This window comes from Podarcis erhardii, assembly GCF_964252035.2.
Source record: "Podarcis erhardii genome assembly, chromosome: 15".
NCBI lineage: Eukaryota > Metazoa > Chordata > Lepidosauria > Squamata > Lacertidae > Podarcis > Podarcis erhardii.
Genome location: NC_138505.1, coordinates 26,039,061 through 26,321,016, shown reverse-complemented (window position 1 = coordinate 26,321,016; position 281,956 = coordinate 26,039,061). Strand labels below are relative to the sequence as shown.

The 281,956-nt window shown below is 47.1% G+C and overlaps 12 protein-coding genes and 1 long non-coding RNA gene across 23 annotated transcripts in view; 6 read left to right on the top strand and 7 right to left on the bottom strand.

Annotated features, from left to right (window-relative positions):
• Window positions 1-3,884, top strand: part of LOC309330429 (uncharacterized protein) — a 10,033-nt gene extending 6,149 nt beyond the window's left edge. The window contains exons 5-7 of the mRNA XM_081842102.1: window positions 1-34; window positions 2,613-2,714; window positions 3,673-3,884. The exon at window positions 1-34 is cut by the window's left edge and continues 40 nt beyond it. Coding sequence (XP_081698228.1) covers window positions 1-34; window positions 2,613-2,714; window positions 3,673-3,829 — 293 coding nt within the window. The 3' untranslated portion in view covers window positions 3,830-3,884. The remainder of the gene's footprint in view (window positions 35-2,612; window positions 2,715-3,672) is intronic.
• Window positions 3,885-4,544: 660 nt separating this feature from the next.
• On the bottom strand, window positions 4,545-11,768 carry LOC309330425 (hydroxysteroid 11-beta-dehydrogenase 1-like protein A). The gene is made up of 6 exons (XM_081842095.1): window positions 11,584-11,768; window positions 9,940-10,070; window positions 9,000-9,111; window positions 7,355-7,543; window positions 6,457-6,600; window positions 4,545-4,981 (listed from the first exon to the last, which is right to left on the bottom strand). Exons 1-6 carry the CDS (start codon window positions 11,663-11,665, stop codon window positions 4,767-4,769), a joined length of 873 nt encoding a protein of 290 aa, XP_081698221.1. The 5' UTR covers window positions 11,666-11,768; the 3' UTR covers window positions 4,545-4,766.
• Window positions 11,769-16,456: 4,688 nt separating this feature from the next.
• LOC309330426 (hydroxysteroid 11-beta-dehydrogenase 1-like protein A) lies at window positions 16,457-30,687 on the top strand. Its single transcript, XM_081842096.1, has 6 exons — window positions 16,457-16,631; window positions 25,816-25,946; window positions 26,850-26,961; window positions 28,197-28,385; window positions 29,085-29,228; window positions 30,282-30,687. The coding sequence occupies exons 1-6, from the start codon at window positions 16,550-16,552 to the stop codon at window positions 30,494-30,496; spliced, it is 873 nt and encodes a 290-aa protein (XP_081698222.1). The 5' UTR covers window positions 16,457-16,549; the 3' UTR covers window positions 30,497-30,687.
• A 679-nt stretch (window positions 30,688-31,366) lies between these two features.
• On the bottom strand, window positions 31,367-42,089 carry SIRT4 (sirtuin 4). 3 transcript variants are annotated; one of them, XM_081842089.1, is made up of 5 exons: window positions 41,883-42,085; window positions 39,718-40,226; window positions 37,254-37,548; window positions 33,740-33,930; window positions 31,367-31,578 (listed from the first exon to the last, which is right to left on the bottom strand). In XM_081842089.1, exons 2-4 carry the CDS (start codon window positions 40,224-40,226, stop codon window positions 33,778-33,780), a joined length of 957 nt encoding a protein of 318 aa, XP_081698215.1. In that variant the 5' UTR covers window positions 41,883-42,085; the 3' UTR covers window positions 31,367-31,578; window positions 33,740-33,777. The 3 variants fall into 3 exon arrangements, with proteins under 3 accessions (XP_081698215.1, XP_081698214.1, XP_081698216.1); XM_081842088.1 differs by having other exon boundaries at window positions 33,736-33,930; window positions 41,883-42,083; XM_081842090.1 differs by lacking the exon at window positions 33,740-33,930 and having other exon boundaries at window positions 41,883-42,089.
• A 3,606-nt stretch (window positions 42,090-45,695) lies between these two features.
• On the top strand, window positions 45,696-106,341 carry AIFM3 (AIF family member 3). Of its 5 annotated transcripts, none has more exons than XM_081841864.1 (22): window positions 45,696-46,071; window positions 57,060-57,285; window positions 68,789-68,938; window positions 72,525-72,738; window positions 74,779-74,888; window positions 75,776-75,885; window positions 76,638-76,682; window positions 77,611-77,707; window positions 78,576-78,688; window positions 80,356-80,442; window positions 82,692-82,783; window positions 84,070-84,200; window positions 89,694-89,809; window positions 91,838-91,909; window positions 95,399-95,462; window positions 96,574-96,650; window positions 96,755-96,872; window positions 98,412-98,510; window positions 99,039-99,114; window positions 101,431-101,535; window positions 102,871-102,891; window positions 103,939-106,341. In XM_081841864.1, exons 2-22 carry the CDS (start codon window positions 57,255-57,257, stop codon window positions 103,976-103,978), a joined length of 1,968 nt encoding a protein of 655 aa, XP_081697990.1. In that variant the 5' UTR covers window positions 45,696-46,071; window positions 57,060-57,254; the 3' UTR covers window positions 103,979-106,341. The 5 variants fall into 5 exon arrangements, with proteins under 5 accessions (XP_081697990.1, XP_081697989.1, XP_081697992.1 ...); XM_081841863.1 differs by having other exon boundaries at window positions 68,789-68,956; XM_081841866.1 differs by lacking the exon at window positions 68,789-68,938.
• Window positions 106,342-110,345: 4,004 nt separating this feature from the next.
• On the top strand, window positions 110,346-117,963 carry LOC309330733 (transmembrane protein 17B-like). Its single transcript, XM_081842564.1, has 4 exons — window positions 110,346-110,773; window positions 113,441-113,544; window positions 114,479-114,592; window positions 116,724-117,963. The coding sequence occupies exons 1-4, from the start codon at window positions 110,656-110,658 to the stop codon at window positions 117,042-117,044; spliced, it is 657 nt and encodes a 218-aa protein (XP_081698690.1). The 5' UTR covers window positions 110,346-110,655; the 3' UTR covers window positions 117,045-117,963.
• A 562-nt stretch (window positions 117,964-118,525) lies between these two features.
• Window positions 118,526-137,204, bottom strand: P2RX6 (purinergic receptor P2X 6). 2 transcript variants are annotated; one of them, XM_081841976.1, is made up of 12 exons: window positions 136,362-137,203; window positions 134,011-134,161; window positions 133,592-133,663; window positions 131,599-131,674; window positions 129,811-129,904; window positions 128,728-128,808; window positions 126,856-126,997; window positions 123,921-124,030; window positions 122,602-122,695; window positions 121,519-121,584; window positions 121,254-121,331; window positions 118,526-118,956 (listed from the first exon to the last, which is right to left on the bottom strand). In XM_081841976.1, exons 1-12 carry the CDS (start codon window positions 136,637-136,639, stop codon window positions 118,867-118,869), a joined length of 1,332 nt encoding a protein of 443 aa, XP_081698102.1. In that variant the 5' UTR covers window positions 136,640-137,203; the 3' UTR covers window positions 118,526-118,866. The 2 variants fall into 2 exon arrangements, with proteins under 2 accessions (XP_081698102.1, XP_081698103.1); XM_081841977.1 differs by lacking the exon at window positions 128,728-128,808 and having other exon boundaries at window positions 136,362-137,204.
• Window positions 137,205-138,656: 1,452 nt separating this feature from the next.
• LRRC74B (leucine rich repeat containing 74B) lies at window positions 138,657-150,052 on the top strand. Its single transcript, XM_081841979.1, has 11 exons — window positions 138,657-138,827; window positions 140,222-140,375; window positions 140,918-141,060; window positions 141,381-141,513; window positions 142,368-142,574; window positions 145,643-145,752; window positions 146,971-147,086; window positions 147,205-147,283; window positions 148,367-148,462; window positions 148,953-149,069; window positions 149,853-150,052. The coding sequence occupies exons 1-11, from the start codon at window positions 138,717-138,719 to the stop codon at window positions 149,859-149,861; spliced, it is 1,275 nt and encodes a 424-aa protein (XP_081698105.1). The 5' UTR covers window positions 138,657-138,716; the 3' UTR covers window positions 149,862-150,052.
• A 4,560-nt stretch (window positions 150,053-154,612) lies between these two features.
• On the bottom strand, window positions 154,613-168,989 carry SLC7A4 (solute carrier family 7 member 4). 4 transcript variants are annotated; one of them, XM_081841844.1, is made up of 5 exons: window positions 168,908-168,989; window positions 162,339-163,392; window positions 158,775-159,457; window positions 157,486-157,594; window positions 154,613-155,410 (listed from the first exon to the last, which is right to left on the bottom strand). In XM_081841844.1, exons 2-5 carry the CDS (start codon window positions 163,318-163,320, stop codon window positions 155,214-155,216), a joined length of 1,971 nt encoding a protein of 656 aa, XP_081697970.1. In that variant the 5' UTR covers window positions 163,321-163,392; window positions 168,908-168,989; the 3' UTR covers window positions 154,613-155,213. The 4 variants fall into 4 exon arrangements, with proteins under 4 accessions (XP_081697970.1, XP_081697972.1, XP_081697971.1 ...); XM_081841846.1 differs by lacking the exon at window positions 168,908-168,989 and adding an exon at window positions 168,583-168,785; XM_081841845.1 differs by lacking the exon at window positions 168,908-168,989 and adding an exon at window positions 168,461-168,552.
• Window positions 168,990-171,071: 2,082 nt separating this feature from the next.
• Window positions 171,072-175,774, bottom strand: DGCR6 (DiGeorge syndrome critical region gene 6). The gene is made up of 5 exons (XM_081842125.1): window positions 175,402-175,774; window positions 172,740-172,900; window positions 172,295-172,395; window positions 171,866-172,006; window positions 171,072-171,514 (listed from the first exon to the last, which is right to left on the bottom strand). Exons 1-5 carry the CDS (start codon window positions 175,587-175,589, stop codon window positions 171,431-171,433), a joined length of 675 nt encoding a protein of 224 aa, XP_081698251.1. The 5' UTR covers window positions 175,590-175,774; the 3' UTR covers window positions 171,072-171,430.
• Window positions 175,775-181,494: 5,720 nt separating this feature from the next.
• On the top strand, window positions 181,495-183,702 carry LOC309330511. Its single transcript, XR_014151460.1, has 2 exons — window positions 181,495-182,044; window positions 182,294-183,702. It is a non-coding gene; the product is annotated as an uncharacterized lncRNA (long non-coding RNA).
• LOC309330323 (scavenger receptor class F member 2-like) lies at window positions 183,573-234,485 on the bottom strand. The gene is given in 13 exon segments (XM_081841792.1): window positions 183,573-186,337; window positions 190,119-190,271; window positions 203,190-203,308; window positions 204,697-204,814; window positions 205,821-205,924; window positions 212,836-212,964; window positions 215,324-215,542; window positions 217,672-218,191; window positions 219,406-219,507; window positions 227,176-227,234; window positions 234,130-234,377; window positions 234,379-234,464; window positions 234,467-234,485. Coding segments are annotated over 13 exon segments (3,051 nt in total). The 5' UTR covers window positions 234,483-234,485; the 3' UTR covers window positions 183,573-185,159.
• An 8,261-nt stretch (window positions 234,486-242,746) lies between these two features.
• Window positions 242,747-264,278, bottom strand: PRODH (proline dehydrogenase 1). The gene is made up of 14 exons (XM_081841906.1): window positions 263,925-264,278; window positions 261,741-261,949; window positions 257,302-257,336; window positions 255,975-256,118; window positions 254,273-254,337; window positions 254,022-254,138; window positions 251,920-251,999; window positions 249,750-249,831; window positions 247,245-247,337; window positions 245,952-246,098; window positions 245,343-245,518; window positions 244,624-244,722; window positions 244,389-244,477; window positions 242,747-243,395 (listed from the first exon to the last, which is right to left on the bottom strand). Exons 1-14 carry the CDS (start codon window positions 264,255-264,257, stop codon window positions 243,202-243,204), a joined length of 1,863 nt encoding a protein of 620 aa, XP_081698032.1. The 5' UTR covers window positions 264,258-264,278; the 3' UTR covers window positions 242,747-243,201.
• Between the last annotated feature and the right edge of the window lie 17,678 nt (window positions 264,279-281,956).

The window sequence follows — 281,956 nt, the reverse complement described above, 5'->3', positions numbered from 1 at the left end:
TCTGGGCCGGCATGTCATCCGTCAATCAAAAGAGGTGTGAGGGGCTTGAAGGCGAGGGGAGAGGGTGGATACACACTGGTTGTCCCCCCCCCCACTCTGGACTGGTTTCGTATTGGGGTGTGGCAGTGCTTTTTCTGGGGGGATTCAGGGGTACGCATACCCCTAAACATTTTGTGAATCTTTGTACAGTCATACCTCAGGTTACAGCCGCTTCAGGTTGCGTTTTTTCGGGTTGCAGACCACTAAAATCCAGAAGTACCAGAATGGGTTACTTCTGTGTTTCGGCGGTCGTGAATGCGCAGAAGCGCTAAATCGCGCTTTGTGCATGCGCAGAAACGCAGAATCACAACCCGCACGTGCGCAGACGTGGGTTGTGAACGCTGTGGGTTGCGAACGTGCATCCCACACGGATCACGTTCGCAGCTCGAGCATCCACTGTACTTTTGTCCATTTACTGTATTTATTCTTCCTGATTTGAACTATAAAATGGTGATTTTCTTGATTCCAAATGAGAGTACCCCTAAACATTTTTTTTTTGGGGGGGGGGAATACTGGGGTGTAGTCTGCAACATGTCCCAGGTACAAGAGTGGCATATTTATTCTGGTTTAGTTTTTTAGCTTGTGGTGTTGATTCATAGAATCATAGTAGAGATAGATGGTACTTGAGAGTCGTCTGACCTCCTGCAACGCAGGAATCACAGCTGACAAATCCTCAACAGGTGGCCATCCTGCTTCTGTTTTAAAACCTCCATCAAAGGAGGGTCCACCATCTTCTGAGGGAGTCCAGCCCATTGCCAAGCGGCTCTTACCACCAGAAAGTTCTTACTAATGTTTTGTTGCCATCTCCTTTCTGGCCATTTGAATCCATTGGTTCGGGTGCTAGCCCTCCAGAGTAGAAGAAAACAAGCTTGATCCATCTTCCATGGGACAGATATTTGAAGATGGCCTATTACATGGGTAGGCAAACTAAGGCCTGGGGGCCGGATCCAGCCCAATCGCCTTCTAAATCCGGCCCGCGGACAGTCCGGGAATCAGCGTGTTTTTACATGAGTAGAATGTGTCCTTTTACAGTGGTACTTCGGGTTACAAACACCTCAGGGTACAAACACTTCGGGTACCTCGGGTTAAGAACTTTACCTCAGGATACGGACAGAAATTGCGCACTGGCGGCACGGCGGCAGTGGGGGGCCCCATTAGCTAAAGTGGTACCTCAGGTTAAGAATGGTGTCAGGTTAAGAACGGACCTCTGGAACAAATTAAGTTCGTAACCAGAGGTACCACTGTATTTAAAATGCATCTCTGGGTTATTTGTGGGGCATAGGAATTTGTTCAATTCCCCCCCCCCAATATTAGTCCGGCCCCCACAAGGTCTGAGGGACAGTAGACCAGCCCCTTGCTGAAAAAGTTTGCTGACCCCTGGCCTATCATATCTCCTCTCAGACTTCTTTTGTCTAGGCTAAACTTGCTCAACCAGTGTTAGAAACTGAGATACCAAAGCTAGGAGCTAAAAGGCACCTTAAACCGAGGTTATGGGCGCAACAATGAAATGTCTAGGCATGCCTTTTTTATAGCAAGAATACAAAGCTGAAAATGAATGAACCGCAGCTAAAATATTATATTCATATTTCACACGGTCTAGTCTTTCCCCTGCCCACCCCCCTAATATTCTTAAGAGGGTCTCTTTTCCAGTTTTCAGAGAGTAGCTGGAAGTGGGGAGGTAGAAAAAGGTCCTTCTTTCCTTCCACGCTGCAGTTTTAATCTGGATTAATAGGCGCAGCACTGTGCCCAGGCCTTAGAAGCTGCTCGCACTAATGAAATTCCTAGTTGCAAAACATGCCTAGAGCAATGGGAGTTTCGAACACTGTATTCAACTCCCTCAACTGTTCCTCATGAGGCCTGTCAACATCCTTCTTAAACTGTGGTGTCCAGAACTGGAAACAGTATTCCAGGTGTGGTCTGACCAAAGCAGAATAGAGCAGTGTAGCAATCACACCGGGTCGCCGGACGTTTGATGGTCTATTGATCCCTGTGCCACCACTATGATCACTTCCCCGCTGCCACCAACCCGTTTCTTTTGGGTACACACTGAGTCCAGACAGTTGTTAACATTAAAAACAAATAATCATAATCCTGCTTTTATAAGCATGAACAAGTTTATGGTTTCAGATAATTTTTCTTGGCAGTTTCTTATCCTTAGTTTCTATACCGGCCTATACCTTTCTAATAACTTCTAACTAATTATCCCAACTGTCTATCTGACTCCTCCTAACAGTTTCTCTCTTTCTCTCACAACAAAACTCTACCAACCCACAGACTTATCCTCCCTCTTCTTTCTCCAACTCCCAACTGACTTCCACACAACTCTAACTCTAACTCCTCTCCTTGGGTTCCCACTGGCCAATCACTTCACACACATTTAACCCTTTCCTTATGACCCACCTAGGAGGGCAAACGCCACAAGCAGTACTATTACTTCCCTTGACTTACTCACATCAGGGAGGAGTCCAGAGCAAGGAGACCTCACCTCCCATGATCTCAGCATCCTTTTCACAATCTTTTCCCTTCCCAATGTCATCCTGAGTCTAATCCCCATTTTGTCTCTCCTCCGACAGCATGGTGGACTTGCGCCCTGTGATGCTGAACCCCGGCGGTTTCCGCCCTTCATTCCTGGGGAGCACCTCTGTCAGCAGGCTGAAATACACCAGTTTCCCGAGGTGCAGAAATCCTTCCGAGACCTGGCGTGACACCTTTTGTTCTCACGGGGAAAATACACACGGAGGGGGGGGGCATTTTATTTCAGGGAAGGGGCTGGAAAATGGGCCAGTGGTTTCCTGGAGGCAAACTTGCCTGGTTCCTCATGAGGCCTGAAGGTGTGGCTCTCCAGAAGTTCATAGAATCATAGAACTGTAGAGTTGGAAGGCACCCTAAGGTCATCCAGTCCAGCCCCCTGCAATTCAGGAATCACAGCTAAAAAGCCCCTCTCCCATGGCCAATCTATGCAAGAGAGAGAATTTTGTCCTCTTCAATCTCTTGCATGCTACATTTGGTTTTATCGCCTGGAAAGGCACTCCCCAGTTTAACAGCACTGTTCAAGATTTTAAAAAATAATTTTTAAAAAGATAGGAAGCCAACCAGTTCTGTCCTGTTTCCACTTGCTATTTTTATTTAATCCACTCCACTTGGTTTATTTAAACCAAGGACTTGTACACTGATCACTAATAATGAATCAATGTTGTAGATATTATTGCAAATCTATTATGCTATTTTTGCAATGTACCGATGACATTAAAAAAAATAACTGTGGCCACTTTGTGGACAATCTTCAAACATCAAGTTTTCCCTTGGGTCCTGCTGGTGGGCTCCCCTAGGGGGCACCTGGTTGGCCACTGTGAGAACAGGATTCTGTACCAGATGGGCCACTGCCCTCCAGCAGCAGCTGGGTTCTCCTTATGCTCTCCTGGAACCTCCAGGTCTAGGGGCAGTCTATCCTGAATTCCTGGGGGCATTTGGTCCCTGTGAGAGCAGGAGGCTGGACTAGACAGGCCACTGGCCTGATGCAGCGAGTTTCTCCTTATGTCCTTTATGCTGTTTAGCTTTCTTTGCAACCTACCGGGGTTAGCGGGGGGGCAGATGGACCAGCCTCACCACTTGCCGTGTTTTCTCTCCTTCCAGGGGCGCTGCCAGCAACGCCGCCACATCTTCCCAGAGCTCACCCAGCCCCACGTCCGCTTTCAACACGCCTGTGCTGGCCAAGTTCAGAGGCAGCAAAGACGAGGAGAAGGAGGACAATGAAAAGCCAGGTCCGGATTCTCAGCCGACGGGGGCCTAAACAACTTTTGTGTACGGGGAGATGCTGTGTGAATTAAAAAGGAACCTCCGGTGCACACTGCTTCCCGGGGTGCGGCCTCTGCTGCGGATCTGGCAGAGAGGAAATGGCTACCGGTGGCCGGGAGAGGGGAGAAATCTTTATGCCTTAGTGGGAGGGTATGCCTCAAAATGCTCTTTTTCAAAAGGATATGGTGGTACTACAATTCCCATCATCCCTAGCTAGCAGGACCAGTGGGTGGGGATGATGGGATTTGTAGTCTGAAAAAAAAACTGGAGACGTCTGTTTGGGAAACACTAGGATAGGGGAAGGCCTGCAGCTCAGCATAAGGCCGGTGCCTTTTGAAATCTGCTCTAAATGAGAGCCATGAGGACTAGAAACCTACTTCATTTTCAGGGGAAGGGTGCAGCTCAGTGGCAGACCACCTCCTCTGCATGCAGGAGCTCTTGGGGTTGAATCTCCAGATAGGGCTGATGGACCTGACTTGGTGTAAGGCAGATTCCTATTTAAATCTGCTATCTGTTTAGAACAATGAGGACTAGGATCTCGCTTCATTTTTAGGGGAGGGGCGCAGCTCAGTGGTAGAGCTTTGCCTGCCGAAGTTACCGTAAGTTCAGTCCCTGGCATCTCCAGGTAAGCTTGGGAAGGTCCCTTCTCTGAAACCATATGTTGTTTGGTTATGCAAAAAATAAGAACACCATAAAAATTGGTGCATATATTAAGGGAAATGTGTATGTGAGTTAGAACTGCACACAAAAATGTGTTTATTAGGAGAGATTTGTACTTAAAACACTGTTGAATATTCAAGAGAGAGAGAGAAAGATTGAGAAATGCACCAGAAAGCAGCCCCCCAATAATTTGCAGCACCGGAACTCGTAGTTTTCCCACTCATAATTCTTTTCATAATCCACTCATAATCCACTTTCCCCACAAATAATTCTCAGAGGATTTTCTCCAGAACGTAGCTGTTGCCAATGATCTGGTCCACGACTCCTGGCAACCAATCTCTGAGGAGCAGCACAGGTTTCGTGAGCCAATAAGGAAAGAAAACTTCCCTCACCCTCATGACGCCGCCCCTCACGATTGCCTGGGCGCAGAGCTCTTTCGAACTTGCCTTCAGGGACATCTTGCCTTCTACCGACCTCACAGCTGTGTCTGCAGAAAAGAGCACGGAAGGCAAGTCAGTGGGGATAGGGCACCAGGCACCCCAGGACCTTGGAAGCTGCTGCTGGTCTGTCTGCCTTGCTGTTGCTGATTCTAGTCCTCATGGTCCCCCCAAAAAAAGAGAGGACTACAACCTTGATTTAGTTTTAGGGGAAAGGTTATGATTTGGTGGCAGAGAATCTCCCTTGCATGGAGAAGGTTTAAACTCCCCAGCAGCATCTTCAGGTAGGGCTGGGAATGTTCCCTGCCTGTATATCACGATGTTTAGCTGGTGTTATAAGAAAAAACTGTTCCTTTTCTTTTATGGGGTATCCAAGGGTTAGGGTCCTTAAGTGGGTTCCCTATCGGTAGGAGAAAATAACAGAGGCTAACCAGAGAATATTAAGAAGCAAAGCGGCTAGTAAGCCTGATCTTTATTCAAGGAACTGTTGCAACAGGGTCCCCACTCACCACACGCAGGAGGGAGGAGAACCCTGAACAATGGTGCGCAAACCCTTATACAGTCAGACATCGGATTTAATGTACTTCGGGATGAGTGCGTTCGAGTTGCACTCCGCGGCAACCCGGAGCGCATTACTTCCAGGTTTTGCCACTTGTGCATGCGCAGACGCTCAAAATGAAGTCACGTGCATGCGCAGAAGCGGCAAAAAGCGATGCGTGCGTGCGCAGATGTGCCGTCGCTGGTTACGTTTGCTTCTAGATGCGAATGGGGCTCCGGAACGGATCCCGTTCACATCTAGAAGTACCACTGTATAGACTTTTGAAATTGGCCACCCTGTTGCCCAAGACCATCCCCCTAAAACAGCATCCCTCCATCACAGAAGGAGGTGGTCTCCAGCAGAAATCCTGTCTGCCAGGATACCTGAGAATGGTCACTGATTGCAATACCTGGGGCAGTCTGGCCATTCTTTCGTGATGGTTAATACTTTAGTTCCGGAATCCAGGTCACAGACTAACCCTATTCATACACAAATACACCCTTAAGACCAGTGGTGTAGCGTGGGGGGTGCAGGGGGGCCAGCCGCACCGGGCGCTACATCTGGGGGGGGGGGTCGCTCGCACTCGAGTGCTAAAATCCATGGGTTAGGGGGCGCAAATTATTTGCCTTGTCCCGGGTGCTGACAACCCACGCTATGCCACTGCTTAAGACAGGATTTGCAAGCAAAAAGGCAATGGGAAGGCTTTCCCCATTTTCCTTCCTTACTGCACAGGAATATTTCATAGAATCATAGAATCGAATCATATTTGGTCATTGGGAGTGTCAAACTGGCTTCAGGATTGCTCTCCTGTACTATTTCAGACACGTGGTTTATATACGTATGTATGTGTTTGCCTTGAACATTTATGAACGTTTATTTTACATTCGAGACCTTAGAATTCTTACAACACTGGTGATATATCACGATGTTGGACACTGGATTATCAGCCAGCCCTACTAAGCCGCTGCCCTACCTGGGACTGCTTACCTGTGTCAATGTACCCCAACACGGCAACCGTGATGGGCATGTTGATTTCCCGAAGGCGCAGCTCTGTGCGCAGGGAGCTGTAGAATCCTTCCAGCGCAGCTTTGCTGGCGGCATATGGAACGGAGAAAGGGGATGGAAGGCGGCCTGAGAGAAAACAGGAACATATTCCTACTTGGAAGGTTGCAGAATCAATTTCTCCAGAAACCAAAGGGGTTAAGGGGATGGAGCGACTGCCCCTCTGAGGGAACGCTGCAGCCTTTGGGACTTTTTAGTTTAGAGGAGAGGCGAGTAAGGGGGCGACATGATAGAAGTTTGTACAACTGACATGGAGAAAGCCGTGACAGAATGGATTTTCTCCCCCTCAGGCCAATCAGTCCAATGGCCCCTCTAGTAGTAGTAGTAGTGGTAGTAGTAGTAATAATAATAATAATAATAATAATAATAATAATAATGCATTTATATGCCGTGCATCTGGCTGGGTTTCCCCAGCCACTCAGGGCAGCTCCCAACAGAATTTTTAAAACACGATAAATACATCAAACAGTCAAAGCTTCCTTAAACAGGGCTACCTTCAGATGTCATCTAAAAGTCAGATAGTTGTTTATTTCCTTGACATCTGATGGGAGGGCGTTCCACAGGGCGGGTGCCACCACCGAGAAGGCCCTCTGCCTGGTTCCCTGTAACCTCACTTCTCGCAGTGAGGGAACTGCCAGAAGGCCCTCGGCACTGGACCTCAGAGTCTGGTCAGAACAATGGGGGTGGAAACACTCCTTCAGGTATACTGGGCCGAGGCCATTTAGGACTTAAAAGGTCAGCACCAGCACTTTGAATTGTGCTGAGAAAGTTTGGACCTCCTGAGATCACTTAGGCTGGGGGGTCTCCAGTCGCCTGCCCATACCACTTATGGACGATACCACGATGATGTTGCCACGGGACTCTTGCAACATGCTCAGGGCCGACACAGTGACCTGGACGTAGCTGAAGAAGTTGACCGTCATGGAGCTGATCACAGATTCCATGTCTCCTTGGTACGGGCCAAAACTGATTTTTCCACCGACATGATTCAGAACCAGCAGATCAAGCCCCCCTGCAAGGGAAAAGAGCACAGAGACCCTGAGTGGAAGAGGGAGAGCAACAACCATCTTAGAAGATGGACGGAGCTCAGCCTCTTCTCATGTCAACATATAGGCTACCCCTGAAAACCAGCCTGTGCCGAGCTCAGTCCTTTCATGATTTAGCTGCGGTTCCTTTGTTGTGGGGGTTGGACTAGATGACCCTTGGGGTCCCTCCCAACCTTACGATTCTCTGATACCAGCCTTCGCAAGCCTGGTGCCCTCCCAATGTTTTGGATACCAACTCCCGCCCGCTCCTAGCAGCATGCAGCCATGCCGGCTGGTAGGAACGCAGGAGAAATTTGGTTAGGCTTCCATTAAGACAGGGGTTGCCAAACTTTTTTCTCCCTACCCAATAAAGAGCATTATTCAGAACCATGATCTGCATGAACCAGTAAGGAAGGTAGTAACGGAATGACAGTTAAAATGGTAACTACAAATTGCCCATGTATTCAAAACCCACTTCAAACTATTTAGGTTAACAAAACTGATGAACGTAATCTGGTGACACCAGCTTTCACAGAATCACAGAGCTGGAAGATACACCCAATCAATGAGAAATTGGAAACAAGTCAAAATCTATTAATCTCAAATGACTGGGGCTGATGGCAGTTGCTGTCCAAATTATCTGAAAGGCCAATCAGGTTGGGAAATGCTGGTCAACCCCCTTCCTTCCTTCCTTCCTTCCTTCCTTCCTTCCTTCCTTCCTTTCTTCCTTCTCTCCCTTCCTTCCTTCCTCCCTCCCTGGCCAGGTTTAATTCAAATCCTTCAAACCTCCTTTGGGGAAGGTTCTCAGGAATGGTGGAAGGAGAAAGAATTTGCCCATGTGAAGACCATCAAGTGGAAACTCTTACACATATGGTTCGTAAATGTAAACTATATGTTGATCTCCACCAGCAGTTCCTAGATCAACTCTGCATCCCCAAATGGAAACCAGAGTTAGAGGTCATACTTTTTCTATTATTGGGGAATAATCAGGAGCTCACCAAGTTAGTGGCGAAATATCATTATCTGCTTTTTTGTCGTCAAAACACATTCCCTGGAGACCTAGAGCGGTAATTCTAGACTGCTTTGCCTCTTTCATTTGACAAACGTTTTGTGTCACTGGGAAGGTGGTAATTCTGTATTGATTTGCTATGGATGTTTGTGTGCGATGCCAATAAAAGGTTTAATGATGATGATGATGATATACCATCCTTCATCAAAAGATCTCTGGGCTGATCTTTGCCAAGATGCAGGCAGACAAGGCCAATAGCTGAGGTGTCCCAGGGCAGAAGCCGGCAAATGCCTTTGGAGCTGTTCCCCTCAAGACGAAAGGGTTAAGGAGCCCTTTGCCTGCGCCTCAGGTAGCTTGTGTGGCAGCCTTTTGGGACCTGGAAGAACACTTGCCACCCCTCCAAGACTGGCTAGGGACTGGCCTTCCATCTTTACCCAAGACGTTCTTGGTTTCTTCCACAACATTCCGGGCAGAAGCCAAGTCACTCATATCTGAAACGACGTACGAAGCAGAGGCGGCTCCCAGTTTCAGACAATTCTGGACTACCTGGAGGAAACAAATAAATGGTCGGTTACGACTGGCCCGTATGGGCAGGGGTACCTTTACCTTTACTTTTTATGGCATGCAAACTGAACCATGGAAAGAGAAGAAGGGAAGTCATTGATATTTTAAGGTTGTTTAAATGAATATTCTAAATTATAAAATTAAAAAAAAAAAACTTAATAAAAATTATGCAAAAAAGAGAAAACAAATAAAAATAAAGAGGGAACTTGAAAATGGCTTCTAACTGGTTTTCAAGTATAAAATCCATTGTAAAATACTACACCGCACAATAAAACAATCTATCTGAGCAGTAAAAAACAGCCACAAAATTTATTATACAGCAAGCCAGTTTAAAAGCACCATTATTTTAAAAAATCAAAATCGAAACAGTTGGATCAGGAAGATCAAGTTCAGGGGAATGTTCATCGGAAACAAGTGTGTCTTTAAAAACCATTAGAATAGCAGTAGTGATGGTGAGTCATAAAATCACAGAATTAGAGAGTTGCAAGAGACCCCAAGAGTCATCTAGTCCAACGCCTTAGAGCAAGGAGGGCGTTCCATTATGCCGGTGCCATCAGGGAAAAAGCCTGCATGTTCCCACAAGCCAATGGTCACCATCAGGGCATGGCTAAACTAAACCGGTTTCCATTATTGAACAACGGATTCTTGTGGGAGGGGAGCTTGGTCAAAAGGAGGGTCAGATGAGGAAGAAAGAGATGAGGGGGTATTTTTGAGAGGGGAGGGGAGGCTAAGGGTTGTAGCCAAACTAAGACTATTGGAATCAAGGAACCTGAGTTTAACTACATTGAGGTCAAGGGATTAACAGTTTACCTTCTGGAGGCGTGTCTCATTCCTCGCTGTCAGCATCAAATGGGCCCCCATCCAGGCGAACTCATAGGCCATTTGTTCCCCTATCCCTGTGCTTGACCCCGTCACCAGGACCCGTTTCCCTCGCACCATTTCTGGAGACAGAGAAGGAGATGGTCAACATCAGCCGCCCATGATGCAGATGTTCTGCACTGAAGTTCGTAAGAACAGAAACATAAGGATAGAAGGAGAGTCTGGCTAAAGGGGCCCCCATGCAGTCACAGAATCACAGAGTTGGAAAAGACCCTTAGGATCACCTAGTCCAGCCCCCCCCCCACAACTCAGCCCTCCAGATGTTTTGGGACTACAACTCCCATCATCCCTAGCTAACATGACCAGTGGTCAGGGATGACTGGATTGTAGTCCCAAAACATCTGGAGGGCTGAGTTTGGGGATGGCTGATTTAGTCCAACCCCTTACAATGCTGGGATATGCAGCTATCCTCATACAGGGATCGAACCTGCAGCCTTGGTATTATCAGCACCACGCTCTAGCCAACTGAGCTATCCAAACTATCCTGTTCTCGCAGTGGCCGACTAAATGCCCCAAAGGGATGCGCACAAGCAGGATCTGAGTGCAGCAGCACTCTCCCGTCCGGTGACTTCCAGCAATGGGGATTTAGACGTATTACTGCCTCCTCCCTAGTAATTGATTTCATTTCACAAGATCAATATACGGCTGGATTGTAACAGAATGTCGACACCATTACGACACAACAAAGTTGATGAAAGCAATTCTTTAAAACGTTCAAATATTAAATCAGAATAAATGATCATTACCCCAGAGTCTCAGGGGTGGTGGCAGCCCAAGGGAGGGTCTTTTCTGTGGTGGCCTCTAAGCTGCAGAACTCCCACTTCACAGAGATGCACTTTCGTGATACAGCTTTCAAAAGACGCACCTCTTTCCCCTGGCACCTGTGTCTTTAGTATCCACCTTTCCCCCCAGTGGTTGTAATTAAACTGTTTTTAAAGTTGTGTTTTGTTGTAACCCGCTCTGGAACCTTAGGGTGAAGGGATAGTTAAATAATAATAATAATAATAATAATAATAATAATAATAATAATAATAATAATAATAAAAACACTAATGTAAAACATGGGCCAGGTTCTACGTATCTGGATAGGGTAGTCTAAACAAAAAAAGTTTTTAGCAAGTGCCAACAACAGACCCGCCAAGCTTCCCTATTTTCCAGGGACAATCCCATATTTACAGAAGCTCTCCCGGTTTCTGATCCCTGAATGTCCCACTTTTCCTTAGGACTTCCCTATTTTCTTTGGAGAAATGTTGGAGGGTAGTGATCCGACCCCTGAGCCATCTGAAGGTAGCCCTGTGTAGGGAAGTTTTTCAATGTTTTATTATATTTTCATATATGTTGGAAGCTAGGTGGGCGAGGTATAAATAGTAACTTCTTTATTGTTGTTGTTATCATTATGATGATAATTTTGGAACAGGTGGTCCCTATTTTCATCGGATAAATGTTAGAGGGTATGCAACAAGAGCAGAGCTGGTGTCGCTAGCTATGTGCAAACATCCCTGAGAACGGCAGAGGCATTTATGTGCAAGAGACGATCAACGTTTCAGAGGAGGCAACCCCTCTCCCTTGGCTTACCTTCGGAGAAACTTTCCCAGGTATAGGCATAGTAAACGAGGACAGCGATGAGGACAGGCACGACGATCTTGAGCACCGCCATGGTTGTCTATGCAGCCAATCATTAACCTCAACTAGCTGGACTTGTTTGTCGAGGTTCAGAAATCCACTCTTTGCCCTGTGGCCACCCGAAGCCTTTCCCTGCTTCAAATTGTGCAATTTCTCCTAGCCTTGGGCACACAGCTCCACCTCTCGGCTCCAGCGCCTTTTGCAACCAGCTGCAAAGTCTGAACTTGTGAAAGAAACATCCTTTGCCTCCTCAAGCAATCAGCGCCTTAAAAAACCTGTGTGGTTGGAATCCGTCATATCATGGCATGCGTCACACTCCCCTCTCTGCAGGCTCAGGTGTGGGTTCACAGTGGCACAAAGTGTGTGTGGTGGCCTGGGATTCAGACTCGGATGCTGAACCAGAGGGATCCCAGCCTGCACAGGATTCCCCGCCTCCAGAACCAGCTGAGCCGGGGCTGTGGCCTGAGCCTGAAGGGTCCTCACCTGTGTTGGATCCTCAGGTGCAGGCACCAGCTGAGTCTGCTCTGGCTCCTGAGGTGATGGAGGACCCATTGCCTGCAGGTGCTCCACTCTCAGCCCCGTCAGAGGAAGCTGAGGTTGCCTCTGGGTCTGATAACCCTTCAGCCTCTCCTGAGCTGCAGAGGCTCAGGGCAGAGAGGCGGAGGGAACTAAGTTCCCGCAGGAGGAGTGCTCGCCTCCAGACCAGCAGGGAAAGGCTTTTGGATGTGGGTGGGTGTTACTGTCAGCAGCAAACCTCACAAATGCTGTGGAGCAGTGGCATAGTGTGGGGGGTGCAGGGGGGGCCGGCCGCACCGGGCGCAACATCTGGGGGGCGCGCGCTCGCCGCCTCCGGAGTCGCCGAAGAGCCTCGGGCGCAGGCTGTAGCAGAGCCCCATGTCTCGCGGAACCGACGAGCTGTGCGCGCGTCCGGGCTGAAGGCGTCTGGCAGGCAGCGGCTCTCAGTGCTTGCCGCGGTCCCCGCGTGTCAGGGCCGCGGAGGGCACGCTAGGCAGCCCCTCCTCACAGCCCCCCCGCCGCCGCTGCTGCAGCTGCTGGGCCATGTTGCATTTTCCTCGCCTCTCTGCCCTCCTCCTCCTCCGGGCAAGTGGCATCGTTTGGGCGGCAGCACCAGCGGCAACTCGCCTCAGATCACCTGACACGGACCCGCCGCCGCCGTGGCTACCTTACCGTAAATACCCCAGCCCAGGCAGCAGCAAGAAGAAGCTGGCAGCGGCGGCAGGTTAGGGGTTAGGGGCGCAAATTACTTGCCTTGCCCCGGGTTAGGGGGTGCAAATTACTTGCCTTGCCCCGGGTTAGGGGGCGCAAATTACTTGCCTTGCCCCGGGTGCTGACAACCCACGCTACACCGCTGCTGTGGAGGGGAGTCTGTTGGTGCTAATGAGCTATTGGCCCACTACTCTCAACTCATTGGGGACTTTTTATTATTGTGTTAAGTTGTGGGTGAACATATCAGACGACACAGCGATTCTTCAAACAGCTCTTGTTTATTCACAGGCCAGAACAGAACTGAACTGAAGGGTTCAGCCAGCCTGCTTATATAGTGCTCCACTACAACACAATTGTAACAACTTTCTGTAACTATCCAATCACTGCATGTCACTTTCAATCCCTTATTTGCATATGTGGACCTGAGTGAAAACTATCTACAGTATCCCCCTGCTGGCCCAGGGTGAGAACTTCAGTACATAACAGATTGCATTTGTACCCCACCTTCTCCTGTGAGGAGCTCAAGGTGGCCTACATGGTTCTTCTCCTCCTCCTCCTCCTCCTGGAAAGTGTGTAGGGGAAGGCGACCAAGATGATCAAGGGTCTGGAAACCATGCCGTATGAAGAGCGGTCGAAGCAGCTGGGTATACTTAGCCTAGAAAAAGGGAGATGGAGAGGAGATAGGATAGCCACCTTCAAATATCTGAAGGGCTGTCCCATGGAAGATGCAGTGAGATTGTTTTCTCCTGCTCCTGAGCGTAGGACTCAAACCAAAGGGTGCAAGTTACAATAAAGGAGATTCCGGCTAAACATCAGGAATAACTTTCTGATGATAACTGTTTGACATTGGAACGGATTCCTTTGTGATGTGGTGGACTCTCCATCCTTGGAGGTTTTTAAGCAGAGGTTGGATGGCCATCTGTCATGGGTGCTTTGGCTGAGATCACTGCATTGCAGGGGGTTGGTCTAGATCTAGATGACCCAGTGAACTTCAAGGATGAGTGGGAATTTGAACCCAGGTCTCTTCCAGGTCCTGCACTCTAACCACTAGGCTACACTCACTTTCCTTTTTGTTGTTGTTGAGAAGTCTCCTCCATCACCTGTTTCAAAAGGTAAAGGGACCCCTGACCATTAAGTCCAGCCGTGGACGACTCTGGGGTTGCATGCTCATCTCTCTTTACTGGCCAAGGGAGCTGGTGTTTGTCCACAGACAGCTTCCGGGTCATGTGGCCACCAGGACTAAGCCGCTTCTGGCGAACCAGAGCAGCGCACAGAAACGCTGTTTACCTTCCTGCCGGAGCGGTACCTATTTATCCACTTGCACTTTGATGTGCTTTCGAACTGCTAGGTGGGCAGGAGCTGGGACTGAACAATGGGAGCTCACCCCATCGCGGGGATTCAAACTGCCGACCTTTTGATCGGCAAGTCCTAGGCTCTGTGGTTTAACCCACAGCGCCACCTGCATCCCACAGCCGATTTAGACACCTCTTAAAGGCAACCTCTTTTGCTTGGGCTTTCCACAGTTTTTAAAGCTGGACTGTGTTCCTTTAGGAACATAGGAAGCTACCATTGATCTGTCTAGCTCTGTACTGTCTACACTGACTGGCAGCAGCTCTCCAGGGTTTCAGACAGAGTTTTTCCAAGTCCAGCCTGAAACCCCAGACATTCTTCATGCAACGTAGATGCTGTACCCCCTGAGCTACATTGTGGCTTAGAATGTATTTTATAATGATGAGTTTAGTGGTTTGCTATTGATGGTTTTATTGCAGTTTTCAATTTCTGTACACCACTTCAATATCTTAAAAATAAAAATCTTTAGCAGTCTACAAATGTCATTTAATATATAAATGTTGCACCCTCTGACCTATACAGGACAGTGAAATAAACCTTCCTCTCCACTCCCTCTTTAAGAACTCAGGAAGGTTCACACAGATAGGAGACCATTTAAATAGCAAGACGTGACTTGAAAGTATCTACTGTTAACTAGCTCAGGGCCACAATACCTCAAGGACTGCCTCTTCCCATATGAACCTACCTGGACCCTGAGATCATCTTCTGAGGCCCTTCTTCATGTGCCTCCTCCTTGAGAGGTGCGGAGGGCGGCAACACGAGAACGGGGCCTTCTCTGCAGTGGCTCCCTGTCTGTGGAATTCTCTCCCCAGGGAAGTTCGTCTGGCGCCTTCATTAGCCACCCTTAGGTGTCAGGCAAAAACATTCCTTTTTAACCAGGCCTTTGGTTGATCTGATTTACATTCTATGCCTTTTTAAAATATGTTTTTGTGAGGGGGGGCTATTGGGATTATTATTATTATTATTATTATTATTATTATTATTATTATTATGTATTTTGTGGTTTTATATCTTGATTTTATTCTGTGAACTGCCCTGAGATCCCCGGGTATAGGGTAGTATATAAATTCTAACAACAACAACAACAACAACAACAACAATAATAATACCACCTTCCTGCAGCAGCGGTACCTATTTATCTACTTGCACTGGCGTGCTTTCGAACTGTTAGGTTGGCAGGAACTGGGACAGAGCAACGGGAACTCACCCCGTCGCGGGATTCAAACCTCCGACCTTCTGATTGGCAAGCCCAAGAGGCTCAGTGGTTTAGACCACAGCGCCATCCACTGTGTAGGGGGACAGCACCCAACCTGTAACTCAGCCTTCATCCATCCTGTGTCATCTTGATTTCCTGGACTTCAGTGTCTGCTCGGGGCTGATGGGGGTTGTATTACAAAACCTCAGGAAGGTTGTCAGAAGACAGATGCAATGTCCCCCTTGCACTTGTCCCAAATCTCTCGCTCTCGCTCTGCATCGCTGCAGAACTGAAGCCCTATTTCAGTTCAACTGAAGCCCTATTTCAGATCGGGAGAGCATAAGAAACTGCCTTATGGTGAGTGAGACTTAGCTCAGCATTGTCTACACTGACTGGCAGTGACTGTCTGGGATTCCAGACTGGGTGTGTTCCCAGCTGTACTGCAATGTGCTCTATGTGGGGCTACTTTTGAAGGTGACCCGGAAACTACAATTAATACAGAATGCCGCAGCTAGAATGCCGACTGGGAGTGGCCGCCGAGACCACATAACACCAGTCTTTAAAGACCTACATTGACTCCCAGTACATTTCCAAGCACAATTCAAAGTGTTGGTGCTGACCTTTAAAGCCCTAAATGGCCTCAGCCCAGTATACCTGAAGGAGCATCTCCACCCCCATCGTTCAGCCCAGATGCTGAGGTCCACCTCAGAGGGTCTTCTGGCAGTTCCCTCCCTGCAAGAAGTGAGGTTACAGGGAACCAGGCAGAGGGGCTTCTCAGTAGTGGCACCCGCCCTGTGGAACGCCCTCCCATCAGATGTCAAGGAAATAAACAACTATCTGACTTTTAGAAGACATCTGAAGTCAGCTCTGTTTAGGGAAGTTCAAACGTCTGATGTTTTATTGTTTTTAATATTCTGTTGGGAGCTGCCCAGAGTGGCTGGGGAAACCCAGCCAGATGGGCAGGCTATAAATAATACATTATTATTATTATTATTATTATTATTATTATTATTATTATTATTATTACTCCGATAGTTGTTTATTTCTGGGAAAGGCTTTGGGTGGCCACAGGGCAAAGGGTGGATTTCTGAACCTCGCCAAACAAGTCCAGCTGGCCGAGGTTAATGATTGGCTGCCTAGACAAGCATGGCGGTGCTCAAGATCGTCGCGCCTGTCCTCATCGCTGTCCTCGTTTACTATGCCTATACCTGGGAAAGCTTCTCCGAAGGTAAGCCAAGGGAGAAGGGTTGCCTCTTCTGAATGTGCCTTGATCCTCTCTTGCACATAAATCCCTCTGCCGTTCTCGGGAATGTTTGCACATAGCATGCCAGTGACACCAGACAAGCACCTTCGCTCTGCTCTTGTTGCATACCCTCCAACATTTATCCGATGAAAATAGGGACCACCTTTTCCATAATAATAATAATGATGATGATGATAACAACAACAACAACAACAACAACAACAAAGAAGTTACTATTTATACCTCACGCACCCGGCTTCCAACATATATGAAAATATAATAAAACATTGAAAAACTTCCCTACACAGGGCTACCTTCGGATGGCTTGGGGTTCGAATCACTACCCTCCAACATTTCTCCAAAGAAAATAGGGAAGTCCTAAGGAAAAGCGGGACATTCAGGGATCAGATCAGAAACTGGGAGAGCTTCTGTAAATATGGGATTGTCCCTGGAAAATAGGGAAGCTTGGAGGGTCCGTTGTTGGCACTTGCTAAAAACTTTTTTTGTTTTGATTACCCTATCCAGATGCGGAGAACCTGGCCCATGCTTTACATTAGTGTTTTAAATTATTATTATTATTATTATTATTATTATTATTATTATTATTATTATTATTATTATTAAATTAATTCTCCCTTCACCCTAAGGTTCCAGAGTGGGTTACAACAAAACACAACTTTTGTTGTTGTTTAGTCATTTAGTCGTGTCCGACTCTTCGTGACCCCCTGGACCAGAGCACGCCAGGCACTCCTGTCTTCCACTGCCTCCCGCAGTTTGGTCAAACTCATGCTGGTAGCTTCGAGAACACTGTCCAGCCATCTCGTCCTCTGTCGTCCCCTTCTCCTTGTACCTTCCATCTTTCCCAACATCAGGGTTTTTTCCAGGGAGTCTTCTCTTCTCATGAGGTGGCCAAAGTAACGGAGCCTCAGCTTCAGGATCTGTCCTTCCAGTGTGCACTCAGGGCTGATTTCCTTAAGAATGGATAGGTTTGATCTTCTTGCAGTCCATGGGACTCTCAAGAGTTGTTGTTGTTGTTGTTGTTGTTGTTGTTGTTGTTGTTGTTATTAACTCTCCCTTCACCCTAAGGTTCCAGAGCGGGTTACAACAAAACACAACTTTAAAAACAGTTTAATTACAACCACTGGGGGGAAAGGTGGATCCTAAAGACACAGGTGCCAGGGGAAAGAGGTGTGTCTTTAGGATTTGCTGAAAGCTGTATAACCAAAGTGCATCTCTGTGAAGTGGGAGTTCTGCAGCTTAGAGGCCACCACAGAAAAGACCCTCCCTTGGGCTGCCACCACCCCTGAGACTCTGGGGTAATGATCATTTATTCTGATTTAATATTTGAACGTTTTAAAGAATTGCTTTCATCAACTTTGTTTTTTTTTTTTTTATAAATATTTATTAAGGTTTTTTTTAAAATATAAATGCACACATAAAACAATCTTACTTTTATAACAACAAATTCTTCACTTCTTTGGACTCCCTCACGTCCCCCTCTCCCATTTACATCATTAAAAAAAAATTTTTCCAAACAAATTATCAACTTGTTTACAATCTCATGTCCACACATTCCAATATGATTTAACACTTTTTCCAATAAAATTTTTATATTTTCTTTAGTCTCACTTATCATCAAATTTAAATCTAGTTTAGTGGTGGCCAGTTTTTTATAATCTAGCATCCTTCTTAACATTCAAACAAATTACAATGTTTTTGTAGATACATCTTGAATTTCTCCCAGTCTTCCTCCATCTTTTCTTCTCCCAGATCTCGGATTCTGCCAGTCATCTCGGCCAGTTGCATATAGTCCATCAGCTGCATCTGCCACTCTTCCAGTGTGGGTAAATCTTGAGTTTTCCAATTTTTTGCGATGAGAATCCTTGCTGCCGTTGTTGCATACATGAAAAATGTTCGATCCTTCTTTAACACCTTCTGGCCGACAATACCCAGAAGGAAGGCCTCTGGTTTCTTAGTGAAGGTATACTTAAATACCTTTTTCAGCTCATTGTATATCATTTCCCAGAAGGCCTTCACCTTAGGGCATGTCCACCAGAGGTGGAAGAATGTTCCTTCATTTTCTTTACATTTCCAACATTTATTGTCAGACGAATGGTATATTTTGGCAAGTTTAACTGGGGTCATGTACCATCTATATATCATTTTCATAACATTTTCCTTCAGAGCATTACATGCAGTGAAGTTCAACCCAGTGGTCCACAACCTTTCCCAGTCCTCAAACATAATGTTATGCCCAATATCCTGTGCCCATTTTATCATAGCCGATTTAACCATTTCGTCTTGTGTGTTCCATTTTAGCAGCAAGTTATACATTCTAGATAGTACCTTGGTTTTGGGTTCTAACAATTCTGTTTCTAACTTCGATTTCTCCACCTGGAACCCTAACTTTTTGTCATTTTTAAAAACTTCTTTAATCTGAGCATAATGTAACCAGTCTCGCACCTTATCCTTCATTTTCTCCAAACTCTGCAATTTCCAATTGTCTCCATCTTTTTCTAATAATTCCCAATATTTTGGCCATTTGGCCTCCATATTGGGTCTTTTTCGGGCCTTAGCCTCCAGAGGTGAGAGCCACCTTGGAGTTTTGTTTTCCAATAAGTCTTTATATTTCGTCCAGACATTGAACAGTGCTTTCCTGACAATATGGTTCTTAAAGGCCTTATTGATCTTAACTTTGTCATACCATAAGTATGCATGCCAACCAAAAGCATTGTTAAAACCTTCCAAATCCAGCACGTCAGTGTCTTCGAGAAGTAGCCAATCTTTTAGCCAGCAGAAAGCTGCGGCTTCATAGTACAACTTTAAGTCTGGCAGGGCAAAGCCACCTCTTTCTTTCGCATCTGTTAATATCTTAAACTTAATTCTGGGCTTTTTGCCCTGCCAGACAAATTTAGATATATCTTTCTGCCACTTCCGGAAGCACTCCGTTTTGTCCACAATCTGTAATGTTTGAAACAAAAACAACATTTTTGGCAATACATTCATCTTAATAGCAGCAATTCGGCCTAACAAAGAAAGCTTCAATTTTGTCCAACTATCCAAGTCTCTCTTAATTTCAGACCAACATTTTTCATAATTATCCTTAAATAGGCTCAGGTTTTTTACTGTTATGTTTACCCCTAGGTATTTTACTTTTTTAACCATAGTTAGTTCTGTTTCTCTCTGAAACCGTTCCGACTCTATATCTGTCAAATTTTTCCCCAACACTTTAGTTTTCTGTTTGTTTAATTTAAATCCCGCCACCCGACCAAAATCCTGTATCAATTGTAATACTCTTTTCGTACTAGACTCTGGCTCCTGCAGGGTCAAAACTAGGTCATCTGCAAAAGCTTTCAATTTATATTGTTTCGCTCCGACCTGAATCCCTTCCACCAACCGGTCCCCTCTGATCAAGTTCAAGAGCACCTCCAGAACCGAAATAAATAACAAAGGGGAAATCGGGCAGCCTTGTCGTGTTCCTTTTTCAATTTTGAACTCTTCTGTAACCACATTGTTAACTATCAGTTTGGCCTTTTGTTCTGAATATATTGCGTCAATCCCATTCTCAAACCCCCGTCCCACTCCCATTTCATTCAAATTTCCCTTCATAAATTTCCAAGAAATATTGTCAAAGGCCTTCTCCGCATCTATGAAAATTAACACTGCTTTTGTATTTATGTCTGTTTGCAAAAGTTCCAAAACGTCAATAATGTTCCTAGTATTTGCAAACATATGTCTACCTGGGAGAAAGCCTGCCTGGTCTTTATGAATTACTTCATTAAGCACTCTTTTGAATCTACTTGCCAAAATGTCTGCAAATATTTTGTAATCCACATTCAAAAGGGAGATGGGACGATAGTTTTTGAGTTGTGTCTTTTCAGCTTCAGATTTTGGTATCAATGTGATAAAGGCTTCCTTCCACGATTCCGGCGCCTTCTTCCCTTCCATAATTTCATTACAGACCTCCATCATTGGTTGGGTCAGATAGTCTTTTAATGTCTTGTAATACTTGGAGGTCAAACCGTCTGGCCCTGGAGATTTGCCCAGTTGCATGTTCTGAATAGCTTGTTCAATCTCTTGTTGTGTTATTTTGTTGTTCAGGATTAATCTGTTTTTTTGTGACAACTTTGTTAATCCATTTCTTTCCAGAAATTGTTTAATCTCAACCTCATCTTGCGGCCCTTGAGTGTATAATTTTTTAAAGTATCTCTGGAAGCACTTTCTAATTTCCATGGGGTTCTGGATATTTCTTCCTTCAATTTCTAGGTTTGTAACTGTATTTAATTTCTGTCTCTTCTTCAACTGCCAAGCTAGCAGTTTTCCACATTTATTTGCCGATTCAAAAGTTTTTTGTTTCATTAATTTAATCTTCCATTCTATTTCTTGGTTTATCAATTTAGAATATTGGGCTTGATATAGTTTAATTTCTCTCAGAATCGGCTGTGACTTCGGGTTTGATCTTAATTTCTTCTCCAATTCTTTAATTTTCTGCAAAATCTTATCTTTCCTTTCATTTTGTGTTCTTTTCTTTACAGTGTTCTGTTGTATCAAGAACCCCCTCATCACAGCTTTGCTTGCGTCCCAGATAGTTCTTTTTTCCACCGTAGTGTTCATATTTATTTCAAAATAATCCTTCAAAGTTTTTTGGGCCTTCTTGACAATCTCCTGATCTCTAAACAAGCTATCATTCATCTTCCATCTAAAGGAGCCGGTTGGCAATAGTGTCATATCCATCTTCAGCGCATTATGGTCGGAGCAGGTCTTTGGGCAGATTTCCACTTTTCTGACCTTGGGTGCCAGACCTCTAGATATCCATATTTGGTCGATTCTTGTCCAAGTCAGTTGGGCTTCAGAGAAGAATGTTCCCTCTCTTCCCAGGGGGTTCTTAGTTCTCCAAATATCAATCCAGTCCATATTGTCAGCCATTTCAAAAAAGGTCTTTGGTAGTCTGCCGTCTTTTGTAACGTTTTGATTTTGTGACTTATCCATGTTTGTCGATACGACCCCATTCATATCTCCCATCATAATGATGTTGTTGTAGTCCAGATAGTCCAGCATAGTCTCATGCAACTTCTTGTAAAATTCCGATTTCCCGTCATTTGGTGCGTAGATTCCTAATATCAGAATCTTTTCTCCTTGATGTTGTATCTCAATTCCTAATATTCTTCCATGTTCATCTTTGAATAAGAATTTAGGTGACAGGCTCTCTTTTGCATATATCACCACTCCTCGCTTCTTTACTCTGTCCGAAGATATAAATTCTTGGCCAAGTCTTTTGTTTATTAACACCTTTCTATGGAGCCTAGTCACGTGTGTTTCTTGTAAGCAGATAATATCCAATTGTTCTTTTTTTAGTATATGAAAAATTTTTCTCCTTTTTTCCGGGATATTGCAGCCATTAATGTTCCAACTCAAAAGTTGCAGAGACATCCTGAATAAATCTGGTTATTTTTCAAGGGGTGGTATCTTGTTCAGAGAATCTTCAGAGTCCAAGGGTGCAGATACCTCTGGTGTTTCAGGCCCTGGAAGTTGGTCAATTCCTTTGTGAAGGTCCTCTCCGTATACGTTCAGAAATTTATCTCTGTCTTCCGATGTTCTGATTTTGATCTTCTTCCCTCTAAAGGTAAAAGATAGTCCTTGAGGAAATTCCCACCTAAAGATGATTGAATTCTTCCTTAGTAGTCTTGTCAACTCCAAATAGTCAAATCTAAGATCTAGCAGTTGTTTAGGAATATCCTTGTAGATCTCAATTCTTTTGTCCAAAATGTCCAGTGACTTTCCGTAGTGTAGGCCCAAAATCTTATCCCTTTCCTCCTTTGACCTCAATATTATCAAACAGTCTCTGGGCTTCTCTTTCTTTAGAAGTCTTCCGAGCCTAAAAGCTGAAACAATTTTAAAGTCCTTTTCCTCTAAACTCCAAAATTTGGAGAATTCTTTAGTCAGAAACTCAGCTAGGTTGCCTTCTTCCACTTCTGGTATTGCTCTTATCCTTAAATTGCTCTCCCTGTTCCGCAGTTCAAGCATGGACAAATAGGTCTGATGTTCGCCTACTTGCTTGCAGAGTGGTCTTACCTCTTGTTCTAAATTTTCAAGTTTTTGGCTGGTATCTTCAGCCAATTTCCGATTTTCCCCTGCAGCCTCCTTCAATTCTCCGATTGCTTGAGTATTCTGTGCGACTTGTCCAGATAATTTATTTAAACATTCTATGTTCTGCTCAATTTTATATGTTTGCTCATCAGCTTTCTTGTCCAAAGATTCTACTTTCTTATCCAAAGATTCTAATTTTTCAAAAATTTTCTCTAAAATAGTAGTGCTTGCCCCTGAGGCCATATCTTCCAGTTGTAATTCCTCAGTTTCTCCCTCCCCTGCCCGTGGCAGAGAAACAGTTTCGACCTCAGAGGGCAAAGTAGGCACAGATGATCTACGTGCCTGTGAGGCTGCGGTTAAAGTTGTCAAAGTTGTTTGTTTAGTTCTTCCTCTCCTTCTTGTACCACTCATTCCAAAGTTATCTAAAATTCAAGGTCAAGCTGAGTTGTTCCCATGAGAAAGCCCCGGCACAGATGGTCACAGTCAATAAGGGGCCGGGAAAAAGAAAGTAAAATAAAAGTCACTGTTATAAGTCCCAAATCCTCTAGGGGGAGTTTAAAATATTTCAGGGAAGAAATCAATTTCAATTAAAATAAAGTCAAATTTCTAAGTCCAAGAACCTTCAATAAAAAGATTTTTCAGCAGAGTTAAGGTTTAGTACAACAACAGTATTTCTGATGGTGTAAGCTGGTAATCCAAATGCTTCAAAGTAACAAGTTCAGACTCTCTCAGATTGTTTCAAAGTTCAGATTCAAAGTATCCAAGCTGCAAACTGCAAGCTGACAGCTCAGTTTCTCAGGCAGTTCCAGCGCCTGGGGTTTTTAGTTAAAATGTAGCTCCAAAGGGAGAAAGATTAAAATATAACTAAAATTCATAAGAGTCCAGCACATGAGGTTATTTATTCCACTTAAAATAAAGTTCAATGGGTGCTCAGATCAAATAGTTTAAAAGGTCTCTCTTTGCCTCCACTCCTCCACGCTCTTTGCGTTCAAGTTCAATGGGAGCGGAAGACGGACTTCCTGTTTTTCGTCAATCCGCTTTCAGCCAAATTTAATGTTTTAAAGTCCCGAATTACATACAGTCAGTTGTTTACTCACGGGTTGTTGTTTTTAAAGCATAAATTTCAGGAAGAAAGGTCAGCGCTCACTGGCAACAGCTACGCGGCTTCACTCCGCCGATTGCGGAACGACCCACAGCGCCGCAGCCTCCTCCGCGATCCGGAGCCCCTTACGAGGCTCCCTCAACGTTTCGGTGGCCGCTTCTGGCGCCCGCCGGGTCCCGGGACCGCAGGCTTCTGCTGCCTGCGGTTTTCCGTTTTTGGGTCTCCGCTGCGCCGTAGCGGACGACCCTTTCTCGTGCGGAGCTTCCCTTCCCGTTAGGAAAGGGCAGCCATTACCCTTCGCGCCGCCTCCGAAAAACTTCCCTACACAGGGCTACCTTCGGATGGCTTGGGGTTCGAATCACTACCCTCCAACATTTCTCCAAAGAAAATAGGGAAGTCCTAAGGAAAAGCGGGACATTCAGGGATCAGATCAGAAACTGGGAGAGCTTCTGTAAATATGGGATTGTCCCTGGAAAATAGGGAAGCTTGGAGGGTCCGTTGTTGGCACTTGCTAAAAACTTTTTTTGTTTTGATTACCCTATCCAGATGCGGAGAACCTGGCCCATGCTTTACATTAGTGTTTTAAATTATTATTATTATTATTATTATTATTATTATTATTATTATTATTATTAAATTAATTCTCCCTTCACCCTAAGGTTCCAGAGTGGGTTACAACAAAACACAACTTTTGTTGTTGTTTAGTCATTTAGTCGTGTCCGACTCTTCGTGACCCCCTGGACCAGAGCACGCCAGGCACTCCTGTCTTCCACTGCCTCCCGCAGTTTGGTCAAACTCATGCTGGTAGCTTCGAGAACACTGTCCAGCCATCTCGTCCTCTGTCGTCCCCTTCTCCTTGTACCTTCCATCTTTCCCAACATCAGGGTTTTTTCCAGGGAGTCTTCTCTTCTCATGAGGTGGCCAAAGTAACGGAGCCTCAGCTTCAGGATCTGTCCTTCCAGTGTGCACTCAGGGCTGATTTCCTTAAGAATGGATAGGTTTGATCTTCTTGCAGTCCATGGGACTCTCAAGAGTTGTTGTTGTTGTTGTTGTTGTTGTTGTTGTTATTAACTCTCCCTTCACCCTAAGGTTCCAGAGCGGGTTACAACAAAACACAACTTTAAAAACAGTTTAATTACAACCACTGGGGGGAAAGGTGGATCCTAAAGACACAGGTGCCAGGGGAAAGAGGTGTGTCTTTAGGATTTGCTGAAAGCTGTATAACCAAAGTGCATCTCTGTGAAGTGGGAGTTCTGCAGCTTAGAGGCCACCACAGAAAAGACCCTCCCTTGGGCTGCCACCACCCCTGAGACTCTGGGGTAATGATCATTTATTCTGATTTAATATTTGAACGTTTTAAAGAATTGCTTTCATCAACTTTGTTGTTCTGTAACGGTGTCGACATTCTGTTACAATCCAGCCGTATATCGATCTTGTGAAATGAAATCAATTACTAGGGAGGAGGCAGTAATACTTCTAAATCTCCATTGCTGGAAGTCACCGGACGGGAGAGTGCTGCTGCACTCAGATCCTGCTTGTGGGCTTCCCTTTGGGGCATTTAGTCGGCCACTGCGAGAACAGGATAGTTTGGATAGCTCAGTTGGCTGATAATACCAAGGCTGCAGGTTCGATCCCCGTATGAGGATAGCTGCATATCCCAGCATTGTAGGGGGTTGGACTAGATCAGGCACCCCCAAACTCGGCCCTCCAGATGTTTTCGGACTACAATCCCATCATCCCTGACCACTGGTCCTGTTAGCTAGGGATGATTGGAGTTGTAGTCCCAAAACATCTGGAGGGCTGAGTTGGGGGGGTTGGACTAGATGATCCTAAGGGTCTTTTCCAACTCTGTGATTCTGTGACTGCACAGTCTTTGGCCAGACTCTCCTCCTATCCTTACGTTTCTGTTCTTACGAACTTCAGTGCAGAACATCTGCATCATGGGTGGCTGATGTTGACCATCTCCTTCTCTGTCTCCAGAAATGGTGCGAGGGAAACGGGTCCTGGTGACGGGGTCAAGCACAGGGATAGGGGAACAAATGGCTTATGAGTTTGCGTGGATGGGGGCCCATTTGATGCTGACAGCAAGGAATGAGACACGCCTCCAGAAGGTAAACTGTAAATCCCTTGACCCCAATGTAGTTAATCTCAGGTACCTTGATTCCAATAGTCTTAGTCTGGCTACAACCCTTAGCCTCCCCTCCCCTCTCAAAAATACCCCCTCATCTCTTCCTTCCTCATCTGACCCTCCTTTTGACCAAGCTCCCCTCCCACGGGAATCCGTTGTTCAATAATGGAAACCAGTTTAGTTTAGCCATGCCCTGATGGTGACCATTGGCTTGTGGGAACATGCAGGCTTTTTCCCTGATGGCACCGGCATAATGGAACGCCCTCCTTGCTCTAAGGCGTTGGACTAGATGACTCTTGGGGTCTCTTGCAACTCTATAATTCTGTGATTTTATGACTCACCATCACTACTGCTATTCTACTGGTTTTTAAAGACACACTTGTTTCCTATGAACATTCCCCCAAACTTGATCTTCCTGATCCAACTGTTTTGATTTTGATTTTTTAAAATTATGGTGTTTTTCAACTGGCTCGCTGTATAATAAATTTTGTGGCTGTTTTTTCTATTTTACAATTTAGAATATTCATTTAGACAACCTTAAAATATCAATGACTTCCCTTCTTCTCTTTCCATGGTTCAGTTTGCATGCCATAGATCCCTGCATATTTCACATAAACTAAGCCATCCAATATTCCATTTTTACATCCATCAAAATTTATTTATCTTAAAGCTGCCAACCTTTTCAAGTGTATTGAATAATTCACTTAATAATTCAATAAACATTTCCCAATCTTCTTTAAACGTATACTCTTCTTGTTCTCTTATTCTATAAGTTAAGTCTGCAAGCTGCACATATTCCATCAGTTTAAGTTGCCAGTCATCTTTAGTTGGGACCTCACTCGTTTTCCATTTTGGGGCTCATTTTCCATTTATTTGTTTCCTCCAGGTAGTCCAGAATTGTCTGAAACTGGGAGCCGCCTCTGCTTCGTACGTCGTTTCAGATATGAGTGACTTGGCTTCTGCCCGGAATGTTGTGGAAGAAACCAAGAACGTCTTGGGTAAAGATGGAAGGCCAGTCCCTAGCCAGTCTTGGAGGGGTGGCAACTGTTCTTCCAGGTCCCAAAAGGCTGCCACACAAGCTACCTGAGGCGCAGGCAAAGGGCTCCTTAACCCTTTCGTCTTGAGGGGAACACAGCTTCTGCCCTGGGACACCACAGCTATTGGCCTTGTCTGCCTGCATCTTGGCAAAGATCAGCCCAGAGATCTTTTGATGAAGGATGGTATATCATCATCATCATTAAACCTTTTATTGGCATCGCATACAAACATCCATAGCAAATCAATACAGAATTACCGCCTTCCCAGTGACACAAAACATTTGTCAAATGAAAGAGGCAAAGCAGTCTAGTATTACATCTGCAATGTGTTTCGACAACAAAAAACCAGATAAAGATACTTAGCCACTAACTTGGTGAGCTCCTGATTATTCCCCAATAATAGAAAATGTATGACCTCTAATTCTGGTTTCCATTTGGGGATGCAGAGTTGATCTAGAAACTGCTGGTGGAGATCAACATATAGTTTACATTTAAGAACCATATGCGCAAGAGTTTCCATCTGATGGTCTTCACATGGGCAAATTCTTTCTCCTTCCACCATTCCTGAGAACCTTCCCCAAAGGAGGTTTGAAGGATTTGAATTAAACCTGGCCAGGGAGGGAGGAAGGAAGGAAGGAAGGGAGAGAAGGAAGGAAGGAAGGAAGGAAGGAAGGAAGGAAGGAAGGAAGGAAGGGGGTTGACCAGCATTTCCCAACCTGATTGGCCTTCCAGATAATTTGGACAGCAACTCCCATCAGCCCCAGTCATTTGATGAATACATGGGCAATTCATAGTTTCCATTTTGAATGTCATTCCGTTACTATCTTCCTTACTGGCTTGTGCAAATCACGCTTCTGAATAATGCTTTTTATTGGGTAGGGAGAAAAAAGTTTGGCAACCCCTGTCTTAATGGAAGCCTAACCAAATTTCTCCTTGCGTTCCTACATTAGGAGGGCACCAGGCTTGCGTAGGCTGGTATCAGAGAATTGTAAGGTTGGGAGAGACCCCAAGGGTCATCTAGCCCAACCCCCACAACAAAGGAACCGCAGCTAAATCATGAAAGGACTGAGCTTGGCACAGGCTGATTTTCAGGGACAGCCTGAAAACATGAGAAGAGGCTGAGCTCCGTCCATCTCCAAGCACGGCTGTTGCTCTCCCACTTCCACTCAGGGTCTCTGTGCTCTTTTCCCCTGCAGGGGGGCTTGATCTGCTGGTTCTGAATCATGTCGGTGGAAAAATCAGTTTTGGCCCGTACCAAGGAGACATGGAATCTGTGATCAGCTCCATGACGGTCAACTTCTTCAGCTACGTCCAGGTCACTGTGTCGGCCCTGAGCATGTTGCAAGAGTCCCGTGGCAACATCATCGTGGTATCGTCCATATGCGGTATGGGCAGGCGACTGGAGGATCTCGGGAGGTCCAAACTTTCTCAGCACAATTCAAAGTGCTGGTGCTGACCTTTTAAGTCCTAAATGGCCCAGTATACCTGAAGGAGTGTTTCCACCCCCATTGTTCTGACCAGACTCTGAGGTCCAGTGCCGAGGGCCTTCTGGCGGTTCCCTCACTGCGGGAAGTGAGGTTACAGGGAACCAGGCAGAGGGCCTTCTCGGTGGTGGCACCTGCCCTGTGGAACGCCCTCCCATCAGATGTCAAGGAAATAAACAACTATCTGACTTTTAGATGACATCTGAAGGCAGCCCTGTTTAGGGAAGCTTTGAATGTTTGTTGTATTTATCGTGTTTTAAAAATTCTGTTGGGAGCTGCCCTGAGTGGCTGGGGAAACCCAGCCAGATGCACGGCGTATAAATGCATTATTATTATTATTATTACTACTACTACTAGATGGGCCATTGGCCTGATTGGCCTGAGGGGGAGAAAATCCTTTCTGTCACCGCTTTCTCCATGTCAGTTGTACAAACCACTATCATGTCGCTCCCTTACTCGCCTCTCCTCTAAACTAAAAAGTCCCAAAGGCTGCAATGTTCCCTCAGAGGGGCAGTCGCTCCATCCCCTTAACCCCTTTGGTTTCTGGAGAAATTGATTCTGCAACCTTCCAAGTAGGAATATGTTCCTGTTTTCTCTCAGGCCGCCTTCCATCCCCTTTCTCCGTTCCATATGCCGCCAGCAAAGCTGCGCTGGAAGGATTCTACAGCTCCCTGCGCACAGAGCTGCGCCTTCGGGAAATCAACATGCCCATCACGGTTGCCGTGTTGGGGTACATTGACACAGGTAAGCAGTCCCAGGTAGGGCAGCGGCTTAGTAGGGCTGGCTGATAATCCAGTGTCCAACATCGTGATATATCACCAGTGTTGTAAGAATTCTAAGGTCTCAAATGTAAAATAAATGTTCATAAATGTTCAAGGCAAACACATACATACGTATATAAACCACGTGTCTGAAATAGTACAGGAGAGCAATCCTGAAGCCAGTTTGACACTCCCAATGACCAAATATTCCTCTGCAGTAAGGGAGGAGAATGAGGGAAGCCTTCCCCTTGTCCTTTTCTTGCAAATCCTGTCTTAAGGGCGTATTTGTGTATGAATAGGGTGAGCCTGTGCCCTGGATTCAGGAACTAAAGCATGAACCATCACAGAAGAATGGCCAGACTGCCCCAGGTAATGCAATCAGTGACCATTATGAGGTATCCTGGCAAACAGGATTTCTGCTGTAGACCGTTTCCTTCTGTGATGTATGTTTGCTGTTTTAGGGGGATGGTCTTGGGCAACAGGGTGGCCAATTTCAAAAGTCTTTTAAGGGCTTGCGCATCATTGTTCAGGGTTCTCTCCTCCCTCCTGCGTGTGGTGAGTGGGGACCCTGTTGCAACAGTTTAATAAAGATCAGGCTTACTAACCGCTTTGCTTCTCAATATTCTTTGGTTGGCCTCTGCTATTTTCTCCTACCAATAGGGAACCCACTTAAGGACTCTATACGAGCTCTAGGATAGCCCAGAAGGGGAAAAGAACAGTTTTTTCTTATAACACCAGCTAAACATCGTGATGGGATGCGGGTGGCGCAGTGGCCTAAGCCACTGAGCCTCTTGGGCTTGCCGATCAGAAGGCTGGCAGTTCAAATCCCCGTGACGGGATGGGCTCCCATTGCTCAGTCCCAGCTCCTGCCAACCTAGCAGAGCAGGTAATCCCTGGAAGCAACTTCAGGAGGGCTGGGCGAGACTCCTGAGCCTGTAGGCAGCAGCAAGTTAGACAGACCAGCAGCAGCTTCCAAGATCCTCGGGTGCCTGGTGCCCTTTCCACACTGACTTGCCTTCTGCGTTCTTTCCCGCAGACTCAGCTGTGAGGATGGTAGAAGGCAAGATCTCCATGAAGCCAAGTTCGAAAGAGCTCTGCGCCCAGGCAATCGTGAGGGGCGGCGTCATGAGGGTGAGGGAAGTTTTCTATCCTTACTGGCTCACGAAACCTTTGATGCTCCTCAGAGATTGGCTGCCAGGAGTCGTGGACCAGATCATGAGCAACAGCTACGTTCTGGAGAAAATCCTCTGAGAATTATTTGTGGGGAAAGTGGATTATGAAAAGAATTATGAGTGGGAAAGCTACAAGTTCCGGTGCTGCAAATTATTGGGGGCTGCTTTCTGGTGCATTTCTCAATCTTCTCTCTCTCTCTTGAATATTCAACAGTGTTTTAAGTACAAATCTCACCTAATAAACACATTTTTGTGTGCAATTCTAACTCACATACACATTTCCCTGAATATATGCATGAATTTTTATGGTGTTCTTATTTTTTGCATAACCAAACAACATATGGTTTCAGAGAAGGGATCTTCCCAAGCTTACCTGGAGATGCCAGGGACTGAACTTACGGTAACTTCGGCGCGCAAAGCTCTACCACTGAGCTGCGCCCCTCCCCTAAAAATGAAGTAAGATCCTAGTCCTCATTGTTCTAAACAAATGGCAGATTTAAATAGGAATCTGCCTTACACCAAGTCAGGTCCATCAGCCCGATCTGGAGATACAACCCCAAGAGCTCCTGCATGCAGAGGAGGTGGTCTGCCACTGAGCTGCACCCTTCCCCTGAAAATGAAGTAGGTTTCTAGTCCTCATGGCTCTCATTTAGAGCAGATTTAAAAAGGCACCGGCCTTATGCTGAGCTGCAGCCCTTCCCCTATCCCCTTGTTTCCCAAACAGAGGTCTCCAGCTTTTTTCCCAGACTACAAATCCCATCATCCCCAACCGCTGGTCCTGCTAGCTAGGGATGATGGGAATTGTAGTACCACCATATCCTTTTGAAAAAGAGCATTTTGAGGCATACCCTCCCGCTAAGGCATAAAGATTTCTCCCCTCTCCCGGCCACCGGTAGCCATTTCCTCTCTGCCAGATCCGCAGCAGAGGCCACACCCCGGGAAAGCAGCGTGCACCGGAGGTTTCTTTTTAATTCACACAGCATCTCCCCGTACACAAAAGTTGTTTAGGCCCCCGTCGGCTGAGAATCAGGACCTGGGTTTTCATTGTCCTCCTTCTCCTCATCTTTGCTGCCTCTGAACTTGGCCAGCACAGGCGTGTTGAAAGCGGACGTGGGGCTGGGTGATCTCTGGGAAGATGTGGTGGCGTTGCTGGCAGCGGCCCTGGAAGGAGAAAAAACACGGCAAGCGGTGAGGCTGGTCTGTCTGCGCCCCCCGCTCCCCTCGGTAGGTTGATGCTGTAAAGAAAGCTAAACAGCATAAAGGACATAGGGAGAAACTCGCTGCATCAGGCCAGTGGCCTGTCTAGTCCAGCCTCCTGCTCTCACAGGGACCAAATGCCCCCAGGAATTCAGGATAGACTGCCCCTAGACCTGGAGGTTCCAGGAGAGCATAAGGAGAACCCAGCTGCTGCGGGAGGGCAGTGGCCCATCTGGTCCAGAATCCTGTTCTCACAGTGGCCAACCAGGTGCCCCCTAGGGGAGCCCACCAGCAGGACCCAAGTGCAAACTTGATGTTTGAAGATTGTCCACAAAAGTGGCCACAATTATCTTTTTTAATGTCATTTGTACATTACAAAAATAGCATAATAGATTTGCAATAATATCTACAACATATGATTCATTATTAGTGGTCATTGTACAAGTCCTTGGTTTAAATAAACCAAGTGGATTAAATAAAAATAGCAAGTGGAAACACGACAGAACTGCTCGGCTCTGTTTTGTTTAAAGCTTCCTATCTTTTTTAAAATTATTTTTGGTGAAGTGGCCGCAATCTTGAACTGTGCTGTTAAACTGGGGTGTGCCTTTCCAGGTGATAAAACCAAATGTAGCGTGCAAGAGATTGAAGAGGACAAAATTCTCTCTCTTGCGTAGATTGGCCATGGGAGAGGGGCTTTTTAGCTGTGATTCCTGCACTGCAGGGGGCTGGACTGGATGACCTTTGGGTGCATTCCAACTCTACAGTTCTATGATTTGAATCCATCGGTTCAGGTCCTTCCCTCAGAACAGCAGGAAGCAAGCTCGCTCGACCTTCCATGTGACAGCCCTTCAAATATTTGAAGGTGGCTATCCTGTCACCCCTCAAAGCTGAAGGACCATGGAGAGCTCCAAGGGAGCCACTTGCTCCAGCAAAACTTGAGCTTGGACTGAGCCTGTACATGAGGGATGGAGAAGCTGTAGCCCTCCAGGTGTGGTACTCCAGTTCCCTTCAGCCCCAGCCAGCATGGCCAGTGCTCAGTGCTCAGCCCTATTTACCTGAAGGAGCATCTCCACCCCCGTCGTCCAGCACAGACACTGAGGTCCAGCACTGAGGGCCTTCTGGCAGTTCCCTCATTGTGAGAAGAGAAGTTTCAGGGAAACAGGCAGAGGGAATTCTCTGCAGTCGTGCCCACCTTGTGGAACGCCCTCCCACCAGGTGTCAAGGAGATAAACAACTACATAACTTTTAGAAGACATCTGAAGGCAGCCTTTTTGGGAAGCTTTTAATGTTTGATGTTTTGTTGTGTTTGATGTTCTAATTTGTTGCAAGCCGCCCAGAGTGGCTGGGGCAACCCAGTCAGATGGGTGGCATATAAAACAACAACAACAACCTTAGAAGACAGTGGGCTCTCCATTGTTGGAGGTTTTTAGCGAGAGGTTAGATGGTAGTGCCACCCGCCCTGTGGAACACCATCCCACCAGATGTCAAAGAGAAGAACAACTACCAGACTTTTAGAAGACATCTGAAGGCAGCCCTCTTTAGGGAAGCTTTTAATGTTTAACAGACTACTGTATTTTAATACAGTGGTACCTCAGGTTACATAAGCTTCAGCTTACATAAGCTTCAGGTTACAGACTCCACTAACCCAGAAATAGTGCTTCAGGTTAAGAACTGTGCTTCAGGATAAGAACAGAAATCGTGCTCCGGCGGCGCGGCAGCAGTGGGAGGCCCTATTAGCTAAAGTGGTGCTTCAGGTTCAGAACAGTTTCAGGGTAAGAACGGACCTCCAGAACGAATTACGTACTTAACCCGAGGTACCACTGTACTTTGTTGGAAGCTGCCCAGAGTGGCTGGGGAAACCCAGCCAGATGGGCGGGGTATAAATAAATTATTATTTATTATTATTCTTATTATTATGGTTACCTGTCATGGATTCTTTAGCTGTGCCTCCTGCATTGCAGGGGTTGGAATAGATGACCCCCAGGGGTCCCTTCCAGCTCTACTATTCTATGATTCTGAATTCTGATTCTTCCCTGGCCTCATGCCCTTTGGGTTCCAGCACCAGACATGACCAACTGAGGGCCTAACTCTGCTGGGCTGCAAGAGTGTGGGGACACTTACCTACTCCAGAGAGGGGTTGCTCCCCCGGGGTGTCGATTTGGGTCACTTTAGGACAATCAGAGGCAGCAGCTCCCCGCAACGAGAATTCAGTTTCAGAGTCACAAAGGAATCTGCCCTGGTCGGGCCAATGTTGACGACAGCCATCGGTAGCTTCCCATCGCGGGCTGCGAGTGCAAACTTGTACGCTGAGTATACCTGTTGAGACACGTGGCAGGAGATGGTCAGGCAGCCCTTTGATCCTCGGTTTTCAAATGTTTCGGAAGTCAAACGGGCTTCTGGGACAGATTACGTTCGAAAACCGAGGTTCCACTGTATTTGCTGATATTTAATTTTAATAGTTACTTTTAGATTCCAATGGATTATTGAATGTTGCTTTATTTGACATAAGTTGTTTATTTTAAAGTTATTGTGACATTTTTTGTATTGGATCAGACTGCTATTATTAATGTTCAATGTTTTATTATGTTTTTATATGTATTCGAAGCCACCCAGTGTGGCTGGAGCAACCCAGCCAGATGGTTGGGGTATTAATAATAATAATAATAATAATAATAATAATAATAATAATAATGGAGGGAGGAGAAAGAACAGGTGCATTGCAGCAAGCTGGGTCCCACCAACTTTACATTTATAAGATTCTATGAAATAATACATGGTGGCAGACAATTAAATTAACATATATACGTTCTATGGAAAGTTATCATCTGCTACTTTGTCATTCCAGAATTGCATGAGCAAAGGCATGGATAATTATTGTAATTTTTATCTCTATTATGTGCTTGCTTTATATACAAGGCTGTTTCCCTGGTTTTCTTCTGTAATCGTGGGTGATTGATTCTTTTAATTGATTTTTTTATTTACATTTCCAAGATTGGGCAATGCATAGTTTTGCTGCTGTCAGCAAAGTTTGCAGTAGTTGGAGATCAACAGCCGGGACCTTGAACAGAAAACTCTTTAAACAAATTGGCCCAGTGGGGACTGAGCATGCACAGCACCCGTGAAACACTGGCTAGCAATCAGAACAGTCCTCAAACTTTTTAGAGCTGGGCACACATTCGGAAATCTGAGCCACTGTCCTGGGCACTGCAAAAATACCCATTTCACAGAAGAGAGACTGATAATGGAGAATATTGCTCCCTGCCCAGAAAAAAGCATAGGAAATGCCAGATAAAACACAGACAAAAAAATAAAAAAGGAGGTGGGCAACAGCATTCCTTAACCAGGCAACCCTCCCCCCATCAAACAACAAAAAGTTATAATATCTAATTTTTAAAAATTGGAAGAGGCAAAGGCCTTGGGGGACATATTCTCTGTGTGTATATATGTGTGTGTGTGTGTGTGTGTGTGTGTGTGTCTGTGTGAAGGCGGTGTGGTGCCACAGCTGCTATGTTAGGGACCTCAGATGTTATGTTGGAGACCTCAGAGTTATAGAGAAAAGGGAGGTGTGGAAGAAAACCAGGGTGGGGGCAGGGAGAGATTAAAGAATAAATTGACCTACCCGGTCCTCTACAGCAGAAGGGGCTGTTTAACTGGCTGGCAAGAGCTCCTGAATGTGAGATAGGGAGTGTGGTTGTTGTTGTTGTTGTTTAAACAAACAAACAATTAAATTGGAACTGTTTAAAACAGTTTAAAACGATGACAGAAATAAGGTGGGTTCTAAAAATATACACTCAAATGTACAACGACAGGGTGAAGAGGTGTGTGTTTCACAGCTTAGGGGCCACCACAGAGAAGGCCCTCTCCTGGGCTGCTGCCATCCTGAGCCTCTGAAGGTGGAGGAACTACCAAGAGGGTCTCCTCTGCCCGACAAGTTCTGTGGGGAAGGAGGTGGCCTTTCATATATTGGGGGCCTGAGGGCTTCAAATACTAATGTGAGCACCTTGAATTGAGCCCGAAAACGAGCTGGCACGTTAACACTGCAAGGTTTCCTGGCAGATCTCACTTGCATATAATTATACTCTGCAGCCTGAGAGCCAGTGTGGTGTTAGAGTGTTGGACTAGGAGACCAGGGTTCAAATTTCCCACTCCACCACAAAGCTTACTGGGCAACCTTGAGCCAGTCTCTGCCTCTCTCAGCATAACCTACCTCACAGGGTTGTTGTGGGGACTGAAACGAGGAGGGGGAGAATGACGAAAACGTCGCCTTGTGCTCCTTGGAGGAAAAAGGCGGGATATGAAAGCGGTAAGAAAATAAACCTCACAAGGTTTTTGTACAGATAAGGTAAAGGTAAAGGGACTCCTGACCATTAGGTCCAGTCATGGCCGACTGGGGTTGCAGTGCTCATCTCGCTTTATTCGCTGAGGGAGCCAGCATACAGCTTCCGGGTCATGTGGCCAGCATGACTAAGCTGCTTCTGGCGAACCAGAGCAGCACACGGAAACGCCGTTTACCTTCCCGCCGGAGCAGTACCTATTTATCTACTTGCACTTTGATGTGCTTTCGAACTGCTAGGTTGGCAGGAGCAGGGACTGAGCAACGGGAGCTCATCCCGTCGCGGGGATTCGAACTGCCAACCTTCCGATCGGCAAGCCCTAGGCTCTGTGGTTTAGACCACAGTGCCACCTGCATCCCACAGCCTGTTTAGACACCTCTTAGAGGCAACCTCTTTTGCTTGGGCTTTCCACAGTTTTTAAAGCTGGACTGTGTTCCTTTAGGAACATAGGAAGCTACCATTGATCTGTCTAGCTCTGTACTGTCTACACTGACTGGCAGCAGCTCTCCAGGGTTTCAGACACAGAGCCTTTCCAAGTCCAGCCTGAAACCCCAGACATTCTTCATGCAACGTAGATGCTGTACCCCCTGAGCTACATTGTGGCTTAGAATGTATTTTATAATGATGAGTTTAGTGGTTTGCTATTGATGGTTTTATTGCAGTTTTCAATTTCTGTACACCACTTCAATATCTTAAAAATAAAAATCTTTAGCAGTCTACAAATGTCATTTAATATATAAATGTTGCACCCTCTGACCTATACAGGACAGTGAAATAAACCTTCCTCTCCACTCCCTCTTTAAGAACTCAGGAAGGTTCACACAGATAGGAGACCATTTAAATAGCAAGACGTAACTTGAAAGTATCTACTGTTAACTAGCTCAGGGCCACAATACCTCAAGGACTGCCTCTTCCCATATGAACCTACCCAGAGCCTGAGATCATCTTCTGAGGCCCTTCTTCATGTGCCTCCTCCTTGAGAGGTGCGGAGGGCGGCAACATGAGAACGGGCCTTCTCTGCAGTGGCTCCCTGTCTGTGGAATTCTCTCCCCAGGGAAGTTCGTCTGGCGCCTTCATTAGCTTCATTAACCCACAGCGCCACCCGCGTCCCATTTTGTACAGATAACCGAGACAAATTTTGGGAACATGGTATATAAACACCGCGGTTCTGATTCAGAGAACTGTATGCTCAATGCAGCTAAATCTGGACCTGCCTTTGCGGGGTGGGGGGTGGGGTTGGGGGGAGAAATTGACCGCTGCTCCTCTGCTCCCAGGTCCAGCTCCTCGCTAGCTGTGGGCACCCACCTGCAAAGAGGACCCCGCCACCAGGACCGAATCGGCCTCGCCCAGGCGCTGGTACACAAAGTCCACTTTCTCCTTGCACACGGAATCCCCAAAGAACGTCACGTCTGGTTTGAGGTTCCCGCCACACTTGCCGCACGGGGGGACGAGGAAAGTGCGCACCTCTTCTTCGGACAGGAAGACGTCGCCGTCCGGGGCCACCCCATGCGCCTCGCCTCTCCAGGTGGGGTTCAAGGCCTCAAAGCGCTCCTGGAGGTCAGTGCGTGGCGTCCGGTCTCCGCAACTGAGGCACAAGACCCTGCGAGGCAACATAAAAACATGAGGGCCTGCTGGATAGAGCCCGATGGGGCCTATGTAGCACTCTGTTTTCACAGTAGCCTATTGTCTCATTTAATTCAGCTCTGAGTTTTTTGTTAGAGCCATAAGGACTAGAACAGGGACCAGCAAACTTTTTCAGCAGGGGGCCGGTCCACTGTCCCTCAGACCTTGTGGGGGGCCGGACTATTTTTTTGGGGGGGGGGAGGGCTCAAGCGCTGCTGCTGGCACCAACAAAGCCCAGCCCCCTTCCTCCTCTAGGCAGGGCAGGGAGAAGCCAGGAGAAGGGAGGGAGGAGGCGCCACCGCCACCGGGTGAGGGAGAGGGGAAAAACGTGTATACTGGCGATTCACGCAGTGATTCCCAGACCGTCCGCAGACCGGATCCAGAAGGCAATTGGGCCTGATCGGGCCCATGGACCTTGGTTTGCCGACCCATGGACTAGAATCTTAATTTATTTTAGGGGAAGGGCTGTAGCAGTACAGACAACACTTCCGTTCAATGGACCGGTGGTCTGATTCAGCCTGGGATAGGTTCCTATTTAAATCAGCACTTTATTTATAAGAACGTAAGAACAGCCCTGCTGGATCAGGCCAATGGCCCAACTAGTCCAGCGTCCTGTTCTCACAGTGGACAACAACATGCCTATGGGAAACTGGCAAGCAGGATTTGAGCACAAGGATTCTCCTTCCAGCAAGCAGTATTGAGAAGTGTTGCTGCCTCCCACTGGGGGGGGGGGCAGGGCCTAGCATTCACGGCTAGTAGGCATCGACAGCCCTCCCCTCCATGAATTTGCCTTTTAAACCCATCTAGGTTGGTGACTGTTACTGCCTCCTGTGGGGGAGAGTTCCATAGTTCAGAACCATGAGGACTGGAGTCTTGCTGAATTTATAAGAAAAGGACCACTGTTCTATAGCAGACTGCCTACTCTGCATGCAGAAGGTCCCAGGTTCGATCCCCACCATCTCTAGGCTGTGGCAGACCTACATTTGGGGGGGCCCTGAAGCGCGAACTGTGAAGGGGACCCTTTCACAACCAGCAATGAGGTCTGGGTAACCATTGTTTTCTTCTTCAATGAGGTTGTTCCACCACAGATTACCCCACTTTTGCAACGTCTGTGCTAATGCCTTTCAAACTTTCAGATTGTTGAAATATATGCAACAAAAAAATAATCAATTGTAGTCCTGCGACTCCAAGCACCCAGTCAGATGGATAGCATATAAATTGTTGTTGTTGTTTTCATTCAAGATCAAATTGTAAAACAGCAACAATCACAGGATGCATTTTATTTTATTTTTAAATTTATTTATTTGGTTTCTCAAAGGATGCATTTTATTTTATTTTTAAATTTATTTATTTGGTTTCTCAACTTAAAATTTTATAGAGTTATATCAAACATAAATAATAAAAACAAGATTCCAAGGAATCTCCTGGACTTCCACCCTCCCCTTTGTGGGTCCTATTATTAGTCACTTCCTCCTGCATCTTTTATGATAATCCAAACCCTTTACCTCTTCCATTGTGTCCAGAATTCACCATTAAACGGCAAGTGATATTACAATCCTACTAATGACTTTAAGTGTTTACAATGGTCTTTAACTTCATCTGCCATTCTTCTCTGGTAGGTACTTTATCTTCTTTCCATCTCTGGGCCGGTAGCAGTGTGTATTTTAAAGGCACTTGCAGTGGTTACTTTTTATATCTCTCTATGGGACGCGGGTGGCGCTGTGGGTTAAACCACAGAGCATAGGACTTGCCGATCAGAAGGTCGGCGGTTTGAATCCCCGCAACGGGGTGAGCTCCTGTTGCTAGGTCCTTGCTCCTGTCAACCTAGCAGTTCAAAAGCATGTCAAAATGCAAGTAGATAAATAGGTACCACTCCGGCGGGACATGACCCGGAAGCTGTACGCTGGCTCCCTCGGCCAATAAAGCGACCCCAGAGTCGGCAACTCTGGGGCAACCCCAGACCTAATGGTCAGGGGTCCCAATGCAGACCAATCACTCGCCCCTTTTATTTTTCAGCAAGGGGATTTGTGGGGCCAACAATCCCCCCCCAACTGCTGTTCACATCTCCAGGAATAGCTCATCCCAGTTGCAAAGTTGCACTCCCCTTTTCCCATCAGCCAGCCTCCCCATCGCCACTCTCCCTAACCTGTGGATGCAGCCGTGCAGCTCGGTCAAACGCTGGCTGCCGGCCTTGGCGTGCAGGGCATCTACGTTTTGGGTCACCAGCCAGTGCAGTTTCCCCAGTGCCTCCCAGTTCCTCAGGGCCAAGTGGGCGACGTTGGGTTGGTGGGCCGAAAACTGGGGCCAGCCGACAAAGTTCCTGGCCCAGTACTTCTGGCGGGCCTGGGCACTCCGCAGAAATTCGGCGTGCTGGACAGGACGCCGATCCGTCCGGGAGTAGAGGCCCACGCCTTCAGAGCGATAGTCCGGGATTCCAGATTCGGTGGAGATTCCTGCTCCGGTCAACACAAACAGCCTCCGGGCCCTGCTCACAAACTCTTGCAGCTTCTGGACTTCCGCCGGGTCTAGGGGAGGACTGGCGGGAACAAAGGCCAGGGTCTGGTCAGCCTTGGCCACGGAGGAGTGGGAGCCACGGCAGTGAAGTCCACGGATGGGCCATCCTTCCAAGACCTTCAGGAGAGAGGTAACACTCATCTAGGTGAAGACAGAAGGGGACAGGTGAGGACTGCTGTTTTCCAACTCTGTTCACATGGCTTTTTGTTCGGAGCCGGCCTGACCTTTAGGCAGACTGTATACTTGGGGTGGAGGCTCCTGAGCTTTGTCTCAGGCAGCAAAACACATTGGGCTGGCCCTGTTTTTTGCCTCAAAGGCTCGGGGTGGTCCCAAGAATTTAAATTCAGAGTTGGGGAACGTCCAGTGCTATCATCCCCAAGCACTGGCCACATTGAGAGTTGCGCCGTATCTGGAGGGCCACAGATTCCTCACCCCAGCATTAGGCTGAAAAAATGACAAGCTCCAAGCTCACTAAGTGGCCGAGGGTGGGCTTGGACCATAGGTGTCAACTTTTACCTTTTCTTGCGAGGAATCCTATTCGGAATAAGGGAATTTCCCTTAAAAAAAGGGAAACGTTGACAGCTATGGCTTGGACCTGGGTTTCCCTGAACCACGACACAGCACTTGTTTAACTGTGTGGCACAAGAGGACCACTGTGATCTCCTAGCCTGGATTGGCATCTCACTGGAGGGCATCTGGTTAGGGGAAGGTCCTCAAAGCTTTAAAACGGTTTTTAAGTTCCAAAATCGGACTGCGTTCTCAATGGGAGGTGCTGAGCCCATGCGACTTTGATTTGTTTGTTTGTTTTATTGAATTCATCTCCTAGCTTTTGCTCCAAGGAGCTCAAAGTTGCGTATATACTTTTATCTTCACAACAACTCTGTATGGTAGGTCAGACTGAGAGCAAATGATTGCCCCAAGTGAGCTTCATGGCTGAGTGAGGATTTGAACTCTGGTCTCCCAGATCCTTGCCTGATGATCTAGCCACTAAGCCACAATCATTCTCTCATGCCTACTCAGATTGCAGCTTAAATTGGCTATTATTATTATTATTATTATTCATAGCTCTGTTGGTTAGAGCGTGCTGCTGATAATGCCAAGGTTGCAGGTTTGATCCCCATATGGGACAGTTTTATATTCTTGCTTTGCAGGGGGTTGGACTAGATGATCCTCAGGGTCTCTTTCAACTTTATTATTATTATTATTATTATTATTATTATTACATCATCACCCTCCTTCTATAGATCGGCTAAATCGAGGGGACAGAGAGACACGCCCTGTTTCAAAGTTTTTTTATGATGTTACCTATTCCATTTCTTCACTGCTTTGCACAAGGAAAGGTCTCCGAAACCCACTTGATAATCAATTAAAAACACTTGAGAGGGGGAGGGAATGAAATGAAAGATTCCTAAAAGTGCTCATCCAACCAACGAGAACTATAAAAGGGCTTAGGATTTTGAAAAGACATGCCCCTCGGTAGCTTACGCAAAGGTTATAGGGCAGCGACCCCATTAAATCTAATGTTGCTTCTGGGGCGCTTGGGGGAGGAACATCAGAATTTCCCTTCTCTACCCCCCCCCCAGCTGCATTTTGGACTTGGATCTATTTTTGTCTGTGCAGCAGCTTTCTGTGAGTGCAGAGGATCGCCGCCTCGTTATGTAACTCTCGACCCTATACATGTAACCAGCCAGGGGAGGGGCAAGCAGGAGAAATGGGCATCCTCTGCAAAGGGGACCTGGACCATTTTTCTCCCTCCCTCCGAATGGCGCATCCTGGGTTTCACCCCGCGACCCTCACCTCGCGCTGCACCCCAGAGGGTGCAATTGACCTCTATCGCAGCCTCGCGGAGGGCCGAGGAAGCACAGCCTGCTGGGGGATGCAGTTCCCGCAGGAAGCGGAGGGGGGGGAAACTACAACTCCCACAATGCACCTGGTGCGTGAACAGCTGCAGGCTGGTCGGGCTGGGAAAACCTGCCTTTGCCCGGGTGTGGTTTTTGATCGCATTTCAAAGCCCGGTTGCATTGTGAGATCAGAGGAGCCGCCGGGTTCTGTGGAACTTGGGGAGGTTCTGGAACGGCCTTCTCCGACCTGCCGCCCTCCGGACTTCACCTGCCATCACCTCCAGCCAGCATGGCGAGCGGGTGGTGGGAGTTGCTGTTGACAACATCTGGAGGGGAGTTTAAATTTGTTTATTTAATGCATTCGCAGCCCCCACCTTTTCTCTCTGAGGAGGTCGAGGTGGCGTGCATGGTTCTAGGTAAAGGTAAAGGGACCCCTGACCATCAGGTCCAGTTGCGGACGACTCTGGGGTTGCGGCGCTTTATTGGCCGAGGGAGCCGGAGTACAGCTTCCCCACTTTGGGGAGCCCAGGTGCACTAACTGGAGGCAACCCAGAGGGCATTTTGGGGTACGTCGAAGGCAAATCAGCAAGGGATCAGAGCGCAGCTTTGGGGACTGGCTCTGTTTTATATATACGTATGTTGTTGTTTAGTTGTTTAGTCGTGTCCGACTCTTCGTGGCCCCATGGACCAGAGCACGCCAGGCACTCCTGTCTTATATATTATAATATATATATATATATATATATATATATATATATATATATATATATATATAATTTTAAATCAAATTTTCTGTTTTACAATTTCAAATACTCATTTTACATCCTTAACATATCCATGACTTCCCTTCTTCTCTCTCCGTGTTTCATTTTACATATCTTAAATCCCTGCATATTCTACAAAAACTATACCAATCAATGTTCCATTATTTCATTCATCAAAACTTATTTACACTGTTGAATTTATCTTAATGCTGCCAGCGTTTTCAGCTGTACACAATTATTTTCTGCATATTCAATAAACATTTTCCAATCTTTAAACGTGTGTTCTTGTTCTCCTATTCTATATGTTACGTCTGCAAGTTGTGCATGTTCGGTCAACTTAAGTTGCCACTCTTCTTTGGGACCTCACTCGTTTTCCATTTTTGGGCTAAAGGGTTGGCTCTATTTTAGGGGTGCTCTAAGCCTGAGGAAGAAGCCGTAGCTAAGTGACCGAACAGCTGCTTTGCATGCAGAAGGTCTCAGGTTCAACCCCAAGCAGCATCTCGATGTAGGGATGAGAGAGGGAGGATCCCTCTCCAAAATCCTGGAGGGCTGCTGTCAGTCAGTGTAGACAGTGCTAAGCTAGATGGACCAGTAATCAGACTCAGTATAAGGCAGCTACCGATTTAATTCAGCTCTGGGTTTTTTTTGTTATAACCATAAGGACTAGAATCTTAATTTATTTTAGGGGAAGGGCTGTAGCAGCACAGACAACACTTCAGTTCAAAGAATCAGTGGTCTGATTCAGCCTGGAATAGGTTCCTATTTAAATCAGCACTTTATAAGAACATAGGAAGAGCCTGCTGGATCAGGCCAATGGCCCAACTAGTCCAGCATCCTGTTCTCACAGTGGCCAACCAGATGCTTGTGGGAAACTGGCAAGCAGGATTCGAGCACAAGAGCATTCTGCCCTCTGGTGACTGGGAGCGGCCGCCGAGACCACATAATACTGGTCTTGAAAGACCTACATTGGCTCCCAGTGTGTTTCCAAGCACAATTCAAAGTGTTGGTGCTGACCTTGAAAGCCCTAAATGGCCTCAGTCCAGTGTACCTGAAGGAGCATCTCCACCCCCATCATTCAGCCCAGACACTGAGGTCCAGCGCTGAGGGTCTCACTGTTCCCTCACTGCGAGAAGCCAAGTTACAGGGAACCAGGCAGAGGGCCTTCTCGATAGTGGCACCTGCCCTGTGAAACGCCTTCCCACTAGATGTCAAAGAGAAGAACAACTACCAGACTTTTAGAAGACATCTGAAGGCAGCCCTGTTTAGGGAAGCTTTTAATGTTTAACAGACCACTGTATTTTAATACTCTGTTGGAAGCCGCCCAGAGTGGCTGGGGAATAAATAATAAATTCTATTCTATTCTATTCTCCTGCAGTTCCCAGCAACTGATATTCAGAAGCATTGCTGCCTCTGACGGTGGAGGCAGAGCCTGGCCATCTTAGCTAGTAGGGATTAATAGCCTTCTTCTCAATGAATTTCTCCAATCCTCTTTATAAGCCATCTAGATTGGTGGCCATCACTGCCTCCTGTGGAAGAGAGTTCCGAAGTTCAGAACCATGAGGAATAGAGTCTTGGTTTATCTTTACGAAAAGGACAACTGTTCTATAACAGACTGCCTACTCTGCATGGAGAAGGTCTCAGGTTCGATCCCTGCCATTTCCAGACTGCGGGGGACCTACATTTTTGGGGCCCCTGAAGCTTAAACCGTCATGGGGGCCCCCTTAGCAACCAGCAACGACGTCTGGGTAGCTGCTGTTATCTTCTTCAGTGGGGTTCTTCCACGACAGATCACCCCACCTTTGCAACATCTGTGTTACCATAGGAAGCAACTCCTAGGGTCCATGGTCCCTTCCTCCCCCCATAAAATATTTGAGGGCCCCAGGCCCCCCCAATTTGATGGGCATTTCCATCAAATGGTGTGTCGTGTCTTGTGATTGATCATGTGGGGCGGAGCTTACCTGAGCGCCCCCCCCCCCATGTTTTATTCAAGTTGGCACCCTTGTGTGCTACTGACTCGCAGACTTTGGGATTGCTGAAATATACGGTATACAACAACAAAATTAATCAATATGAGTTGTGCGACTCCAGTTGAGTCTACTAGACCCAGTGCTTTTTTTCTATATAAAAAAGAAAATGTTTAGGTGTACTCTCATTTTTCTACTCAAATTGAAATAATGCTCCTGGATGAGGCCCAACTTAGATTCACAAAATGTTTAGGGGTATGCATCCCCTTGCGTCCCGCCCCCCCCAGAAAAAAGCACTGACTAGACCCAAAAATTTTAAGCCATGTGGACTTAAGTTGCTTCTGGGGGTCCTCTGGGATCGGGGCCCTGAAGATTAAGATTCATTAAAGGTAAAGGGACCCCTGACCATTAGGTATAGTCGTGACCGACTGGGGTTGCGGTGCTCATCTCGCTTTACTGGCTGAGGGAGCCGGCGTACAGCTTCCGGGTCATGTGGCCAGCATGACTAAGCCGCTTCTGGCGAACCAGAGCAGCGCACGGAAATGCCGTTTACCTTCCCGCCGGAGCAGTACCTATTTATCTACTTGTACTTTGACGTGCTTTCGAACTGCTAGGTTGGCAGGAGCTGGGACCGAGCAACGGGAGCTCACCCCGTCGCAGGGATTCGAACCGCCGACCTTCTGATCGGCATTCATTAGATTCATTAGTTTCCTAGTAAAACTGCCCCTGTCTCCAGGAGACTCCCGAAATCACCGGACCAGTCAGCACAGACTAGTCTATTTTGAGCCCAATGGACCAGGGTTGTGACTCAGGCAGCTTCCTGTGGCCTTATGTAACCTCTTGTCTCCCTCTCTCTCTGTGTCCTGTGTTCCTCTTACGATCTGATCTTCCTTGCCAAGCACCAAGAGATGCTCCCTCGCTCCCTGGCTGTCCCGCTGCAGCGGTGAAGCGGTTAAGTCACAGAGAGCACTCCTGGGTCCGCTTCTGACCCTGGAGCCTAGGGCTGTCTTCTCAGCCACCGCCAGGGGGGCTTTGAGCTGTCAACAGCCTCTCTCTCTCCCTTTCTCTCTCTGTCTGCAGGTGCCTTGGAAGTTTCATGCCGGACCCGGAGTCTCCCTCCGTCTTTCCCCAGCCTAAAGTTTTTTGGGGCTGCAGATGAGCAGCAGCTGCTGGCGCCGGAAGGAAGCCTTGCGGGACTCCGGCCAAGTTGGCATCTCCTTGGCCCATTTGGATCAATACTGCAGGGCTGGGGCGGGGGGGGGGGGAGACAGAGGAAACCCGGCCTCCCTCTCTGCAAAGACTCAGAAGTCCAGGCAGGAGCGAAAGCAGCCTCTTCCACAGCCTCTGCCTCCATCGGGCAGCTGATGCCAAGGCTGGTGCCCAGTTCCTTGCGCGCCTCACTGCTCTCCCTGCCCAGGTAAGGCGAAACCCTCCCAGCTGGAGGAAGCAGGAATTAAGCGGGTAGGTGGGAAGGATGCAACCCAGAGGCTTTTCCTTCGCACCCCGGATTCTTGGTGTGTGTATGGGGAGCGGGGGGAGGTGGAATCTAAGAAAATGATTCATTTCTTTTTGGAAATCTCAGCTAAAACATAGCTTCTGTGGTGCATATGATGAGAGATGCCTTGATTGAAATCTTCAGCTGCTGGGGACAGGAATAAACCAGCCTCTCTCTGTGTGCGCTCCCAAAAAGCTGCAGTGGTCCCCCCCCTCCCGTTGTTTGGGCTCAAAACCTCCCCTGTGCTGCAAACAGCTGCGCTGCAACAAGGACAACATTTTAATTGCTTCTCCCACCCCCCGCCACTTTCCCCTTTTTCTTTTACTCCTTCTGCTCTCTGCTTTCCCTGGGACTGACCGGCAGGGACTCTGACCCGTCCGCTTCCAGCCGGGTAATAAACAGGATCCCTTGAAAGGCTCTCTCTCTCTCGCCTGCGGTTCATGATGGACACCGCTCCTGCGTAAATCATCCTTGGTGTGTGTCACGAAGTAGGAACACAGGAAAGCTGTCTTGTACGGACTCAGAGCGCTGGTCTATCTAGCTCAGTATTGTCTACACTGACTGGCAGCAGCTCTACAGGGTTTCGGGGGGGGGGGGTTCATTACCTGGAGATGCTGCCGGGGCTTGAACCAGAGACATTTTGTATGCAAAGCAGATACACTTCCGTTGAGCTACAGCCCTTCCCGTAATGCACAGATGCATAGGAACCTGCTTTGTACTGAGTCAGAGAGCGGTGATCCTTCCAGCTCAATGTAGTCTGCACTAACTGGCAGCAGCTCTCCAGGGTTTCAGGCATCCCTACCTGGGGATGCTACTAGGGATAGAACCTGGTTCCTTCTGCTCGCAAGGCAGATGCTCTACCAAGGAGCTACAGCCCTTTCCTTAAAATCAAATCAAGATTCTAGTCCTTATGTTTTTGTTTTTTTAAAGAGCTGAATTAAATAGGAAGCTGCCTTATACAGAGGCAGAGCATTGGTTCATCTAGTTCAGTACTGTTTACTCTGTCTGGCAGTGGCTCTCTAGGGTTTCAGGCAAGGGAACCTGCCCTGGAGATGCCATTGGGGATGGGACCTGGGACCTTCTGCATGCCAAGCAGGTGCTCTGTAAAGCCTGTCCCCAGAAAAAAAGGTCAAGAAGGGAAAAGTGAATTAAAAAGTCTTCTTTTTCTCCTGCCTGCCTCCACCATCATAAATTATTACAGTGGTACCTCGGGTTAAGTACTTAATTCGTTCCGGAGGTCTGTACTTAACCTGAAACTGTTCTTAACCTGAAGCACCACTTTAGGTAATGGAGCCTCCTGCTGCTGCCGCGCTGCCGGAGCACGATTTCTGTTCTCAACCTGAAGCAAAGTTCTTAACCTGAAGCACTATTTCTGGGTTAGCGGAGTCTGTAACCTGAAGCATATGTAACCTCAGGTACCACTGTATTCTTATTACTGTTAATAATAATAATAATAATAATACAGTAATTTAACAGCCCACCCCACGGAATTGCAAAGTCTTGTATTCTTAAACATCTATGCATCAGCCCAAAATACATGACCTGATTTCAGAAAGATGCTGAGCATTCTTCTGCATCTTTCCTTGACTCAATGATGCCTCTGGGTGTGCCAGACTTTAAGGAAGGCAGTGTGTATTTGTGTGTGTGTGTAGATTCTGGCTGAATATTGAAAGGACTCATGGATTTGTTTGATGGGAATCCCACCACTCCACAAATAACTCCCCTTTGCTTGCTTCAACCTCAAATATGCTTCCATTACCAGAGGATAAGCCTGATGCTTTAATGTGCAAATGGTGTTCTGGCTAGTAATGGGGGGGTGTGTGAAACTAGATTTAGTTTGCTTTTTGGAGGTAAAGTTTTTAATTATTATTCCATTTTGCGACGTATATAAAACTGAGAGAAAGTTTAATTTGCACTGAAATATGAGCTTTCCTAAGTCACACTTTCTGAAACCGGCTAATTAAACAATCTATGACCTTTTAAACTGTGTGTGTAGATTATTGTTTTTGTTTATTGTGCATGCGCACGGGTGCCAACTTGAATCAAATATTTGGTGGGCAGGTAAGCCCTGCCTCACATAATCAATCACATGATGCAGTGCACACACACACACACACACACACACACACACACACACACCATTTAAATGGCAATGCCCATCAACTTTGGGGGAGCCCAGCCCCCTAAAATATTTTATTGGGAAGGGGGCAAAGGCTCCTATGTGTACGTTTGTGTTTTTATATTGTAAACTGCCCTGTGATCGTTGGATGAAGGGTGCTATAGGAATTGAAATAATAATCTTGATATTTCTTGATGATATTTGATACTTGATCAAGTAATATCAAGTAAATATCAAGTAAAAGTATCGGAGAGGAGATCTGTGTAAATGAAAACATGAGACTTATGGTTTGTTACATATGATTTTATTTTGGAGTTGTCTGCTTATTTTGGAGTTGTTTGCTATAAAGAATGTATATTATGTGAATAAAATAATAAAGGATTTGAGAGGGGGGGAAAGGAATTTAAATAATAATCATGTGCTATAATTGTGGTGGTCAGTCCCACGCAAGACTTCAGAGGGCCCACATTGCCTCTGCCACCACTCAAAATAGCAGCAACTCGTGCTGAGCTGCATCAGGCAGCCTCCCTGAGGGCAGCGAATGCTTCGGAGTCCCTGTGTGGAAAGAGATGGCTTAGAGGCCCTGAAGGACTGCCCACCTCTGGAGAATCCCCGCAGAAAGGAGGTGGTCTCCGCAGGCCAGCGACTCATGCAGGAGGACTCCTCCTTGCCAGTCACAGCCTCTGGGGTCTGCGAATGCTTTGGAGCTCACAGGGGGAGCCTTTAATTATTCAGCTTCTTTCAACACATGACATATTCTCTCCAGGTGCACCGTTAGGGTGTCACGAAGGCAAGCAGGATTTATTTTCTCTTAATTCAGAAAAGTAGCGTTAAAATGACAACGTGTAAAGCCAAAGTCAAGGTAAGAGGGATGAGGGATCTAATAAGGCTTCAAAAAAATACAGTGGTACCTTGGGTTACAGACGCTTCAGGTTACACACTCCACTAACCCAGAAATATTACCTCAGGTTAAGAACTTTGCTTCAGGATGAGAACAGAAATCGTGCAGCAGTGGCAGGAGGCCCCATGAGCTAAAGTGGTACCTCAGGTTAAGAAAAATAAATAAATTCAAAACCTCTCTGACAGAAATCCAATGTTTGGGAAAGGATGCTCCATGTGAAATGGGCACCTGAGGTAGAATCATAGAATTGTAGAGTTGGCAGGGACCCCAAGGGTCATCTGGTCCAACCCCCTGCAATGCAGGAATCTCAGCTAAAGCATCCATGACAGATGGCCATCCAACCTCTGCTTGAAAACCTCCAATGAAGGAGAGTCTACAACAGGCATAGGCAAACTCCGGCCCTCCAGATGTTTGGGACTACAATTCCCATCATCCCTAGCTAACAGGACCAGTGGTCAGGGATGATGGGAATTGTAGTCCCAAACATCTGAAGGGTCGGAGTTTGCCTATGCCTGGACAAACTCCCAAGGGAGACCGTTCCACTGCTGAACAACTCTTACTGTCAGAAAGTTTTCCTGATGTTTGGTCGGAATCTCCTTTCTTGTAACTTGAAGCCATTGGTTTGAGTCCTACCCTCCAGAGCAGGAGAAAACAAGCTTGTTCTGTCTTCCATGTCAGGGGTGCGGACATGGCCTCAGGTTATGGGTCACGACATCATGCGCCCCACAGCCTCAGAACCTGACTTCTGGTGCCACCGGAAGTCAGGTTATGAGGTTTTCGCAAGGCCTCAGGCAGCATCTCTGAGGTCTCATGAGGCCTTGGATGTGACTTCTGGCACGTGGGGGGCCCTGTGGTGTGGGTGCTGAGCACCCACAACAAAACTTTTGTGGGTGCTTGGGCCGCTAGGGCCCCCTATAGTTGGCGCCCTTGTGACAGCCCTTGAGATATTTAGAGATGTTTATCATATCTCCTCTCAGTCTCCTCTTTACCAGGCTAAACATACCCAACTCCCTCCACTGTTCCTCATAAGGCTTGGCTTCCAGACCCTTGATCAACTTGGCCGCCCTCCTCTGCACTCGTTCCAGCTTGTCAACATCCTTCCTAAATTGTGGTGCCCAGAATTGGACACAGTATTCCAGGTGTGGCCTGACTAAGGCAGCATGTGCTTCTTTAATGATGGGATTTTGTTTCCTGAATGGAAATGGAGAGTGAGGCAGCAGCAGCTGGTCAACAGAACCTAAGAAGACAGAAAGAGCCTGCTCGATCCGGCCATTGGACTGTCCAAGAACGTGTCCTCTTCTCACAGTGGCTGCCCAGATGCCCCAGAAGGAAACCTGCAAGCAGGACCCAATAATAAGAGAATTCTCTGCTCCTGTGGTTGCCGGCAATCGGTATTCAGAATCGTTGCTGCCACCAGCTGTGCGGGCCGAGCACAGCTATTGTTGCTAGTAGCATCCGACAGTTCAAGAGAATGGAAGAGAATGAGGCAATTTCTTTTCCTCCTGGTGGGGCTGCCTCAGGACAGTGTAACAGAGGTCATAGCACCACAAGCCAAAGGCACTGAGAGACTGTATACAAGTGTTTATGCACCAATGCTAAGAGCCTCTGAGGAAAGATGGCTGAACTGGAGCGCTTGGTCTTAGCAGATGGCATTGATAGGTAACAGAAAACTGGTGGGACAGAAAGTACCCAGTTATCTCTGGAGATAAACTCTATAAGAAGGGCAGAGAAGGCTGTCCTGAAGGTGGTGTCTCTCTGTACATCAAAGACAACACTGAGTCCATCAAGTTTGAAATCCCCAAAGGGGTGTACCCCTACAAAGGATCGTCGTGGGTGGTGATACTAGGCCCCAATAGTAATTTAGTGCTGAGGATGTGCTATCGTTGACTCCCCCCCCCCCCCGATCAAAACACTCAGGGAGATCTTGAGACGAAGACGGAAACCAAGGAAGCACCCAAAAGAGAAGGAGGTGTTATAGCAATGGGTGACTTCAACCAGTGGCATAGCGTGGGTTGCCAGTGCCCAGGGCTTCATGGAGGGGGGTGGGGAGCGTGAGAGGGAGGAAACGGACGGAATATGCATGTGTAACCCGCCGCCTAACAGCTTCCATGTCACCCAGGAGATCGTAGCCACAGAGATAAGAAAAAAAGAGTTGTTCTGTTGTCTGGAGAGGTTGTTTCCTGTATCTCTTTTTTGTAATAATTTTTATTGAGATTTTACAGTTTTTTGAACATCAAAATATCACAACATATAACAAAAATATCATTCCCCAATTTCCCCCTCCCCTCCACAACTTCCCTTAGCTACCTCTTCTGATTTTTTGGCATATTATCTTTCCCTGCTTATTGGTTATTTCTTATTCTTGAACTCTTTCAACATAATTCTTCTTCTTCTCTTATCATTTTAACATCCTCATTCTATTTCCTACATTTATTTTATTAATTGCAAGTGTTTAATCAAACCCTATGGGACGCGGGTGGCGCTTTGGGTAAAACCTCAGTGCCTAGGACTTGCCGATTGTATGGTCGGCGGTTCGAATCCCCGCGGCGGGGTGAGCTCCCGTTGTTCGGTCCCAGCTCCTGCCCACCTAGCAGTTCGAAAGCACTCTTAAGTGCAAGTAGATAAATAGGGACCGCTTTATAGCGGGAAGGTAAACGGCGTTTCCGTGTGCTGTGCTGGTGCTGGCTCGCCAGCTGCAGCTTCGTCACGCTGGCCAGGTGACCCGGAAGAGTCTTCGGACGGCGCCAGCTCACGGCCTCTTAAACAAGATGAGCACGCAACCCTAGAGTCGGACACGACTGGCCCGTACGGGCAGGGGTACCTTTACCTTTACCTTTTAATCAAACCCTGCAAGTGATTCCATTTCTTTACACTGATTCTGTAAAAATAACATGAATGGTTCCCAGTCTTTCCTAAAGTCTCTACTGTCCTTGTCTCGAAGTCTTTCCGTTAGTTTTGCCATTTCAGCGTATTCCATCAATTTTCCTTGCCATTCTTCTTTGGTTGGTATTTCAACACTTTCCCATCTTTGTGCTAGCAATATTCTAGCCGCGGTTGTAGCATACATGAAAAGCCTTTTCTCCTCTTTTGGTAAATCTTGAAATGCCTAGCAGAAAGTCTTCTGGACTTTTTACAAAGGTTATCTTAAACATTTTTTTCAGTTCATTATAAATCATTTCCCAATACTTTTTTTTATCAATTTAAAATTCCACCACATATGAAAGAATGTACCCTCTTTTCCCTTACATTCCCAATGCTTATTGGAGCCTGTTTTAAACATTTTTGCCATCTTGTCCTGGTTCTCATGGAGAAGCCGTTTTCAAAGGAGCCCAGTGACAGAAGCACATGGCTGTGTTGAGGCAGCACTGGGTGTTGAAATTTTGTGCCTCTGAACAATTTTATGCCCAGGGCAATCGCCCCTGTGTCCGTCCCCCGTCCCCCCACTCTATGCCACTGACTTCAACTATCTTCACATAAGGTAAAGGGACCCCTGACCATTAGGTTCAGTCATGGCCGACTCTGGGGTTGCGGCGCTCATCTCACTTTATTGGCCGAGGGAGCCAGCGTACAGCTTCCGGGTCATGTGGCCAGCATGACTGAGCCACTTCTGGCGAACCAGAGCAGCACACGGAAACGCCATTTACCTTCCCGCTGGAGCGGTACCTATTTATCTACTTGACTTTGACGTGCTTTTGAACTGCTAGGTTGGCAGGAGCAGGGACCAAGCAACGGGAGGTCACCCCGTTGCGGGGATTCGAACCACCAACCTTCTGATTGGCAAGTCCTAGGCTCTGTGGTTTAACCCACAGCAGCACCCGTGTCCCTATCTTCACATAGACTGGCTAAAAATGTGTTCCAGTCACGACAAAGAGGCAAGATTTCTTGATACCCTTAATGGTGTCGCTTAGAACAGCTGATGTTTGAACCAAACAGAGAGGCGTTGACCTTGGACCTTCTGGGCAGATGGTGCCTGTTTAGCTTTGGCTGCTAGCCTATGACTTGCACAGTCTTGGATTTCATGGCTCCTCAGATAAGTGCACCATAACACTCTGCACTTATGAAAAACCCTTTAGCTATGATTCCTGTATCACAGAGGGTTGGACTAGATCAGTGTTTCCCAACCTTGTGCCTCCAGCTGTTTTTGGACTACAATTCCCATCATCCCTTGCCACTGGTCTTGCTAGTCAGGGATGATGGGAGTTGTAGTTCAAAAACAGCTGGAGGCACAAGGTTGGGAAACACTGGACTAGATGACGCCATGGGTTCCTTCCGACCCTGCAGTTCTTTGATAGGATGCTGGGAGACTATTTTACTCTGAGCCTTCTATCAAAATATCCACCCTGCAATATTCAAAATGGTTCCCCCCCCCTTTTAAAAACATCCTTAGGATAAATATTTTATTTTATTTTTTAAAAAATATATAGCATGAAAAATCAAATATTTCGGGTCATAAGAATTGCCCTGATGGCTAGTCCTTGGACAATGCAATCCCTCTTGGAAATGCATATTTATTTATTTATTGAACATATCTGGCCCTTCCTCCCCAAGAAGCCCAGGGCAGCATACAGATACGCAGTTTAGAAAAGAAAGCAGAAACATTCCGAAGCAGATTTAAAACATTCTAAAAGTGCTTGCAGTTAAAACATCTAAAAGCAGCTTCTATTAAAAACATTCTAAAAGCCATTACAGTTAAAACTGTTCTTCCACCCACTGATCAGCACATTGCCAGGAACAGTCTTCTTCAGCCACCCAATGTCTGGGTGGACGGGAATGTTTTCAAATTCCTTCTGAAAGCTAATGGGGAGAGTTTTCTGCAACTGGAGAACCACCACTGAAAAGTCCTCGTTGTGGTTCAGTACCAACCGGGCAGCCCCTGGCGGCGGCACTAGCAGCAAGTCCTCACCTGCTTTTTGTAGTGCAAGCAAAGTTTGAGAGCCACACCCCTCCTATGGCAATGAGAGATATACTGCTGTTGAACATGGGGGTTCGACTTGGCTATCATGAACGACCCATCCTTCTCACTGAGCTTATTTAAGCATCTTAAAAAATCTGATGGCTAGCACTACATCTTGAGTGGAAGAGATTCCTATAACTTGTTCTGAATGAAGCGTTCATCAGTTTTGTCGGGTGATCCCTGAATCCCCGTGTTTAGACGGTGGGTAATAATAACAATAATATAACAACAACAACAACAACAACATATTGTTATTTATACTCCACCCATCTGGCTGGGTTTCCCCAGCCACTCTAGGCGGCTTCCAACATAATTTTAAAATACAATAACCTATTAAACATTAAAAGCTTCCCTAAACAGGGCTGCTTTCAGATGTCTTCTAAAAGTCTGGTAGTTGTTTTTCTCTTTGACATCTGGTGGAAGGGCATTCCACAGGGCGGGTGCCACAACTGAGAAGGCCCTCTGGCTGGTTCCCTGTAACTTGACTTCTCACAGCGAGGGAACTGCCAGAAGGCCCTCGGCACTGGACCTCAGTGTCCGGGCAGAACGATGGGGGTGGAGACGCTCCTTCAGGATAAAGTTATCTCCAAACCAGCCTTTGCAAATCTGTTGTGGACTACAACTCCCATCAGCCCCGGCATCACCCATCCCTGCTGTCTGATGGGAGTTGTAGTCAAAAACATTTGGAGGGGTTGGCAGGGACCTGGCTGGGGAAGGCTGCCTCACACTGTGTGTGTGTGTGTGTGTGTCTGTTTATCAAGTGTGTGTCCCCTTATCAAGTCTTCTTGCTTTCTTCTCCATGTCACCTGCATTTATCTTTGCTCACCTGTTTCTGTTCAGAGTACTGGAGAAGTGCATTTTATTGATGCACCTTGGACATCTCAATTGCATCTCTTGTTTAATGTTTAATTCGGGGAGATTGTTTCTAACTTGGGAAAGGAGATAAAGAGTTATCCTGACAGCACTTGCTGCTGTGCTGACCAGATCTAATCTGGAGGCTGCAATTTGCTGAAACAGCAGGCAATATCTGTCCTCCAGCGGCCTCCTTGCCTCCTCTGCCAGCTGTCCCATGGCACTCTGGAGCCTGCAAGGCAGACATCCCAACCGCTTGAGATGCAATTAGGGATGAAGAAGAGGAGAATCTGTCAATTCCACTTTATCTCCATCTCTTATTTTGCCCATCTAAAGGGCCACATAAAAATTCACCGGCAGGTTTCTCCTAGTAATATGCATTTTTATATGGAAATTGGTCTAACATACACATTTTTGCAAGAACTTTTCACAAATTGATGTGTCTTTCTTGCAAAATCCGGAGAAGGGCAAATTTTGACAGATGGCTCTCCAACATCTCTAATGCAGTCGTACCTTGGAAGTCGAACAGAATCCATTCTGGAAGTCCGTCTGACTTCCAAAATGTTCGGAAACCAAAGCACGGCTTCTGATTGGCTGCAGGAAGCCGTGCTTCCGAAAATCGTTTGAAAACTGGAACACTCACTTCCGGGTTTCGATCGTTCGGGAGCTGATTTGTTTGGGATCCAAGGCGTTTGAGATCCAAGGTACCATGCAGTTAACATCAATTGAGGAGCGATTCTGTCTGAATCAGCTCTGAGTGATGCTCATACATGATCAGGACTAGCTAGAAATTCTGAATCAACAAACACAAACCATTTCGCTGTCTTTCTACTCATCCATCACCAATGTATACAGAGACATCTGCTTCTGAACATGGGGGTTCCATTTACTGGTACAATTCCTGGTTTGGGGGGCCAGTGGGCTCAATGGGTCCCCTCCCTCAATGAGGTCATCTCCTTGCTGCAGCTTTTTGCTCACTGCTGCCTATGGGCTTAGGTGGTGCCACCTCCCAGAGGGAGTGAAGACAGAAGGTCCTTGTCCTTGCACCTCTGACTGCTCACACACTTGGAGTGGGCAGGTGAGGAAGAAGAAGAGGAACAGGACCACGGGCTCTAAGGGTTAAAAGGGAAAGCTGTGTTTTGGGGGAGTCTGCCCAGCCTTCTTCCTCTTCCTATCCAGGAACTCCTGATGAACTTCCAAGGGACCGCAAGGTTCCTTCATTAGGATGGTTTGAAAGTCACTGGACTAGTCTTCCTCAACCTGGTGCCCTCCAGATGTTTTCAACTGCATCGCCCATCAGCATAGTTGTGTGCACATCTGCCCCAGCGTCATATGGCTGCACTGGCTGGGGCCAGAGGGAATTGGGAGTCCAAAACATCTGAAAGGTGCCAGATTTGGGGGAAGGCTAGCCACACACTAAGGGACGCGGGTGGTACTGTGGGTTGAACCACAGAGCCTAGGACTTGCTGCTCAGAAGGTCGGTGGTTCGAATCCCCGCAACGGGGTGAGCTCCCGTTGCTCGGTCCCTGCTCCTGCCAACCTAGCAGTTCAAAAGCACATCAATGTGCAAGTAGATAAATAGGTACTGCTCCGGCGGGAAGGTAAATGGCGTTTCCGTGTGCTGCTCTGGTTCGCCAGAAGCGGCTTAGTCCTGCTGGCCACATGACCCGGAAGCTGTACGCCGGCTCCCTCGGCCAGTAAAGCGAGATGAGCGCTAATGGTCAGGGGTCCCTTTACCCCTTTACCTTTTAGCCACATACTGGAGGGCAGGCAGACCCACACACCATACACCAAAACACACATTTAAATCACACGACTTCCCCCAAGGAATCGTGGGACCTGCAGTTTCCCCCAGGCGGAGTTAACGTTCCCAGGAATCCTGAAGAACGTTTAACTTTTCTGCTGAGATTTTTCTTTATTTTTAATTGCCCCTTCTGTTTGTTCTCTGCAAAGGGAAAGGGTATAAAAAGTGTGTGCTTCGTTTGACGATTGCTCAGGCTGCACCTGGGATACGGAGGTGAACTTTTGAGAAGTGCGCTTGTTAGTTTTACCGCTCGCTAAATATAACTTTTTGTTTGATTCAGGTCATGAGGGAAGGCCGAGCCTGGCGATGACCAGCATAGACCGAAGGGACCAGTTGGAGGAGAGGTTCCTGTACCATGGTGGGGATGGATTGTGGCTCCTGATCTCTCCCTTTCTGGCTCGGGCACCCATGTCTTCCAAAGACACTGCTTTCTGACCCACTTCTTCTTCTGGGACCTCTCTCTGCGTGGCTCACGATGGGAGGATGCTTCTCCAAACCCAAACCAGGTGAACTCTCCTGAATCGTCCCTCTGCTCAAGCCCTTCCACCTTTCCTTCTCCGTGCGGAACTGGGAATTAAACTAGGTCATGCACGCAGCAGGGCCACTCCGCGGAGAGAACTCTGCGGAGAATGTTAATTCTCTGGGCTTCTACGCGGAGGGATTATTAAAGCGATTGGCTAATCCTCCAAAAAAAACTGAGTACAATGCACAGCGGTGACTTTAATGAAACATTTGAGGCTTGGAAAAGCAGCAGGAGGCATTGCTAAACAAAGAACTGGGACCTCGACTATGGGGTGGGCAGCAGGGAAGGAATCTTTTGCCAATAAGTTGCCATAGTCAAGGGCAAAATATGGGATCTGGGGTTCCTCCAGGCTCTTTCTGTTCCCAGGTGGGATCCAATCGCATCCCAGAAAATTCAGGTTGCGCAATTATAGTCGGTTGGGAGGTCTCAGCAAAAACAAGAGCCAGTGTTGTAAACAAAAATCTGCCCTTTTCCCCTTATGGGGTATCCAAGAGCCCATATAGAGTCCTTACATAGGTTCCCTGTTGGTAGGAGAGAATAACAGAGGCCAACCAGAGAATATTGAGAAGCAAAGCAGCTAGTAAGCTTGATCTTTATTGATCTGTTGCAACAGGGTGCTCCCATCACCCGCAGAGGAGGAGGAGGAACAATGGCGCGCAAGGCCTTATAAAGACTTTTGAAATTGCCACCCTGTAGATCAAGACCACCCCCAGAAACATCATACATACATCACAGAAGAGGTGTAACCTAAGACCACCCCTCAGATACATCATACCTACATCACAAAAAAGGCAGTCTAAACAGAAATTTGAATGTTGTTTTTCTCCTGTCATTGTTTATCTCCTGTTTGGCAGGATACTTGATTGGATTGACTGGGGAGCCTGGCCAGTCTTTCGTCATGATAAATACTTAGTTCCTGAGCCAGGTCACAGGCTCACACCCTATTCAAACACAGACATACCCTGAAGACAGGATTTGTGAAGGAAAAGACAATGGGGAAGCTTTTCCATTTTCTTTTGACCTTGCAGAGAAAACATTTGGTCAGTTTGGGACAGTTTGGGAATCAAAATGGTTTCCAGATCGGTCTTCCTGTGCTGATCTATGTATGTGCTTGGTTGGTACACTTAAGAACATTTAACATGTATATCTAAGACCTCAAAATTCCTATCACACCAGTGGTGGTGCAATGGTTAGAGTGCCAGGCTAGGACCCTAGAGACCAGGGTTCAAATCCCCACTCAACCATGAAACTCACTGGGTGGTTTTGAGGGCCAGCCACTGCCTCTCTGACCTACCTTGAGGGTTGTTGTGGGGATTAAATGAGGAGGGGGAGAACTGTGTATAATGCCATGAGCTCCTTGAAGGAAAAGGGGGATAGAAATGCAATAAATAAACAAACCAACTGTGGTCAACCGATCACTACAAAACCTTTTTAAAACACACATTCTCCATCACAATGGCTGGCTGTTCACCAGAAGTTTGGAGATTTGAGTGGGTTGGACTAGATGACCCTCAGGATCCCTTCCGACTCTACAGTTCTGTGATCTCTAGTAACCTTAGCTGTGCCAAAAAACAACAAAGACCTGAAATTCCTCAAGCCGTAAGGGGTATGTCCACAATCATTTATGTCGCTTGTTAATGGCCAAGAACAAACACCCAGCTGGCTTTGACTCTGGATTCCGTCAAATTAAGCTTCCTTAATTTAGCCCGCATCGCCCGCAGCAATTATATGCCCCCTATGGAGTCAGCCGGCCCATGCCCTCATGTAGTCTCTCACTGGCATGCCAGACCAGAAAAGGATTTTCGTTACAAATGTCCACAGTTTGGGGGTGGGCTGCATTTCCTAACGGGGAACTTCCCAGAGGTCGCATGGTGCCAGTAGTTGGGGAAAGATGCGAATATGGTTTGGGGCATGGGTGAAAACTGGCGGGGCAGAGGGTGGGATCCTGTCTTAGTGCAATTGTAGGCTACAGCTCTGCAAAAGGCAGGGATTTCTGTACACAGACACACACAAATCTCCATCCAGACAAGGAAGTGGCCTTATCACAGGCATAGAATCGCAGGATTGTAGAGATGGAAGGGACCTGCGAAGGTCATCTAGTCCAACCCCCTGCCATGCAGGAACCACAGGTTCTCTGCCTCCCCATTGGATCCTCACCACAACCCTGCAAGGTGGGTGAGGCTCGGATTAAAACCGCCCTGCTCAAGAAACATCAACGCTCTAAGTCCTTTGACTTCAAAGGTGCTGGTTGGACCATTTTCGGCTTTTACCTTTTTTTTTAAAAGATGTTTATTTTAATTTGCAGGCTTCCCCCAAGGATGTAGAAACTACTCCCTTCTTTGAAGTAGTCCCCTTTTGTCACTTAAACGGATCGTCACACCGCCACTGGAGTTTCCTGTCAGAAGGAATTATGTGGCAAGGAGAGAAAGGGTGTTGCTGTGTCGTGTTCTTTACTTCCCTTTCATATATATATATATATATATATATATATATATATATATATATATAGGACATAGGTGGCGCTGTGGTCTAAACTGAGCCTAGGGCTTGCCGATCGGAAGGTCGGCGGTTCAAATCCCCATGACGGGGTGAGCTCCCGTTGCTCGGTCCCTCCTCCTGCCAACCTAGCAGTTCGAAAGCACATCAAAGTGCAAGTAGATAAATAGATACCACTCTGGTGGGAAGGTAAACAGCGTGCCATTCCGTGCGCTGTTCTGGTTCGCCAGCTTAGTCATGCTGGCCACATGACCTGGAAGCTGTACGCCAGCTCCCTCGGCCAATAAAGCGAGATGAGCGCTTCAACCCCAGAGTCTCCTTTGACTGGACTTAACGGTCAGGGGTCCCTTTACATATACATATACATGTGTGTGTGTGTGCGCGCGCGCATGCACACGGGCAAAATTATATTTTATTCTTATATTTTCATCCTGCCATTCCTCCAAGGAGCTCAAAGTGGTGTCCAAGGTAGTCCACCTTCCCCATTTTCTCTCCCCAACAACCCTGCAAGGTAGGCTAGGTCGAGAGATGGCAGCTGCCCCCAACCATCCAACAGTGGAATGGACTCCCTCAGAAGGTGGGGAACTCTCTGGGGGTTTTTTAACAGGGTTTGGACAGCTATCTGTGAAGGATTCTTCAGCCATGATTCCTGCATTGAAGGGGGTTGGAAGTGATGACCTTCCAACTCTGAAATTCTTCACATGGCTGAGTCCTAGCCCAAACCTCTAACCACTGCAGCATGCTGCCTGTGCTGCCCCCCGCCTCCGTCACCAGGTTGCCGCATTTCCCCCAAACACCTAGGAGACGTGGCCTCGCGAAGGAAGGAATTGTGTGCTGTAGGGAGAGCTCTTGGTAAACGAGCCTTGCGTGTAAGGTTGCAGCCTTAGCTGCCTGGAACCGAGTTGGCAAGGCTGGGGCCGTTACTTATTCATCTTGGCTGTCGTTACTTATTTATCTCTATATTTTCTTAGCTCCAGTGGCGCTCTGCAGAAACGCAAAGGCAACCGGACGTCGCAGGTGTGACTTCAACATTGAGGTTGCCTTGCGTTTTGGGCGTTCCTGTCCTTAGTGCATTCTGAACGTGCCATTTCTCATCAAATGAAGGCAACTTAGCTTTAAAAGAGGACTAGCCAAATTCAGAGAGGAGAGGGCTTTTGATGGCTACAGGCCATGATGGCTTTCAGTAATGCGGTTGCTAGAAACTACAGGAGGGAAAAGTGCTCAGGGCCTGCTTGCGTGTCGAGACCCTGCAGCCACCCCCTCAATGGAAATAACTCACACAAGGACACAGATATTAGGTTTATGTTATTGGGCAACTTTTGGCCACAGCTTTAATGAAATTACAGAATGTGAGCGGTATTGGCTTAGGCATTGATTGGACCTGACTCCTGCCCATTGTGCAGGAAGTCCAGTAAGGGTAAGCCACTGGTAGGGGGAGCCCTGTCGATGAGAACCAACCCAAGCTCTCCCTGGTGTTCCCGTCAGGGTCGTGTCAAGGCCCTAGCCCCCAGCCGGGCTTCAGACTAGATCAACACCCCCGGATTCCTTTAACGGAATACCCTTAAGCATGGAGGGGCAGGTGATGGCCATACCTCCCCTCCCCCACACAAGGTCAAACAACGCCTAACCGCAACCCTAACAAAGTTGTGGCGATTGCTATGAGGTAGGCGAAAGCCAAGTGGCCAGTGCCAATTTGCCAAGTGGAAAAATTCCTACCAGGCCCCTCAGACAACCAAGGCGACCAACCGAAGTCCATAGCAAGGCCATTGCTACTGGCTCGCTCCTCCGTTTAAACGACCCCGGCCACGCCCCCCCCGGCCAGCGGGTTGGCTGGCCAGGCTCTGACGTGGCCGGGATCCCCCAGACAATGGGGGACAAAGTCCCCTAACCCCGGTGGGGAGTGGGTGGCCACGCGGTCCACTGCAACTCCTCCCCACTGGGAAGTGGAGCGGATTTGTGGCATATGAGTGACAACTGGGAGAACAGGATTCTGGACTAGGTGGGTCATTATTCTGACCCAGCAAGCTCTTCTTATGAGACAGACAGACAGACAGACAGACAGACAGAGACCACCACGTAGGGGTTAGGGGGGGGGGTGATATCAGCTTGATTTCAGAAACGCTGGATGAAGCCAGTCTGAATTACGGCAGTTTATGTACGTGCTGAAGTGTGAGGGACTTCTGCTTGCAACTATTTTGGGGGGAGATAGGAGGAAGCACCCCCAAAACATGGAAAAACCTCAGTCCTCCTCAGATAATTTCCTAAATGCAAGAGTACAGTCGTACCTTGGTTCTCGAATGCCTTGGGACTCATACGTTTTGGCTCCCAAACGCCGAAAACCCGAAGCAAGTGTTCCTTTTTTCGAACGTTCTTTGGAAGCTGAACATCTGACCCAGCTTCTGAGGCTTCCAATTGAGTGCAGGAAGCTCCTGCAGCCAATCGGAAGCCGCGCCTTGGTTTTCGAACATTTTCGGAAGTTGAACAGACTTCGGGAATGGATTACGTTTGAGAACCAAGGTACGACTGTATTCTATCCCTTTTGCTGGCTGGTGAAAACCCACTGCTTATTTCTAAAGTGATGAAGTTTCAAAGGTCTCATTTTTAGGATAAATTATGTCACCCATGTCAGATGGATTATTCCTTGGGTGGGCCCTATTCTCCCCCGAAGACAAATGGCTGTTTCTGGAGATTGGGAGAGGGGGTGCGCAAGACGCCATCCTGTGCTCGTCTGTGTGTGAGAGAGGAGTGCTCTGTGTGAAACGATTTTACGACTGACGATTTATCTTTGTCCTTGTCCCTTATCTGTAGAATGCACAAATCTTTTCTACCTGTTTAATCCTTTGACTGTTCAATAGCTTCAGCTGTTGTCTGTAGCTTGGCTCACACAATAGCTGTCAACCTTCCCTTTTTTTGCGGGAAATTTCTTTATTCCATCGCCGTTTCCCGCTGCTTCCCGCTGCCATCCCAGATTGTTAGATATCCCGTAGACCGTCTCCGGGACAGGTGAGGCAGCTGATCCTGGCAGCCGGCTGTCAACATTGTAGCAACAACAGCCCAGAGTTCCCGCCTAAACTAACTGACGTGGACCTGAGTGAAAACTATCTACAGACCTGAGTGAAAACTATATACAGTATCCCCCTGCTGGCCCAGGGTGAAACTTCACTACATAACAGATCCCTTATTTTCGAGGCTGCTGATCCCATATTTTCAAATCTGAAAGTTGACAGCTATGGCTCACACCCTTGAGATATCTGCTCAATATGTTTTGAGGGATGGGATGGCGGACCCTCGGCTTGACATCAGTACGTGTGAAAAAAGGATCAAGCAGTCTTAGTACACCACAAGCTTCACACGAGTCAATTGTGTGTCATGCAGTGGCAAAAAAGGCTAATGCCTTTCCAGGCTGCATCAATAAAAGTATAATGTCCAGGTCAAGGGAAGTCCATAGTCCTGCTCTCTTCTCCCAGCTGGAGTCTGCCACAATTTAAGAAGGATTTTGATAAGAAGGGATGTGTGCAGAGGAGGGCAACCAAGATGGTCAAGGGTCTGGAAACCAAACCAAACAGCTGAGGGAGTTGGGTCTGTTCAGCCTGGAGGAGAGAAGGCCGAGAGATGATATGAGAGTCATCTTCAGATATCTAAATGACTCGATAGGGAAAGCTTGTTTTCTGCTGCTCCAGAGAGGCAGACCCAAACCAACGGATTCAAGTTACGAAAAAGGAGACTCTGACTAAACATTAGGAAGAACTGTCTGACGGTAAGAGCTATTTGACAGTGCAGCAGGTTACCTCAGAAGGTGATGGACACTCCCTTGTTGTGAGTTTTCAGACAGACGTTGGATGGGCATTTCTCAGGGATTCTTCAGCTGTGCTTCCTGCTTTGCAGCGGGGTTGGACTAGATGACCCTTGGGGTCCCTTCCAATTCTACAAGTCTCTGCGGCGGCCCTTTGCTTTGCTTCATTTGCTGTTTTGCAGTTGGGCCTGCTTAGAGGGTAATAAAAAACGCTTGCATTACAACTTTAACGTCAAGAGATTACAGCTGACTTGGACTCTGTGCTCATGAGTCTAAATTCCCACCTATAAAGTTCTGAAGAATCACTGCCTTTAACTTTCCCTTGAATTGCTTTGACATTTATTTATTTTTTAAAAACCTCATATTTCTACTTCCATTTTAGATCACTTTCCTTAAGGTGAGGTAAGAGTATTACGACACTTAAGCCTGTGTGTGGGGAGGTTCCCCCATCAGGTGCTGCTACAATCCTGCTCTTGACACCGGAGAATAAATTTCTAAGAAGTAAGAGGTTTACCAAAACCATGTTCTTTAACTTTTCTTCAATCCGATTGGCAGGGCAGAGTTGTCCTTGGACTCTGTTCTGAGAGGTTAAGCCCTCTTTGGAGTTACTAGGGGAAAACGTTGGCTATGGGAACACAGCTGGCAAGTGTTTAATCCGTGGCATGTGACTGTGTTTCTTTTTTTGCTTATTGGCCCCTTGGCTGGCTTCTTTGAGGCCTCACGGGATATAACTGGAGCCAGGGCTCACTGCAATGCACAAACCAGCCTTGCAGGGGATTGGACTGGGTAACCTTTGGGGGTCCCTTCCAACTCTCCAATTCTGTGATTCCCATCTTACCCATACATGCAGATTTTGTACAAATTGGTGTCCTCTTCCACCCTTTTTTTAAAGGTGCAGGGGTGCATAAATGGCTACCCTACTGAGAACAATGTGGCCCCTCTGCTCCCAGTCCTAAGGCCTCAGCCCAGTATACCTGAAGGAGCGTCTCCATCCCCATTGTTCAGCCTGGACACTAAGGTCCAGCTCCGAGGGCCTTCTGGCCGTTCCCTCCCTGTTAGAGTTGAGGTTACAGGGAACCAAGCAGAGGGCCTTCTCGGTGGTGGCGCCCGCCCTGTGGAATGCCCTCCCATCAGATGTCAAGGAAATAAACAATCTGATTTTTAGAAGACATCTGCAGGCAGCCCTGTATAGGGAAGTTTTTAATGTTTGATGTTTTATCATGTCGTTAATATTCTGTTGGGAGCCACCCAGAGTGTGCATCACAATATATACACAAAGTCCCTTTCCAAGAGGAGGTGTGCTGAATCACCAGTTCACATTGCTAGCGAAAGAGATAAGCACTGAAGTACCCTACTCAACGCGAGGACGCGGGTGGCGCTGTGGGTTAAACCACAGAGCCTAGGACTTGCTGATCAGAAGGTCGGCAGTTCGATTCCCCGCGACGGGGTGAGCTCTCGTTGCTTGGTCCCTGCTCCTGCCCACCTAGCAGTTCGAAAGCACGTCAAAGTGCAAGTAGATAAATAGGTAAACGGCGGGAAGGTAAATGGCGTTTCTGTGCACTGCTCTGGTTTGCCAGAAGCGGCTTAGTCATGCTGGCCACATGACCCGGAAGCTGTACGCTGGCTCCCTCAGCCAGTAAAGCGAGATGAGCACCACAACCCCAGAGTCGGCCACGACTGGACCTAATGGTCAGGGGTCCCTTTACCTTTACCTTTACACAGTTGGGCAACTGAGAACTGCAGACCTTTTCTTATTGATTGTCCTCAGATAATCTTCAGGGGGGAACCTGGGTCAGCGTGTACTTTACTTACCTGGTAATCGGAAAAACAAAGATTGAAGTTAAGACACTCGCCCACATCTCCAAGGTGTCTAAAGTTTACTTTAGACTTAAGTGCAGCACCCTTTCACACCTTTTGTATTCTTAGCTGTTAATGTTTTATCTGTCTGCCAACTTGGTTACATCTGAAATGGAGAAATAGAAATGCAATGGTGGAAAGTCAAGGCAGTGATTTATTTGTTTGTTTAGAAGGGGGAACATCAGAACTTTTCAGCCCGGGGTGGGGAAATTTGGATTCAAGGGTACAGAGTCTCATCCTGCAGAGTTCTTTTGTTCCATCCCCCTATGATTCACTTGCTTCCTTCTACAGAAATCAGGGCCTTTGGAACTATACTTGTTCCGCATTTGTAAGAACTCAATCTTTTAGTGTGGAACTTTGGAACTCTCTGCTTATTGATACCAGGCAGGTGTTTTTGATGTACTCTTTTTGGTGCCTGCTAAAATCAATTTTGCTTAGACAAGTCTACCTAGGTGTTTAGAAAGTTGATGCGAGTCTGAATCTGCTTTCAGTCTACTGCTTTTTAAAAACTTTATGAAAGTTTTATTTTATTATTAAAAATTTTTTTATTGGTTTTACATATAATCACATTATGTAACATCATATCCTCTTATTTTATCTCTTTGGCTCAGCTGAGCCTAACGGCTTCCCTCCCTCCCATCTGATGGTTTACAAAATTAAACTTTGCATCTTTACATTTTGCCTTGTTTCCTATCCTTGTTATATCATTACCTGAAATACTGTATTACGTTATGAAAGTTTTAAATAACTGTTGTTAATTTTTCTTAGTGTAATGTTATTGTTTTTCAAAAATTGCTTGAGGATTATTATTATTAATAATAATTATATACTGCCCTATAACAGGAGGTCTCAGGGCGGTTCACATAATAAAATCGAGATATAAAACCACAAAATACATAATAAAAATAAAAACAACAACCCAATAGCCCCCCTTTACCATGAAGTGGGGTGTAAATCATAAGAAATAAGTACAGTAACTATTTCAGCTGTTTTTCAAATTGCAAAAAGTAATGGAACTGTGATAGGTATGCCTGAACACCTCAGATTTAATTAATTTATTTTTAAGATAGTGGGGAGAGTACAGCCAATCTGGAGCATAGAGAGCTAGAGGTCCAAGTCCTAGACCAACCTGGGGCTCTCCAGTTGAAATAGCTCAGTTGGTTAGAGCATGGTGCTGATAATGTCAGGGTTGCAGGTTCGACTGGCAGCTGCATATTCCCCCATTGCAGGGGGTTGGACTAGATGATCCTCAGTGTCCCTTCCAACTCTACAGTTCTATGAGTCTACGACTACAACTCCCAGCAACCCCAGTCGGCATAACCATGCTCGCATTAGACCTAGCATCATATGGCTTCACCGGCTGGTACTAATGGGAGTTGTAGTCCCTTCTGTGCCCTTGAGGTCCCCAGATGTTGTTGAACTACAACTCCCATCACCCCTAGCTAGCAAGGCCAGAGCTCAGGGATGATGGGAGTTGTAGTCCAACAACATCTGGGGACCCACAGGTTGAGAACCACTGGTCCAGAAGTTGCAGCTGGAGCAAAATGTGGCTGCCCAACTGGTCACTGGGGTAGGATAACTCCATCAAAGCTGAATGTTGGAAGATCTGCTTCTTCATGCAGTGCATCGTTAGACTGTGGAACTCCCTCCCACAAGAGGCAATGATGGCTTTAAAAGAGGATGGGATAAATTCCTGAAGGAGAGGGCTTTCATGGCTACTAGGCTTTGCCTCCACTCTCTGAATGCCTGATGCTGGGAATCACAAGTGAAGAGAGTGCTTTGGGGCTTCCCGTTGGATTGGGGCCCCTGCGTTTGGCCCCTGTGATAACTGGCTGTTGGACTGGGGCTCACCTTTCGTTCTCATGCAGAAGCTGGATGCTTTTGATGGTCTTATGTCTTCACCCTTGGTAGATTAAACTTGTATTAAAATTGGCAACGGAACCAAAAAATAAAAGTGCTCTGAGTTGGGGAAATGAGGCAGGCAACGTATTGTTATAGATTTGGGGAAGGGGGACCCCCCAAAAAAAACCCCTAGATATTAATAAATGGTAGGATTTTGATGAATTGGGATATGCATAAAAGTACAAACTGCAGGACTTGTGTCAGACAAGGAATCCCTGGACTGGCTTATGCAAACCAGTCTGGCTGGCCTCGTGAAGATCTCTCTTTTTAAATAATAATAATTTTTATTAGTTTTCAATTACAGTCCGATAATAGCCTCCTTATAACAATGCCAAATTATAATACAATTACTAATAACAATCATTCAAATACCAAACTATATAATTTAGGTGGCCCCGCACATACTAGAATTGATGGTTTTCTTTATTTCTGTGTTCAAAAATCTTCTTAATTTCAGTTACATTCAGGTCAAAAGAATAACCCCTTGTACAACAACTGCAATATTAATAACTTCTATTCATGTTGACACATTAAATGATTTCTAAAACTACAAGTGAGGCACTCAAACTATATCCTTGTTCTTCCTGTGTGTGGAAATTATTCTGTCTGTGATGTGGCAATAATTCCTGTCCTTGTAAAATGTTATGTCTATCTTTTTCCGGCTGCTGCTGTTCTTCATATGCCTTGGGCAGAGCAGTGAAGAGCAAATTTCTTAACTCAACAAAAGGTGTTGATGGGCCATCTGAGAGGACATAGGTACTAACTTTCTGGGGGCCTGGGTGCGGTAGCACCCACAAAAGTCCCCATGAGGGGCCAGGCACCCACAAATTTTGGTGCCAAGGCCATGCACGCTGCATGGCACCCATTCTCATCCAGCTGCCGGGTACCCACAGCTGGGAGCCCAAGCTGACATTCCTTTGGCCTGGAGAGACAGATGTTGCCAAGGCGATAGGGGGCGTTTAAGGTGATGAAAAGGGCGTAGAAGGGGTTCTGGGAAGAAGAACCAGGGAGAGAGGCTGGGGTCCATCTTTTGAGCAGGCTGGCTGCAGAGCTGACTGGGAAAGATGCCTTGGAGAGTTCCTTAGCAGGGTGTTCTGGGAAGAAGAAGGAAGAAGATAGACTGGGATCCATCTTGGGCAGGCTGGCTGAAGGCTGGCTCCTGGCTGCACTGCTATAGGGGACAAGCCCCTCTTGAAAGGACCATGCTGTAAGATCTGGACTCCCTCCATGCAGATTGCAGGTGTAAATAGGTGAATAAACCCTCTGAAGCTGCAACAGTCTCCGCCGTGTCTCAATTCTCCAAAGGAACACAGATCCTGAGGGGCAGGCATCTGACTTTTGTAACAGCATTCTCATTTCAGCAGCGCCTCTGTAACATTCCTGCCCCAGAGGATATGAAACTGCAATCTACTAAAGCTGACCATTTTTAAATCCGCAGGACCGGATAACTCGCGCCCAAATGTTTTAAAAGAATTGGCTGAGGAGCTCTCTGAACCGCTGAGGCTGATTTTAAGTAAATCATGGAATACTGAGGATATTTCAGAGGACTGGAAAAAGGCTGATGTCAGTGTTCCAGTGTTTAAAAAAAGTAAACGAAATGAACTCGGTAACTATAACTCAGCCGCTGTTAACATCAATCCTGGGTGGAAATAATTAATACATTAAAATGAGGATTCACTTAATCAAATAATTACAGGGTCTTAATACCAATAATTAGAGCTGGCAGGTGATTAAAGCCCTCTCCCATTGATTAATAATTTGCGTTTCATCCAATTAATTATTTGATTAAATCTAGATTTTTGCATATCAGCAAAACCTCAGCAGAAGTGCCCGCTTGAGTTCCTGGAGAATTTAATTTAACCACTCATAGTTCAAAGGACTTTCTAGAATTGATATGGCTTTTTATCATCCAGTACCTCAGGACCAGAAAGGCTTTGGAAAAGGTTTGTTTTTAATCAAAATTGCTCATTAAAATTGGCACCATCGTTGAATCAACCCAACGGACTGATCAGCCACTGATTAATATCTCCATCACTGATGATCATGCAAATCAATAAGGTTTTAGTGGGGTGTTTTGCCCCTCCCAAGCAAATTTGATACACGCTTTGAAATTGGAGTACAAACTTGTTTGATGTAAGTTGCTCTTTTAACATAATACACCTCTGTAAAGGGTTTGAAACATCCCATTCAGTTTGGTGAGTTGACAAGGTGGAGAAGTAATGTGAAGTCCATCTAAGGGAAAATATAATTCAGTGCTTTATAATTCTGGATTCATAGAATTGTGGAGTTGGAAGGGACCCTGTGGGTCACCTAGTCCAACCCCCCGCAATGCAGGAATCTTTTGTCCAACATGGGGCTCGAACCCACAACCCAAAGATTAAGAGTCTCATGCTCTACCAACTGAGCTATCCCAGCTATAAATGTCAAGGTTGCTACTTTTTTTTAGAGCATCCATGGAAGCCATTTAAAGCATGGCAGGACAGCCATTGGGGATCCCCAGACCCTGCTGGACTGTAACTCTGTAGCTTGTTAAGGGCACTGTGAGTTGCTAGGAGACTCCTATTCATTTCCCAGTTGCTGGAAATCACGGGAGGGAAGAGTGCTCCTGTGTTCGAATCCTGCCTGCAGGTTCCAACAGGCATCTGGTTGGCCACTATGAGAAGAGAACGCTGGGCCTTTGGCTCTTCTTCAGTTCTTATGCAAAAGCACCTGGACATGGCAGTGAATCATTTCACCTGTTGTGTCTGAATAAGCAAAGGCTTTCTCCGTTCAGTTTTGTGTGTGTGTCCTCTCACCAGTTATGTGTGTGTGTTTCTGCTTGCCAGCATGGTGGAGTGGTTAAGAGCGGTAGTCTCGTAATCTGGGGAACCGGGTTCGCGTCTCCGCTCCTCCACCTGCAGCTGCTGGGTGACCTTGGGCCAGTCACACTTCTTTGAAGTCTCTCAGCCCCACTCACCTCACAGAGTGTTTGTTGTAGGGGAGGAAGGGAAAAGGAGAATGTTAGCTGCTTTGAGACTCCTTAAAGGGAGTGAAAGGCGGGATATCAAATCCAAACTCCTCCTCTTCCTCCTCCTCCTCCTCCTCCTCTTCTTCTTCTTCTTCTTCTTCTTCTTCTTCTTCTTCTTCCTCCCTAGGAGCAAAACATCAAACATCCTCAAAATAGCTTAAACTGCAGAGGATTTTTTTATCTTACAGCAGAATCTCTCTCTCTCTCTCTGCCCTCACACACAAATTCATGTCAGAAAACTGTGCAAGTGTTATTCTGAGATGGAGCCAATATTTGAAATCAGTCCCCCCTTCTGTCTCTTTTCCTCTCCCTCCTCTTCAAGAAGCCTGTTTGTTTATAGGACCGTGATGTCAGGCTCTGGTTTAGTTTAGTTTCCTGCTTGGGGTGTCATCCCCCCCCCCATTTCTCTCTTTTCCAATCATAATTACGGTACTGGCATTTATCCAGCAATCTGCAATTTTTTCCCTGCCCCCCCAACTCCCAAACTTGACAGCATTTCAGTGCAAACTTCTCCTGATAAACACATTTTTGTATGCAGCCTTGGCTGAAAAGATGCACATTTTTGCAAGCTATTTCCCTTAATAATATGATGCATATTTTTGTAGGTTAATTTTCACTTATTTTTAATGCACATTTCCCACTGATACATGTATTAATTGGTTGGTTGCTGGAAACCTCAAGAGGAGAGAGTGCTGTTGTGCTCAGATCCTGCTTGCGGGATTTTTGTTTGGCCCCTGTGAAAACAGGAGGCTGGACTGGACGGGCCGTGGGTCTGATCCAGCAGGCCTGAAACTGGGGAATGTTAAGACACTTTGCAAATTATCAGTTGAAATGGTAATTTTATTGTTTAATTTTTTAAAAAACAAACAAACCCAATACTGCTTAATATTATTTAAAAAATCTCTAAAGTGCTTTACAGGAAAAACAAACAAGCAACAATAATAACAATTAAAACAGCAACGATTTCACTTAATATTTTGAGCTGCTAATCTCTTTCAGAAAGAATTACTGCACTGTTCTGAGTTGAAAAGCTTTTGTGCCCAGGCTAATTCTGAGGAATAATCTTCTCCAATTTATTGGCGCTAACTGATATTGATATGGATAGATACAAAATATAGACTATGATATATAATATGCAGTTGAAAACATTGACATTAGGACCCATGGAGGGGCTGGGGGGGGGAGGTATCGGAATTCAGATAAATCTCTTTATATGGAAATGTATTTGCTTTTGTTATAAATTTATATTTGGAAAATCAAATAAAAACAATTATAAAAAAGATATTGTAACCCCATTTGCACAGGCAGTTAAACTTATTTAGCTGTAGTAATTTGGTATAAAGCTTATGTGACATTAAATGACAAAAAAGGCAAACATTCAATAAGACCACCATATATATATATATATATATATATATACACACACACACACACACACACACCGTATTTTTTGCTCTATAAGACACACTTTTCCCCTCCTAAAAAGTAAGGGGAAATGTGTGTGCGTCTTATGGAGCGAATGCAGGCGGGATGCTCTGCTCAGCGCTCCCTTTAAAGAGCCACGTGGAGTGTGTGTGTGGCTCTTGGAGGGCTTTTCCCCGAGAGCCGCACATGCGCTCCGCCACACACACGCTCCGCAAGCTCTTTAAAGGGAGCGCGGCTCTTGGGGGAGCCTTCCTCCCGCTGCCCTCAAGAGGCTTTGCGCGGCTTTGCAGGACAGCAAGTGGGATGCCTTAGCCGACCGCTTCCGGGCACGGGGAGCCTTCACCCCTTGCCCGGGAGAGGCTGCGTGCGGCTATCCCATAAGCCAGGACAGCAAGAGGTTATCCCAGAAGCCAGATCCCTCTTGCTGTTCTGGCTTCTGGGATTCAGAATATTTTTTTTCTTGTTTTCCTCCTCCAAAAACTAGGTCTGTCTTATGGTCTGGTGCGTCTTATAGAGCAAAAAATACGGTATACTTGGTCCACCCAGCTCCATATTGCCTACGCGGAGTAGCAGCAAATTTCCAGGGTTTCAGGCAAGGAGTCTTTTCCCAAAGACGCCGGGGAATGTGTACCTGGGACTTTCTGCATGCAAAGCAGTTGCTCTACCACTGAGCAGAGCCCAGGGCCGGGAGGGACATTCGACCATGAAGTATAACGGAGAGGGTTTCTCTTTGCTTCTGCAGTTGAAGTGAAAATCGAAGTAGTGCTGCCCGAGAAGGAGAGAGCCAAGGAGGAGATGTCACCCAACGGGAAAGCCAGCCCCATCATCTACAAAGCCAATGGCACTTCTCGCCATTTCCAGCTCGAGGAATACCCGGTCGCCATCAACCCCTACCGGAACCTGAAGGACGTGGTTGAAGCCTCTGTTTGTTATGTGAAGGACCTCGACAATGGACAGTGAGTGTGGAGCAGGAGTCAGCAAAGTTTTTCAGCAGGGGGCCGGTCCACTGTCCCTCAGAACTTGTGGGGGCCGGACTATATATTTTATTGGGGGGATGAACAAATTCCTATGCCCCACAAATAACCCAGAAATGCATTTTGAATAAAAGGACACATTCTACTCATGTAAAAACACGCTGGTTCCCGGACTGTCCGCGGACTGGATTGAGAAGGCGATTGGGCCGGATCCGGCCTCGAGCCTTAGTTTGCCTACCCATGGTGTAGAGCGAGAACATATCTTAGGCATATTGCAACTGTTACCATACCGAGATTTCACTGATGGAAATAGGGAATTCCTATTCAACAACAGCAATAATAATAGTAGTAATACCCTTCAAAATTGCAACCTAGCCAAGATGTGTGGGGTATAAATAATAAAATGATGATGATGATGATGATTAAATCAGGACATTTCCAATATTTTTATTTCTGCGAAATCCTTCAATCCAGTTGTTGTTTGCTTAAATTTTGACCTAGAAAGTCCAGTGGGGGATATATATTTTTTAACTTAGCCAACAGATTCCTGTCCCATGTCACTATCTGCAGTTTGAAACTCCTCTCATCTTCAAAACTGGTTTGCTATGTGATGTGAGGCACTGGTGTTTGATAAGTCCAAACCCCAATGCTTCCCTAGGTATACAGAGCTACACCTGTGTGGGTTTTTGTTCCAGACTTCCTTCAAATATCAATGGTAGGGTTTTTTGTTTTGTTTTGTTTTACCATTTGTCTGTGTTGTCATAATGAAATTACACACACTTTGCCTTTTTTTGTCTTGAATTGTAGCAGAGTTTCTTGTACGCCCCCCTCTTTCCCAGTGCGGGTTAATTCTTTGTATAATTCCTGACACTATTTCTATGAGGTGCATTTATTTTTATTTTCGTGTGTCTTTGCTGGAAGCCACCCAGAGTGACTGGGGCAATCCTGTTGGATGGGTGGGGTATAAATATTATTATTATTATTATTATTATTATTATTATTATTATATCCTACCCATTTGACTGGGTTGCTCCAGCCACTCTGCGCAGCTTCATACACACACACACACACACACACATATAAATCATAATAAAACATTAAACATTAAAAAAACTTCCCTATACAGGGCTGCCTTCAGATGTCATCTAAAGATTGTATAGTTACTTATCTCCTTGGCTTGGGGGTCGCATAACTCCATACCCTCCAACATTTCTTTGATGAAAATAGGGATGTCCTAAGGAAAAGTAGGGCATTTCAGGATCAGTTCAGAAACTGGGACGGCTTTTGCAAATCTGTAAACACTTGGCGGGTCCATGTTATATACCACCTGTCCCTCCTTATTTGCAAGTTAGCACACAATATTTTTATTTAAATCAGCGTCTTCTTTTTCTTTTCCTTCTCTTTGTTTTGGTGAGATCTCCAGCTTAGGTGGTTTACATGCAATTTCTCGCTTGAAGATAGATAAGTATTTATAGTCCCATTCTGCAGATCAGGAGACTGAGGGATCATCCTGTCTTCACATTTCTAGGCACAGGTCTGGGCTTTCTGAGTCTGTGTCCAAGAGCTTTCTTTTTTTGCCCCCGCAAAAACCTGCTCTTTGCCGCTAAATCGGAACAAACAGCAATCCCTGGAAAACCTAAACTGCCATTTGCTCCGATTCAGCGGTAAAGATTGAGTTTTCCTGCAGAAAGCATCAGGCCAAAAGAAAAGAAAAAAGACATTGGACACAGACCAGGAAAGTGTAGACTTGTGCCCAGAAAGTGTGGGGCAAAAGGAAATTGTGGATAAGCTCCGAGACTGAAAGAGAGAAGCCTGAAGCCATCTCAAAAGTTCTGAGGTGAGATTTGAACTGTGGGACTTCCTGGTTCCTGGCTCCATTGCTTAGCCACAGAAGGGCTCCATGTGACTCTCATTCTCAGCATAACATCCTTGACTTTGCTAGGCTCCCTGTTAATCATGCACATGTAAAACTCAGGTTTCCTTTGAGAAAATATTGACGCTGTTTTAATTCTGCCTATCTAGGATGCGAGAGGTGGATCTGGGCTGCGGGAAAGCGCTTCTGGTCAAAGAAAACGGGGAGTTCTATGCCATGGGCCACAAATGTCCTCACTATGGTGCTCCGTTGGTGAAAGGTCAGTTTGCCCTATTATGAAAATGACACGTGTTCATAAAAACAACAACAACCTTTTTATAAAACTGCAGGCTTGGGGAGTCCTTGTGCTTTCTGCGATTCTGTCATGGGAGTGCTGGGAAAGGTTGGAATGTGACTTGGTTGCGGAATGCAGAATCTTGGCTTTCGTTTTTAAAAATAAACATGCAAGTTTCTAGCCCTCAAGATGTGCTTGAAAGTGTTTGGGCAACAGCTGTTGAAGGCTTGGATGGGTGGCTGAAAAGAGTATTGTGAAGGATTGATATCAGTAAGCAGGGAGATGCTGCCACACTAAAATATAGGGTTCTTACAAATGTGGGTGTTCTGTGGCACCACCAACAGTTCCAGTTCCATAGGGCTGGGAATGTCCCCTGCCTGAAACCCTGGAGAGCTGCTGCTGCTGCTGCTGCTGCTGCTGCTGCTGCTGCTGCTAATAATAATAATAATAATAATAATAATAATAATAATAATAAAATTATTTATACCCCGCCCATCTGGCTGGGTTTCCCCAGCCACTCTGTGCGGCTTCCAACAAAACACTAAAATACAATAACCTATTAAACATTAAAAGCTTCCCTAAACAGGGCTGCCTTCAGATGTCTTCTAAAAGTTTGGTAGTTATTTTTGTCTTTGACATCGGGTGGGAGGACGTTCCACAGGGCGGGTGCCACCACCGAGAAGGCCCTCTGCCTGGTTCCCTGTAACTTGGCTTCTCGCAGAGAGGGAACCGCCAGAAGGCCCTCGGCGCTGGACCTCAGTGTCCGGGCAGAACATCAGTGTAGACAACACTGAAGAAGATGGACCAATGACAGCTTCCTATGTTCCCATGTAGACTCATTTCGACTTGTGTTCCTCACCTCCTTCCTGCAGGGGTTTTGTCCAAAGGACGCATACGCTGTCCCTGGCACGGGGCTTGCTTTAACATCGGCACAGGTGACATTGAAGACTATCCAGGCCTGGACAGCTTGCCGAAATTTCAGGTAAGACCTCCAGGGTTAAGCCACCGTACTGCTTTGAGAAAGGCACAGCAGCATAATCACAATCTCCAGCATCTGCCCAGGGTTTGGGATGCCCAGAGGGCAAGATGCCTTCGTTGAGGTCCCTTTGACCCAGAAAGGGTAGAAGGATTCTTTACTGGTTAGTCTGGTCTGTGCAAACTTGAGTTTGGTGTTCAAGGTGCCACAGTAGAGATCATTCTGTCAGCAACTCAAGTGTTAACTCTGTTAGTGTTGAAGTCAGTTAGCCAAGAGGGAGAGAGGGATGGATATGTTGTCTGGCTTAGCAACCAGGCAGAGTGGCATGATGTTCCTTGAGGTAACACTCTGATTGGCTAGGTGGCACTGAGGGAGTTTCTCCTCTGTATGTTAAGTTGAATGTCTCTCTGTTACGTAGAAGACCTGAAGTAAGAAAGATAAAAACCGCTCTTTTCATTTCTCTTTAACTTACACACCATTTTGTTCATGTTCTTTCGGGCGCTTTTATATGACAGTTTGCAGGTGTGAATTGCTTTTGGTGGGGGAATGTGTGTGAGGCATTTTGCCAGTCTGTCTGAATATTATTATTATTATTATTATTATTATTATTATTATTATTATACCGCCCTTCATCATAGGATCTCTGGGTGGTTCACAGAAAAAAATACAGGATAAAAACCAATAAATAATCAAAACAAATAAGAAAAACTTTGATTATAAAACCATTTTTAAAAAGAGAAATAAATTTATATTCCTAGGTGAAAATCGAGAAGGAGAAAGTGTACATCAGAGCAAGCAAACAGGTGAGATGACCGTTGAGATCCCTGTAAGGTAAAACCTTACAACATGTTCCTAAGCCTCTTTTGTTGTTGTTTAGTCGTGTCTGACTCTTCGTGACCCCCTGGACCAGAGCACACCAGGCACTCCTTTCTTCCACTGCCTCCCGCAGTTTGGTCAAACTCATGCTGGTAGCTTCAAGAACACTGTCCAACCATCTTGTCCTCTGTCGTCCCCTTCTCCTTGTGCCCTCCATCTTTCCCAACATCAGGGTCTTTTCCAGGGAGTCTTCTCTTCTCATGAGGTGGCCAAAGTATTGGAACCTCAGCTTCACGATCTGTCCTTCCAGTGAGCACTCAGGGCTGGTTTCCTTCAGAATGGAGAGGTTTGATCTTCTTGCAGTCCATGGGACTCTCAAGAGTCTCCTCCAGCACCATAATTCAAAAGCATCAATTCTTTGGCGATCAGCGTACTTTATGGTCCAGCTCTCACTTCCATACATCACTACTGGGAAAACCATAGCTTTAACTATACGGATCTTTGTCGGCAAGGTGATGTGTCTGCTTTTAAAGATGCTGTCTAGTTTTGTCATTGCTTTTCTCCCAAGAAGCAGGCGTCTTTTAATTTCGTGACTGCTCTCACCATCTGCAGTGATCATGGTGGACCAAGTAAAGCCTCTTTACTCAGAAGTAAATCCCACTGAGTCCAATGGAACTTGCTGCTAAGTAAGAACAAATGGGTTGTGCCAGTACAGAGCGCTGCCCAAAGCCAAAACTTTCTCAGGTTTGCTTTTCCTGACCAAAAACAATGTGTGTGTGAGTTGGCAGAGGAGTCGCAGAACTGTAGATTTGGAAGGGACCTTGTGGGTCATCTGGTCCAACCCCCTGCAATGGGGGGAATCACAGAAGTGTGAAAGGTTTTCGCTGACACCGTCTTCTTAATGGCCCCCTCCAGGCTCTTCAGACACAGAGGAGGACCAAGGTGATGGCCAAATGCATCTCCCTCAGCAACTACAACATCAGCAGCACAAATGTACTCATCATTGGGGCAGGTACCGTGAGCCAAAGTTGGGCTCCAAAAGCAGCCTGGGGTGGGATGGGGGGCAGGTGTTGGGTAAGGGGTGGCTTCACTGAAGAGTTGGCACCCCTTCAGGTCAGTTGCTGTACTGCAGGGAGGTTGGACCTTTTCCAGCTCGAGGGCCACATTGGCTACTGGGAAACATTCCAAGGGCCAGAGGTCAGTGGTGTGCGGGGCCAGAGGCAAAACTGGGTGGAGCATTAGATGTGAATTTTGCCATTATTGTTGCTGCTGTTGTTATCATTATTTTATCTTATATACCATTCACGTTGCAAAATGGTTTGCAACTATACATTTAACCCATAATTAAAACACCAGGCGATCCTCGTTTTGTACGGGGGGAACGTTCTGGACCCCCACACATGTCAATGGGGCCTGCATATTACCCCGCTCCACCCCACATTCTGGCATTTTAGTGATATTTTAGGGGTGTTTTAGCCATGTTTTGGGGTCACTTCCGGGTTCAGAGCCATACACACATGTGTGATCGCGCATCAGTCGGACGCGCATCCATTGGCCGTTGCCTGTACACAATATTATCAAGGCATTCTAAATCAAAATATACAATTTATTATTTTATGTTGTGGTTGGAGTGTCAGGCTTGGACCTGGGAGACCAGGGTTCGAATGCCGCCACTCAACTAATGAAACTCACTGGGTGTGACCAGGAACTAGTCACTGCCTAATCAACCTCACAGGGTTGTTGTGAGGAATAAAAATGAGGAGGGGAGAACGACATACAACACCTTGCTCTCTTTGGAGAAAAATGGTGGCAATAATAATAATAATAATAATAATAATAATAATAATAATAATACACGAACAAATACACTTCTTTCACAGGCCCCGCAGGACTGGTGTGTGCAGAGACGTTACGGCAAGAAGGCTTCTCGGATAGGATTGTGATGTGCACGATGGACAGGAACTTGCCCTATGACAGACCCAAATTAAGTAAGGTTGGTATTCTCCAGTTCATTTTCCTTGTATCCTAAACTTGGTGGAGGGCAAATCCTAATCAAGGGAGAGCTAACTTGGTGCCATCTAGAAATTGCCAGACTACAAATCCCATCAGCCAGCGTGGCCGATGGTCAGGGATGATGGGAGTTGTAGTCCATCAATATCTGGAAATCCCCACATCGGCTACCACTGGCATAAGCTCTTGTAAACTACAGTCCTCTCCAGCAGATGCACTAAGTGTTATCTTGAGTTACCAGACTATAATAAGATGATATCGAATTATAAAGAGGTGAAGGAAGAAGTGGGACATTTGTCCTGTGATTTGCAGGCACGGGTCTGAGAGCTTCTTCTTTCGTCCTGCTGTTTTTCCTGGGAAAACTCTCTTGTTTACTGCTGAATCGGAACAAACACGAACCGGGTTTTCTGCAGATGGACGTTTGTTCTGATTCAGGACTAAACAGCAGAGATTCAGCTATGCAGCTGCAAATAAAACATTTTAAGTGGGTTTTAAGTACAGTGGTACCTCGGGTTAAGAACTTAATTCGTTCTGGAGGTGCGTTCTTAATCTGAAACTGTTCTTCTTCAAATTCTTCTTGAATTTGATGATAAGTGAGATTAAAGAAAACATAATTTTTTTGGAGAATTGCTAGATTATATTTAAATGAGTGGATATAAGATCGTAAACAAGTTGATAATTTGCTTGGAAAAACCTTTTAACGATGTAAATGGGAGTGGGAGACGTGAGGGAGTCCAAAGAAGTGATGAAATCACGTTATGATATAAGTAAGGTTGTTTATTATTTGTGCATTTGTATTCAAAAACTTTAATAAATATTTATATATATATATATAAAAAAATAAGAACTTAATTCGTTCTGGAGGTGCGTTCTTAATCTGAAACTGTTCTTAACCTGAGGTACCACTTTAGCTAATGGGGCCTACTGCTGCTGCTGCACTGCCGCGGCGCGATTTCTGTTCTCCTCCTGAAGCAAAGTTCTTAACCCAAGGTACTATTTCTGGGTTAGCGGAGTCTGTAACCTGAAACGTCTGTAACCTGAAGTGTCTGTAACCCGAGCTACCACTGCACATTATACAAATGGGGCACTAGATGGTGCTGGTGAGCTTATGGCAAATTCATATATATGCATCTAGATTCCACCCAGGTTTTCCTGGGGAAAGCAGTGAGACAAAATAAAAACCCGTGTCTTGAACTCAGGCACTCTTCCAACTTCCTCCCTCAGCTCTGGTAAGGAGGAAGTTGGGGCAAGGATGCTCTCAGTGGTGGAATTTGGGCTCTCAGATTTCAGCGATGCCCTGTGCGGTGCTAAAATTTGGTGCTCCCACCTCTTGCGCTCCATCTCACAGCATTGTTGTGGATCCCAGTTCAGCCAAACTAGTTGCATCTATCTGCTCTCAGTTCTTTTTGAGGCTCAGATGAATACCATTGGATCTGACTGTTGAAATTTGTATGTTCACATGTTCTTTCTTTCAGTCTCTTGAGGGGTGGGCTATGGGGGTGGGCTGATCTGGTGCGGGGGGCAGGGAGGGAGAGAAGTGATCAGAGGGGGTGGGCAGTCATTCAAATATCCAAAAGTGCCCTCTGGGTCAAAAAATAATAACCAGCACCCCCTGCTTTTGCTAAGGACAAAAATGGGTTTTCTTTTCAGTCGATGGATTCTCACCCTGATCAGATTGCCTTGCGACCGAAGGAATTCTTTCGTACATATGACATCGAGGTCCTGACAGAAATGCAGGTGTGTGTGTGTCTGTGTACAAGGGGTGGAAGTTTTTTTTTTTTATAAAGATATTTATTAAAATTTTCAAGAGAAAAAAAAATCCAGAAAAAAAGAAAAAGAAAAAACAGAATTAAAAACACTCAACGTTTACAATCCTTATTTTCAATAACCTATTTCCACGACTTCCCCTCGCCTCCCCTTCTTGTATTCCATTTCCAAATGTTTGTTCAACAAGTTCTTATCCCCAATTTTTAACCTTAATTCATTATTATATTTAATTCATTTTATATGTGAAATTTTTAACTTATATACATCAGTCTTTATACTTAAAACCTTTTTCTAAGGTCGACCCAATTTCCCTTCCATGAATTCCCCATTTTTATGCTAGTAACAAAACAAAAATAAAAAGAATCAGAATATATTTATACACCCTTTGGATTCCCAAACCCCACCCTCCCTTTCCCGGTTTCGATCCCCAAACCAATGTCCATCAGTCCATCTGCTATCAGCCTGGAGACCTCACGTCCGAGGCTCTTAAATCTCTCTCAATTCCTCTCTGCCGGTTTTTTTGATAGTCCTTTGTACTAAACACCAAGTCTCGGAGGAGCTCTATCCCAATAATGTCCATATTTCTTCCAGCCAGACCTCCATATTTAAAAGTGGAGCTCAGATCTTGTTTCTTAATCCTTTTAAGTCCAAATGTCCCAAAAGCTCCAACTTCCACCTTGATCAAATTTATAATCCATAGATCTTCAGATCTCCACAAAAGGAGATCTTTCCATTCCTCATTCTTCAATTCAAACCAAATTTTCGTCATCCAGTCCTTATTTTCCTTTGTATCCATCTTGACAGGCCTCTGGCTCTCCTTTGCCATCTGCAGCATTACAGCCCCTCCTTCCTGCTCCTCCTGATCAGCATATATCTCTTTCTCCACTTCCTCAAATTTCTCAGATTTCTTTTCTTGTTCAGCTGCCTGGACTTTTTGAGTCAAGTCCTTATCCAACTCAGTAAGTTTATTTACTGTTGACTTCAAAGTTGTGACACTTGTAGCCAAAACATCACTTTGCTCTTGCAACTTTCCCAAGAGAAAAAAAGCCTTGTCCAGTTCAGCTTGTATTTTTCCACCTGTAGCCATTCTTGTAATGTCCCTGAACCCCCTCTAGAGGGATTCTGGTTATTTAGTATTCCTTCCACTTCCAGCCCAAAAGTCAAGTTAACTTGTTTCAATTCTTCTTTGTTTTCATCAATTTATAACTATATTGTAACGCATATAACCAGCAAAGACAACAGAAACAAAGTTCTCTATTTTTTTCCAACTTTGACAGCTATTTTGACAGCTGTCAAAATCTTCTATGTCTCCTCAACAGGCTCCTCTCGCGGATCACTCCCGGGTCCCGGGGGGGTGGCACTTCAGCTCTCAAAATTAACTCATATCCTCCAGCAAGATTACTTATACTATCGAATTGTGCAATTAATAACTTTATCCCATAAAAAGGAGATGTTCTCTCGACCTTAGTTATTTAGTCCTTGCTTCAAATTGTTTACAAGGCGGGGATACGGACTTCCTCTTTGCGCCTTCCCTGATCGTGCCGAATTCAAACAAAAATTTTTCTTTTATAAGTCCGATTTCCGTATTACTCACGGGCTTTTACTTTTGGTCCAAATGTTCAAAGGAAGAAGTCAGCGCTCTCCGTCCATGGCATGCGGCTTCACTCAGTAGGAGTAGCAGTCGACTCTCAGCACCACGCCTCTCCCTGTCCCCCGTTCCAAAGCCTTTAAAAAGGCTCCTTCTCGGGTCGGAGAGGGCGCAAATGGTGCCCGCCGAGTCACCAGGTCCACAGGCTTCAGCGCCTGTGGTTTCTGAAGGTTCCCGCGTCGCCGCCGTGGCAGGACCCGTCTCCTATTGAGCCGATTCCCTCCAGAGCTCGGAGGGAATCCGCCATTAGACGATGGCGCTAACCCGGAAGTCAAGGGGTGGAAGTTTTGTATCAGTGATATTCTATACTCCCAGTTTGAATTCTCAATTTCGTCGGGAGCTGCCTCATACCGTGTAAAACCATTGCTTCCATCTAGTTCAGTGTTGTTTACACTGGCCGGCAGCAACCCTTCCTGGGTTTTTCAGGCGGAGGACTCTCCCAACCCTAACCCTAGAGATGCTGGTGGGAATTGAACCCAGGACCTCCTGCAAAAGTTCGGTCCTTAGCTTATTACGCTTTCGGATGTTCCTTAAGATGTTCCGTTGAATGACCCTTTAGAAATTGTTTCAGGTGGTGGCTGTGGACGTCAAGAACAAGACAGCTGTATTCAAGGACGGGTTTAAAATGGAGTATAACAAACTGCTACTTGCCACTGGGAGCACGTAAGTGACGAGCAGGACATTTTTGGGCACCCAAAGTTTTGACCTTAAGAGAAAGGTCATGGATGGTTATTAATTTATTATGTATTATTTGCTTCATTTATATACCACCTTTATCTCCCAAGGCCTCAAGGTGGTGTATATAGTTCTCCTCCCCACATTCCATCCTCACAGCAACCCTGTGAGGTAATAATAATCATAATAATAATTTATTATTTATACCCCACCCATCTGGCTGGGTTTCCCCAGCCACTCTGGGTGGCTACAAACAAAATATTAAAACACAATAAAACATCAAAGATTAAAAACTTCCCGATACAGGACTGCCTTCAGATGTCATCTAAAGGTCAGATAGTTGTTTATTTCCTTGACATCTGATGGGAGGGCGTTCCGCAGGGCGGGTGCCACTACCAAGAAGGCCTGGTTCCCTGTAACCTCACTTCTTGCTGTGAGGGAACCGCCAGAAGACCCTCATAGGAGGACCTCAGTGTCTGGGGCTGAATGATGGGGGTGGAGACGCTCCTTCGAGTAGGTTAGGCTAAGAGATGGTGACTGGCCCAAGGTTACCCAGTGAGCTTCATGACTTGAGAGGGGATTTGAAGCCTGCTCTCCCAGTCCAACACTCTAACCATTGACAGCACATTGGTTGTGAGCTCTCTTTCCGTGGTGCGTTGAATGCAGCGCAAGAAAATATGAGACTGCCATATACCGTATTTTTTGCTCTATAAGACTCACTTTTTCCCTCCTAAACAGTAAGGGGAAATGTGTCTTCATCTTATGGAGCGAATGCAGGCTGCGCAGCTATCACAGAAGCCAGAACAGCAAGAGGGATTGCTGCTTTCACTGCACAGCAAGTCCTCTTGCTGTTCTGGCTTCTGAGATTCAGAATATTTTTTTTCTTGTTTTCCGCCTCCAAAAACTAGGTGCGTCTTGTGGTCTGGTGTGTCTTATAGAGCGAAAAATATGGTACTTAGATCATTGGCCCATGTAGCTCAGTATGGTCCACACTGACTGGCAGCAGCGGCTGTCGAGCTTTTCAGGCTGGGAGTCTCTCTCAGCCCTACCTGGAGATGCCATTAGGGATTGGACCTGGACCTTCTGCATTCCAAGCAGGTGCTCTACCTATGTGGAACGACCAGGACTTTGGGGCACCATGGAGTGGCTGTGTATTTTGAGGACGTTTTTTCTGTGATCGGTATCCACATTACAACATTGGGATGTCTGCCAGACTTTGATCTTGTAGAATTCTGTTTCGGCTACAGTCTTGCTCTGCCATCACGTCTTTCCAGGCCCAAAACCCTTAGCTGCAAAGGCAAGGAAGTGGAGAACGTTTTTAACATCCGGACGGTGGAGGATGCCAACCGAGTGGTGAAACTGGCCACCAGCAAGAATGCCGTGGTGGTCGGAGCCTCTTTCCTGGGTGAGTCTCTCTCTGCAAGAAAGGACGGTCAGATCAAATAATTTACGTACCTGGGATAAGGCTTGGCCTGCCTACATTTTTGACTAGTTGCACAAAACAAACGAAATACTGTGAAAATCCCTGAAACGAGGAGTAATCGACTAGAAATATTATCTTGTGGAAATAAACTAAATAATAATAATAAATAGAAAAATCATAAACCTTAAATGACCAAAATTCAAAAAAATACTGAATTTACAAAAAAAAGGGGGGGTTGAAAACCTAAATGGCAAGTTTTAGACAAGTTTTAGAAATGTTCCCATGGTCTAGATGTTACTGCTGATGTTAAAGATCAGTCTTCACCCCCTTTTTGTAAATTCAGTATTAGAAACTGTACCTTTGAGTCCTCAATCATTAGTAAGTAATTTTATTTACGGCCATAGGCCCATACAGGTAAAAACGACACATAAATAACAACTTCAGTCCTCAATCATTTATTACTGCGCTTTGCTTCACCTAGGTTGAGCTAGGATTATAATACTTCAGAATTTTTGGGAGTTCTACCCCCTTTTTTGAATTTTGGTCATTTAAGGTTTATGATTTTTCTATTTCCTTCTGAGGAAACTGCATAGTTCAGTGAAACGAGGTTTGTGAAACGAGGTTCAGTGAAACGAGTTTGTTAATTCGGAGATAAACAAGAAGAAAGGTGTAGTGATTTATGTTAAAGAAAGGTGGGATCCGGTATTAATCTGTAAAGATGAAGAAGGTAGAATATTGGGAATTCAACTAAACTTCCGGGGGGAAAAAATTAATGTTGTGACGGTGTATGCCCCGAATACAAATAGAGCAGAGTTTTTTGAGAAATTAGAACGCATTTTGTTAGAACTGGAAGTTCATAAATTAATCCTGCTTGGAGATATGAATGGTGTTCCAGTACCGGATTTGGATAGAAGTGAAAAGAAGGGGAAACTAAATCGGGGGAAATTACCGAAATCTTTTAATGATCTTGAGGAGAACTTAGACTTAATTGATATTTGGAGGCAAAAAAATCCGACTGCTAAACAGTTCACCCACTATTCTGAGCCCCACCAGAGTTGGAGCAGAATTGATCAGATCTGGATGACAAGAGCATTATCGCTAAGAGTAATGAGATGTGAAATTCAACCCAGGACACTCTCTGATCACTGCCCCTTGGTTATGGAAATAAAACATGAGGTAAAGGGACAGTATAGGTGGAGGATGAACGAATATTTATTTGAAATTGAAGAAGTGACAGAAAAGGCTAAAAGTACTCTGAAAAATTATTTTGATTTGAACCTGAATAAAGAGACCCCTATAAATATAGTATGGGACGCCAGTAAGGCGGTTCTAAGGGGTTTTTTAATACAACAGAATAGTCATAGAAGGAAACTAAGGGAACAAAAGAAAGAGGAGATCCTTACCCAGTTGAGAAAATGTGAGAGGAAATTGACCATAAACCCGGCAGACGAAGAGACTAACCGAACCTCTAAAGTGTTGCAGTCACAATATTCAGCCTTATTAAACCAAGAGATAGAATGGAGAATTAAATTTATGAAGCAGAAATATTTTGAGTCGGCAAATAAAATGGGGAAGCTGCTTGCGTGGCAGCTAAGAAAAAGGAAGAAACAAAATGTGATCAATAAATTAATAATGGAGGATAACATCATAGAAGACCCAGATGAAATAGAAAAAAAGGTTTATCCAATTTTTTGAAAAGCTGTATGAAAAAGGAGAAGAAGATAGTATAGAAATAAGAAACTACTTGGAGCGATGTGGAGGGAAATACCTAACAGAAGAGGATAGTGTACAACTGAATAAGAAGATCACGGTAGACGAGATCAAGGAGGCTATTAGCAGGATGAAGACCGGAAAGGCCCCTGGGCCGGATGGTCTGTCCTCAAAATATTATAAAATGTTAGGGGAATACTTAGCGCCGGTGCTTACGGACGTTATCAATAACATTATCCAAGGTGGGAGGATCCCCGATTCTTGGAAAGAGGCTTATATAACTTTAATACCAAAAACAGAAACTGAAAAAACAGATATAAAAAATTATAGGCCAATTTCACTGCTTAATAGCGATTATAAAATCTTTGCAGATATCATGGCAAATAGACTTAAGAAGTATTTAAAGAAATATATCCATAAAGACCAAGCGGGATTCCTCCCTAACAGGCAACAGAAAGATAACGTCCGGCATATATTAAATATTATTGAATATTTGGATATGAGGACAGACATCCCGGCAGCTTTGATTTTCATTGACGCAGAGAAGGCCTTCGATAACGTCTCCTGGGAATTTTTATTACAATGTTTGGAAAGAGCAGGAATAGAAGGTCCATATATGGAAGGCATCAAGGCAATATACTCAGGACAACAGGCTAGATTGATTATTAATAATAATTTATCCAAGTCCTTCAAGATCATGAAGGGTACAAGACAGAGCTGCCCTTTGTCACCCCTGTTATTTATCATGGTCTTGGAAGTAATTGCAAACAAAATAAGGGAGACACCTAATGTAAGAGGGATAAATATCGGGGAGAAGGAATACAAATTAAAGGCTTACGCCGACGACTTGGTCTTGTCCCTAGAGAACCCTGTGGATAGTGCCAGTAGAGTAGTAGAACTTTTAGAAGATTTTGGTAAACTGTCAGGATTTAAACTAAATAGGAAGAAAACAAAAATTTTAATAAAGAATTTGGAGGACCAAGATAAAAAACGATTGGAGCAAAAGATTGGCATTAAAGCTGTGAATAAAGTTAAATATCTGGGAATTTGGCTATCCCCGAAAAACATAAATTTAATGGAAGATAATTATAATAAGGTATGGCAAGAAATTAAGAAAGACCTGGATACCTGGCATAGGCTGAAACTATCATGGACAGGGAGGATGGCAACGATTAAGATGTGTATTCTCCCAAGACTGCTATTTCTATTCCAGAATATTCCAGTAATCAAAGGTACTACATGTTTTAAGAACTGGCAAAAAATTTTGGCCAAGTTTATTTGGCAGGGGAAGAGAGCTAGAGTTAAGTTTAAATATCTCACAGACTCAAGAGAGAGAGGTGGTTTCGCAGTTCCGAATATAAGGCTTTATTATGAGGCAGCTTGCCTATGCTGGATAAAGGACTGGGCCATTCTAAGAAACACGGATTTATTAGACCTAGAAGGCTTCAATATTAGGTTTGGTTGGCACGCCTATTTGTGGCAGGATAAAGGTAGAGTTCACAGAGGCTTTTCCAACCACATAATTAGAGGCCCGCTACTTGAAGTCTGGAACAGGAATAAAAAGCTGATTGAAAAAGGTACCCCCTGGTGGCTTTCTCCAGTTGATATTATTAAAATAAAAAAATTAAATATGACAGGTGAAAGGTGGACGTATGAGGATCTTTTAGTTAAAACAGAAGAAGGGTGGAAGATGAGGTCATATGGCGAGATGAAAGGTAAGATTAAGGAGTAGCTACACTTTCACCAAATTAATGCACTGTGGGGTGAACATAAGAAACTGGGGATGAGTGAAAAAAAATCGAGATTCCAGGTGGAAATCTTAGAAGGCAATAATAAACTCCTCTCTAAAATGTACAAACAATTACTGGAATGGGACACTAAAGAGGAAGAGGTGAAGAGTGTGATGGTTAAATGGGATAGAGATCTTGGGCATAATGTAGAGTATAATAAATGGCAGACACTTTGGAAAAAAGGTATGAGGTTTACAGCATGTGCAGCCCTGCGGGAAAATTTAGAGAAAATGATGTACCGATGGTACTTGACCCCGGCAAAACTGGGGAAGATGTACAGATCTGTAGACAATATCTGCTGGAGATGTAAAGATAAGGTAGGGACCTTCTTCCACATTTGGTGGACTTGTGAAGTGGTGAAGAAATTCTGGGGAGAAATTTATGAGGAACTGAAGAAAATCTTGAAGTACAATTTCCCCCAAATACCTGAGGCGTTCCTTTTAGGTATGATCGGAGAAGAGATAAAAAGCACAGACCAAACTTTTTTCCAATATGCCACAGCAGCGGCGAGGGTTTTAATAGCGCAAAAATGGAAATCGCCCAATATACCTACGATTGGAGACTGGCAAGTGAGGTTGTTTCAATACATAGAATTAGCGAGATTAACACAAAGAATTAGGCATCATAATTTGGCAAAAATAAAAGGTGAATGGACTAAATTTTTAAGTTATATTGAGATTAATCTGGGAATTAATAATTTAACAGCAGACGATAATTAATACCTGCGACGTTTAGAGCTACTGTTAGAATAACTGCAGAAACTATACAAGATTATATAACCCTAAATCGAGTGGATGGAGGTCTACTGTTTGTGCAAGTTTGTATAAGTCTGTTTAAGTTTTTTTTCTTTTTTCCTTTTTGCTTTTTGGTGTGTGTATTTTCTTTTTGATATGTGTATTGTTTTTTAAAGAAAAACTGTTTAATAAAGATATTTCTAAAAAAAAAGAAAAGAAAAAAAAGAAAAAAAAGAAACGAGGTTTGTAGCTGGCATCCCGTTAAGGCTTTGTTCAATTTTAGGTTTTTCTAATTTTTTCCTTAAACTTTTTGATTTTTATTATTTAGTTTATTTCAATAAGATAATATTTCTAGTCGATTACTTCTCGTTTCAGGGATTTTAACAGTATTTCATTTGTTTTGTGCAATTTCTCGGTTCCGTAACTGTCTTTTTTTCTACTACATTTTTGACTAGGGCTTTTCATATTTCTTGTAGCTGTTGGAACATAACCTGTTGGTCCCTATAGCAGAAAATGTGCTGCTTTTAGATGTTTTAAACTGTGGCGGGGTAAGGTGGGATTCAAACCCTAGTCCACACACTCTAACCACTAATTGTACTGGTTCTTAAATCCAGTTTGATACGTTTATTCACCTGACTGTGGATTATAACCATCATTATTTCAAGTCCTAGTGAAAATTCATTGGCGTTTTTATTGCACTTTCTCCTGCTTATTCTCCTACACAATTTGGTGTAATATTTATGGGTGTTTTTTGTTTTGCAAAACAATATCTCCTTATGTAAAGCATGTTAGTATTATATTTTCACAAATATACGCATTTTTTTCATGCTTTCCCCTAATACAGTGGTACCTTGGGTTACATACGCTTCAGGTTACATACGCTTCAGGTTACAGACTCCACTAACCCAGAAATAGTACCTTGGGTTAAGAACTTTGCTTCAGGATGAGAACAGAAATCGTGCTCTGGCAGCACAGCAGCAGCAGGAGGCCCCATTAGCTAAAGTGGTGCTTCAGGTTAAGAACAGTTTCAGGTTAAGAACGGACCTCCGGAACGAATTAAGTACTTAACCTGAGATACCACTGTATATGTTTTGTGTATGCATAGTTGAAGAACTGCATCATAAAATTCAGGGAAGTGCGAATTTTCAATGGATAATTGCGCTTTATTTCACGTATTGTTTCGGGAAGTGGTGTGGTTTCCTCCGTGGAAGGTTTTACTTTTTCTCGTTTCTGTTTTCCAGGCATGGAAGTTGCTGCTTACCTCACGGAGAAGGCCCATTCCGTCTCTGTGGTGGAGCTGGAGGAAGTTCCCTTCAAGAAGTTCTTTGGGGAGAAGGTTGGCCGAGCCATCATGAAGGTAGCAACAGATATGGAAAGTTAACCTGTGAGAGCTCCTAGAATCATAGAATTGTAAAGGTGGAAGGGGCCCTGAGTGGTTATTAAACCACTTCTTTAAAAAAATACATCTTTGGACCCGGCCGATATGGCCAACTATCGCCCAATCTAAAATCTTCTATTCTTGGAGATTCCATTCATATGTCAAGGGAATAAGCAACTATCTGACTTTTAGATGACATCTGAAGGCAGCCCTAATGTTAAGTTGTGGGTTGACATAGCAGACGACACAGCGATTTCTCCAAGTAGCTCTTTATTTCATAAGCTGGAATAGAACTGACTGCAAACAGCTCAGCCGGCCTGCTTTTATAGGCAGCCGGCTGTCAACATTGTAGCAACAACAGCCCAGAGTTCCCGCCTAAAATAACTGACGTGGACCTGAGTGAAAACTATCGACAGACCTGAGTGAAAACTATATACAGTATCCCCCTGCTGGCCCAGGGTGAAACTTCACTACATAACACCTAATAAGGGAAGTTTTTCAGGCTTGATGTTTTTATTATGTTTTTAGATATGCTGTAAGTCACCAAACCCAGCCAGATGGGCAGGGAATAATAATAATAATAATAATAATAATAATAATAATAATAATAATAATAATAATAATAATAATAATATCCAACCACCTTCAAGACAGGAATATGTAGCTGTCCCATGCAGGGATCAAACCTGCAATCTTGGCATTATCAGAACCATTCTCTGGCCAACTGAGCTATTCCGGCTCCCTCTTTTTGAAGAATGTCTGTGAGGAAGGGAAGTTTTGACCAACTGTTCGATAATTCGAGGCTCCATTATTGAATCTAGTATAAAGGGGATTTATGATTATTTTATTATCTTTATTTAATTTTATTCTGTAATATTTATACGCTACTTTTTATTTATTACAAACTTTTCTGATTTTATTTTTTAAAAAACCAATTACTAAGCATAAAGTGTTGTCTTCCAGGACAAATGCATGTACAGGTGTTAAGTCGTGTATGCAGTCATGCATATAAACATCTTCTACTTTACAGACTGAGCTCACATCCACACAACTTGATTGTAAAAAAACAACATCTGTGTGGTTGACATAGATAATAAAACAATAACATAATCAGTAAATACAGTTAAAAGCCACTATTTATTATTTTATATACTGCTTAATACCCAAAAATAGACTTCTAAGTGGTATACAAAGTATAATAATAATAATAATAATAATAATAATAATAATAATAATAATAACTGTAGTAATAATTATTTGTACCCCACCCATCTGGCTGGGTTTCCCCAGCCACTCTGGGCAACTTCCAACAAAGATTAAAAATACATTAAAATGTCACACATTGAAAACTTCCCTAAACAGTGCATCCTTCAAATGTCTTCTAAATGTCAGGTAGTGGTTTATCTCTTTGACATGTGATGGGAGGGCGTTCCACAGGGCGGGCACCACTACCGAGAAGGCCCTCTGCCTGGTTCCCTGTAGCTTTATTTATTTATTTAAAAGCAATAAATATACTAACAAGGCATAAACCCAGTTAGCTACGCATATTATTCAAATATAGAATCATATCTGTGAAGTTGAATGGAACCCTCAAGGTCATTAATCCAACTCCATGCAGTGCAGGAATCACAGTTAGATAATCTCTGACAGATAAACACAAACATTTGTTTAAAAACCTCCAAGGAAGGAGAGCCCCTAATTAAAATATGCAGGGAAGAGGGCTTTAACCCTTTGTTTCCCACTGTAGTCCTGATCTGTTGGGGGGGGGCAGCAATTTTATGTGACTGTGTGATTTGCTGCCACTATGTGACCATAGTCGTGTGAATGGTTAAAATCCCTCCCCCTGCCATGCTAGGGTTCTGATCTGGATTGGGGCCCAACTGCTGGCCATTTATCTTTAAAAAGAAAATCCTATGCTTAAGAGAACCAGTACAGAGCTAATGCATAATCTTCTTCCTCCCTCGCCTTCTCTCTCTCTCTCTCTCTCTTTTGCTTGCTCATGGACAGATGTTTGAAAACAATCGGGTGAAATTCTACATGCAGACGGAAGTCTCGGAACTGCGGGAACAGGAGGGCAAGGTACGGTTTGTGTGCAATGACCTTTGAGCACCATCTGTTGGATTTCCAAGGTCTTTGCCTTTGTCATTCTGTGCTTCTTGGCCTGCTGGGGCTGATGGGAAGGCGATTCTATGCCTTGCATTGATCTAGAAAGAATATAGTCCCATGCAGCACCAGGGCTCAGAGGTTTAGGACACTCCCTGAGAGTCTGTGACTGGGAGGGGAGGGGAAGACATCTGTGGAGGCACTGCTGTCTAAGTTTGCTTGCAGAGGTCTTCTTTTTTCTTCCTATATACATAGAAACATAATGGTGTCGTCACGCTCTGCAGTTTGCAGAGTGGCCAGTGGGCAGCCAATCCAACTGCAGCAAGGGTTAGCTGCAGAGATTGGGGAGCGGGGCTTCTCACACAGTAGTTGAGCCAGCTGTTGCATGAAGACCCTGCTTCCTTTAAGTTAGGGATGGGGTAGAGGAGGAATGGTGGAGATTGTCACAAATTCTTCGCGGTGCTTTAGCAGAAATGCTCAGAGTTCCAGGTTCTTCAGTGCAGTATATTTATTGTGAGCTATATATACAAATAAAAGTATGGCCTCGGTCCAGTATATCTGAAGGAGCGTCTCCTCCCCCATCGTTCTGCCCGGACACTGAGGTCCAGCTCCGAGGGCCTTCTGGCGGTTCCCTCACTGCGAGAGGCCAAGTTGCAGGGAACCAGGCAGAGGGCCTTCTCGGTGGTGGCGCCCGCCCTGTGGAATGCCCTCCCATCGGATGTCAAGGCGATGGACAACTACCTGACATTCAGAAGACATCTGAAGGCAGCCCTGTTCAGGGAAGTTTTTAATATGTGACATTTTAGTGTATTTTTTATCTCTGTTGGAAGCCGCCCAGAGTGGCTGGGGAAACCCAGCCAGATGGGCGGGGTACAAATAATAAATTATTATTATTATTATTATTATAAAAGGGACGCGGGTGGTGCTGTGGTCTAAACCACAGAGCCTCTTGGGCTTGCCGATCAGAAGGTCAGTGGTTCAAATCCCCGCAACGGGGTGAGCTCCTGTTGCTCGGTCTCTGCTCCTGCCAACCTAGCAGTTCGAAAGCCTGTCAAAGTGCAAGTAGATAAATAGGTACCGCTTCGGCGGAAAGGTAAACGGTGTTTCCGTGTGCTGCTCTGGTTCACCAGAAGCGGTTTAGTCATGCTGGCCACCTGACCCGGAAGCTGTACGCTGGCTCCCTTGGCCAATAAAGCGAGATGAGCGCTGCAACCCCAGAGTTGGTCACAACTGGACCTAATGGTCAGGGGTCCCTTTACCTTTATATATACAAATATATATATAGGCTATATTACGGAAGCAGTTCATACAGTCAAACAGGGTACCTGGCTGTACCTTAAGGCAAATAGGAAGGCCTTTCTATCTCTACCTCTCTGACCACACTTTTCTACACCACCACAACTACTGCTGGACAGGTTTCCCTTTTAAACTGATGCCAGCCAATCAACTGACAGCACATTACTCCTAAGTCTTTCTGACTCAGCACTTCCACAGAAAGTATTGCTGGCTGATTGCTTCCACCAGTTGCATCAGCTAGCAAATTCAAGCCTGCAGACTTGCTACCTCACACAGCATTCTGTGAATCCCGACAGAGACCACCTTCCCATCCTGACCCTTCCAGGGAGGAGGAAGAGGAAGACAATATAGATTGACAACAGGAGTTTGAGGGAGGTCACATCTCAGAGGCAGATGAAGGGGAAAGTTGGGAAACATGGGAGAGCCAGAACAACACCCAGCTGACACGTTGTCATTAGAAAGCATTCCAGACCCACCATCTGCTGGAACCTGGCGGGCCTTAAAAGTAGGAGAGCAAAGAGCTCAAAGACAGAGGGAACGTAGCAGCACCCGTAGAGGAGATGAATGAGAAAGTGGGAGAGACGGAGGGTGGAGATTCACTTGGGACAATGCCATTATCCAAGAGGCTGGGTTCTATAGCCTCTCTCTGTAAAGTTTGAACTAAAAAAGGACTGTAAGAAACTTTCCCTTGTCTTTATAATTTCCTGGGCAGCCAGCTGGGAGCTTCTGACAGCATCACGACACTTTAAAAGGCGGTGGAGGAGAGGGTGGAGGGGCTTGGGGGGAGCTGTGGAGGGGATAAGTGAGGTGTAAAAGAAGGGGAAGTGTGGTCAGGTGAGGGGGGGAGGGGCAAGGGGTAGGCAGGCTTGCCGTGTGGCGAGAGCAGGGGTGGCAGCCCCTAGTAAATAAACAACAACCCATGCATGTACATACACAAATGGTTCCATAAGAGAGAGCCAGAGTAGTGTAGTGGTTAAACTGTTAGAACTAGGACCTGGGAGACCAGGGTTCGATTCCCGAGTCAGCCGTGAAATTCACTAGGTGAGTTTGGGCCAGTTGCTGCCTCTTTCATCCTACCTCACAGGCTTGTTGTGGGAATTAAATGAGGAGAGGGGGAATCATGTGTGCCACTTTGAGTTCCTTGGAGAAAATGGTGGGAGATAAATGCAAGTCACAATGGAAATAATAAATGCATCCTGGGAAAAGTAGATGTGCAGGGTGCCGAGAGATGAGCAAAGAGAGCAGTGGGGGCTCAGTGGGTCTGATGATGTAGGTGGCTATTTTAATGATGAGTTTGACTGCAGCTTCCTTTGTTCAAAATGGCAGTGCAGGTTAGGACTGCGCCATATATTGATATGCCATCCAGAACCAGTGGGAAGTCCATATCGTGATATTGGTTTCATACTTTTTGACCTGGGAACATATTGCAAATCATGACGTGTCTGTGTGCCATGCAAAAATCAACATTTGGGGGAAACTGTGAAGCCAGCCAATGCCTTACATAGCTCCATCCTTATTTCGGTATACACACACACACACAGTCATACCTTAGGTTGAAGTTGCTTCAGGTTGAGTGTTGTGCTCCACGGCGACCTGGAAGTAATGGAACGCATTACTTCTGGGTTTCGCTGCTCATGCATGCGCAGACGCTCAAAATGACGTCACATGCATGCACAGAAGCGGCGAATCATGACCCATGCATGTGCAGACCCAGAGATGTGGGTTGTGTTCTGCTCAGGATGCGAACGGGGCTCCGGAATGGATCCCATTCGCATCCAGAGGTACCACTGTATATCGGTAAATTGCGATGTTTTAGCTGGTGATATATCATGATGTTGAAAACCTGATATCGCCCATCCTAGTGCAGGTACAGCCACATTTCTCACTAGACCCACGAGTGGTATAGCCTACAGCAGCCTTCCCCAACCTCACGCCCTCCAAAGGTTTTGAACTACAACTCCCATCAGCACCATGCATCCAAAACACTCGGAGGGTGTTTTGGGGAATGGTTTCATAGGACAACTTTTCCATTCTTTATTTCCTGGTTTCACAGTGTGGGGTGGACTACCCTGTGAATGAAAGAAAAGGGTGTAAGATCTGGGCAAAATGGGCTGCGGCTCGTCTTTCCAATTACTACCATTTCCTACTTTTTTTCCCTCTCCCTTGAAGCTAAAGGAGGTTGTACTGAAAAGTGGCAAAGTCCTCCGAGCCGATGTCTGCGTCATAGGCATAGGTAGGTGGCCATACAAAACTTTACTTCTTTGGAATCCTTCATATGGGGGGGGGCATGGGCTGCTATGCACCCTACCTGTGGACCATCCATTGCAATGATATCTTTTGCAACAAAACACTTTCGCATTTCCCTTTCTCATTCATTGATGGAGAACAGCCGGGGCGGGGAATGCAGTGGGAAAATTTTGTGCACCGCTACTGTAAATTCCTAATCAACTAGGTTGCTTATCTATTTTGTAAAGTTCATATTCCGCCGGATTGTAAAACGTCAACAACAATGCCTCAAAGCGGTTTGCAAAAAGAAGAAAACAATAGAATGATCAGTAAAAACATTCAAAAAAATAAAATCAGCAATAAATTAAAAGCAGATGAAAATATACAGCAACATTCTACATGTCTGGGTAGGTTTGCCTAGTCGTTGTTTTTTTATAGCAGGTGCTGAAAAGAGTACAGTCAAGGCGCCTGCTTTTGGCCAAGAAGCCGAGAATTATTATTGGAGGCAGGGGGCGGTCAGATGCTGGGACTTAGGGCCAGGCCGGTGGTGCTCATGTTGGCCTGGATAGCTCAGTTGGTTAGAGCATGGTGCTGATCTTGCCAAAGCTGCAAGTTTGATTCCCGTTTGGGACAGCTGCATATTCCTGCGGGTTGGACTAGGTCATAGTTAGGCAAACTAAGGCTCGGGGGCCGAATCTGGCCCAATCGCCTTCTAAATCCGGCCCACGGATGGTCTGGGAATCAGCTTGTTTTTACATGAGTAGAATGTGTGCTTTTATTTAAAATGCATCTCTGGGATATTTGTGGGGTATAGAAATTCATTCACCCCCCCAAATATAATCTGACCCCCCCACAAGGTCTGAGGGACAGTGGACCAGCCCCCTGCTGAAAAAGTTTGCTGACCCCTGGACCATAGCTGTCAACTTTTCCCTTTTCTTGCGAGGAATCCTATTCGGAATAAGGGAATTTCCCTTTAAAAAGGGGGAACGTTGACAGCTATGCCCTGGACTAGGTGATTCAGAGGGTCCCTGCCAACTCTCGAATTCTGTGATTCTATGGTGAAGTTGCTTAGGCACAGCCCTCCCACTGACAACATTCCTGTCTCCCTTTCTGGGCAGGTGCAACCCCAGCGACGGGCTTCTTGAAGCAGAGTGGCATTAACGTGGACTCCAAAGGTTTCATCGTGGTGAACAAGGTAAAACCGGGGTACGGAAGGCAGGCTGGAGCCCAGTGCAAGTGCTCTGCCACACACAGCAGATGTGCCGTTAACCCACGAGGTTCTTTCCTCCTCCCTTCCAGATGATGCAGACCAACATCCCAGGAGTTTTTGCAGCCGGCGACGCTGTTGCATTTCCACTGGTGCTGAGGAACAACAAGAAAGTGAACATCCCTCATTGGCAGATGGCTCACATGCACGGTGGGTGACGCTCAGTTTCTTGTTTCTTCTTTTGTCATTTAAAAATTTCATTTTCTAACAAATACAAAGCAGAGAGAATGGTTATAGCAACCAGTGGAAATTAAAAGATTAGAAATAGGTAGTTATGTCATTCAATTCTACTCAGTATTGATTCAGAGCAGATTCTAACATATAGTTAGCAGAGTAAAAACTTAAAACACGTTGCAGGATTCCCCCCCAAAACAGACCACAGGCAATTGTATTTCATCCAGCAGAGCTTTACTGCCACTGAAGGCAAATGGGCATAATGGTCACAAATCCAGTACATTCAGGATTGGCACAGTCCATAAGAAATCCAGTTGCAGCAGACTTAACTTAACTTAAACTTACAATAACTTATAATAAGTCTAAACCTTAACGCTAAGCATACTATGTACAGAACACCGAATCCGAGACCAGGAGAAAGAGACAGTGGAAGAAGATTGGAAGAAATTTAAAGACTATCTTAGTAAATACTACAAAATTAATGAAGGCTAGAAGGACATGGGTTTAAAAATTATGTGGTTTTCAGGGGTGTTGATTAAGGAAAAAGAACAGAATTATCAAAAACTATGGGAAACAAGGGAATGGATTTGCTGATTAGATAATGAAATTAGAATACAGAAGGGGGAGGTATGAGGAGGTCGGGGAAATTAGGTTTAAGAAAATAAGGTTTGAAATTATACTTGTTTTTTGCTTTTTGTTTGTGTATGTTTTTATTGTTGTTTGTGCTTATATGCTTTTATTGGAAACTCTAATAATTTTTTTTTTTTTTTTTTAAAAAGAACACCACACCAGCAGGAAAAAGAGATATAAAGAGAAAGTGAAACCCAGGTTCCTTCTAACCTTATTTTTATACAATGGTACCTCGGGTTACATACGCTTCAGGTTACATACGCTTCAGATTACACACTCTGCTAACCCAGAAATAGTGCTTCAGGTTAAGAACTTTGCTTCAGGATGAGAACAGAAATCGTGCTCCAGCGGTGTGGCAGCAGCAGGAGGCCCCATTAGCTAAAGTGGTGCTTCAAGTTAAGAACAGTTTCAGGTTATGTACGGACCTCCGGAACGAATTAAGTACTTAACCCGAGGTACCACTGTAGTCAGCATAACCTTGACAGAAAGAGATAAGAGAAACAGTTTAAACCAGCTGTACGCAGCTTCTCTGAAGGAATAACCCAAACATCATGAACCTTTTGATTGTTTTTTTCTTACAGAGAAGCTTCCAGAACCCTCTTGAATTAATTAGAATAGGAAAGATCTCTGCACATCAGATCAATACTTTATGTACTAAGAAATGCAAAATGACAAGTTACACATGGGTTAAAATAGCAAAGTCCAAGACTAACAGTTGGCCTAAACCACCCCTAAAAGAGAGTGCGATTTCAGATTCTAGGAGGGTCTACACAGCTGGTTTGGGGAATCAGGGAGGGCTGCATAGCTGGGTGGCTGGTGCTGTAGACATCAATCAACTGTATGGAGCATTGGGCAATGTGCTGCTGCTCTTCCTCCACATTCCAGGACGTATTGCCGCGCTGAACATGTTGGCACATGGGACCGAAATCAGCACAGTCCCATACCTGTGGACAGCCATGTTTGGCAAGAGCATCCGCTATGCAGGTGAGTGAACGGCCCACCCAGGTCTGACGGTAAGAGCAAGGCCAAGTCTTCTTCACTGCAAGACTTTGGAGGAAGATCTATCCCTGGCCATTGGCTGTCCTTGCTAGGGCGGTTGTACAAGTTCCTCACCCCTGCAATAAAGGTAAAGGTAAAGGGACCCCTGACCATTAGGTCCAGTCGTGACCGACTCTGGGGCTCATCTCGCTTTATTGGCCAAGGGAGCTGGCGTACAGCGTACATGTGGCCAGCATGACTAAGCCGCTTCTGGCAAACCAGAGCAGTGCATGGCAACACTGTTTACCTTCCCACCGGAGCAGTACCTATTTATCTACTTGCACTTTGACGTGCTTTCAAACTGCTAGGTTGGCAGGAGCAGGGACCGAGCAACGGGAGCTCACCCCGTCGCAGGGATTTGAACCGCCGACCTTCCGATCGGCAAGTCCTAGGCTCTGTGGTTTAACCCACAGCGCCATCCACATCCCCCGACCCTTGCAATAAATTAGTGTTATTTCTCTTTTCATTTCCCAGGTCATGGAGAGGGGTTTGATGATGTCATCATTCAGGGGGACTTGGATGAACTGAAGTTTGTGGCGTTTTACACCAAGTAAGTGCTGCTTTGTCTTTCCAAAGATGCAGCTGCACCCAAGTTAAGTAAGGATGGGCATTTGCAAAAAGTGCTGGCTGTGCTCCACTTAGTGGCATTCCGTGCATCAGCAACATGAGTCAGCAGTGTGATGCAGCAAAAAAAGCTAATGCAGTTCTAGGTTGCATCAACAGAAATCTAATGTCCAGATCATGGGAAGTAATAGTACTGCTCTGTTCTGCCCAGGTGAGACCCTAGCTGGAGTCTTGTGTCCAGTTCTGGGAACCCCAGTTTCAGAAAAATATTGACAAATTGGAATGTGTCCTGATAAGAGTGACCAAGATGATCAAAGGTTTTGGAAACCAAGTCTTATGAAGAACGGCTGAGGAAGTTGGGTAGGTTTAGCCCGGAAAAGAGAAGACTGAGAGGTGATTTGAGAGCCAGCTTCAAATATCTGAAGGGCTGTCACATGGAGCAAGCTCGTTTTCTGCTTTTCCAGGGAGTAGGTCAAACGACAAGAAAGGAGACTCCAACTAAACATTAGGAACAAAGGTGCCAGCTTGCCTCCCACGTGGGAGGCGTGCATCACATGACATGTCATGTGATGTCACGTGGTGCATCCGCCCTAGTGGGTTGTGTGGCGGGGAGATGGAGGCGGAACCATCGCATGCTCCGCCTCCCCGCCCAATGTCACATGAGGAGAAGGAGGCTGTTAACCGAGAAATCTGAGGGCTCCCTTGGACAAAAAACAAGGACACCGGCCAGGAATACCAGAGCAAAACAGAAGCCAGTAAGCTTGGTCTTTATTGAAGACTGTCACAACAGGACTCCCACCTGCCACAAGGTGAAAGATGATGGAAGCCCCAACAAAAAAAGAACCCAAACTTTTATTAGCTGCTAATCCCCATGCTACACCCCCCCAAACTACATCACTAATACATCATGGTTACATCATGAAAGGAGAGGTCTGGTGGCAGTAATCTGAGCGTCCTGGACCCTGCCCCATGGTTCCCCTTACCCTCCACCAAACACCCATCAAGCGTAACAAAAGAGATATTTACATTTCCCTGTTTCCCAGCCAAGTTAATCACACCCTTTTGTCTTCATCTGGGTTTGTTATTTCTGGAACGGCTACCTGTCTGGCACTCAGGTATCAGGATGCCAGGAATTATCACTCAGGCAGAGGGGCTTCTGAGTAGCTGAGCTCACATGTCTATATGAATTTCTGAAGTTTTCCCAGTGAGCCAGTACAGCAGAGGCCCTTTGAATAGATAGGTAGAAACTGGTGAAGTGTTTTGTGGGGACAAATCACAAAAGTCACAAAAGTGATTGTGCTGATTTTGGTAGTGCATGATATCTGCTGGAGGGGCAACCCCCCCCCCCCACACCTATATATAAATTCCTGCAACAAGGCGGAGTTCAGTGCTTGGCTCTGCTGCTCGGCCTCCTTCTCCCCATGGCATATGGGGGGTGGCATCATGAGGGGTGGGACACACAGAGGGCAATCTTCGCCCTCGCTCGTCCCAGCCCCCTTCTGGCTCCCAGGTGGAGGCTGGGGTGCACAGAGGGTACCCAACTGTGACAGGGGATGTCAGCCCCCACAATATTGAGAGGGCTGGGTTCCCTGATTCAAAATATTGAGGGGGCTAGAGCCTCTAGCGCCCCATACCTCGCACCAGTGATTAGGAAGACCTTTCTGGTGGTAAGAGTTGTTCAGCAGTGGAATGGACTCCCTCAGAAGGCTCTCCTTCATTGGAGATTTTGTTTTGTTTTGTTTTGTATTTTTATTAAAGATTTTCTTGATTTGCAGAAGTATGTGTAATGTCTCTCTCTTGTATGTTTGCCACATAACATTTTTACAAATCAGTTTCGTTTGTTGAGACATTAGGAAGAAAAGGGGGAGAGGGGTGGAAGATGGGTGGGGGTCAGGTGGCGATGTTTCTATTTTGCTTAGTGTATGTAGGGTTTGGTGTCAGCGTTGCTTGTGCAGGTTCTCTGCTGTTCACTTGTGTTCCTTTGGTGGTGAGAGAGGTTGTGGTTGGCCTTGTTTGTTTGTGGTTGGCTGTGGTGGTATTTGTTTTCATGTGTGAGTGGGGTGGGTGGGTGTTTTGGATCAGGTTAGCCATATTGATTTGTATACTGTTGGTGGATTGCTGTCATTGTCTTGTTGGGCTGTGTATGTGATAAAGGGGAGCCATACCAGGGTGAAGGTGTCTTCTTCTGTTTGTCCCCCTTCATTGGAGATTTTGAGAGGCTGGGTGGCCATCTGTCAGGGATTCTGTGATCTCAACCTCTCCTTCTCTGTCAGTCTCCAAATCCTCACATCTTTCGTTGCAGGAATGAAGAGGTGCTTGCCGTGGCAAGCATGAACTACGACCCTCTGGTCTCCAAGGTTGCAGATGTCATGGGAACTGGCAGGGCCATCCGGAAACGAGATGTGGAGTAAGTTGCAACCGCCGGTTTGAGACCGGCCTTTCCCTCAAAGCACCCACTGTTTGGTTTTCTTTCCTCATTGAAAAGTTGATTGACAGCCCAAAAAGTAAAAGGGGGTTTCAAGTGCTGATCCACCACCAAGTTTTAAAGGGCATCAATCTGGTCCGGGCTGTCTGTGTCCCACAACTGCCCCACAAACAGAGCATAATGTGGGGTACAGATCTGGTGGATCTTGTCACTCATTTTAAACGCAAGGTTCTAGTCCTCAAGCTTGTGAGTATCAGACGAAATGTTTACCTGCTGCTTCTTTGTTTTTCTTTTCTGGCAGAGCTCTCGTCCATTTCCCACTTGTGAGGCAGGTGAATCCACCCCCCTCCCGGAAATGGATGTAGTTATATTGGGTGGGGGGAGCTCACTTCCTTGATCAGCATTGGGCCAGCACTGAGTGAAAAATCAGGAGCTAGGTTGGCTGATTTTCCAGTAGGAAGAGGTGTGAACAACTTCCTGTCATAGCTGTCAACTTACAGATTTGAAAATAAGGGACCAGCAGCCTCGAAAATAAGGGATCAGCACCCAAAATAAGGGATTTTAGTCAGCCAGCAGCCAAACGAAGCCTCAAGTGGTGGTTCCCACAGCGCAGCAACCCAGTAAAGGGGATGCAGCAAGGAAAACCACGTCACCTCTCCGCTGGGAAATGCTGAGCAAAGGCGAGTCCCCAGCAACGCAGCCGATTTGATCGGCACAAGGCATGCAAGCTCCACCCCCCCAGTCGTTCTTAGACTCCTTATTGGGTGAGCAACACAGCCAAGCAGCACAGTTGGAGCCTCCCTCTTCCCTGGCCAGCAGGGAGGGAGGGAGAGGAGCTGCTTCCTTTGAAACCCGGAAAATTTAAGGGACATCATCAATAAGGGACAGCAGCGGGACATGGTGCTGGGATAAGGGACTGTCCCGCCAAATAAGGGACGCTTGACAGCTATGCTTCCTGTGAGCAACGGTTATTGAATAAACTTTGGGGAAACACCCCCCACCAATATGTATCCTGCAAAACTTTTAAAGCGGAAGCCGAGATTATCAATATTATAAGCTCAGAATTTGGCCTATAATGTTGATAATTTCCACTTGAAAAACAAAGCCAAGTTTCTAGCCATTACGGTTGTAGTGGGAAGCCAGAGAAGTGGACTAGCTCTGTGCAGGGCTTTAAATTTTTTAGAACTGAGGAAGAATATGTAGTCCTGAGTATGAGCTGTGAAGTCGGTCAGTCCCACTGGTAGCAAATATTGAGTCTCTTCTTCTCTCCTTTCTTACTTTCTTTTTCTTTCTCTTTCTTTACTGCTGCAATTTAAGGCTCTTCATCCGCTATGGCAAGTAGGTATATTTTAGTCAGTGTCTCTTCAGCTTGCTAGTTTGGGGGAGTTGTTCTCTTCCCCCAACCCATCTTTCGCTTTTTAATCTGTTTAAATCAGTGGTTTTCAAACTTTTGGGGGTCGCTGCTCCCTTGCTTCCACAAGCTCACCCCCCAGTGCCCCCTACCATGCCCTATAAAAAGGATTATTCACAACAGCAGTTTGGATGACCCACTGAGGAAAATGATAGAAAAAAATTCAAAATGGTAAGGATTAAGTGCATGTTCATTCAAGATTCAATTAAAACTATTTGGTTCAATTCATAAAATAGATGAATTTGATCCAGTGATACATTAGTAGGAACTTTCTGGCACTAAGAGCCATTGGACAATGAAACGGATGACCTCAGAAGGTGGTAGACTCCCCTTTACTGGAGAGGAAGTTTAAAAACACTCTGCAGCAGCAGGATAGTGTGGATTATAGGTTGTTAAACTCTTTTGCTTATCCTGATTCATCTGCCTTAAAACTCTTGCCCCTCCCTCTACCTCTCTAGCAATGAACAGACCACACACTCTTAAGTAAGTTTAAAAGCTTTACTTACTAAAGCCAAAGGTCTGATTCATGCATTGTTCCATGCAGCACCCAATTTACTCTTGGGCACAAAATACACAATATAGTTTCAGATATGATGTCTGAACTTGGATCAAGTTCAGACATGTTCGCTCTGGTCCATGGCAGGAAAAGAAGTGAGGGAAAGGAAGAGAAAACAGCTTTACTTCCTCCCTCATGGAGGAGAGGGGTCATGACCTAGCTGAGTCTAGGAACAGAAATCTATGGTCTTAACCCCTTCATGCACTAACTAGCGCTCGTGTATAGTTATGTTTGACTGCAATTTCCCACACCTTCCAACTCGACAGGTCTATTTCTATGATTCTTTGCTCTTTGTGCTTTCAGTCTGCTTCAAAAACATTGCCTTCCTCCACTCCAAGGTTTGTGCGGCTGGTTTGGGAGTTGAGAAAGTATTGCTACAATGATCCTGCTTTGTTTGTTGGTTTTGTCTTTCCTGTAGAACTGGAGACATGTCCTGGCTAACTGGAAAGGGCTCCTAACCTCCCCAGAAATCACTGGCTTCCTACAGACCCTGCAGTCACCAGAGGGCAAGATGCCACACACCTTTACCAGTGACTTTGACAAACCTGGCACTGTTTCCATAACCATTCTCTTCCTACGCCTTCCAAGGGCCCCATTCATGCTGAGATCAACTGCTGTAGCCTCAGAGTGGCTTAAACACACCCTCTCCCTGGAGCAACCGGAAGGAAAAGGGGCCACTTAGGGGTTCATTGAGTTGCCACGGCTATCTAGGGCCAAGTCAGATAAGTGCCGTGAAGTCAGCGGAGCCGTGGGGGAGAGGAAAATGTGGGTCACACCTACACGCTTGCTTGGGAGCAGAGTGGAGGCCTGGTGGACCTCAAAGGCTTCCCTTTCTACAGGGAGAAATCTCCACGGATTGGTGTTGGCCGCATCCCACAGTGGCTGGCTGCGCTGCTCGCCGTCCACATTCCAACCGCCCTTCCAGTCTACTCCATTGCTACTGCGGTTCTTTTGAACCACGTCCTTGAGGCGCTTCCTGCAGGCCCGTTAAGCCGTCTTCCTTTATGCGAGCCACAAACCTGTGTGTGTGTGTGTGTGTGTATGTGAGAGAGAGAGAGAGAGAGAGAGAGAGAGAGAGAGAGAGAGAGAGCAGCGATCAAAGGGAAACTAATATGGAGGATTGGCTCACCTTTCTATGTTCCCTTTGGAACAGCTTTGCCCAAGCCTGCTGTGCCAAAGATCTGTTGGTCTTTTGCATAGGGATCAGGAGGGGGAGGGAGAGGTGTCTGATTCAGTTCATGTTTCAAGGCGAACGTACCCAATTTGCACATTCTGAAAACGGCAGGTGAACCGAACCGCAGCCATCTTTCAAAATTTGCCCTTCTCTGAATTTTGCAATGCAGTTCTCCAGTCAAGTGCAGAAATCCATAACTGTGCATAAACATGCATATATATTAGAGGAAATAACACACAATAATGCATTGTGTTGCAAAAACCACACACACGAATCTTTGCAAAAACCGGATGCATGAAGCAAAATTGCAGAATAGAACGTTGTGTGAAAATGCTGGCGAATTTTCACAAGGACTTAAGGAACAGCAACACAACCACTTGTGGTGTGGAGATATGGTCAACTCCACTCAAGACTGGAAAATGAGGAACTGAAATGGACAGATTCACCTATCCTTAGTGGGATCCATGTTTCCCCCCGCATTTCCTTCCCTTGCAGCAAGCCCTCTCTTGCCAAGCTTAGCTGTGCCTGCTCTCTGCCGTTCTTCTGGAATGCAGAAGAGGCACAGGAACCAGCTTCCAGATCACTATGTTTTCTTTCCTTTTGCTTTGCCTTAGCCAGGTTTCTAGCCCCTAAGGATTGCCAAGATGTGCTTGAAAGAGTGCCAGAAGTCAGAGAGGTTGGAGGAGCAAGCGAGGGGAAGGGTCAGCAGCCTTCGTCACCCTCCAAATTAGTATGCCAGAATAAATTCTGCCATGCAATAATGCACGTGTTCCTCTGCCATCGTTTCTTCAGACTGCAGAACTGTCTCTTCTGCTCGGCATGGGGTGTCGATTTTCTTTTTGCAACGGGCAAAACAAACCCCTGAGTTATCACCTTGCTCATCAAGGGACAAGGGGACCCGAGGGTGATGGAGGCAGGCTGCACCTCGCCTAATAATCCAGCCCATCGAATCCTAGAATTGTAGAAATGGAGGGGAACTTGAGGGTCATTTAGCCCAGCCCCCTGGAATGCAATTTCCTAATTCAGGGCAATCAGCTGTATTTTCTAGGAACCAGCAGCCACCATTTCCTTGCAACTCATGGGCAGTGGAGGAGAACGTCACAACAGAAAGGAGAGGGCCGTCATGGGTGTCAACACTAAAGTGGAAACACTTTGAAACCTGAAACTCCAGGTTCTCTTCGTGTGGCTGGAACATGCTAAATTTCTCTCCCCAAGCACCAGGTGAAGTTGCAGCCGAAGCTCCTCCTCTAACAGGACTAGCCCCTTGCCAGACTTTGATGTTCCTCACCACTAACTGGGTTGCCAATCATAGGCCTTCCATCTTCCACCTTCCTGACAGAGGCCTGGGGGTGCTTTAGAACTGCTTGCAGGCAGAAATTCTGCCACTGTGATGGGTTTTTTGTTTTGTTTTTGGCGCTGTGGGGCTGGAGGAACAGGGAGCACCTGTTGAGTTCATGCGGGTGTTTTCTGAAGGGTGAAAAGAAATGCTGACTGGATTTTGCCCGCCCTGCGTTTCAACTGCCCACATTCGCTTGCGTTTCACTCGCTTTGCCACAGGACGTCATGCAAAATAAATTAGCCATCTCATGTTTTGCCCTCTTCCCCCACCCTCCTAGGTTATTAATAAACTCATGTATTAAACCACAAGGCTTGTGTGATAACTGCTCTGGATTGTGTGTGGATGCTTCGGCCAAAAATAGCCCCCCTCCTAGGGTTGCTACCATATTTTTCGCTCTGTAAGATGCACCAGACCACAAGACGCACCTAGTGTTGGGAGGAGGAAAAGAAGAAAAAAAAAATTCTGAATCTCAGAAGCCAGAACAACAAGAGGGATCGCTGCCAGAACAACAAGAGGGATCGCTGCACAGTGAAAGCAGCAATCCCTCTTGCTGTTCTGGCTTCTGGGATAGCCGCGCAGCCTGCATTCGCTCCATAAGACGCACACACATTTCCCCTTACTTTTTAGGAGGGAAAAAGTGAGTCTTATAGAGCAAAAAATACGGTACCTTTCTTTTTACTTGCCCTGTTCTTCTGCCTTTAAATTCTGCCTGATTTAACCAGGGCAAATGTCTTTCCCTGTTATTTAATGCTGGGGGACAGGGAAAAGCTTTCTGAATTATTTCCTATAGGGAGAGTGTGGGGTCCCCCCCCTTCAGTTTGCTTTTTGATGTGAACATAAATCTCACTTCCCAAAGCACTTTGTGAAATGACACACAGATCTTCCAACGTTGCACCTCTCTGAATTTTTTGCAATGCAATTCTCGGGGGGGGGGGGGAGTGCCGGTTTTTGTTTTTTTTAAAGGAAAGGGCTGTGCTGTTTTTATTACCCACATTTTTAAAAATATTGCTTTAATTCTATTAGAGTTTACTTCCATTTTTAATGTTTACCTTTGATATATTTTTAGCGTTTTGTATTTTATCTGTGTTCTTTTAATTTTTGTAAGCTGCCTGGAGTCCTCAGCTGGGAAAAAGCTGGGTATAAATAAATATAATAATGATGATGGTGATGATAACCCAGAAATGTTCACAAATATGCATGTACTAGGGGGAAGCATGCCACAAGTTGCATACGTTAGTGAAACCAACAATGCAAAAATGCATTATATCAGAGAAAAAAGCTTGCAAAGAAGTATTTATTAGAAGAAAACGTGCAGTAACGTGCTGATTAATTTTCTTGAGAACTTTTTTTTCTTTAGCAAAAAAGTTGCAATCGAATGCAGAAATGTGGTGAACTGAATGCAAGACTGGGAAACTAAGAAAAAAACTGAAACTGAGAGAATCACCTATCCCTACTGGGTTGATCCAGTACAATTCAGAAAGTAAGAAGAGCCCTGCTGGATCAGGCCCATGGCCTATCTGGTCCAGCATCCTGCTCTCACTTTGGCCAGCCTGATATCTGTGAAAAACTGGCAAGCAAAATTCGAGCAACAGGAATTCAGAAGCATTGCTGCCGCAAGTGTGGAGGAAGAACATAGCCATCATGTTTAGGAACCATCGATAGCCTTATACTCGAAAGAATGTCCCATCCTCTTTAAAAGTCACCCAAGCGGGTGGCTATAGCTGTCTACTGCGGGAAGCGAGTTCCTCAGTTTAACTCTGTCCCACATTAAGGACTTCCTTCCTTTCAGATAAACAACTATCTGACTTTTAGAAGACATCTGAAGGCAGCCCTGTTTAGGGAATTTTTTTAGTGTTTGAAGTTTTATTGTGTTTTTAGTACAGTGGTACCTCGGGTTAAGTACTTAATTCGTACGGGAGGTCCGTTCTTAACCTGAAACTGTTCTTATCCTGAAGCACCACTTTAGCTAATGGGGCCTCCTGCTGCCGCTGCGCCGCTGGAGCATGATTTCTGTTCTCATCCTGAAGCAAAGTTCTTAACCTTTCTGGGTTAGCGGAGTCTGTAACCTGAAGCGTATGTAACCTGAAGCGTATGTAACCTGAGGTACCACTGTATTCTGTTGGAAGCCGCCCAGGGTGGCTGGGGAAACCCACCCAGATGGGGGGGGGTATAAATTAATTAATTTATTATTATTATTCACAGCCACCTTCAGATGTCTTTGGAAAGTCATGCAAATTGGTTATCTGCTGGAAGGTGATTCCACAGGGTGAGTGCCACTACCGAGAAGGCCAGAGGGAACCTCCAGAAGGTCCTCGGAGCTGGACCCCAGTGTCTGGGCTGAACGGTGGGTGTGGAGACACTCCTTCAGGTTTACAGGGCTGAAGCCATTTAGGGCAGCCTTTCTCAACTTGTGGGCCCCCAGATGTTGAACTACAACTCCCACCACCCCTAGCTAGCAAGGCCAGAGCTCAGGGATGATGGGAGTTGTAGTCCGACAACATCTGGGGACCCAAAGGTTGAGAATCGCTGATTTAGGGCTTTATAAGTCAGCACCAACACTTTGAATTGTGCTCAGAAACATACTGGGACCCAATGTAGATCTTTCAGGACCGGTGTTATGTGGTCTCGGCGGCCACTCCCAGTCACCAGACTGGTGCCTGCATTCTGGATTAGGTGTGGTTTCTGAGTCACCTTCAAAGTTAGCCCCATATATGGCACATTGGTGTACCCCAAATGGGAGATAACCAGAGCATATTCCTTTTCTCCTGGATCCCTGTTAAAATCTGTGCTGCAGAGCTTCACATTTGCGGGATCTGCCCTTTACCAGCAGCTGGAACATGCTGATGTGAACAGATTGGCTGTGTTTATCTCCGCGCTGTGAAAATCTTCGGGGGCTCATCGCTGCAGATCTAGCTGTTCTTAAAGACACAAGAGCAGAGCGGGCTTTCTGGGTGTTGAGATCCACAATTTCATCACAAGAGGTTTACAGCTGGGCTGGGCAGACTTCTGGGTCCCACAATCCACTTGTTTTTGGTTTTGCTAGCGTCCAGGAATCTATCAACTGGAGTCATATGCAAGGCAAGCAGTTTGGAGGGAGGATGTCAGCATACTGGCAGAACGGAGGAATGGGGTGCCTCTGAGCATGCACTGAGCACAGGAATTTGTTTTCAGTTCCAAAACTGGGTTCAGAGTCCTATCACTCAAAAAGACATTCCTGGTTTCAAGCTTTCTTCATCTCAGCAGCCTGATTTGGGAGAAGAAAAGAGTATTTTTTTGGGGGGGCGGTCAGGTTTATTGTTGAAAAGTTATTATTGCACATTCCTCCAAGAGGGACCAGTAGATTAGCAGATCCCAATCTACTTCTGTCATGGCCTTGCTTTACACATTGCAGAAGGTCCCTGCTCCGAGGATCTGGCACACTAAAATTTAAAGCAGAAGATCACCTTAAACTACATCTTAAACTACTTTAAACTACAACTACCAACAACCCCAGCCAGCCCTACCAATTACCTACCAGGCTAAGGGGTTGGATTCTGGTTTATAAAGGCCTGTACAGCTCAGGACCAAGATACCTGAAATATCACCTCAGCCCTTATATACCCAGTCGATCTGCGAGTGAGGGGCTCCTGCTGACAACATCTTATCAGGAGGTTTTCTCCTCACTGAAACAGGGCCTTTATTGTGGTGGCACCAACCCTTGAAATTCCCTTCCAATAAATATTAGGCCCACTTTGCCTTCTCAGTGCCTGCTTGAAAGCATTCCTCTTCCAACAAGGCTTTTCAGTAGAGATCTCTTCCCTGTCAACATCTGTGTTGGAATTTTTAGATGTTTTAATTGTTGTTGAAAACTTGGGCTCCTTTGGGAGGAAGGTCAAGGAAATAAACAACTACAGTTGTACCTCGGGTTACAGATGCTTCAGGTTACAGACACTTCAGGTTACAGACTCCTCAAACCCTGAAATAGTACCTCGGGTTAAGAACTTTGCTTCAGGATGAGAACAGAAATTGTGTGGTGGCGGCGCAGCCGCAGCGGGCGGCCCCATTAGCTAAAGTGGTACCTCAGGTTAAGAACAGTTTCAGGTTAAGAATGGACCTCCAGAATGAATTAAGTTCTTAACCTGTGGTACCACTGTATCTGACTTTTAGAAGACACCTGAAGGCAGCCCTGTTTAGGGAAGTTTTTAATGACTGGTGTTTTAATGTATTTTTAATGTTTTGTTGGCCCAGCCCGGTGGGCGGGGTATAAGTAATAAATTGTTGTTGTTACTGTTATTATTAAATAAATAACAGCCCGGGAGACTTCTGCATCACTTGCTAAGATCCATAGGCAGAAAGTGCTCATAAAGGCATAGGAGTGGCGAAAAGTTGGCAACATCTCTCAAAAAATGCAGTAGAAAAGGGGCAAAGAAAAATGTGACAACCTTACCCAGGAAACTTTTGGGTTTTCCCCTCCTCCCAGCACAGCCGATTAACCTCCACCAGCCATATGTCTGAGTGACAGCTGTGCTGCCCAGCCTCCTAATGCAATTAGCAGATCTTCTTTCCCAGCACTGCCTGATTCAGGTCAAGAGCAGCAGGGTGGGTGGGGGAACAGAGGGCGACCCCCCCATGCATTGGGGGTGATGGCCCTGCAGACTCCGCTGCCTCCCAACCTGCGGAGGGGGCTGACAACTTTCAGCGGGTCCCTCTTCATCAACAACAAGACTGGCGACTGCGGCCTGGCACAGAGCTACCACCCAGGTACAATGAGATTTGAGGAGTGGGCTTTAGTAAGATCTGGGAAAGCTTTTAACTATGGGTAGGCAAACTAGAGCCCGGGGGCCAGATGCGGCCCAATCGCCTTCTCAATCTGGCCCGCGGATGGTCCGGGAATCAGCGTGTTTTTACATGAGTATAATGTGTCCTTTTATTTAAAATGGCATCTCTGGGTTATTTGTGGGGCCTGCCTGGTGTTTTCATATGAGTAGAATGTGTGCTTTTATTTAAAATGCATCTCTGGGTTATTTGTGGGGCAAAGGAATTCGTTCATTTTTCTTTCTTTCCAAAATATAGTCCGGCCCATAGCTGTCAACTTTCAGATTTGAAAATAAGGGATCAGCAGCCTCACCGGTCCCGGGGACAGTCCAAGGGCTATCTAACAATCCGGGGTAGCAGCGGGAAATGGCGCTGGAATAAGGGAATTTCCCGCAAAAAAGGGGAAGGTTGACAGCTATGGTCCGGCCCTCCACAAGGTCTGAGGGGCAGTGGTCCGGCTCCCTGCTGAAAAAGTTTGCTGGCCCCTGCTTAACATTGAACTGGGGCAAACAAGGATTCCGACGCAAGCCCTTCCCAAGGGGGTGGTCTCCATGGCTGTAGCTCAGTGGCAGAGCATCTATTTACAATTTTATGATTCTACCATTCTGTGGTTCTATAGTTTATTTGATCTGATTTAATATTTGGAATAATAAAATCGTAAGAGTTGGATGGGACCACAAGGGCCATCTAATTCCAGCTCCCCCCCCCCCCCATGCAGGAATCTTTTGCCCAACATGGGGCTTGAACCCACAGCCCTGACATTAAGCATCTCATGCTCTACTGGCTGAGCTCTCTCAGGAATGTGTTCTGTTTTTCCAGCAACAAATGTTGAGCTCAAAGCGGCTCACAACAGCATTGAGAACAACAAACACTGCAATCACTATAACAGCAAAACGAGACAGCATACTACGAAAGCCAAGAGCAGAAGCAAATTAAACTGTTGGACTATGCCGAAATGGCAAAAACTGACCAGAAACTTTAACAAAGAATGGGGGAAATTTTATAATTTATCTTGGAGACCACTGTAAGCAGATGAAAACATTAGCAGGATTGCAATAACACTTGTAAGGAAACAAGTACTAGGGAGAAGATGGAGTTATATAAAGTATGGACTATTGAAAAAGATGCAATAGAAAAGGTTTAATAATAGGACCCACTGAAGGGAAGGTGGGTGTGGGAATATGGTCATTTGTCCATAAGAGCATGGGCAAAAGTTTATTATTGCAAGGATGATTTCATAGCTAAAAGCATCCTTGGAGCATGATCAACGCGTGAATAGCTCGTGCTGTCCCAAATGATTGGTTCACGTAGCATAGCATGATCAAATACGTGGTCTGGTGTGAGAACATGAGACGAATGTATTGTATTGTCTTTTATCTGCTGACTGAGGCAAAGCTCTCTCCTTGAATTTGTATCCTTCTTCGGCACACAATAAAGGTTGGGGCTACAGCAGCTTCTAGAGAGAGCTGCGGCCAGATTTCTGCAACCCATCTTGGTGTGAGACTGATTATTTACGGATGGCGAGCTGGTTCTCGTCAGGTGGGAAGTCCAGAGATTCAGGGGAATCTTTAAATGTGTATGTGTATGGTTGTATTGTTATAATTTTATATTTGTATAATAAAATAAAAATGATTTTAAGAAAAGAAAGAAAAAAAGAAAGCAAAGAGCAGAAGAAGAAGAAGAAGAAGAGGAGGAGGAGGAGTTTGGATTTGATATCCCGCCTTTCACTCCCCTTCAGGAGTCTCAAAGCGGCTAACATTCTCCTTTCCCTTCCTCCCCCACAACAAACACTCTGTGAGGTGAGTGGGGCTGAGAGACTTCAAAGAAGTGTGACTAGCCCAAGGTCACCCAGCAGCTGCATGTGGAGAAGCGGGGACACGAACCCGGTTCCCCAGATTACGAGACTACCGCTCTTAACCACTACACCACACTGGCTCAAAGCAAATTCGTCAAAACAGTTAATATGATTTAATAAATTGGTTTTGATTCAGTTCAGTTGAATACAATTCCTATATACCGCTTGATATACAACACTTCAAAGCGGTTTCCGAAAAGAATGAAATTACTGGTTAGAAGCAGCTGTTTAAAACATTCAAAAATAACAATAGTAAGTCAACAGTAAGTGAAAACCTAGAGTAAAAGACAGGTCAGCATTCTACATGTCTGGGTAGGCTTGCTTAAACCAAAACGTTTTTAGCAGGTGCCAAAAAGAGTACCGGGAATATGCCTACTTGATGTCAATCGGCAGGGAGTTCCGAAGTGCGGTTATCACTTAAAAACCTGTAAAAGTGCTAGTTCTGCAGATCAGAGCAGTTGAGTGGGGAATGCATGGGTCTCGTAGGCAAGCTGTAATCCAAACCAAGTTGACGTTTATAAGGGTGGGATATAAATTCAACAAGTTAAAAGCTATGCAAGAGCCTCTGGTTGTTTCACAGTCATTTTGAATTGTATTAACTGCCGACCTTGTATTCAACCTTGGGCAATCCCTTGGCAAGGTGCCTTATCCAAAGCTCTAATGAGAAAAAACACAGCGCCACTGGCAAACGGGTCCAGAGGAGGCTGTTTTCTCCCTGAGATGCTGCTGCTGCTGCAAACTTTTGGCGTCTTTTCCAGACCACACGGTGCTTTCCAGTCTGCCGTTACAGATGATGCTGTACTTCAATGCCTTCTTCTCCCCGTTCTGGTGCCTGTCGGAGGGGGTCATGCTGGAACTGAAGGTAGTCAGGGTTCCCCCCCCCTTTTCTTTGTACGTTTCCGAGCACAATTCAAAGTGTTGGTGCTGACCTTTAAAGCCCTAAATGGCCTCGGTCCAGTATACCTGAAGGAGCATCTCCACCCCCCATCATTCTGCCTGGACACTGAGGTCCAGCACCGAGGGTCTTCTGGTGATTCCCTCACTGTGAGAAGCCAAGTTACAGGGAACCAGGCAGAGGGCCTTCTCAGTAGTGGCGCCCACCCTGTGGAACGCCCTCCCACCAGATGTCAAAGAGAACAACAACTACCGGTACCAGACTTTTAGATGACATCTGAAGGCAGCCATGTTTAGGGAAGCTTTTAATGTTTGATGCATTACTGTATTTTAATATTGTGTTGGAAGCTGCCCAGAGTGGCTGGGGAAACCCAGCCAGATGGGCTGGGTATAAATTTATTATTATTATTATTATTATTATTATTATTATTATTATTAACCTGAGCTGTTGTTTGGCAGAAGAACATCTGCCTTACACGTAGAAGGAGGAGACCCCAAATTCAATTCCTGGCATCTTCAGGTGGGGAGGGACAGACCAGTCTGAAACCCCAAAGCTGTTGGGGTCAGGTGTTTTTTGGGGGTGTGTGTGTCATCTTTTAGAGTGTTGTTTGTGCTGTACTGTTGTACTGTTTTATTGTTGTTAGCCGCCCTGAGCCCGGCTTCGGCTGGGGAGGGCGGGATATAAATAAAATTTATTATTATTATTATTATTATTATTATTATTATTATTATTATTATTATTATCTGCTGAACATTCTTTAGCTGTGATTCCCTGCATTGCAGGGGGGTTGGGCTAGATGACCCTAGGGTCCCCTTCCAACTCTACAATCCCATCTTTCTAAGTTAGATGGAACAGGAGTGTTGTTTTCAACTAGTTCTCTCGCTTTCTACCCTCCTTTCAGTATAGCCTACTGCCCGCTTACTATCAGTTCCTGCTGGTCAGTGCATACCTGATGATCATCTCAGCCGAAGGCCTGAGGCTCTACCTGGGGTTTATCGGAAATCTGCAGGAGAAGGTAAGGCCTCAAGGCAGGGATGACGAACCTTAGGGCTGAGAGCCATGTGTGGCCCTCCAGACCACTTTGACTGGCCCCCAGGATTTTCTCCAGGCCACTCTCCTCTCTTCTTCGCATCCTCCTTTTTTTAAAGTTTTTTTTTATTAACAATTTCAACATATCAAAATATCAAATCATATTCATTATTTTCCCCCTCCCCATCAAGCCCTCCCCCCAGACGTCCCTCAGCTCCTCTCTCTCATTTTTCAACACAAATGCATACTGTGAAATTGTAGAAATCCTTATATTATCTATCTGCTATGTTAACAATCAATAAATCTGTGTATGTTTATTCAAAACCTGCCAAGGAGTCCAATTCATTTTGTTGTCTTTTTAAGTACGGTAATTTGTAAAAAGTTCCCATTCTTCTTTGAAGTCACAGTTGTCCTTATCTCGCAGTTTATATGTTAGTTTAGCCAGCTCTGCATAGTTCATCAATTTCTCTTGCCCCTGTTCTTTTCTTCGCACCCTCCTTCAATGTGTTTTGCCTTGCTGGGATGTGGCCTTGAACTCTCTCCAGGTAGGGCTACAATTTCCCCTATCTAGAACCCAGCATAGCCACTGCCAGTCAGTGTAGACCATTACACAAAACAAAAGAATTGCCGTGAAAATCCCTGAAACGAGAGGTAATCAACTAAAGAATTGAATAACAAAAATCAAAAAAATTAAGGAAAAAATAACCTAGAATTAAACAAAGACTTAACGAGATGCCGGCTACAAAACTCTTTTCACTGAACTAATCAGTTTCCTCAGAAGGAAATAAAGAATTTTACACCTTAAATGATTTTCAGCGATATCAAACAAACTCAAGAGCAGGGCTGAGACGCTTCCTTGAGTTTACAAAAAAGGTATAAAAACCTCAGTGACAAGTTTTAAACATAGCTCTATTTAAGAAAACATTATAAACCATAAATGGGTTTCAATGATTTCCAGCAAACTCAAGAGCAGGGCTGAAACGCATCCCTGAGTTTACACAAAAGGTTTTAAGAAAAACTTACAAAGGAATACGAGAAAAAAAATTCCTTCCAGTAGCACCTTAAAGACCAACTAAGTTAGTTCTAGGTATGAGCTTTCGTGTGCATGCACACGAAAGCTCATACCTAGAACTAACTTAGTTGGTCTTTAAGGTGCTACTGGAAGGAATTTTTTTTCTTTTATTTTGTTTTGACTATGGCAGACCAACACGGCTACCTACCTATAAAAGGAATACGAGATAAGCTGTTTAAGTGTCAAACAAACTCAAAAACAGGCAGAAACTCTGAGAGCTTACATAGCCACTCTCCCCTAGAATACTTAGAATTAGCCAAGTTGGCAGACATAATAAGACAAAAACCAAAAAGTGAAGTAAAAAAAAGAATGGGAGTGCCTAAATGAATACCTCAAAAGTCAAGGTTCGAGGGCAGAAATCTGGCTGAGTCTGGAATAACCTTGTGAAGTGAAAGGATATGAAAGAAGGATTTATATCTAGATGTTAGGATAGAGATGATAAAGAAAACAGGAAAACAGGAAGACACAATGAGAGATAAAGGAGGTTCTGTGGGATTGGTGGAAGTCAATGTCTTGTTCTTGTTTTAGTGTTTATAATATTAACTTGTAAGATATGGATTTGTTTTTTGTTTTTTTGTTTTTGTTGTTGTTGTTGCTTTCTTTAGTTTTCAAATGTTGATTTTTGTGTGTTGTGTATTTTTATTTTTTTATATCTTTTGTGTTGTTGTTGTTTGGAAAATACTAATAAAATTTATTTTAAAAAACAAACTCAAAAACAGGCAGAAAATCAAAAACAGGGCTGGAGCGCCCCTGACTGCTGATGTTAAAGACTGATACAGAGTGTTTCCAATCACAGGTTTTTATACTGTAAGGCGAAGGAATTTTTAAAGGGACATCTAGTTCAAACAAAGGGTGGGGTTGCTAAAGTTTGCAAAGAATAACAAGAATAATATTCAATAGAATTGTAAGAAATTATAAGAAGGAACTGAAGTCAATATAAGAATTGAGACATCTGGAGGGCCGAGGCTGAGGAAGCCTGGTGTAGGCAATACTGAGCTGGATGGATGGGTACAAGGCCGCTTCCTCTGTTCCTTGGCTCCCACAGGTCCCGGAACTAGCCGGCTTCGTCCTTCTCTCCTTCCTGATTGAGACGCCTGTCCTGCTGTTCATCCTGACCGACGAGCACATCATCCGCCTGCCGCTGGAGACGGCCGTCCACCTGGTCCTCCTCCTCTTCCTTGCCTCCGAGATTACGGCGGCTGTCTTTGCTCTCAAGGGGATGACCAGGCAGCTAGCCAGGCAGTTCTACCTGAAGCAATTCGAGGAGGGGCCCGGCGGGCTGGGCCTGGGTGCGAGGGGCAGCCAGCAGGGGGCTCGGCTGTCCGTCAGCCCTGACTCAGCTCTGCTTTCTGCACAGGGGCGCTAAATGAGTGACTGGCGGGGGGGTGTCTTCTCTTTGAGGCGGTGGTCCTCACTGAGGGCCAGTGTTTTGTTGTCGAGTAACATCTGAGAGACCAGAGTTCAAATCCTCACTCGGCCATCCGAAGCTCACTGGGCGACCCCAGGCGAGGCACTGTCTCTCAGGCCAACCTGAGAGCCTCACAGGGTTGTTGTAGGGACTGAACTGAGATGGGGGAGGGCTGTGTATGCCGCCTGGAGCTCCTTGGAGAAAAAGGTGAGATATAAATGCAATAATTATGTCATGTACTGAGTTGAATAGGATCCAAAATGCAGCAGACTGATTGGTCCTAGAACAATAGGATTCAGAATGCAGCAGTCTGATTGGTCCTAGAAAAATAAGATCCAGAATGCAGCAGTCTGATTGGTCCACAGGAGCCACCCAATCCAGCTCCAGGTGGAAGTGAATCCGCAACCTGATTGGCCTACAGGAGAATCCCGGAATCAGCCAATCACATGGGGCCCATTGTGTAAATAATGTATATAAAGCAGACATTTTGGGGGAACTGGCATTCCTCACTACTATGATCTGAATAAAGAGCATGAAATCCACACTCGACTCTTGAGTATATTTCAAATTAAATAAGAAATAAATATGCAGGCAAACCCTAAAGATGTGGAACTCCCTCCTTACAGTGCTGCGTTGGGCATCATCATTGCACATGATTGATAGTATATCAAAGATGCTCCTCTTTATCCCGGCCTTTGCAAAGCATGGCTACATTTGAAGCTGTTTGATACTTCCACCAAGGTATCCTGGGATGTGTTTGTTTGTTAAGGGTGCTGAGAGTTATGAGGCAAGCCCCTCTCCCCCCCTCCCGGAGCTGCAATTCCCAGAGTTCCTTAGGAAGAGGGATTGATTGCTAAACCACTCTGGGAGTGTGTGTGTGTGTGTGTGTGTGTGTGTGTGTGTGTGTGTGTTTGTGTGAGTTTTAAACTGTTTTTATTATTGTACATCGCCTTGAGAGGATTGTGTAGAAGGTGATTAATAAACTGATGATGGTGATAATAATAAATTAATTTTATTAATTGACCTGGGACCTGAGTACTTGATGGAGCACCTGTCGCCATGTGCCCCAATACACAGTTTACAGTCAGAGAGAGAGAGAGAGACCCTTACAGAATCATATAATTCGAAAGGGTGCCGAGGGTCATCTAGTCCAATCCCCTGCAATACCTTCTCATCATATGTACGCTGAGCACCTTTTCAGGGAGGTGTGGTGGGCTATAAATTTAAATAAATGCCAAGAAAATGCACCAGTTCCCCACGTAAGTAAAGAAAACCTGCAAGCAGGTTTCATCTAAAAATGACCTTTAGGCAGAAGCAGGAAGATAAACTGATGTGGGGAGGTTTTGATTCCCTTGACAGAAGTGTGGCTGAGAATTATTCCAAGTGGAATCTCTATATCTGAAAGAGGAAGAGAGAAAGAGAGCTTCCCCCACCCCCCACTCTGGTATCTGAGACCCTTTATAGCAGCCCTCCCCAAACTACAACTCCCAGGATTGTTGGGAATTGTAGTCCAAAACTTCTGCAAGGCATCTATTTGGGAAAGGCTGCCCTGGGGCTTTCCACCTCTGTGTTGCTGCTACCCTCTGAAGGTTTTGGACTACAACTCCCATCAACCCCAGACAGCATAGCCCTGGGGCTGATGGGAGTTGTAGTCCAAAACACCTGTTTGGAGGAGTCTGTTTTCAAGCGATACACCAGTTGGATAGTGAAGTCTCGGTTTCCTGGAGGGCCAAATGCATCCAAACCAGGGAGGAGAGATCTTGCCCGTCTGCTTGAGCATCTATCCCACAATAGGTCTCTCCTGAGATTTGTTGCCCGTGGTCTGTAGGGCTAGTGTGGCTGCGTCAACTTTGGTTTTCGGTGGCTTTGCCTGGAAAAGTAGAAAAGGGACCATATTAGAAAGGTACTGTGGGCATTGGAGAAAGGTTCAGAAAAGGACAAGCAAAATAAAGAAGGGGACTAAAGATAGGTTGCAGTGTTTGGGACTTTTTAGTTTAGAGAAAAGGCATGCAAGACATGATAGAACGGGACCAAAGCATGCTTGGCAGGGAGGGAAACAGCAGATAGAGAAAAGTTTTTCTCCCTCTCTCAGAACACCAGAACTCGTGGAGAGCCAATGAAGGTGAATTTTGGACGATGTGGGACAGAGAAGAAGAAGAAGAGTTTGGACTGTGATATGGTTTTATGAAATAATGATATTGGAAACTGCTATGTATAATTACTTAGAAACTCAGATGGAAGAGATTTGAGGAAGTCAAATAATATGTTTATGAAGATGAATTTTAATTAATTAATTAAGTTTTAGTTTATGTGGTGATTTGTTGTATTTTATGTTTTATATTCTTTGTTCTTTTTCTTTTTTCCGTTTCATTCTTTCCCCTTTATTATTGTTAACTTTTTCTTCTGTTATGTTTATGTATGGAAAATAATAAATATTATTGTGAAAAAGAAGAAGAGTTTGTACTTGATATCCCGCCTTTCACTCTCCTTAAGACAGGCATGTCCATAGTCCGTTTCGGGGGCCTAATCCGGCCCTCCGGTCGGTTTAATCCAGCCTCTGTGGCAGTTTATTTCCTGGGTTAAAATCCCCCCAAAACCTCAACAACTTCAATCCTAAAAGAAGCTCAACAACTTTGGTTGGCCCTTTGGTCAGCCCCTACGGCCCTTCACTTCATCAAATCTGGCCCTCTTTGAAAAAAGTTTGGACACCACTGCCTTAAGGAGTCTCAAAGTGGCTAACAATCTCCTTTCCCTTCCTCCCCCACAACAAACACTCTGTGAGGTGAGTGGGGCTGAGAGACTTCAGAGAAATGTGACTGGCCCAAGGTCACCCAGCAGCTGCATGTGGAGGAGCGGGGAAGCGAACCCAGTTCCCCAGATTACTGCTCTTAACCACTACACCACACAGCACAGAGTTAAATTGTGGAACTGTCTCCTGTAAGGACCTCCAACATGGATGGCTTTTAAGTATGATTAGATAGATAGATAGATAGATAGATAGATAGATTCTTTATTGTCATTACACAAGTGCAACATTGCACAAGTGCAACGAAATTGGATGCCATCCCTTAAAAACAACAAAAGCAAAACAACAACAACAACCAAACAAACCACATTCCAGCCACACCCACACCCACACCCATCAAACTCCCAGGTCACACTATCGAGTGACAAATGCATAGGAGATCAGGCTTAATGGAGGCACTGCATGGCTGGAGGCAGCAATGCTTCTGAATACCAGTTGCTAGAAACAGCAGGAGAGAGAGGGCTCTTGTGCTCGAATCCTGCTTGTGGATTTCCCATTGAGCCATCTGGTTGGCGACTGTGCAAAGAGGATGCTGGACTAAAGGGGCCATTGGCCTGATCCAGCAGGCTCTTATTGTGTTGTTTTACTTTTAATCTGCTCCCACGATCTGAGGGCTGTGTTTTAGCATGCAGAAAAGCCTGCTTTTACCAGGTAACAGGTAAAGGACCCCTGGATGGTTAAGTCCAGTCAAAGGCGACTATGGGTTGGGGCGCTCATCTCGGTTTCAGGCTAAGGGAGCTGGTGTTTGTCCACAGACAGCTTTCCAGGTCATGTGGCCAGCAGGACTAAACTGCTTCTGGCGCAATGGAATACCGTGATGGAAACCAGAGCCGAAACGCCGTTTACCTTCCCGCCGCAGCGGTATCTATTTATCTACTTGCACTAGAGTGCTTTCAAACTGCTAGGTTGGCAGGAGCTGGGACAGAGCAGTGGGAGCTCACCCTGTTTTGGGAATTCGAACCGCCGACTTTCAAATCGGCAAGCCCAAGAGGCTCAGTGGTTTAGACCACAGCGACACCCATGTCCCTCTGCTTTTAGCAGGGACACCCCCCAAAAAAAAATTACGTAAAGGCTTGGGGAGCCAGACACCTTCAGACACACAATCCCTCTCAAGATCCCTGACCAGTCTCTGCCAGTCCCCAGGGAGAACGAGGGGTTGCTGAGGTTGCGATTCCCCACAGCGGGACGATGGGGCGTGACAGCGAGTGCTAAATGGGACGGAACCGGAGCATGCAGGCAAGGCAGCAGCAAAGGGATGTTTACAGCAAAAGGCATGGTGGAGAGAGAGGGAATTCAAAGGGAGACACATCCACATAAACAAAAGCAAGAGGCCAGATCAGCCCACATCCGATCACTGTTACCTCCTCGTATTTCTCGCTCCGATAAAATTCGGCTTTTGTATCGAGGTACAGCAGGACGAGGTCACAAACCACGGCAGCCTAGGATGGCAAGATTCCAGTATGACATTATTCAGCATCCAGACCAGCCTTGGCCAACATGGCGCTCTCTGTTTGTTTGGATCTACAACTCCCATCAGCCCCAGGGGCATCGTACAGCTGCAATGCCCGGGGGCTGATGGGAGTTGTAGTTCAAAAGGGCCTTTTTTACTCTATCGGTCATACTTACAGCTCCAAGGAAGGCAGCTCCTGTTCCCAAGTTGACAGCGGTGGGAATGATGCTGAACTTCCCAGCCTGAGTAATAAAAAGAGAGTAAGGTATTAGGGGAGGGACGCGGGTGGCGCTGTGGGTTAAACCACAGAGCCTAGGGCTTGCCGATCAGAAGGTTGGCGGTTAGAATCCCGCGACGGGGTGAGCTCCCGTTGCTCGGTCCCAGCTCCTGCTAACCTAGCAGTTTGAAAGCATGTCAAAGTGCAAGTAGATAAATAGGTACCACTCTGGCGGGAAGGTAAACGGCATTTCCGTGAGCTGCTCTGGTTCGCCAGAAGCGGCTTAGTCCTGCTGGCCACATGACCTGGAAGCTGTACGCCGGCTCCCTTGGCCAATAAAGCGAGATGAGCGCCGCAACCCCAGAGTCGGCCACGACTGGACCTAATGGTCAGGGGTCGCTTTACCTTTACCTTTAAGGTATTAGGGGAGGGGTAGTAACTCTGGTGGGGGACACATGCTGCACTCCTTCTGAGTTTTGTCTGTCTTTCGTCCCCACCCTGCACTCAGCTCTCATTTGTGGCTCTTAGAAGCTTTCAACACACGACAGAAACCACACCCTGGGAACGGCTTCGACTGGCCGGCTAAACCAGGTGAGGGTAGCCGACAGGTCTCAAACACTTGGTGAGTTAGGGATTTCCCCTGCATTATATAGAAAGCTGTCACCTACCAAGTCAGGCCACTGGTGCACTGAGCTTCTGTGGTAAATAAAAGGCACAAATAATTGGGAATATAAGTCCCCCCCCCCTTTCAGCCTGTGGCGCAACAGAATATTAAGGGGGTGGGCATCGGAAGGACTAGACCGTGTGAAAAATGAACATAATATTTTAGCTGCAGTTCACTCATTTTCAGCTATGTATTCTTGCTATTAAAAAAGCATGCCTAGACATTCCGTTGTTGCGCCCATAACCTCGGTTTAAGGTGCCCTTTAGCTCCTAGCTTTCATATCTCAGTTTCTAACACTTGGGGGGCAATGAATGGGATCCCTGCAGAGCACCTCCTCCCCTAGGGATCCGCTGCACATGGGGCCTCAGAGGTCCTTACCTGGCCGTGGACCGAAATGTCAAAGCGGATACCATAGAGTTTTAACAGGCTCCGAGACTGCCGGTTCAGGGGGTCCCGATAATAGGAGGCGGTTCTGAAGAAAGAAAGCAGGGAGATGAGCAGCGTAGAGTGGTACCTCGGGTTCAGAACTTAATTCGTTCCGGAGGTCCGTTCTTAACCTGAAACTGTTCTTAACCTGAAGTACCACTTTAGCTAATGGGGCCTCCTGCTGCCGCTGCGCTGCTGCTGCACGATTTGTGTTCTCATCCTGAAGCAAAGTTCTTAACCTGAGGTACTATTTCTGGGTTAGCGGAGTCTGTAACCTGAAGCGTATGTAACCCGAGGTACCACTTGCAGAAGCTGTGGCATGGACCACGTTTGAGGTTCTTGTATCGACAGGCAGGGCCCTTGACGACTTGGGTTCAAGATACTGCGAGGATTGCCTGACCTCTCATATTATTTACAGTGGTACCTCGCAAGACAAATGCCTCGCTAGACGAAAAACACACAAAACGAAAGGGTTTTCCGTTTCTTGAGTTGCTTCGCAAGACGAATTTCCCTATGGGCTTGCTTCGCAAGACGAAAACGTCTTGCGGGTTTGCTTCCTTTTTCTTAAAGCCGTTAATACCCAGGGAATCCGCGCTCCGCAAGACGAAAAAATCGCAAGACGAAGCAACTCGCGGAATGAATTAATTTCGTCTTGCGAGGCACCACTGTATTTAGTTTTTGATTATATTCATAACCCTCCTTTCTGCCAAGTTGGGGGGCAAGTTGGCTTAAAAGCAACATAACGAAATGCAAATGCAAATATCAATGAACTAGCTAAAAACAACCATCAAAATACATCAGAACACATGCGGAACCAGCTATTAAAACACCGTTTGCCCTGACAGCATCACCTGCGCTTCAGATTCCAAAGGCTTGTATAAATAGGAAGGTATAGGAGTGCAGGTGGCGCTGTGATCTAAACCACTGAGCCTTAGTTTTTTAGCGCAGCTCTTTCCCAATACATATGCAATATCCCCCAGTATACAAATGATTGTGAAGTAGTTTCTCCTGGTGCATTTGCAAATGTTCTTTTTTTTTTTTTTTTTTGCTAACATATACATTTTTCTGCACATTTCTCGGCATTGCAAAATTCAGAGAAGTGTAGATTCCGAAAGGTTGCTGTGTTTCGTTTCACATACTGTTTCAATAAACGTGAATTGGGCACGTTCGCCTTTAAATGCAAGCAGAATTGAATCCCCCCCCCCGCCCCCATTCCTACTTAAGACTGCACGCTGCTTCCTTCACACCCTCCTGTCTGCTGCTGTGCCCACCTGAAGTTAAATTTCTTTTCCAGCAGAGTGAAGGAATAGCAGGGCCTGCATCTGGGAGGAGGCTGGTCCAAGTCACAATCCCAGTCGATTCGCAGGCCGATAGCGCCCCCCTGTGTGGGATCCACCAAATGCCACAAGATTAATGGGGGAGATGAACAGAGGGCACTGGGATCTATTAGTATTGAGCAAAATTAATAATAATAATAATAATAATAATAAAAATAATAATAATAATAATAATTTATTTATACCCCATCTTCCCCGGCCAGAGCTGGGCTCAGGGCAGCTAACACCAATAAAATCACAGTAAAAACATAATAGGGGGAAAAGAGGGGGGGGAGGTAAAGGGAAAAACCACCAATTTAAAATACAGGTTAAAATGCAATTTAAATGCAGCCTCATTTTAAAGGAGCTGATAAATCAAGACCATAAGGGGAGGGAAACAAAGGGTCAGACCGAGTCCAAACCAAAGGCCATAGCGGAACAGCTCTGTCTTGCAGGCCCTGAGGAAAGATGTCAAGACCCGCAGGGCCCTAGTCTCTTGTGACAGACTGTTCCACCAAGTCGGGGCCAGTACTGAAAAGGCCCTGGCCCTAGTTGAGACCAATCTAACCACCTTAAGGCTCGGGACCTCACAGCTACCATTGCCAGCACACTTAACAAACTACGGTTCCCAGGATTCTATGGAGGAAGCTTTAAAGAACCAAAATGCAGGTGCTGCAAGCTCTCTAATTCTCTCTTTTTTTATAGCAATCATAGAATTGTAGAGTTGGAAGGCAACTTGAGGATCATCTCACCCAACCCTCTGCAATGGAAGAATTTCAACTAAAGCATCCATCACAGATGGCCATCCAGCCTCTGCTTAAAAATCTCAAATGAAGGAGAGTCCACCACCTTCCGAGGTGGTCCGCCCCACTGTCAAACAGATCTCACCATTATTCCTGTTGTTTATAGTCGGAATCTCCTTTTTTATAACTTGAAGCTATTGGAGCAGGAAAAAAACAAGCTTGCTCCATCTTCTTTGTGACAGCCCTTTAGATAGTTGAACATGGCTATCATATCAAGTCTCAGACTCCTTTTTCCCCAGGCTAAACATACCCAATTCCCTCAACCGTTCCTTTTAAGGTTTGGTTTCCAGACCCTTAATCATCTTGGGGGCACATGTTCCAGCTTGTCAATATCTTTCGTAAATTGCGGCGCCCAGAACTGGACACAGTACTCCAGGTGTCATCTGACCAAGGCAGAATAGTGCTAAGATAGGGTTACCAGATGTCCCCGGTTCCCAGGGACAGTCCCCGGATTTGCAAATCTGTCTCCGGACAAATTCTGTCCCTGGAATGTCCCCAGATTTGCAAATCTGTCCCCAGAAAACATGGCAGCAGCAGTCTCAGCAGCCCGGAGCCAGTCTGGTAGCGCAGTTGGGCTCTGGCTGGCTTCAGGAGCTGCTCACTGCTCACTACTGTGGCGCCTGTCATTTTTCCTCGCCAGAAGTCCTCATATGATATGTCTTGTGCTCTGGGCTGCTGACTGCCACTGCCGCCACCACTGCCAAAGGGGAACTGGGGGCGTCCGGTGGTACAGATCTCCTGCCCCCTTCCCCCTTTGTTTTGACTGATTGGGAGAGGTTTGGGAGTTGCGGGCATTGCCCAATTTTTAAAGAAGTGTGTCAGGGAACTGCCATCGGCTCAGGGGCAAGAGGGGAAAAGCCGGATGGATTACACAGAGCCCCCAAAGATCGTGGGAAGCAGCACCTCCTCAGCGGAGGAAAGTAACCACGCCTCCAGCGGAGAGGAGCTTCTGGGCTCGGAGGAGGCGAGGCGGTGCCAGGACACCTTGCCTGGGCAAAGCGGGGAGGAGAGAGGTCCTCCGTTACCCACGCCCTCCTTGCACAGTAGGCTTCCACGCAGAGAGGGGAAGCGCAGATTGGGCGTCAAGAAACTACTCTGCTGGGGAAGGTTTAAGGTCCGCCCACTCACAAATTCTGCCAGTGAATGAGCCAGCCACGGGAGAGTGGCACTCTGCATGGTGAAGGGTTTTTGGCACCAATAACGAGGCTTTACAGCAGACCAGGGAGGCATTTGCCTGATTGCTCTCGAGTAGAAGAAGAAGAAGAGTTTGGATTTGATATCCCGCCTTTCACTCCCCTTCAGGAGTCTCAAAGCGGCTCACATTCTCCTTTCCCTTCCTCCCCCACAACAAACACTCTGTGAGGTGAGTGGGGCTGAGAGACGTCAGAGAAGTGTGACTGGCCCAAGGTCACCCAGCAGCTGCATGTGGAGGAGCGGGGAAGCGAACCCGGTTCCCCAGGATTACGAGACTACCGCTCTTAATCACTACACCACACTGGCTCTCAGTGATATCCTTACAGTCTGTGCATTTGTTTCACAGGGTGCGAAAGAAGGGCTTTGCACCTTTATACAATATGCATGTGTGCTTGGACCCAGGGACTTTTGCCTCACCATCCCCACTACTGACTCCCTGTTGCTACTCAGCTTCCCCCCCAAAAAATGTCCCCGGATTCATTGAAAAAGATATGCTAAGAGTAAGACTTTCCTTAACCTGGACACTATACTTCTGTTGATGCAGCCTAGAATGGCGTTAGCTTTTTTTGCTGCCTTATGCTGCATCAGACTGTTGGTCCATCTAGTTCAGTATTGTCTACACTGACTGGCAGCAGCTCTCCGGAGTTTTAGGCAGGAAGTGTTCCTACCTAGAGATGTTGCCAGGAACTAGGCATGGGATGTTCTGTATGCAAAGTAGACGCTGAATCGCTCTGCTACGGCAGTGGCAGAAACACTGCTGGATGGGACTTTCTAAGGTTAATCTGACCTGGAGTTAATGGACTTTTCCTGGGAGGGAAGCAGTTCCCAAAGAGCCCTGGCCCTCCGCGCTTGCATTTGTGGGATGGGTGGCTGAAGCAAAAGGGGAGACCTACCTGGTGAGCCATCTCCTCAAAGCTCTCCCCAGCTGCCTCCACCATGTCACGAATGCGAAAAACGGGGCAATAAGGGTCATCCACGGCATCATATCGACATCCCTTGAAGTAAGAGCCATCCATCGTCTTCAGCGTGTTTGTCCTGAATGAAAGCATGAGAAAAATTAATGTCTTTGGGAAATCTGTTGTAATAGCAGCTTGGGAGAAAGTGCCTTGGTGGCACCTTTATTTGCAATTAAATTGTTTCCTATATTTATATGCCACTTAATACCAAAATAGGGACGCAGGTGGCACTGTGGGTTAAACCACAGAGACTAGGACTCGCCGATCAGAAGGTTGGCGGTTCAAATCCCCGCGACGGGGTGAGCTCCTGTTGCTCGGTCCCTGCTCCTGCCAACCTAGCAGTTCGAAAGCATGTCAAAGTGCAAGTAGATAAATAGGTACCGCCCTGGCGGGAAGGTAAACAGCTTTTCCGTGTGCTGCTCTGGTTCGCCAGAAGTAGCTTAGTCCTGCTGGCCACATGACCCGGAAGCTGTACGCCGGCTCCCTCAGCCAATAAAGCGAGATGAGCGCCACAACCCCAGAGTCGGCCACGACTGGACCCAATGGTTAGGGGTCCCTTTACCTTTACTAATACTAAAATAGTCACCAAACAGACGACAAAAACAGCAAATACCGTGCACACGGAGACACACCCCATGAAGTTGAAATGCTGCCATATCATATAGTGCAGAAAACTGAGAATTATAGCGACAGAACTACTTAAACCGTAGAGAAATTTATTTATGTATGCTACTACAGCAGCAAGAATGCTACTTGCCCCAAAATGGAAAGAAGCAGAAGTCCCAGCAAAGGAAGAATGGATACAAAAACGTATGGAAAATGCAGAAATGGCCAAACTTACCAGAAGAATAAGAAATCAAGATAAACTTTTTACATATTGTCAGGGAACTGCCATCGGAGAGTCAGGTGGTGGAGGGGCTCAAGGAGGCTAGGAAACCCTCGGATGCGGAGGAAGGAACCAGCAGGGGGAGAGAGAGAGTTCATGGAGAAACTCAGACGGAGGGATGGCTCCAAGAGACTTCCAGTGAAAACAGCGGGGAGGTCTCAGGACCTCCTCTGGGTACACCTACTCCTCACAGGAAACTGTCACGCCGAGAATCCCGAAGGAGAGTTTCCGTTAAGGAACTCTTATGTTGGCGCAAATTCCGGAAACGCCCACTGACAGATTCTGCCAGCGATTGAGGGAGTCATGCTTTGAGGGCTCCCATAAAGGCAGAGCTTTGAAACCTTTGCCAAGCTCTGAGGGATTCAGCTTTTACGCACAAGCAGCTCATTATCCCATCACACATATATATAAAAGAACGGAAATGGTTTGTTGAATATTTAAAGATAAATTACAAACAGATAAAAACATTGGCAGGATTATTGTAATAACCTGCAGTTTCCAAAGAGTATATATTTAAAGTAGATAATTAAATGAGCAAATTAAATGAATTTGGATATGCAGAAGATATTTAAAAAATAAATTTAAGGAACCGCAGAAGGAGGGAGAAGGATATGTTAAAATGATTGTAAAATTATTTAAATGTATAAATCTGAAAAGTATAAATAAAAACCTTCTAAAAACCACCTGCAATACAATATAAAACAATAACATCCCCCAAAGGCAAGAACCTGAAGAGATATTTTGTGGCACTGTTACGAACTTTGCAGAGTTTCTAGACCATACAGAAACCTGCACAACCTATCTAACCTGTCTCAACAGCGGGCTGGGTGTTGGTGCCACGACTGCCACTCCTGTTTGCAAACAGTATCCCAAACCCTCTGTGAAAACTGTCCCCACCCTGCTTTAAAGATCTCAGCCCTTACCTGGAGAAGTTAAACCTGGTAAAGTTGACAGTGTTTTTAATAAAGAGAGTGAAATTCTCCGCTTCAGCCAAGAGTGGTTTCCTAGGTGGAAAACAGAATAGGTGGGCCTATGAATGCATTCGTGGAAGGAACGCGACCATTTGGTTTTTACAACCTGCAGGCTGTTGGGGAACAAGTTAAGCTACCTTTCCATGAGAAATTGAAGTTTCTGGTGGATGTATGATAATACGTGGTGGCTGATTCTTTATTTACTTATACATACAGCATGACATATGTTGCTTGGTTGTAAGAAGTAGAAATACCCCTCAAAGCAGTTTACAAAAGAACGAATCAATAAAACAGTTAAAAGCAACTATCTAAAAGATTCAAAAAGTAATTAAAATCAAAGATTAGCTAAAAACAGTGGCAGCCGCCTACATATTTGTTAGGCTTAGCTAAACAAGTATTTACCATATTTTTTGCTCTATAAGACTCACTTTTTCCCTCCTAAAAAGTAAGGGGAAATGTGTGTGCGTCTTATGGAGCAAATGCAGGCTGCGCAGCTACCCCAGAAGCCAGAATAGCAAGAGGGATTGCTGCTTTCACTGCACAGCGATCCCTCTTGCTGTTCTGGCTTCTGAGATTCAGAATATTTTTTTTCTTGTTTTCCTCCTCCAAAAACTAGGTGCGTCTTGTGGTCTGGTGCGTCTTATAGAGTGAAAAATACGGTAATTTGTTTTCATTTTTAAAAATAATTTGGCCAAAGTTCTCTCTTGAGACCAAAAATAGTGTTAATTCCCCCCACCCTTGAAGGTGGTTTGAAAGAGGAGTTGGTACCAAGCGTGATGTAGTTGCCTTACTTTTCCCTCTGGCTAAACAGGTTCTCAAGGCTTTTGGTATCATCTGGGGGGGGGGGACCTGCAATGCCTATTTGACCAGCAATACACCTTGTGGGAAAGGCCACCTCTCCCAACCAAATGTCTTATTTGGTTAGCAGCTACTGCCTGTTTCCCAGCTGAAGATGTCTGGCTGACTTGCGGTGGGTTTGGGGGACAGAGATACAGGTAGCCGTTGAAACAGGATCAAAGAGGACAACTTGCATACCTGGACAAGGTCTTGTTTTCCACCGGACACCACCCATAGATCTCACAGGTATTATGGGATGCATCAAAGGGGACACACTTCCCTGTTTTTACTCCTGCAAGAGAACCAAACCACATCTCAGTTATGTCTTCTTTTTACCAAAGCCCTTTATTCCTTTCAAGGTGTGTTGCAGCCCAACTCCCCCATGTAAAGTATTGCTTTAGCCTATATTTTTGGAAACCACTTAGAGGTTTTCTGACATTCAAGCTGTATGTGCATGCTGTTAAATAAATGAAATTGGGAAAAGCAGAAACTGAGAGATACTGAGATTGACGTATTTGCCCATTAGACCCCGAAAAGCTCAGATAATCCTGAGCTAGATGGGCAAATGGTTTAATTCGGTATGAGGTGGCTTCATCTGCTATATGTTTTAGAAAATATTCGCTATGCATTTCGACACCTCTTGGAATAATGTGGCCAAATTTTGCCTGTTGGTTCCTGAGATACAACTGGGTGCTGTTTAAATCAAGGTGGCTGACTGAACTTTTCCAAACTGCACTGATTTCCTTTTCCGACAAAATTGTATTAAATTTTCTGTTTTACATTTTAGAATATTTGTATAAACAACCTTAAAATATCAATGACCTTCTCTTTCCATGGTTCATTTTGCATAACATAAATCCCTGCATATTTTACATAAACTAAACCATTCAATATTCCATTATTACATCCATCAAAACTTATTTACACTGTTGAATTTATCTTAATGCTTGCCAACATTTTCAAGTGTACATAATTTCCCCCATATAATTAATAAACATTTTCCAATCTTCTTTAAACATTATGTTCTTCTTGTTCTCCTGTTCTATATGTTAGGTCCACAAGCTGTGCATATTTCATCAATTTAAGTTGCCATTCTTCTTTAGTCGGGACCTTGCTCGCTTTCTATTTCTGGGCTAACAAAACACGAGCCGCAGTAAAGGTACCCCTGCCCGTACGGGCCAGTCTTGCCAGACTCTAGGGTTGTGCGCTCATCTCACTCTATAGGCCGGGAGCCAGCGCTGTCCGCAGATACTTCCGGGTCACGTGGCCAGCGCGACAAGCTGCTTCTGGCGAGCCAGCGCAGCACACGGAACACCGTTTACCTTCCCACTGGTAAGCGGTCCCTATTTATCTACTTGCACCCGGAGGTGCTTTCGAACTGCTAGGCGCTGGGACCAAACGACGGGAGCGCACCCTGCCGCGGGGATTCGAACCGCCGACCCTGCGATCGGCAAGTCCTAGGCGCTGAGGTTTTACCCACAGTGCCACCCGCGTCCCCGGGCCGCAGTAGTGGCATACATAAATAGCCTTTTTTGACACCTGGGAATTTCTGTCTGAATTATCCCCAACATAAACTGCACTGATTTCCAATTGGCATTGGTGGTTTGGAATCCTTCAGCAACAACAGCTAACAAGGCTGCTAGTAAGAAATCCAGCAGTTTTTGTAACTTGTGGCACAGCTGGCTGCTTTTGGGGAATGGAGGGAAGGATGCAGAGGAGAAATGTAAAAACAAGAGGGAAGCTTTCCCCAACCCGGTGCCCTTCAGATATTCTCGGATTGCAACTTCCATTGGCAGGGCCGGCCCAGTACATTTTGCAGCCTGAGGCGAAACGGAAAATGGCTCCCCCTGCTGTTTGTTGGGGAAGGCTGCAAGAGGGAGCCTTGCAAGCTGTAACTGCTGAGAAACTGGTGCTAAATTCGGCATTCAGATGTGGGTGATGCGGAGAGCAGCGGGTAGGGACCAGGACTGAAACAGACCTCCTTACCATTTCCGTGGACTACCGGCTGTCCTGGTGAACAGTCCTCATCTCTCCTGCAATTCCCATCGGGGATGGAAGGGTGCTGGAGGAGGAGAAGGCAATTGTTGAGAAGGAAAAACATCCGCAGAGGACCCTGTGAGAGGGTCCGCTTGGCATGCCTTTATAAAGCTCTAGCAGGAAGGGGCACCCACAGACCTGACACAGGGTCTCAGGGCAACTTGGCCGGCCCCTTGCTGCTGCGATGATGTTGGACACGCATCCCCAAACTCGGCCCTCCAGCTATTTTGGGACTACAATTCCCATCATCCCTGACCACTGGTCCTGTTAGTTAGGGATGATGGGAGTGGTAGTCCCAAAACAGCTGGAGGGCTGAGTTTTGGGATGCCTGGTGTTGAATTATCTGAATCGACACAGAATAAGCTGCTGTGATGCCTAAAGGTAAAGGTAAAGGGACCCCTGACCATTAAGTCCAGTCGCGGATGACTCTGGGGTTGCGGCGCTCATCTCGCTTTACAGGCTGAGGGATCCGGCGTTTGTCCGCAGACAGTCATGTGACCAGCATGACTAAGCCGCTTCTGGCAAACCAGAGCAGCACACGGAAATGCCGTTTACCTTCCCGCCGGAGTGGTACCTATTTATCTACTTGCACTTTGACGGGCTTTCGAACTGCTAGGTTGGCAGGAGCAGGGACCGAGGAACGGGAGCTCACCCCATTGTGGGGATTCAAACTGCCGACCTTCTGATCGGCAAGCCCTAGGCTCTGTGATGCCTACAATGATGCAATCTGTTCTATGATTTGGGCTGAGAGCAGGCAAATGGTTGAGAGGTGCTTCTCCGGGGCTCGGGCAGAGAGGTCAAACTGCACAGCAGGGGTGAGGGAGCTCCAGACTGAATGTGGCCCCCAGAACTCTCTATCTGGCCCTCCCAAAGCCACACAACCCCAGGCCACATCTCTCCCAGGCCCTGCCTTGCACTCTCCTCAAGAGTTTTAGTCTAGCTGGGACATATCCTTTTTTAAAAACAATAAAGGTTTGTTTTCATTTCATTTAATACTGTATATAAAGCAGAGAGGACAATTATAATACCTGACGGTGATCAAAAGATGAAAAACAAAACTGTAAAGTAGGGACAGAGAATGTGTACGGTTGCACGTGGTTTAAAATAACAAAGTCCAAGTAAAATCATGTATGATCTGGCTGAGATTCCTGAATTGCCTGGGGTTGGACTAGATGACCCTCAGGGTCCCTTCCAACTACTGCAACCCCTCCAACAATTAAATGATATTTTTGACATTTGCAAAGGAATGCAATACTACCTGTGTAGTAATTTCAATGAGTTTCAATGAGTTTTCTGCAAGAAAACTGAAAGCAGATTCTGTTATGTACTGAAGTTCTCACCCTGGGCCAGCAGGGGAATACTGTAGATAGTTTTCACTCAGGTCCACATATGCAAATAAGGGATTGAAAGTGACGTTCAGTGATTGGATAGTTACAGAAAATGGTTACTGTTGCTTTCTAGTGGAGCTCTATATAAGCAGGCTGGCTGAACCCTTCAGTTCAGTTCTGTTCTGGCCTGCGAATAAACAAGAGCTGTTTGAAGAATCGCTGTGTCGCCTGATATGTTCACCCACAACTTAACAGATTTTAAGGGTTGTGATTCCCAAATTCTAGTCCAATCCTTGGGAAGAATTTGTGTGCCAATTCTAATAATGTTTCTATTTGTCTATTAATCTAGTTCCCTTATCTTTTCCAGGGGCTGGGGTGTGTCCTTGAACCCCTGCTTGCCTGGATAGAGAACGGCATCATATGTGATCTCTGCTTTGAACGTGACCTCTGCACTGGCACCAATTTGTTGTACAATGGTAAAATTTACATTTGTTGCTCCACCCACTTTTGCCTCTGGCCCCGCCCACCAGTCGTATCTGGCTCCAAAAGGTTCCTCCCTCCAGCAACTGTAGAGGAAGCAAAAAATTACCGATAAAGAAAAGCCAACGACGTACCTCTGGACATGATCCTTGCACTTGCTTCGGAGTAGCAATGAAATTGGTCACCACAAAGAACACATTTTCCCCCTATGAAATGTTTCAAAATACATACATTTAGTTGTTGGTTTTTTTTTAAACGCCCCATTATATTTGTTTTGATATGCATCTTATTGGTTTTATTTTTGGTTTAATGCTATTGTTTGTTCTTATATGGTACACTGCTGAATTTTTAAGAAACAAAGTGGTTTATAAAGCATTTAAAATAAATAAACAACACAACTTTACCACTATTAGTAACTTTACCACTACTTTACTACTGTTTGTAACTTTACTAGTAGTAGTAGTATTACCACAAACTTCTCCGTCTCAATTTTTCATATGGCCTGATCCAGATGGGTAACTCTTTTGCGGCCACAAGGCCAAAGAAAGGATACCTGAGGGGGTTTCACATAATCTGCCACATCCCAGATTCGGTCCCCAAGCTCTCGGACGCGTGTGACCGAAATCCCTTTCAGTTTGGTGATGACTGAGATGTGAGGGTCAGTATCTTTCTCCTGGTAGCCCTTTTTGGCTAGAAACACCCACCTGCAAGGCAGCAGAAAGAACAGGGGTCCAAGATGCTTAACATGCATACTTAAAAGAACCCTCCTTCCATGCTCCAGATACATTGTCCCACCCTTGGAGATCATCCGCTACAATTGCCTCAGCATTTCCAGGTGGCTGCAAGGAGCGGGGCCTTTTTCTGTGGTGGCACCCCTGAGGTGGAACACCCTGAAAAAAAAAGCTCCTCAACCTTACACATTTTCATCCCTTCAGAGATTAGACTGTTATTTAGTGTTCGACTATGTGTACAAAGGAGTCTGTCCTTTTGAAGGCCTTTTCCAACTTTACAATACCATAAATAAGCATGGATTTGAGCCTGCCTGTTCATTAAGGTCCTCTGCAGCAGGGAACCCCGGGAATGAATGCGGCCCTCCACTCCTCTCTATCTGGCCCTCGGAAGTCTCCCCAGCCACATCTCTCCCCAGCCCTGACTCATGCACTGCTTGGACTCTGCTACGTTAGTCAGAAAACAGCATCTTGAATGCATTATAAACACACAACAACAGATGGCACCAGAGAGCAAAAAAAAATTCTATGCGATTTTCTATAGCGTTTTTCCCCCCTTTTGTTATAACAATTTCTGATTTCTTTATAGCATTTCCCCCCTATGTGTAGATCCACCCCTTGAGTGTGTTTTGCCTGTCTTGAACTCTGATCACGCCCCTTGTTTGGGAGGAAGGTTGCGAGAGCTGCACAAGTGTGTGTTGAAACTAGCCTACTGGGAAAAGGGGAAATTTGCATTTGTTGCTCCACCCACTTTTGCCTCTGGCCCTGCCCACTACTTTCATGTGGCCCTCAGTCTGGAAGAGTTCCCCCATCCCTGAGCCTCAGCATGCACGATTGCAATAACTCATATCAGCCGGATGGGCGGGGTATAAATAATAAAATTATTATTATTAAGCCCTGAACTGTTTCCCTTTGCAGCCTTCCTTGAACTCGGTGCCTCACAGTTGTTTTGGACTGGAGTTGCCATCTTCACTCAGCGCTGCCTGAGCTGGCAGAGGCTCATGGGAGCTGTAGGCACCACACACCCATACCATGCATTTAAAGCCCAACCCTAAAAGATGCCGGGAACTGTAGTTTGTTGAGAGGGCTGGGAATTGTAGCGCTGGGATGGGTAAACTGCAGTTCCCAATACAGTGGTACCTCAGGTTAAGTACTTAATTCGTTCCGGAGGTCCGTTCTTAACCTGAAACTGTTCTTAACCTGAAGCACCACTTTAGCTAATGGAGCCTCCTGCTGCTGCCGCGCCACCGGAGCAAGATTTCTGTTCTCATCCTGAAGCAAATTTCTTAACCTGAAGCACTATTTCTGGGTTAGTGGAGTCTGTAACCTGAAGCGTATGTAACCTGAAGTGTATGTAACCTGAAGGGTATGTAACCTGAGGTACCACTGTATGCTTGGGGGAGGGAGAGGAAGGCTTTAAATGTATGGTCTAAAAACTGCTTTGAGGTTTTGTTTTCTTTTACAATCCAGGGTATGTGAATGTTACGAAATAAATAAAATTATTTAATCGTTTCATAACATTTATACACTGCTTGATTGTAAAAAGAAAAACCTCAAAGAGGTTTACAACAAAATGATAAAACAATAAAATTATCCCTAAGAACAATAAGATTTCCAAAAAGTTAAAATAACAAAAGACTAAAAGCAAATTGAAACTTGCACCAGCTTTCTAAGCACCTGGGTCAGCTTGTCTAAACAGGATTTTTTTTTTTTTATAGCAGGCATTGAAAAGAATACAGTACAGAGAAGGTGCCTCCCTTATGTCAATAGGCAGGGAGTTCCAAAGTTCAAGGGTGGAGAAGACTGTGTGTTGCTTCCCATTCAGCGAATTGGGGATTGCAAGCAATCTACCTGCTTTCACCTCCATGATTCATTTGGGCAAAAACTCCGACGTCGGCGTTAAAAGGCAGAGGAGCAGGGCTAGCTGGAGGAATGTGGCAACCCCAGGCATAGTTGGGATGTGGGAGGAAGCTCGATCCCTGCATGACTGCAGTTCCTTCTGCGAAAGAGGCTGCTTCTAGGGCACTTAAAAAAGACAGCCAGAAGTCAGGCTTGAGGACCGTAAATCCACCTAATGCAGCAATTCACCATCTCACCAGCAACGTCTCAGAAACGTCAGTGACTTGCGATTTCGAAGGCTTCTCAACACCCGTCTCGCTGCTTCCGCAGCTCTTACCCGAGGATGTAGCCCACGATCCCGAGCTGGATCAGCCGGTGCAAGACTCCGACCTTCCTATTCCTGGTGAGCGCAAACTTCTCTGTCTTATAATCCAGAAAGCCGAAGCAGGAATGGCTCCAGGAATCCCCCATGGCTGGCTGGCTGGCTGTGAAATCCCGGCAGCAGAAGCTGACGGAGGACGCCACATCCTCCTGGCCTGCTGCCCAGGTGGAGAAGAGCAGGCAAAGAGGCAACTTTTCAGAAAACGCCGAAGATGTCAGGATCTGTGTCAGCATCTTCCAAAGTAGCAAGGAAGGGAGGGTAGAAAAAGCTGGCCTGCTAATGGGCTGCTAAAATTGGAAAGGAGGGTCAACAAGGATGTGGCTGTTGTCTCCTGGTACGCAGGCTGAGACCCTACCTGCCCGCAGACTGTCTCGCCAGAGTGGTACATGCTCTGGTTATCTCCCACTTGGACTACTGCAATGTGCTCTACGTGGGGCTACCTTTGAAGGTGACCTGGAAACTACAACTAATCCAGAATGCGGCAGCTAGACTGGTGACTGGGAGCGGCCGCCGAGACCATATAACACCGGTCTTGAAAGACCTACATTGGCTCCCAGTACATTTCCGAGCACAATTCAAAGTGTTGGTGCTGACCTTTAAAGCCCTAAACGGCCTCGGTCCAATATATCTGAAGGAGCGTCTCCACCTCCAGTGTTCTGCCTGGACACTGAGGTCCAGCTCCAAGGGCCTTCTGGCGGTTCCCTCACTGCAAGAAGCCAAGTTACAGGGAACCAGGCAGAGGGCCTTCTCGGTAGTGGCACCCGCCCTGTGGAATGCCCTTCCACCAGATGTCAAAGAGAAAAATAACTACCAAACTTTTAGATGACATCTGAAGGAAGCCCTGTTTAGGCAAGCTTTTAATGTTTGATGCATTAGCTGGAAGGGATCCAGGGGTCATCTAGTCCAACCCCCTGCAATGCAGGAATTCAACTAAAGCATCCAACCTTTGCTTAAAAACTTCCAATGAAGGAGAGTCCACCACTTTCTGAGGCAGTCCGTCCATGGCCGGATTTAGGTTTGATGAGGCCCTTAGCTACTGAAGGTAATGGGGGCTTTTATATGTCCAGCTGTCCTTTGTCAACAACAAATTGTCGCTGTTTTTGTGTGTTGAATGTATGCTATATGGTAATTTATGGACCTAATAGGTATCTAAAACACTTTGCACATGTTGCCATGCAACCATGCAGAATGTAGGCACCCTATATATAGAAATGAGCCAACCAGTGGTATTTTAGGGAGCAGGCTAACAGGCGGGGCCCCTTACTTACATCACAGGAGCCTACACAACACAAAACACTGTTGCTGTATGTAGGTTTTATTTTATTTGTTTTTTATCTTATATTTTGGAAATGTATAATCTAGGGTTTTTTTCCTTTAATTTTTTGGGGGCCCCCAAGAGAGTAGCTTGTTTAGCTTATACGTAAATGCGGCACTGAGTCTGTCCCACTGTCAAACAGATCTTACCATCAGAAAGTTCTTCCTGAACTTCAGCAGGAATCTCCTTTCTTCTAACTTGCAGTCATTGGTACTGTCCTTACCCCCCCAAAGGCTACTTTTCTACAAAATACTCCATCTACACGTACTTATCAACCAAAGACTGGGTTTGTTCTCTCTGGTTGGAACAGACTTCCAAGCTGCCCCTGGATTTCTCAGCGGGTGCATGTTTTTTTAAATTTCATTTTAAAGACCATTATAGCAAAATAAAATAGGAAATATCATCACAAATTAAAATGCAGCACTTTTCCTGGGGGGCAGGGGCATCCTGGCACATGAAATGTAATGAGAACATTTATTTCCCTTTATTGCAAACATCTTCACAGTAATATTATACATGGGGGTGGGCTATTGGGTTGTTGTTTTTATGTTTATTAGGCATTTTGTGGTTTTATATCTTGATTTTATTCTGTGAACGCCACTGAGACCCCCAGGGTATAGGGCGGTATATAAATTCAATAAATAAAATTAATAAAAAATAAATAAAATAATAATAAAACAAAATTGCTTTGTAACCCCCCAAACCAACCTGGAACCCTGCTTCCTAACAGATTACAATTTTAATTCGAAATAAGCCTCGGGGTTTCCAAGGGGGATTCGAACTCGCGACGCCCCGAAGCAGCTCAGGACAAAGTTTCCTTCGCTTGACAGGGCGAAGCTCGGAAGCGATTCTTCGTCGCCCACAAATACTTGATAGGCTCGCCTCATCACCTCTTCCGTCCAATCGGCTTCCGCGATACCGGGCTGCGCCCGCCCCTCCCTAGCGCGACGCGTTGCCACGGCAACCGGCGGGTATACCAGGCCCGAGCCGCGCCGATGCCGAAGCTGCCGCTGTCGCCGGTTCCCGAGCAGGAGACCGACGTCGGGGATCGCCTTCCCAGTCGTAGTACTCCTGCCCCCGCTCGTCTGGGCTCCGGCGGCTCAGCGGTGAGGAAAAAAGAACCGAGGAAGAAGGCCGCGGTCTTAAGGAGAAGCGGGAGGCCTGCGGGCTGGTGGGCGGGGGACTAGCGTGTGACGTAGACCGTGGGGGTTTCTGGGAATTGTAGTTCTAGAGGGAAAGGCTGGGGTCTGGGAAGTTCATGCAGCGCCTTTCTCTCAACGGGGCCGCTAAAAATAAGCAGCTAGGAAAAAACACAGGCAAAATGACACCACTTGTAGTATTCCTATAGATGCGATTGGACTACAACTCCCATCATGCACAGCTGCAGCATGGGCAACGATCAAGGATGAGCCAGTGCGGTATAGTGATTAGAGCAGGCACCCCCAAACTCAGCTCTCCAGCTGTTTTGGGACTACAACTCCCACCATTCCCTAGCTAACAGGACCAGTGGCCAGGGATGATGGGAATTGTAGTCCCAAAAAATAGCTGGAGGGTCGAGTCTGGGGATGCCTAGGTTAGAATGTTTGACTAGGACCCAGAAGGCCAAGGCTCATACCCCCGCAGTGAAGCTTACTGGGTGACCTTGGGCTAGTCACTCACTGCCAGCTTAGCCTACCTCACAGGGTCATTATGAAGATTAATTGAGCTCCTTGGAGAAAAGGTGGGCTATGAATATTGTGGTTAGACCTAATGCAACCCATACTCTCCAATGTTTCTCTGATGAAAAAGGGGACATCCCTATTCCATAATGATAATTTTACTGTTCATACTCCACACATCTTACTGGGTTGCCCCAGCCACTCTGGGCAGCTTCCAACATATATAAAAACAGAATAAAACATTAAACATTTTTGCCTAAACACCTAAACAGTTGAGCCAAGATATTTAATAAGAGGATACAATGTTACGCATTGTGATTATACGTAAAACTAATAATTTTTTAAAAAACAACAACAAAAAACTTCTGTGTACAGAATTGCCTTCAGGTGGCTCAGGGGGTCCAATAATTCCATACCCTCCAACATTTCTCAAATGAAAATATGGACATTCTACCATATCCTCCCAACATTTCTCCAGTGAAAATAGGGATATCCCAAGGAAAAGTGGAACGTTCCACGTTCAAATCAGAAACCGGGATGGCTTCTCTAAATCAGGGCTGTCCCTGAAAATAGCAACACTTGGAGGGTCTGGCAACCATCCAGATGTTTTGGGCCAAGATGGCCATATGATGTTGGGGCTGATGGGAACTCAGTACGTCCTCAGTACGTCTGAACAGAAACAATGTACTCCTATGATTGTTCCAGTTCATCACACAGCACTCTGGCTGTTCACTATCATTGTTTTCAAATCGACTTTCTCCTTAGTTCCCAGGGTTTGAGTAGATGAATGTTGACGTGACTAGTTGCTTGGAGTAAAATCCTATGCGTATGTCTTTCCTCAGACTTTTTCAAGGCCTGCTGACAAGTCCCAGACTATACATGAGGAAAGTGGTCCCTGTTACCCAGAGAATGCTGGGAACGATTCTGAAGAGGAGATGGAGGAGGAGGAGGAGGAGGAAAGGGATGAAGACTGGGACACAGACCTTGAAATAGAAGGTATGGCTTAGAGGAAGGGGTGATGGCTGATCTGCGGCCTTCCAGATGTGCTTGGACTGCAGCTGCCTTTGGCTGGGCTTCATTGGGTACTCACTATTCCTAGAAATATGAGAGAGGGAGAAACAACTATTTCTCGCCTTGTGATATGCAGTACAGTGGTACCTCGAGTTAAGGACTTAATTCGTTCTGGAGGTCTGTTCTTAACCTGAAACTGTTCTTAACCTGAAGCACCACTTTAGCTAATGGGACCTCCCGCTGCCGATGCTGCATGATTTCTGTTCTCATCCTGAAGCAAAGTTCTTAACCCGAGGTACTATTTCTGGGTTAGCGGAGTCTGTAACCTGAAGCGTATGTAACCTGAAGCGTATGTAACCCGAGGTACCACTGTACATCTTTTGTGATTCTGAAGGTCACAATGCCCTTGGGTGGACTGTCCATTAACTGCAGATACTTTAATGGCTTGCCTTGCTTCTGAATAGCTTTCTGGCTTTGCAGCGTTATCCCTTCCTACGCTGACTCTTTTTTCTCCCTCCCGACATTAGATTCTAAGACATCCCATGATCCAACAGGAAAAGCCAAATATCTCAATACCTGCCGAATGCACGGCGTTGTTCCCATCTCGTATTTTTTACGACACGTGAAAGATTCTGAACTGACCTTGAAGCACTACGGCCTTGGACCCAAGGTATCAATTCCCATCTGCCCCAGTAGGCCGGGCCGTTTTGGACTACAAGTCCCATCAGCCCAAGTGAGTGCTATCCTTGATTGTCAAAGGCAGTAATGCTTTTGAATACCCACAGGAGGGGAGAGTGCTCTTGTGCTCAGGTCCTGGGTGGCATCTGGGTGGCAACTGTGAGGACAGAAAGCTGGACTAGATGGGCCATTGGCTCCTCCTATGTTCTTATGACCACAGCCATGTGTAAGAGCGTTGGACCCAGTGGGACTTTGCCCTGATCCAGCATAGACAATCCACGTATTTCTTCACTTTTCTCTTCTGTATCCCAGGGAGCCAAAGCTCTAGCTCCTTCCTTGGCGAACAACACATCCATTGTGAAGTTAAACCTGAGTGACAACTGGCTGGACGGAGAGGGAGCAGCAGCCGTGGCTGAGATGTTGAAAGAAAATTGTTACATTTCAGGTGTGTCCCTTAATTTTGAGGTTTCGAGAAGGTCTTTGTAGCAAGGACGTAGCAAAATAGAGGCCTTGTGACAGAAAGGCCCGGGCTGCTTTTGCTGTGAAGGTTTTTAATGGTATAGCATGGTGTTTACTGACCTAGCATCCTCCAGAAGTTTTGGACTACAATTCCCATTAGCCCCAGCCAGAACAGCCACACACCCATCATATAGGCATGCTGGCTAGGGTGGATGGGATTTGCGGTCCCAAACATCTGGAGGGCACAAATTGGTGAAGACAGGTAAGAGTGGTTATAATGTCAAGACTAGGACCTGGGAATCTAGGATTCGAATCCCCCGTTAGTCAAAGCTCTGTAGGTCTCCCTGAGCCAGTCTCTGTCTCTCAGTCTTCCGTACCCCGCAGGGTTGTTTTGAAGATAAAACCAAACAAACCCTCATGAGCTGCTTGGAGACGAGGCAGGAAATAAATGTAACAAATAAATACAAATACGAGTGCCTAGCCCTCAGTGAGACCTAATAATACAGTGGAACAGCCCTAAGAAACCCATCCTCTCAGAGTTTATGTTCTGTATCCTGTGTGGTTATTCCTTTTTTTGTTTGTTTTCCAGAGTCCATGAGATAATATAATTGATATTTTTATGGCAAAGTGGGATTAGGGGAGGTGATTTTCTCCTTTGAGGAACTGTCAACATGTTCAGTTTTTCAGAGGTGACCACTTCTTGACCTCCTCCGATCTGAGATTGTTCAAGGGGCCAACTGAAGGCCCTGGAAAGGTGGAAGGGGAATGGGTCTGAAATGAGAGACAGGTTTTATTTTGTGGGAGTCGGGGTTAAAAGCCTGTCTTGTTCTTCCCTCTCAGATGTTGATTTGTCAGAGAACAGGATTGGAGTGAAAGGGGCGAAGGCTTTGTCCTCCATGCTTGGGGAGAATAGGACACTACTGACCCTGAAGCTCTCTGGAAATGAATTAGATGAGCGTGCGGCCAAATACCTAGCAGATGCCTTTGTGATCAACAACAAACTGGAGTCCCTCGATCTGAGTCATAACATGCTTGAAGAGATGGCAGGTAAAGCAGCTTCCCTTGCAAAGAAAGGCAGAGAACGGCCTTTGCCAACTTTGTGCTCTCCAGGTGTTTTGGACTACAACACCCATCAGCCCCTGCAAACAGTAATGGCTCTGCCTGTTGAGGCTGGTGTAAGTCCTAAGTCTCTCAAAAGAGCTGGAGGGCCCGAGGTTGATGAAAACTTAGTTGTTCTTAACTTCCCCTTTAAGAAAGAAGGTATGGAGTGGGGAAACTTTTTCATTCCAAGGGACACATTCCCTTATAGGCCACGTGCCAGTGGTGGGTGGAGCTTGGGGCAAGCGTGGGCGGGGCTAGGGGTGTGACTCCATCTGCACCAAACAGTACATTGGAAGCTGTATCATAACCACTTTAAACAGCCATGGCTTCCCCCACAAAATCCTGGGAGATGTAGTTTGTTAAGGGTTCTGAGAGCAGTTAGGAAACCTCTATTCCTTTTTAAAAATAAATAAATATTGATTTGGTTTTTCAGATTAAAATTTTACAATCATATATCAAACATAAATCCTAACAAAAAGATTCCAAGGCATCTCCTGGACTTCCATCTTCCCCTTTGTGGGTCCTATTATTTAATCGTTTCCTCCTGCATCTTTTATGATGATCCAAATCTTTTACATCTCCATTATATCCAAACTTCATCATTAAATTACAAGTGATATTCAATCCCACTAATGATTTTAACTGTTTACAATGGTCTTTAACATAAGTTATAATTTTTTCCCATTCTTTATTAATATTTTGGTTTTCCTGATTTCTGATTCTTCCGGTCATTGTAGCCATTTTGGCATAGTCCATCAACTTCATCTGCCATTCATCTCTGGTAGATGAAGCTCCCATCTCTGGGCAGGAAACCTCTATTCCTTTTCCAGAGCTACAATCCCCAGAGTTCCCTGGGAAGAGGGATTGACAGTTAAACCACTCTGGGAATTGCAGATCTGGGAGGGGAATAGATGATCTCCTACCAACTGGCATCCTCCTGATGCTTTGTATCCCCTCCAAAAAAACCTCCTGTCAGGCCCAGTCAGTACAGCCATAGGATGCTGTGGCTGATGGGAATTGTAGTCCAAAGTATTTTGAGGGCCCCAGGCTGGCAAAGTCTGCTTCAGGGACAATTAATATTTGATCAAGGAGCTGTGCTCTATTTACATCTGAGAACTCACCTTCATATTTTTGCTAGCAAAGGGAATTCCAGATGGAAATATCACTTGTCTGGGTTTTTTAAGTTATTTGCAAATGTGTGCTAACAATTGTCAATATTATTTTCCAGGGTGCAACAGCCATGATTGTTCCCTCCTCTCCCTCATTCTCTGTACCAGCTCCTCTTCTGCTATTTAAATTTCTGCACCATTCTTGATTTCTTGTGCTATAGTAGTCGCTGCCTCCTACTTCTCAGTCCCCTTTTGCTGTTCTTACAGCTGCATTACCCTTGTCTTCAGCTCCTTCCCTGCTGATGCTTGGCATTCTGTCCTTCGCCTCCCTAACTGAAGAAAACCTCCTTCTGTGGCTGATCAGGTCTTTCCATTTATCTTTTGATGAGGTCACAGGGAGTTGATGGAAAACAGGAGGGGACAGAGAGAGAGAGAGCACAGGAAATAGCAACAGTCTAGGCTGAGTTGAGAGAGAGAGAGACAGAGAGAAAAAGGAAGAAAGGTAGGACTCAAAAGAGGTTTTAAAATTTATGTATTATTAATATTGTTTATTTATTTAGAGCATTTGTACCCCACTCCACAGCCAAAAAGACTTCCCGGATAAGACACCTACCCACAGGCTTGCAAATTTATAAACCACACACAACACATAAGGGAAAAAGGAAAACATACAGACAATAATAAAAATGATTTTCATCCATGAAAGGTACAAACAACATCAATGCAGTATTAAAAACTTTGAGGGCCTCGAGTTTATCGAGTATATGGAAAATAACTGTGTACAGCTGAAAACACTGGCAGCATTAAGATAAATCCAACAGTGTTAATTTTCTTTGATGGATGTAATAATGGAAAACCAATTGGTATAATTTTTGTAAAATATGCAGGGATACAAGATACACGAAATGAACACGGAAAGAGAAGAAGTTGTTGATATTTTAAGTATGTAAAATGTTTATTTGACATTGTAAAACAGGAAATTTAATAAAAATTATATAGATAACATAAAAACTTTGAGGGCCTTGAGCTTGCACCAATTTCCTCCCAAGGCCCAAGAAAACTGGTATGTTTTAACTTCGCAGCAGAATCCCCAAACAGTAGTTTCCATCCATCTGAGTGGAGAATGAGGACACACCCTGCCACCTGACTGCGGCTGGAAGAACCAGGGTGGAAGAGCAGTCCTACCTACCCCATCCAAATTAACACAGACACCAATCCACCAGGAAAGTCTCATCTGCAAGCCTTTGGGGATTTTTTGGGTTGTGCTTTTTTGGGGGGGTGGAGCACCAGCTCATTTCAACAGGACTAGTACAGGAGATCTTCCCAGTGGATTACAGCTTTTAAAACAGAGAATAATAGAATTGTAGAGTTGGAAGGTACCCCAAGGGTCCTCTAGTCCAATCTCGTCCAATCCCATGGAATGCAGGAATCACAGCTAAAGCATCCATGACAGATGGCCATCCAATCTCTTGTTGGTGTTCCTTCTGGTTGGAGAGTCATGTAAGCTGTTTTCTTTTCCCCAAGGTGCAGAAATCTGAAGTCCATGAATTCCTGCATTGCAGGGGGTTGGACTAGATGTCTCTTTGGGTTCCTTCCAACTCTGCAATTCTACGATTCTTTGAACTCCCCTGAGGTTTTTTGCTTCATACATACCTGCTTCCTGCAGAATGCTTTCTCTTTGCTTGTGATCTACTTGTCCCATCCCTCCCCTTTTTCTGCTCCATGGGGAGAGAGATCAGTAGCGTGGGGGATATTGGGTCATGCTGATCTCCGATTGTGAGATTTCCAGCTCCCTAAGTCAGGGGGCATGTTGGCAAATATTGGAGGGGGCTTCTGGATGTTGCAGTTCTTCTTATCTAAGGCTTGTGCTTTTTGGCCCATTTCTTGTGTTCTGCATTTAACCAGGCGGGGTTCTTGGAGTAGCGATTGCAGAAAACGTCGGCCTGAAGGAGCTTGATCTCAGCTGGAACCACTTCCGGGGCAAAGGAGCAGTTGCTATTGCCAAAGGCTTAGGGGTAGGAGAACTGCCTAATTACAGTTAGGCTACAGTTGTAATGTCATGTCTTAAGCATCTGTTCTGCATTTAGAAGGTCTCAGGTTAAATCCTCAGCATCTCCAGGCAAGAAGGCTACTTCTTGAAATCTTTGAGAGCTGTGGACAATGCTGACCTAGCTGGACCAGTGGTCTGAAGTTTGTAGTTCGAGTAGAAGCCCCTGCTTTGCTTGCAGAAGTTCTCTGCTTCATTCCACAGTAGCATCTCCAAGTAGAGCCAGGAATGTCCTCCTGCCTGAAACCCTGGAGAGCTGCTGTCAATCAGTGTTGACAATACTGAGCCTGATTCAGTACAGGTCAGCTTTCCATGCTACTTGCCACTGAAAATATATTCTCGCCAGTGCATGAAAACGCCTTGTGTCATGTTCAAAGGGATGCTTTGGTTCTCGCTGTTCCAAATCCTTCCAGATTACAGCATTCCTATTTCCTTATTAAAAGCTTAGGAAAGTCTGCTTATGCGTCTCTGTTGCGAACACAGCAAGGCAACCCCAACTGGCCCCTGGCGTAAAGAAATCAGGAGTGGGGAGGGCCTTAGCACATTGCCACATTCTGTTTCAAAAAGGTTGGAAGAGGCGAAAGAGGAGACTTAAGCAAAACTATTCTTCCTTTCTGGATCAAAATAGACCGATCTGAGTGATCAGGGGTGGCAACTTGCTCAGCGAGTGGCAGGATGCCCTGAGATCCACCTCCCTCCAATGTAATAATTTTTATTTTATTTTATTTGCTGGATTTCTTACCCACCCTTCACCTTAAGGTCTTAGGATGGGCTATATCATTATACACTAGTTTAAACAATTTGCAGTCAAGCAGAGTGGGCCCTAAAAACGTGCATCTCAGATGTCATATAATTAAAGCTGTACAGTGAAAATGCCAGATGCACTTCCGTGGGGAGGGAATTCCACTGCCTAGGAGCATGCCCTCTCCTGGGCTGTGAAGCTTAGTACACAAGAGGGTCTGGAAGGAAGAAGGTGGTCTTTTAGATATTTCAGATCTGTTTAATCCTAGGGTGTCTGAGCAGGTAGGACATCAGAAGAAGCCTCCTGAACTAGCCCATCCAGTCCTGTTCTCACAGTGGCCACCCAGATACCTGTGGGAAACCCTCAAAAATGTTGAACCCAGAGCCCCAGAGGGTTTCCCCACCCAGAGCTTTGCTAAGGCTGCCTCCCTCCTTCCCTCCTCAGGCCAACATCTTCCTTCGGGTGCTGGACCTTTCGTACAACGGCTTTGGCAACGGCGGAGCGACTGCCCTGGGTGAGGCCCTGAAAGTCAATAACGTTCTGGAAGAGCTGAACGTTGGGTAAGCGTGCTCAGCACCCAGCTTCTGCTTGACATCCTGGGGAGATCACAGAGAGAGATAAGAGAAGGGAAAGGGAAATGAGACGGTTGAGATGGTTTCCTCTTCTTCTTCTCCTCAGGAACAATCGCATTTCTCTGGAAGGAGCCCTCTGCCTAGCTTTGGGCCTGAAAGGAAACAAAACCCTGAAGATCTTCAGCGTAAGTGGCTTTTTAGAGAGTGTCTGATCCTCTAATGATAACAACAACAACAACAACAACAACAACAACTTTTATTTATATCCCGCCCTCCCCAGCCGAAGCCGGGCTCAGAGCGGCTAACATCAAATGTATAACACATTAACATAAAATCAGACAGTCAATTAAAATACATCCTCAGATCAGGATCAGAATAAAATCCAATCAGATGGCAACCCGCAGATTAGGGTTGGGGACCTTAAATGCTCACCAGGCCCAACTGTTTGTGCTGAACTTATATGGGCCTGTGAGAAAAATTGGGAGGTCACTTCCATGCAGATTCTTATGAAAGGGGAGGGGGAGTCAGACTGAACCCCAACCAAAGGCCTGGCAGAACAGCTCCGTCTTGCAGGCCCTGCAGAAAGATGTCAAGTCCCGCAGGGCCCTAGTCTCTTGTGACAGAGCGTTCCACCAGATTGGAGCCACAGCCGAAAAAGCCCTGGCTCTAGTTGAGGCCAGCCTAACCTCTCTGTGGCCTGGGACCTTCAGGATGTTTTTATTTGAAGACCGTAAGTTCCTCTGTGTAGTAATGGTGAAACTGTGGGCAGTGGCAGACCTTGGGGTCTCAAATTTCAGCGATGCCCAAATTCTGTGATCTCCACTTCTTGCGATCCATTCTAAATAATAGTTGTGGTGCCCCTGAGGCTCTGTGCCCAGAGCGACTAAACCGATCGCCCTCCCCGAAATCCGCCTCCAGGTGTGGGCCTCCAGGTGTGGTTAGATTCCAACTCCCATAAGCCCCAGCAGGCAATGTCAGGGATGATGGAAGTTACACAGCTTTTGGAGAGCTGCATGTTATCTGATCTAAGAAGTAGCGTTCCGTACCACATGCAAAAGATGGAGGAATACCTCTAGAGAGAAGAGAAATTGCTTCTTCTGCAATCCGGGTGGAAAGTCTGCGACCCTCACCAGCTGTCATTGGACTCCATCTCCCATCAGCCCCAGCAGGCACCATTGCCAATGGCAGTTGGGAGTCCAGTTGCCCAGCCCTGTGCTTAGTGCTTTGCCCTAAGCAAACCCGGCACGTTTCTGTTCTGTGACCTGCAGGTGGCCAGGAATCCCATTCAGAGCGATGGCTGCATTGGGATCCTCAAAGCCCTCCAAGCAAATCCTAATGCTGCCTTGGAAGTCCTGGATTTTTCAGTAGGTATCAGTCAGTCAGTGGTTGGAAGAGAGTTGTGTTGTGCTTGTGATGTAGTGGCCCAATCTTCGCCAGCCTGGTGCTCTCCAGTTTTGTTTTGTTTTTACTAGAGCTTTCAGCAGCTCCATGGTCACACAACCACACTGAGGCCGCTGGGAGTTGTAGTCCAAACCATCTGGTGCAGGCACCACCTTGGCAAAGACCATAGTAGGCAATGTGGGATTGGAGAAATATTTATGTATGCAGTGAATCTGCTCCAACAATTCCATGCAGGGACTGGTGCGCCCTAACTGAGGACAGCACTTGGAATAGAGGTTCACATTTCATGGAAACCTAGGCTATAACTGCACAAACTGGATTGGCTGGAAGGTGATGGACTCCCACCCAAATGGAACAGGGGGATAAGACCCCCTGATACACACCTCTTTGAGAACCGTCTCCATCATGCTGTTGATGTGGGAATGGAGAGGGTATCTTTTCTGCCCTTTTCAGGAGATTGTCGTCAAGCAGGACTTTGCAGGGCTTTGCGATGGCATCCAGGTAATTTTCCCGAGCCTTCAGATCAAGCACAACTGGAGCAGCCGCTCGTTCAAAACAGACCTGTCAAAGGTACAGAAAGCCCAACCCCTCTGCTGGGCTGCAGGGTCTTTTTTGATGGCTCCCGGTGGGTTCTCATCATCCCGCTGCCGCCTCTGATCAAACGGGTTTTCCAGCATTTTTAAAAAAAGCAAAATACAGTACTTCCTGAACCGCAGGAGACAGCAGAGGAGAAAGGGGGGAAGGGGCATCCTAAGAACAACGATGCCCCTAGCACACCTTCAGCTCTTGGAGTGGGGCGGGGAACCCAACTATCCTCAGTCTCTGTTCCAGCCATTGAGCAAAATCCCCGGGGGGGGGGAGATAATGCAACACTTTCCCCCAAAAGCATTTCATTTGTTCTCCAGACCCTCCCTCCCTCCTCTAACTGGAAAACATATGGTAGTGTCATAGATGCTGGAAATGGAATTTGAAGCAGTGGTCGCTCTCAAGGACCCCATATGGTTAGCCTAACTTTCTCCACCCCCATTGATACCTGGGGCATGTCTCCCAGTTCTTTAGTCCAGAGACACAGGGGTCATCTTCTCCAACCCCCTGCAATGCTGGTCATGTACTCCAACTTGTTTGCACTGGGTTTCTACAGCTGGCCCCAGGACTCTCACACGGCACATTGGTGGATATTAAGCCACCATTCTCTGGCTAGAGCCTGCCTTGGATACCTATCCAAGGGATTTCTCTCCAAGGGCCATTAAGCCAAATCTAGTGCTTCGCAACTTCTTGGCTGGGAAAAATCATGGGAACAAGAGCGATGCCAGAGAGGGTTGCAACTGACTTATGCAATCCTTCTTTTTGTAGGTTTTCTGAGAAGACACCCCAGCTGTGGACAGCCCTGGGAGGGATTGCTCATCTTTCCTTCCTTGGCTACCTGCAAAGTGAAGAAGGAGCCCATTAGGGGACCCTCTGCTCTTCCATTTGCTGACAAATAATGCCGTGTGTGTGTGTGTGTGTGTGTGTGTGAGAGAGAGAGAGAGAGAGAGAGAGAACGAATATGAGAGAGAGAGGCATACCCAGATGTTTAGAAGGTCGATGCGAGTTTTAATCTGCTTTTGGTCTATTGCTAATTTTAACTTTTTGAAAGTTGTAAATCATTGCTGTTAATATTCCTTATACATAACATTTTATCCTCTTTGTAAATCGCTTTGAGGGTTTTGGGGTTCTTGTTTTTTAGAATCAAGAGGTGTATACGTTTTATGCATAAAAATAAACTCACAGCCAAGGAACAGGAAAAGAAAATCTTTATATTAATTGGCTTCTTTGCCACAAGCTGTCGCACAGAGCAGAGTCACAGCATGACAGGCGAAGGCAGTAGCGACGCGGGCGATATCCCCACTGCTACGAATCTAGTGATGGGAGCAAGCAAGCAAAGGTCAGAGCACAGAGCAAAACAGCAGGCGCTGCCCGCCTGGGATTCACCGGCAAACCGGTGAGACATATGTGTGACAAAACCCAGCTTCCAGCGTCTCATAAGCAGCTGCACAACCCCCTTTCATCTGTGAGTGAGAGCAAGGAGAGACTTTTGCTCTCTGGGCTTCCATTGCCAGCAATCTGCAAGAAGAAAACCCTGCCTTCCTTCTCGGGACCTCTCTTGGCCTCTCAGTGTTTTTGCCCTGACCTCTGAGACAACAGAAGCTGATGCATCCATGAGTCAGCCTGAGCAACAGGTAAGTAATGCCACCCCTGATGGCGTGTCAGGCACAGCGGCAGTGGAGGTCCCTAGGCAAACTATTTTATACGGGAAAGATTGGTCCATGGGATCTGCTTCTGGGAAAGCCAAATGCACACAGGAGAACACAGCCTGACAAAGTGGGGCTGGCAGGGGGTTGTGAAGGGCAGTTGCCGTGCTCAGATTCATGCTAAGCAGTTGAGCAAATACTCAGCCGGTTCTTTGGAGAAGGAGGGCAGCTTCACGAGAGCAGGGAGGCCATTTTGAGATTCCTAAGTAGCCTGCGGCCTGTGCTGTGGCAGGAGGTTTGGCCCTGAGTTAGTGTGTGACCCGGTGGGTGGCAGTATAAACGGTCCTTTTAAAAAGGCTGTGAAAACTTTGCCAGTCTGGTGCCCTCCAGATGTTTGGGACTATAATTCCCATCAGCTCTAACCTCCATAGCCATAATGGACTATAACTCCCATCAGCCTTTGCCAACATGCAGAGGCATACATAGGCTTCCTTGTACCCTTGGCAAATGGTGCTGCCCCCCACCCCTCTCTGAAAATAAATAAACGACATAATTCAGTAATCACAAATGACTCAAAAACTGGGTGTTTTAACAGCACAATCCTATAAATGTCTACTCAAAAGTTAAATCCCACCAAGTTCAATGGGGCTTACTCCCAGGAAAATGGGTACACAGGACTGCACCCTAAATCTGGCAAGCCAGAGGCAGGAACTTTGGACAATACTTTGCTTGCCTTCCTGTTACTTCTGGCAGGGTGCCAGCAGAAAGGCAGTAACTTGGAGGTTGCACCCCCAGTGCACACTTTACTCGGAAACAAGCCCTGTTGAAGTGTCCTGGACCGCTGAGAGGCATCAGCTGGGGAACCCCCAAGGGAAGAAGGCTCAGGTCCTGGGGAATGGTGATGGGACAACAATGAATGGTCAGAGGGAGAAGACTGGGAAGAGGCAACAGGGCTTGGTGAGAGGAAGAGTCGGTGGCAGAGAGAAGCCCAGAATTGGAGGCAGAAGCTGAAGTGGGTGACGGGGAAAAAGGAGGCCAAGAGGCAGAGATGAGTAAGGCTGGTGAAGAGTCACAGGTGTTTCCTCCTCCTGCTGTGACAAGCTCCCTCCCCACCTTGTCTCCCAGAACCAGAAGAGAGCTGAAACGAGCAGAACAGTAGCAGGGCATAGTCTCTGGTTGCTTGGAAAAAGCTGTAGGGAGGCAGGGACTTTCAATCTCTGCAGCTGATTCATGGGGCCAGACCTACTGGGGATGAGCTGCTATGCTTATTAGACCCGACACTTGGCCGACTCTGTGAAAATTGTGTTTTGGTTAGTAACAAGTTAACGCCGACTTTGCCGGTGCAATTTACAGCCGGCTGGTTCTTTGACATTAAGTCAACGGCCCTTGCTTTCTGCCACAGCGGCACATGCCCCAGAAATTGGTCAAGGCGGGAAAGAAACCAGGGAAAAGCAACTTGGCTGTGCTAAATGAAGAGCCTCGCCTGACATTTCTTAGCCACCACATCAGCTGAAAGTCCCTTCTGGGGGCACGCAGTGGGAGAGGAGGGTGGGACATAGTGTAGAGAGGACAGAGGACCAGGCAGGGATGTTGTCACGGGGAGCCCCACTGCACAAACTAACCACCAGCGCTGCCAGGAAGGAGGCTCTGCAGGGCTGCTATGACGGCGTCCAGATTCCTCTGCCAAGGCGCTGAGAGAGGAGAGATGCCATTTTTGTGCCCTCTGTGCCTGTGCAGTTGGCAGGGACCAACCTGGCCAATCCCTAGGTATGTCCCAACCAGCATGGCTGTGTTGTCTGGGGGCGATGGCGGCGGTCGTCCAAACCAAGCTGGGAGGCACCACATGGGGCGGGGGGATGAGCAAGTGTTTTCCTCACTCAAAATTGAACGCAACAATTCCATTTTTCAGAAAGACTTAGCAGTGCAGCCCCCCTCCAGGTCTAATCAAAAGCAAAACCCCTCAGAGTTCAGTGAAATGTTCTCCCAGTTATCTGCAGCAACCCCTAAGTTCTGTGCTATGGAATGAATTAAAGACAAACCCGTAAGTGGCCATAGAGGAAGCTCCCTGCTGGATTTGTGCACGAGTCCCTGGCTGTGGCCTTGCCATGAGCCTCACCATTAGCTGGTGGGGCTCTCTAAAAGAGGTACAATCAGATGGTTTAGCCACTGCTGCTGCAGAAACCTGCCCCGGAAGAGTCTCTGACATGGAAACAGGGCAGATGGTCTCCCAAGGACAGGTGTCTACTTTATGAACCAGTAGATTCAAGTCACAAGGAAGGAGATTTCAACTAAACTTGAAGAAGAACTTTCTGACGGTAAGAGCTGTTTAACGGTGGTGGATTCTCCTTCCTTGGAGGTTTTTAAGCAGAAGTTGTATGACCATTTGTCATGTATCATTTAGTTGAGATTCCTGCTTTGCAGGGGGTTGGATTCGATGATCCTCAGGGTCCCTTCCAACTCTACCATTCTATGATTTTACCTTTTTGTAAAAGCCCCTTTCCACTGGAATATTTCCAGAATGAGGAATGGACACACAGACACTTAACTTTTCTGGTGTGAAAAAAAAATTAAGTGCATGTCCAAGTTCAATTCTGGGAGCTACTAGTATTGTGGGGCATACTTGAGCTGTCACCAATTAAGGTATCGTTTGCCTGGCTGGCACCTGTTCAATCCATGCCACCTTTCAGCTGCTGAGAGGGGAGAGTTGGTTATCGAACACTAAAAGGCAGAAGGGGCTGAGAAATGGTAAGCTGATTTGGTGGAGAAAGTTACAGATAGGTAGCCGTGTTGGTCTGCCATAGTCAAAACAAAAAAATTCCTGACAAAGCCATTTTTCACCTTCTCACCCCTTGCTTCCTCCTGTAAGACCTATTGCAGTCGTTAAGAGTCGTCAACAGGCTCATCACAGCTATCTGCCAATCACCCATTCCTACCACCCTTCTGAGTAATACCCCTCCCCACCTTCTCACTATATAGAAAGGTCTGGAAACTTCTGTTTCAGTGTATCTGAAGAAGTGTGCATGCACACGAAAGCTCATACCAAGAACTGACTTAGTTGGTCTTTAAGGTGCTACTGGAAGGAATTTTTTTGTTTTGGTGGAGAAAGTGATAAATCCCTTCCCTTCTTCACCAACCTGGACTTTAACACCTACCCCCAAGTTCTGTTAACTTCCAGACTGGATTACTGCAATGCTGTCTACGTGGGGCTACCCTTGAAGACGATTTGGAAACTTCACTTAGTCAAAAGGCAGCAGTCAGATGGGGCTGGGGTAATCCATTTAGATCTCCCGCATTTTAAAACAGCTGCACTGGTTGCCAGCTCGCTTCTGGACCCAAATCAAGGTGCTGATGTTGGTGTTTAAAGCCCGAAATAACTCAGGCCCAAAATACTGACAGACCACAGTCTTCCCTAGAGACCATCGGGTTCTGAGATCAGTAGGGCAGTCCCTCTTGGTAGTTCTTCTGCCCTCAGGGGCTTGGGGTGGCGGTGGTCTTGGGAGAGGGCCTTCTCTGTGGTGGCCCCTAAACTGGAGAAGTCCCTCCCCACAGAAGTGCATCTGGCACCTTCATTGTGCAGCTTTTAGAGGATCCTAAAGATGCACCTCTTTACTCTGGCTTTTGACGTGAGGTGTATATTTTTAGGACCCAACTTATAGTTATGGTTGCAAGATGTTTGAAATTGCTTTTAATGTTGTGTTTTAATGCCATAAACCACCCTGGGACCTTAGGGTGAAGGGCAGGTTGTCAATCAATCAATCATCATCACCATCAGGCTGTGCCGGCTGGGGATGATGGCAGTTGTGGTCCATGCTTTCTGGCATACACAATCCACCAGGCATCATTGAGAGACAGACGCACTCACAGTGCAAAAATGCCTACTGCCTCGTTCCACGCACAGATACCATTTACTCTAGCGTATTTTGTGGCAGGCAAGAGACAGCTTTCCGTCAAAGCAGAGCCAACACAGTCTCGTCTAACGGTCTGGGAATGAGAACCGACCCCTGAAGCTGGCACAGCGGTGCCCCTCCCATCTTGCCCTTTTGTACGAACCCATCAAACAGGAGCCACCCCAAAATAATCTAAACGGGACACCTGGAATGAAGGTTGCAGGCAGCCAGGGCAGCAGCCTGGAGGAAAGAAAAGGGGGGAAACACGTAGATAATGGAATAGTACAAAGACAGCCCGCCCCCCGTCCACTGAAGGTTGAGATTGGATGTCTGCAGATCAGCTCTCGGTTCCAAGCTGGAGGGCAGGATAGACTGGGCAGTTTTCAATGGCAAGATGGGTCCAGCTTTCCAGAGCAGAAACACAGACCAAGCAGGAAAGCAGAAGCAGTAGATCTCTGCTCAGTAGCACTCCCAGAGTCTTCCTGGCTGAGTCAGAAGAGGGCTCCTCTTCTTTCTGCCAAAACACTGGAGAGTGGTGGGTGGGCTGGGGGTGGTGGTCAAAGGGAAGGGTCTCCTCCAAGTTAGGCCTCTCCGCATCACCTCTTGGCTTCGTCCTCGCCTGCCATTTCCTCCAATCCCTGAGAGGGCTGAGTGCTGGGCTGCACAGCCTGGACTGTCTCTTCCAGGCTGCCGCTTGGGAAAACCACGTAGCGGGCACAGACCGAGTGTGCCGTGGGCTCCCGTAGGTTCTCTTTGCTGTGCCAGATGCCGTAACCAAAATAAACCAGCAAACCTGTAGATGAACGCACAAAGAGACAGATCAGCAGCCTCAACCCCCAAACCCAGCACCAGAGCCCAGAATGGTGGCATGCATCCAAGACCAACCTTCCCCAACCTCGTGCCCTCCTCGGGTGGTTTGGATTACAACTCCCCATCAGCCCCAGCCAGCTGGCACAGACTTTCATTGGTCCCCCTTGTTTCCTGGCAGATGGGAAAAGGGCAGACTCTGCTTTTTCTACATGCAGGCTTTTGGTGAAATATGATGGGCTGCTTTAGGTAAAGGTAAAGGGACCCCTGACCATTAGGTCCAGTCATGACCGACTCTGGGTTTGTGGCGCTCATCTTGCTTTATTGGCTGAGGGAGCCGGCACACAGCTTCCGGGTCATGTGGCCAGCATGACTAAGCCGCTTCTGGCGAACCAGAGCAGCGCACAGAAACGCCGTTTACCTTCCCGCCAGAGTGGTACCTATTTATCTACTTGCATTTTGACGTGCTTTCAAACTGCTAGGTTGGCAGGAGCAGGGACCGAGCAACGGGAGCTCACCCCATCATGGGGATTCGAACCGCCGACCTTCTGATCGGCAAGTCCTAGGCTCTGTGGTTTAACCCACAGCGCCACCCACATCCCTTGATCGGCTGCTTTATATGTTACTAATTTCTGATTTGTTCTCAGTTAATGATTATCTTGCTGGTGTTGATTTCCTTGTGAGTTTGTGTGATTTTCAATACCTTGCAGAGAAAATGTTATTCTACTGTTTTGTTTTTGACTTTTTGCACTTTGTATTTCTGTAGGGAGAAAGGAGTCTAACAAATTTGATAAATGCTAATTCAAATAACATCTGAAGGGCACCACTTTGGCTAACCCCCAGTTGCAATGCTTAGATCCAGCTCCACCTGCCATTATACATATGTCAAGGACCGCCTATCTCCAGATGAACCAACCCGGACTCTGTGATTATCATCTGAGGCCCTTCTTCATGTGCTCCTTCGTTACATATTTTTAGGTGCCAGGCAAAAACATTCCTCTTCACCCAGGCCTTTGGCTAATTAAACAATCTATGGCCTTTTAAACTGTGTGTGTGTGGATTATGGTTTTTTTTTAATTACTATAACTCCCATTAGCCGTAGCATGATACAACTGCTGACTGAGGGTGAGAATTGCAGTCCAAACTGTCTGGAGGGCCCCAGGTTGGGAAGACTGCTTTAGACATTAGGGGTGGGCAAATCTGTCAAATCTGATTTCTCCTTTTCCCAGCCTTAAGTTCAGTAGTTCCCCACCTTCCCATAGCGGTCTGCAATTTATTTATTTTTTAAGTCCTCATGAACATTCATCAGCATTTGGGTTTGAATTTCTTCTTATGCACAAATGTTCTCAAAGCCATTTCCCCCAATGGAATGGATTTTTGTCAGCTATCCTCTTTAATTACAGGGGTTCCAAGTAGAGGGGGGAACCCCCACAAATTTCCAATGAAAAGGTCGAGGTCCCCAAAGTTGATGGGCATTGCCATTCAAATGGTGTGTGTGCGCCATGTCATGTGATCAATTATGTGGTGTAGGGCTTACCTGCCCCCCAATATTTTATTCAAGTTGGTGTTAGGATATAGTTCCGTTCCACCTTAAAAGGGTACAGGCATGACTGTTGTGTGTCACATGCCTGTTTACTTCCAGTGCTTGCTGGGAACTTCGGTTTGTATATAGCTTTTGTATTGCTGCTGTTTTGCTGGAGACGAAGGGAAGCAGACATGTTTTTTCCTTTGTTCCTGCTGCTGAATAAAATGCTGTAATATACTGCTTACACATGGCTCTGTCAGCCTCTTCTGGTGTGAGAAGATTTACACACTCTGCTGATAGAGTGTGCACGGGTCTCTAAATATATCTGAGACTCGTGTCGCTGATTGATGCCATTCCAAGGGTGATCGTCTGGCTGCCTGATGCCCCAGGCAGTATCCCAACAGTTGGCACCCCTGATTACAGTAATTATATTCATTTTTAGGCACGTTTCACCCCAATATATGCACTTTCCTTCCACATTACTTCTCCCGATTTCTCTCCTCACTCTTGGGTGTGCACCCGATCCCCAAACTCACCCACGAGCAGCCACACAGAAAACCGGATCCAGGTCATGTAGTTGAGTTTCAGCATGAGGTAGACATTGATGAAAATGCTCAGTGCTGGAGTCAGTGGTACCAGAGGGAGCTGAAGAAAAAGAAGACCCAGGGAATTGAGAGCAGGAAAACGGGAGGATGCACTTAGCGGTCTTTTCCAGCAGGGCTGATTGAAAAAACATGGGGTGGGACAAATGCCATCCCTTACATGGGCGGGTTAACCTTCTCTTAAGACTCTTTTGCACCCCTTGTTCTCTGAATGTCCATTGATAACCGGTGGCCAGTGGTATAGCATGGTTTGTTGGTGCCCAAGGTGGGATGAAAAGGAATTTGAAAACATCCCTGTTTATCCAGCTGTTGGGGGCTGAAGAATACTGTTCCTGGCAATCCTAAGATTTTTGGAAGGGAAGAATGTATTTAACTACTATTAGATGTTTTAAATTGCCCTTGTTTTTAGAACATTTTAACTGTTTTAGAATTTTTATTCTTTGTTCTTGTTTTTAATCTGTGTAACTGATCGCTTCCCTGGGGCTCCTTTCAGAGAAAGGACAGGGTGTAAATTTAATTATTATTGTTGTTATTATTATTATTAATAATAATAATAATAATAATAATAATAATAATTCCTGTCTGGAGAACTAGCATTGCAAAATTCAAAGATGTGCAAATTTTGACAGCAAGCTGCTTTTCGGTTAGTGTACAATACCATCACATCTCCCGTTTATCTAACTTGTGCGATTTCAACCGTATGCAGCTGGAGGCCAGCTAATTAAGACGGAGCAAGTTAAACCTAAGCAAGGCAAGCAGCTTAAAAGCTCTTTTTTTTTGCACTGTACCCGCTTGGAGATACCTGTCATCTCAAGAGTTTTTAAGCTCTCTGCTTTTCTCTCTGGGCAAGGCCCGCTCAGTGTGCCAACTCTGGGAATATGGACAATACTGTTTAATTTGGAGGGTGGGATTGTTTTAAATCATTGTTGAATGTTACATGTTAATTTAGATTTTTGTACGTGTGGGCTGGAGTATTGTCTAGGGGCTTTTGTTGGGGAGGGTATCGTTCATTAGTGTGTATACAATAGCATTGTTAATCGTTTTGATTATTTTTATTATGTATTTTGTGCTCTGTATGTTGCAACTTTGTGTTGTGAACCGCCCTGAGATCTACAGGTATATGGCAGTATACAATTAATAATAATAATAATAATAATAATAATAATAATAATAATAATAATAAAAATAAATGCAAACGGTGTCAAATCTCTCCCCATCTCTACCTGGAATGTCTGGGTGCTTTGCTGTTGCTGATGAACGCTGATGAGGACCACACTGAACACAAAGGCTAGGCTGAAGAGGAGGACCAGCAAGGCAAAGCTCCAAGTGGGGAGGTGGAGTTGGTTCTGCCCAAATACCAGGATGGAGGATAAGCAGATTGCTGACACCATAAGGATGATCACGGCCACCGTGACCACTTCGCCGGGGTCGAAGTCAGCCAGGAAGCCCAGGTAGGGTTCAAAAAAGGCCTTCATCTGCCCCCCTTCTCGCCTGCTTTTTGACTTCTCCTTGTCCACCAGGTGGAGCTTATCTGAGAAAGACTCGTATTCCTTGGGTTCCGTGGCGCCGATGCTCTCGGTGGACGCCGGGGCAGAAGCCTCACTCCTGGCGGATGTGTTGGAAGCTTCCTCCGTCTTGACCCGCTGGAAGCGCAGAATGATCACGCTGGCAGCCACAAAGGTGTAGGCCAAGAGGGTGCCAATGGACAGGAACTGGACCAAAGCCTCCAGGTCCAGGCTGAGGGCCAGGAGAGACATGAGGATGCCAAAGACCACAATGGCCACCACGGGGACCTGCGTCCGAGGGTGGACACGTGAGAAGACCTTGAAGAAGAGCCCGTCCTCTGCCATGGCGTAAACGATGCGGGGGAGAGAGAAGAGGTTGCTGAGGAGGACAGTGTTCATGGCTGGAGAGAGAGAGAGAAGAAAGGGAAAGGGCAGGTGAGCCAGAGAGATGCCAGCCACAAGGCAGGTAGTCCCTGCTAAAGCTTGCTGGAGGAGCAGGACAGCCCTGGACAGGCCCAGACAGAGGGAGGGGGCCATATGGGCCACTTGGCCCAGGCCTCCAATTCCAAAGGGGGCCTCGGTCAGCATATTCACTTAAAATAATCCTTTTCCCTATGTATTTTTTAAAAGCACCATAGTGGTACCTCGGGTTACGTACGCTTCAGGTTACATACGCTTCAGACTCTGCTAACCCAGAAATAGTACCTCGGGTTAAGAACTTTACCTCAGGATGAGAACAGAAATTGCACGGCGGCAGCAGCAGCAGCAGCAGCAGGAGACCCCATTAGCTAAAGTGGTGCTTCAGGTTAAGAACAGTTTCAGGTTAAGTACAGACCTCCGGAACAAATTAAGTACTTAACCCGAGGTACTACTGTATTGTACATCTATCTTTTCCATTTTGTCTTTATATGCAGATACGGTTCATGCTTTGAAATAAAATTATTTGTCAGCATAACTTTTGTGAAAATTATTTATATACTTTATTTATAAGACTTCAGTTATCCCGAGGGTAAAAAAAGGGGGGCACATTATCTACCTGGCCCGGGCCTCTGCCTAGCTCTGCAAGGCTCTGCCCTGGAGGGATGGAGTAGGGAAGCCAAAACAGAGGACCCACCCCATCCCTTAATGTAGCTGGCTAGCACCTTAGACCCATAAAGGCAAAAGGCATCCATGGGTCACAGCAGCCATCATGTTAGGTCACCCAGTGAGCCAAGACAACAACAACAACAATTATTATTATTATTATCTGCTATCGCTTGAGTATCAGGTGGCCTCAGTGGCCCACAATGCCTTCCATCAGCTTTGGCTGGTAGCCCAGCGACAGCCCTATCTGGACAGGGATAGCCTAACTACTGTTGTCTAATCTCTGGTAACCTCAAGGTTAGATTACTGCCATGCGTTATATGTAGGGCTGCCTCTGAAGACGGTTCGGAAACTTCAGCTAGTGGAGAATTCCATGGCCAGGTTGCTCACTGGAGCAAGAAGGTTTGAGCATATTACACCTATCCTGCTCCGACTGCACTGGCTACCAAATACTTTCCGGGCCCAATTCAAAGTGCTAGTTTTGACCTATAAAGCCTTGAACGGCTCAGGACCACAATACCTCAAGGACTGCCTCTTCCCATATGAACCTACCCAGACCCTGAGATCATTTTCTGAGGCCCTTCTTCATGTGCCATTTTCTCGAGAGGTTCGGAGGGTGGCAACATGAGAACAGGGCCTTCTCAGCAGTGGCTCCCTGTCTGCGGAATGCTCTCCCCAGGGAAGTTTGCCTGGCGCCTTCATTACACACCTTTAGGCGCCAGGCAAAAAAGTTCCTTTTTAACCAGGCCTTTGGTTGATTTGATTGACATCCTATGCCCTTTTAAAATGTGTGGGGGGGTGTTGGGGGTGTTATTGGATTGTTGTTTTTATTTTGATTATATATTTTCTAGTTTTATATTTTGCTTTTGCTTTGTGAACCACCCTGAGACCACCAGGTATAGGGTGGTATATAATTAATTAATTATTATTATTATTATTATTAATAATAATAATAATAATAATAACACCTATTTGACTGGGTTGCCCCAGCCACTCTAGGCAGCTTCCAGCAAAATATAAAAACACCATAGAATATCAAACTTTAAAAACTTCCTGATACAGGACTGCCTTCAGATGTCTTCTAAAAGTTATTTATCTCCTTGATATTTGATGGGAGGGTGTGCCACAGGGCAGGCATCACTATCTAGAAGGCCCTCTGCCTGGTTCCCTGTAACCTCACTTCTCGCAGTGAGGGAACTGCCAGAAGGCCCTTGGAGTGGGACTTTGGTGTCCAGGCTGAATGATGGGGGTGGAGACGCTCCTTCTTCAGGTATACTGGGCCAGTCATTGCCTCTTACAGCTTAACTTACCTCCCGGGGTTATTGTGGGAAGAGGGAGTGGCTGTTAAACCACTCTGGGAAGTGCAGCTCTGTGAGGGGACTAAGGGGTCTCCTCAGCATTCTGAAGTTCTATGATGGAAGCTACAGTAACCTTACTCTTTGCTTTCAGCCTACTCAGATTAAAGAACTTTCCATCTGTTCAATATATGATCTCTACTCCCTATGACAAAGTATAGGATCATGGCAATGAAAATAACTAATGCCAGTGAACTGGAAGAAGCAAAGATCACCAGTGTCAAAGCAACGATTCTTCAACATCAACTTCGTTGGACTGGTCATGTTGTTCAGATGTCTAATTATCATCTTCCAAAGCAATTACTCTATTCCCAACTTAAAAATGGAAATCATAATGCTGGTGGTCAGCAAAAGAGGTTCAAAGACTCAAATCTTTAAAAAGGTAGTATAAACACCGACAATTGGGAAACACTTGCCTGCAAGCACTCCAATTGGAGAACAGCCTTTACCAAAGGTGTCTTGGAGTTTGAAGACACTTGAACTCAGAACGAAAGAGAGAAACGTGCTAAGAGGAAGGCACATTGGGCAAACCCTCACCATGATCAACTCCCGCTGTGTCCCCACTGTGGAAGGAAGTGTGGATCCAGAACTGGCTTCCACAGTCACTTACGGACTCACTGTTAAAACTGTGTTCATGGAAGACAATCTTACTCGGCTACGAGTGATCACCAAAAAAGAAGAGGGGTTCTCCTAACAATTCCTAACAATTCTCAGTTCCCTTAACCAGTGGTGTGCGGCCCCTGGAAAGTCGCACACGAGGGAATGCCGCCCTCAGGCTGAAAGACAGCTCCCTCATCCCTGGTTTAGAATGAGCCCACATCCTGGAAAGGAAGCTCTGACTCACCGCAGATGGATCCGGCAGCCACAATGAAGCCAGCCCAGGAATAGCCCCTCTGGTAAAAGGCATCGGCCAGCGCCGAGTCAGGATTCAAAGAGTGCCAGGGCACCATGAGCGTCAGCACCATGGAGACCAGGATGTAGGCTCCCGTGGCGAGGCTCAGCGAGATGGCAATGGCTCTTGGGATGGCCCTCTGTGGGTTGCGGGCCTCCTCACTGCATGTGGCGATGACATCAAAGCCCACAAAGGCGTAAAAGCAGGTGGCCGATCCGGCCATGATCCCTGAGACGCCGTACGGGGCGAACCCGCCTTCAGCGGCCCCCCAGTTTTGAGGCCGGGCCAGGACGAAGCCCATGATGAGGATGAAAAGGATGACCCCCATGCTGATGGCAGAGAAGACGTGGTTGAGCCAGGAGGAGACGCGGGCACCGAAGGAGATGAAGGCCGTGGCCACAAGGAGGATGCCAAAGGCCAAGAAGTCTGGGTAATGGGCCAAGAAGGGGATGTGCCAGCTGCCCACGTGAGTCTCTGTGAAGTTCTTGATCTGGTGGTCAAAGATAGCATCCAGGTAGCCGCTCCAGGCCCTGGCCACAGCCGCTCCACCTATCATGTACTCCAGGATGACGTTCCACCCGATCAGGAAGGCCCAGATCTCGCCTACGGAGACATAGGTGAACATGTAGGCCGAGCCTGTCTTGGGCACGTGAGCGCCAAACTCAGCATAGCAGAGGGCGGCCAGCAGCGAGGCAATGCCAGCGATGATGAAGGACACGACGATGGCCGGCCCGGCCGTCTCCTTGGCCACTGTGCCCGTGAGGACGTAGAGGCCGGAACCCACCATGGCACCGATGCCAAGGAGTGCCAAGTCGACGGTGGTGAGGCAGCGGTTGAAGGACGTCTCCATCATGTCGTCCTCCAGGGTCTTGACCCGGTTGAGCTTCTGGCAGAAGCGGGCCAGGTCCGCCGAGCGAGGGAGGCGGGTCACCATCTTGCCGCCAAGGACAGAGGGCCGTTTCCTCCGCTCGAAGGTTCGGGGGGAAGGCAGAAGCGTCTCCGACTCCTGGGCAAAAGTGAGGAAGGAAAGGGTGGTGAAATCAGAGGTGCTCATCAGGGCTTTGTGCTTGACCAGCCAAGAAGCCAGCTGGGGTGGAGGTTGGAAGTTGAATGGGAGCAAACCAAGGGCACTGTGCCTAAGTTCCTGCAGAACAGGTTTAGCTTTTTAAAATATCCTGTTTGATGGGCTAGAGTGTTCCTGTGCGGAAAGTTTTTCTTCCAAGCTGGTTGTGCGAGGCCCTGGGGGAAGGGGGAGATTGGAGAAAGAGCCCAGCACACATAGGCCTTCAGTGTAGAAACTCATTTTCACTATCATAGCTTGCCTTCAGCGTGCAGGAACAAAAGCACAACAGACCCTCTGCCATTGCACACTGATACTCTTGTGTGCTGCCTGATATTCTGTACAGTGGTGCCTCGGGTTAAGTACTTAATTTGTTCCGGAGGTCCGTTCTTAACCTGAAACTGTTCTTAACCTGAAGCACCACTTTAGCTAATGGGGCCTCCTGCTGCCGCCGCGCCGCCAAAGCACGATTTCTGTTCTCATCCTGAAGCAAAGTTCTTAACCCGAGGTACTATTTCTGGGTTAGCGGAGTCTGTAACCTGAAGCGTATGTAACCTGAAGCGTATGTAACCCGAGGTACCACTGTACTGTGGAATACTTTTTTCCCTTTTCTCTTTAGCTGCTCTGTAACAACCTGTCTTGCACTGACTGTTAAACTTTATTTTTTAAAGGAACTATTAGCAGTTTTTAGGAATGCACACTGCCTTGGAAGCCTTTCCACTCACGGCTTGGTGTTTTGATATGAGGATGCATCTCTCTCTCACACATATGCTCCAAGACACTTAACTCCTAGAGGATGGGGTTGAAGGCCCATAGCTTGGTGACAGAACCTGTGTCTTGCAAGCAGAAGGCCCCAGGTGGCAGCAATCCCTAATGGCAGCATCTGTAGGTAATGCTTGGAACATTCCCTGACTGAAACCCCGGAGAGCAGCTGCCAGTCAGAGTAAGAAACACTGCGCTAGATGGACCAATGGCCTGACTCAGCATAAGGAACAAAAAGACAGATCACAGACAGAACCCAATAAAAAGGGATAGCAATATAAGCAAGTACATGAGAAGCCAAGGCCACTGTGTAAACGGCAGAGCAATTCTCCAAACAATAAAGAACACTCATTGTTTTGTACTTCTTCAAATGTCAATTGCAGAAAGTGCATGGGCAGTGGATATTAACCCTTTACTGCCTCCATTTTTGTTCCTGGATTTTTTTTCTTCCTTTCAAGGGAACAGCATCGGCCTGAATTTCTGTCCTGCGCTTCTGTGCATAAACAGGAAGGTTATAACACTCCACACACTGTGGTCCAAAATGGAAGAATTCTCCATTCATAGATGAGGGGCAAATGTATTTAAAAGGCTATAATTCAGTGGCAGAGCTTGCAAGTTCAGTCGCCCATGGCATCTCCGGGTAGGGCTGGGAGAGAAATCCCTAAAGCTGCTGCCAGTCCGTGCAGGCATTGCCAAGCTAGGTGGGCCCACGGTTCTGACTCAGTAGAAGACTGCGACCTATATTCCTGTGAAGCTTGCAGAATAGCACGGACACAACCGTACACACTTGACACTGTTTTTGTTTTTAAAAGACTGACACAAAAGGCAAAGTTGTCACCCAAAGAAAGCTGTTGACCTGGGATAGGGGCCAGAAGATTGGAGACTGCCCCTTGGTAACTGGGGACCAGTTTGCCTGAAGAAGGAAAACCCGAGGGAAGAATCCTCAGTAATTATTGTGGGTTATTTAAAATGCAGTAAAACCATTCATGTTTTGCTAGATAGGCAGATGATAAGGAAGCTGACAGTGCTTTTATGTAAGTTTGCTGGAGAGAACTCTGCGAGAGACACTTCCACAGTGCCCTGACAGGGGGAGGGCATTTCTATATATTCGATGTGGGTGGCGCTGTGGTCTAAACCACAGAGCCTAGTGCTTGCTGATCAGAAGGTTGGCGGTTCGAATCCCCGCGATGGGGTGAGCTCCTGTTGCTCGGTCCCAGCTCCTGCCAACCTAGCAGTTCGAAAGCACGTCAAAGTACAAGTAGATAAATAGGTACCACTCCGGCGGGAAGGTAAACGGCATTCCGTGCGCTGCTCTGGTTTTGCCAGAAGTGGCTTAGTCGTGCTGGCCACATGACCCGGAAACTGTCTGCAGACAAACGCCAGCTCCCTTGGCCTATAGAGCGAGATGAACGCTGCAACCCCAGAGTCGTCCACGACTGGACCAAATGGTATGGGGTACATTTACCTTTACCTGCCGGGGTATGTCCTCTTTTCCATTTCTTTCCATCTCTTTCCATCTTTTCCCACCATGCCAGCAATGTGAGAGCAATGTGAGAGCACCACATTTTGAGCTCGACTTAAGTATGCCTTTGTAACCAAATTACCATTTTAAGCCTCCTGAATCTGTTACTCTTCTGAGTGAGTAAATGTTATATTTTACATTTTACGAGACTGTCTGTGTGATTATTGTTTGAGGGATGTGGGGAGGGGGAAATACCAGGAGAGTCCACTCTGCCTTAAAGCACTCTGGATTACTTAAACTGAAAAGCTAAATCTAGACTATCTAAGCTTCCGTTCAAGCTATAAAGGGGCGGCACTCTGCTGAAATCGCACATGTGAAGGAAGGAAGGATAATATCTGTAAATATACAGTGTAAATATCTGTAAATATACTGTAAATATACAGTGGTGCCTCACAAGACGAAATTAATCCGTTCCACGAGTCGTCTTGCGGTTTGTTCGTCTTGCGAAGCACGGCTATTAGCGGCTTAGCGGCTATTAGCGGCTTAGCGGCTATTAGCGGCTTAGCGGCTATTAACGGCTTAGCAGCTTAGCGGCTTTAAGAAAAAGGAAACAAACTCGCAAGAACTCGTAAGACGTTTCGTCTTGCGAAGCAAGCCCATAGGGAAATTCGTCTTGCGGAACAACTCAAAAAACGGAAAACTCTTTCGTCTTGCGCGTTTTTCATCTTGCGAGGTACCACTGTATCCTCTCCTAGCATCTATTCCTATCTCAACAGTAATAGCAACTTGGGTGGGTGGGGCTGCAGGGATGTCAACAAAACAGGCATGAAGAAGACCGGATGCAGCAGAAGGGGAATAACAACAACTCTGTGGAAAAGGGGATGGGAAGCTGACAAGAAAAAGAGAAAATATGAAATTGTGTTTTGACTGCATATGTTAAAAATGTTGAAACTGAATAAAGTATATATTTTTTAAAAGCAGGCATGTGGGTATTATGTGCTGGGGGGGGTGTCATTTAGGGAATCACAGAAATAGAGTTGGAAGGGACCCGCAATGGTCATCTAGTCCAACCCCCTGCAATGGATTAAGTGTTGCCACCTGCCCACCTATTAGACTACATGTGTTTATTTCTCAGGAGAAGCAAGCATATTTCTTGGATTATAAGTTCTGTGTATCTACGTGTATATTTATACACATTAAAATGCTCTAGAAATTGACTCTTTTTACAGCTGAACATTGAATCTATCTCCCCCCACCCTATATTCTTGTATTCTGCAAACTGTGAATTCCCTCCTCCCCACTGAAAAGGTTGGCCCCTGCCTCAAATCCCCACACTTAGGCATATGTTCACAAAAACAACAGCAACAAAACAACAATAACAACAAAAACCCTCTGGGAAAATATGTCCATGGCCTTGATGGCAAAAGAGTCCAGCCCTGAGCCAAAGGTGTGTGTGTGTGTGTGTGTGTGTGTTTCACATATCCCCAAGGGACCCCTCTGACATGCAGGGCACAATCTATGTCACATTAGTTTGACCCTAGATATAAAATGGCCTCTCTCCCCCTCCTCGCTCCTTGCCCCAAATTGGACAGGTGATGACTGGTGACCACTGGGATTGGTAGGGCGGAAGGCAGGGAGCCCAACATTAGGGGGCACCAGAGCCAATGACAGACAGAGCCAACTCAGGCTAGTTTCCTCCCCCCCCCCCTTCTGCCTGCTGAGTTCTACAAAGGCAACAGGAAAGACTAAGGAGCTGACAGGAGGTGCTGGCACTCCTTGGACTGAATGGCACTAAGAAGGCAGGCAGGTGAGAGGGCAGGCTGAGCTTTGTGGGTCAGTGCCCCCCTTTTGCCTTAATGAACCGGTGAGCAGCGCTCCCTTTTTAAACAGGGGCGGGGGGAGAGGTGCTGGAGCTCAGAGCTGCCTCGGGTTTTTGCCTTTCTTCCCCAGAAACCCCTGCCTTTGACCCCGGTGCGCAAAGGGATGTCAGCTCTTCAACCTGACAGGACAGGAGCAGAACTCTGCACATGCTCAGATGCACCGCTTTTGCCACACCTTCCAGAAAACGGGGGCTTGTTTTGGATCACAATTTCAGGGCGGTGGACAGAAACGTCTCCGCTGGCGGTGGAAGTCAGTGGCAGAGATGGGCGTTTTGGGTAACCAACTGTGAGTATGGGAGGAGGAAGGAAAGCAAGCGGCTAAGAAGACTGATGTTGAAATTAGACACAAGTGAAGTCACATAGGAAGCCTTAGACAGAGTCAGACCATCTGTCCATCCGGTTCAGTATTCCATACACTGGTTGGCAGCAGCCCTCCAAAGTTTTAGGTAGATTCTCCACCATCTTTACCTGGGAATTGAACCTGCAACCATCTGCAGGCAAATCTGGGGCTCTGGCCCAGTGTTATTTTCCCCATTGAAGACAACCCCCCCCCCCAATCCAATTTGAACCACAAGATTCCCCCTTTCCATTTTTTTGCCCTTGGGACAAAATACCTGTCCCCGTCCCCCAAATATTAAAGTCAGGAGGAGGCCGCCTCGGCTCAGCACTTGCCCCACCCTGGACAGCTCCCCGCTCTCCCGAAGACAGAGCAGCGCCTGGGTTAGTGGAAGCAGCTGGGCGGATGCTCAGCCGATCCCCAAAAAGGCACCCGGGACAGCTGATCGCGGTTAGACACCCCGAGGCAGGTGCTGGAGGTTAGGCTCCCGGAGGCGGACGCGGGCCGATGGCGCTGCCCTGCAGGAGCCTCCGCCCAGTCCCGGGCCCTGCTGCTGCCTCTGCTCCTCCTCACCTGCCAGGCTGGCGGATGCAGACGCACCTGGCGCCGGCCGGGCAGCAGGTGGGACCCTCCGCGATGGGGATCCCCCTGCAGAGCCGTCCCGGGTCGTCGTCCACCCCCCGGTTGCTGCTCACCTGCTCCGCTCGCTGCACCCGGCGAAGGCCTTTCCTGCTCGGCGGCAGCGGCGCCGCTGCGTCACGGCCTTATTTGTTCTCCAGGAGAGGAGGGAGGGAGTTGCTTTTAATCCGCCCCCCTCCCGCCGCCACCGGCACCAGCTGCCCAGCCGAGCCTGGATGGGGCTCAAAGGAAGGAGGTGGGTGGGGGGAGATGCTCTGAAGTAGCCTAGGTATTGGGGAAGGGGGTGCTCTGCAAAGGGAGGGGGGAGATCCTTCAGGGCGGGGCTCTCTGCAAAGGGTGCCCATCCCACTCCAGCCCCCAAACCAAGGACAAACTCCCTACCTGCGGTTGCCACTTTGCCCGGGGATTCTTGTTTGCAGATTAAATGGCAGAAATCCAACCGGTGCAGCTTTCTCTCGCCCGCTCCTCTGCGTAATGGCGTGGGAGGGGAGGTGGGGGAACCAGACGCTGTGTTTTTGAAACAGCCTTCTTGGTTATAATCCTGATCTCACTGCCTGGGGAGTAAGCCCCATTGAATTCACTAGGCCTTAACCTCCGATTAAGGTTACCAGATTTTTTTCAATAATTCCTGGGACACTTTTCAACATCAATGGATTTTGTATGGGGACTGTCCCCAGGAAACAGGGACATCTGGTAACCAAGGGTTAAGACTGTCTATGGGAAGTGTGTGAGGTGCATGGATTTCTTTAAACATGCTCTGGCAAAATGGACTCTGGCAAGGCTACTCAGGAGTAAGCCCTGCTGTGTTCAGGTAAGCCCAGAGCCTCAGCCTTCCTTTTCCCCCAGTCATCCCCACCAATGTTTGGGAGATGGGATGGTGGATTGCCTCCCCCCCCCCCCCAGGTGGCAAGATGGCTTTTAAAGCAGCTTTTAGGGTAGCCTTTGACAACCAACCTGGTCTCCTCGATGTTTGGGTGACTGCAACTGCCATCACAAGGGAGTTGTAGTCCAAAATGTCTGGAGGGCACCAGGCTGGCAAAGGTTTGCTTGGCAAACTGATGCTTTTTAGCTGATCAGTGCTACCTGGTTTGCTCTGTTGTGAATTTTGTGTTTGTACAACTTGATGAATTTGTATACTGGATTAAGACCTATTTGGAGATAGTATGAGGACTTTCTGAATAAACTTTGCATTGGTGTGGTCTCTACAATTTGATGTTTATTTTTAAAACATTTATATATGCCTATTGATTGTTGGCTAGGGAATATTTTCCTTTTGTCTGTGTAATTCCCTCCCCCCCCCTTCCCTCAAATTAGACAATTTCATGGAAGTGGATCTATCAATGTATATTAGTCATAATTAAATGGTGCCCCCACATTCAAAGGCAGTCTATCTCACAATGTAGGCTGCAAACGGGGGGAGATCTTCTTCACATCCCACCTGTGAGCTCCCCAGAGGAACCCCAAAAAACTGGATGAGACTAAGCTGTTCTGTTACCTACCCTGGCACAAAGGAAACAATTCTTCTATTTATCGATTTGCTTAGCCAAATAATTCTCTTAAGTGGTACAGAACCAAAACTGTAGATAAAGCACGGATAAGATTTACCAAACATTCCCTGGCACTAGACCGGGCAGAGGGCCTTCTTGGTGGTGGCGCCTGCCCTGTGGAACACCCTCCCATCAGAGGTCAAGGAAATAAACAACTATCTGACTTTTAGAAGATATCTGAAGGCAGCCCTGTTTAGGGAAGTTTTTAATGTTTGATGTTTGATTGTTTTTTTAATATTCTGTTGGGAGCTGCCCAGAGTGGCTGGGGAAACCCAGCCAGATGGGCAGGATATAAAAAATAAATTATTATTATTATTACCAACCTGAGCTTTGGCTAAAAAAATGTTTACTACGGAAATCTTTATAACATCTACAATTCTCAACAGAGGTCCTGAAAACTCCCAAACTAATAGCAGAATGGACTTGGCTGAGCTGATTTCTCCATTTAAGATACAACACTCCTCCAGTCAAAGTCAAAAAGCATTTCCCTCAATATCAGCCATCTCTGGTTGATGACCAGCAGGGGATGCCCAGCTGTTGGTGCTTTCTGGCTGGTACTGACAGGGCCTTCTCAGTGGTGGTTCCCAATTTGTAGAATGTCTTCCCTGGCGAGATGGTCAAAGAAACCCTGCTCCAGCAGTGCCCTATCAAACATTCAGAAATTATCCTGCAAAGCTGACTTCAACTGGCAGCACAGACAGCCCCCCTTCAGGGTGGACACACCAACCCATTGTCTTCAAGAATCTCAAAAATAAAAATCCACTGTTGCAATAAAGAGAGGTAGCCTTGCTGAGGGAGTGGACACTTGATGGCCTTCACCGAGCCAGACTATTAACCCCCTGGTAAGCACTTTGAACCACAGGTCCAGTATCCCCACCCCGTCATCACCCCCAAACCCCTAAACTAATGCTGCTTACTGCCTTCTTTCGAGCTCAGAATTCCTTGGTCACCATTGCAAAACATCAACCTTGAGATAAACGGAGAATCCACAACAGCTATATGTGTGTGTCGTGTGTGCATATATATATATTTTTAAAAAACAAGATAGATAACAAACAAACAAACAAAAAACAAACAAACAAAAACACAGAGTCAAACCGAACTTTGGGGCTTCCTTGGCTGTTAAGGCAGCAGCAACCCTGCTTCCACCCACACTGAAAAAAGGGGGCAACTCTCCTCCCCCACCCCACTGAGCCTCTTTTCTTCTGAGGTCTGGCAAGGGAACTGGCTGTGCCAGCCTTTATGTATCTATATAAAAACACTGAGTAATCTCGTTCAGCACCACTCCCACAGAGGATCGTGGCTAGAAAAGAGGGAGAGGGGAGAAGAGCAGTTATTGTGCCCTTCTGTCCTTTGCTCAGGAGAAAGACTTTCGAGATTTCGATTCCTTTTGCTGCAGTTTTCGAATCAGCTCCAGCAGATTCATCTGGAGAGTCAGCTCCTGTAAACAGAAAGCAATTGGTTGGTTTTTTTACACCACAAAGAGTCCTTTTCTTCCACCCACCCCCAAATGGTCAATATTAGGGTGCAATATGAAGTTATCTGTTGGGTTGGGAAGCAGCCAAAATGCACCAAGCCTTAATGCAGCCTCTCTCCTACGTAGCTGCTTGGCTAGTCGCTTGTGGAATCACCTCTAGACAACCAGGAAGGTGTCCCACCCCCTACTTTGAGGGCTCAAATAACTAACATAAACATGTAGGCCATGGATTTATTTGCAAGGCAGCGATATCCTTGGATTACACAGGTATGGGGCAACATCTGTGGAAAAACCCACCCCGTTCTACACACAGACCTGCGGGTTTGTCGTGATATAAAAGCCAGAGACGCCAGCTTTCTCCAGCGTGTTCTGCTGGTCAACAACTTTCTGATCCAGTTCCAGGACAATCTTCTCATCCATCATCTGCTGCTCATCATGAATCCGCTGCTCCAGGGCCTGAGTTAAAGGTGGATGGAAATGGGGGTGGGGTATAAAGCACAGAAATCCCGGCTGAGAAAAAGAGAAATCTCAGAATCAAATGAGAGGGGGAAACACCAGCCAGTTCAACACAGCTCGCAGTGAAGGACTGCCCCCCATCGTGGTCACAATGGGCTTCCCTTGCCAACGAGCCAAGCTGTGTACTACAGAGGGAGGGAAATGCCCCAAAGCGGCTGCTAGCTAATCACTGCACAAGCACGAGAGGCAAGAACATGAAGGCCTCTCTCAAGAACATGAAGGCCTTACCTCCAGCTCCCTCTGCTGAGCTGCTTTGAGAAGAGGCAGGTTGTGAGGCTTGCAGCCTTGCTGGGCTTCTTTGTGCTTATACAGCATCTCCTGCTTGAGAACTGCGGAAGGAACAAGCAGCAAAACATGTTTTTGTATTGTGGGGGATGCAGAAAGGCTCTGCTCCAAGCTCCTAAAGACCAGCCCGCTTCCCCCCGCTCCATTTTTCTCTTCTGCAATGTGTGTCGTGTGGGAGCACATATGTGCCTCTCTAGTCGTGCACAATAATTTGGAACAGCCACTTCCTGATCCTGTACTCATCAGCTGGAAGACAGCCCTTGTCTCACTCATTCAGAGGATGAGGAGAAAATCGCTTTCTGTATTTTAACCACCCCTGACTGGCGATTGAGAGAGGCTGTTTGATGAAGGCCTGGCCAATTCCTACAAGGGATTGAGCCCGTCTTACCTCGGTGTTCGTTGTGGAGCTTGAGCCGCTGGTTGTAGAGGTTTCTTTCCATCAGGTGCTGGATGTCGAGCAGGCCCTGGACGATCTCAAAGACCGTCCCATCAATAAGTGCCATGGCCAGGTCATTGAGGATGGTATATGACAGCCTCTGCTGGGAAGAACTGCCAAGAAAGCACAGCACAGAGTCAAGGGAACATCGGGCACCCCTGTGCCACTCAGAAGTTGGTGTCATGATGGGAAATTTGTGGTCCTCCAGAGGTTGCTGAGCTCCAACTCCCATCACATCTGTTGACTCTGGTTTAGGAGTAAAGATGCCTCAATATAAGGGTGGCTTGTGTCCACTGGGACTGGTAGGGCCAAAAGCAGGGAGCCCAACAGTAGGTGGCGCCAGAGCCAATGAAAGGCAAAGTCAACAGTTCATGAAGGAGGCAGGGCTGGTTGTTAAGTAAGAAGGCTGGCCGATTATGGCTGGCTGAGGGCAGACCAAGGTTGGTGGGGGCACTGGGGCAAAGCCCCCCATTTTTCAAGATGGTAAAGGTTAAAGGACCCCTGGATGGTTAAGTCCAATCAAACTTGACTATGGGGTTGTGCCGCTCATCTTGCTTTCAGGCCAAGGGAGCTGGCATTTGTCTACAGACAGCTTTCCGGGTCTGATGGCCAGCATGACTAAACCGCTTCTGACACAACAGGACACTGTGGTGGAAGCCAGAGCACACGGAAAATCCGTTTACCTTCCCGCCGCAGCGGTACCTATTTATCTACTTGCACTGGCGTGCTTTCAAACTGCTAGGTTGGCAGGAGCTGGGACAGAGCGTCAGGAGCTCACCCCGTCATGGGGATTCGAACCGCCGACCTTCTGATCTGCAAGCCCAAGAGGCTCAGTGGTTTAGACCACAGCACCACCCGTCCCTAATGTCCAGATGGAATGGCCTGCCTCAACAATAGTTCATAACTATTTTCATAGCCAGCATGCTCTTTTAGGTAGTCCTTGAGATTATGATGAAAATATGCTAAAGAGGAAGTAAAGGGTTCTTGTCTCTTTTCAATTTAGAAACTGAAAGCAACTTGCCTTTTTAGCAGCATAAGCAGCTCCAGCGGAAACATCAGAATTTTTTTTGCTCCCCTATGCAATATTTGAGGCTTTTGAGTTTTTAGGTTCTCTAGTGGCATGAGAAAAGGAGAAAAAAATTATTTCTCCACCCCATGCATAAATTTATCCACCTTTGCCTATCCTTCACCTTATTTGCTTTCCCTGCCTAAACAAAAAAGCATCAAATATCACCACCTTTCCCCATAGGGGTGTTGCTGCATCAGCCACGATCTTTTTAACAACAAATCTGCCACAATAAGTATTTTTATAATATAGAAATAAATGATAAACCTGTTAAATCCTGAATGCCTCCTCTGATGGCCTTATGATGATTTTGCTGGGCCTTTTTCTGCAGAACTGACTTCAGTTATAAGTTGCTTTGAGGCGTTTTTACGTAGCCAGCAGCTAATAACTGTAATAGCAGTACTAATAATAACAATTAACAGTTTTGTGGTTTTATGTTAGAATTGTGAGCTGCCTTGAGTATCATTTCTGCAGAAAGGTGGAGACACAAAACACTGCAACAAAATTATTGTTTGATTATTATTTAAATATGTGTAATAAATGCATATTAAGCATTTACACCACATCTTTTCCCTAAGTAGCTCAAGATGGCTTCCTCCCTAGTTAATCCCCACAACAACCCTGTGAGGTTTGTGCAGGGATTTGGTCTCCCGTGTCCTATTTTGATACTCTGACCACTACACCACACTAATAATAACAATTTGCTGGTTTTGTATTAAAGCAGTGAACTGCCTTGCACACGGTTTCTGCAGCAAGGTGGAAACACCACTACCAACAACTTGCCGCTTTGTGGTTTTAAAATGAAAACGGTGAGCTGCCTCGAGGGGGGTTTCTGCAGAAAGGCGAGACACCAACCATTGCAATTAATTATTATTACTACTGTTACTACCACTGTCTGCTGCTTTGTGGTTTTTCAGATTAAAATTGTGAGCTGCCTCGAGTGCCATTTCTGAAGGCAGAAACACAATACACTGCCATCATCATCATTATTATTATCACCTGCAGTTTTGCATTAAAATTGCAAGATGCCTCGAGCAGTTTCTGCGGAAGGGCGGAGACGCATACCAGAGCAGCGAAATAAGTAATAATAAACTAGGACCGGAATGTGATTGAAATTAGTAAGATTTTGGAACGGAGAATTAAAGAAAACCATCAAACCATCCATTCTAGCACGCAGTGGCCCACCTTATCAACATTATACAATTCGCTATTGGATCGGTTGGTATTAGTAACGGTATTATAAATATTGAAATTGTGGGCTGCCTCCAGTCCTGTTTCTGCAGAAAGGTAGACGAAGATAAAATAATAATAATAATAATAATAATAATAATAATAATAATAATAATAGGATGCAATATCCTCCAGCAGCATCCTGCCCCCCTCTCTCTTCCCCCTTTTTTATTGGGGGGCTTTTCCTTCCTCAAGCCCCTCAGGTGTGGGGATCCAAGAAAGGAAAGCCGTCCCCCTGTCCGGCCCGGGCCCTTCCCTGCGCGCTGCCCAGCCGGCGGGGGTCCGAGGCGAGGCGGCCTCCGCTGCTTCTCCCCGCACCTGGGCAGGTCCTTGACGAGGGCCTGCAGCTCGGAGAGCAGCTGGTAGTGGCGCTCCTGCTGACGGGCCAGCCGGTCGCCCCCGCCGAAGCCTCCCAGTCCCCCGGCTCCGGCTCCGGCTGCTCCAGCTCCGGCGGCCAGGCTTTCCCCGTCGTCGTCGTAGGCGAAGCCCGCGCCGAAGCGCGCCATGGCTGAGGGAGGCGGCTAGGCCCAAGCGCCAGACTCCGCCTCCCCGAGCGCCTGCCCCTCGCGCGCGCTCCCTCCGAGAGGGGCCTGCCCTTAAAAGCCAGGCGCTGCTTGCCGTGCCCTGCTTGCCGTGCCTCTGGGCGTGGGCAGAGGGCTGTGCCTCTCTCCTCCGCCGAAGCAGAACCTGCCCTGAAGTGCTTCGCTTTTGGGTGTACAGAATGAGGGCTGGGTGCCTCTGAGCATGGGCAGAGCGCCCTTCTTATCCTACCCCCCCAAAGCAGAACCTTAAGTGTTTTCTCTGGCTTTTGGGTGTGCAGAATGAGGGCTGGGTGCTTCTGAGCATAGACAAAGCGCCCTTCTACCCCCCCCTCCCCCAAGCAGACCCCTGAAGGGTTTTCTCTGGGTTTTAGAAGTGCAGAATGAGGGCTGGGTGTTTTTGAGCATGGGCAGAGTGCCTTTATAATCCCGCCCTCCAAAAGCAGAACCTTAAGTGTTTTCTCTGGCTTTTGGGTGTGCAGAATGAGGGCTGGGTGCTTCTGAGCATAGACAAAGCGCCCTTCTAACCCCCCCCTTCCCCCAAGCAAGGGTTTTCTCTGGCTTTTAGAAGTGCAGAATGAGGGCTGGGTGTTTTTGAGCATGGGCAGAGTGCCTTTATAATCCCGCCCTCCAAAAGCAGAACCTTAAGTGTTTTCTCTGGCTTTTGGGTGTGCAGAATGAGGGCTGGGTGCTTCTGAGCATAGACAAAGCGCCCTTCTAACCCCCCCCTTCCCCCAAGCAAGGGTTTTCTCTGGCTTTTAGAAGTGCAGAATGAGGGCTGGGTGTTTTTGACCATGGGCAGAGTGCCTTTATAATCCCGCCCTCCAAAAGCAGAACCTTGAGTGTTTTCTCTGGCTTTTGGGTGTGCAGAATGAGGGCTGGGTGCTTCTGAGCATAGACAAAGCGCCCTTCTAACCGCCCCTTCCCCCAAGCAAGGGTTTTCTCTGGCTTTTAGAAGTGCAGAATGAGGGCTGGGTGTTTTGGAGCCTGGGCAGAGCGCCCTTCTACACGCCCAAAGCAGAACCTTTAAGTGTTTTCTCAAGCTTTTAGGTGTGCAGAATGAGGGCTAGGTGTCTCTGAGCATGGGCAGAGAGGCCTTCTACCCCCCCCCCAGCAGAACCTTAAGTGTTTTCTCTGGCTTTTGGGTGTGCATAATGAGGGCTGGGTGCTTCTGAGCATAGACAAAGCGCCCTTCTACCCCCCCCCTCCCCCAAGCAGACCCTGAAGGGTTTTCTCTGGGTTTTAGAAGTGCAGAATGAGGGCTGGGTGTTTTTGAGCATGGGCAGAGTGCCTTTATAATCCCGCCCTCCAAAAGCAGAACCTTGAGTGTTTTCTCTGGCTTTTGGGTGTGCATAATGAGGGCTGGGTGCTTCTGAGCATAGACAAAGCGCCCTTCTAACCCCCCCCTTCCCCCAAGCAAGGGTTTTCTCTGGCTTTTAGAAGTGCAGAATGAGGGCTGGGTGTTTTTGAGCATGGGCAGAGTGCCTTTATAATCCCGCCCTCCAAAAGCAGAACCTTAAGTGTTTTCTCTGGCTTTTGGGTGTGCAGAATGAGGGCTGGGTGCTTCTGAGCATAGACAAAGCGCCCTTCTAACCCCCCCCCTTTCCCCCAAGCAAGGGTTTTCTCTGGCTTTTAGAAGTGCAGAATGAGGGCTGGGTGTTTTGGAGCCTGGGCAGAGCGCCCTTCTACTCGCCCAAAGCAGAACCTTTAAGTGTTTTCTCAAGCTTTTAGGTGTGCAGAATGAGGGCTAGGTGTCTCTGAGCATGGGCAGAGAGGCCTTCTACCCCCCCCAGCAGAACCTTAAGTGTTTTCTCTGGCTTTTGGGTGTGCATAATGAGGGCTGGGTGCTTCTGAGCATAGACAAAGCGCCCTTCTAACCCCCCCCTTCCCCCAAGCAAGGGTTTTCTCTGGCTTTTAGAAGTGCAGAATGAGGGCTGGGTGTTTTGGAGCCTGGGCAGAGCGCCCTTCTACTCGCCCAAAGCAGAACCTTTAAGTGTTTTCTCAAGCTTTTAGGTGTGCAGAATGAGGGCTAGGTGTCTCTGAGCATGGGCAGAGAGGCCTTCTACCCCCCCCAGCAGAACCTTAAGTGTTTTCTCTGGCTTTTGGGTGTGCATAATGAGGGCTGGGTGCTTCTGAGCATAGACAAAGCGCCCTTCTACCCCCCCTCCCCCAAGCAGACCCTGAAGGGTTTTCTCTGGGTTTTAGAAGTGCAGAATGAGGGCTGGGTGTTTTTGAGCATGGGCAGAGTGCCTTTATAATCCCGCCCTCCAAAAGCAGAACCTTGAGTGTTTTCTCAAGCTTTTGAGTGTGCAGAATGAGGGCTGGGTGCTTTTGAGCATGGATGCAGCACCCTTATACTTCCTACCCACCCCCCAGCACAACCCGATGTGTTTTCTCTCCCTTTTGCCTGGGCAGAATAAGGACTGGATGCTTCTGAGCATGGCCTGAATGCCTTGACACCATCCCACCCCAAAAGCAAAATAAGCACAATGTACTTTTGAGCATGGGCAGAATGCTGTCACCCCTAAAACCAAAACTGAACAATTTCTCTTCCTTTTGCGTATGCAGAATAAGTACATAATGGCTAAGTGTCTCTGGACACGAGCAGAGTGTTCTCACCCCTTAGTAGAATGGCAGGGTTTTGTGACATGAGGATACAGGAATTAATTATTTCTAAGCATGTACTCATAAGAAGTAGCATTTAAAAAAATAATCATGGCAAGCAGAGAGAGTATTTGAGCAGAGTTCTACTCAGAAGTAAGTCCCATTGAATTCAGTGGGGTCTACTCTCGGGTAAGAGGGGTTAGGACTGCATCCTATTGTGTTCAGGTTTGATTCATACCAGCCTATATTTATCACTCAGGCCACTGGGTGATGAGCAACCTTTGCCCACGTGTCTACTTTGGCATCCCCTGGGCCACTGCTGGCAAGCACAGGCTGTGCCTTTTTAATGCTCTCCTGCTTCCTTGGTGCCCACCAAAGTCTCCTGCCTCCAAAACCACCACTTGTGTTGCCTTTTGGAGTCATCCTGACTCCAGGGAAAAGCCTCCCCCACTCCTCACCCACCAAAGGATATTGTAGAGTTGGAAAACGGTTTAAAAAAGGGCAGCCCATATGATCAAGGGGGTGAAGAAAAGTTGTGGCGTTTGGAACTTTTGAAAAGGTAAGAGCTGGCATGTTAGTTTATAAAATGATGCATGCTATCATTTTGAGAGTGGATAGAGAAAAGTTTCTCTCCCTCTAGAGGTGGTGGACATCCAATGAATGTTGGAAAATTCAGATTTTAAAAAAAGTCCTTCATGCAACACATAGTTAACCAAGTAACTCTTTCCATGATGGCTTTAAAATTGGATTTGCACATTCGTGGAGAGGGCTTTCAGTGGCTACTAGCCACAATGACTGTGGTGGAATCTACACACATTTTTAAAACACTGTAAAAATGTTTTTTTAAAAACAGGTTTTTTTGGGGGGGGCGGAGGGAAAACATTGAATTTGCCATAGCTCACTGTTGCACACACTTAAAATGCCTTATTTGCGGCTGTATAGCTGAGTCCTGTCTTGGTGGTCAGAGGCAGCAATGCTTCTGAATACCAGCTGATGGAAATCACAGGAGGGGAGAGAACTCTTGCGCTTGAAACTTGCTTGGGGGTTTTCCACAGGCATGTGGTGGTCCACTGTGAAAACAGGATGCTGGACTAAATGGGCCACTGGCTTGATCCAGCAGCCTCTTCTTATGTTCTTAAAGCTCTCAGATCACCCCTCTGGCTCCCTTTGCACTTTGTAGACCACTCTTCCCTAACCCAGTGCCCCCTGAGGCTGATGCCCCCAAACAACCAAAGGGCACCAGGTTGGGGAAATCTGCTGTCGGCTGTATCGAGTCTCCCACAATTCCTTGCACTCCTTTCTCCCCCTCCTCTCCCCACAACCCCACTCAATAGCTACCAGATGTAGGTCCCAGGCGTCTTCCTAATTCGTCTGGCAAGAGCCTCTGTGCAGTTCTCGGCTGCCTGCCTGTCTCTGGGAAGGGCTGGGTTCCTTGTGGGAACCGCAGCGATGCCCAGAGATGTTTAATTTGGCAAGGAGCTTGCGGGGTACCGCTAGAGTAACACTGATGCCTCTCGCAGGCCTTGTTGAGGTGCTCTTGGCAGGCCTGGGCAGCGGGGAAAACGGGTGGTGGAGGTTGCAGCAAAGGGCCCCGTCAAAACATTTGCAGCCAGTTCAGAGATCCCCTTCCATTTCCGATTGCATTGCGACGAGCAGGCACCAGGAGGCGCACAATTGGGATATGCTGGGGTGAGAGCTGCTCAGGGGCAGGATTAGTTCTGTAAACTGGGGGCCCAATCCATTGAGAAGTTTATGCCATTGCAGTTTGCCTCAATCCTTTTCTGTTACATCACTTCTCCAGGAGCGTTCAATCCTTTGGCTGCAGGGTTCCCTGTAGGATACATGCTTGCTGAAGCAGCACCCACCATTGTCTGGGGAAATGGCCTCAAAGGGATAACTCCAGCAGTTGTCAGAGTCTTTTATTTCTAGCGCAAATCTGAACTCATGGTTTCCTCGTATGGTAGAGAAGAACGGGACAGGGAGGTGGTGGTGAGACAGTTTGGCCTAGCAAAATGGGAGAAGCGTTTTAGAAAATGTGCTCAGTGCTGCGTCTTATTTAAATCCCCGGTATGAAGATCACCAGGGACGCGGGTGGCGCTGTGGGTTAAACCACAGAGCCTAGGACTTGCCGATCAGAAGGTCGGCGGTTCGACTCCCCACGACGGGGTGAGCTCCCGTTGCTCGGTGCCTGCTCCTGCCAACCTAGCAGTTCTAAAGCACGTCAAAGTGCAAGTAGATAAATAGGTACCGCTCCGGCGGGAAGGTAAACGTTTCCATGTGCTGCTCTGGTTTGCCAGAAGTGGCTTAGTCATTCTGGCCACATGACCCGGAAGCTGTACACGAGCTCCCTTGGCCAGTAAAGCGAGATGAGTGCTGCAACCCCAGAGTCGGTCACGACTGGACCTAATGGTCAGGGGTCCCTTTACCTTTTATGAAGATCACCAAAGTAAGAGGCAGTAATGCTTTTGAATACCAGTTGCTGGCAAACCACTAGGGGACTGGGAGAGTGCTCTTGTGCTGCTTGTAGTCTTTCCCCTCTGCAGGGCCAGCGCTCCAGCAATGTGGGGCCTCTCTGCTCCTCAAAGGTTGAACTGAGGCTTGTGCTAGCATCTTCCCAGGCCCACTCACCCTGCATTTTTCAAATCTCACAATGGATAGTTCCTTCTGGCTATGCTCTGTCTCCACGACTGAAGGCAGCAATGCTCCTGAATACCTTGCTGGAAGCCACAGGAGGAGAGAGCATTCTTGAGCTTGGGTCTTGCCAGTTTCCCACAGGCATTTGGTTTGCCGCTGTGACAACAGGGTTCTGGACTCGATGGGTCATGGGCCTGATCCAGCAGAGCTCTTTTTATGCTCTCCCAGTGGCTGGCTATGTTGCGGGGGCGATGCTCCACCAGGAACCAAACAGACTTTGCTCACTCACTTTGGAGGCTCCTGCATACAACCGGTTTATACAACATTCACCTTGATTTGCTTGCACAAAGCAGAGAATGGAAAGGTGTCGCTGCGCTTTTGCGTCCTCCACAGCACATATTTTGGGTAAGGAGGCCAAGGCATCAGCTGAGGCGGCTCACGTGGGCCCTAATGAAAGCCAGACCCTGCCATAGTGATGACATTGGGCTGTGAATTGTGCTCTCCTGCACAGACTAAACAGGCAGGGGGGAAAAAAAGGAACTTTGGCACAAGCCACATCTCAGCTCCAAATATAAACCAGGAAGCAGCTGACGGCTGCCCAGACTTCAGCAAGGGGGTCTGCCCATCTTTTTCCGGTTTCAAATACTCATTGCCTCAGCTGGATTTTGATGGCTACAGAAAAGGGTGTGATCATTGCTCCGAATCTTGCTTATAAACACAGGAAGGGACATGGAGAGCCCATGAAGGAAGATGGCAATGTTTGGGATTTTTTTTTCATTTAGAGAAAAGGCAAGCAAGAGGCGACTGGATGGAAGTTTATTTAATTATGCCTGGCATAGATAAAGTGGATAGAGAAGAGTTTTTCTCTTATAATGCTGGAGCTCGTGGACCTCCAATGAAGCTGAATGTTGGAAGATTCAGGACAGGCAGAAGAAAGTAGTACTTCATGCAGCGCATAGCTGACCTATGGAACTCCCTTCCACAGGAGGCAGTGATGGCCACCGACCTGGATGGCTTTAAAGAGGCCTGGGCAAATTCATGGGGAAGAAGCCTGTCAGCAGTCACTAGCTAGCTATGATGGCTATGCTCTGTCTTCCACATCCGAAGGCAGAAACACTTCTGAATGCTAGTTGCTTGGTGCATTTGAGGACAGGTTGCTTGGAGTATTCTGTAGCATGTCAGGGGTGTACAGTATATGTACAGTGGTACCTCTGGTTACATATGCTTCAGGTTACATACGCTTCAGGTTACACACTCTGCTAACCCAGAAATAGTGCTTCAGGTTAAGAACTTTGCTTCAGGATAAGAACAGAAATCGGGCTCCAGTGGCGTGGCAGCAGCAGGAGGCCCCATTAGCTAAAGTGGTGCTTCAGGTTAAGAACAGTTTCAGGTTAAGAACAGACCTTTGGAACGCATAAAGTACTTAACCCGAGGTACCACTGTATATGGGTGTTGTGGGAAAGGCCATTTCTTAGGAGTTTGGTGATATACAGTGGTGTAGTGGTTTGGGGTCTTGGGGAGTTGAAGCCCTGTTACTATTTCTGCAGCAGGGTCCCCCGTCTCCAGCATCCTATAGCCGCCCAGTCAGCATGAAAGGGAAGCCTCTTAGCCACTGAGAGGAAACCTCCTCACCCTTTTGTGCCGGCTGGAGCCCATCCGGAGGCAAGTCAGCCCCTGAGAATGGGCTCCTAGGGCCACTCCGGGGGAAGACATGCAGGAAGAACACTGAGGAGTTGTTCTATACGCTCCAAAGCGAAGCATCTAGGAACCCTGAAAATGCACGGTGCTTCAGTTGCAAGAGAACAGCGAGTGCAAGTTCCGCTCCACACAGTAGAGCTTCACGTTAAACACTACTTGGGTCTCTCTGGGAGAAGATACTGGAGCACTAAAAATTATTTGCCTGTGCGTGTGCACAGAAAAGAGCAAATCTATCTTTAAGGCAACACATGGAGATCTGCAATGCATCCCTAATTATTGGAAGAGTAGCAGATAATCTTGCATGGCTGCGACTATCATGGAGGTACCCTGCACACCTGAGCCTGCAGCTACTGGCAATATAGCCCTGCAGGGCTTTTATAGTTCTGTGAAGCTGAGGATGTGTATATTTGGCCACATACCTGCATTTGGGTCCATTTAACTCAGGAGTCACCAATCGGGGGCCCTCCAGGTTTCTGCAGAATACAATTCCCCATCTTCCCTGGCCATTGGGGTTTGCTAACTAGGGCTGATAGGGCTTGTAGCCCAACACTCATGGTGGTTGTCACTGGCTGTGGCTCTTCAGGATTTCAAAAAGGAGCCTAGTCCCAACATACCTGGAGACACCACTTGGTTGATGACCATAGCCTTCTAATAAAGGGCAGCTCTTCTTCTCGGGAGATGGCTCCTGGGTCGAAAAAAGTGGAAAAAGTGCATTCTAGTGGACCTGGACATGCTTATGCACTCATCCTTGCAGCAGCAGTGTAAGGCGCCATTTGGAATGGCCAAACCAACATGGCAGTTGCCCCAGGGCACTGTGGGAGATTCAGCACAGCGGCTCTCGCCACCCCACCTGCCATGGTTCCTTGAGGGTGCTGATCTCAGGTGTGCTGGAGGGCCAGCCGACTCTTACCAGATTGCAGGGAAGGGCCCAAACAGTTGGCAGAAGAGTAGACAGCTGCCAGGAGAAGAGGTCAGGAAAGGCCAAAGCACAGGCACCGAAACCACACACGGAGCTAGAAATACACCGTTTCTTTTTAATGGAGGAAGCTTTCAATGGAGACGCTAGACTTGTGTACCAAACTGCCCTTGTCGTAGCCAGGACAGGAGGCCTCTTATGGTGGCCAGAACCACTGATGCAAAATAAGGGGGGGCAGGGCGTCCATCGAAGCCAGCTCGAGGCAGCACAGCTGCAAGGGAGGATGGTGCCCATATTGGCACCACAGGATGAAAAAGCTCCAGCAGAAGGGGTGCCCAGTCAGGTCTGGGATGCTATCCCAAGACTGGGTGTGCTGAAGCTCCAGGCCAGTGCGAGGCCTGCACACATGGCCAGCTTGAAAGGAAAGTTGCCTCCCGCCTCTATGCCCACAGAGCAGCCTCCTTTGCCAACCTGATGCCCTATGCGCACCTCTGGCCTGTATCTCCCATCAACTGCTAATGCAATTCTAGGCCGTGGCAAGAGAAGTCCAGGGTTGAAATCAAGGGAAGTCATAGCACCACACTATTCTGCCTAGGTCAGACCCCACCCGGAGTCCTGCGTCCACCACAGTTTAAGAGGGATAGTGGCAAGCTGGAATGTGTGCAGAGGTGGGCGGCCAAGATGATTGAGGGTCTGGAAACCAAGCCTTATGAGGAATAGTTAAGGGCATGTTTAGCCTGGAGGAGACTGGGAGGTGACATGAGAGCCATCTTCAAATATCTGAAGAGTTGTCACACGGAAGATGGGAGCAAGCTTGTATTCTTCTGCTCAAGAGAGAAGGAGCTGAACCAACGGATTCAAATGACCAGAAAGGAGATTCCGACTCAGCATTAAGAAGGACTTTCTGACGGTGAGATCTGTTTGACAGTGGAATGCACTCCCTTGGAAGGTGGTGGGCTCTCGTCAGGTTTTTAAAACACAGGTTGGATGCCCATCTGTCAGGGATTCTTTAGCTGTGATTTCCACAGGGCGTTGAATTGAATGACCCCCTTTGGTCCTTTCCAGCTCACCAATTCTATGATTCTACAACCAGCCCTGGTCAGCATGGCCCCATCATAGCCCCAGCGTCAGGCGGATGTTTAGCTTGGGGCTTTATGTGAGCGATAGCCCAGGACGTCAGGAAGCAGGGCAGCAGATTGGCAAAGGTCTCTGCCCCATGGAGCTTATGCCATGGCCTTTTGTGACCACCATGCTCAGAACCTGAAAGCCAGCGACTCCATTGATGCAGGTTATAGCAACTTGGAAATCCCTAGGGGAGAGAAGCATGGCATACGCAATTATAATACTGGTACAAATAAAAGCCCCCCAACCCACCCTGCTAAGCCCTCCCCCTCCCCGAGCCCCAGGCGCCCAGCGCTTGGTCCACAAAATCCCTTTCCCGCTCCACAAAGGGGGGAGCAAAATCAGAAGTGCTTTGGTTCTGCTGTCGGTGGGGGGTGAGGGAGAAGGCCTCTGTTGTCAATAGGGTCCACGTCTCACTGGTGGGGGGGCACCCTCAAAAGAGTCTTTGCCGGTCTCCTTGCTTCCCCCGAGACAAGTTCTGTGCTTCCCTCGCAACCCCCAATCCTCACTTCCTTTGTTTTGTGTGTGTGTGTGCAGTCCTCTCTTAGTAACGTGGCCACCTTCTACTGCACGGTCTGAGGTGACGTGGTGGCCGCTTTGGGCTGCTGCTCCATGGCGGCTTCTCTGCTCTTCTTCCTGGGGGGCTTTTTGATGGGCGTTTTCTTGACCACCTGGTCCCCGGCCACAGGCGTTGTTGGCTCTTGGCTGCCACCGGAGCTGGGCTTTTCCGCCTTTCTGGGCTCGCCGGCTGGCGCCTCCGCCACAGGGTTGATCAGTTTCTGCAAGTTCGGGGAGGTCGGCAGCACGGGCTTGCTGGACTTCTGGCTGCCGGCGGCCACGGAGCGCTTGGCCTTCTGCGGCGGGGTGGGCTTCTCCCTCTGGGCCGGCAGGGGGCTTACCCCGTTCTGCCGTGTGCCCCCATCAACCCGGTTTAGGCTCTGAGTCTTTTCCTTCAGCTGTGCCGCCAGCAGCGTGGCCGCCTCTGAAGACAGGTGGGGGTGAATGACTTCGGAGCGTAGTTTGCTGTGGCTGGGGCTTTTGGGGGCATCGCTCCCTTTCCGGTCCGGAGCGTAACTGCCCATCTTCTTGATCACGTTCTGGACAGCCCCGTTGATGTTCTCCATGTGCTCCGCGCTGGCCTTGTGCCTCTGCTTGAGCTTGGACGGGGACAGCTGCTCCCCGGACAGGGAGAGGGCCTTGCCTTCGGGGGAGCTCAGCTCCCTCGGGTGCTTCGGGGCTTTCTCTTTGCCCCTGGCGGCAGGCACCTTGCCATGGACCCCGGCTGACGTCTCGCTGGGGCTCCTCTTTCTCTTTGCCAAGCCCTGTTTGTGCTCCGTCAGGTCAGCCATCCCGATGGCGGGCAGGGAGTTGGACTGGTTGGAGCTGTACTTGCTGTGGATCCAGGAGACTTTGGGCTTCGTCGAGGGGTCTGGCGGAGGGGGCTTGGCTCTCTCCGGCGATGGGGGCTTGGCGGCACCTGCGTTGTCATCCTCGTCTCTGGACTGCTTGGAGAGGCGAGCAATCCGGGCGTAGAGGGCCCCGCTGACCGAGCCAGACCCGGAAGAGGAGCGCTCGCTGTCAGAGGATTTGAGCAAGGGCGTCTCGCTGCTGTCCGCTGGGATTGAGGGGCTCTCTTTCAAGACGGTGTACTCTCCGGCTTCCTCCTCACTGATGGGTGGTGCCACCTTCTCCACTGGGTTGCAGGGAGCGGAAACTCTGTCCTTGCTGTCGCTCACACTCTCTGCAGAGGGAAAGCAGGTGGGGGTCATTAGGAGTCAGTGTGGAGCCATGTTTTAAATATCCCACAAGGATGGAGGACTCTTGTGGCCCTCCAGGTGTTGTTGGGATGCTAGGGACCGACAAGTGTGCATTGAGGAAAGGGGGTCTGGAGTCTGTCTCAGGAGAGAGGGGGCAGTGATTTGTGGGGATCTGTATCAGCCAGCGGGCAAGAATCAGAGACAAGGAGAGATTCAGAGCTGGAGGAAGAGGAGGAAGTTGCAGGGCTGGCAAGTGAAGAGCCAGGTGCTTCCTCACCCTCTCCTGCACCCCTGTCTCCCAGAACCAGGAGGGGATTGAAGAGGGAAGAGCAGAGGCAGTTTCCACGCAGGCATAGTCTCCAGCTGCATGCATGCAGTCAATCAGGAGGTGGTAGTTAACTATCTGCTGTGTCTGGGGTACACCTGTGACATGGGACTACAGATGGGATTGCTGCAATGTGCTTTAGGTGGGGCTGCTCTCGAAGGCGATTTCAGCTGGTTGAAAACATAGTAGCCGAGTTTCTGGCTGGGTTTCTGTTTAGATCTCGTATAACCCCTGTTTCTAAACAGCTGCACTGGTTGCCAAGTTTGTTTCCAGGTCCAATTTATGGTGCTCATGCTGGTGTTTAAAACCCGGAACAAACTTAGGCCCCAAATATCTGAAAGGCAAACTCCTTCCTGACAGAGCCTCTCGGTCGTTAAGTTCAACAGAGGGGGCCCTCTTGGTAGTTCCAGTAACCTCAGAAGCTTGCAGCTATCTGCAGTTTGGGAGAGGTTTTTCTCTGGGGCAGCCCCTAAGTTGTGAAACTCTCATCCCACAGAGGTGCAGCTGCCACGTTCACTGTACAGTTTTTGTTGAGTGCTGAAGATGCACCTCTTTATCCTGACCTTTGGCACTTGAGACGTATATTTTCAGGACTCAACTTATTCTGGTGATTTAAAACTATTATTAATCTTTTATTTTAAATAGCTGTGGCTCATCTTGGGTCCTCGGGGTAAGGGCACATAATAAATGATACATCATACCCCTGACTATGCTGATTGGGGATGATGGGAACTGGAGTTCAACCCCATCTGGAGGTCATGGGTTTCCCATCCCTGGCATAAATGAAGCTATGAATGAATTAGGGAGAGTGCAAGCTCCTCCCCACCTTCTGCTTGAAGGGGGGGCACTTGATCCATCCCCCCATTTTGTAAGATATGTCAAGGCAGCCTCTCTCAAACCTGTGGCCCTTCTGCTGTTTTGGACTACAACTCCCATCAGCCATAGAGCTGAGGTTCTGCTTTTGGGCTTTCTAGAAGAGGCATCTGGTCGGGCACAGTGAGAACAGAATGCTGGACTAAATATGAGCCTTTGGCCTAATCCAGTAGTTCTTTGGCTGGGGCTGGTGGGAGTCCAATGGGGGAGTTGGTTGCCTCATTGACTTTTTCTACCTGTGGAAATAAAGGACTGGGATCCCAGGAGTTAATTTCCACTGGTGGGAAACTCTCTGCCTGGCAATTATGGTTTTCTGTTTTTTCTCCCTCTCTTTTGGAGTCAAGCATGTGTGGCCTTAGAATTCTTTAGTCATTACAGGGCTATTTCACGAAGGCCTGCTATTTGCTGCAGAAGGGTTGCGGTGGAGCTGGGCTCAGGCCAAATTCCTTTGCTCTGTAACGATTGCCAAAATTAAAGGAAGAGGGAAAAGAAAGGAGCTCAGCGGCTGGTATAGCAATTTAACCTCCTGGCTATGGTTAGGCTGCAAGATGGGAATGTGGACTTCAAGCATTGTAAGCACCGATGCACCCATCCCAGTTGCAGACAACCCCAGCTCTCTTTTTTAAGGGTTCTAGTCCTCAGTGCCGCAGATGAAAGCTTAGAGATGACATCGGGGCTGCTGACGTCATCTTCAGAAAATATTCATTGCAATGAATGGGATAACTCCTTAGGTACAGTATGAGTCTTAATCTCAGGGTTGTGGGTTTGAGACCCATTTTGGGCAAAATAATTCCTGAATTGGAAGGGGTTGGGCTGGATGGTCTTCGTGGCCCCTTGCAACTCTACTATTTTATGAGTCCCTGACTTAAGGTAGGAATGTAGGAAGCAGACAATTGGGCCCAGCAAGTTCAGTATTGTCTACACTGACTCGCAGCTTCTTTGCAAGATTTCAGGTGGGGTCTCCTCCAGCCCTACCTGGAGATGTCATTAGGGATTTAACCAGAGACCCCCTGCAAGCAAAGCAGAAGCTCTACAAGTGAACCACAGCCCTTCCCAATACTGAGTCTTATACTGAATCAGACCATTGACCCATCTAGTCCAGCATTGTTCGCACTGACTGGCAGCAGCTGCCCAGGGTTTCAGGCAGGGTTCTCTCCCAGCACTACCTCAATAAGCCACTGAGGACTGAACCTAGGCCTTTCTGCCTGCAAAGCAGATGCTGTACCACTGAGCTACATCCCTTCTCCACAATGCAGCCATATTCATTAATTTAAATGGGTCAACTCTGAATATGACATTATTAGCTACAGCTCAAAATGTTTTTTCTATATTACAGATGTTCAATGTGTCACTTGACTCATATCACCTCAACACACACAAGGAAAACCAGATATAGTTATGCTCCGGTTATCTCCCACTTAGACTACTGCAATGCACTCTATGTGGGGCTGCCTTTGAAGGCGACTTGGAAACTACAACTAATCCAGAATGCTGCAGCTAGACCAGTGATTGGGAGTGGCCGCCGAGACCATATAATACCGATCTTGAAAGACCTACATTGGCTCCCAGTAAGTTTCTGAGCACAATTCAAAGTGTTGGTGCTGACCTTTAAAGCCCTAAATGGCCTCGGTCCAGTATACCTGAAGGAGCATCTCCTCCCCCATCGTTCAGCCCAGACACCGGGTCGAGCTCCAAGGGCCTTCTGGTGGTTCCCTCACTGCGAGAAGTGAGGTTACAGGGAACCAGGCAGAGGGCCTTCTTGCTAGTAGTGCCCTCCTTGTGGAACACCCTCCCATCAAATATCAAGGAGATAAATAACTTTTAGAAGACATCTGAAGGCAGCCCTGTATCAGGAAGTTTTTAATGTCTAATGTTTTACATTTTTTTGTGTTGTAAGCTGCCCAGAGTGGCTGGGGAAACTCAGCCAGATGGGTGGGGTATAATAATAATAATAATAATAATAATAATAATAATAATAATAATAAATTTATAAGCTACCCATGTGACTCATTGCCCCAGCCACTCTGGGCAGCTTCCAGGAAATTAAAACACAGTAAGACATCAAACATTAAAAGCTTCCCTATACAGGGCTGCCTTGGGTGTCTTCTAAACAACTATAGTTTTTTTAAATTTCCTTGACATCTGATGGGAGGGCATTCCACAGGGTGGGTGCCACTACCGAGAAGGCCCTCTGCCTGGTTCCCTGTAGCTTTGCTGGCCTAAAGATCTAGGGTGATGTAGTGGTTTGAGTGTCAGACTAGGATCTGGGAGACCAGAGTTCAAATTCCCACTGGGTGTGACTTTGGACCAGTCCCCACCTCTCAGCCTAACCTACCTCACAGGGTTGTTGTAGGGCTTAAATGAGAATGGGAAGAAGTGCAGTATATGGGATATAAATGCAATAAATTAATTTCAGCTAAGGTTTTTACTTTGGAAGAAGCCATGGCAGCAGGGGATGCTGTAAGAAGGTGGCAAGTTTTTATGGCAGATGCGCCTGTTGAGGCTCAAAAGTCTGGACTGCCATTGTACTGGGGTTCCCCAGAGCCCTGCCTTTCTGCCCTGCTCACCTTCGTGTGGCACGCAGTACACGGGGCCCTCATCCGTAGTGTCGAAGGACGAGAAGGAGCCCCGGGAGGACCACGAAGGCGACGGCTGCTCCACCACTGATGGGGGCTCAATGAAGCTGCAGTTCAGGGTGTTCTCCAGGTCATGGTGAGCCACTGCAACATAGAGAAAAGGTTGAGAAAGAGGTTTTCGGTCTGCATCTGAAAACAGCAGGGCCGGATTTAGGTTTGATGAGGCCCTAAGCTACTGACGGTAATGGGGCCCTTTATATGTCCAGCTGTCCTTGTCAACAACAAATTGTCACTGTTTTTGTGTTGAACATATGCTATACTCAAAACAAAACAAATTCCTTCCAGTAGCACCTTAAAGACCAACTAAGTCAGTTCTTGGTATGAGCTTTCGTGTGTATGCACACTTCTTCAGATACACTGAAACAGAAGTTTCCAGACCCTTCTATATAGTGAGAAGGTGGGGAGGGGTATTACTCAGAAGGGTAATTACCCTTCTGAGTAATACCCCTCCCCACCTTCTCACTATATAGAAGGGTCTGGAAACTTCTGTTTCACCCTTCTGAGTAATACCCCTCCCCACCTTCTCACTATATAGAAGGGTCTGGAAACTTCTGTTTCAGTGTATCTGAAGAAGTGTGCATGCACACGAAAGCTCATACCAAGAACTGACTTAGTTGGTCTTTAAGGTGCTACTGGAAGGAATTTGTTTTGTTTTGACTATGGCAGACCAACACGGCTACCTATCTGTAACTGGAAATATGCTATACTGTATGGTAATCTATGCACCTAATAGGTATCTAAAGCCATTTGCATATAACAAATAGGAGCCTACACAACACAAAACACTGTTGCTGTACGTAGGTTTTATTTTATTTGTTTTTTAATCTTACATTTTGGAAATGTACATCCAGTTTTATTTCCTTTAATTTTTTTTGGGGGGGGGCCAAGAGAGTGGGGCCCTAAGCTATAGCTTGTTTAGCTTATATGTAAATCCATAACCCTTATTGTGTGTGTGTGTGTGTGTGTGTGTGTGTATTACAGATTTTTTTGCTCTTTAATTGCTTTGAGATTTTTTGTTTTACAATCAAGCAGTGTACACACACAATGTATACACCGCTTGATTGTGAAACAAAAACAAAAAACAAAATCTCAAAGCAGTTAACAAAGAACCCAAAAAAAAAAATCAGTAAAAAATATTTAAAGCAGCCAAAAATATATATAAATCAGCAATAAACTAGAAACAGCAAAACATACACCAACATTCCACATGTCTAGTAGGCTTGTTTAAAGAACTTTTTTTTTTTTTGCAGGTGCTGAAAAGAGTACAGTCAATAGTCAGGGAGTTCCAGAGTGCATGTGCTGCCACGCAAACACATTTATTACAGATGTGGAACGTGTTTTATCTGGCACCTGTGACAGCCACAGTTCCACAGATCGAAACAGTCGAATAGGCCTATATGGGGGAAAGCGACCTCATAAGTAAACTGGTTCCAAGTTGTTAAGGGCTGTATATACTAATAGTAACACCTTGAACTCGCCCAGGTAGCAAGTTGGAAACCAATGCATATCTGTGAGCGCAGGTGTTATATGCTGATGAGGCCTCACACCCTGACTGTTGGGCAGAGATGATGGCAGCTGTGGACCAAAACATCTGAAGGCCATCAGGTTGAGGGAAAATGGCCTATGGTGCCTTCAGGTTGATGCTGCCCGCAAACACTGTAGCCTTCAAAGGTGTTTCATTTCTCATTGCTGCTTTTTGCACCTCTTCCAACCATAAGTTTACATTCAGTATTGGCAAAGTAGCCACACTGGATATTTTCCCCTTCCATGCATTCTAAGAACATCTCTTTGAAACCCACAGAAAGGGAGGAAACCTAGAATACATCACAAATTCCTGCAACACTTCTTGGGTGGTTCCTGCTCCCTTTTGTACCAGTGCAAGGCATTTGGGATGGATGAAGAGCCCCAAAAGGAGAGAACTCATTTGCATCATGCTCACCCAGAGGCAGAGGCAAGAATTGCAGGCTAGCATCTATCTGGACCTTGCAGACACTGGCTTCCAAGAGAGTTGAAAGTGGTTTAAGGGAGTGGTGCTGTTTCTCACGGCGTGGAGACATGCACATCCGTCTCTTTTGACCCACTGCAACCTGCAGTCGATGTTTTTGGAATAATACACAAAACCTGCAGAACTTACTCAGGCAGAAGCAAAAGGGGGTGGGGTCAGCATATGCACCCATAATCAGCAACCTCTCATTCAAACTGCTGATGGGAGTTGCAGCCCCTGATTGTTAATTTTTAATATTGCACTTTTATATGCCTGTTGTCTTTGTCCATGGAGTTTTCTTGGCAGGGATACTGGAGTGGCTTGCTGGTTCTGTATAGTTAAAGCTATGGTTTTCCCAGTAGTGATGTATGGAAGTGAGAGCTGGACCATAAAGAAGGCTAATCACCAAAGAATTGATGCTTTTGAATTATGGTGCTGGAGGAGACTCTTGAGAGTCCCATGGACTGCAAGAAGATCAAACCTTTCCATTCTGAAGGAAATCAGCCCTGAGTGCTCACTGGAAGGACAGATCGTGAAGCTGAGGCTCCAAGACTTTGGCTACCTTATGAGAAGAGAAGACTCCCTGGAAAAGACCCTGATGTTGGGAAAGATGGAGGGCACAAGGAGAAGGGGACGGCAGAGGACGAGATAGTTGGACAGTGTTCTTGAAGCTACCAGCATGAGTTTGACCAGACTGCAGGAGGCAGTGGAAGACAGGAGTGCCTGGCGTGCTCTGGTCCATGGGGTCACGAAGAGTTGGACACGACTAAACAACAACAAAAATATTGCACTGCTTGGTATTTTATATTAGTACTTTGACAGGAGTTTCATTGACAGCATTTATATCTGTGTTAATTTTTAGATTGCGCTGCTTGGTATTTTCTTGTAATAATAATGATTCTGGATTTTTACCGAGAGTATTTTCATTAACCTCCCCACACACAATCAGAATGAGTGCTCAGTGAAGACCAGGAACTGGGCTAATCTCCACAAAAGCTTCGTGCAATCAAATCAGGTTGAATGCTTGAATAAGCAGGCTGGCTTCAAGGAGGAACCACCATGCTAAACTCAAGATGATTAAGAGAGACCCAGAAGTCCTCAGAAAGAAAAGAGAAACTTTTAATTTATTCTAACAGCAGAGGGTGCCCTCTCCCTTTCTGGCCAAGAACTGCCTCAAGAGGGTTTATGCCGCCTGCTGAATTTGGCTGTCCTAGGAAATGAGAAGGTGCGCACAAGGCACTGAAGCTTATTCACAAGAGATAAGAAAATTGGGCTTGGGCTGACGGGATGTGAGGTCAGGGGCAGCAATGCTTCTGAATCTCAGGTGTTGGAAACTATAGAGCAGGGTATATTGCGCTACAGAATCTCAACATCAAAAAAACTAAGACCATGGCCACTGGTCCCATCACCTCCTGGCAAATAGAAGGGGAAAAAATAGAGGCAGTGAGAGATTTTACCTTCTTGGGCTCCATGATCACTGCTGATGGTGACAGTAGTTACGAAATTAAAAGACGCCTGCTTCTTGGGAGAAAAGCAATGACAAACCTAGACAGCATCTTAAAAAGCAGAGACATCACCTTGCCGACAAAGGCAAGTATAGTTAAAGCTATGGCTTTCCCAGTAGTGATGTATGGAAGTGAGAGCTGGACCATAAAGAAGGCTGATCGCCGAATAATTGATGCTTTTGAATTATGGTGCTGGAGGAGACTCTTGAGAGTCCCATGGACTGCAAGAAGATCAAACCTATCCATTCTTAAGGAAATCAGCCCTGAGTGCTCCCTGGAAGGACAGATCCTGAAGCTGAAGCTCCAATACTTTGGCCACCTCATGAGAAGAGAAGACTCTCTGGAAAAGACCCTGATGTTGGGAAAGACCCTGATGTTGAGGGCACAAGGAGAAGGGGACGACAGAGGACGAGATGGTTGGACAGTATTCTCGAAGCTACCAGCATGATTTTGACCAAACTGCGGGAGGCAGTGGAAGACAGGAGTGCCTGGCCTGCTCTGGTCCATGGGGTCACAAAGAGTCAGACACGACTAAATGACTAAAGAACAACAACATATTGCACTCCAATCCTGATTTTGGGTTTCCCATTGAGGCATCTGGTTGGCCACTGTGAGAACAGGATGCTGGGCTAGATAGGCCATTGGCCTGATCCAGCAGGCTCTCCTTATGTTCTTAACTGATATTCAGAGGCACATTGCCTGCAACAGTGTAGACAGAGCACAGCTGTCGTGGATAGGCTTCTCCTCTGAATTTTTCTAGCCCTCTTCTAAAGCCATCCAAACTGGTGGCCATCCCTACCTCTTGTGGGAGCAGGGAATTTGCTGCCAAGGAGTGTGGTGGAGTCTCCTTCTTTGGAGGTCTTTAAGCAGAGGCTTGACAACCATATGTCAGGAGTGCTCTGATGGTGTTTCCTGCTTGGCAGGGGGTTGGACTCGATGGCCCTTGTGGTCTCTTCCAACTCTATGATTCTATGATTCTATAAATGCCATAGTTTAACTCTGTGCTGTGTGATGAAAAATAACAACACTCTTTTTTCCCATCTGTCCTGAATCTTCCAGTGTTTAGCTTCCTTGGATGGGTCCTGTATGGTTCTGGCATTATAAGAGAAGAAGGGAAACTCTCAGCAGCTGGCATAATGATGGATTCTGCTGAAATGGCTAAAATGACCAGAAGAACCAGAAATCAGGAAGATCAAAACTTTAATAAGGAATGGGGGAAAATTATAACTTATTTTAAAGACCATCGTAAACAGTTGAAATCGTTAGTAGGATTGGGATATCACTTGTAGTTTAAGGCTGGATTCTGGACACAATGGTGATGTAAAAGACTTGGATCATCATAAAAGATGCAGGAGGAAATGATTAATAATAGGACCCACAAAGGGGAGGATGGAAGTTCAAGAGATTCCTTGGAATCTTGTTTTTATGATTTAGGTTTGATTATATCTCTGTGGAATTTTAATTTGTAAAAAACCAAATAAATAAATTTAATGGAAAACTCTCAGCAGCCACTTTAGAGAATGAAGATGCTGTGAGAACGAATTGCAGCGCACTTGCACAATAACATGGCCGTAGAGCCTTCCCCTGCCGCATAACGCTTTGCAAACGAGACTGGGACCTGCCTGCCTGAACAGCCCCTGGGCCAAGGAGACCCCAAACAGGGCGGCTTCTGTGCAGAGTGAGCCCCCCGAGGGATGCAGAGTTTCCTGTAGCTGCTCGGCACTCAGACATCTGGTTCTGGGTGACTCGTTGCCAAATAAATCATGCCAAGAGCGGCTGCAAAAGCGCCGCGCTGCTTCCTGCGGGCCTCTCGCTTCCAACCAGCGCCACCCCCCCTCCCAGCCACAGCGTTTCTCCCCACAGATCCCCATTTTCACTGGCCTGCCTCCTGGGCCAATGCTAGTCAGAGGAGGTCTCAGCCCTTGTTTCCTTAAAGTTAGAGAAGAAGGGCAAGGGTGGGTGGTGGGGGCAGGGTAGCAGTACATCCGCTTTGCATGCAGAAGGTCCCGGGTTCAAACCCTGGCATCTCCAGGTAAGGCTGGGAGAGACACCTGAAACTCTGGAAAGCTGCTGCCAACCAGTGTCAACAATACTTGGCTAGATGGACCAATGGCGTGACTCAATGTAAGGGAGCTTCCTGCCTCCTTATCGACATAGATACCTCCAGACTTGCCATATGTTCACAAAAATTCTTTGGATAAGATACTTAAGTTTTCTGTAAATATATATTTTTTCATCAGGCTGATGTTTTTAGTTTTCTCCGAAATATTTATTTCTGTTGTCTATGGCTCTGGTAACCTTTTTTTGGTTAGATTACTGCAATGCATTATATGTGGGGCTGTGCTTGAAGATAGTTCGGAAACTGTTGCAGAATTCGGCAGCCAGGTTGGTCACTGGGGCAAGATGGACTGAGCACATCACGCCAATTCTGGCCCACCTGCTCTGGTTGCCAATTAGCTTCCAGGCCGAATTCAAACTGCTGATTTTGACGTATAAATCCTTACGTGGCTCAGGACCCCAATACGTCAAGGACTACCTCCCCCCCCCCATATGAACTGGCCTGGACATTGTGTTCATCATTTGAGGCCATTCTCCGTCTGCCTCCTCAATGGGAGTTCTGGTGGGCGGCAACACAAGGAAGGGCCTTTTGCGTGGTGGCTCCCCACTTGTGGGATGTTCTCCACAGGGAGGCTTGCCTGGTGCCATGTGAAAACATTCCCTTTCTGCCAGAGCTTTGGTTTTTAATTTTTCTGCAGCCTTCTTCAGTGGGTGGAATGTTTGAATCCTGTCTTTAAAAAATAAGAATGTCTTTTTAGATTTTTCTATGCTTTGTTCTATATCGGTTTTAATGTATGTGCTCGTTTCTATATGTATTGTAAGTTGCTTTTGTAAAAAAAAAGGGGGGGAGCAACTAATAAATTTAATAAATAATAAATAATGTAAATCTATTAATTTCCTTAATATTAAATTTCCATTGTTTTTTAATATTTATACAGCAGTAGCCATCCACAATCCTTTTAACTCTTTCGGTTTTGTGCCTTAACTTCCAATGAAGAACAGTTTCAGCATTTGGGACTTTTAAATTTAGAGAAAAGCCAAGTATGAGGAGACATGATAGAAGTTTAGAAAACATGGAGAAAGTGGAGAGAGAAAATTTTCCACAATGCTAGAACTGGTAAAAGGTAAAGGCCCCATGGATGGTTAAGTCCAGTCAAAGGTGACTATGGGGTTGCAGCGCTCATCTCACTTTCAGGCCGAGGGAGCTGGCGTTTGTCCACAGACAGCTTTCCAGGTCATGTAGCTAGCAGGACTAAACCACTTCTGGTGAAACGGAACACAGTGATGGAAACCAGAGCGCACAGAAATGCCCTCTACCTTCCTGCCGCAGCGGTACCTATTTATCTACTTGCACTGGCATGCTTTCGAACTGCTAGGTTGGCAGGAGCAACGGGAGCTCACCCCATCGCGGGGATTCGAACCGCCGACCTTCCGATCAGCAAGCCCAAGAGGCTCAGTGGTTTAGACCACAGCGCCACCCGCTCCTCCCCGCTAGAACTGGTAGACATCCAGTGAAGTTGAATGTCGGAAGATTCAGGACAGACAAGAAGGACCAGCTTCTTCATACCTAGCATAGTTAAAACTCTCTCCCACTGTAAGCAGTGATGGCTACCAACTTGTATGGCTTTAAAAGAGGATTGGATAAATTCATGGAGAATGAGGCTACCAACGCCTACTGGACAGGATGGCTATGGCTCTGTTCTCCACAGCTGGAGGAAGTAGTAATGTTTCTGAAGATCAGTTGCCAGGATCTGCAGGAAGGGAGAGAGCTCTTGTGCTTACAGGTTTCCCAAAAGAGGCATCTGGTTGGCCACTGTGTGATCAGGATGCGGGACTGGGTGTGACCAGATGCACTGACCTAAGCCAGCAGCCTCTTCTGATGCTCACCCTATGGCATGGTCCATAGTTGCTGCACCAATGTTGCAACCTTCTTGCTGGATTTGCTGTTCCAAAGAGAAGGCTGGCACCACCTTCCATTTCCTGCTCAGGGGAGGAGGAGCTGTAGGGCAACCCACCTCCTCCTCCTCTTCTTCACTTCCATTCCTCCTCCTGGGGAAACCGAAAGGCCTTCATAGTGAAAGGGCCACCAGATCAAAAGCAGCTTTGAAGGCCACAGGAGAGCTGACCCGCTCCGGGTAGAACAAGCAACTTCCTCAGCTACTGCATAAACAGAGACTTCCTTCGCTGTCAAACAGGAAGGTTAGGCCTGTTCAAGAGTCTGCTTCTACCTCACAGAGCCAGGGCAAGTGGGCACAAGATCTGGGAAGGGCACTCCAGGGCAGACCCTGTGCGAGCCTGGAGGTGGGTGGTGTTTATGCATCGAGGGGCATTTTTTTTAAAGCTCCCAGGTGCTTGCAGCTCGTGCTTTTTTTTTTTTTGCTTGCTATGAGCGATGAGATAATCCCCTCCCCCAAGTGAAACCTCCATGTGCCAGGGCAGTCTATCTTGGAACACCAGACGCTGGAGACAAACACTGTTGCTGCACACAGAGGAGGTCATAGTGCACTAACACACAATGTGTTGCTCTATCTAGCTTAATATTGTCTACACTGACTGGCAGCAGTTCTTCAGGGGTTTCAGGTAGGGAACACTGGAGATGCCACTGGTGGCTGAACCTGGAACCTTCTGCATGCAGAGCAGACGCTCAGCTATCAAGCTGCTATGGCCCCTTCTGCAGATCGTGGGCTGGCTTCTTAAAAACTGTGCCAGTTTTGCAGAAAGAAAGCTGGGGGGGGGGAGAATGGAAACCTAAAAGGGGTGGGTGGGAGAGATGGTCTGCTTGCCCTGGTCTCGCAGTGGCTCCAGCCTGCAAGCCGCCCCCCCCCCCCGGCCCTCAACTACAGCTGCGCGGGACCTCAGCCCTCCGCGGTCAGGGATGGATAAAAAGAACATATGGCGAAGCCTGCATGCCAAGGCAAACAAAGGAGCCTGTGACCAAAGCATTTCATTCCAGTGAAATAACAGCCCCTCTGGCAGTCGAGCGAAGCCGCGGGAAGGAAGGCCAGCCTCGGAGAGGGTGTCCGCAGACAGGAGAGAGCGAGCAGATGCAAATCGACTTCTTCATGTCACAAGGGTCTCGGCTGCCAGGGTGGGTTGTCTGGTTTCCAAAGTGGGCGCATCCCCTGTGGGGTAGTAGGATTCCCTGGGGGTGCGTGTGTGTGTGTGTGTGTGTGTGCTAGGAGGCAAGGAGGGGCAAAGGGATGCCGGAGGCGCAAATGACTATCACAGAACCATAAAGACTAGTGTTGGAAGGGACCTCCAAGGGCCATCAAGTCCAACCCCTTGACTTTTCCTCTACGCCAGACATGTCCAACCGGCCGGCCACGATCTATAGGTAGATTGCTGGAGTGCTCCTGGTCTATTGCTGTATTAAGAAAAGTTATTGCCTGTTTGCTCCTGATTAATCGTGCCATGCCGCGCCCCCGCTCTATGTCCCACTGCCGCTGCTACAGCTGTGAAAGCTTGTCTTCCCAGCGGCGGTGGCATAGGGGAGAGAATGAGGGAGGGCGTCAGACTGTTTAGTGATTGATTTAATGCAATCACCCCCCCCCCAAATATAGCTCAACAACAAAAGCTCAACCACTCTCGTCAATCCTTCCTAAAAGGCTCAGCAACTCTGGGCGATGCTCCCCCTCAAAAAGCTCAACAAATCTGGTCTGCCCCCCCCCAAAAAAAACACCTCTTGGCAATGACAATGGGTAGATCATTGCCAGTTTTATTATACAGTGGTACCTCAGGTTAACAACTTAATTCGTTCTGGAGGTCTGTTCTTAACCTGAAACTGTTCTTAACCGGAGGTACCACTTTAGCTAATGGGGCCTCCCGCTGCCACTGCCATGCAATTTCTGTTCTCATCCTGAAGCAAAGTTCTTAACCCAAGGTATTATTTCTAGGTTAGCGGAGTCTGTAACCTGAAGCGTCTGTAACCTGAGGTACCACTGTACTGGGAGTAGATCGCAGTCTCTAGAGAGTTGGACGTGTCTGCTTTATTCTAAAATCTCCCAAACTCTGCAAGCTTTCCTCGCCAGGGAATCGCTCCATCCCCATGATGGTTTTAGTTGACCTTTCCTGAACTTTTTCCAACTTGACCTCAGCCGGGTAGCCAGGAGGTGAAGTTTCCCACACCTGGTGCTGATGCTGTTTTCCTGCATGCATCTTCATCCTCATCTAGGGGGTCTCACACACGCTGGGAGAAAGTGTGGCACTATTCCTACTGCTTTTAGTTTAGGTAAAGGTAAAGGGACCCCTGACCATTAGGTCCAGTCGCGGACAACTCGGGTTACGGCGCTCATCTCACTTTACTGGCCAAGGGAGCCGGTGAACAGCTTCTGGGTTATGTGGCCAGCATGACTAAGCCACTTCTGGCGAACCAGAGCAGTGCATGGAAACGCCTCAGTTCAACCTTTGAGGAGCAGAGAGGCCCCACATTGCTGGAGCACTGGCCCTGCAGGGGGGAAAGACTACAAGCAGCACAAGAGCACTCTCCCAGTCCCCTAGTGGTATGCCAGCAACTGGTATTCAAAAGCATTACTACCTCTTACATTGGTGATCTTCATAAAAGGTAAAGGGACCCCTGACCATTAGGTCCAGTCGTGGCCGACTCTGGGGTTGCAGCGCTCATCTCGCTTTACTGGCCGAGGGAGCTGGTGTACAGCTTCCGGGTCATGTGGCCAGAATGACTAAGCCGCTTCTGGCGAACCAGAGCAGCACATGGAAACGCTGTTTACCTTCCCGCCAGAGCGGTACCTATTTATCTACTTGCACTTTGACGTGCTTTAGAACTGCTAGGTTGGCAGGAGCAGGGACCGAGCAATGGGAGCTTACCTCATCGTGGGGATTCGAACCGCCGACCTTCTGATCAGCAATGCCTGGCTCTGTGGTTTAACCCACAGCGCCACCCACGTCCCTCTTAGCAGGCAGCAAAAAGCAATGCGGGGGGCGGGGGGAGGAGCAGAGCTTCTCTGAGCTGGACTATCCACTCTTGCACAAATGGTCTTTCACCCCCTTTGGGATTACTAATACAGTGGTACCTCGGGTTAAGTACTTAATTCATTCTGGAGGTCCGTTCTTAACCTGAAACTGTTCTTAACCTGAAGCACCACTTTAGCTAATGGGGCCTCCTGCTGCCACCACGCCGCCGGAGCACGATTTCTGTTCTTATCCTGAAGCAAAGTTCTTAACCTGAAGCACTATTTCTGGGTTAGCGGAGTCTGTGACCTGAAGCGTATGTAACCTGAGGTACCACTGTAATACTACTACTACTAACTTTATAAGCCACCCATCTGACTCATTGCCCCAGCCACTCTGGGCAGCTTCCAAGAAATTAAAACACAGTAACACATTGAACATTAAAAGCTTCCCTATACAGGGCTGCCTTGGGTTTCTTCCAAACAACTGTATAGTTTTTTTATTTCCTTGACATCTGATGGGAGGGCATTCCACAGGGCGGGTGCCACTACCGAGAAGGCCCTCTGCCTGGTTCCCTGTAGCTTCGCTTCTCGCAATGAGGGAACTGCCAGAAGGCCCTTTGAGCTGGACCTCAGTGTCCAGGCTGAACGATGGGGGTGGAGACACTTCTTCAGGTATACTGGGCCAAGGCCGTTTAGGGCTTTAAAGCTCAGCACCAGCACTTTGAGTTGTGCTTGGAAACGTACTGGGAGCCAATGTAGGTCCTTTAGGACTGGTGTTATATGGTTCCAGTGGCTGCCCCCAGTCACTGGTCTAGCTGCTACATTCTGGATTAGTTGTAGTTTTCAAGCTGCTTTCAAAGGTAGCCCCATGTAGAGTGCATTGCAGTAGTCCAAGACGGAGATACAGTGGTACCTTGGGTTACAGACACTTCAGGTTACAGACTCCGCTAACCCAGAAATATTACCTCGGGTTAAGAACTTTGCTTCAGGATGAGAGCAGAAATCATGTGGCGGCAGCAGGAAGCCCCATTAGCTAAAGTGGTACCTCAGGTTAAGAACAGTTTCAGGTTAAGAATGGACCTCCAGAACGAATTAAGTTCTTACCCCGAGGGACCACTGTAACCCGAGCATGCACCACTCTGGCAAGACTGTGGAGGCACGTAGGGTCTCAGCCGGCATATCAAATGGAGCTGGTAGACAGCTGCCCTGGATACAGAATTGACCCAGAAGTGCCTCTGTCCAAACCCAGAGTCCTCTTTGCTGATTCCGGCAGAGGCAGCAGTCAGCAGCTCCAGCCTCCAAAGTCAGCAGAGGCCAAGAGGGGAGCCTCTCACTGCCCCGTTTATACAAAAGCCCCAAGCAGCAGGGAAGTGCCAGGAAATGGGGAAACACCGGCCCATTCAGCCTGGGCCACTGCTTCACAGAAGGAGCCTCTATTCAGAGAAGAGGGGGGGAAACTCAGCCCAGCGGCGCTTCTGTAAACACAGCGCTTGTTATCGTTTCAGTGGGGAAATGGTTGCTGCTGCTGCTGCTCTGAGCCGCGGGCTTTTCAGCGCCAGGGATGTACCACTGTGCTCCCGTGACCGAGATGGGTGGGTGGGTGGGGAGGCAGCTCTCAGAAAAGCTGAGTGCAAAAGAATCCTGACCAGCTTGAAATTGCTTAAAAGACGGGACAGGATCATGTTTCTACCAGAGCTGAGCCAAAGGCTTCACAAAGTTTAATATTTGGAGCAAAGACTGTGGCAGAGAGGTCCATGACCTCCCCCTCTTTTTTGCACATTTCCCATGCCTGTTTGCAAGCCATGGTTCCCCTGGTCTGCTGCTGCTTTGTAGACATTAACCCCTCCCCAATAAAATCTTGAAAGGGCTTCCTCACTGCTAAAATCCCAGCCAATCAGGGATCCCATAGTGATCATGTTGACATCACAGTGCCAAGCAGCCTGTTCTATGGTTCTATTCTCACCCATATTTAAAACACGGCTGCCTCAACTGTGGTTTGTTCAAGCCAACGAACCATGAATCGTTTCGCAGACCAGCCATAGGTTCTGTAACCAAACCCTCTTGCCTTGTGCCTCTGTAGCTTGTTTGAGTATCTTGGTGGAGCAAAAAAAAACACACCAAACCCCTCCACAGTCAGGCAAGGCTGACGGTGCGTTCTGACATAACACAAAGCCGTAGCTAGGAGCAAGCCATGGATTGTGAGCTAACCATGGCTTCACACTATGGTTTGTTGCAAGAAAACAAACCCTGATTAATTCTACCAGGCTGGGCTTAGCCATTCAAAGAAATGACACAGGGGTGCTGACTGAACTGTCAGAATGGATCCTGACACATTTGCAAACCTAGTTTAAGCTTCTGTGTCACCGTGACAAGAAATCTGAATCTCGCACGCCTATTCATCATTCGTTTGTCTACACCGGGATCGTAATGCCACACAGTCAGACATGCAAACCATGGTTAGTTATGGGGCCCTTAACAGGATGTGGGGAACACAAAATAATGGAGCTTGTGGGGGGGGGGAGAGACAACTGAGGCTGGTCCTTACCTACAACCTTTGGCAGCTTCTGGCGGCGAAGAGGGATGCGTGGAAGTTTCATGCTGATGCGGCTGAACCTCCCACAAAGACGCCTCGGGGATTTCTTATGGGGTGGGTCCTGGTTTGAGCTGCGAGGGAAGACGTGCATTTTGGGTTAGACTCCTGGCAGAAGTTAACAGCGTGGATGCAGATGGACTGGGACCAGGGTGGTCCTGGTGGGTAGCGTGACAAAGGCCCCCATCACTTTGCTTTACTGTCTGTCTACTCTGTTAGGGTTGCCCCCTCTTTCTGCATTGCAGAGGGTTGGAGAAGATGCTCCTCCAACTCTACAATTCTATGATTCTTCTGGCACTGTGTCTGGTCAATATGGGCAAGCACAATGAGGAAGTAGTAGAGTCTTGAGGTGGCAGAAGGGCCTATACTACTTTCAGCCTTCTCACATGTGAATTCTTCCTATCCTCTTTTAAACCCATCCAATTTGTCGGACATCACTGCCCCCTGTGGCAGGGAGTACCATATCTTTGTAAATTTATTTATTTGGTTTTTCAAATCAAAAATTTTCAATCACATATCAACATATAATATAAAACAAACAAGATTCCACAGAATCTCCTGGACTTCCCTCTTCCCCTTTGTGGGTCCTGTTGTGAGTCTTTTCCTCCTGCATCTTTTATAATAAACCAAATCTTTTTGCATCTCCGTTATACCCCAAATTCACCATTAAACTACAAGTTGCAGAGAGTACCATAATTTAAGAAGCTATGCGAAGGACTCAAATTTTATCTGTCCTGAATCTTCCAACATGCAGCTTTGTTGGGCGTCCGCGAATTCTAGGGGTTTTTTTTAACCTTTAAAGCCCTATACAGCCTAGGACCCTCGTACCTACGGGACCGCCTCTCCTGGTATTTCCCACAGAGGAACTTACGGTCTTCAAACAAAAACATCCTGAAGGTCCCAGGCCACAGAGAGGTTAGGCTGGCCTCAACCAGAGCCAGGGCTTTTTCGGCTGTGGCTCCAATTTGGTGGAACACTCTGTCACAAGAGACTAGGGCCCTGCGGGACTTGACATCTTTCCGCAGGGCCTGCAAGACAGAGCTGTTCCACCAGGCCTTTGGTCCCTCCTTTGGCAATCTTCACAGAACTTTGGCCCAATGGTTGCCATCAATTTGATTTGAATTACTTTTATAATGAAATGATTTTATTTTATTGTTGTTAGCTGCCCTGAGCCTGGCTTCGGCTGGGGAGGGCGGGACATAAATAAAATTTATTATTATTATTATTATTATTATTATTATTATTATTATTATTAGGGTGATGAGGGAGGGAGGAAAACATTTCTCCCCCTGCCGTGTACAATTTAATTCATTATCATGTGGCCTCTAGCTCACCTTTTCTATAAACTGAAAAGTCCCAAATGCAGACACCTTAGGCAGAAGCAGACCAGACCCCCTCAATCACCCTCCCTCCTGCCCCCCAAGGAGCCAATGGGCTCAGGGTTCCCAGCATTGATGCTTACTCCCGGGAGTGGTCTTTCTTGCGGCAAACGCAGCAGCAACACAGGAGAGAGAGGAGGAGGAGGAGGAGGAAGGCCAAGAGGGCACCAGCTCCAACGACACCCATCCGCTGGTTAGCCTCTGAAATGGAATCGGGAGAGAAACAACACCCCCCTCTTGTTTTATTTCATTTATTTAATGGAATTTGTACATTGCTCCATTGTAAAAGAAACAAACAACTCTCAGCAGTTCCCAGAAATAAAACATGCATTGAAATGATTGATCAAAGTCAGAGTTACAAATTAAATTAAGCAGAAAGAATAGCTCCCCCCCACATTAAAAAATATAGACATCATAAAATAAAATTAACCTATTAAAATGCATGTCAACTTTACACATCCAGGTAGGCTTTCTGAAATAAGTAAAATAGGTTTTTGGCAGGTGTTGAAAAACAACAACACAGTGATGGCAGCTATGTGATTGTAAAGGGGCAGGGAGTTCCAAAGTATAGGTGCTGCCACACCAAAGGATTAACTCCTTGAAAGTGCCGAACAGACACTGCAGTTCTAAGCAGTTTGGCAGGCATATAATTCCATCTGCTTTCAGTTTCTCAATCTTAAATTCAGTTCTCCACATTTCCACATCAGTTTGCATTTAAAAAAAAATAAAAAATAAGAAAGTCCTCATGCAAATTCAACAGCATTTTAGCATGTCTTTCTACTTAAACTACATTTTTGGACGCAAAATTGCCTAACCTGCATATTTTGTCAAAACAGTCCCCCCTAATATGATGCATTTTCCTATGTCACCTTCACAAACTTACGCATTTATCCGACTTGGCTGGAGAACTGCATTGCAAAATTCAGAGAAGGGCAAAAATTCGTAGTGTTTCGACTCACCTATTATTATTATTATTTAAATAAAGGGTGAATTTAGTTAAGTTTGCCTTTGGATGCAGATGGAATCAATTCTATCTCTCATCCCTAGTTAGGTAGGATGGAAACTAGTCCTGTTAGCCTGCAGAGGGAGCCTTGCCATAGAACTTTGCAGACTCCAAACTTCCCAATGGGAACAGTTCAGAACTAGTAGCCCAGGACTCGACTCAGCTGATGGATGCTGGTGATGTCTGTTCCCCCAAGTCACTTACCCATGTGGCAAGATCCGGTCAGTGGGTCGCAAGAATCTTCGTGGCACTTGCAGGATTCAGAACAGTTCACCCCGTAGTGACCAGTTTGGCATGTCACATTACACCTGTGGGATGTGATACATAAGTAGCAGTCAAGTACAACATTCCTTGTTTGCCTAGAGTGGACATGCAAAGGGGATGTCTGTTCCAGCCAATCGAAAACTTCCTGTTTCCTCCTGGGCTGGGACATACTTCCTTTTGTATTTGACTAGAGGTGGGCGTGACCTTACCTGTGCAGGTAACAAAAGCACAACGCATGCAGCACAAACTCTCTCTTTGACTTCCTCTCTTCATTGGAGCAGCTTTTTTCAGAGGACAAAGAGACTATCTCCATATGGGATAGACTCACATGTATACAGTGGTACCTCAGGTTACATACGCTTCAGGTTACAGACTCCGCTAACTCAGAAAAAGAGCTTCAGGTTAAGAACTTTGCTTCAGGATGAGAACAGAAATCGTGCTCTGGTGGCACAGCAGCAGCAGGAGGCCCCATTAGCTAAAGTGGTTCTTCAGGTTAAGAACAGTTTCAGGTTAAGAACGGACCTCCGGAATGAAGTAAGTACTTAACCTGAGGTACCACTGTATATCTGTAACTAAATCTGCCTTCAGGGATCCAACTGTGAACTGATGATGATATGAGTAAACTTCTTTTATATACCTTAAATAAGATTGTGGCGTGTTTATCCTTTTAATAGGGAAATAAGGGATCTTACCAGGAATCAGTATTGAGAAGCTTAAACAAGCTTGCAACCAGCTACCGGCTGTGTGTTTAAAGGGGAATGTTAAAACTCTGCTAAGTTATAGAAGGACTCAAGTTAGGAAGGATATTAATAAACAATACACCCTCTCTTGCCTTCCTGAACATTCCCACAACACCTGAGGAAGGAATTATCAGGGGAGTGGGGGAAAAGAGAGAGAGAAGGCTGGCAAGTCACCCTTTGCTCTCCCCTCCAGAAGCAGGGGTGGCTATTAAATCACCCAAGGGTGTCCTAATGGAAAGCATATTGGAATGTTGTCGTTTCCAGCTGGTGCCAAAAGACAAAATAAGGGTTAGGAGAGACAGAGGGAAATGGAATGATAAGACCATGCCTGGCCATGAGGACTAGAAACATGCTGAATCTCAGAAAAGAAAACTGATAAGGCCACAACCCAGCCTTCAAGTCTATGATCACCAGTCTAAAGTTGACCAGAGGTATCATTATTATCAATTTACAATAGGGTGGAAGGTTCGCAGGCTGGGAAGGACTTGCTCACAAATTTATTGACAGCTGCATGAATTATGATAGCTAGGAAGTGGAAGGGGCAAGCAGACCATAAAATGGAAGAATGGTATGAAGAGGTGCGGGATATAGCTATTGATGATAAATCAACATGTGCCCTTAAGGTAAGATGGGGGGAATAAGCAGGAGAAATGATTTTGAGGAGATCTGGAGGGTGCTTGTAGAATTTGTACTGTTAAAATGGAAAGGTGTCAAACCATCGCAAGGGGTGTTGAAATTTTGGGGGCTGGGTGGTTACAATGGAACCATGATCACCTGTCTGTGTGTAGGAATGGGTTACATCCCAATTAAATGTGTGTCAATTCAACACAAGGCTACGGGTTGCTCTCTTTCTCTACAGCAAAGCTATGCAAAGACAGCTGACCAAAAATAAAAAGGCATTCTGGAGAGCTGCTGTCCCTCAGTGCAGACAGCATTGAGCAGGTTGCATCTGAAGGCCAGCTGCTGGGAATCAGCAGTGGGAAGGGGGCTGTCCTCGTGTTCAGGTCCTGATTTTGGGCTTCCCATAATGGGTGTCTGGTTGGCCGCTGTGAGCAGAGGATACTGGGCTAGTTGGGTCGCCAGTGTGATCCTGCTGGGCTCTTCCAATGTTCTTATGGACCGAGGTTCTGACTCGGTATAAAGCAGCTTCCCATATCGCTACGATCCCTTTATTGTATCTAGTTGGCACAATATCTGGCAAAAGGTTGGATGGTCACCTGCCAGAGTGCAATCGCTGCATTGTGTGGGGTTGGGCTGCGTGACCCTTGGGTTTCCTTTCAGCTCTACAATTCTGTATTTCAGCTAAAGGAAGGTCCAAGCTGCAAAGCTGTTGGCTGAATGTCAGACGAAAGCAGCTGCTGCCGTTCCACAGCCATCAGATTCTGTCAGGGATTTTCATGCCTCTTGAACATCCAAAGCTCTCCTGCTGTCTAGGGTTCCTGCCTCCCCGGTGCCACGTGCCTCTTGGCAGAGAAAAGGGTAGGGGCCACTCACAGCCCACAGAGCAGCTGCAAGCAGGCCTGCTCTAAAGGACTTATTCGCACAAAGTGGGATTTCTTTGCAGAACCTGCTGTCACAAAAGGTGGTGACGGTCAGGAGTCCAGGTGGTTTTCAAAGCAGGATTTGCTGTGGGCCAAAAGGATGCTTTTAGTCCAGGGATGGAAAGAAGACAAAGTCCCTACCAGAGAGGAGTGGCAAACTAAATTGCTGGAATATGCAGAAATGGCAAAAACAACTGGAAGAATCAGAAATCAAGAGGGCGAAAACTTTCAAAAAGAACGGGGGAAATATACATTTTATCTGAGAGACCGCTGTAAACAAATGAAAACATCAGCAGGTTTTTAACAACACTTGCAACGTTAACAAAAACTCTGGATAATAAATTGAAAATATAGAGGAGGAGATAATATGCAGTTGAAAAGGATAACATAAAGATCCATGGAGGGAATTGGGGGGGGGGGAGTCTGAGAGTCAAGAGAATCTTGCATTTTGAGTGTAATTGTGATATTGTTGGAATTTTGTATTTGTAAAATCAAATAAAATGTTTATATATATATAAAAAAACAAAGCAATCTTTGTATGGGTGTATGGTGCTGGGTTGATGGGAACTATAGTTCAAAACATGGTGCTGAATGGAGAGCTGCTGCCAGTCAGTGTGAACAAAACTGAGCTGGGTGGACCAATGGTCAGACTCAGCAGAAGGCACGTTCTTACGTTCCCATTTAAACCAGGTTTTTATTCTGAACCATGAGGATTAGAATCTTGGGGAGGCATGCAGTTAAACAGAGCTACTAGTGCAGTATTTCCCAAACTTGGGTTTCCAGCTGTTTTTGGACTACAACTCCCATCATCCCCAGCAAGCAAGACCAGCGGTCAGGGATGATGGGAACTGTAGTTCAAAAACAGCTGGAGACCCACGTTTGGGAAACACTGTACTAGTGCAAAGATTTTTGCTTGCATGACAGAAGTTCCTCTCCCTCTCCTCCCTCTTTGCCACCCCAGATCTGCTCCAGAGGGTTGAAGGAACACCCAAAACGAATTTGGATGGTCAATGCAAGCAGGTCTCTTTAGATGGATATTGCCCTTGCTTTATTTTAAGAGGAAAGAGAGTAAGCCCCAGGGTCTTATGTTATTGTTGTTGTTTGTTCTAGAAAGGGGCAATATATATATATGAATTCTGATCAATAAATAAACAAAACAGCACCTTGGCACAAATTCTGTTCAGTGCAATGGCTGCATGGCGGGAGGCAATGAAACCATCCGAAGGAGCTCTATGAACTATCCTTTAGCTTTTTTGTGATGGAAAAACAACAACAAAAAGCCCAAATCGAAACAAAGAGCCCTCTTCAGACAAACAGGACACTTTGCTCTGTGTTCCTTTCCAAGGAAGCTGTGCACAAATCCCTGCTTCCAACTTTCGTGGTGGAGAGGAAAGAACCGCAAAAGGAAGAGAGGAAGAGCTTTCGCTTGCAAAACAATCACACCACGGAGCCCGTTTGAACACACAGTCATTCTCGGTAGCCAGCAAGCAAGCTGATGAGTAACTCCTGACCAAATCTTATTTTTAGCATGCTCAGGGCTTTCCATCTGCTGACACAGCTCTGAAGCCGCGCAGGTTCCTCTGGTTGCCAGGGCTGCTGTGGGCAACAAACATCAACATCTAGCCTAGTGGTGTCAGCACTGACTGGCAGCAGCTCTCCAGGCAGGGATTCTCGCTCAGTTCTACCCAGAGATGCCAGGGATTGAACCTGCAACCTCCTTTATATAAATCATGTGCTCGGTTGCGACTCTTCCCCTTGTCACTGTATAAGGCAGCCTTACTTCATTCACTTCATTGGTCCCTCTACCTCGGTATTGCCAACTCTGACTGGCAGAGGCTCTCCAGGGTTTCAAGCAGCGGGTGCTCCCAGCCCTCCCTGGAGGTGCCATTGGGGATGGAACCTGGGACCTTCTGCATGTGAAGCGGATGCTCTAACCACTGAGCAATGCTCCTCCCGAACGCTAGAATTGCACGTTCTGGATACGAGGACTCTTAACATCGCACAACAACAAATGGAACAGCTCTCATCCGGTGACAGACAGTTGACTTTTGGCACATATACTAAGATCTGAGAAAGTGGGGGAGAAGTTCCCATATACACTTCCAGAGAGAAGTGCTTGCTGCGCTGAAAATATACCAAGTATTTGTCAAGAAATGGAAAAATGCAAGCAAGGCCCCGCTGCAGATTGGAGCTGACAGAGGAAGTGATGAGTAATGGTCTGAAGGCAAAACTTGCAGAGTGGGCTGTGCTAACAGAGTTAAGGAAGAAGACAGCGAGACGCCCCGGTGGAACTACCCCCCCCCCAAAAACCCCTGGTATGGTTCACTGAGCCCAAATTGAGCCTTGGAAACAGACTAAGCAGCCAAATGTAATCAGGCCAGCTCTCGGTAGAACAGCAGCAGCAATAAAAAGCTGGTTTCTCCCTTAATTCCCAGGAGACGAGAAATCCAGATCCGGAGGCAGAGAGGAAGAACATGATGCAGTTTTTGAAAATGTCTTTTAAAAAGATTTATATCATTGGGAAATGATTCAGTGGGCAAACTTGCAATTTGCTCTTTCTTTTGCAACTTTGCAGTGTTTCCAGCGCATAGTTAAACTGCGGAACTCACTGCTACAGGAGGCAGTGACGCTCACTAACTTGAATGGCTTTGAAAGAGGATTGGAGGACAGGGCTATCAGTGGCTACTAACCATGATGTCCATGCTCTGCTTCTGCAGAAATGCTTCCGAACTTAAAAATGGTAAGCATAATGCTGGTGGTCAGCAAAAGAGGTTCAAAGGCAAATCTTAATAAATGTAGTATAAACACTGACAACTGGGAAAGACTGGCCTGCGAGTGCTCCAATTGGAGAACAGCCTTTACCAAAGGTGTCACAGACTGTGAAGACACTCAAACTCAAGACGAAAGGGAGAAAGAGGAAGGCACTCTTGGCAAACCCTCACTGTGCTCAACTCTTGCCTGGAAACCTATGTCCCCACTGTGGAAGGATGTGTGGATCCAGAATTGGCCTCCACAGTCACTTATGGACTCACTTTTAAAACTGTGTTTATGGAAGACAATCTTATTCGGCTATGAGTGATCGCCAAAGAAGAAGGATGCTGGACTAGATGGGCATTGGCTTGATCCACCACAGCTTTTCTTATCCTCTAAAAAGGTAAAGGGACCCCTGACCATTAGGTCCAGTCACGGACGACTCTGGGGTTGCGGTGCTCGTCTCGCTTTATTGGCTGAGGGAGCCGGCGTACAGTTTCCAGGTCATGTGGCCAGCATGACTAAGCCGCTTCTGGTGAACCAGAGCAGCGCACGGAAACGCCGTTTACCTTCCTGCCGGAGTGGTACCTATTTATCTACTTGCACTTTGACGTGCTTTCAAACTGCTAGGTTGGCAGGAGCAGGGACTGAGCAATGGGAGCTCACCCTATCACAGGGATTCGAACCGCCGACCTTCTGATCGGCAAGCCCTAGGCTCCGTGGTTTAACCCGCATCCCTCTAACCTCTTATCCTCTAGAAGCTAAGAAAATGACACGGGTGATTTTCTGGGGGACACTTTGCTGTTCCGAGTCATCTTTAAATGAGTGCAAAAGAAAGCAAAGTGCAGAGGGTCAGCTGTGAAAACACTTTCATTTCTTTCCCTGGGTTGGTGTTGTTTGGGGGGGGGCATCAGGAGATTTTTTTTAAAAAACCACAACAACACCTTCCCCCCAACACAAACACATTATTAAGGCCTGGGAGGAAAAAGCCCAATGGCAGCACAACTATAGGACTCCTTTTGTTTAGCTTTTCACTTTTCACCAGTTACACCTGACCCACACCAAAACCTGGCAGAACAGACTTACAGTGGGGGGGGGAGTATTTGATCCCCTGCTAAATTTGCCTGGTGGCCACCTACAAGAAACGTCTGACCTCTGTAATTGCCAGCAAGGGTTTTGCCACCAATGAAGTACTAAGTCATCTTTTGCAAAGGGATCAAATACTTATTTCACTCATTATAATGCACATCAATCTCTGACTATTGCCTTCTGGGTTTTCGGGGGGTTTTCCTGTTGTTATTTTGTCTCTCACAGCCACAATAAACCTACCATTAAAATTACGGACTGGTCATTTCTTTGTCAGAGGGCAAACGGACAAATTTAGCAGGGGATCAAATACTTTTTCCCTCACTGTAAGAACATAAGGGCATCATAAGAGCCTGCAGGATCAGACCAGTGGCCCATTTAATCCAGCATCCTCCTCTCACAGCGGCCAATGTTCTCATACACGGAACAGCTTTCAACTGCTTCCCTTTCAAAATTGCTTCGACGTACATTATGGGAAGCGATTCATAAACTGCGTCAAGTAAGTGGTAACTGTTTTGTGGCATATCAGCCGCACAATTGTAGAAAGGTGTTTTTTTATACTTCATTTAGTTGAATATTTAGCATTTTAAACTTATCGTACACAGATTCATAGAGTTGGAAGGGATCCTGAGAATCATCTAGTCCAACCCCCTGCTATGCAGGAATACGCAGCTGTCCTAAAATGGGGGTCATCCTAAAATCTTATTATTATCAGCACTGCGCTGCAACCAGCTGAGCTATCCAGGCTTCTTCTTTGTGAAGCAGATGGCAGGTCTGTACAGGAATAATGAAAAAAAGCAGAATGGAGACCCTGCATTGGGGTGCTGAGTCACTTACCAAATTCCTTGGAAGCCTGGCCGGCAGAGGCAGCGCCCGGACTCGAAGTCGCAGGTGCCATTGAAACAGTCGTTGCAGACAAAGGCGCAGTTCTCGCCGTAGGTCCCATTGCGACACTTCGTCTCACACCTGGAGGAAGTTCAAGATGGTGAGTGGGGAGTGGGGGGCAACAAGAAGGAACAGCCGCTCTCAGAACAGCTTTCAGCACAACAGCTGTTGTACGTTTCCGAGCACAATTCAAAGTGTTGGTACTGACTTTTAAAGCCCTAAACGGCCTCGGCCCAGTATACCTGAAGGAGCGTCTCCACCCCCATCATTCAGCCCTGACACTGAGGTCCAGCTCTGAGGCTCTTCTGCGAGAAGTGAGGTTACAGGGAACCAGGCAGAGGGCCTTGTCGGTAGTGGCGCCCACCCTGTGGAATACCCTCCCATCAGATGTCAAGGAAATAAACAACTATCTGATTTTTAGAAAACATCTGAAGGCAGCCCTGTTTAGGGAAGCTTTTAATGTTTGATGTTTTGTCACTTTATTATTATTATTATTATTATTTGATTGGGAGCCACCCAGAGTGGCTGGGGAAACCCAGCCAGATGGTCGGGCTATAAATAATAAATTGTTGTTGTTGTTGTTGTTACCCATCCCTCCCCCAACAGGATACAGATCAATATGGCTGACACAACAACACCTCCCCCTCACAAACAAACAAACAAACAAACAAACAAACAAACAAACCATAGTGCAACCAAACAAACAAAACCAAGCAAACCCTGGACCCTCCAATCTCTCACAGCACCAATAAAAAGATAACTATATAAATAAAGGACCTACCCATGAGATGCTGACATAAAAACCCTGCTATAGAATGAACAGATAATCATCCCCCAACCCCTCCCTCCCTCTCCTCTTTCCCCCCAAAATCGATGACAATAGTGCCCCATTCCAAATGTAAATAGACTGTAAAAAAAGACCCTAGGAGCTGAAAGTGGAGGTGCTATATTGTATCTATTTTTCGTTGTTTATTTGGTTTTTTTGTATCACAAAAATCTTCATTTTTTTTTTTTAAAAACCAACAACAGCAGCTTTTTGCTTCTGCTTCTTAGCTTACTGACACAACTTTTTCACATCACCCTCTCCAGCAGTTCATTGCCTTGACCACAAGTGGGTGGAGAACAGATCAGGATCTGCCGTTAGATCTCTGCCTGATTTGCAGTAGATTAGTAAGCGTTTCTAGCTCTTGATAACAGCAGTGGCACCGTTTATATATTTCTAAATCAGGCTGCTGAAATTGAGAACCGAACGCTGGAAGATTCAGGGTGGATTTTTATTTATGTATTTAAAAAGCACTTCTCCCCACGCAGCACGTAGTTAAACTGTGGAACTCGCTCCCACGGGAAGCAGTGACGTTGGGTGGCTTTGAAAGAAGAATGGACAGATTCATGGCGAATTTGGATAGCTATTAGCCATGACGGTCTGAAGACCAGTTGCTGAAAACTGCATGCAGGAAGGGAGACTGTTCTTGTGCTCGGATCCTGCCTGCCTTCTTGGCTACTGTGCAAACAGGATGATGGACTAGATGGGCCATTGGCCTGACCCAACACTCTTTTTATGTTCTTAACTCTAACTAGGAGTGGACATTTGTATCTCCACTTCAGTTTTGGTACTGAAAACTAATTGTTGGGCTCAGAATGTGCTCAGAGCCACTCTGCACTTGAATCCTCTCTGTCTTTTAAGGTTATGCTGAATCAGACCACCTAGTCCAGTTTCCTGTTCTTACAGTGGCCAACCAGATGCTTCAAAAGGAAGCCCCAAAATTACCCCCCCCCCCAAGTTGGCATTCAGAACCATCCTGCCTCCGACAATATGCATTTTGCGCCAGGTGGTTCAGAGGTTGGAAATCTAATATAAAACAAAGTAGATCTGACAAGCCTGAAATCTGCCTGCCCTGTAACCATCAGGCAAGCAAGTATAGAGTGTCGGCATGCAGAGGGCCGGGAGGCCAGCCCCGGCTGGGCCATTCCTTTCCAGCCGTCCCACTGCGAAGACCATCACCTCTGCTCCAACGTAAATCAGCAACCTGGGCTTACTCAGCCAGGGCACACTATCAGCAGATTGAACTGTGCACACAGAATAGGTGTGAGGCTTGTGGAAGCATACAACAACTACAGATTTATTAATCATAAATCAAGACAAAGAAACATGTCGTCTCTCTCTCATGTCGTCTCAGAAATAACAGCTAAAAGCAACAGCTATACACACAACAGAAGTTCCTAGCATACTGTGCTGGAATGTAAACAGACACGTAACAATTCCATGTCTGTTCCTTAAGGTGGAATGGAAATGTCAACACAGAGATCATTATTATTTCTGTTGTTATTGTTATTGCTCTACCACTGCACTGTGGTAATAAAGATGGAGGTAGGGCAACTCACAGCCTGGTGCTCTAAGGGCCCTTGACAAGCCCACGCCAAGCTCCCTTGCTAGACTCACCTGTCCCCGATCCAGCCAGGATTGCAGTGGGAACACTTGCCGTTGATGTGGTTGCAGGTGTGGCCGTCCTTGCAGGGAGGGCAGGTCTGGTCACAGCCCTCCCCGTAGAAGCCTGCCGAGCAGATTTGGTCGCACTTGGTGCCATTCCAGCCAGCTTCGCATGCCAGGCAGCGCCCATCTGCAATGGTGCAGGGCTGAAGCTCCTTGCATTGCCCACACCTGGAAAAGGCAGGTCAGTCAGGAAGGAGATCAACAAAGCCCTGCAAAGCAACTGGTCCTCCCCAAGTGTAGTGGGCTGGGGTCACAGGGGGTGCAAGGCCTGTTACTATTTCTGCAGCAGGGTCCCACCCTCTAGCATCCTAGAACTGTCCAATGAACATGAAAGGAGAGGGGGGTTTTTAGCTACAGAGAAGACGCCTCCCTTTTAGTACTGATGGGAGCCAATCAGAATTTAAGGCGGTGAGTCAGCTACTGAAGATGAGCTCCTAGGCCAGTGGTGGCCAAACTTGGCCCGCCAGCTGTTTTGGAACTACAACTCCCATCATCCCTAGCTAACAGGACCAATGGTCAGGGATGATGGGAATTGTAGTCCCCAATCAGCTGGAGGACCAAGTTTGGCCACCACTGGCCTAGGGTGACTCTGGAGAAGATGAATGGGGTAAGGCAAGGAGGACTTGTTCTGTGCACTCCAAAAAGCTAAGCATTTAGGAACATGGAAACCCACAGTTTCCAGAGATTCGGCTAGATAGGTACCTTTTATCACATGTGGTGGCTGTGTAAGGTAATAAAAGCATTCTGGGAAATGATATATAATGAACTGAAAAAAATGTTTAAAATAACTTTTGTAAAACAAAACAAAACAAAACAAAACAAAACCCAGAAGCTTTTATATTAGGAATTGTAGATACCAAGATTGCAAAAAAGCAAAAAAGACTTTTTATGTATGAGACAACAGCAGCATGGATGCTACTAGCCTAGAGATGGAAGTCCCTACCAGAGAGGAATGGCAAATTAAGCTGTTGGGGTACCCCAAAATGGCAAAACTGACTGGAAAGCTCAGGAACCAAGAAGACAAAAACTTTAAGAAAGAGTGGGGGAAATTTGCAACTTATTTAGGAAGCCACTGTAAGCAGATAAAAATATTAGCAGGATTTTAATAACACTTGTAGTGTAACAAATGCTGGGGACAAATATGGAGAGATATTAATATATGGATTGCGAAACAATATGTAGCTGAAGATGGACCCACGGAGGGGAGGGGGGAAAGTTGGGAGATTGAGAGAAATCTCAATGTATGGTTATCTACTTGGTATTGTTATAACTTTGTGTTTGTAAAATCAAATGAAAATTATTTCAAAAAGAAAAGAGAAAAAAAGATGGGACCTTTTTGGCCTGAACCAGGTACAAAGCTCTTCTCACATTCTAGTTTACAGGAAAGCTAAATAGTAGTAGTAGTAGAAGAAGAAGAAGAAGAAGAAGGGGAGGAGTTTGGACTTGATATCTCGCCTTTCACTCCCCTTAAGGAGTCTCAAAGTGGCTAACAATCTCCTTTCCCTTCCTCCCCCCACAACAAACACTCTGTGAGGTGAGTGAGTCTGAGAGACTTCAGAGAAGTGTGACTAGCCTAAGGTCACCCAGCAGCTGCAGGTGGAGGAGCGGGGAAGCGAACCCAGTGCACCAGATTACGAGTCCATCGCTCTTAACCACTACACCATGCTGGCTCCCATGGTGGGAAGCTGAGGAGGCGTGACTAAGTGGGAGGAATCAGGGGCGGGGCTTGGGGATATTATTCTGGGCCATCCCTCGTTCCCCCAAAACCAGAGCACTGATCCACCTTTCGGTGCATGAGTTTCCGCTAGGCATGATTTGCAATTTCGCCACACATGTTTCGCAGGGGACTCTTGGCTGGGGGATTGAACCAGATGATCTTTGGGGGTCTCCTAAGGTTCTATGAGGGATGCGGGTGGCGCTGTGGGTTAAACCACAGAGCCTAGGACTTGCTGATCAGAAGGTCGGCAGTTCGAATCCCTGCAACGGGGTGAGCTCCCATTGCTCAGTCCCTGCTCCTGCCAACCTAGCAGTTTGAAAGCACGTCAAAGTGCAAGTAGATAAATAGGTATCACTCCGGCGGGAAGGTAAACGGCGTTTCCGTGCGCTGCTCTGGTTTGCCAGAAGCGGCTTAGTCATGCTGGCCACAAGACCCGGAAGCTGTACGCCGGCTCCCTCGGCCAGTAAAGCGAGATGAGCGCCGCAACCTCAGGGTCGGCCACGACTGGACCTAATGGTCAGGGGTCCCTTTACCTTTACTAAAGTTCTATGATTCTATGACCGCTGCCCCCCTGCCTTACCTCCTCCGGCAGCCTTGCCCGTAGAATCCGGCCGGGCAGGGCTCCCTGCAGAACTTCCCCCGGTATCCTGGCTCGCAGGTGCAGGTCCCGTCCAGCTGGTTGCACTTGCCCATGTGGCACTGGCAGTAGCGGTCGCAGCGGGGGCCGAAGGTGCGCCCCCGGCACTGGCAGCGGCCCGTGAACTGCTCGCAGGGCGAGTTGTTGCAGGAGCACTGGTTGTTGCAGCTGCGGCCCCACCAGCCCGGCTGGCAGATGCAGGTGCCCACCTGCTGGTCGCACTGGGAGTTGAGGCTGCAGTAGCAAGCGCTGGAGCACTGGGGGCCCCACCAGTTGGGCTCGCAGGTGCATTTGCCGGTCTTCTGGTCGCACTTGCCGTGCTTGCACAGGCAGGCGTTCTCGCACTTGGGCCCCCAGCGGTTGGCGTTGCAGGTGCACTGGCCCGTCACGTCCTCGCATTGCCCGTTGGGGTGGCACTGGCACATCTCCTTGCAGTCGGGGCCCCAGAACTGGCGGGGACACTCTGTGGGGGGAGAATGGGGGAGGATGACGACATCAAGGTTAGCGCAGGGGCTGGGGGAGCGGGAACCTGTTTTTTTTAAAAAAAATTGAGACCGAGGGCTGCATTCGCTCCTTCTGAGGGCCACATGGTGCGGTGGGCGGGGCCACAGGCCAAAGTAGGCGGAGCAACAGGTGTAAATGTAGAGATGTGTACAGTGCGTTGTATATTGGGCATGACTAAGCAAGGCCTATGAATTTCTATGAGTCTGCTCTGGGTAAAACGTGGATGACTACCACCCAGTAGGAGAGTCTTAAAATATAGTTGTGTTTTTACGAATAGTATAATAATAACAATAATAATAATAATACCCACCCATCTGGCTGAGTTGCATAAATCGTCTTATTTAGAAGGCAATTAATAAATCAATGATAATGATAATAATAAAAAACATTCAATACAGGCCTTAACATAGAGGTTTTGTTGTATATATATTATGGAATACTGCTTCATATACAGTGGTACCTCTAGTTACGGACACGATCCGTTCCGGAGCGCTTATGCGCAAAGCATGCAGAACTCTTCTGCGCATGCGCGAAGCGTGCAGAACGCTTCCGCGTATGCGGCGAAACCCGGAAGTATACACTTCTGGGTTTGCCGCAACCCGAAAATCCGCAACATGAAGCGAACGCAACAAGAGGTATGACTGTATGTGTCATTTCAATTTTTAAATGTTCAGTATATGCATATTCAACCTTGAAGAATTGAAATGTCACAGGTCAAATGTGAATAGCCCTTTTATTTTATATTTAACAAAAATGAGATGCCATGTACCAGAACAGAAGCCCTCTAAGCTGTTTACAGTGGACCGCTTAGTAAAACCAGAAAGGAGCTAAAAATGCTGTCAATTTAAACACACACACACACTGACAGGCGTAAAGCTGTCTTTCAGCTGGGGGCAAATTTCAATTATTAAGTTCAAGCCCCATTCAAAAAAACAGAGGGGTGTGTGTGTACATCTGTCAGTCATGATTTAAAGCAAATCCTACCACACATTTATTCCGTTATTAGTTGTATTTATATATCCCCTTTTCTCCCAAGGAGCTCCCCCTCCTCATTTAATCCCCCCAACCACCCTGTGAGGTAGCTCAGGCTGAGAGGCAGTGACTGGCCGTCAAGCCTCTCCTGGGTCTAGTCCGGTGCTGTAACCACTACACGGCACTGTCCTCTGTACTCACTGGTTTCACAGTTGGCACCAAAGTAACCATGGCGGCAGCGGCATTCATTGGGCCTCACGCAGACCTCATTGTCCTTGCAGGTGAAGTTTCCCTCGCACGCAGCTATGAGGGGGAGAGAAAGAGAGAGGGGATAATTGAGAAAACGGGGACATGTGGAACTGACGGCTGGCCGGACACCCGTGCGAAGAGGGTGGGAGCCTCTCCCCCACCCTTGCGCACCCAACAGAGGTGCCATTAGGCCAGAACCCCTAGCGGGTGTCAGCAGGTGACTAACTTGGCTGGAGCGTCAGTTCAGAGAGGGGTGCAAGGTGTCTAATTGAAAACACATACCAAACAAACCTTGAAGGAATGCCTACAGAAAAGGATGCCGGTTTGCCAGCTATGACCGTTCCTACACTGGCATAGCCTGGCCTCAGCTGCCCATGCGCTAGTGAGCTTCTGCTTGACTACTGCAATGTGTTGAATGTGGGGCTGCCCTTGAAGACGGCCTGCAGGCTGCAGCTAGGGCAGAATGGGGCGGGTAATGATGCATATTCTTGAAGGGAACATGCATCGCTGGTCCTGAAAAGGCTGCACTGGCTGCCGCTGAACTACCAGGCCCGATTCAAGGCCTAGTATGAGCGTATCAAGTCCTAACTGAATTGGGGCCCGAGTACCTAAATGGGCGCTTTCCCCAATATCAACCATCTTGGACCCTACGATTGGTAGGTGAGGACTTGTTGGTGGTGGTGCCACTGGGTGCTACCCAGTTGGCACTGACCCCCTGACACGACCTTTTCAGTGGTGGCTCCCTGTGTGTAGAACATCCTCCTTCATGAGGTGCGCCTGTCTCCCTCAGGACTGGCATTCAGGAGATGTTTTAAAACATTCTTGCTCACTCAGGTGTTGGGCGACTGCATGACACTGTTCCTGACAAACCTTGAGAGAATGGCTTTAAACCTTTCGTAATAGCGCTTTAAACTGTTTTTATAATGCTATTAGCAGTGCCTAGGTTTTCAAGAACGTATTAGCGCGGCTGGGTCTGGGTCACTCTGGGCTCCTGAGAGAATTAATTACCAGAAACAAGTTTGCTTGGGAGTATCGTCACATTGTGTTAATTGAGGTTTGCTCCTGAATAAGTGTGCACAAGACTGTCTTCCTGACACTGGAGAAACTCCAGCAGATAATAGCAAAGATGGACTGCAATGAATAAATGCAGGGGATCAGACCCTGGGGTCCCTCCTTCCGACTCTTGGTTAAAAGAAGGTAGCTCACTTTGGGCAGACAATGCAGCGTTTCAAAATGCAAACTAAGAGAGTGACAGGGACAGTTTTGGAGGAAGATTTTTAATTTGATTCGGTATTCTAACTTTTGTCAGTTTTATAGTAGGGTTGTAATTTTTTTCTTGATATGACTGTTTTATAAACCGCTTTGAGGCATTCTTTCTTTTCTTTTTTTACTATCAAGCAGTGAATCAATTTCATGAAGCAAGCAAGCAAACAAACAAACAAAGAACCCGAGCGAAAATAAAATAGGCTTTGGGGTGGTAAAATGGCTCCAAGTAAAACCAGGTGGGGTGTGTCAGAAGCTAGAGAGTTTTTAGCTTCTCTGGGTTACTTTGAAAACCAAACACAATACTTTTTAATTTTTTACCTCAACAGGTTAATAATAGTGGGGTAGGCAAACAAACACCACTCTATTTGTAGAAATTGGATGGTTTCTTGGGATGTGTTTACAGAAGAAAAACCGAAATGGAAAGTGGTTGAAATTTGGGGGCGCTGTTTACTATTGCTCAACCAGGTGACAGGAACCTAAAAAGGTTGTGTTGTAGGGCTAGTTCACTTACAGCATCATCAACCTTCCTTCATGAGGGCATGGGTCTTTAGAAGGCTGCACATTGAAGATTTCCAGACTAGGTCACTTGTGGGACGAGGGACCACAGGCAGAGGCAACCCCCCTGTCCCAATACAAATGGAAGAGGCTGCTGAGAACACCATCCTTCCTTCAGGTTTCCAATTCAAGCCTTTGCTTCTTAAGAACCAGACTAATCCCTGAGAAAAGTGCCTCATTTTCCCGCCTGGGAACCACCACTGAAAGGACATTGACAGGTACACAGTCCCCACATGGGAAGGAGACAGAAGATTCTAGAAAGCCCAAAGACGGACACCAGAAAGAAATCTAGAAAAGCACAGAGACATTATTAGGCGGCAGCAGGCTAAGAGTTTAGCATGCACACAGGAAGATTTTTTAAAATAAAAACCCCCACAGAAACCCAGAGAACACCCAGTTCCCAACACCTGTGAGATGGCAGGCAAAGCACTTACTTACCCCATGGACGGTGGAGACACTACTCTGGCCCCAGCGGAAGTGCTTTGGGTAGGATCCGGCCAAGGCGCTACAGACATGCAAAGGAGGAGTTGAGGGAGGGGGGAGTTAGTTAGAAGAACTCTGAGGTATTAGTTGGTTATTCAGCCTTTTAAATACACAGGCAAAATGCAGAGGAGCATCGCTAGCTTTCCTGCGTGGCAACAGTTTCCAGAGAGGGCGGCAAAAAAGAAGAGTCCTGGGGCACATTAAGGACTAAGGAATTTGTGACGGCACAAGCATCCAGGGACTGCCGCCCCTTTCATTTGTGAAAGCTTAAGCCAATTTTTTTTTTTAACCAGCCTTCAGCTGTTTTGGGCTAGAACTCCTATCTGCCCCATCAGAAGAGACTGCTGGATTGGGTCAATGGCCCACCAAGCCATGGCAGCTAGACTGGTGACTGGGAGTGGCTGCCAAGACCATATAACACCAGTCCTGAAAGACCTACATTGGCTCCCAGTACATTTCAGAGCACAATTCAAAGTGTTGGTGCTGAACTTTAAAGCCCTAAATGGCCTTGGCCCCGTATACTTGAAGGAGCGTCTCCACCCCCATCGTTCTGCCTGGACGCTGAGGTTCAGCGCCGAGGGCCTTCTGGCAGTTCCCTCCCTGTGAGAAGTGAGGTTACAGGGAACCAGGCAGAGGGCCTTCTCGGTAGTGGTGTCTGCCCTGTGGAACGCCTCAAGGAAACGACAGTGGGTGCTTGGGTTGCAAACGTGATCCCTGCAGGATCCACGTTCGCAACCTGCAGTGTTCGCAACCTGCAGTGGCACGTCTGCGCACGTGCAGGTTGCAATTTGGCGGTTCGTAAAATGAAAAAAACGCAACCTGAAGTGTCTGTAACCCGAGGTATGACTGTATCTGATATTTAGAAGACATCTGAAGGCAGCCCTGTTTAGGGAGGTTTTTTATGTTTGATGTTTTTAATATTCTGTTGGAAGCTGCCCAGAGTGGCTGGGAAATGGGCAGGGTATGTATGTATGTATGTATGTATGTATAAATAAATAAATAAAGGAATCGTAGAATTGTAGAGTTGGAGGGACCCTGAGAATCATCTAATCCAACCCCCTGCAATGCAGCTGTCCTTACGGGGATCGAACCTGCGACCTTGGCATTGTCAGCACCATGCTCTAACCACCTGAACTATCCACTTAGTCCAGCATCCTGTTCTCACAGGGGCTGCCCATAGGTCTGTGGGAAACCCGCAAGCAGGACCTGAGTGCAACAGAAACTCTTTCCTCCTGCGGTTTCCAGCAACTGGTATTCAGAAGCATTGCTGCCTCTAACAGGGGAGGCAGAGTACGGCCCTTGTGGCTGGTACCCATCAATAGCCTTTCCCTGCATTAATTGGTCAGATCCTCTTTTAAAGCCATCTAGATTGTTGCCCATCTCTGCCTCCTGTGGGAGGGCGTCCCATAGTTTCACTCTGCCCTGAGTGAAGGACTTTCTTTTTTCTGCCCCGAACAAACATCAGAAACCCCTTGGCTTACAGCAGGTCTGCTGCCGACCTGGAGATTTGAACACTGAGCTGGACAATTGCACAGATGCACGTGCGCACACACACACATATATGCACACACACACAGGCTGGCTGCTCCCGAGGCCAGGAGGCGGCCGCTGTTGATCAGCACCGAGAAATATTACTCCACAGGAAAGGAAGGGGGGCCTCAGCCAACTGGAACGGCGGCGGATTTACTAGGCCTCCAAAAATAGCTCCTCCAAGTTTCCCAGCAGCGCCTTGGGACTCCAAGTCCCGAGAACTTGTGCAGCCTCCCTCTCCCCGCTCGGCCGAGTTCTACAAAGGATTCCAGCCGGAACCTGGGAATGCCAAGTTCCAGCGCCGAGGGGGGACCTTCTGGCTACGGACAACAGAGAACAGTGAAGGAACGGTGGAGAAGCTGCTGCTTCCTTTCTTCCAGCTTTTTGCCTGGGCAAGCGACAACTCTGCTAAGAGCGAACAGGGGAAAAAACCCCTGCTCCCCCGTACCCGGGCTATTCAGGGGGCATTTGTTTATTTATTGTACTTCCACCCACCCCTTTTGTCCAAGTGGCTCAATGTGCCGTACCTGGTTCTGCTCCCCCTCCTCATTTAATCCCCAAAAGTGACCCTGAGAGGCAGCGACTAGACCCCGAGATCACAGCCGGTGAGCTTCATAGCCAAGTGGGAGGATTCGAACCCCGGTCTCCCAGGTCTTAGTCCGACCCTCAAACCCCTACACCAACACTGGCCTTGCCTCAGAGGAGCCTGATTTAAAATAAGCTGTATTGGGGCATTTGTTTACAGTTAAGTACTCAGGTTAAGTACTTAATTCATTCCGGAGGTCCGTTCTTAACCTGAAACTGTTCTTAGCCTGAAGCATCACTTTAGCTAATGGGGCCTGCTGCTGCTGCCGCGCCGCCGGAGCACGATTTCTGTTCTCATTCTGAAGCAAAGTTCTTAACCCAAGGTAATATTTCTGGGTTAGTGGAGTCTGTAACCTGAAATGTATGTAGCCTGAGGTACCACTGTATTTACTGCATGAATAAATTGCATACATGGAATTGTATCTCACCTTCTTTTCTCCCAGGAGCTCAACGTGGTATGCCTGGCTCCCCCACCCACTCCTCATTTAGCCCCCACAACAACCCTGTGAGGTAGGTTAGGCCGAGAGGCAGAGACTGGAGCAAAGTCGCCCAGTGAGCTTCATGGCCAAGTGGGGATATGAACTCCCAGGTCCTGGTCTGACACTCTAACCACTACACCACCGCTGCCTCTCACATATGGTGCGTCCTCGCTTGTTCCCTCAGGTGTCCAGGAGCCAGGGCTGCACACCACACACTGGCAAAATTCAAATTCTGCCGCATGAAAAGCTAATTCTGCAAACTGCACCAATCGTGTGAAATTCATCCAGTTTCTACCAGCAATCAGGGTAAGAGCAAGGAGCTAGAAAATACAGGGCAGTGAAGCTCCCCCCCCCCCCATGTAAACCACCGAAAAAGCTTCCTCTGCAACCTATCTCTCTCCTGAAACTTCTCCCAGATGATGCCCTCAAATTTCCAGATGACTCTGGGCAGTCATGAGGACTACTAACTTGATTAAACATGGCATGGAGAAAGCAGATAGAGCAGTTTTGTGTGGTTAGTGGACCGGGGGACTAGGCTATTCCCCTAAATGTCTCCAGTAAGTATTAAAGGAGGATAGCACCTTCTTTCCCAAACCCCGGGAAGCTTCTGCCCACATAGGGAGGGAGGTGCGATGCTCATGCGAGCGCCATCCCCTCACAAGCTGCTGCCTCTGGCCCTCACTGATCCTCTGTGAAAATTTTCACTGCATACCACTGAGACAGAGAAAAGTTTTCCTCTCTGCCTTGCAACACTGGAACTCATAGGCACCTGATGAAGCTGGGCGTTCTACCAAAAAAACATATCAGTATGTCGCCATTTTTAGATGATGGCAAAAAGCAGAACGTGGGTTAGGAGAGGGAAATGGAGCAATAAAGCCATGTCTGGCCGTGAGGACTGCAAACATGCTGAGCTTTAGCAATGAAAGCTGACACACCCAGGGTTTTAGTCAAGTTGCTGGAGTCTGCATTTCAAAGCCCAACCCAGCCTTCAAGGCATGGCTACAATCCAGGGCTCCCCCCCCCCAGCCAGAACTCCCCGGAACTGAGTTCCAGCACCTCTCAGGTGGGCACCATTGCAAATATAACAAGAGAGGTGTTAACGGTGAGTTTTGGCACCTCTTTTTCTAGAAAAGGAACACTGATGATCACTGGCCTGTGTGTAGGAAGGCATTAAAGGTAAAGGGACCTCTGACCATTAGGTCCAGTCGTGGCCAACTCTGGGGTTGCGGGGCTCATCTCGCTTTATTGGCTGAGGGAGCCGGCGTACAGCTTCCGGGTCATGTGGCCAGCATGACTAAGCCGCTTCTGGCGAACCAGAGCAGTGCACAGAAACGCCGTTTATCTTCCCGCTGGAGTGGTACCTATTTATCTACTTGCACTTTGACATGCTTTTGAACTGCTAGGTTGGCAGGAGCAGGGACCGAGCAATGGGACCTCACCCCGTCGCAGGGATTCAAACCGCCAACCTTCTGATCGGCAAGTCCTAGGCTCTGTGGTTTAACCCACAGCACCACCTGCGTCCCATTGTAGGAAGGCATTACATCCCAATTAAACAGTATGACAATCCAACACGAGGCTACAGGCTGCTCCCCTTCTCTATGGCAAAGCTGTGCAAAGACAGAGACATCGGAAAATTTACAAAGGCATTCTGAAACCCAGGAGAGCTGCTGCCAGTCCGTGCAGACAATACTGAGCAGTAGTAAGAGTTTACATGAGAGAAGAGAATTAAATTTTGCATGGCATGGAGAACGCCACCAGAGAAAAGCATTTCTCCTTCTCTCCTGACTCTAGAAGTCATAGGCAGCCTGTGAAGTTGAATGCTGGGAGATTAAGGACAGACCAAAGCAAGGAGTTCCTCACACAGGCTCTTCTTTGGCCCACAGTTCCCATCAGCCCTGGCAAGCACAGTCCAGTAGCCAAGGATAATGGGAGTTGTAGTCCTACCTGGAGGGGCAAAAGTTCCCCACACTTGATATGAACTACCATATTTTTCGCTCTATAAGATGCACCCGACCACAAGACGCACCTACTTTTTAGAGGAGGAAAACAAGAAAAAAAATATTCTGAATCTGAGGCCCTTCCCCTCCTTGTGCTATGCATTTGAGTGCTCCTGAGCCTTGCCAGGGGCTGCCGCCACCGCTGCTGCTTCCAGCACGTCAAGGGGCTTGCGAGGAATAGAGCCAGGCAGCTGGCTTAGGGGGCAGCCGGGCTCTTAGGAAGGCTCGAGAGAAGCCCGAGGCAGGTGGGGAAAAGAAGAGGAAGAGGAAGAGGAAGGAGAAGGAAGGATCAGGCTAAGGAGTCGCCGGTCCGTCCGCCCATAAGGCTCCCTTCCGTCCCTCATACTGATTCGCTGGGAAGGCAGTACAACAAGAGGCACTGCACAGCTCTCCCTCTTGCTCTGCTGGCTTCAGCGATAGCTGCGCAGTCTGCATTCGCTCCATAAGACGCACACACATTTCCCCTTACTTTTTAGGAGGAGATAGGTACATCTTATGGAGCAAAAAATACGGTGCATGAAAATGAAACAGGCAAAGTAGATGAACCGAGAGAGAGAGAGAGAGAGAGAGATTGGTGGAGAGACAGGCGAATGACATCTCTGTTTCGCTCTGACTCGGGACAAGGCGGCTTCTGGCGGAACCTCAAGAAGGAGGGCATCAAACTGAAGGCAGCTGTACATGCCAAGGGACCATTACCTAGAGGCTCTTGGGAGATGGAAGGGAAAGGACTCCCCTCCTCGAGCCGAAAAGGGAAGGGGTTATTCCTTCGGGCAGCCTTGAACCTGCTTAGAGACGGAGGAGAAAAGCGGGGGAAGGCTCGCTCTTACCTATCAAACATTCCTCGCCCTGTTGCCTCCATCCTGAGCAGCAGACGAATCCAGCAGAGCTGTAGGCAGAGAAAGGGAGCGCGTTAGAAAAGGCTTGGCTTGAGAAAAAAAGAAAAGGTAACATTTTTTCTCCCAAGTCTGAGGACTGCACTCCCCCAAGTGTGAGTTTATGGGGGCCGCATGCCAGTGGTGAGAAGGGCCAAACGCACATGAGCCAGGGGCAGTGTAGTGCTTAAGAGTGTCAAACTAGGACCTGGGAGAAGCCAAGGGTTCAAATCCTTCCACCTGGAGATATAAATGCAGTAAGCAAATAAAATAGCAGGGGCAGAGGAGCAGATGTGGTTCTTTAGGCTGCATTTGGGGGCTGGAGACCCTCGTTTCCCAGGCTATAAAAGGTAAAAGGGACCCCTGACCATTAGGTCCAGTCGTGGCCGACTCTGGGGTTGCAGCGCTCATCTCGCTTTATTGGCCGAGGGAGCCAGTGTACACAGCTTCCGGGTCATGTGGCCAGCATGACTGAGCCACTTCTGGCGAACCAGAGCAGCGCATGGAAATGCCATTTACCTTCCCACTGGAGCGGTACCTATTTATCTACTTGCACTTGATGTGCTTTCGAACTGCTAGGTGGGCAGGAGCAGGGACCGAGCAACGGGAGCTCACCCCGTCGCAGGGATTGAACCGCCGACCTTCTGATCGGCAAGTCCTAGGCTCTGTGGTTTGACTCACAGCGCCACCCGCGTCCCTTCTCCCAGGCTATAGTCCTCATTTAATCTCCATAACCACCCTGTTCCTTAAATGTGCATAAGGGAAATTCACCTTTAATTGGGAATGAAACTGAATTTCTGTTGCGTCCCAAGTCAGTCCCAGGGGCTGTTTCCAGATCTCAAAAAAAAGGTCATGTGAAACCCTCTCCCCAGATTCTGTCTGGGTGCACACCCCAATAAGCTCTTACAATGCTGATATAAAGAACTGCTCATTTCACATAACTGGCATCAAGCTGGTTAAGCGACAAGATTCCTGCCAGCTAATGCCCACAATGATGTCACTGGCTCCCTCTTGAATTACACAGGCTGCATTTTCCCACCCAACATTGAACGTATATATTAAAATCACATGGTGAGCCCCACAGCCTGGCCCCATGATGTTTTGCTATCCCAGAAATTTTTTTTCTTAGGGGAACCAGAACAGAAGTGGATGACCCTAAAGCAAGCGGTGTGGGAATTTGGGGGTGGGGGTGGGGATTTCCATTCAAATTAAGATAGAGTAATTTTTAAAATTGCATTGGAAGATTTCCTGACACCCTGGAAAAAGATCTCATGCAGCATGTTGAATTTAGTAAACAGCTGAAAGGTTGACTAATATGCCATTATTTTAAACCCTTGCTGTTCACAGCTCTCTCTGATGCCGAAAACAGAGGGGGAGGTGAAAACTCTTGAGGATTTAAAAATAATTAAAATGAAAGGAGGCTGGTTCTGTGTTTGAAACTGCCATTTGCTCATTGGTACTAATGAACTTCGCATGGGACGCGGGTGGCACTGTGGTCTATACCACTGAGCCTTGGGTTTGCTGATCAGAAGGTTGGCAGTTCGAATCCTTGCAACAGGGTGAGATCCCGTTGCTTGGTCCCAGCTCCTGCCAACCTAGCAGTTCAAAAGCACGTCAAAGTGCAAGTAGATAAATAGGTACCGCTTTGGCGGGAAGGTAAACGGCGTTTCCGTGCACTGCTCTGGTTCGCCAGAAGCGGCTTAGTCATGCTGGCCACATGACCTGGAAGCTGTACGGCGGCTCCCTCGGCCAATAAAGCAAGTTGAGCACCGCAACCCCAAAGTCGTCCGTGACTGGACTTAATGGTCAGGGGTCCCTTTACCTTTCTACTAATGAATTTACGAAATGGATTTTCCCCAAATTTTGGAAAATTATTTTCCCATCCAAAAGGAGCACTCCTGGCCTTCCAGAATTCCTGAGGGGCACATCTGGGAGGCTATGGAACTGCAGGATTGAGCACACAACACAGACTGGCAGCAAGCACATCAGTGGTGGCTTGGTATGTACCATATTAAATACTGTACAAGCAAAACACAGCTTATTTATTTATCTGTTGTATTTATAGCCCACCTCTGTCTCCACGGACTTCAAGGTGGTGCACATGGTTCTTTCCCTCTGCAACCCCCCCCCCAGATAATAGCTTTATTGGTTACAGCATGGTGTTGATAATGCCACGGTTGCAAGTTTGATCCCCGCATGGGACAGTCTCATTGCAGGGGGTTGGACTAGATGATCCTCAGGGTCCCTTCCAACTCCATGATTCTAATTAACACCCTGCAACAACTCTGTGAGGTAGGCCAGGCTGAGAGGCAGTGTCTGGCCCCCAAGGTCACACCCCGTGAGCCTGGTGGCAGAGTTCGAACCCTGGTCTCCCAGGTCCTGGGCAGACATTCCTACACCACACAAAAATAACTCATCTAGGAAAGAGATTGCAGGGTGCTCCCAAATGACCTGTTTATTGAGCACTCATCCTGATTTTCTTGTACAACGTTTGCAAGGAGTATAGGTGCCATTAGCTCTTTACTGAGTGATCATTCTGATTTGTTTGCAGGGAGGTAATAATAATGATGATGATGATGATGATGATGATGATGATGATGTATTATTTATACCCCGCCCCTTTCCCCAGCCACTCTGGGCTGCTTCCAATAGAATATTAAAATACAACAGTCTATTAAATATTAAAAGCTTCCCTAAGCTTCCCTTCAGATGTCTTCTAAAAGTCTGGTAGCTGTTCTTCTCTTTGACATCTGGTGGGAGGGCGTTCCACAGGGCGGGTGCCACTACCGAGAAGGCCCTCTCCCTGGTTCCCTGTAACTTGGCTTCTCGCAGCGAAGGAACTGCCAGAAGGTTAGAGGATGTTGCATCAAAAGTGTTATCCCACAGCTTTTTTTTAGGGGGAGAGGGTAGAGTTGTTGAGCTTCTTTTAGGGGGGAAGAACAGAGGTGTTGAGCTTTTTTCTTTTCTTTTTTCCCGGTCACTCACTGAAGATCACATGATCGACCAGGGGCAGCCCACAACCAACTGGTTGGACCGCCCTGAGACCTTCAGGTATAGGGCGGTATGGAAATAATAATAATAATAATAATAATAATAATAATAATAATAATAAAGTCTATAACACTCTCTTCCAGGAAGGTTATTGAAAACTGAGAGGAAATTGGAGGGGAGTATGTGGGACCAGCTTCCACAAGACCTCCCTGGCTGCATAGTGCCCTCTCATCAGACCTGTGCTGTAATGCGGGGAGGGGTGTGTGTAGCCCAGAGCTCTTTCTCTGAATGGAGCCATTATCCAAAGACCTGCGCGCATACACAAACACACAGGGATGGATGACTCTTGTCAATTTTGGGTCTTTTCTCTTTCTCAAAACTTCAGCTCAATTTCTTCAGCCATTTGCAATTTTAAAAAATATATCATGGAAATCCATCAACTTTTCAGTCCAAATTTTCCCTTAATCATACACGTTGATTGCCAGCCATTTCTCCCTGAACATAATGCAATTATTTGGAAGTGAACTTCACAAACACGGGCAAAATGTAACCTGAATATAACACATTTTGGGCTGTAGAACTGTACTGCAAAGTGCACTATAGTGTGACTTTTCAAAGGGTGGTTTGTGTAGCCTTTCAGAGAGTTCAGGAAGATTGCCTTTAAATGGGACCCAAACTGGCACTGTTACAGGCACCAAATAATACCCATACCATGACTTTTAGTGTTTTAGCACCCAGACACTGGAACTCTCTGCCTCTAGATATCAGGCAAGGAGATTTTGCTGTCCTTTTTTTCACCGCCTGCTTAAAGCATTTTTGTCCAGGAAAGGCTATGCAGGCTGCCCTCCAGATGTTCTGGCCTACAATTCCCATCAGCCCCAGAATCACACTGCCATGCTGGCTGGGGCTGATGGGAGTTGTAGTCCGTAAAACATTTGTTAGGCAACAGGTTTTGGGATAGCTGCTCTAAGCACATGAATTGTCTGGAGCACCAGAATGGAAAGCTTCCAGTTTTCTATACAAAAACCCACTCCCCAAATATTCTGCATTTCGGCAGCTTAACAAGGGGGAGAACTCAGTTGCCATTACTGTTAAACAACTGGAAGTCCGAATGTTTGGGCACTCTAAAGAAACACGAAAATCTACTAACAGGTTTCAAGCTGAGGCAGGGTGGTGCTGCAGTTAGAGAGTCAGACCTGTGAAAGCAGGGTTCAAATCCTCACTCAGCCACCAAACTCACTGGGTGTGAGGCCAGTCACTGCCTCTCAGCCTAGCCAACTTCGCAGGGTTCTTATGGGGATTAAATAGGGGCAGGGAGAGCCATGTACACCACCTTGAGCTCCTTGAATAGGCAAGAATTAAACACGATAAATGAAATAAGCTCCTTTCTGATCTCCCCTAGAGTTAGAGGCAAATTTTGATACTGGGTTTTGAGGCCTGGGCTGCCATAAATTTAAAACAGCCATCTCGCAAGAATCCCAGGAACCGTAGTTTGTTAAATGCGCTGGGAACTGTGGCTCTGTAAGGGGTAAAGGTAAAGGGACCCCTGACCATTAGGTCCAGTCGTGGCCGACTCTGGGGTTGCGGCGCTCATCTTGCTTTATTGGCCGAGGGAGCCGGCGTACAGCTTCCAGGTCATGTGGCCAGCATGACTAAGCCGCTTCTGGCGAACCAGAGCAGCGCACGGAAACGCCGTTTACCTTCCCGTTGGAGTGGTACCTATTTATCTACTTGCACTTTGACATGCTTTTGAACTTCTAGGTGGGCAGGAGCAGGGACCGAGCAACACGAACTCACCCCGTCATGGGGATTCGAACCGCCAACCTTCTGATTGGCAAGTCCTAGGCTCTGTGGTTTAACCCATAGTGCCACCCACATCTCTCTGTGAGGGGTAAACGATGGTTATTTTGGGTCTGTGTGCTTTAACTGTAGGGAGAATCTTTTGGGGCCCTTCAGCCTGTGAGCAGCTACAGTTAATCTGGCTTTGTGGATCCCACTGTTTGATGAAGCCCCCCTCGGAGGGCGCCCACCCAAATACCCAACAAGAAGAAGAAGAAGAAGAAGAAGAAGAAGAAGCAGCAGCTAAACCACGTTTCTGCCCCTCTCCCATCGAATTGTGACCAGCTTTTCCCTTTATCACAAAACAGACTTTGTCTCGGTCAGGAAAAACAAGGACCAGAGAGCGTTTCTGGGGTGTGTGTTTGTCTGTGTTTTGGGGGGGGGTTATGGTAAAAGCGCGAGAGAGAAACCTCATCCAGAAATTCCACAGCAGAGCCTGCAAAGCCCTCTCGCCTAAGCAAGCTTGTTTGCAAGAGTTTAAATCGAAAACAGATGTACCGTCTCTTTCCATCGGGTTTTAAGTTACACTTGGAAGGGGGTTGGTGGGTGGGTTTCTCCCCCCCCCTTTTTTGGCGTGCCGTTTTGTTCTTTGGTGGAAAAAATGGGGGGTACCTGTCAAGAAGGGGAGGGGATCCCCTGAAATGTCAGAAATGGTTTCTTGCTTCTATTGCCATAATTTTTATTTGGGGGAGCAGCCCTGGCACGATTTGGCTCTCAGTGGGCAATGTGCCCTGTGTGTGTGTGTGTGTAAAGCGGTTACCTTGGCAAGATGCGGGAGGAAGGGGGAACCGAAACCCCCACATCTTGAGACCGTTAAGTATAGGATGGGGTTAATCCTCTGGAAAGCGGTTTTTGCTGGAGGGTTAGGGGAAAGCAGAGGCTTCCAATGAGAGCCTGTTGCTGCTGCTGCTTTTGCTGCTGCTGGCAACATCCACAGCCTAAATACAGGGTTCCAATAGACTGTCTCAATTAACACCCACCACCCCGAGGGCCCCCTTTAATCCCAGTGAGGTGGGGGTGGGCTTCAAGTTAACTCCCCCCCCCCGTCCATCCTTGCAAGCAAGCCTAAAAGTGACCATCGCATACCTAAAAGAGGGGATTCTCTCAACTCTCGAGGGATGCCCCCTCCCGAGAGGAAATTGGTTCAAGCAGGCAGGAGAGGTCTCCAAGCGACGAGGGAAGGGGTTTGGGAGGAAGCTGTCGAAAATGCCTGAAGGAAATCCACGCGGGACGACAGTGGGAGGGGGGGGGGGAAGAAAGCCTGTCCAGCCAGCAGGAGGGAGGGAGGGGATATGGACCCCTTGTTTGCACCCCCCCCCTTTGGAAAGGAGCACACAACCCAGCTGACATGATGGGGAAGGGGGTGTGTGTCACCCACCTGTCCCAAAAGCTACCAGCACTGCCTCGTAGCCCAGCAAGGAGAACTCACCAAACTTTTTTTTTTTTTTTTTAAAGGGGGACATAATGGCAGTCGGGAGGCCCTCCATCAATCTCCACATCTGGTTCAAGAAGGGACATCTTCTCTGCCCCGTCTCTCCTCCTACACACGTCCCATGCCAAGAGAGACTGGTTGCTGGGGGTGGGGGAGAGAAGCTTGCGGGACGGGTGGAAGGAAGAGACCCCCCTCTTCCAGGAAGTTTTGGGGGAGCGGGCAACATGTACGGAAGGGATTAGAAGGCATATCCTATCTCCTTAGAAAGGCCGGGGGCCAGATGTGGTGCTGCATCACACTGGTGGACCAGGATTCTATCCACCCAGCCCCAGTAATAAAGGAAAAAGCAGTAACCCTGAGCCATACTGAAGACACCCGCGCCCCAAATGAATGTCTAACATAACACAATAGCGCCCCTGCGCCTCTTCCAAGGGCGCGGACGCACGAGACGAAACGAAATCCAAGCCTTTGGCTGCTTCAAACGAGGCGGGTAGGGGGAAAGTGGTTTCCCAGAAGCGCCCCAGCGCACCCCATGGAGCAGAGCCCTCTCCGCGCGTCTCCATTCCCCGCGCGTAAAAACTTGGCAAGGGGGTCTCGCTGGCGCGCCCCGGACCTCTCTCTCCCCGCGACGGTTCGCTCTTGCTTACCCTGGCGCCGGGCACACGTTCCTCCCGCGGGGATTCAGCTCCTGGGCGGCCGCCGCCGCCGCCCCACAACCCAGCAGGAGAAGGAGAAGGAGCAGTAGCGAGAGGAGGAGCGCGCTGCAGCCGACGGCGGCGTCTCCATCTCCGGCGCGCCGGGCTCTCCGCGGCGGCTTCTCCATGCGCTCTGGGGCCCTTCTCGGGCAGCCTGGCTCCCCAGCGGCGGCTCCGGCTCCTCCTGGCTGCTGCCTGCTGCAAGAGCCCGGCCGGAAGCTGCAGTGCGAGCGCCGCCGCTGCCTCCTGCTCGCCCCTCGCGGCGGCGGCAGGAGGGGCGGCCGGCCAGCCAGGAAATGCCGCATTGGTTCTCCCTCCTCCCGGGTCAGGCGCTCCGGCGGCGGAGAGAGAGGGAAGGAGATCCAGGGACGGAGGCGGCTGTTGCTGGTCCTGGCTGGAGGGCTGCAGCTCCAAAGGAGGTGGCTGCGGTGGGGGTCCTTATTTGGGGGGCCTTCAGTGGGGGGCATAGGAGCCAACTCCTAGTCCCCCCCCCAACTAATAGGCATTGCCATTCAAATTGTGTGCGCGCGCCACGTCTTGTGATCGATTATACAGGGTGGGGCTTACTCCCCCCCCCCAATCTTTTATTCAAGTTGACTCCCCTGGTGTGGTGGCGTCCTGGTGCGGGGGCGGGGGGGGGGGAGAAGGGGAGGCCCAAGCGCAGTCTTAAAACTCCCTAGTTTAGGATCGCACGGTTTGATTCACCGCCAGTGGTTCCGGCCACCTCCCCACTCGATACCATAAACTCATCCCCAGTGCCCGCTACCCTATAAAAAGCGTTATTCAGGATAGCAGTTTGCACGAAGGAAGAGAATAACGCGATGAAATTTCAAACAGTAGCAACTGGCTGCGTTGAATGAAAATCCAATTAAAACTGTTCGGTTTAATTGATTCAGCAAAACTGATGTCCTTGATACAGTGATACCAGCTTTTCATAGTCATTTGCACCTGTGGCATCCTCTTGCATGCAAGAAGTGGTAGGATGCCTCTGTTCAGAGAGCTGGATTCTTCAGCCACTAAATGCACCTGGGTAGAGATGAATGCTTTCATACTCCTCCTAGAGCTGGAAGGGATGCCAGGGTCATCTAGTCCAGCCCCCGCAATGCAGGAATCACAGCTAAATAACCCCTGATAGATGGTCATCCAATGTCTGTTTAAAAACCTCCAGCGAAGGAGAGTCCACTCCCTTCCAAGGGTATCCTTTCCATAGTCAAACAGCTTTTACCCTCAGAAAGTTCTTCAGAAAGTGTCAGAATCTCATTTCCTGTCATTTGAATCCATTGGTGCTGGTCCTCCTTGCTGGAGCAGGAGAAAACAAGCTTGCTCCATCTTCCATGGGACAACCCTTTAGATGTTTGAAGATGGCTTTCATATCACCCCTCAGTCTCCTCCAAGCTAAATACTGTATTTTTTGCTCTATAAGACTCACTTTTTCCCTCCTGAAAAGTAAGGGGAAATGTGTGTGCGTCTTATGGAGCGAATGCAGGCTGCGCGGCTATCCCAGAAGCTAGAACAGTGAGAGGGATTGCTGTGCAGCGCTCCCTCTTGCTGTTCTAGCTTCTGGCTTAGCCCCTCAGTCCCTTCCCCCACCTCCCGGAAAAGCCCCCAAGAGCCGCACTCCATTTAAAGAGCCGCACGGAGCATGTGTGCGGCTCTTCGGGGCTTTTCCCCAAGGAAAAAAAGCCTGCAAGCGCTGCCCACACGCTCCATGTGGCTCGTGAAAGAGAGCGCTGAGGAGAGCCTGGGATGCATACAGGCTCTGCTCAGCGCTTCCTTTAAGGGATATTTTTTTCCTTGCATTTCCCCTCCAAAAAATAGGTGCGTCTTATGGTCAGGTGCGTCTTATGGAGCAAAAAATACAGGTATATCCAACTTCCTCAACCATTCCTCATAAGGCTTGATTTCCAGACACTTTTATCATCTTGGTCACCTTTCTCTGCACACATTCTAGGTTGTCAATATCCTTCTTAAACGAAGGTGACAGGAAACTGAAAAGTGAATACAGTCATACCTCTGGATAAATACGCTTCAGGTTGAGCGCTTTCGGGTTGCGCTCCGCAGCAACCTGGAAGTAACGGAGCTCGTCTGCAGTCATGTCTTACGTTCCGTTCGGGATGCAAACGGGGCTCCGGAACGGATCCTGTTCGCATCCCGAGGTACCACTGTAGAGTGGTACCTTGGGTTACAGATGCATCAGGTTACAGACACTTTGGGTTACAAACTCCGCTAACCAGGAAGCGTTAAGAACTTTGCCCCAGGATAAGAACAGAAATCACACTACAGCAGCGCAGCAGCAGCAGGAGGCCCCATTAACAAAAGCGTGCCTCGGGTTAAGAACCATTTCAGGTTAAGAACGGACCTCTGGAACGAATTAAGTTCTTAACTCGAAGTGCCACTGTAGTGATGGAGACAGGAGCAGCTCACAAGGGAGGGCATTCCACAACTAGGGAACCACCACCAAACTGGCCCTGCCACAAGGCAGCACTCACTGGCGAGACCACCAAGCCTCGTGTCCCAATGGTAGGATTAACTTTGAACTGGCTCACTGTTGAGTATTGTCTGGTTCCTCTTTCAACATCCAGCTTGCGTGCTTCTTTCAGCTCTTCAGGTGCCAATGGACTCAAGCTTCCATCAGCCCCAGCCAGCATGACCAATGGTTAGTGTCAGGTGGCAGTGGATCCAACCCCCACGGCAGGTCGCCAGGAACGGATAAGACAAACAAAAGTTCTTAGGTAAAGATAAAGGTACCCCTGCCCGTACGGGCCAGTCGTGTCCAACTCTAGGGTTGTGCGCCCATCTCACTTAAGAGGCCGGGGGCCAGCGCTGTCTGGAGAAACTTCCAGGTCACGTGGCCAGCGTGATGAAGCTGCTCTGGCAAGCCAGCACCAGCGCAGCACACGGAAATGCCGTTTACCTTCCCGCTATAAAGCGGTACCTATTTATCTACTTGCACTTAAGGGTGCTTTCGAACTGCTAGGTGGGCAGGAGCTGGGACCGAAAGGCGGGAGCTCACCCCACCACGGGGATTCGAACCGCCGACCATGCGATCGGCAAGCCCTAGGCACTGAGGTTTTACCCACAGCGCCACCTGCGTCCCCTTACAAAAGTTCTTACCAACTGCTTTTTATTCAATATTCACAGAGAGGGGCATGGAAATGCAGCTTCTTGGAATCATGGCATTGCCCTGAGTGAGTCTCCACTAACTCCCTCTCTCTCTTCATGCGTCAGTCATCACTACGGGTGCTGAGAAGTGCCCTTTGACTCTGAGACCTTTGCTCTCCTACTTTCAATGCTTGCCGGGTTCTGGGAGGGGAGGGGCGGTCTGGAATGCTTTCTAAAGACACTGTCAGCTGTTCCCCATCTGGTGCTTCTCTCCCATTATTTCCCAGCTTTCCCCCCTTATCTCCCTCTGAGCTGTGATCTCCCTCAAACCCCTGTTTTAATTCTGAACTGTCGTCTTCTTCTCTGAAAGGGTCAGGCTGGGGAAGCGGTCTCTAGCATTCCTCCTCTGCCCAGTCCCTGACAGTTAGGGATGCGGGAAAGTTGAGTCCAGCAGCACATATAGGGCCACAGATTCCCTACTGCTCATGTAATGGCAGAAGGGTGTGTGTGTGTGTGTGTGTGTGTGTGTATGTATAACAATATAATCTCTGTTGCAGGGAGTTGTGCTATACTGCATATAGCTCAGTGGTACGGCATCTGGTCCTAGGTTCAATTCCTGCCGTCTCTGGGTAGGGCTTGGAGAGACCACCTGAAACCCCGGAGAGCTGCTGCCAGTCAGTGTAGACAATACTGAGCAAAATGGACCAAGGGTCTGCAGCAACTCTCTACTGGTCCATATAGCTAAGTAATGTCTATGTGATGGATAGCCAACATAGCATCCTCCAGATGTTGTGGAATGCCTCTTTCACCAGCCAATAACCAGGTATGATGGGAGTTGTAGTCCAAAACATCTGGAAGGCTCTACGTTGGCTGCGCCTGGTACACACACAGGACTCTCATTGGCACTGTGAACGGTGCAGGGCTTTTTCAAGTCTTGCTGATGTCACGCAAACCATTTATGATCACTGTACAAGAAAATTGGAACATGCTTGATCTCCTCTGCCCTCTAGTGGACAAGATTTGTAACTTTAAAAAATGAAATGCTTCGAGAGATTTTGCTTTCCCGTTAAGATAAAGGTAAAGGGACCCCTGACCATTAGGTCCAGTCGTGACTGACTCTGGGGTTGCAGCACTCATCTTGCTTTATTGGCTGAGGGAGCTGGTGCACAGCTTCCGGGTTGTGTGGCCAGCATGACTAAGCCGCTTTTGGCAAACCAGAGCAGTGCACGGAAACGCCGTTTACCTTCCCGCCAGAGCGGTACCTATTTATCTACTTGCACTTTGATGTGCTTTCGAACTGCTAGGTTGGCAGGAGCAGGGACCGAGCAACAGGAGCTCACCCCGTCACGAGCTGACCTTCTGATTGGCAAGTCCTAGGCTCTGTGGTTTAACCCACAGTGCTACCCGTGTCAGGCTGCTTCAAATAGGGATCTTCATTGTATACCACTTTCACTTGTAATGTTTCAGTTCTGATACTTTGCAATACACTGGTTGATGTTTTAAGATCATGGTGTGGGAGAGGCCATGCCAGCCCTCATTCAGCAACCAAGGAGCAGTATCTGCTCCAACATTCACTTTCCTCTACCCTTCACATCCCCTTTTCCTCATGTATTATGTCTCTCCCATAGTGAGCTTGCAGGCAGGGATTGTTGTCTTCCACATGCACAACACTGTTGAAAATTTTGTTAAAAGTGTCAAACAAAAACGCTGAGCCATAGCAAACATTATCTGTCCGCTAGTACAAGAGTCCTTGCGTTAGGCGATGGCAGGGTTCAATAGCTGCAGAAGAAAGGAATCTAACACAACAGCTGCAAGAGCAGAAGCTTCTTTTCCATCCATCTTTGGTTATGCCTTTTGGTTTCCCTTTGTGCAACGGCATTCCATCGGCACAACACATATACCATTAATTGAGGGCTGGATCAAATGCAATCCCAAATCCCTGCACTCTTGTTTCCCCTTCCATCCTACCCTCCCTCTTCCCAATCTGTCCCCCCACCTCTTAAGCCAGCTGTCATTTCATGCTGTTGAGATCTTAGGGAGCTCTTAGCATGGGTTCCCCCATTTTTCTGTACATTTTTGGTAATTTACCTTGTGTATAACGCCTCCGCCACCAGTACCTCTCTAGCAGTTGGGTAATTTTGGTTGCATAAGCGGAAGTTCTGCAAACAGGCATGGCTTGAAACAAAAGGGTTGCAGCATGGAGTGGTTCCCAGTCACACTGTTCCATCCCATCTTCCCATTCATTCATTCATTCATTCCATTCATATCCTACCTTTTCCTGCAAGGAACTCAAGCTGTTATAGATAGGCTTCTACCTCCCCATTTTATATGGGACGCGGGTGGCGCTGTGGTTTAAACCACTGAGCCTCTTGGGCTTGCTGATCAGAATGTCAGTGGTTTGAATCCCCGCGATGGGGTGAGCTCCCATTGCTCTGTCCCAGCTCCTGTCAACCTAGCAGTTCGAAAGCACGCCAGTGCAAGTAGATAAATAGGTGCCACTGCGGTGGGAAGGTAAATAGCACTTCTGTGCACTCTGGCACTCATCACAGTATCCCGTTGTGCCAGAAGCGGCTTAGTCCTGCTGGCCACATAGAATCATAGAGTTGGAAGAGACCACAAGGGCCATCGAGTCCAACCCCCTGCCAAGCAGGAAACACCATCAGAGCAGTCCTGAAAGGGACTGAAAGGAAAGGTCAAATGCTTTGAACAAAGACATGTATTTTAATATAAACCTACAACATTCAGGGTTTTTATTGTTCCCCATTGCCCACTTCTAACAAGGCAACTTGGGACACGTCTTATTGCATTTGTATCCCACCCTTTTCTCCAAGGAGCTCAAGGGGGCAAACATAGAATCATAGAGTTGGAAGAGACCCCAAGGGCCATCGAGTCCAACCCCCTGCCAAGCAGGAAACACCATCAGAGCACTCCTGACATATGGTTGTCAAGCCTCTGCTTAAAGACCTCCAAAGAAGGAGACTCCACCACACTCCTTGGCAGCAAATTCCACTGTCGAACAGCTCTCACTGTCAGGAAGTTCTTCCTAATGTTTAGGTGGAATCTTCTTTCTTGTAGTTTGGAACCATTGCTCCGTGTCGGCTTCTCTGGAGCAGCAGAAAACAACCTTTCTCCCTCCTCTATGTGACATCCTTTTATATATTTGAACATGGCTATCATATCACCCCTTAACCTCCTCTTCTCCAGGCTAAACATGCCCAGCTCCCTTAGCCGTTCCTCATAAGGCATCGTTTCCAGGCCTTTGACCATTTTGCTTGCCCTCCTCTGGACACGTTCCAGTTTGTCAGTGTCCTTCTTGAACTGTGGTGCCCAGAACTGGACACAGTACTCCAGGTGAGGTCTGACCAGGGCAGAATACAGTGGCACTATTACTTCCCTTGATCTAGATGCTATACTCCTATTGATGCAGCCCAGAATTGCATTGGCTTTTTTAGCTGTCTGTCGACAAACACCAGCTCCCTCGGCCTGAAAGTGAGATGAGCGCTGCAACTCCACAGTCGCCTTTGACAGGGGTCCTTTATCTTTACCCTTACTTTATGCTCACACCAATCCTGTGAGGTAGGATAAGTTGAGAGTGAGCGATTGGCCCAAAGTCATCCACTGAGCTTCATGGCCATGTGGGATTCAAACTCTGGTATCCCAGCTTCTAGCCTGAGAATTAACCACTCTGGTTCCTCAATTTCTCAGTATTCTGCTTGTCCTTTTGAGTACTTCTCTCCCCCTTTCAGGTGTTGTGTGTGTGTGTACAAATGTTGGCAAATTCCAGCACATTAGACCACTAGATACCAAGAACTCAGGAGCATTCAAGGAAGCTCAACAGTGGAACAGGCAAAACAAAGTACTTCTTCACATACCACCTAGTGAAACTATGGAACTCACTCCCACAGGATGCAGCCATAGCACACATGCTGGATACAAGGTACAAGAGTTTTTATTTTGCAGCTTCCCCACAATGGCAGTGAAATGCAAACTGATATTTCAGCATGCCCCCCCCTTCACATTTATCCCATTTCTGCCAGGTGAAACCACAACTGTCGCCAATGACTTGTTTGCAATATTAAGCCAACCTCTGGAAGCTCGCTCAGTGTGCCAGAGGCCTCAGAGAGGCAATGGGTGGGAGAGACACCTGCTGGCAGGAGTAAGAGGCCCATGCTTCACCCATCCCCATAAGTGTATCAGAAAAGCCTTGCTGGATTAGGGCAAAGGAGGTCTGTTCAGTTCAGCATCCTATTCCCAGAGTAGCCATGCTTCTGCTGCAAGGCAGCAATGCTTCTGCATACCAGTTGCTGGAAACTGCAGGAGTGGGGACAGTTGTGCTCAAGCCTTGCTTGTGGGTTTCCCACAGGGATCTGCTTGGCTACTGTGAGAACAGGATTTTGGACTAGATGAGCCATTAGCCTGATCCAGCAGTCTCTTCTTATGTACATAAGTACAAAAGTGCTTTCTCCACTTGAGATTCCCAACCAGCCTTTACTGCACACCGACAGTACAGGCAGAATATAGTGACTGTGACTAGTAGCCACTGATTGCTGTAGTTCTCCTGGGATAAACCTGTTGAGGTTTGAGTTTTATGGATGCAAAACTTTCTCAAAAAATGCTTGCAGCCACTGTTTATCTGCTTAGTCTGTGAGACTCAAGGTCAATGCTTAAAGGCAAGGTAATCTACCACTGGGCAGTTCTGTATTCTTTTCTATGTCTATCATGTTTTACTTTTGTAGCAGGGTGCACTCTTGAGTTGAGGTTTTGTACCTTACTGGGAAGATCCAGTAAGACCTTTTACGCTTATAGTAATAGGACTATTACTATAGGGATGTGGGTGGCGCTGTGGTCTAAACCACTGAGCCTCTTGAGTTTGCCGTTCAGAAGGTCAGTGGTTTGAATCCCTGCGATGGTGTGAGCTCCCGTTGCTCTGTCCCAGCTCCTGCCAACCTAGCAGTTTGAAAGCACACCAGTGTAAGTAGATAAATAGGCACCACTGCGGCAGGAACGTAAATGGTGTTTCCATGCGCTCTGGTTTCCATCACAGTGTTCCGTTGCACAAGAAGTGGTTTAGTCATGCTGGCCATATGACTTAGAAAGCTGTCTGTGGACAAACACCAGCTCCCTCGGCCTGAAAGCGAGATGAGTGCCGCAACCCCATAGTTGCCTTTGACTGGATTTAACCATCCCGGGGTCCTTTACCTTTTACCTGAACTATTACTGATGAATTCTGCTGCCTCCGAGTGTACCTCTTTGAACCCAGCACAGGAATTGCAGTCCACGCATCCAGCTATTCTGCTGCTTTCTGCCCATGCTCTGGAACTGCTGTACAGAGGCATGGAGACAGGGATGTGTGTGAGACTGGATTTGCACACCAGCCCTGTCAAAGCCTGGGCTCACATTCAGGAGGGCTGGGAGTCCTTTCCCCACCAACGCCCACAATGTTAACATTGCAACAGACAGAAGAAACTTTAGTCGAGTTAATTTTATTGAGCGACAACCATCTCCATCTTAGGTGCTACAGAGCCTACGGTTAACCCAGAAGTGGCGAGTGGTACTCAGAGCTGATCCTTCTTACCTCCCTACATTCCCACATACACGTAAACACTCTCAATCCATCAAAGGGCAAAAGGCAGGGCACCTTGGTGCCGGAACAGAAACTTCAGTACCTGCATGGCAAGGGGGGTTCCCTTCCCACTCTACAAAGTTCACCCGCTCCTCTCATGTACAATCCCAGCATACTACACACTTGGACTGCTGTATGGTCCACTGCCAACTGGGACAGCACAGTCACATTGTTTTTTTTAAAGAACGGCAAAATGGCACTGGATACTTTCAAGCCTTCTTTGCCCTGCTGGGACACCTTTGCACCAACGGTTCTACCCTAACCCACCTCCCCAAGGAAGTGGGACCCGGATGGCAAGTCTACGGCAAAGCTGGGGTGGAGAGAAGGGTTCCTGCAAACAGCCGCCTCTTCAGCTCCATCCAGAGCAGGTCCTGCTCCTCCTTGGCTCTTGCCATGAAGCCTTGATTCTCCTGGGCTCTCCGGGAAAGGTAAGGGAGGACTTCGTTGACGGGCCCGTAAGGAACGTACTTGTACACAGGGTACCCCGCCTGACCTGAAGAACAAAAGAATGAGAGTTGGCGCAGGCACAAGACCTCAGTACAGGCCCATCCACAGTGCTGGATGAGCAGATTCAAGGACAAACAGAGCTTCAGGAACGCTGCATTCTGTGCTTAAGGCAAGGGTGTGGAACTGGCATCCTGCGAGCCTCATCAGGCTTGCCAGACTTTTGCCCCACAAGCTGGGTATCAGGGGTTTGCAAAGTTATGTGTGTAAACTCTATTTTTTCAATTATTTTTTTTTTTAAGTTGGTAGGTTGCTCATTCCTTCCATTTCTTGGAGAGAAAAAATACAGTGGTACCTCGGGTTAAGAACTTAATTCGTTCTGGAGGTCCTTTCTTAACCTGAAACTGTTCTTAACCTGAGGTACCACTTTAGCTAATGGGGCCTCCCACTGCTGCTGTGCCACCGCTGTGCGATTTCTGTTTTCATCCTGAAGCAAAGTTCTTAACCCAAGGTACTATTTCTGGGTTAGTGGAGTCTGTAACCTGAAGCATATGTAATCCGAGGTACCACTGTATTGAAGTTTTCACAGTACAATTCAAAGAAGCTGATTTACCAGAAATGATATACAAGAAATACAGTTGCACCTTGGCTCCCAAATACAGACTGCACCTTGGCAGTCGAACATTCCAGCTCCTGAACTATCGAAGCCTGGAAGTGAGTGTTCCGGTTTTCGAACATTCTTTTGGAAGCCGAACGTCTGACGGGGCTTCTGATTGGCTGCAGGAGCTTTCTGCAGCCAATCGGAAGCCGTGCTTTGGTTTTTGAACATCTTGGAAGTCGAACAGACCTCTGGAACGGATTCTGTTCGACTTCTGAGGTATGACTTTAATGTAGAAATAATGGCAGTGGCACCTGCCTGAAAGGTGCCGGAACTCAGTTCTGGCAAGTTCCGGCTGAAAAAAAGCTCTGGTTTAGGGGAACCCTTGGTTCACAGTGACAGTTCTCTAACTTGGGGGTCGTGAATACACACATGCTCACTTACCAAGAGGGAAGGTGATTTGGTCACACATGCCCAGGAGCTGCCCAAAGTAGATCTTGTTCTCTGAAGGGTGGATTCCGAGATCTGCCATCCTGCATAAGGGAAGGGAAGAGGGGCAATTAAGGTCTATGCAAAATGCTGCCCCTTCGAGAGGCTTTGCTGGCAAGGGAGGCACCCAGCTGCCAAGAGACACAGGGGCTACAATGTGTGTGTCCCCCCCCCCCCAAATCCCCAGTACCTGCGAAGTGTGAACTTGACTGTGTCTTTGTTGTGGGAAGCCACCATCACGTTGGCCTTACGGCTGTGCCGGATCTCCTCGAGGATGTAATCCAGGCATCTGCAAGGAATCACAGTATTGTGGAGTTGGAAGGGAACTCCAAGGGTCATCTAGTCCAACCCCCCTGCAAGAGGGGATTGGAAATCATGCCATTGCTCATGAGCCTGCCTTTTCCCTCCTGTGGCTCTCAAAAATCTGAAGATTCAAGTCACAGTAACACCAGAAGCTGCATTTCCACAGACCGTTGGGGTACATCTAGTTCAGTACTGCCTGCACTGGCTGGCAGTGGCTCTCCAGAGCTACAGGGAGGAGACATTCCCAGCCCAACCTGGAGGCGCCATTTGAGACTGAACCTAGGGCTGCCTGCATGCAAAGTTGGTGCTCTACTGCTGAGCCTCAGCCCTTTCCCTAAAAATAAGATTCTAGTCCACATGGTTCAAAAAAGAGCTGAATCAAATAGGAAACTGCCTTATACTGACTCAGATCCATCTAGCCCCGTACTGTCTACACTGACTGGCAGCAGCTCTCTGGGGTTTCAGGCAGATGATATGCCCAGCTGGAGACGCCAGTGGGGAATGAACAAAATAATAAGCAAAGCATAAAAGGAAAAAGGATTGTGGAGGGAAGAGGAAAGCGAGCATTGGAACGGCAAATCCTCTGCCACTGAGCAACAGGCCCACCTGTGGTACATCTCGCTGGTCGCTTGGTAAGTCGGATTGATTGGATCTTCGTAGCCCACTTCTGCTGCCCGGCTGCGCTCCTGCTCCATGTAGGCGCCTCTCACCAGCTTGGCACCAAAGTGCCAGCCTTCCCGGCGTGAGAGCTCCACGTCCACCGTCACTGTGTCGTAAGCATCCTGCTCACAGGGAGGCAATACAGAGACGATACCTGACGCTGAGTCAGACCAACCACTTTGCCTACAATCAGTACATTCAGTATTGCCCACACTGACTGGCAGCAGCTCTCCCAAGGTTTCAGGCTGGGGATTGAACCCGGGACCATCTGCATGCAAAGCAGGTGCTCAACCACTGAGCTAAGATTCTGGTCCTCATAGTTCCCAATCAAAGAACAAAGCTCCTTTAAACTGATTCAGGCCATTGGGTCCCTCTACCCTAGTGGTGCCTACACAGACTGGCAGCGGTTCTCCAGAGTTTCAGGGTCTGCCACACAGAATCTCCTGCATTGGCCACAACCTTGCACGGATCCTGAGGATGCCCACCCCCAACCCCCACCATGTTGTGTGTGCAAAAGCAAGCCCCCTCGAACCCACTCCTGGCCTGGCACCTCACCTTCAAGTAGCACTGGTAGGTGTTGAAGACGGAGGCTCTCTCCCGGTTGAACTTCCGCTGCATCTCCAGGGTGAGGCGGCTGATGGCTGGCTGGAAGTAGGTCTGCTCAGCATCCACCATCAGCCTCACGCCCGTCTCTACAGCTTTCTGGAAACAAGCAAGGTGGTGGAGTGAGTCACAGCAGCACAGAGGACATCGCCAGAGGTCGGTTTTCTGCTACCTGACCAAAGCCACTGTCAGAGATGGTGGAACCTTTCTGGCCCGGGGCCGCATTCCCCTTCTGAGCAAATTTCAGGGGCCACATGCTATTAGATAGATAAATACAGTGGTACCTTGGGTTAAGAATTTCATTCATTCTGGAGGTCTGGTTCTTAACCTGAAACTATTCTTAACCTGAAGCACCACTTTAGCTAACGGGGCCTCCTGCTGCCGCTGCACGATTTCTGTTCTCATCCTGAAGCAAAGTTCTTAACCAGAGGTAATATTTCTGGGTTAGCAGAATCTGTAACCTGAAGCGTATGTAACCCGAGGTACCACTGTAGATTGATAGGTGTGTGTGTGTGTATATATATGTATAATTAAATTTCCAAAAACTTCACACAGACATCATAATTTTTTCTTTCGTTTTGTCGACTTCCCATTCCATTTTCCACGGTGTTTTTTTTTTAATTCCTCCTGTTTACTACACCCTATCTTTCCTCTTTTATATCGTAACACCACAACAATCTCTCATTCCTTCTGTCGCCCCTAGTTCAAATCCTGTTCGTGAATTCATCATCCTGTAATATTTAAACAGGCTGATAAAGGCTTCCATTCTTCCATAAAGCAATCGCCGTTAAGTTCTCTTATTTTAGAAGAGTTTGGATTTGATATCCCACTTTATCACTACCCAAAGGAGTCTCAAAGCGGCTAACATTCTCCTTTCCCTTCCTCCCCCATAACAAACACTCTGTGAGGTGAGTGGGGCTGAGAGACTTCAGAGAAGTGTCACTGGCCCACGGTCACCCAGCAGCTGCATGTGGAGGAACGGGGAAGCGAACCCGGTTCACCAGAATACGAGTCCACCGCTCTTAACCATTACACCACACTAGCTGTTAACTTGGCTGATTTCAGCATAGTCCTTTACCTATCTATTCTTCTTTGGCGGGAACTACTTCATCTTTCCATTTTTGTGGGCTATGTGCTATTTTTAATGGATGCCAGCTTCTCCACCTCACCCAAACAGCCCATCTCTCTCTCTCTGACCCAGGAAGAAGAGAAAAAAGCGATGAAAAATCCTCCCCAAATTCTTACCTTGGCGAGAACGTCCATCCTTTGCAGCATTCGCTTCATCTGGCGCTCTTCCTCCTCAGTGAAGCGAGAGAGAAGTGGCTCCAGCTGCCCTGTCTGGAAGAAAGGAAGACACTGAGGATGTGGGGCAGATTTTGTTTGGGGGGATGGGAGGGCAGGGGATACTCATTGTCCCCACAGAAAGAGGATTCTACATGGCAGCAAATCACTCTGCCACTGTGTCAAGGTTCTGAATAAAGCGATTTTTTAAAAAAGGTATCAGGATTCATAGAATTGTAGCACTGGAAGTGAAAACACGTTTACTCAAACCATTGGAAAACCCAAAAAGCTTTTAAGTGCTCCACCTTGCATGGGATTAATCTGTGCAATTTCAACCGTGCAAGGCTGAAATTGCTCAGGTTAAATGAGTGTAAGATGCAATCATATAGCACAATTTTTTGGAACCAGGATACACTAAGGAACCCTTGTATATCCCAGCATGAACACGGACATGATCTGGAGCAACATAGCTAATTGCTCCTTGTGTTACAAAGGCCTGGCTGGTCTTGGCCACAAGTTGGGTATCTGGTTTTGCCAGTCCAGTGTTGTTGAACACTCTTTTAGCAAAGGCACACTCCTCGCTTGCATCTCTTGAAGATTTTTTAATGCAGTTGTCTAAAATCTCCTCTGAGCAGCCAATTTAATTTTGGGACTGCTTTGCATTGCTTTTAAATATCTTTACGACCCTGTACACCACCCTGAAGTATTGTGAGACAGCAGTATGTATGCATTATTATTAATAATAAAATATTAAGCACAGTTGTACCTTGGATCCCGAACTCCTTGGAACTCAGACGTTTTGGCTCCCGAATGCCACAAACCTGGAAGTGATTGTTGCAGTTTGTGAACATTCTTTTGGAACCCGAATGTCTGATGGGGCTTCCACAGCTTCTAATTGGCTGCAGGACCTTCCTGCAGCCAATCAGAAGCCGTGATTTAGTTTTTGAACGTTTTGGAAGTTGAACGGACTTCCGGAATGGATTCCGTTTGCCTTCCAAGGTACGACTGTAGTAGTACTAAATAAAAGAAAAGTGGTTTTGTAATTTGCTGGAAGCCACAGAGTGGCTGGGGCAACCCAGTCAGATGGCTGGCATATAAATAATATAAATAATACATACATACATTTATTTTTATTACTATTATTAACAACATCCCATAGGTAATTGGATAACTATCTGCACTTTCCAGAAGCAACTGAAGACTTGATCCAACAGGATTTCCCAGCTGGATAAATGGGTCTACAATCGTTCAACTTGTTAGGGTTTTTGTCTTGCTTTCAAACTATGTGCCATTTTTGTCTTTTAAAAGTTATCAGAAGGCAATTAATATATCAAAGACAATAGCAATAATAAAGAGCAACTAAGCAACTGATTAGGGATGCAGGTGGCGCTGTGATCTAAACCACAGAGCCTAGGGCTTGCCAATCAGAAGGTTGGTGGTTCGAATCCCTGTGACGGGGTGAGCTCCTGTTGCTCTGTCCCTGCTCCTGCCAACCTAGCAGTTCGAAAGCATGCCAGTGCAAGTAGATAAATAGGTACCGCTTTGGCAGGAAGGTAAACAGTGTTTCCGTGCGCTGCTCTGGTTCGCCAGAAGCGGCTTAGTCATGCTGGCCACATGACCTGGAAGCTGTATGCCGGCTCCCTTGGCTAATAAAGCGAGATGAGCACCGCAATCCCAGAGTCGGCCACGACTGGACCTAATGGTCAGGGGTCCCTTTACCTTTAAGGAACTGATAATGTGCTTTGCAGCCAAAAGAGGGCGCCAGCTAGGCACTAGCTCTGGGATCAGCAATGCTGCAGATAGCTGTTACCCAACCTGGTTTCTCCCTCGGCTGGAGGGGAGAGATTAAGGCACAGCTGGTGATATAGAAACTGGATGTCTGTTAACATGCATAGGCAGATCTAGTGCATCCTTGGCCAACCAACTGGTCCTCAGCTACTTTGGATTAAGCCTCAGCCACTTATGGCATATGATAAGGACTGACAGAAGCTGGAGTCCAAAATAATAATTTATATACCGCCCATCTGACTGGGTTACCCTAGCCACTCTGGGTGGCTTCCTGCAAATTAAAACACAGAAAAACCTTTTCTCTATCCACTTCCTCTGTGCCATACATTATATGTTTGCCTCTTCCTAGTCTTTTCTCTAAACAAGCTATTCCCAAACTTGGGTCTCCAGCTGTTTTTGGACTACAACTCCCAGCAGCCCTAGCTAGCAGGACCAGTGGTCAGGGATGATGGGAACTGTAGTTCAAAAACAGCTGGAGACCCACGTTTGGGAAACATCCCCAAACACTGCAAACTTTCCTCAGAGGGGGAGACGCTCCAACTCTGTCAATCATTTCAGGTGCCCCAAGGATCTCGCTACTTTCATTTTGATAGTGGAGAAGATGACAGGAAGGGTTACTTTTTCCAGCACCCTGAGAGACCTATGTATGTCTCCCCCTGCCCCTCCTTGCAAGCCATTTACCTTAATGTTTGGAGTAAGCAAGAGTTTGGAGATCTCTGTCCGGGAATCAATTAGGCTGTTCCAGTCGAGCAGGTCCACTGTTCTGGGGGTGAAGGGAAGAAAGAGAAGGGAACTGTTGCAGGACCAGGCTTTGAAAGGCAGGTAACTTAACAACAATAATTTTATTATTTACATGCAGTCCATCTGACTGGGTAGCCCTGGCCACTCTGGGCAGCTTACAGCAAAATATTAAAAATACAGTGGTACCTTGGGTTACATACGCTTCAGGTTACATACGCTTCAGGTTACGGACTCCGCTAACCCAAAAATAGTACCTCGGGTTAAGAACTTTGCTTCAGGATGAGAACAGAAATCGTGTTCCAGCGGTGTGGCAGCAGCAGGAGGCCCCATTAGCTAAAGTGGTGCTTCAGGTTAAGAACAGTTTCAGGTTAAGAACAGACCTCTGGAACGAATTAAGTACTTAACCCGAGGTACCACTGTACAACAATTCATCAAACATTAAAACTTCCCTAAACAGAGCTGCCTTCAGATGTCTTCTAAAAGTCAGAGAGTTGTTTATTTCCTTGACATTTGATGGGAGGGCATTCCACAGGGAGGACACCACTACCGAGAAGGCCCTCTGCCTAGTTCCCTGCAATTTTGCTTTTCGCAGTGAGGGAGCCACCAGAAGGCCCTCAGAGCTGGACCTCAGTGCCAGACTATTGGTCACTCGAGCTAAGTGTTGCCCGCACTGACTGGCAGCAGCTCTCCAGATTTTCACACAGGGAGTCTTTGCTAGACCTTCTGCACACAAAACCGATGCTCTACCTCCAAGTTATGGTCCTTCTCTGCAGACATAGGAAGCTGGACCTTAAGTGTCAGTCCATTGGGGCCACCTAGTTCAGTACTGTCCACTCTGACAGGCAGCAGTGGCTGTGCAGAGAGATTTTCAGGCAGGAGTCTCTTCCAGCCCTACCTGGGGATGGAACCTGGGACCTTCTGCATGCAAGGCGGTGGCTCTGTACCCGAGCTACAACCCACCCCAGCCAGAATGGGGAACAGGAGCCTCACCCAACCTCAGAAGCTCATGCAGGGATGTGCCCTTCCCAGACACCAAGATGCCTAAATCCACCCTCAAGGAAGGAGGGCTCTGGATTTTTGCAGCTGGAATTCATCATATGTGATAGGGCTTTATTTTCATTAGAAAAGCAAAGCCTAAAATTCAAGGGTAGGGAATCATAGGGACCCTGATGGACTCCAGCTCCTATCAGCACTGATAGCACACAGTCAGGGAAGATGCGAGTTGGTGTCCGGTAGCACCTGGAAGTCCACATGGGGACCATGGCTCAGTGGCAGAGCTTTGAATGCAGGTTCAATTCCTGGAATCTCTCGGTAGGGCTGGGCGAGACTCCCTGCATGAAACCCTGGAGGGCTGCTGCCAGACAGTGTTGACAATACTGAGCTGGATGGACCACATGATAGAAAGAAACTCTGCATGTTCTATATTACCATATTTTTTGTTCTATAAGACTCACTTTTCCCCTCCTAAAAAGTACAGTGGTACCTCAGGCCAAGTACTTAATTCGTTCCAGAGGTCCGTTCTTAACCTGAAGCACCACTTTAGCTAATGGGGCCTCCTGCTGCTGCCGTGCCACCAGAGCATGATTTCTGTTCTTATCCTGAAGCAAAGTTCTTAACCCGAGGTAATATTTCTGGATTAGCAGAGTCTGTAACCTGAAGCGTTTGTAACCTGAAGCGTCTGTAACCCGAGTTACCGCTGTAAGGGGAAATGTGTGTTCGTCTTATGGAGCGAATGCAGGCTGCACAGCTATCCCAGAAGCCAGAACAGCAAGAGGGATCACTGCTTTCGCTGCGAAGCGATCCCTCTTGTTGTTCTGGCTTCTGAGATTCAGAATATTTTTTTTCTTGTTTTCCTCCTCCAAAAACTAGGTGCGTCTTATGGTCTGGTGCGTCTTACAGAACGAAAAATACAGTAGGTCCCTACCCTTGTGCTGACATTTTCAAGATTCGTTCTAACCCCTTTGTGTTAATGTCCCCAGACGTGCCAGCCATTCCCCACTGCCCCAGAAACAGCCCAGCCGATTCCCCAACATGTGTGTTGTCCTCCCCACTGCTCTAAAAAGCCACCACCATAGTCTTGTTCCTTGGACTCAGAAGCAAGGGGGCTTACCCTGACACGCCCAGCTTCTCGCCTGTGAACCAGTGCTGACTCTCCGCCTTAGTGGCAACCCCCAGCTTGGCCAGTGCTTCCTGCCAAGAAACCAAAACGAACCCATTTTAATGGTTAATTATGAATATTTAAGACATTGTTATGCTGTTTATCGCTCCCCGAAAGGGATTCCAGAATAGCTTGACAAGATCCATGATCAGGCTTGCAATCGTTTAAAAAAAGAGGAACACGGGGGGAAGACACAACACAAAAGGAAAAAGGATTGAGGAGGGAGGAGGAAAAACAAAAACAAGACACCACTTCTGAAACTTACAAGGTTCTATCTGATGTCAGCCTTACTCAGATACCCACTGAAGATAATTTCAGTGGGTTGACTGAGCAACCCAGCTGGGTTGGAAATAATTCAAGCATCTCCCAAGTCCTGTGTCATAAATTTATCTCCCCTCACCGTCCCCTCAAACCTTCTCCCTCGCACATGGTGCTAAGAGCGGCTTTGCAGGTGTGGACTTTCGAGCAGGGAACAGACACAGCTTCTCAAAACCAAGTTGGCTTTGAACAACGAAGAGAGCCGGAAGGGTTTTGCTGCAGATCTTCTGAGCCCCAGAAGAGCTCCCTCTTTCACCAGAGACTCACCACAGCTTTGCGCACCAAGACAGGAATGTGAAAGCCAGGGGTGAATTCCAGAAATAGTCTCTCCTGCCTCCCCCCTCTGCTCCTTTTACAGAAGAGGAATGAACCCCCTACCAAATCACACCCAAAGGTTTACTATAGTTCAGGCTCTTGTTTCTATCTAACAGGCGCCTCCAGGAAAATACTACAGATGGCGCATGGCAGCTGAAAACTCCTCACACCCTCCCATAATCAAGTTTTCAGCGATATGCTGCTTCTACGCACGGAGGTATGATTTTGCTACTGGAACTAATAAGGCATCAAAAATCCATCTACTCTAGGTAAGGGGACCTCAGCTTGTTTCAGGTTCAAGCATGCTTTATCCCAGCAAAGGAATAATGGATACAAAAACTTATGGATTATGCAGAAATGGTGAAGCTTACCGGGAGAATAAGAAATCAAGGTAACAAACTTTTTATAAAAGAATGGGAAATGGTTTATTGAATATTTACGGATAAATTGTAAACAGATAAGAACATTGGCAGGATTATTGTAATAACCTGCAGTTTCATAAGAGTAAATATTTAAATATGAATAAATGAGCAAATTAAGTTAATTTGGATATGCAGAAGATATTAAAAATAAATTTAAGGAGCCCCAGAAAGAGGGGGAAGGAAGTCAAGTTTTGAATTGTCAAATTGATTGTATAATCAGTGAAGTGTACAAACCTGGAAAGTGTGTGTGTGTGTGTGTATGTGCATGCTTTTTCTTAGTGTTTTTAACATTTTGGTTTTAAATGTTTTGGCTTTAAAAAAAATGAATAATGTTTATTGTATTTTGCTTGGTGCCCAGTTATTTGCCATGTGGCACTTGCATGCTCCGCCCTGGGATCCTCCAGTGACGGGCTGCCTGATCAACCAAGCCAATAGAATCACAGAATTGTAGAGATGGAGGGAACCCTGAGGATCATCTAGTCCAACCCCCTGCAATGCAGGAATATGCGGCTGTCCCATACGGGGATCGAACCTGAAACCTTGGCGTTATCATCACCACACTCTAACCAACTGACCTAATAAATGAATGAATCAGAGGTTCAAGCGTGAACAGGTCTTTTCTGCAACCTGAGGCCCTCTAGATGTCTTGGACTACAACTCCCACCAGCCCCAGCTTCACATGGCTGCATGATGCCAGGGCTGATGGAAGCAGCACAATACCGGCTGGGGGCTGATGGGAGCTGTAGTCCAAAATGGCTGTGCTGCCTGGGGGCTGATGGGAGTTGTAGTCCAACAACATCTGCAGGGCACCAGGGCTGGGGGAAGCCTGGCCTAGTACCTTTCCGGAGGAGCAGTGAAGGCTGGATTTTGGAGCCCAAATGCTGCCCCTGATCTCAGCCCCCTTTCTTAACCGCAGAGAAATGAGGCAGGGTCCTGTGGAAGAAACTCCATCAGCCCCCGCTGCCCCCCCAACCATCCCACCAGAGCACCAAAACTCACCTGCAGCTTCTCCACCTCCAGCTTGGTCTCCAGGGCAGCCAGACCCACTTTGCCCTGGTCGGCGGCCAGCTGGTGGAAAAATCGCCTCCATTTCACCAGCACCTCTGAGAACTGAAGCTGGAAAAAGGAGCAGAAGAGGGAGGGAGAGAGAGGAGCGTGTCACTTATGTGCCGGCATCTTCAATGTGGCCTTTCCAGGGAAAAAATCGGAACTGCAGAATTTCACATGCACATTTTGTCGGTTCTGCTTACCAGGAACTGAGGCCTCCCCAGTGCTGTCAGCTTAATGGCAGAAAAGCCATCTTCCGAACTGCCACCTGCCAAAAAAAGGCAAAACATGGTCACCCTCTTTGCCCCTTCCTCCATGAAGATGCAGGCAGCACCCTGTGGGGGTAGCCTGCATTTCGTCCTCAAAACAACCCTAAGAGGTAGGCCAGGCCAGGCCGAGATTAAAATCCAGAGTCCGGTAGTCCATATCGGCTGCTTTTAGCCACGACATCACATTGGGCTGCTTTGTGTATCACAATTACTAAGATGCTGTGTTTATTGCAGAGGCGGCTAGCCGTTTTGTGGAGAGCGAGCCACATTCAACGTTAGCCAGCTCTCTGGGGGCTCCAAGGCAGCCGCAGCTGGAGCAACCACAGGCAACCCTATCTCAGCTGTTTGCATGCCTCCTATGTGGCGTTCCCAAAGCAAAGGAAGGATTGGACTCTGATTAACAGAATACACACAAGGCTTGACCAGCAAGACTCTGGGAGGGGTGCCAATAATAATCCCTCTCTCCACCCCCTGGCCCAGATCGTTTTATTCACAAAAGAACTTTTTACACAGTGTTCATAAGAACCAATCAGATTTCCTCTGAGCATTTCAAAACCCCACGTGGGACAAAATCAGATCAGAAGAAATTCTTCTAACTACAAAGAAACTTATTTCCTACTTGAGCATGCATATGTAGTTCAGAGTAAATAAAAGAGGAAGCAAGGAGGAATGCTTTTAGGAAATTCTGGAGGTCATAAACAGCAATAAACAGGAGAAAAAGGATGGTAGGGAAAGATTAGGCATCTTTATCACCTCCATGTGAAACTATTTCCTGGCCCTAAGATTAACAAACTACATCAAAGTAACCTACTACCTTTATGCACTGAGGATGCCTGATGAAGCAACTGGCCTGTGTTTCAGAATGCTTATACGTGTCTGTCAGGTGTAGAGAAATCAGAGATGCAGAAGCTTGTGGGATTTGATCAGAAACTATTGTCAATGAATCGAACCCAGTCAACGCAATGCTTTCATCGTGGACACAATGGCTCGATGCATATTTTATAATTCCTCATAGTAATCCCATCTGATCACTACATCCTAAACCAGGGCTTGTTTGGTGCTCCTGGTGCAAGGTAGGTGTGAATCAGCTATGTGTGCTTACACACTGCTTGTTCACTGGGAAGAGCAAACCACGGTTTACTGTGACGTGAAAAAAATCAACTCCTTGGCTCTCATACAGGTAACTCAAGCATGGCTGATATGAAGTGGAGTTTACACCATAATACAGTGGTGCCTCGCAAGACGAAAATAATCCGTTCTGCGAGTCTCTTCGTCTAGCGGTTTTTTCGTCTTGCGAAGCATCCCTATTAGCGGCTTAGCGGATTAGCGGCTATTAGTGGCTTAGCGGCTTAGAAAAAGGGGGTAAAAAGGGAAAAAACTCGCAAGACGTTTTCGTCTTGCGAAGCAAGCCCATAGGGAAATTCATCTTGCGAAGCACCTCGAAAAACGGAAAACCCTTTCGTCTAGCGGGTTTTTCGTCTTGTGAGGCATTCGTCTTGCGGGGCACCACTGTATAGCAAATTTGATTTCTGGCTCATTTCCCCAAGCAACCCGTTGGCTGTCCAACTAGGCTGCTGCAAGAGTCGGTGCAGGATTTATTATGTTACTGTTTCCCAGAGGGGCTTATCCTGCCTACCAGAAGCCTCGATGCATCGCAGGAAGGTGTCCATGTGCCGGTCACATTTGGCTTCATCCGCATAGAAGTAGGTGCGGGCGCTGATGACCCCATCCCGCCGGTCGCCAAACTTGCGGTGCACACTATAGCGCTTCTCTCTTTGTTCTGGGGTGGGGGGAAGAGAGAGAGACAGGACAGGAAGTGAGAGCAAGTAGACTACTGCAATGAGCTCTACGTGGGGCTGCACTTGAAGACAACTTGGAAACTTCAGCTGGTCCAAAATGCAGCCACTGGATTACAGACTGGGGTTCCATTTGGATTTCATATATCTCCCTGTTTGAAAATAGCTGCACCAGTTCCTTTCTAGGCCTCTTTGACACTTGAGGTATACATTCCTAGCACCCCCCTCTTAGTCTTAGGGTTGTTAGTTGTTTTAAATAGATGTATAGCTGTGTTTTCTGCTGCAATCTACACTGGGACCTTAGGACAATTTCTGGAATGAAGCAGCTGCCAAGAAATCACTTTGATGCTGTTGGACTAGGCTGAAATGGCAAAACTGACCAGAAAGGCTCAGGAACCAAGAAGACCAAAATTTCAAGAAAGAATGGAGAAATTTTATAATTTATCAAGCAGACCACTGTGAGCAGATGAAAACATTAGCAGGATTGCAATAACACTTGTAATGCAGCAGGCACGATGGACTTACGAGTTACCGTACATAAAACATGGACTACTGAAAAAGATGCAGTGGAACAACAACAAGGCCTGGGAAGAAACTCCCTGCTTGAACCCTGGACAGATGCTACCAGAGGAGACGATGCTGAGCTCGAGAGACCAATGGTGCAACTCAATATAGTGAAAGGCCTTCGTTTGGTGGCGGAATAGCTGCTCCACTTGCCAAAAAGTCCTGGGCTGCCTCTGCCAATCAGTGCAGATACTACCTAGCTAGATAGACCTTTATTTTAGTAAATAAAATGGCTGTGTGGTTTTCGTTGGCCTTCGGGTCGCCCAATTAAAAGGAGATTCCTCTACACCAGGCATAGGCAAACCCGGCCTTCCAGATGTTTTGAGACTACAATTCCCATCATCCCTGACCACTGGTCATGTTAGCTAGGGATGATGGGAGTTGTAGTCCCAAAACACCTGGAGGGCCGAGTTTGCCTATGCCTGCTCTACCCCAAAGGAAATACAAAAACGAGGTTGTTCCATTTTTCTGCCATGGGAAAAATTCACATTAATGAAGACCCCGGGGGGTGGAGGGAGCGATCTGGAGAATCAAGACACTTGGCAGGGGGAGGAAGAGAAGGCAAACACTAAGGACTAGAAACATGAAAGCTGCTTTACTTACTGCCAGTCTCCTTCTCAAATGCAGAGGTACAGGAGCTGAAACGAGAAGATGAACACAAGCCTTATTTCAGCAACCAGAGGCAGGGAAATGGTAGGTCTCTGTGTGGCTTGCAGCACATTTCTGACACCCAGTTGTTTAAACGCAGCCTCCCTCCCCCCAGCTAATCTGCTGCCTCTTCCAGATGTTGGACTCCAGTTCCCATCAGCCCCAGCCAGCACGGCTGATGGTCAGGGATGATGGGAACTGTAGTCTGACAGCATCCAGAGGGAGCTAGGCTGGCAAAAGCCTATTGAACATTAGCAAGAAGGTGGCTTCCTTCACCCCTTTTCTAAATTAGCCTGCTGAGATTAATAAAGCTTGATGGGAAATCCAAGAGTGGATTTTTGCACGATGGGACTGAGTACACAGCTCTCAGATCACTTCTCATCCACTTGTGCTTGGAGGACCTTGTGGTTCCAATGAAACAATAACGTAATAAATCCTGCAAGCCTGAAGTGTGCTCGCCCCTGTTCTTTACAGATTCGCCCCAGGCGACTGATGAGTCACTGCAAATAGCAAGTCCAGCCAAGCCATGTATGGGAGGGTGCAGGCAGGCTTTACACACTCCAGGCTTGGTGTGGGAGCAGCCAGCATGCTGCTGTCAGTGAAAGCCACAAGTGCCTAACCAAGGTCATCAGCAACATGCAAATCTAGCATGCTCTGAGCTGCTACATTTGAGTTGCAATCGTATAGCCCAGGCTATAGGATTGCACAATAAGAATCAGCTGTTGCACAGTTTGTGCACTGAACTCCTCTGCTGTGCAGTTTCTAAACGCTGCTGCCCCATGGTGCAATTTGTGGACAGAGAATGCTAGATACAGCCCACTAAAATCAAGCATGGTCACTCATCTAGGCTTTGCAAACAAAATGACAACTCTTCCCCATCCCCATTTAACTTTTCTCCTGCTTGCTCAAGCACAAAAGTTCCCAAGTGTCTGGGATTCCATGTGCTCGCAGCCAGCTTTTCCACTCTGCAGAACGAATTCCAGAACGACAGGAGGGGGGGGGGGCTGCAGTTATGAAACAGCAGGAAAGAGTTAAAGGAACCAGCAAACACAAGTTCACTGGATGGAAGCCTGCCTTACAGGGAGTTTGCAACCCAAGCACTCGGCAGAAACCTGACCTGTTCCATTATTGTAAGGTTGCCCCTGTGACAAGGATTAGCGAGGCTGGCTGTGCTCATAAGCTTGTATCTAAGCAGAAGGGAATTTCGGAGGGTGGGAGAAGAGGAAGGGAGGCAGATTTTAGAGCAAACTTTAGTAAGGCAACATGGAGTAGTTTAGTGAAAGAGCACAAACTCTGAACACAAAACGTCTTGGGTTCATTCCCCAGCAGCTGACACTAAGCAGCCTTATACTGAGAGTCTGTGACAAACCGCTAGCCCGTCTCAGTATTGCCTAGACCAGTTTTTCCCTAACTTGGGCCCGCAGCTGGTTTTGGACTACAATTCCCATCATCCCTGACCACTGGTCTTGCTAGCTAGGGATGATGGGAGCTGTAGTCAAAAAAACAGCTGGAGCCCAAAGTTTGGGGAACACTGGTCTATACTGACCAGCAGGAAGGATTTTAGGTGGGGATGAATGGGAAGGACAGAGGGAGAAAAACTTATCCCTATGTGCTCTCCATGCCATGCCCCATTTTAAAAACTGTGCAGTAGCACACAGTAGCCATCAATTGCCTCAGCCTCCCTGAATTTGTCCAATCCTCTGAAAGCCAACAAGCTGGTGGCTGTCACTGCCTCCTGTGGCAGGGAGTTCCGCAGTTCAACTATGCAGCGCATTAAGAAGTCCTTACTTTTATTTGTCCTGAATCTGGGATAGCTCAGCTGGTAGAGCATGACACTCGAAATCTAGGGTTGTGGGTTCGAGTCCCACACTGGGTGAAAGATTCCTGCACTGCAGGGGGTTGGACTAGATGACCCACAGGGTCCCTTCCAATTCTACAATTCCAGGATTCACCTTCCTTACGGGTGTCCAGGTTCTAGAGAGGGAGAAAAAGCTTTTCTCTATCCACTTCCTCCATGGCATGCATGATTTTATAAACTCCTCTCCTGCTGCCTCTTACTTGCCTTTCCCATAAACCAAAATGTCCCAAAAGCTGCAACCTTTCCCCTCCCCACAGGCTCCCCAGCAGGGGCTCTCACTCAGCCTCTGCACATGTTACAGGCAGCTGCTCTGTTTGCATAAGGGACCCGCCTTCCTATCAGCAGACCAAAGGAAAGGGGAGGCTTGCCCCCATCCAATCACGCTGCCCGAGTGTTTGGATTTCCTCCCCTCCTTTTGGCAAGCCCCAAGTTGCACATTGCGTACCAAGCAGAGAGAGAACAATCCACCTTGTGACGCAAAGGCAGCTTTGGTTTCACCATGGCCTCCTGCCAAACAGCTATGGGAACTGGGTTCATAGCCTCAGAGAGCTGGTAGGGACCCCAAGAGACCCCCAAGCCCAAGCCCTTGCAAGGTGGGAACCACAGCTGAAGAATCTCTGACAGGTGGCCATCCGACCTCTCTGTTTATAGGAGAGTCCAAGGTAGTCCTTTTCACTGCCACACAGCTTTGAGTGCCAGAAAAATATCCCGAACGACAGCCTCCTGTCTTGCCATTTGAATCTACTGGTTTATGCCCTCCCCTCTGGGAGCATCAGAAAACCCCAAATATCCCGACCATTAAAGATTGGCAAATTAAATTATTTGAATATATAGAATTGGCAAAAATGACGCAGAATATCAGACAGCAAAAAGGTACAAAGCTTATTGACGATTGGACCAAATTCATAACATATATGGAAACAAATTCTAGAGATATAAAAATCACAGTAGGTTTAATATAACCCTTGCGATGTGTAGACGATATAAAATGAAAAACTGCAGAATGGATTTAATATTTACATAACCCAAAACCGAGATGGAGGGAAGTCAACCGTTATTTGTTGTTAATTAATGTCTGTCTTCTGGTTTGTTCATGTGTTTTGTTTTGGTTGATGTTTTTTCTTTGGTGTGTGTTGTTTATTTTTGTTTTTCTTTTTTTGTGATTTGGTTATAGAAAATGAAAAAAAGAAGAAGAAAACATCTTCTGTGGGACAGCCCAGAGCTTTCCAAACTATGCGTCAGCTGCAGCATGTAGCCGTGTCATGCAAACACTCCCTGCGCTCCTCTCGGGGCTGGAAAAGGGTAAGTTTAAGCTCTGGTTTGCTAGGAAAACCGAATTGCTGTGTCGCAAAATGATGCACATCTGAAAAGTACGGAAAGCTGTGCTCTAGTTTCAGGCACTGAGCAAACATACCTGAGAATGGCAAGGATTGAACTTGCACACTAAGCAAGTGCTCTTACCGCCCCCCCCCCCCCGCTATACAGTGGTACCTTGGTTCTCGAACGGCTTAGCTGTCGAACAAATCAGCTCCCGAACACCGCAAACCCAGAAGTGTTCCGGTTTGTGAATGTTTTTCGGAAGCCGTACCTTGGTTTTCGAATGGTTTCAGGAGTCAAACGGACTCCCGGAATGGAGTAAGTTTGAGAACCAAGGTACCACCGTACAGACTACTCATCCATTGAGCTCAGCACTGCCTACACTGACCGGCAGCCCCTCTCTCAAGGTTTCAGGCAGGAGACATGTCTAGCCTTGTAACCTGGAGATGCCGGGGACTGAACGGGAGACTTTCTATGCACAGAGCAGATGTCGTATCACCGAGCTACGGCACACCCCTGTTTTAAGCTCTCCTGTCAATCATCTCTTTGGCATGGCTTGTGTTTCCAAAAACAATCCACGCAAAGCGTATTCATTTCCCTCTCCACCCTGCCTGAAGCCTCGAGATATGTTTGCAAGGAAGATAAGTTTGCCGAGAGAGACCACGCACAGGAAAGGGAGCAGGAAGAAAGGGGTAGGTATGAACTTGGCCGTTGCACATTGCTGAAATAGTTGACTTGTGGATCTCTCTTCCGGCACTGTCCCCTGCGCAGCCCCAAACATGCACACCACCTGGATTCTTTCATCACTCAGCCTGTCTTCGGCTAAACATCCCCCCAAACCGGTCCTCCTCCTTGCTGTGGGGCAGTTTCAACCCGTTGCAGCTGCCTGCAGCTGGGGAAACCACCCGCCAAAACCACTCCTATCTTTCAGCAAAGGTGACAGAGCAAAGCGGCTGACCTATCCCTTGCAAGCAAGTCAACACTTGGAAATTACATAAGCCACTTCTTCCCCCCAACCAAGGACACACACACCTCGCTCATGCAAAGCCAAGACCTCGCTGCTTGCCTGCCCTCAGCCTCCTCCCTCTCACATTTCCTTCTCATGCAATGCAACACGCCCAAGGAAGGAAGCTCCCCTTGTGACATAGTAAGTGGCTTGAGCCCAGCCACACACAAACACCCCTCCAGCTGAGCCGCCACAAAGTAGCCTCTCACTCACTCCAGTTCCTTCTTCTCAGCCTCCTCGGTGGTCAGGTCCTCTTCCACGCTGTAGTCCAGCACGGAGCCCACGCCGCAGGCGCTGTAGCGCCGGATGAGAGGCTTGATGGCCTCTTGGTCCTCGCCGGCCACAAACTGCCCGTAGAAGGTCAGTTTCATCAGCTTCTCAAAGAGCCACTGGCCCAACAGCTTCCGGCTGAAGCTCATCAGCTGTAGGACGCAGAGTCAGGGGGTTAAAATGGAGGAGGAAGCAGAAAGGCAACTTTGCTCTAAAAAGGGCCCTGCTAAGCTTTCGAAGGCGTATTAGGAGTCATTGGGGCTGCAGCCACAGCAGGGCTGGCGGCTTCCACGAGCATTTATTTTCACAAAAACTGACATGTAAGCCATCTAGCTTTTTCACTTGCACACAGGTCAGGGCAAGAGCAGATAGCATTACTTCACAACTGCTCAGGAAGAAAAAAACAATACATTTTCAGGACTTTTTTTTTCCAAATAACATTGCAAAATCAAGGAATTTGCTGCCCCTGTCTGCATGTGCTCCTCTGTCCTCCTCATCCACTTTTCTTTTTGTGTCATGACTTTTTAGATCATAAACCCTAGGGAAAGGAGCTGCACAGCTTTTATGCATTTGTAAGCCACTCAATGGGGTTGGGTGGGGGCAGGGACTGAAAGGAAAGGTCAAATGCTTTGAACAAAGACATGTATTTTAATATAAACCTACAACATTCAGGGTTTTTATTGTTCCCCATTGTCCGCTTCTAACAAGGCAACTTGGGACACGTCTTATTGCATTTGTATCCCACCCTTTCCTCCAAGGAGCTCAAGGCGGCAAACATAGAATCATAGAGTTGGAAGAGACCCCAAGGGCCATTGAGTCCAACCCCCTGCCAAGCAGGAAACACCATCAGAGCACTCCTGAGATATGGTTGTCAAGCCTCTGCTTAAAGACCTCCAAAGAAGGAGACTCCACCACACTCCTTGGCAGCAAATTCCACTGTCGAACAGCTCTTACTGTCAGGAAGTTCTTCCTAATGTTTAGGTGGAATCTTCTTTCTTGTAGTTTGGATCCATTGCTCCGTGTCGGCTTCTCTGGAGCAGCAGAAAACAACCTTTCTCCCTCCTCTAGGTGACATCCTTTTATATATTTGAACATGGCTATCATATCACCCCTTAACCTCCTCTTCTCCAGGCTAAACATGCCCAGCTCCCTTAGCCGTTCCTCATAAGACATCGTTTCCAGGCCTTTGACCATTTTGCTTGCCCTCCTCTGGACACGTTCCAGTTTGTCAGTGTCCTTCTTGAACTGTGGTGCCCAGAACTGGTGCCCAGAACTGGACATGGTTCTCCCCCGCCTCATTTTATCCTCACAACAACCCTGTGAGGTAGGTTATGCTGACAGGGGAAGGCTGATACCCTAAGCTTCATGGCCAAGTGGGGAATTGAACCCTGGTCTCCCACTATACCACACTTGCCACTGGAGGCTGCTCCGGTAGGGCAAATGCAGGTGCTGTCCCACCAGTCTCAGCTGCCACCACCCCACCTTCCTTTTAACTTACAAGGAGCCCAAGAGGGGCTCTACCTGCAATTGGCTCTGGCGCCACCTACTGTCGGTCTCCCTACCCTCTACCCTACCATTCCTTATGGAGCATCAAAGGGCAAGCAGGTTCTCTTGGCAACAGCCTTTGTGTGAGAGGCATCACACACAAGGAGAGTGGCTGGCAATGGGAAGGAGAGAAAGGGAACAAAAGATGGAGAAGGAAGCAGGGGTGACAACTTGAATAAAATATGGGGGGGGGGGGAGCAGGTAAGGCTCGCCCCGTATAATCGATCACAAGATGTGGCACATGTACACTAGATAAATGGCAATGCCCACCATCTCTGGGGTTGCACAGCCGCTTCAGATATTTAATGGGGGGGGGCTGAAGGGACCTCGGTCCCTAGAAGTTGGCTCCTACGGAAAGAAAGAAGGAAGGAAGGAAGGAGAAAGAAAGAAAGAAAGAAAGAAAGAAAGAAGAAACTGAAATGGAAGGAAAGGGTGAGAGAAAAAGAAAGAAAGAGAAAAAGAATGGATTTGACGAAAAGAGAGCGGAGAAAGAAATGAATAATACTGTAAAGAGATGAAAGGAAAGCGAAAGCAACGGAGCGCGTATCCTGCGCGGCGCCCCGCGCTCGACCGCCTCCTCACCTTGTCGCCGTGCTCCACCAGCGGCTCGAGCGAGCAGAGGCCGAGCACCAGGAGCCCCCGGGCCAGCTCGCCGCTGCTCTTGCTCCGGAAAGCCTCTTGCGCGTCCGCGAAGTCCACCGCGGGGGGCGGAGGCAGCGGAGTCGGCGGCTGCTGGAGGCGCGCACCGGAGGATGAGGCTGGGGGCGGCTGGGCAGGGTCAGCCAAAGGCTGCTCCGCAGGTGCCGGCGCCGGAGCAGCGGCCGTGGCAGAACGCGGACAGCTCCGCGAGGCGAAGGACTGGGCTGCGCGCAGCGCTAACAACGCGCCTTTGGAGGTGCGACAACGCCCGGCCATGGCTGCTGTAAAAGACGGCGCCAGAGCCCCGGCGAGTTTAAATAGGCTCCGTCGTCCTCTGGCCACGCCCACCGCGCCCTTCCATTGGCTGGAGCGCACGCTTGGGGGACACACCGCCCTTCGGTGCCGCGCCCACTCGCTTCTGGTTGCCCACCGGGCAGCTTCCTTATTGGTTATAGGAGACTCGCCCCTCCGCGAGACCACGCCCACCGCGAGCCTTCTGTAGCGCAACAGACCCGCTTGACGTTTGCTGCGCTTCACGTGAATATGGATTAGAATGCGTAGCTTTAGGACCGGATCCCAAGCAGACTCGCCTCTGGCATCTGCCAGGACGTCGTCACCCACCTGGGAAACTGCATCCCTGCCTCATAGGAAAGGATTGGCAACACTTTGCTCTATCTATGGACCAGGGAAGGAGCTGCTGCTCTGATGTTTGCTTTCCTCTTCCCTCCGCGGTCCCTTTTCCTTTTGTAACATGTCTACTGAATCGAGAGCCTGTGGGTAGGGACTGTTTTGTTTTCTAATAATAAATGTAGTCTCTGTGTGTGTCCCACCTTTTTTATTCAAGGAAAGAGCTCAAGGTGGCCTACATTCTTCTCCCCCTCCTCATTTAATCCCAACAGCAAACCTTGTGAGGCTGAGTTGCCCTGAGAGGCAGCGACTGGCCCAGGGTTACCCAGTGAGCTGCCTAACCAAGTGGGGATTTGAAACCAGCTCTCTCTCAGGTCTTAGTCCCACACTCTAACCACTACACCACACTGGTGACTTGTAATTTAGGTTATTATTATTAATTATTAATTTATTATTTATTCCCCAGCCACTCTGGGCGGCTTTCAATCAAATGTTAAAAATAGTACAGATGTCTTTTAAAGATAGGATAGCTGCTTATTTCCTTCACATCTGAAGGGAGCGTGTTCGACAGGGTGGGTGCCACTACTGAGAAGGCCCTCTGTCTGGTTCCCTGTAACCTCACTTCTCGCAGTGAGGGAACCGCCATCAGGCCCTCGGCGCTGGATCTCAGTGTCCGGCCAGAACGATGGAGGTGGAGACGCTTCTTCAGGTATACTGGACCGAAGCCATTTAGGGCTTTAAAGGTCAGCACCAACACTTTGAATTGTGCTCGGAAACGTACTGGGAGCCAATGCAGATCTCTTAGGACCGGTGTTATGTGGTCCCGGCGGCCAGTCCCAGTCACCAGTCTAGCTGCCACATTCTGGATTAATTGCACTTTCCGGGTCACCTTCAAAGGTAGCCCCACGTAGAGCGCATTGCAGTAGTCCAAGCGGGAGATAACTAGAGCATTCACCACTCTGGCGAGACAGTAGGCAGGTAAGGTCTTAGCCTGCATACCAGGTGGAGCTAGTAAACAGCCGCCCTGGACACAGAATTGACCTGCGCCTCCATGGACAGCTGTGAGTCCAAAATGTCTCCCAGGCTGTGCACCTGGTCCTTCAGGGGGCACAGTTACCCCACTCAGGACCAGGGAATCGCCCCCACCCACCTGCCCCCTGCCCCTCAAAAACAGTACTTCTGTCTTGTCAGGATTCAACCTCAATCTGTTAGCCACCATCCATCCTCCAACCGCCTCCAGGCACTCACACAGGACCTTCACCGCCTTCACTGGTTCTGATTTAAAGGAGAGGTAGAGCTGGGTGTCATCTGCATACTGATGAACACCCAGCCCAAACCCCCTGATGATCTCTCCCAGCGGCTTCATATAGATATTAAAAAGCATGGGGGAGAGGATGGAACCCCTAGGCACCCTCATAAATGCTATTTCATTCATATGGCCTTGCCACCAGCAGCTGACCAGGTTGGGCTCTGACCAAGGCCCCCAGTCTCCCACAAGGGCCCCTCACTGACCTGGCCTGGCTGTGCTGCCTCTCACTGCCCAACAGTACTCAAGTCTTGCTCATGGGCTTCCCATTGGGACATCTTGTTAGCCATTGTACAAGCGGAACACTGGACTTGAGACGTAGATACAACCAAGATCTAACCCCTGCACAGTCTCGTCAAGGCTGACCTTAAGGCAATTTAAGGCACCTGGGGCCACAGCCTCTCTGGGCCCTCCACGCTACACCCCTGCCATCTAGTCTAGCCTCCTGGTGGCCAATGAAATCCCTGTGGGAAACCTGCAAGCGGGATTCACAAGAGCACTCTCTCCTCCTGTGTCTCCCAGCACCTGTTATTAAGAAGCATGTCTGCCTTCTGCTGTGGAGACTGAGCATAGCCATGGTGGCTGGTAGCCATCCGTAGCCCTCCCCTCCATGAATTTGTCTAATCCTCAGGTAAGCTCTTTTTATATGCAATAACAGCAGCAAGAATATTATTGGCCCAAAAATGGAAGCAAGAAGAGTTACCGACGATTGAAGAATGGAGGATGAAGTTAATGGACTATGCAGAATTAGATAAACTAACAGGAAGGATTCGAAACCGGCGGGACCAGAAATTCACGGAAGACTGGAGTAAATTTACGGACTATTTGAAAACTAATTGTGAAGTACAGATGACGTTTGTAGGGTTGCAAGAAGTTTTGTGAGGAGTATTATTAGAAGTATTGTAAAAATGGACAAGGGGGAGGATGATTTGTTAAGAGATGGAAAGGCAATATAAAGTTAAGAAATGCATAAGAAGTGGTTAAAATGGTGGATCATCAGAGGTGCTGATGGAAGTCTAAAAAGATTGTATAAGTGACAAGTTTTGTGGTACATTTTATAATTTATATGTTACAATTAATAAAAAATATTATATATAAAAAAGAATTTGTCTAATCCTCTTTTAAAGGCATCCAGGTTGTCGGCCATCACTGCCTCCTGTGGGAGGGAGTTCCACAGGTTAACTCTCCTCTTAGCTTCTCCCCCCACTGCCATTGCTACCTTCCCTGCCTGCCCCAGTGTCAGAGCCGCCAAAAGGAAATGCAGGCATATTTCAGCAGGAGGTTATCTGTGCTCCTGACTCTGGTATCGCAACACCCTGGGGAGGTGGAGAGGAGATAAGGGGGGAAATCTCTTTGCATTGGCGTAATCTGAAGGTCATTCTGTGAAGCAACTCGGTTAGGTCATCTCAACAGAGAATCAATATAGACCATTTTGAAGTCTGGTCTGGAAAAGGTGTCATGTCCAGCCTTGACCCTATTAAGCAGACAAAAGCCCTTCAGACTGCTTGGTTCCAGAGAATGGAGTAAACAATCATGCCAGACGGGAGATAAAAAAAAAAAGGTGTTAGTCAACTCTGGTTCATGAGGGCAAATAGAAGCACCGCCCCACCAATTTCAGCCTTGATTCTTTCAAGTCCACCTGCTGCATATTGGCACATCCATATGTGACTTTTCTTCTTCCCTCCTCCTTCTTCTTCTTCTTCTTCTTCTTCATCATTAAATTTATATACAGCCCTTCATCAAAATATCTCAGGGCACTTCACAAGATAAAAACACAAGATGAAAGCACAAATAAATACAGTGGTACCTCGGGTTAAGAACTTCATCATCATCATCATTAGATTTATATACAGCCCTTCATCAAAATATCTCAGGGTAGAACACAAGATAAAAACACAAGATGAAAGCACAAATAAATACAGTGGTACCTCGGGTTAAGAACTTAATTTGTTCTGGAGGTGTGTTCTTAACCTGAAACTGTTCTTAACCTGAGGTACCACTTTAGCTAATGGGGCTGCTGCGCCGCTGGTGCGCGATTTCTGTTCTCATCCTGAAGCAAAGTTCTTAACCCGAGGTACTATTTCTGGGTTAACTGAGTCTGTAACCTGAAGCTTCTGTAACCTGAAGCGTCTGTAACCCGAGGTAGTACCACTGTAGTCAAAACAGAAGCAACAAAACACTAACCCCTCCCCCCCCATTTAAAATACTGTAGAATATTAATCAGCCAAAGGCCTGGTTGAAGAATAACGTTTCTGCCTGGTGCCTAAAGACATGTAATGAAGGTGTCTAGTGAGCCTCCCTGGGGAGAGCATGCCACAAACAGGGAGCCATTGCAGAGAAGGCCTGTTCTCATGTTGCCACCCTCTGGACCTCTCATGGGGCCTCAGAAGATGATCTCAGGGTCCGGGTAGGTTCATATGGGGAGAGGTGGTCCTTGAGGTATTGCTGTCCTGAGCTGTTTAAGGCTTTATAGGTCAAAATCTATATAATTATAATCAGTGCTTTTTTCTGGGGGGATGCAGGGGTATGCATACCCCTAAACATGTAGTGAATCTAAGTTTGGCCTCATTGAGGGGCAGTATTTCAATATGAGTAGGAAAATGAGAGTACCCCTAAACATGTTTTTAGAAAATAAGCACTGATTATAATTAGGGGTACACTGCAAGGATCCATGGTGGGTTTCCATCACCACCACCATCATTAATTTATTAAAATTGTATACCACCCTTCATCCATAGATCTCAGGGTGGTTCACAACATAAAAATACAATATGAAACACCCAATATGACCAGGAGTGCACATGGAGGCTCCTGGTTGTTGATTTGCAAGGCATGATTTGGTACTCAAACGGCTTGGCTCCTGAACAAATTGGCTCCCGAACTCTGCAAACCCGGAAGTAAGTGTTCTGGTTTGCAAACATTTTTTGGAAGCTGAACGTCCTATGTGGCTTCTGATTAAGTGCAGGAAGCTCCTGCAGCCAATCGGAAGCCACACCTTGGTTTTTGAATGGTTTCGGGAATCGAAAGGAGTCCTGGAACGGATTAAGTTTGAGAACCAAGGTACTTACCTTTTCCTGCTCACCTCATGCTGCATATGACAGGTGTACAGTCACACCTTGTGTTGCGTTTGCTTCAGGTTGAGCGTTTTCAGGTTGCGTCCCTTGGCGACCTGGAAGTACTGGAAAGGGTTACTTCCGAGTTTCGCTGCTCGCGCATGCACAGATGCTCAAAATGACGTCATGCGCATACTCAGAAGCGGCAAATCGCGGCACGCACAGTTTGCGTTCTGCTCATGTTGCGAACGGGGCTCCGGAACGGATCCCGTTTGCAACCAGAGGTATCGCTGTCTGTTGTTTTAGACTGTGGCCTAAACAGAGCATGCTGAAGGCCAGACAGAGGGGTCTGGACGATTTTGACTCCTAAGCCTGAGGTTTCCGCACCCCAGTATAAAGGGCCGTGCAGATAACGTGATGCAAAGCATATTGAACTTTCAGCGAAACACCATGATTCATTAACCAACCCTGGTGCTTCAGAAATGCAGTGTTAAATTTCTAAATGTGCATCCCTGTGACGAGAAGCGTGACATCTCCCTCTGCTAGGCTGGCTTCCCGAATCCCCTTGACCCTCACCCTCGCATTTCTAACCTCCTCACCTTTGCTGTGATAAACGTCATGGGCTAAGCTCCTTAATGCCTGCCGTGGAACCCGGCACATACTTGCACATGGCTCCCCAAATCAACACAGACTGTGGAAACTTCACACTGGACTTCAAGCATCTGGCATTGTGTGCCTCCCCATTCTTCCTCCAGACTCTGGGTCCTTGGTTTCCAAATGAGATGCAAAAGCTGCTCTCATCAGAAAAGAGATTTGGGGAGCCATGTCATCAGCTGGTGTTGGTCCACTGTGCTTCATTAAGTCCAGGGTCAACGCAGCCGTCTACCAGATTTTGGACCACTTAATGCTTCCTTCCGCAGACGAGCTTTATGGGGATGCTGACTTCATTTTCCAGCAGGACTTTGGCACCTGCCCACACTGCCCAAAGTACCAAAACCTGGTTCAATGCCCATGGGATTACTGTGCTTGATTGGCCAGCAAACTTGCCTGACCTGAACCCCATGGAGAATCTATGGGGCATTGCCAAGAGACAGATGAGAGACACGAGACAGAGCAATGCAGAAGAGCTGAAGGCTGCTATTGAAGCTTCTTGGTCTTCCATAACACCTCAGCAGTGCCACAGGCTGATAGCATCCATGCCACGCTGCATTGAGGCAGTAATTGATGCAAAAGGGGCCCAAACCAAGTACGGAGTACATATGCATGCTTCTCAGAGGTCCAATATTGCTCTATTTGCAGTCCTTGTTTTGCTGATTTCATTTAATATTCTAATTTTCTGAAATTTAATATTCTAATTAATATTCTAATTTTCTGAAATTGATTTCATTTAATATTCTAATTTTCTGAAATTGTTATTTTGGGGTTTTCATCAGCTGTACACCACGATCATCACAATTATAACAGATAAAGGCTTGACACATCTCACTTTGCATGTCATAAGTCTATCTCATATATTAATTTCACCTTTTAAGTTGAATTACTGAAATAAATGAACTTTTCCACAATATTCTAATTTTCCGAGTTTCACCTGTAAAATGATGATGATGATGACTTTGCCCTTTCCTTTTTACCAATCTCCTGCTCATCCCTGACCAAAGCAGGACTTGCTGTCTGTCTGTACGGACAGCAAGCCCTACTTGCCAAGGAACAACCAGCAATGGACTTTAAGGCTCCATTTTGTTGCTTTGCAGTTACATTTTTACCTTTACCGGCCCACCTGATATCACATAGGACAGGTGGGTGTGGTTTTGGAAAAATAGTCTTGTGGGCCAAATTAGAACCTCTGCTGGGCCTAATTTGGCTTGCAGGCCAGAAGTTCCCCACCCCCGCCTTAGAGTAGTTTTTACCAACCGGTTGCCTTCTGGCTGGTTTGGACCACAACTCTCATGACTCCTGGCCAGCATGGCTGTGCTGTCACCAGCCCTAGGGAAATACAGCTGGGGAGCCGTGGTTCAAAACATCTGGAGGGCACCAGGTTGGGGAAGGCTGGCACAACCCTTTGAAATGGGAGCTTCTGCTTCCTAGGAACGGAATCTAGAATCCTAAGCCACAGTCTAGAGAAGAGCTTTCCAAACTTTCCATGCTGGTGACACACTTTTTAGACATGCATCATTTTACGACACATTTTGCAGGTGGTGCTGTGGGTTAAACCACAGAGCCTAGGACTTGCTGATCAGAAGGTCGGCAGTTCGAATCCCCACGTCGGGGTGAGCTCCCGTTGCTCGGTCCCTGCTCCTGCCAACCTAGCAGTTCAAAAGCACGCCAAAAAGTGCAAGTAGATAAATAGGTACCACTCCGGCGGGAAGGTAGACAGCATTTCCGTGAGCTGCTTTGGTTTGCCAGAAGTGGCTTAGTCATGCTGGCCACATGACCCAGAAGCTGTACGCCAGCTCCCTCGGCCAATAAAGCGAGATGAGTGCCGCAACCCCAGAGTTGGTCACGACTGGACCTAATGGTCAGGGGTCCCTTTACCTTTTAATGTAGTTTTACTAGCAAACCGGAGGTTAAACTAACCCCTTTCCAGCCCCGGATGGAACGCAGGAAGCGTTGGCACAACACGAATACACACCGCCACCAATACACTAATGGACACACAGTTTGGAAAGCTCTGCTCTAGTGTCAAGAATCAGCCAAGGTAAGATTAATTTGATTTGGGTGACTTCTAGTGGTCAGAATGTGAACATCAGCAAAGGAGGGGGGGGGGGAAACAATTTTCACAAATGGGTAGCGAGGGAGTGATATCTTTGCAACTCTTTCCGCCTGAGAGAGGAAGAACAGGAACAGCTATCTCTAATTGAGATATTCACTCTTGATTAGGAATGTCACCTTCGGATAAAAGGCTGTTAAGACCAGGGGTACATGGGGCTGCCCTTGAAGACGACGTGGATAACAATAACAACAACAACAACAACAACTTATTATTTATACCTGAAATATACTCGGAGTCCTGCAGTGATTTCACGCTCTTTATTGCAGCTTGTAAAACAGTGATTGAATTTCCCCCCAAACCTCAGGCCTTTATATACATTATTTACATGATGAGTCCCATCTGATTGGCTCGTTCTGCTTCCCTCCTGAAGCCTGATTGTTCTCCTCCTGCAAGCCAATCAGTTGTTGCATTCTAGGATCCTACCTGCCTATTGTTCTAGGATCCAAGCTTAGTACATAACAATACCCCACCCATCTGGCTGGGTTTCCCAAGCCACTCTGGGCAGCTTACAGCACATAAAAAATGGTAAAACATCAGACATTGAAAACTTCCCGATACAGGGCTGCCTTCAGATGACTTCTAAAAGTCAGATAGTTGTTTATTTCCTTGACATCTGATGGGAGGGTGTTCCACAGGGCAGGCGCCACTACCGAGAAGGCCCTCTGCCTGGTTCCCTGCAACCTCACTTCTCGCAGTGAGGGAACCACCAGAAGGCCCTCGGAGCTGGACCTCAGTGTCAGGGCTGAATGATGGGTGGTGGAGACGCTCCTCCAGGTATACTGGGCTGAGGCAGAAACGTCATTTGGTCCAAAATGCACCAGCCAGATTACTGGCTGGGGTTCCATTTAGACCTCCTGTTTTAAAACTGCTGGTCTGGTTGCCAGTTCATTTCTGGACCCAGTTCAAGGTGCTCAACATTGGTGTTTGAAGCCCTAAATGACCCAGGTCCCAAATATCTGAAAGGCCACCTGCTTTCCTACAGACCCTCTTGGGTGCTGAGATCAGTAGACTGAGGCCTCTTGGTTGTCCCTCCACGCACAGATAATATTGGTGGGTGAGGGTAGCAGCCTGAGACAGGACCTTCTCTGTGGTGGCCCCTAAGCTGTGGAACCCCCCTCCCCACAGAGCTGAATCTAATACCTTCTGGTGAATACCTTTTACCCTGCATTTTGACACTTGAGGCATATATTTTCAGGATCCACCTTTTTATGATTGTAAGCTGTTTTAATATTTGTTGTGTTTTATTGTTGTAACCCACCCTGGTACCTTAGGGGGAAGGACGGGTAATTAAATAAGAATAAGAGTAATATTTTTTTTTTTTTGGGGGGTGTAATTTCATATTATAACTATATACTGCATGAAGAAGTCCTTTCTTTTGTCTTTCCTGAATCTTCCAACATTCAGCCTCATTGGCTGACTGTGAGTTCTGGTGAGAAAAGTTTTCTTTATTTGCTTTATCCATGACCATTCATTGCAATTTTTGCTTACTTACAGCAGCATTTCCTCCTCCCTGGTGTGGAGACCGCATTGATTCCTGAGGAAGGGATTTTGCAATATTGGGTGGGGGTTTTGGGGGGGCAACATTTTGCCATCTTAAGCAGGGCCAGATTTAGGTTTGATGAGGCCCTTAGCTACTGAAGGTAATGGGGGCCTTTATATGTCCAGCTGTCCTTTGTCAACAACAAATTGTCGCTGTTTTTCATGTTGAAAATATGCTATATGGTAATTTATGGACCTACGGTAATAGGTATCTAAAGCCCTTTGCACATGTTGGCATGCAACCAGTCCATGCAGAATGTAGGCACCCTATATATAGAAATGAGCAAAACAGTGATATATTAGGGAGCAGGCTAGCAGGTGGGTCCCATTACTTACCGTATTTTTTGCTCTATAAGACTCACTTTTTCCTTCCTAAAAAGTAAGGGGAAATGTGTGTGCGTCTTATGGAGCGAATGCAGGCTGCGCAGCTATCCCAGAAGCCAGAACAGCAAGAGGGATTGCTGCTTTCACTGCGCAGCGATCCCTCTTGCTGTTCTGGCTTCTGAGATTCAGAATATTTTTTTTCTTGTTTTCCTCCTCCAAAAACTAGGTGCGTCTTGTGGTCTGGTGCGTCTTATAGAACGAAAAATATGGTACATCATAGGAGCCTAGACAACACAAAACACTGTTGCTGTATGTAGGTTTTGTTTTATTTATTTTTTATCGTATATTTTGGAAATATACATCCAGTTTCTTTTCCTTTAATTTTTTTGGGGGCCCCCAAGAGAGTGGGGCCCTAAGCTATAGCTTGTTTAGCTTATACGTAAACCCGGCACTGATCTTAAGCCAGGGATGGTTGGGCAGAAGGCGGATGATTTTGTGCTGTGATTTTGTGCTGTGACAAAACCCGATTCCCCTTTCTGCATCCACAGCACCTTCCCCAGAAAATCCCCAGCTAAGTTTCAGACAACTATATTATGGATATCTTGGGAATCAATCACAGTTTCTCCTTCTCTTAAAAAAATAAAAAGAAGAAGAATTTTGATTCTAGACTGATCTGCTGCTGCAAGAGGCTACAAGACTTGAGTAGGAGAAGGTTTGGGAAGGGAGGAGAGGCATCTTTACCATACATATTTCATAGGCTGTTTGCTCTCAGCCTGACGCGGCAGAAACTTGCCCCCCCCCCAAAACAAGCAATGTCTGGCAGATGGTGAGAAGTTCCAGGAATCCCACCTGGGAGAAGAAGATGGATGAGGCAGAAATGCCTCCCTTTGCATTTCAGCAGAAATGTCAAGCATGCCTGGAAAGTACAGTGGTACCTTGGTTCTCAAACGCCTTGGTACTCAATCACCTTGGTTTCCAAACACTGAAAACCCGGAAGTAAGTGTTCCAGTTTCCGAACGTTTTTCGGAAGCCGAATGTGGCTGTCAGCTATTGTTTCCGGGGCACCTGCACCAATCAGAAGCCGCGCCTTGGTTTTCGAACATTTGGAATGGATTAAGTTTGGTGTTTTTGTTTTTGCTATTTATTTTGTGTGAACCCAGTTCAGCTACTGATGGATTGATTGTGTGACTGTGGAGATGGATAAAAGCCCCTCATCCAAACAATGACTATCATCAGCGCAGGTAAGAAAATTTTTTACTTTTAATTTTTACCATCTACAATACTGTCTTATTTATTTTATCGATTATTGCTTTCATTTTATAGGTCAACAATCTCGTTAGATAGTAAAACTCACATTAAATTGATGTTTTAGGGGTTGTTTTTAAAAGTCTGGAACAGATTAATCCATTTTGCATTGCTTTCTATGGGCAAGCACACCTTAGTTTTGGAACGCTTTGGTTTTGGAACGGACCTCCGGCAGGGATTATGTTTGAGAACCAAGGCACCACTGTATGTGCATGCGCTCCCTCTGTCTCTCTCTCTCTCACACAGTGCGACTGCATTTGGAATGATGTGCACAGTTCTGGTTGCCTCACCTCCAAAAGGATATTGAAGAGTTGGAAAAGGTTTAGAAAAGGGTAACCGGGGCAGAGGTGACAAATCTACTGTCCCACAGGTCAGATCAGGCCCGCAAAGCCATTCCTAGCAGCCCATCAGCTCCCATCTTCGAAGCCACTCGCATGCTACATTTAAACTGCGGGACTTGACATCTTTCTGCAGGGCCTGCAAGACAGAGCTGTTCTGCCTGGCCTTTGGTTTAGACTCAGTCTGACCCTTATGTTTCCCTCCCCTTCATGGTTTTGATCTATGGGCTACTTTTAAAATGAGGCTGCATTTTAAATTGCATTGTAACCTGTATTTTAAATTGTTTTCTTTCCCTGTTATGTTTTTACTTTAATTTAGTGGTGTTAGCCACCCTGAGCTTGGCTCTGGCTGGGTATAAATAAAATTTACTATTATTATTATTGCAGTGGTACCTCGGGTTACATACGCTTCAGGTTACATACGCTTCAGGTTACAGACTCCGCTAACCAAAAAATAGTGCTTCAGGCTAAGATCTTTGCTTCAGGATGAGAACAGAAATCATGCTCTGGTGGCACAGCAGCAGCAGGAGGCCCCATTAGCTAAAGTGGTGCTTCAGGTTAAGAACAGTTTCAGGTTCAGAACGGACCTCTGGAATAAATTAAGTACTTAACCTGAGGTACTACTGTATTATTAAAGCACTATTGTGCCACTTTAAACAGTCACAGCTTTCCCCAAAGGATCCTGGGAGCTGTAGTTTCTTAAGTGTGCTGAAAGTTGTTAGCGGACCCCCTCTTTTCTTCCTAGAGCTACAATTCCCCGGGATCCCTGGGAAGAGGGGTCGATTGTTTAAACCACTATGGGGGAGAGACAAATGCCATTTAAGAAGGATGCTAAAGATTGGTAATGTCATTCAGGAATATCACCAGCAGGTGGCAGCATTGGAACAACTATAAAAAATCCATTTTATTTTTACAAATAGTGGGTGGGTGGCTGGGGTGGGGGGCGTTGTAAGGTGTATTTTTTCCCTTAGAAAAAGATCCTATCTTTGTACTTGTCTCTCCCCCTGTCCCTCATGCCTCCGCTTCCAGCTTTACACTAGTCTCTCTGTACATTGCATATATTATAGCATGTTCTCTTCTGATGTCCCCAATTTCTAACCACCTCCCTCTCCCGCTGCTACTTGTTAGGATACCCCCTAGTCCCCCCCAAGAGCTACAATTCTCATAGTTACCTGTGAAGAGGTAACCACTATAACCACTATACCATAAAGGTAAAGGTAAAGGTAACCCCTGACCATTAGGTCCAGTTGTGGCCGACTCTGGGGTTGCGGCGCTCATCTCGCTTTATTGGCTGAGGGAGCTGGCATACAGCTTCCGGGTCATGTGGCCAACATGACTAAGCTGCTTCTGGCGAACCAGAGCAGCGCACGGAAACGCCGTTTACCTTTCCGCTGAAGCGGTACCTATTTACCTACTTGCACTTTTGAAGTGCTTTCGAACTGCTAGGTTGGCAGGAGCAGGGACCGAGCAACGGGAGCTCACCCCGTCACGGGGATTCAAACCGCCGACCTTCTGATTGGCAAGTCCTAGGCTCTGTGGTTTAACCCACAGTGCCACCCGCGTCCCTTCCAGGGAGGGAACATGTCCCATAACAACATCCAGTTCCCTTAACATACTATAGCTCCCAGTATTTTTTGAATCATACTCCTTTAAAAGTATGGTGCGAATGTGGCCTCTGTTATAGGAATTTTAAGGTCATATATATATATATATATATATATATATATATATATAAAAAATAAATGTTCATAAATGGGAAACACATACATAAGTAAACCACGTATCTGAAATAGTACAGGAGAGTAATCCTGAAGCCATTTTGACTCTCCCAAATTGACCTCAAATATTTCTCTGCAAGGAGGAAGGAAATAGGAAAAGCTTTCCAATTGTCTTTGGACTGGAGGGGCTTACACCTCCCTGCAAATACAGTCTGGCAAGTATCTGTTAAACTATCAATAGGTGTAAGAGATTCAGGAACGAAAGTGTTTATCATCTCAAAGGAATGGCCAGGCTACCCGGAAAATGCAGTCAAGCAAGGCATTATCCTGGCAGACAGGAGAGAAGCAACACACTCAAATTTCTGCTGGGGACCGCCTCCTTCTGTGATATATGTATGATGTTTTGGGGAGTGGTCTTTAGCTACAGGCAATTTCAAACGTTTACCGTATTTTTCGCTCTATAAGACGCACCAGACCACAAGTTTTTGAAGGTGGAAAACAAGAAAAAAAATATTCTGAATCTCAGAAGCCAGAACAGCAAGAGGGATCGCTGCGCAGTGAAAGCAGCAATCCCTCTTGCTGTTCTGGCTTCTGGGATAGCTGCACAGCCTGCATTCGCTCCATAAGACGCACACACATTTCCCCTTACTTTTTAGGAGGGAAAAAGTGAGTCTAATAGAGCAAAAAATACGGTATATAAAAGCTTGGACACCACTGTTCTGGGTTCCTCCTCCCTCCTGCGTGTGGTGAGTGGGGACCCTGTTGCAACAGTTTAATAAAGATCAGGCTTACTAGCTGCTTCTACTTGCTTCTCAATATTCTCTGGTTGGCCTCTGTTATTTTCTCCTATAGAAAGCCTACATAAGGATGCTATACGGGCTCTTGGGTACCCCATAAGGGATAAAGGAACTGTTTTTTTCTTATAACAGCTTCATATTTCAACCTGATAACAGCCTGATATTTCAACATTACCACAATAGGCAAACCTTTACCAGGGAGAATGGCTAATCGCTGCATTCCCATCCCTGGTAATCATAGAACTGTAGAACTGAAAGGGCACCCCAAGGGTCATCTAGTCCAACCCCCTGTAATGCAGGAATCACAGCAAAAGAATCCCAGACAGGTGTCCAACCAACCTCTGCTTAAAAACTTCCAAGGAACGAAAAGCCATTACCTTCATAAAATGGAACATACTCCCTTGGAAGCTCTCCTTCCTTGGGAGGACTTCCAACAGAGGTCTGATGGCCACCTGCCAGGGATTCTTCAGCTGTGATAATAATAATAATAATAATAATAATAATAATAATAATAATAATAATAATAATAATAATAATTTATTATTTATACCCTGCCCATTTGGCTGGGGTTCCCCAGCCACTCTGGGCGGCTCCCAACAGAATATTAAAATACAGTAGTCTATTAAACATTAAAAGCTTCCCTAAACAGGGCTTCCTTCAGATGTCTTCTAAAAGTCTGGCAGTTGTTTTTCTCTTTGACAACTGGTGGAAGGGCGTTCCACAGGGCAGGTGCCACTACTGAGAAGGCCCTCTGCCTAGTTCCTTGTAACCTCACTTCTTATAGGGAGGTGTGATGGTTATGGGTGGGTTACTCGTGTGTAAACTGCCTCCACTTCAGTTAGATCGTTTGCTCAAGCATGTTAAGGGTTAGAGCTCGCCCTCCGTGACCTGTTAGTCACTTGCAGAATCCGTCAGTGGGCGTTTCTTGAATCTCTTCCAGCATAAAAGCTGTTTGACCCCAAGTCTCCGCCTATGTTCCCTGCGCGGAACGCGTCTGCGCAGGTAAGGGGACGGCAGGGGCGTGCCAGCGCTCTCTCCGCTGGTCTCGGTTGAAGGGTCTCGGAGCCCTGACACCGATTCCTCCATCTCCCTCTCCTCTCTATTGGTGTCACACTGAATTCCTTCCCCCCGACTGGTTCCCTCTCCGGCATCGCTCTGGAGCCCTGCCTCCGCTTTTCTCTCTGATGTCAGTTCACTGACAGGAGGGAATCGCCAGAAGGCGATTGGCGCTGGAACTCAGTATGTGGGCTGAACTATGGGGGTGGAGACGCTCCTTCAGGTATACTGGGCTGAGGCCGTTTAGGGCTTTAAAGGGCAGCACCAACACGTTGAATTGTGCTCAGAAACGTACTGGGAGCCAATGTAGTTCTTTCAAGACCAGTGTTACGTGGTCTCGGTGGCTGCTACCAGGCTAGCTCATTAGGAGGGGTTGGAGTTGATGACCCCCGGGATCCCTTCCAACTCAATGATTCTGTGATTACCAGGAATCTGTGTGCAGACCACAGGCCTCACCCCCCAGCTCCAAAACTCTTGACATTCTCTTTCTGTACCTCCCCTCATGTAGCAGGTGGGCCTGGAGTCTGGGCAGACAACCTGTTTTGCTGCAGCCCAGCCAGCGAGGCTTTCCCCTGCCCGCCAAAGGAAATGCCTGCAAATCTATAAATAAGCAATTAGTGCTTCTTCTCCCATCAAGAGGGGCATGCGGTGGGAATGTGGGCGCTCCCCCCCCCGCTAAAGATCCTCGCTGGCAGAACAGACAGCTGCATCTGTGCAGCATTTCGCAGCCGCTTAATATTCCCCAACAAAAGTCCTTCCACAACGAAAACTTTAATTGCATTAATCTTCCAATGGCTGCACATTTCCAACCTCCCTCCCAACCCAAATCCACATCTCTGCTTCTCTTCCCCTGACAACCCGTTAAACTGAATCTCCCTGCTAATCGCAGCTGCCAAAGCACAATAACGATCTCGCGCTGGACGTGCGTTTGCTAATTAGACAAGTGTGGAAAAATAGCTGCTGGCCAATGAGCGTGAGGGCCTTTCATCTTGGAAGAGGGCCAGCTGTCACCCTGCCACTACGTGACGTCCGGCTTCAGGAAAGCCGCCTTGTATGCAGTCAGATCAATGGTCTCTCTAGACTCAGGGCTCATCCACACTCAGCTTCCTGCAATTTCTTGGCACAGATCCACACTCTCTGCGTCTGAGGGCTTCTCCCTCACTGCTTTCTGCAGGAAAAGCTGCTCTTTAAAGCTGATTTGGAACCAACGGCTGTTTGGGTTTTCTGCAGAATGCTGTTCTAATAAACGGAAATCTGCCCTTTTCCCTTATGGGGTATCCAAGAGCCCATATAGAGTCCTTACATAGGTTCCCTATTGGTAGGAGAAAATAACAGAGGCCAACCAGAGAATACTGAGAAGCAAAGCAGCTAGCAAGCCTGATCTTTATTGATCTGTTGTAACAGGGTGCTTCCCTCACACGCAGGAAAGGAGGAGGACCCAGAACCCAGGTGTGTCTGCCCTTATATAGACATTTTAAACTGTCCGCCCTGGAGTTCAAGACCACCCCCAGACACATCATACCTACATCACAGAAAGGGCAGTCTACAGCAGAAATCTGAGTGTGTTGTTTATCTCCTGTTGTTGTTTATCTCCTGTCTGGCAGTTTACCTGTTAATGCTTATTTGATTGGATACCCTGGGGAGCCTGGCCAGTCTTTCGTCATGATAAATACTTAGTTCCTGAGCCAGGTCACAGGCTCACACCCTATTCATATCTTAAATGTGCCCTTAAGACAGGATTTGTGAAGGAAAAGACAATGGGGAGGCTTTTCCATTTTCCTTTCTGTTTGGGAATCAAAAATGGTTTCAGGTCAGTCTTCCTGTGCTGATCTAGGTATGTGCTTGGTTGGTACATTTATGAACATTTATTATTCATCTAAGACCTTAAAATTCTTATCACACTGTTTGCTCTGATTCAGCTGCAAAGAGCGGCATTTGCAGAAAGTAGCAGGGGGGAAAAAGCCCTTGGATACAGTGCTTCAAAGGGCAAACCTGTGCTTAGAAATGTGGCACAAGGTGGTGGACATGTACACTAGTAAAAGCTTTCTGGGAAATGATCTACAATGAATGAAAGAAAATGTTTAAAAATACATTTGTTAAGAAACCGGAAGCGTTTTTGTTAGGTATAATAGGTGAAGAGGTACCAAGAGAAGATAAAAGACTTTTTATGTCTGCAACGACGGCAGTGAGAATGCTACTAGCCCAGAGAGGGAAGGAAGGAAGAAGTACCAACAAAAGAAGAATGAAACTGATGGAGTGTGCAGAGATGGTGAAACTGACGGGGAAGATCAGAAACCAGGAAGATCAAGTACAGTCATACCTCATGTTACGTTTGCTTCATGTTACACTTTTTCAGGTTGTGTCCCGCAGTGACCTAGAAGTATTGGAAAGGGTTACTTCCGGGTTTCACCGCTTGCGCATGTGCACATGTGCGAAATCTCACTTTGCGCATGCGCACAAGTGCCAAATTGCGATGCACACCTGCACAGATATGGTGCTTCAGGTTGTGGGCTTTTCATGTTGCGAACAGGCCTCCGGAATGGATCCCGTTCGCAACCAGAGGTACCACTGTATTGTTAAAAGACTGGAGTCAATTTTTAATTTATTTAAAAGACCACTGTAAACAGTTAACATCATTGGCAGGGATGTAATGACACTTGTAATGTGAAATAACTATGGTAATTATGGATATATATATATCAGATGGATAACGGTAAAAGATGCAGAGAATTTAATCATAAATATGGAACCCATGGGGGGGGGAGGAGGTCCCCCTTCAAAATAACCTTTTATTTTACTATTTGAAATAGTTAAAGTTAAAATGTATAAAATTGTGTAAAACCAATAATTTTTTATTTTATTTTATTTTAAATAGAAATGTGGCACAAAGAGGAAGTCTGGATGAGCCCTCAGTATTGCCTACAATGACTGGCAGTGGGTCACATGAGAACAGAAGAGTAGTGTTATGTACTGAAATTCTCACCCTGGGCCAGCAGGGGGAAACTGTACATAGTTCAGATCCACATATGCAAATAAGGGATCAAAAGTGACGTTCAGTGATTGGATAGTTACAGAAAGTTGTTACAGTTACGTTGTACTGGAGCTCTATATAAGCAGGCTGGCTGAACCCTTCAGTTCAGTT

Excerpts from the sequence above, each read along its gene's own strand:
- LOC309330425 (XM_081842095.1), bottom strand. The coding sequence starts at position 11,665 with ATGGCGGTGCTCAAGATCGTCGTGCCTGTCCTCATCGCTGTCCTCGTT. Across the intron at positions 10,071-11,583 it reads CTGGGAAAGTTTCTCCGAAG|AAATGGTGCGAGGGAAACGG; the intron begins GTAAGCCAAGGG and ends CTCTGTCTCCAG. Across the intron at positions 4,982-6,456 it reads GTTGGGGTACATTGACACAG|ACACAGCTGTGAGGTCGGTA; the intron begins GTAAGCAGTCCC and ends TCTTTTCTGCAG.
- LOC309330426 (XM_081842096.1), top strand. The coding sequence starts at position 16,550 with ATGGCGGTGCTCAAGATCGTCGCGCCTGTCCTCATCGCTGTCCTCGTT. Across the intron at positions 26,962-28,196 it reads AGAAACCAAGAACGTCTTGG|GGGGGCTTGATCTGCTGGTT; the intron begins GTAAAGATGGAA and ends TTTCCCCTGCAG. Across the intron at positions 28,386-29,084 it reads CGTGGTATCGTCCATATGCG|GCCGCCTTCCATCCCCTTTC; the intron begins GTATGGGCAGGC and ends GTTTTCTCTCAG.
- SIRT4 (XM_081842089.1), bottom strand. The coding sequence starts at position 40,226 with ATGAGTGTTACCTCTCTCCTGAAGGTCTTGGAAGGATGGCCCATCCGT. Across the intron at positions 37,549-39,717 it reads CTGCACGGCTGCATCCACAG|GGTCTTGTGCCTCAGTTGCG; the intron begins GTTAGGGAGAGT and ends GTTGCCTCGCAG. Across the intron at positions 33,931-37,253 it reads TGGCGGGGTCCTCTTTGCAG|GTATACTCAGCGTACAAGTT; the intron begins GTGGGTGCCCAC and ends GTGTCTCAACAG.
- AIFM3 (XM_081841863.1), top strand. The coding sequence starts at position 57,255 with ATGGGAGGATGCTTCTCCAAACCCAAACCAG. Across the intron at positions 77,708-78,575 it reads TGTACTCATCATTGGGGCAG|GCCCCGCAGGACTGGTGTGT; the intron begins GTACCGTGAGCC and ends CTTCTTTCACAG. Across the intron at positions 82,784-84,069 it reads CTACTTGCCACTGGGAGCAC|GCCCAAAACCCTTAGCTGCA; the intron begins GTAAGTGACGAG and ends ACGTCTTTCCAG.
- LOC309330733 (XM_081842564.1), top strand. The coding sequence starts at position 110,656 with ATGGCCCTGCAGACTCCGCTGCCTCCCAACCTGCGGAGGGGGCTGACA. Across the intron at positions 110,774-113,440 it reads GGCACAGAGCTACCACCCAG|ACCACACGGTGCTTTCCAGT; the intron begins GTACAATGAGAT and ends CGTCTTTTCCAG. Across the intron at positions 113,545-114,478 it reads GGGTCATGCTGGAACTGAAG|TATAGCCTACTGCCCGCTTA; the intron begins GTAGTCAGGGTT and ends CCCTCCTTTCAG.
- P2RX6 (XM_081841976.1), bottom strand. The coding sequence starts at position 136,639 with ATGCTGACACAGATCCTGACATCTTCGGCGTTTTCTGAAAAGTTGCCT. Across the intron at positions 131,675-133,591 it reads TGCAAGGATCATGTCCAGAG|CACCCTTCCATCCCCGATGG; the intron begins GTACGTCGTTGG and ends CTCCTCCTCCAG. Across the intron at positions 121,332-121,518 it reads GAGCTGCCTTCCTTGGAGCT|GCTGCCGTGGTTTGTGACCT; the intron begins GTAAGTATGACC and ends TTGCCATCCTAG.
- LRRC74B (XM_081841979.1), top strand. The coding sequence starts at position 138,717 with ATGCCGAAGCTGCCGCTGTCGCCGGTTCCCGAGCAGGAGACCGACGTC. Across the intron at positions 141,061-141,380 it reads ACTACGGCCTTGGACCCAAG|GGAGCCAAAGCTCTAGCTCC; the intron begins GTATCAATTCCC and ends TCTGTATCCCAG. Across the intron at positions 147,284-148,366 it reads AAACCCTGAAGATCTTCAGC|GTGGCCAGGAATCCCATTCA; the intron begins GTAAGTGGCTTT and ends TGTGACCTGCAG.
- SLC7A4 (XM_081841843.1), bottom strand. The coding sequence starts at position 163,440 with ATGAGCACCTCTGATTTCACCACCCTTTCCTTCCTCACTTTTGCCCAG. Across the intron at positions 159,458-162,338 it reads GGCTGCCGGATCCATCTGCG|CCATGAACACTGTCCTCCTC; the intron begins GTGAGTCAGAGC and ends CTCTCTCTCCAG. Across the intron at positions 155,411-157,485 it reads TTCTGTGTGGCTGCTCGTGG|GTTTGCTGGTTTATTTTGGT; the intron begins GTGAGTTTGGGG and ends GTTCATCTACAG.
- DGCR6 (XM_081842125.1), bottom strand. The coding sequence starts at position 175,589 with ATGGCGCGCTTCGGCGCGGGCTTCGCCTACGACGACGACGGGGAAAGC. Across the intron at positions 172,901-175,401 it reads CTCGTCAAGGACCTGCCCAG|TTCTTCCCAGCAGAGGCTGT; the intron begins GTGCGGGGAGAA and ends CTTTCTTGGCAG. Across the intron at positions 171,515-171,865 it reads ATATCACGACAAACCCGCAG|GAGCTGACTCTCCAGATGAA; the intron begins GTCTGTGTGTAG and ends TTCTGTTTACAG.
- PRODH (XM_081841906.1), bottom strand. The coding sequence starts at position 264,257 with ATGGCCGGGCGTTGTCGCACCTCCAAAGGCGCGTTGTTAGCGCTGCGC. Across the intron at positions 249,832-251,919 it reads GAGAAGCTGGGCGTGTCAGG|AACAGTGGACCTGCTCGACT; the intron begins GTAAGCCCCCTT and ends CTTCACCCCCAG. Across the intron at positions 244,723-245,342 it reads ACCAGCGAGATGTACCACAG|ATGCCTGGATTACATCCTCG; the intron begins GTGGGCCTGTTG and ends GATTCCTTGCAG.